At 41.2% G+C, this 273,428-nt stretch overlaps 23 protein-coding genes and 1 long non-coding RNA gene across 31 annotated transcripts; 9 read left to right on the top strand and 15 right to left on the bottom strand.

The window, feature by feature from the left end:
- Positions 1-2,137: 2,137 nt before the first annotated feature.
- LOC306695281 (barttin-like) lies at positions 2,138-8,313 on the bottom strand. 3 transcript variants are annotated; one of them, XM_079158490.1, is made up of 5 exons: positions 7,981-8,313; positions 7,393-7,741; positions 3,178-5,226; positions 2,972-3,033; positions 2,138-2,323 (listed from the first exon to the last, which is right to left on the bottom strand). In XM_079158490.1, exons 3-5 carry the CDS (start codon positions 3,352-3,354, stop codon positions 2,218-2,220), a joined length of 345 nt encoding a protein of 114 aa, XP_079014616.1. In that variant the 5' UTR covers positions 3,355-5,226; positions 7,393-7,741; positions 7,981-8,313; the 3' UTR covers positions 2,138-2,217. The 3 variants fall into 3 exon arrangements, with proteins under 3 accessions (XP_079014616.1, XP_079014617.1, XP_079014615.1); XM_079158491.1 differs by lacking the exons at positions 7,393-7,741; positions 7,981-8,313 and adding an exon at positions 6,950-7,022; XM_079158489.1 differs by lacking the exons at positions 2,138-2,323; positions 2,972-3,033 and having other exon boundaries at positions 3,355-5,226.
- A 6,345-nt stretch (positions 8,314-14,658) lies between these two features.
- LOC306694808 (uncharacterized protein) lies at positions 14,659-16,819 on the bottom strand (the record flags this gene model as incomplete). The annotated part of the gene is made up of 2 exons (XM_079157836.1): positions 14,659-14,896; positions 16,506-16,819. The coding sequence occupies 2 exons, from the start codon at positions 16,817-16,819 to the stop codon at positions 14,659-14,661; spliced, it is 552 nt and encodes a 183-aa protein (XP_079013962.1).
- A 2,543-nt stretch (positions 16,820-19,362) lies between these two features.
- On the top strand, positions 19,363-28,385 carry dhcr24 (24-dehydrocholesterol reductase). Its single transcript, XM_079158641.1, has 9 exons — positions 19,363-19,722; positions 21,107-21,262; positions 22,478-22,583; positions 23,084-23,202; positions 24,466-24,729; positions 25,115-25,258; positions 26,977-27,174; positions 27,270-27,448; positions 27,536-28,385. Exons 1-9 carry the CDS (start codon positions 19,492-19,494, stop codon positions 27,687-27,689), a joined length of 1,551 nt encoding a protein of 516 aa, XP_079014767.1. The 5' UTR covers positions 19,363-19,491; the 3' UTR covers positions 27,690-28,385.
- A 12,751-nt stretch (positions 28,386-41,136) lies between these two features.
- LOC306695115 (transmembrane protein 205) lies at positions 41,137-44,494 on the top strand. Its single transcript, XM_079158260.1, has 4 exons — positions 41,137-41,223; positions 41,958-42,246; positions 42,402-42,565; positions 42,651-44,494. The coding sequence occupies exons 2-4, from the start codon at positions 42,147-42,149 to the stop codon at positions 42,951-42,953; spliced, it is 567 nt and encodes a 188-aa protein (XP_079014386.1). The 5' UTR covers positions 41,137-41,223; positions 41,958-42,146; the 3' UTR covers positions 42,954-44,494.
- An 810-nt stretch (positions 44,495-45,304) lies between these two features.
- Positions 45,305-54,406, bottom strand: LOC306695143 (nucleotide sugar transporter SLC35D2-like). The gene is made up of 12 exons (XM_079158297.1): positions 54,257-54,406; positions 54,084-54,117; positions 53,645-53,731; positions 53,487-53,554; positions 52,162-52,233; positions 51,933-52,001; positions 51,580-51,682; positions 50,880-50,972; positions 50,296-50,363; positions 49,974-50,052; positions 49,802-49,884; positions 45,305-46,980 (listed from the first exon to the last, which is right to left on the bottom strand). Exons 1-12 carry the CDS (start codon positions 54,358-54,360, stop codon positions 46,875-46,877), a joined length of 966 nt encoding a protein of 321 aa, XP_079014423.1. The 5' UTR covers positions 54,361-54,406; the 3' UTR covers positions 45,305-46,874.
- A 2,375-nt stretch (positions 54,407-56,781) lies between these two features.
- Positions 56,782-58,620, top strand: aqp12 (aquaporin 12). Its single transcript, XM_079157250.1, has 3 exons — positions 56,782-57,517; positions 58,148-58,264; positions 58,352-58,620. Exons 1-3 carry the CDS (start codon positions 56,923-56,925, stop codon positions 58,477-58,479), a joined length of 840 nt encoding a protein of 279 aa, XP_079013376.1. The 5' UTR covers positions 56,782-56,922; the 3' UTR covers positions 58,480-58,620.
- Positions 58,621-58,768: 148 nt separating this feature from the next.
- Positions 58,769-61,859, bottom strand: rpp21 (ribonuclease P subunit p21). Its single transcript, XM_079157251.1, has 5 exons — positions 61,727-61,859; positions 61,536-61,636; positions 60,789-60,871; positions 60,189-60,314; positions 58,769-59,469 (listed from the first exon to the last, which is right to left on the bottom strand). Exons 1-5 carry the CDS (start codon positions 61,781-61,783, stop codon positions 59,375-59,377), a joined length of 462 nt encoding a protein of 153 aa, XP_079013377.1. The 5' UTR covers positions 61,784-61,859; the 3' UTR covers positions 58,769-59,374.
- A 376-nt stretch (positions 61,860-62,235) lies between these two features.
- pak2b (p21 protein (Cdc42/Rac)-activated kinase 2b) lies at positions 62,236-70,003 on the bottom strand. Of its 2 annotated transcripts, XR_013767053.1 has the most exons (16): positions 69,796-70,003; positions 68,334-68,638; positions 68,148-68,254; positions 67,900-68,050; positions 66,654-66,685; positions 66,451-66,564; positions 66,230-66,362; positions 66,045-66,108; positions 65,282-65,330; positions 64,694-64,806; positions 64,475-64,592; positions 64,074-64,173; positions 63,794-63,990; positions 63,470-63,607; positions 63,210-63,347; positions 62,236-63,167 (listed from the first exon to the last, which is right to left on the bottom strand). XR_013767053.1 is itself a non-coding variant. In XM_079157660.1 (15 exons), exons 2-15 carry the CDS (start codon positions 68,521-68,523, stop codon positions 63,261-63,263), a joined length of 1,593 nt encoding a protein of 530 aa, XP_079013786.1. In that variant the 5' UTR covers positions 68,524-68,638; positions 69,796-70,003; the 3' UTR covers positions 62,236-63,260. The 2 variants fall into 2 exon arrangements, 1 of the variants encoding a protein (XP_079013786.1); XM_079157660.1 differs by having other exon boundaries at positions 62,236-63,347.
- Positions 70,004-71,027: 1,024 nt separating this feature from the next.
- On the bottom strand, positions 71,028-73,921 carry pigx (phosphatidylinositol glycan anchor biosynthesis, class X). Its single transcript, XM_079157363.1, has 6 exons — positions 73,795-73,921; positions 73,186-73,279; positions 72,972-73,107; positions 72,675-72,885; positions 72,020-72,117; positions 71,028-71,910 (listed from the first exon to the last, which is right to left on the bottom strand). Exons 1-6 carry the CDS (start codon positions 73,856-73,858, stop codon positions 71,773-71,775), a joined length of 741 nt encoding a protein of 246 aa, XP_079013489.1. The 5' UTR covers positions 73,859-73,921; the 3' UTR covers positions 71,028-71,772.
- Positions 73,922-74,198: 277 nt separating this feature from the next.
- On the top strand, positions 74,199-75,908 carry cep19 (centrosomal protein 19). Its single transcript, XM_079157519.1, has 2 exons — positions 74,199-74,452; positions 74,970-75,908. The coding sequence occupies exons 1-2, from the start codon at positions 74,323-74,325 to the stop codon at positions 75,314-75,316; spliced, it is 477 nt and encodes a 158-aa protein (XP_079013645.1). The 5' UTR covers positions 74,199-74,322; the 3' UTR covers positions 75,317-75,908.
- Positions 75,909-76,012: 104 nt separating this feature from the next.
- ing5a (inhibitor of growth family, member 5a) lies at positions 76,013-80,557 on the bottom strand. Its single transcript, XM_079157518.1, has 8 exons — positions 80,309-80,557; positions 79,376-79,447; positions 78,666-78,832; positions 78,336-78,447; positions 78,153-78,252; positions 77,891-78,026; positions 77,739-77,800; positions 76,013-77,639 (listed from the first exon to the last, which is right to left on the bottom strand). Exons 1-8 carry the CDS (start codon positions 80,343-80,345, stop codon positions 77,600-77,602), a joined length of 726 nt encoding a protein of 241 aa, XP_079013644.1. The 5' UTR covers positions 80,346-80,557; the 3' UTR covers positions 76,013-77,599.
- A 1,067-nt stretch (positions 80,558-81,624) lies between these two features.
- On the top strand, positions 81,625-86,430 carry plekhb2 (pleckstrin homology domain containing, family B (evectins) member 2). Of its 2 annotated transcripts, none has more exons than XM_079158323.1 (8): positions 81,625-81,774; positions 82,506-82,556; positions 82,692-82,835; positions 82,921-83,023; positions 83,241-83,280; positions 83,605-83,691; positions 83,958-84,072; positions 84,168-86,430. In XM_079158323.1, exons 2-8 carry the CDS (start codon positions 82,520-82,522, stop codon positions 84,305-84,307), a joined length of 666 nt encoding a protein of 221 aa, XP_079014449.1. In that variant the 5' UTR covers positions 81,625-81,774; positions 82,506-82,519; the 3' UTR covers positions 84,308-86,430. The 2 variants fall into 2 exon arrangements, with proteins under 2 accessions (XP_079014449.1, XP_079014448.1); XM_079158322.1 differs by having other exon boundaries at positions 81,628-81,774; positions 83,955-84,072.
- Positions 86,054-92,005, bottom strand: LOC306695160 (vacuolar protein sorting-associated protein 4B-like). Its single transcript, XM_079158321.1, has 8 exons — positions 91,787-92,005; positions 91,148-91,267; positions 90,916-91,072; positions 90,638-90,780; positions 90,469-90,550; positions 89,635-89,854; positions 88,730-88,870; positions 86,054-88,640 (listed from the first exon to the last, which is right to left on the bottom strand). The coding sequence occupies exons 1-8, from the start codon at positions 91,821-91,823 to the stop codon at positions 88,539-88,541; spliced, it is 1,002 nt and encodes a 333-aa protein (XP_079014447.1). The 5' UTR covers positions 91,824-92,005; the 3' UTR covers positions 86,054-88,538.
- Positions 92,006-93,441: 1,436 nt separating this feature from the next.
- LOC306695424 (vacuolar protein sorting-associated protein 4B-like) lies at positions 93,442-101,988 on the bottom strand. Its single transcript, XM_079158662.1, has 11 exons — positions 101,817-101,988; positions 100,796-100,907; positions 100,539-100,683; positions 99,339-99,397; positions 98,541-98,660; positions 98,309-98,465; positions 98,039-98,187; positions 97,870-97,951; positions 97,020-97,239; positions 96,118-96,258; positions 93,442-96,028 (listed from the first exon to the last, which is right to left on the bottom strand). Exons 1-11 carry the CDS (start codon positions 101,835-101,837, stop codon positions 95,927-95,929), a joined length of 1,308 nt encoding a protein of 435 aa, XP_079014788.1. The 5' UTR covers positions 101,838-101,988; the 3' UTR covers positions 93,442-95,926.
- A 718-nt stretch (positions 101,989-102,706) lies between these two features.
- On the bottom strand, positions 102,707-108,098 carry ankrd29 (ankyrin repeat domain 29). Its single transcript, XM_079157801.1, has 10 exons — positions 108,039-108,098; positions 107,467-107,577; positions 105,912-106,010; positions 105,530-105,628; positions 104,951-105,049; positions 104,540-104,638; positions 104,310-104,408; positions 104,013-104,108; positions 103,202-103,300; positions 102,707-103,119 (listed from the first exon to the last, which is right to left on the bottom strand). The coding sequence occupies exons 1-10, from the start codon at positions 108,048-108,050 to the stop codon at positions 103,036-103,038; spliced, it is 897 nt and encodes a 298-aa protein (XP_079013927.1). The 5' UTR covers positions 108,051-108,098; the 3' UTR covers positions 102,707-103,035.
- Positions 108,099-110,743: 2,645 nt separating this feature from the next.
- Positions 110,744-162,492, bottom strand: osbpl1a (oxysterol binding protein-like 1A). 2 transcript variants are annotated; one of them, XM_079158011.1, is made up of 31 exons: positions 162,208-162,492; positions 158,821-158,951; positions 158,564-158,649; positions 158,408-158,482; positions 158,160-158,271; positions 157,912-157,997; positions 156,844-156,988; positions 155,899-155,966; positions 155,745-155,789; positions 155,550-155,623; positions 155,243-155,306; positions 155,049-155,150; positions 153,955-154,083; positions 153,726-153,807; positions 153,118-153,224; positions 148,838-149,000; positions 147,270-147,453; positions 145,463-145,538; positions 143,498-143,632; positions 143,307-143,404; positions 143,031-143,213; positions 141,479-141,586; positions 141,145-141,234; positions 140,091-140,217; positions 139,715-139,828; positions 139,308-139,431; positions 139,104-139,200; positions 138,206-138,226; positions 134,629-136,871; positions 134,302-134,360; positions 110,744-110,878 (listed from the first exon to the last, which is right to left on the bottom strand). In XM_079158011.1, exons 2-29 carry the CDS (start codon positions 158,942-158,944, stop codon positions 136,769-136,771), a joined length of 2,922 nt encoding a protein of 973 aa, XP_079014137.1. In that variant the 5' UTR covers positions 158,945-158,951; positions 162,208-162,492; the 3' UTR covers positions 110,744-110,878; positions 134,302-134,360; positions 134,629-136,768. The 2 variants fall into 2 exon arrangements, with proteins under 2 accessions (XP_079014137.1, XP_079014138.1); XM_079158012.1 differs by lacking the exons at positions 110,744-110,878; positions 138,206-138,226 and having other exon boundaries at positions 134,349-136,871.
- On the top strand, positions 111,071-113,326 carry cts12 (cathepsin 12; the record flags this gene model as incomplete). Its single annotated transcript, XM_079158013.1, has 6 exons — positions 111,071-111,097; positions 111,857-112,021; positions 112,111-112,332; positions 112,439-112,607; positions 113,031-113,136; positions 113,227-113,326. The coding sequence occupies 6 exons, from the start codon at positions 111,071-111,073 to the stop codon at positions 113,324-113,326; spliced, it is 789 nt and encodes a 262-aa protein (XP_079014139.1).
- Positions 130,125-130,652, top strand: LOC306694492. The gene is made up of 3 exons (XR_013767046.1): positions 130,125-130,248; positions 130,344-130,482; positions 130,589-130,652. It is a non-coding gene; the product is annotated as an uncharacterized lncRNA (long non-coding RNA).
- A 320-nt stretch (positions 162,493-162,812) lies between the features above and the next one.
- impact (impact RWD domain protein) lies at positions 162,813-181,431 on the top strand. The gene is made up of 11 exons (XM_079157432.1): positions 162,813-162,953; positions 164,327-164,455; positions 164,551-164,603; positions 164,727-164,789; positions 164,941-165,026; positions 168,407-168,538; positions 168,640-168,734; positions 170,242-170,315; positions 170,729-170,819; positions 176,531-176,665; positions 180,031-181,431. Exons 1-11 carry the CDS (start codon positions 162,906-162,908, stop codon positions 180,088-180,090), a joined length of 966 nt encoding a protein of 321 aa, XP_079013558.1. The 5' UTR covers positions 162,813-162,905; the 3' UTR covers positions 180,091-181,431.
- Positions 181,432-184,699: 3,268 nt separating this feature from the next.
- LOC306695314 (histamine H3 receptor) lies at positions 184,700-190,058 on the top strand (the record flags this gene model as incomplete). The annotated part of the gene is made up of 3 exons (XM_079158537.1): positions 184,700-185,025; positions 185,467-185,633; positions 189,204-190,058. Exons 1-3 carry the CDS (start codon positions 184,788-184,790, stop codon positions 190,056-190,058), a joined length of 1,260 nt encoding a protein of 419 aa, XP_079014663.1. The 5' UTR covers positions 184,700-184,787.
- Positions 190,059-212,698: 22,640 nt separating this feature from the next.
- Positions 212,699-228,722, bottom strand: LOC306695151 (protein-glutamine gamma-glutamyltransferase K-like). The gene is made up of 14 exons (XM_079158312.1): positions 228,627-228,722; positions 224,642-224,940; positions 224,336-224,527; positions 218,976-219,227; positions 217,549-217,667; positions 217,359-217,466; positions 216,368-216,545; positions 216,004-216,142; positions 215,717-215,909; positions 215,345-215,498; positions 214,973-215,257; positions 214,064-214,224; positions 213,829-213,965; positions 212,699-213,732 (listed from the first exon to the last, which is right to left on the bottom strand). Exons 2-14 carry the CDS (start codon positions 224,937-224,939, stop codon positions 213,591-213,593), a joined length of 2,358 nt encoding a protein of 785 aa, XP_079014438.1. The 5' UTR covers position 224,940; positions 228,627-228,722; the 3' UTR covers positions 212,699-213,590.
- A 6,339-nt stretch (positions 228,723-235,061) lies between these two features.
- LOC306695153 (protein-glutamine gamma-glutamyltransferase K-like) lies at positions 235,062-253,240 on the bottom strand. Its single transcript, XM_079158314.1, has 14 exons — positions 253,178-253,240; positions 246,547-246,836; positions 246,248-246,439; positions 244,244-244,495; positions 242,227-242,345; positions 242,037-242,144; positions 241,403-241,580; positions 240,304-240,442; positions 240,017-240,209; positions 239,289-239,442; positions 238,917-239,201; positions 237,255-237,415; positions 237,020-237,156; positions 235,062-236,923 (listed from the first exon to the last, which is right to left on the bottom strand). Exons 2-14 carry the CDS (start codon positions 246,833-246,835, stop codon positions 236,782-236,784), a joined length of 2,349 nt encoding a protein of 782 aa, XP_079014440.1. The 5' UTR covers position 246,836; positions 253,178-253,240; the 3' UTR covers positions 235,062-236,781.
- Positions 253,241-255,652: 2,412 nt separating this feature from the next.
- Positions 255,653-262,918, bottom strand: rabggta (Rab geranylgeranyltransferase subunit alpha). Of its 2 annotated transcripts, XM_079158240.1 has the most exons (18): positions 262,825-262,918; positions 262,512-262,549; positions 262,263-262,373; positions 261,236-261,360; positions 260,949-261,136; positions 260,599-260,844; positions 260,081-260,164; positions 259,906-259,988; positions 259,720-259,815; positions 258,938-259,043; positions 258,804-258,855; positions 258,592-258,680; positions 258,403-258,491; positions 258,208-258,324; positions 258,004-258,117; positions 257,798-257,885; positions 256,105-256,302; positions 255,653-255,905 (listed from the first exon to the last, which is right to left on the bottom strand). In XM_079158240.1, the coding sequence occupies exons 2-17, from the start codon at positions 262,512-262,514 to the stop codon at positions 256,154-256,156; spliced, it is 1,740 nt and encodes a 579-aa protein (XP_079014366.1). In that variant the 5' UTR covers positions 262,515-262,549; positions 262,825-262,918; the 3' UTR covers positions 255,653-255,905; positions 256,105-256,153. The 2 variants fall into 2 exon arrangements, with proteins under 2 accessions (XP_079014366.1, XP_079014365.1); XM_079158239.1 differs by having other exon boundaries at positions 255,653-256,302.
- A 2,086-nt stretch (positions 262,919-265,004) lies between these two features.
- LOC306695323 (GTPase IMAP family member 8-like) lies at positions 265,005-272,954 on the bottom strand. 2 transcript variants are annotated; one of them, XM_079158546.1, is made up of 7 exons: positions 272,818-272,954; positions 270,596-271,091; positions 269,744-269,958; positions 268,498-269,196; positions 267,201-267,983; positions 266,939-267,115; positions 265,005-266,450 (listed from the first exon to the last, which is right to left on the bottom strand). In XM_079158546.1, exons 1-7 carry the CDS (start codon positions 272,828-272,830, stop codon positions 266,233-266,235), a joined length of 2,601 nt encoding a protein of 866 aa, XP_079014672.1. In that variant the 5' UTR covers positions 272,831-272,954; the 3' UTR covers positions 265,005-266,232. The 2 variants fall into 2 exon arrangements, with proteins under 2 accessions (XP_079014672.1, XP_079014673.1); XM_079158547.1 differs by having other exon boundaries at positions 268,498-269,193.
- Positions 272,955-273,428: the final 474 nt, after the last annotated feature.

Below are 273,428 nucleotides of genomic sequence, written 5' to 3'. Positions count from 1 at the left end.
TTGTATTTTACTTTAGTCACTTCTGTTTTTAACTGTTTGTGCTGAGATGCCAAAACTCCTAAATCTCAAAGCTTCTCTTTGTTTCTGTTTTCAGTTCAACTCACTTCAGACCATCACATGTATGTGTATTACTTAATACTTCTGTGAAATCAGTTACACAATGTGTTCTTTATGGCTCTTTGTCAAGTCTGAGAAAATAACCCTGATGATGTCATGTGAACATGTGACACCGTGCAGAGAAAGAACATTATTTCCGATGGAGAGTTTCTTTTATTTTTTACTTTTAGTACTTTCTGCAGCTGCCCTCACAAAGTACGTACTGCAGTATGCAAACGTACTATGTGTCATAGTCAGTCTTGACCCTTTTGCTCATGTATCTGATACATACATGTATGATACATACATGTATGTATCATACATGTATGTATCATACATGTATGATACATACATGTCTGTTCTCTGATGGATTGTGGGTAAAGATAGCCAGAAAAGTATGCTGGTTTGCGTACTGAAAATAAGACCGAATGCAGAAGAGCGTCCTGGTATTTTTTGGCAAACTGCATTTTAAAAGCTGTGTATTTGGATATTCTCACCCTAACCTGGCTTACTCAATAGGAGTCTGGGTATTTGAACGCATGGTTTTCTGCAGCTAAATCAACTAAATTGAACTTTGACCGTAAATATGAGACCACTGCGGTGCACATCTGGCGTTCCAGCATTGAGGAGGCAGAAGTTATGACTGTGACAGTTCGCTGTGGAGAAGAATGAAGTTCATTTATGTAACGGACACATTATCACGTTTTTATGATAAATGTGTTTGCAAATAGTTGCTTATTTACACATCCAGCAGTTATGAAGCAGCATTGTTGTTCATTAGGAGTTTTGTTTCTGTTCATCTGATGCATAATAATAATATAAAAGGGGGGGGACATGTGCTTCATAATAGAGATTAAAGGTGAGGATATGTGTTGCACTGATTTTGACCATTGTCTCTTGCAAGACCCCAAACCTTAAAGCTACTAGAGGAACTTACATTTAGTGTTGATTGTGTTGGTCCCTGTGGACAGAAGTGGAAGTGTCTCTGAGCACCAGAGTCCCTTTAGAAAACCTCTCATTTTACTACAGCAGGGTCTGACAGTCTGCCCCTCTCAGTTCTGGTTCTCCCGTGCCTCCCTTCCCTCCAGCGGGTCCAGCAATACGTCCTGGGTCTCCAGCAGCGTGGTGTCAGTGTTGGCTCCCAGAGAGGAGAAGCTCTGCTCCTGGAGGAGGAGGAGGAGGAGGAGGAGGAGACGCTGCTGCTGCCGGGAGCTGAGCTCTCCTCCTCCCTCCGGAGCTCCGACTTTAGGTCCAAGGCTGCCGTGAAGCCGGATCTGGGTCCGTCCACGGTGGACCGGTCTCTGCTGGAGGATCTGGGTCTGTCCGCTAAATCACAATAAATATGTCTGAGAATTTTACAAAAGTCCTTAAAAATCTACGATTGAATAAAAACGTTGCTTGTTTACAGGATATTGAACCTTTGTTTCTTAATAAAGCATTTACTACTTGACCTCTTTCTGTACAGGTCTTGTATAAAGTCCGTGAATATGAGCTATGACTTCACAGTTATCACTATTCCTCCTCTGCGTTGTGGAGTTTGGTTTTGCCGTTAACGGTCGCTCTCTTGTTGCTTCTCAGCCGTTCATTCTCTCTGTGCCCCTCTGGTGTTTAGGAGAATAGTGCTCTGAGCAGAAGAGCCTGTGTGTGTGTGTGTGTGTGTGTGTGTTTGCTCGTAGCTCGCTCGTCATCGGTGGAGTCTCACGCCACGGTGCCAAACACAAGTATAAATAAAGTTTGGTTCCCCAGAGGACCCCTATAATCTCATGATGGGGCCAAAAATGTGCCTTAATGGAATTAATGTGGGTCACTGCAGTGTCACTTACTGTCCCCAGGAGCCCTACACACACACACACACACACACACACACACACACACACACACACACACACACACACACAGTCTCTATATTTCATTCAGTAAATAGTGCCATCCTCTGGAATATAAATGCAATACACATTCAACTTTATTAACAAATACAAAGTGATACAAAATGCACTTTTATTCGCTATAAAAAAACAAACTTTAAAAAAATGCAGCAGAGGATCTGTTCTCTGTCCTGAGTGTGGTGGAGTGTTTGGATTTGGACCAATGAGGACTCTGATGCTGGACCCTGTCCCTCCTTCAGACCAGGTGTATCGTAGGACAGCTGTGGCTCATCGGGGCTTCGGGAGGAAGTCTGCTGTTACCCGACTTTTGGCCGCAGAGCCTCGGCAGAGCCTCAGCACTCCTAAAATTAAATCATAAGAGGGGGAGGAGGGGGAGGAGGGGGAGAGACAGAAATAGAAGGTTGGTTCTCACGATTTGTCCTCATTTTCTTACTTTTTTTAATCCGAGGGAAGGTTTTGCTGAGCATGCATGTCGGTTATCACAAACACTCACATGGAGGAGCCGAGCGGTTCAAACCTACTTTTCCCACCCGCTGGCCACGATACTAACCGAGACTCGAGCGGCTTAATCACGGCAGCGTCACTCTGGTCCTCCTGTGTCCAACAAAGCTTCTCCTTTTCAGTCACAAACCTTCAGGCCTCCATCTCTCCTTTCTCCTCTTCTATTCCACATTTACTCTCCTGTTCCTCCCTCCGCTCCTCTGCTGCCAGAGCTACTCTATTACATCCCCATTAATTTAAGATAATAAAATCAGCATCTACAGTGTATTAGTGCAGATCTCTGGTCCCTGCAGACACATTGCACAGCTGCTGTCGCCATGTTCGCCCACTAGATGATAGCTGTTAGCATCCTGAGATCTACAGAACCGCAGGGAATCATTAAGGCCTGAACGAACACCCACTTGTCTGTGGGGCCATTAGGAGGTTGTGTGTGTGTGTGTGTGTGTGTGTGTGTGTGTGTGTGTGTGTGTGTGTGAGTGAGGCAGTACCTTGCTGCAGTAAACACCACATCCTCTTGACTTTTCTCCTGAATCTCAGGAGCCAAAATGACCTGACAAACACACACTTTCCATTACCAAATCAATTTCGGTTGGGCAGCAAATCACAGGTTATTTCACTGTGTCTTTCTCCCCAACACACACACACACACACACACACACACACACACACGCACACACACAGAGTCTGTGTCTACCTTGGGATAGCATTGGCAGAGGCTCCACACAGTCCCGATACACACCATGGTGACGCCCAGAGCGCACATTGCGGCATAGACGTGCGGTCGCTCCTGAGTCATGATGAAGAGGCCGACTGCCGCCACACACATCCCCGCCGCTATCAGCCCGTATCGATACGGTTTCCCCTCGACCATCGGTGCCACCGCCGCCGACTAACGAAGCTCTTATTTGTGTAAACTTTTAAGAAAAGAATCAAGCGCCTGTCGCAAAGCGAACGGAAGGTTTGGTGGTGTTCTTGTGTGGGAAGCTTGAAGGTGAGGGTGGAGAAAGCACAGTGAGGGTTCCACTCTGCTGGTTATTACAGCCTGCAGACAGCCTGGTCAGGTGTAAGATTGCAGGTGTGTGTGTGTGTGTGTGTGTGTGTGTGTGTGTGTGTGTACCCGATAGGTCACCTTGCCTCAAGCTGCTGGCACAAAAAGGAGACTCGCAACTGAGCTTTTTGAGCCGAGTGAGTCTTTATGTTTGCTTTTGGTTTGAACGCGATTTTAAATAAGTCTGCGTTCCTCTTCTCCGCGTTCTAAATATTTAAAAAGCCATCGATTCTCAGTGCACCACCGACCACAAGCTGTTCATCAACAAGTTTATAGTGACATCACAACAACAGAACAGTGGACATGGATACAAAGCCGTGGTGTTAACATTCTGCCGTCACTGGTTTAAGGCACTTTGCATTGCAGCAAGCTGTCGATGAGCAAAGCTATGACAGAAAAGAGTGCAGACCATAGACCGTGTATAAAGACGGACGACATGACTGTGGATGTATAAAGACATGAACGGAAGAAGGAAAGTAACATTAGTGCATTTTACAACTTTTAGGACTTCATTATTTAAATAAGTTCTATTTACGGGTTTTTGAAAGTGCACGGGGAAAACTATTTTTGGGCATCATGTGACTGGACCCTAAAATGTAATTCCATAAATTAGCTTCAAAGCCCGGCGCTCTTCCTGGGGGCTTGGACAGCTCCCTAGAAGTGAAGCCAAAACCATCTTGATCGCCCCCTGGTGGCTGGCTGCAGTTTAAGTCATAACCCCCCCCCCCCTCCATGTTAGCGGATGGTGCACGTCACAAAATGTTTTCCCCCCCAAGATGTTTTTTTTATCATTTACGGTAGTTCTCATCACGCTGATTTATGCCCACGTGTGCATTTTTTCTGATAAAGTTTGGTTTTAATTAGTTATTTGATGCAATACAAAAAAGGGGGCGTGACATCGTGATTGACAGCCGTGATTCTCCGATCGCTAACAAGCTGCCCGGCTCGCGATTGGTTCAGACGGGACATTGATACCGCGGCTCCACCGCCTACAGCGCCACTACTGCACAGACTCAAAATCGCCAAGATGGCCGCTCCTTCATGGGAATATTATGGAGACGTGTCGTCCATCTGGTCTATGTTGCAGATACAAAGAGCAGCTGTGAAGCTGTGAGGAAAGATCTTATCACTGTTTGATGAAGAGTGCTCTGCAGCCACAGTAGTAGGTCACATAAATCCAAGCAGGCCAATAAAATATCCACATTTGCAGCCAAAAACCGTTGACACGAATCCATTAACGTGATTGTAAAAGTTACATAATGCTGGTTCTCAAGAAAAGGCCCTTAGAGTAGAGGGCGGAGCGGTTGTCGTGATAATTTAAATTCCCCTCTCAATCAATCACAACACACACTGTACAGCCTGTACAAATACCAAGTCTTTAACCAGCTGCAGTGTCTCGGTGCTTCTTGGCTTGTGGTGGAGTTCGGGGCAGCTTGTCTTTAAGGCACAGAGGAGCACCGACTGCTCGATCGAAGGTTCCCGCTGAGAGAAAAAACAAAAAAAGGCACTAACACAAAGTCCGCCAGAGCGAGAGGTTAAAGCTGCTCGCTGTGCTCCTGGCTCTTCATCACGGTGTCGTAGGACGGAGGCGGCTCCATGGTCCAGGGCGGGGGGGTGGATGGGAGCGAGGGTTCAGGCTCCGGCGCTCTGGTGACGGAGTCCTCCGACATCTCTCGACGAATTCGGTCCAACCTCCTGAAGAGAGAGAGAGAGAGAGAGAGAAAGAGAGAGAGAGAGAGAGAGGATGACAAGTGTACTAAACCCGCTTTTCAGTGCTTTACACTTCAACTCCTTTCAGTGTTTTCATTGACACCATAACTTCTATTACTGCTTACACTCCAACTGGCTTCACACTTCTTTAAGTGTGTCTTATATTTCACTTCAGATCATTTCAGCATTTGCACTTCAGCTGAAAGTCAACTTCAATAATTTCTTTCCTTTTTCTACCACTTCAACGTATCCTCATAAAATGGTTCGTATGATATTTTTACAGAAAGTTATTTTATTTTTCATGTGTTTTCCTACGAATGTCCATTAACATGAGCGGTTTTCTTTACCTGCACAAGTGTAGCGTTAAGGTAAAATAACTACTTGGTTCGGTTTAGGAAAACACCGCGGTGCAATAATATTACATTGGTGGTCGATACTGTTGAGGTGCGTGTGTCCATATCGCGTTTTTCTCCATCAGGAAAAAGCGCTTCATCCCAACTTCCTTTCAGTGATCTCACTTAAACGTACACTTCAAGTATTTTCAGCAGAAACACTTCAACTTCTTTCAACCACGCTTCATCTTAAACCTCAACTCCTTTCAGGGCTTTCACGTGAACAGATTATATTTCATCATCAACTTCTTTCAGCTTTCAGCACTTAAGACTGTAATTTAAAATTCAAGTGCTCTCGGTTCTTACATTTCCGGTAATTTCTTTTATCCTTCCTCTATGTAAGAACACCCTCTTCGTACTCCTTCAGCTATATGCTAAACACATGTATCCCGGCATTCACGCCAAATACATTCTGCTGTTTGCATATTATTCCCCTGTGATGATTTTATTTCATCATCCTCTAATGAGAAACATTTGTCAGATAGAAATACGGATCAGTCTGCGTTTTGTTTTCCGTGTCTGCCGGTAGAGAAACTCCTCGTGATGGATGCTGCTCCTGGCGTCTCTGTTTCTCGGTGCTGGACAAAGAGCAGACCCGTCTTGTTTAATCCTGCAGCCGATCGTAGATCAGACACACACGCATGAGTGCTGTTTTCTCCATGAACTACTTCTCCAATCAATCCGTAGTAATCCATGCTTTCCAATTCTTGGTTTCACAAGTCCAGTGTTTTTAAGATCCTAATTCAGGTTCCTGCTCTTTTCCAAACTGTGCACCGTAACCGAGGTGTTGAGATCTGTTCAACAACAACAACCCGACCCGTTTGCCAGCTCGGCGCCCTGGACGCTGTGCTCTGGTATTTGTCTTTATGGTCGTTTATTTATCTTGAACAACACATGGGAAGGCTGGAACGTTCTTTGCTTCCAATGTTTAGGACAGCAGGGTTTGTTTATCGCTAGAAAAAGGTTATTACGAGGATGAAATGTGAGAGGCCTATCTTTGCTTCCCTTAATCCTTCATCAGGTCAAAACTCGGTCCAGCATTTTGGTTTCTGACAAAATACCTGCAAGACTAATATGATGAAAAATAATGAACAACTAGTAAGGTGCACTCAGTAGTACAGATCTCCAATAGGTGTGTCTGCAACGACCACTGCTGTAATGTGGGGTTTAATGAATACAACCAGTGCTGCAAAGCGTCATCAACCAGACTTCATTCAGACTCAGAAACAAGTGGTGGTGTAACGTTATTTAAGCAATCGGCTTGAAGTCGTCGTATAATACAATCATAATCATGCCAAAACACAAAGTGAACTCACCAAGCTGTCTGCCCGCTAAGCAGCGGCTGAGTGGTGGCGAAGTACAGCAGTGTGTGTGTATAGTGTGTTCAGCTATTAGCCAAACACACCAAACAATAAAAGCCAGTTGCAGAGCAGCAGCCAAAGAGGTACCCAGCAGCATGTGTACTGGTCCAGTCCTGTTGGCTGCTCTGGTAGCGGCAGCGTGTAGCCCCGCCCTGAAGCATTCCCTGCTTTATGGTCTATTTGATAACCCTGTATTGAAGACTTCATTTTCTCATAGACTTCTATACAACCAGAGGAGTCGCCCCCTGATGGACATTAGAGAGAATGCAAGTTTCAAGACACTTCCACATTATCTTCACTTCACTTGGCAAACCCGGAGGCTGTCACCTGGTCCAAACATTGTGGGACGGTCTACCCTTCCCCCCCCGTCTTCTGTCACACTTTTATGACTTGCCTACCTTTGTATAGCCAGGGCCTGCTGCGGGCTGAAGCGGGTGCCCGTGCGGGGGTGCAGGAGGGAGTGTCCGGGCACTGCCACCTGGAGGTTCTTCATCGCCATGCAGATCCCACTGACCAGCAGGGCCACGCCCCCCATGCCCAGGAACATCCCGAGTGCAAACAGCGGGGCCGACTGTTGGGCCAGCCCCACGCTCAGGGCCACGACCCCCCCAGCGGTCATCAGCACGATGCCCAGGCACAGCAGCATGCCCCGGGGGAACGGCATCTCCGGAGAGCACCCCTGCTGCCTTCTATGAATGAATTCACGCCTCTTGCAGCTACAGCTGCGCCTCAGCAACAGCGGCCAGTCTGCAGGAGAGAGGAGAGGGATCAGATACACTGTGTGTGTGTGTGTGTGTGTGTGTGTGTGTGTGTGTGTGTGTGTGTGTGTGTGTGTGTGTGTGTGTGTGTGTGTGTGTGTGTGTGTGCGTGTGTGATATGATCAGAAGCAAAAGGAAGCTGACACCAGAGGGAATAACACGGATATGCAACACGTTAATCATCCCAGTGCGCCTGTGCCAATAAACATCGATCCTCTCTCTCTGTACCTGATAGGAAGTCGCGGTTTGGAGCTCAACTCAGCCGCTGCGTGGGCTGAAAGCTTCACCATCTCTTTTCTCCTCTTCATCAACTTTCCCTCCGCTCATGTTGCCCCGTGTGGCCTCTCCCATGAAGAGGAAACTCAGAAAGCAGCTCCGGTGCTGCGCCCTCCCCGCCGCCGCCGCCGCGCCTCTCTCTCTCTCTCTCTCTCTCTCTCTCTCTCTCTGCTGCTCTGCCGCGTCTTTGCGTTTTTCTCCCCGCAGCAGAAGAACCATATCCGGCTTTGGAGTGATTACGACACCGAAAATCTGTAGTGGAGGAGTCGGTCTCGCATGCGGGCCGGGCACTGTTTGGTTTTCATCTAGCAGCAGCAGCAGCAGCAGCGGTGTGAGGAAGTGTTTTTATTTTTTTGTTATAAGAGGAAGGCTTTCCAGTGACGAGGAATGGAGGGCAGGGCGGGCTGAACACTGTCACAGTGCTTCTGTTTGGGCCAAGCTGTTCGCACAAGGGGAGAATATAATGGTCCCCTCAGTTTGTTGTTTTAAGACGAGGTGGTGCTCTGCTGGGGGGGGGGGGGGGGGGGGGGGGTCTTCACTGGCCTACATTTAGAGTGTTGTTGATTAATGAATGAGCTGGAGGGGTCACATATCATGAGCCTTCATCTGGGCAGCTGATCTCTTTGTTTTTCACAGTAGATGTTCCAAATATTGGAAATATGGATTTAATTATCCTTTTTATTTTATTTTATGGTTGGGCATATTATATCAAAATCATGAAACGGGACTAGATGTCTTTGGATTTTTGATGTAAAGTAAAGTGATCTTTGAACTGACTGTTATTTGCCTTTATCTACTTAGTCATTATATCACATTACTGATGATTATCTATCCCAAACAATCTCTTAAATCTGTAAATTTACCCTTAAATGTCCCTTTAACAATTCTATTCCTACTATCTTATGATAATTAAAGGAATGAAATAAAAATAAATAAAGCTCTCCCACTTTTGCATTAAAAACACCAGAAAAAAATAACATTTTGGTAAAAACAAAAACAAACGGTACAACAATGGTGCTTGTTTCTTTATTTAATAACTCTTTAATAATACCTGGTATTCTCTCCTGCTCCTTCATATTCCAACCTGACATTTTGCTAAATGTTTTCTAGCAAATATGGATCATTCTTGGTTTATGAAGTATAATTACACAGCAGGGATGTGTGTGGTTTCTGCCTTTCAAACCTGATTGTTGGATTCTTTCTCGCTGTCCTCAATATCAGAATAAAAAGACCTGAACCACTTGATCAGGTTCCTTTAGACCACAAAATATACTTACTGTTGTCAAACAAAAGCCCAGGGTTATTTACCACGACAATGGTCCATGAGTCTGATATTGTGTCTTTAATCACTGATTTATTAAATAAAGTTGAATAAACACACATTAAAAAAACATGGTGCAGGATTTTCCAAGAGTAAAGCCCATCAGTCATGGAAGCATGCATATTCAAACAGTTCCCAACAACATCCTGTGATTCATATCAGCTTTCCTGTTGCAGCAGAATGTGTGTGTGTGTGTGCGCGCGTGCGTGTGTGAGCGCGCAGCTGAAGCCATTCGTCCTTGTGCTGTCAAAGATAACAATATTTGTGGTCGTCCGTTCAGTCTAGCGTCTTATTTCAGAGGTGGTGAAGGCTGCTGGACTCGTTCTTCACACAAATAATTCAGTATAACCGTCGTGTGAAGGCTGACATGTTACACTTAAACTAATGCAGGGCAGTTTGTAAAGACCGGTATTTAAAAATACAATAATTAAAGGAACATTCTTATGCTTTTGCATATTTTACATCATTAAACAATGATAGTGCATACTTTGATTTTTGTACATTTTTATTAATAACTATTAACTATCATTAAGGTATGAAAATCAGCTTGCAGATACTGCATGCTTGCAGGTAAACCATCGCAGTGATCATCACATCACCGTTATTCCTTTAATTATTTGTGATTAACAAAGATTTTTCCTACTTTGCACTCATTTGATGCATGTTTTTGTTTTTGTGAGTCTGGTCCAATCCTGTCCTCGTGGGAATTCTCTAATTCAACATTTGAGAGGTGGCTGCCAAACAGCATATTTTTCCCTCACAGCTTCCATGGTTGACTCTTCATATTTGAGATTCCCACCAGCACTCGAATGTCTCATACTGAAGGAGTTTTACATAAATGAATGATTTTACTCTGACGAATTAACTTCCCCAAACCAGTTCAACGTCTCTGCGAGTAGATTTGCACTTTCAATTGAAATGTGTGGATATCAACGGAAGTCTGGAAAGTAAATTATATTAATATGTATGAAAATAATGTGCTGAAAGTATGCAAGAATAAAGTATGCAAAACCACTGATATGATCCTTTAAAATGGCCGTGTTGCCAGTGAGCTGCTGTGGAACAACTCACATGGTCAGATGAGTCATCGTTCCCCTGACGACTATGTGTGTCACGCAAACTAAAATAAAAACGTCTACGGATCTGAGCGCTGGTATCCCAAAGTGAATTAACATCGTATCCATCCTGCAATGAAGCATGTTAATCCTGATGGGAAAAAAACATTTGTTCAGGAGGACGCTTTTCCGACATTCCTGCAGAACAAAGGATCACTGCATTGTTTCTTAGACGAGGAAACAAAAAAGTAAGTTGTCCTCTGCAGTCACCAGGAGGAATCCCACAAAAGAGGATTTTCCAGATTTGTTGATCTGAAACTAAAGCCTGGATTCGTGCTTCTGTTACCAAAGCAGCTGATACCTTAAAACGGATCGTTCAGATTTTTTTGAAGTACTTATCCGTGTGTTACCTACAGTAGATGGAGTTTGGGGGAACAGACTGGAGTACCAGTGACTTTAGTGTTTTAAGGGGTTAGTTCAGATTCACCAAAGTCATTTTAACACAAACAAACCGGACTATCAAGGCAGCGGTAGACCAGCAGCTTCTGTGTTCTGCGTGTTCAGATTTTGTGAATGGAATCTGGTGGCTTTGAAGAGAGCATAGATAACGGCTTCACTTCCCATCATATAGGGCTGTCTGATGGCCATAGACTGTTTATAAGAAGTGGACGTAGTCACCGTGATGTCACCCATTGGTTTGTGGACTGCCGTTCTGAAGTCTTGACTTTGCAATTTTGTCCGTCGCCATCTTGGATTTAGCCAACGCCATGTTTGTGTTGTTGCAACCAGTTAGCAAAAGTGACCATATTTGGACTGCAGAGGAGATATGTAGAGACCCAGTTTATGGCTCTGGTAGCAACAGAGACCTGTCAATCACAAGGTAGCCCCGCCCTAAAGCATATAAAGCTTTATGGTCTATTTGACTGTAAATGGGCCATAATTTACTAAATGAACATCATGCTGTATTGAAGAAGACTTGAAACTAGAGATTGAGACCATAAACTCATGTTTACAATGTTTACTGATGTAATAAATCAAGAGAGAAGTAGAGTCATTTTCTCATAGACTTCTATACAACCAGAGGAGTCGCCCCCTGATGGACAGTAGAGAGAATGCAAGGTTGAGGCACTTCAGCATCGGCCTCACTTTTCCGTTGAAAATATTCTGAATATAACGTACACGTAGATTGATAATGATTTTTTTAATTGTCCAAAATACATCCACAGCAGTACACTGCTTTTCTCTTGTGCTTGTACTCGTCTGTTTCTCCAAACTCCATCTACTGTAGGTAATACACCGACTATGAAGAAGTACCACAAAACCTTCCCTTTAAACTAACCTGTTCCAGGTGAAAGTCTGCAGTTACCAAGGTTAGGATCACCAACTTAATATATTATATTATATATATATATATATTATATATATTATTATTGCATCAGTATCCTTTGCAAAGCACTTCTTTGACTGCACCAGAAAAATAACCAAGACGGTCCGGTGCAGCACCTGCTTTACTGCTGCAGCCGCACCGATCCGCCTGTCGATCTCCCGCTCCATCTTACCCTCACTCGTGAACAAGACCCCGAGATACTTGAACTCCTTCGCTTGCGGTAGGACACTTCGTCCCCACCTAGAGGGAGCAATCCATCGGTTTCCGGCAGAACACCATGGCCTCAGATTTGGTGGTGCTAACTCTCATACCCGCCACTTTACACTCGGCTGCAAACCACCCCAGTGAATGCTGGAGGTCACGATCCGAGGAGGCCAACAGGACCACATCATCTGCAAACAGCAGAGAGGCGATCCCGAGACCCCCAAACCTGACGTTCTCCACCCCCCGGCTGCGTCTAGAAATCCTGTCCATGAAAGTCACGAACAGGACCGGTGACAAAGGGCAGCCCTGGCAGAGGCCAACACCCACCGGGAACGTGCCTGATTTATTGCCGAGAATGCGGACACAGCTCCTACTGCGGTCGTACAGAGACCGGGTGGCCCGTTGTAACGGGTCCGGCACCCCGTACTCCCGCAGCACCAACCACAAGAACCCCCGAGGGACCCGGCCGAAAGCCTTCTCCAAGTCCACAAAGCACATATAGACTGGTTGGGCAAACTCCCAGAACCCCTCCAGTAGTCTTGCGAGGGTAAAGAGCTGGTCCACTGTTCCACGGCCGGGACGGAATCCGCACTGCTCCTCTTGAATCTGAGGTTCGACAAACGGTCGGAGCCTCCTTTCCAGCACCCTGGCACAAGCCTTCCCCGGGAGGCTGAGTAGTGTGATACCCTGGTAATTCGAGCACACTCTCTGGTCCCCCTTTTGGAAGATGGGAACCACCACCCCGGTCTGCCAGTCCATGTGCACTGATCTCGACCCCCATGCGACATTGAGGAGGCGTGTCATCCAAGACAGCCCAACAGTGTCCAGCACCTTCAGCATCTCAGGGCGGATCTCATCCATCCCCGGCGCCTTGCCACCAAGGCGCTTTTTCACTACCTTAGCGGCCTCCGCCAGGGATATGGGTGCGCCCCCCCCCCCCCCCAAGTCTTCAGGTGCTGCCTCCTCTCCAGAGGCCAGAACCTCCTTGAGACCAACCGAAAGTCCTTCTCCATGGCATCCGGGAACTCCTCCCATGCCCAAGTTTTAGCATCCGCGACCACCGCAGTTGCAGCCCTTCTGGGCTGCCGGTACCTCCCTAAAGGCCTGGTTGGTTCACCCTCACTACACGTTTGGGCTTGCCGGGTCTTTCCAGTCGGTTCCCCCGCTATCTAATCCAACTCATCACCAGGTGGTGATCAGTTGACAGCTCTGCTCCTCTCTTCACCCGAGTGTCCAAGACATATGGTCGCAGATCAGGTGATACGATTACAAAGTCGATCATAGATCTCCGGCCCAAGGTGTTCTGGTACCAGGTACACTTATGAGCCACCTTATATTTGAACATGATGTTCGTTAAGTCCAATAACGAGACACCACTCGGGTTCAGATCGGGTAGGCCGTTCCTCCCAATCACCCCCCGTCAGGTTTCTCCGTCGTTGCCCACGTGAGCGTTGAAGTCCCCCAGGAGAACTATGGAGTCGGCAGGCGGCGCCCTTTCCAGGACCCCTCCCACCGACTCCAAGAAGGCCGGATACTCCGTATCCCCTCTCCCGCCCAGCGCCTCTCACCTTGGGCAACTCCAGAAAAGGACAAAGTCCAACCCCTCTCCTGGAGCTATCCAACTATATCTAGCTGATATCGCTCCACCTCCTGCACCAGCTCTGGCTCTTTCCCCGCTAGCGAGGTGATGTTCCACGTCCCTAGAGCTAGTCTATGCTGCCGGCGATCGGCTCGCCCAGGCCTCCGGCCTGGGCCGCCGCCTGGTCTGCATTGCACCCGACCCCGATGCTTGTCCCTGTGGGTGGTGGGTCCACAGGGTGATTTTAATTCCAATTAAATACAATTAATAAAGACAATTTGGGACCAGGGTTCCACCATACATACATACCGTACATACCGTTTTGTCAGCTACCAAGTAGCAAAAGCTAATGGACCATCTGCCTGTAAAGAGATATATTAAACTTTTTAGAAAAAGCACTGTCTTGCCAAGCAAATAAGATACTTCAAAGATGTCTAGGGTAATTCACTCTAATAAGTGATTAAAAGTTAAGGGTTAACCACTGGTAAGATTATAAAAGAAGGACACCAAAATAGGCTTTGTCCCTTGTTTGTTTTTTTATGTACTCATTGTTTTTTATGTACTCATTGTTTTTATTCTTTTGTGGAAAACATCTGCTGCTCTAAGTCGGTGAACATCACAACTGTTTGTTTAAATTAATCTTCTTTAAATGGATGTGTGCTCGATGTGTTTGATCTGTGTTAGCTTAGCATAAAGGCTGGAAGTCACTGTGACTTGCAAAGGAAAAAAAATTGTCCAGTCCATAAACTCTCACTAAAACCACGACTTATCATTTTTTTTACACTTTCATTTTGGGTGCTTTATTTTGTTCTGCTATGGCTGAATTCGGTGTGTTGTACCTTTTCATTTTCACCATACATTTAGATATGCGTTTACACCTGCATTGTGATTACAGGAAACTTGGGGAAAGCATGCTAGGACCCACTGGTCACCATCAGAAAGAAGCATGCTTCAAGTGTTTGATAGAGTTTGTTGCTGTCAGAGGACAGCTATTGCAGAGTCTTAGTAAAAGCCTCCCGTCTAATGAGTATTTATCTTCCGGTCTGATGCACAGAGAGCTTGGGGGCGTCCGTATCTACCAGCGTCACACCTCAAAGCTGATCTCTCTTGACCGTCCAAACAGGGGCTCCGTCGCCAGGTGTGTGTCCGAGTATGCGCGCCGCAGGTGTGTCGAGCTGCACGTGGTCTTGATGGCGACCTCGTAGGGAGGCGGGGGTTCCTGCCATGGAGGAGGGTGAGGTGACGGACTGAAACCACCAGGGTCCATGGGAGGGTAGTCGAATTCCTCACCGCGAGCACCGTGCCTGTGGCGCTCCATCGTCCTGCACTCGAGAACACAGCGGCAGAGAAAAAAAATGATGTGAAAACAATCTCGTGGAAACACAAGTACGGTATAGTTGTAGAGATCGGATGATAGCAGATGGAGTCGAGTTCTGTCTGTAGTTGTGTTTCCTGACAAATTCAGGATGAGTAGTGTTGGGTTTCACAGAGGTATAATGGACCTATTGGCTGTGCCGTAAGATAAAAAGCTTTTGAATTACAATCTTTGGATTACAACAGCACTAGCTCCTGAATCCTACTTAGTTAGAGGATAAGTTTGACATCTGGGAAATACATGCATTCATTTTCTTGCTGAGAGTTAGACGAAAAGATCGATACCACTCTTGTTTACGCATTGGGCGGATTACGAGACTACGGGCCTCTGAGCACAGAAACGCAAAGGGAGCAAAACAAACGTTGTTATCGTTGTTTAGCCTGTTCTTGTTGTTGTTTTGTGTCTCGTTGTAGTTATTTTGAGTCTCTTTGTAGTTGTTGTGTGTCTCTTTGTGGTAGTTTTGTATCTCGTCGTATTAATTTTGAACCTCTTTGTAGTTGCTTTGTGTCTCTTTCAGGTAATTTAGAGTCTCTTTGTGGTTGTTTTGCCCCTTTTCATAGTCATTGTAAGACTCTTTGGTCTCTTTGTGTCTTTTTGCAGCTGTTTTACATCTCTTTGGAGTTGTTTTGGTCTGTTTTGTCTCTTTGCGGTATTTTTATATTCCTTTGAGTTTATTTTGAGACTCCTTCTAGTTGGTGTGTGTCTCTTTGAGTGATATTTTGTAGGGGAAGACTAGGGAGGCCTCTGACTTTTTGGGCCCCTTGGCGAGCTCAATACTCCTGCCATGATTTCGTGGAACAGTATAAAGCTACCTACTGCAGCCTCTTAGCTTGGCATAAAGACTGGAACTTGGGTGAATCAGCTAGCCTTGCTCTACTGTTACTGGTCCCGGACAAGAAATCGACTCTTTTGGTAATAGCATACTAACATACCTTTCATATTAGGTCAAATTAAGTATGTAGTGCGTTCCGACTGCATAATATATGGATTTTGTGTAAGTGAAACGTAAACTATAAATAAATGAATATTGTCTTATTGTCTTTGGTATTTCTTTGGTAAGCAAATAAATGTATTTCCTAAAATGTCAATTAATTTCTTTAACTTTCTTTTTTGTCGTGATTTTATTTAGATACTGTATCTCGCCTGTTGTGGGCGCTGTTGAATTCGATACTACCAAGAAAGGGCTGTGTCATCAAGGGCTGAACACGTCCATAATTGACCAGAATTAATAAGAAATAAAATGAAAGTAGACTTTTCTCTTGAAACGGTGCAGTTGTTGGCGTCTGTGTGCAAACCTCTTATGAACAGGTGTATCTCTAAATCTCTCTGAATAATAATAATAATGTAGTGGACAGTAACGGTGTTTAGGGCCTTTATAAAAACTGTTCTTTGGGTTAAATAAACTGGTTTTCTGTACAAATACAGGGTAGAAAAATCCATGTAATACACTTTATTAAATAGTCTTATTTTCTGGCTTCAAGATAAAATTGTCCATACTTACTTACATACTTAATTGAACTGTGCAAAACAGTAATACATTTTATTTTTCAACCCACCTCGGCAGAAACACCGACTGGGATTCTGGGAAGCGGCTCCCCGGGGGTGTGAAGAGGGCATGGCCGCCGAAGTTGGGGTAGTCGTACGGATAATGTGGACACTCTGGGTCGAACTCCTGGTGGTTGTAGTTGGCGGCACTTTTGCTGTTCATTGCCCAGAACAGCCCCAGGATGAGCATGACCACCCCGAGCACCACGCAGCAGAGGGAGAACGCCTGAATGCGGCTCTGGGACGAGGCCAGGAAGGCTGTGGAGCCCCCGGTCACGATGAGGAAGGCTCCGATGAAGATTGTTCCGTGGTGCAGGGAAGGCATCCTCCTGCAGGACCTCGACTGTTTTCCTGAGGTTAACTTTCAAGGCTGTGACCGGCTGGATGGTGATGCTGACACTGACCAGACATCAACAACAATATTTACTCCACAGTTACAGAAGTCCTGAGGCAAAAAGAAATAAAAAAAACTCCTTAAATCTTACTTATTTGTTCCCATAATTTCCATCTCCCAGACAACTGCTGATCATAAAGTGTTAGTCCTCACGCTGTAGATCTCCAGCTCGTGGGTAAAAGTGTTAAAATTAGTATTTTTGTCGGTGAAAAAAAGAAAAAAGAAACCGGTGAAGGCTTTGATGCGCATCAGGACTGGCTGTGTTTATCATCAGAGCAGATGGACAAGAGGACGGCAGAGACCATTAAGAAATCTTTACTGGCGCCCCACCCTCCCTCTGTCTAATGTGTCTGAGGGGGGGGGGGGGGGGGTTGTGGGGTTTGTGTGTGTGTGTGTGTGTGTGAGAGAGAGAGAGAGAGAGAGACAACAATTCTCTAAACATAAATGGACATATTGGACAACAGAGAGAGAGGAGAATTTCGGCCTACACTCTTGCTTTTGTCGCCTCGTTGTGTCAGGTTACAACATTCAAATAGAAAAAGAGTTGAACGTTTGGCAGTTGAGTTTATTTGCAAGCGAATGACAGAAAATCTGCTTTGATATGACTGATTGGGACGTTCAAAGTTTTAACCAACAGCAGTGTATCTAATTTTGCAATTAATTTGACACGGTAGACTAAACTAAATAAATAAATCACAGCAAATATTTCGACAGAGTAGTGCTGTTTGAGTTCCAGAGGAGGAATCAGTAAGTGTGCAATTATATGTTACGGCTACACGGAGACAGTTGAGAGAAACCTGAGTCTAAAGGTTAATTCTTGTGTTTTCCAGTATCTTTGATTAATAACTGAATCCGGGATTTTACATCCATCTGCAAAGCGGATCAATATGTGAAGAGGCTCAGTTGTCACAAGCTATTACAGTTGAATATAATTCATATAACCTATTTAACAGCAGACAGGCTCCACAGTGTGGTGTTGGATGGGTGTAAAACAGAGACAACAACCGTCATTTATATTCTTTTGGATTTGTGTGAGACTCAACCACTGCTGGAGATTCATTAGAGACACAAACGAGAAGATAAAAAGGGTCGGCATCGGGACAGGAGATCAGTGTTTTCTGCTGGACACAAGCCACAAAGTTTGATTTATTAAAATGGTCACAAGAGCTGGAATTCAATGTAGTACTGTGATGATAAGCCATCTTCATCTTCCATGTATAGCTCAAGGAAATAGACACGTATACCCTTTTTGAGGAACACTGACTTTACGTAATATTTGGCAAATACTGCAAATTCTTCAGCATTATATCACCACTGGTGCAACAGCTGAGATTGAGTATATTTGTGTGGCGAGGGAGATATTAGACTTTATGGATGAGCCCATGAGCTGTATTCAAACGGTTTCACAAATAGCCTTTTTGGTCATAAAACAATAATTTAGATCTGATGATTGTGCTGAACGAACATTCAGAGGATCAACAAAATGATTCACCCAGAGGGAAACATTCACGGCAAATCCATCCGATAGATTTTGGTATATTTCAGTGATGGTCAACAGTGACGGACAGACATATTGCCATCGATAGAGCCACACTGCTGGTATAACGGCTACAATTAATACAGATAAAGTCACTTTATTTTAGTTTTACTGACTGACTATTTCTTTGCACGATTTTTATTTTTATACTTTACAACTAGAACACTTGTCGTTTTATTCAAATTGTATTTTTTATTGTTGGTCATTGGTGTTTTTTAAATATATATTTGTATGCCTATAATGTTTATATATAGGGTAGACATCTACACCTATTATTCTCATACTTTTTATATATTTTATACAATACTTATATACAGTATACACCTATTTTGTCACATACTTGTGCCTACATAACAGTCCCGTCTATTCTTTACCGTTATCTGTCCAGCTTTGTTGTCCTTGCTCTTTGCTGTTATGTCTATTTATGTGTAAGTACATTGGGAACAATACAAAAAAATACAAAAATAAAGTGGCAAATAAAGTTGGTTGTGATTCTGAACTCATGACCTCAGCACAGTATTTCTAAAACGTTGGCCCTACTACACTTTTATATTGACAGTATTAACACAAATTAGAGCTGATATAATGTATTAAATGTATATGAATGATCCTAATAATATTTATATTTGTAGGGAATAATGATGATGTTCAATCGGGTGAATATCTGTCTGTATTCACACACTGAGTAGAGTGAACTCAGGTTGGCTGATATGGTCATAGTGTTGTAACAGAGCCATGAGGGACAGCGTGCATGGCGTGACAGCCTCTCTGCCTCCTGATTGGTTAAACTTCAGAGGGGCTACCACTCTACAATTCCCAACAGTCACCTGTTTGACCAATCAGCGTGAAGCGTGTGAGGCTCGGTCCCGCCTTGTTAACAGCTTTAACCAATCAGCGTGGAGCAGAGGAGAAAGGCCAACCGGCCACCGATAAAACATTCACCTATTGCGGTGAAGAGGTGATCAGGAGTCTTCAGATTGTTTTGGTGGGGGGGGTTGAGATAATCGATATCCCGGAAGTTTCACTTAAAACAGTCAGTTTGGAGACCGAACACCGTGCACAAACCATGGAGCCGCTGTTGTATTTAGCCGGCGTGGTCGTGGCGTTCCTGCTGTGGATCAAAGTCAAAGGTGTAGATTACGTGATCGTGCACCAGAGGTGGATATTCGTGTGTCTGTTCCTGCTGCCGCTCTCCGTGGTGTTCGATGTGTATTACTATGTGCGCGCGTGGCTCATTTTCAAGATGTGCAGTGCGCCCAAGCTGCACGACCAGCGCGTGCGAGACATCCAGCGACAGGTGAGCCTCAACCACCATCGTCATCTGTGTGATAGTGACTCTCACAGGTGTGTGTGAGTGAGACTGTGACTCTTACAGGTGTGTGTGTGTGTGTGTGCGTGCGTGCGTGCGCGTGCGTGCGTGTGTGTGTGTGTGTGTGTGTGTGTGGGGCCTATATGATACCTACACGATGAATAGAATGAGGACTTAGCTGTTTTTGCAAGGAATCCTGGATAGTAAAAAACTCACAGTGACCACCTATGTTTCCAATGGGACCATAGTGATGTTTGTGTGGAATACATGGGGTCAAAGCAACTTTATTGGCAGTGCATTGTGATGTAAGAGTGTGCTGCTTTATCTATATGTTATAAATTAATTATGTTTCATATCTACTCGCTTATTAACCAGATTTTTATGCAACTGGAGGACGTTTCACTTTGCCTGCACACAGTATATAACGTTTTGAACCGGCTTGTGATTGATTATCAACACCTACATCTTTAAATTAACCACCAATAAAGAGCCCCAAAGTTGTGACAATAAAGAGTTAGAGCCATGGCTGTCATAGCATTATTACATTGTACGTGGTAATTAAAATACATGCTTGATGTGTAACTTTGGTTGTTTATTCTGTGTTTAAAAGCACATCCATTTCTTTTGGATTTGGATTAGTTGGGCCTGCAAGTTCATGACCATTGTTCTTTCACCTACCGCGGTGAAGCAACTACTTACCTAATCAGTTTGAGTGTTCAACCATAAAGTTACAAAATAACAAAGTGTCCACATACTCTGTGAATCAAGTCTGACACAGGTGTTATTTAGCGATAATCCTCAGATAATAAGAGGCAGACATGGTCATATTTAATTGTTTAAAAGGGGCAATAAAAGTGATCGATGAACTGAATTGGTTCAGAAACGGGGCAAATATGATGAGCTTATATAGCACTTTAAAGTACTAGAGCGTTAACAACTTTGTCTGTCTCTGTGCTGTCGTACAGTTAAGGTCTATGCGAAGTTGTGTGAATGTAGGCAATCTGTTCACAGTCTGACAGAATGCTGACTATGTAAAGAGGGAGAGAGCCCTGGGAGCAGACGAGACAGACACCTAATACCTTGATTCCTAGAAGGATTTGGTCAGGAGAGAATAATCTGATGTGAAGTAGAGGTAAATCAAACTGATCCACAGGCCCAAGAGAGCGTTAGTCAATCATGTGTACAGGAATAATGACAGAAAGACTGATATGGGCTCTCCACAGTGGGGTGAAGGATTTGTGAAGATCAGCGTTCACAAAATACACTTTGAGGAGTTTAAATGAGCTGCCAAGGCCTTCGAAGAAGGTCCTCAGTCACTTTATAGGTCACTTAAGAGACGATAATGTGTTCTTGTCTTTATCCCACATTTCAGGTGAGCGAATGGAGGAAGGACGGCAGTAAGACCCACATGTGTACGGGTCGACCCGGCTGGCTCACGGTGTCTCTCAGAGTGGGGAAGTACAAGAAAACCCACAAGAACATCATGATCAACATGATGGACATTCTGGAGGTGGACACAAAGAGGCAGGTAGGAGGAGTCAGTCAATCCCGTCAGCCTCAGCTCTAGTGCTAAGTAGCTTACTTTAGCATGCTAGCACACAAAACTAAGATGGCGAACATAGTAAAGATTACACCCTCAAAACATCTGCATGTTAGCAGTTATCGTGAGTGTGATAGCATGCTAACACACTAAACTAAGATGGTGAACTAAGTAAACATTACACCCTCTAAGCAGCTGCATGTTAGCATTGTCATTGTGAACGTGTTAGCATGCTAGCACACAAAACTAAGCTGGTGAACAAAGTAAACATTACACCCTCTAAACATCTGCATGTTAGCATTGTCATTGTAAGCATGTTAGCATGCTAACACACTAAACTAAGATGGTGAACAAAGTAAACATTACACCCATCTAAACATCTGCATGTTAGCATTGTCATTGTGATCGTATTAGCATGCTAGCACACTACAGTAAGATGGTAAACATTACATCCTCTAAACATCTGCATGTTAGCATGGTCATTTTGAGCATGTTAGCATGCTAACACACTAAACTAAGATGGTGAACAAAGTAAACATTACACCCTCTAAACATCTGCATGTTAGCATTGTCATTTTGAGCGAGTTAGCGTACAACCTGGTACGAAAAACACAGGCATCGTAGCTTTAGTGGGAGACGTCACTTGAGCGACTTTCGGGTGCGTCGTCTTTCTATTAACGTAATTTTTCACAGGGGCGGAACTTCACCTCTCAATTGACTCCAATGGGAAGTTAAACAGATTATGACCGATACATTCGCTCCATAGTTGCCAAAGTAAATATCGGATCCATTTTTCAGAAGCCACATATCTTCAGAGCATTCTCACACTGAAATGATGTTTTTCAAACACACAAATCAGGTCTTGTAATGCTAAAAATGGCTGACAAGCCAACAGCCAGACTTTTAGAACCCCTTCATTTGAAGGACACTGCTTAAATACTTTTACCGTTTCACTAGTCTTTTCTACTAAATGTATTTGGCTAACCTACGGGGTTTGTTTAAACCTGTGTGCTCATCCGGCTACCTCTGTTTCTAGCCACCTTGAACTTCTGTTAATCAGCGGGGACGTCGTGTTCCCACATGACATAATCTGCTGTTATTATTGACCAATAATGGTGCTATGACAGAAATCAGTAATGTTAAAATGTATCTGTCTGGATTTTGTATCGTCAGCCTGATTGCAAATCCTTGTTTTTTTTTTAGGTGGTGAGAGTGGAGCCGCTGGCCAACATGGGTCAGGTGACCGCTCTCCTCACCTCTATTGGCTGGACGCTGCCGGTGCTGCCCGAGCTGGATGACCTCACTGTGGGTAAGTCGCCCTGCAAATCGTGCATTATTCCCTGTGTGACCATCACAGAGTGGCATCATCTGTGGCTCTCTGGCTTCTAGAAATAGAGACGTGTTGATGATCTCCACGGCTCATTGTTCTGTGAGGCCGATCCTGCGTCTCTTCCATCAATCCCTGCATCCTGTTTAGAGCACCAGCGACTTCTCTAATTGAGTTAGAGGATTGATGTTGTAGCTCAGGAGATGAAATCGGGAGGAAATGGCTGCAGCGGTGGAAGCACCCCTGGATCGGGTTTCATAATGGATTCCCTGATGCCATAAACTGCGCATCAGCAATCCTAATGTTTTCCCATCAGGCAGCGGTGCATTCATTTATCCTGATGTCCAAGTAGGCACACACACATACTCAGCAAACAGCAGGCAAACGCTGCTTGTGCTCGTGTGTGTGTGTGTGTGTGTGTGTGTTTGCCCACCTGGAAAGATATTGAATTTAAAAATCTTTAATTATCTCTCCTCTCTCAGGTGGTTTGGTGATGGGCACAGGCATTGAGTCATCCTCTCACATTTACGGGCTGTTTCAGCACATCTGCGTCGCATTTGAACTGGTTCTAGCTGACGGCAGCTTGGTGCGCTGCACTGAGGTGAGTATTGAGTGTGTGACGCGTGTGTGTGTGTGTGTGTGTGTGTGTGTTCAGGAGCCCTGTGGCATGAAGTAGTGGGTGACTGAGCACGCCATCTTTGGAAAGACTTCTGTTATTACAAAGTTCAGTGGCCCTCCTCCCTACTTTCACAACTCAACCCTGATTTCAAGCTCAAAATGTTGATGAGGCAATATTTTTTACAAAGCTCAAATCACAATTAAATTAGTAAAATCAATGAAAAATAAACATAACAAATGGTGCTTCCTGTTTACGGAACCATTCCAGCTGTTTTCTATTTTTGAACCAAGAGCTACTAAATGTCATTACCGCTGTCACTGAATGAGTGAGCAGGCTTTCCGCTCTGTTAGATTTTATCTTCGCCTGTAAGAAGCAAAGTCTGGGTCGCTCTAAACACGTGTTAACTTACATCTATATGACACATTAAGTTATGTTGTAACGCGTAATAAAGTAAAGCGGGTGAAGGTTCTGGAGAGAGATAATGATAGATAGATAGATACTTTATTCATCCCAAGGGAAAATTAGTTTGTTAGACCCTTAATAAGGAAAAGAATCCACATCTACTGTTCCTCAAAGCTGACATATTGGTTCTAATCACAGACTGAGACCCATTGGTTTGTGGTCTGCTGTTTTGGCCTGATACCCTGCTTTATGGTCTGTTTGACTCTAAATGGACCATCATTTACTAAATGAAGAAGACTTGAAACTAGAGATTGAGACCATAAACTCATGTTTACAATGTTTACTGAGGTAATAAATCAAGAGAGAAGTAGAGTCATTTTCTCATAGACTTCTATACAACCAGAGGTGGACATTAGAGAGAATGCAGCTTTAAGACATGAAGCTTTGACTTTCCTTTTCTGACCTGGAGTTTGCCGCTTTACTAGCAACTACAAAATAGAATCTTGTTACAGAAACATGATCCCCAAAAAAACACCTCTCCTATCTTTTTCTTTTCTGATTAATCATTTTCAAACGGCCCCGAATGTAAAAGTTAGCCAGACTTGGTTTAACTTGTGATAGAGGTCCCACGGTTGCAGTAAAATGTTGTGTAATTGTCTCATCAAGTAAGCAAAAACAGTGGTCTCCTTGTGGAGAAGATGAAATGTGAGGTTTGCTAATGGGTTAGCCAACACGGTGCCGAACGTTAGAAACCCAGAAGGCCGAGACCACGTTCATTATGTTTCATAGACGAGTGTACAGTCTTGTTCAAATACACAATATACGTGTTTTTCTGTCTCTTAGGAGGAGAACTCGGACCTGTTCCACGCCGTCCCGTGGTCCTGTGGAACCCTGGGGTTCCTGGTTGCAGCTGAGATTAAAATAGTCCCCACTAAAGCCTGGGTGAAGCTGCGCTACGAGCCGGTCAGAGGGCTGGAGAACATCTGCAAGCGCTTCACCGAAGCGTCGGAGAACAAGCAGAACACGTTCGTAGAGGGACTCCAGTACTCACGGGACGCCGCCGTCATCATGACGGGAACGATGACGGACCACGCCGAGCCGGATAAGGTGAGGTTTGACTTGTTTTATCACATTTAAAGGGATATTTCAACCTGGACCCTTTTTGTGTCTATGTGACTAATATGGACTGCAAGGTTATCTCTTACATTGCAGCAACTCGTCACCGTCACTGTAGGTCAACTAAATGTGCTTGTTATTGCCACTGAAAGGCTCAGATTAAGTGTCTGACAACATTATGAAGAGAACCCTCCAGAGAAAGAAAAAAGTTCTTCTTTACCTTTTAACAGTAAAATACAATACAATAAATCTGTATTGTCCACTAGGCTGTAAATGTGTCTTCGACTCACCAAACACAAGACAGAAAAACATGGGAAATAGGCTGAAAAATGACCGACGTTGCGCTTTGACCTCCCCTCGTCCTCTCTGACGACAGATCAATAGAATCGGCCTTCACTTCAAGCCCTGGTTCTTCAAACACGTGGAGGGATACCTGAAAGACGACCAGGCTGCAGTGGAATACATCCCTCTGAGACATTACTATCACAGACACACACGCAGCATCTTCTGGGAGATTCAGGTACTCACAACTACACACACACACACACACACACACACACACAGAGGCTGTTTCCACAAGCTTTATTCCTACATTAAGTTACTGCACATTTCTGCCAGATATTACCTCGTCATCATCCCATCAACTTCTTGCTCACTTCTCTTTATTACACTCTAATGCTCTTTCTCTGTCACACATTTCGTGTACACACTCACACACACACACACACCATTAGCCATTAGTGAGAAGGGCTTGGCATCCATTGTTTTCTGTAACAGTAAGTGGTGTGCTGAATTATGCATAGTATTGGTTTGGCAGATGCCTACAGGAGCCCTCTCTGGATCTTTGGGTGCTCTCTGATTCTTGTTCTGGAGACAGTGCAGAGATAAAAGGCAGACCGACCGGTGCTTTGGTTACATCCACACTTTGTGATTATTGTGGTGTTGGCCATGGAGACGTGCGGGTGTTTGACACTGTTTGGTAGGTTGTGGCTGCCCCCTGCTGGAGAGGAGTGCAACTGGATCGTGTCAGTGTCTCATCTACATGACAAATTCTGTCCTCAGAGAAATACAACATTCTATATTGACGGTTTGAGGTTTAATATTGAGTCACGTCCTACAAATATCTAATTCTAATGAAATGCATTAACGTGCATATTGATGATCTGTTGAATGCTTCCATTTTAGGCCAGAAAATAAAATGATTCAATCTCATTTGTGTCTGTGTTAGACGACCGTGATGTGATTTACAGACGCACAGCTTCATCCTTATTTAAAACAACTAGATTCTTCTCGTCACACTGCAGGTTTTGTAACAAATGCGTCCTCACACGCTCACTAACGCTTCATATGAATCTTTATGACGGTCCGCTCTGTATCAGAGGAGTGAAATGCACATGTTGGGTAAGCTGCCTACTTACAGCACCAGCCTGTTATCGTTTCATAGCAGCAGCTTAGCGTTAGATGTACAAATAGTGTTCTTTTAAATGTCCTCGGGGCACGCTCACAGCTTTGGTTATAGAATGACCTGTGAAATGTGACACGATCCTCAACATGTTTAAACTTGTGGATGATCAATCGAGTTGAACTCTTTGTCTTATCAGTTTATATTCTGTCATTTGATCCAAAATCACGGTAACCACACTTTACGTTTTCTGTTTTATTTAGATTTTTATTGACATTATTGACTTTTCTTATGACATTGCACTGCTTGAAACTGTCTCTTGGAAATGTTAAAGACCACATACATTCACATGTTAGACGTTTTTCAAAGTAAAAATATTTTCATTATATTTAATATAGTTTTATGTAAATATATATATATATATGTGTGTGTGTGTGTGTGTATATATATCTATATATATGTATATATATATATATATATATATATAATATAATATAATATAATTTCAGGTATTTAAATGTTAACATTAACGAATTCATATTCATAGTTTGTTATTCAATTGCTTGCACACACATTTAACTCTGTCTGAGTTAACAGATCTACAGATGAAGATAATCGTCGACATCATTTAAACTTAAAACATGAGGAGTAAAAAACTTGACTCAAAACCCAACAATATTCCATTTTCAGTTGTAAGCAAATGTTTGGCTTTGTTGTTTTAAAAACAACAAACAATGATTTATTACAATTGTTTCTGCTACTAGATTGGTTGTTACAGCACAATGCGTTTATCCCCGTTTGTGAACATCTGTGTGTGTTTGTGTCCTTTTCTCCAGGATATTATTCCCTTCGGCAACAACCCGATATTTCGCTGGGTTTTTGGTTGGATGGTTCCTCCTAAGATCTCCCTGTTGAAGCTCACGCAGGGAGAGACCATCAGACGGCTGTATGAGGAGCACCACGTGGTCCAGGACATGCTGGTTCCCATGAAGAATCTGCAGGCTGCCATCACGCGCTTCCACCAGGACATCGACGTGAGACTCGGACCTGAATGAAGCTGGTTTAATGTAAGCCGTTACCCGCTGTCTGCGGTCCCGTCTGAACCCCTGTGCGTCTTGTGTGGTTCCAGGTCTACCCTCTGTGGCTGTGTCCCTTCCTGTTGCCCCCCGGCAGAGGGATGGTCCACCCCAAAGGTCCGGAGGAGGAGCTGTACGTGGACATTGGAGCTTATGGAGAGCCCAAAGTCAAACACTTTGAAGCTAAAGCATCAACGCGTCAGCTGGAGAAGTTTGTGAGAGACGTGCACGGGTAAGTCTCAAATAATCCGTGAATACTAAACATAATGACATCAACGCTGTTGTATTTATATGCGCATGTGCCGTCTTCCTCCCGCAGCTTCCAGATGCTGTATGCAGATGTGTACATGGACCGAGAGGAGTTCTGGGAGATGTTTGACGGACAGCTGTATCACAGGCTGAGAGAGGAACTCGGCTGTAAGGACGCCTTCCCGGAGGTTTACGACAAAATCTGTAAAGCCGCCCGACACTGACCCCGATCGCTGGTACCCCGACCTCGGCCCTGTGTCACCGAGGGAATGTTGTCGGCAGCGTGGGATGTTTCAACTAAGACAAACTGTTTTACATCTCAGAAATAAGCTCTGCGCACACTACTGCACACTACTACACACGACTACACACTAAAGGCTTGTCTTCAGAGGCCCTTCTATCAACGTGAAGCAGGAGCACAAGTATTGTACGTCATGAATGTATTTTGTCTTCTCTTTCTCCAGAGCTTATTTCAACATCCACGTTCTGATTTCATGTGCTGCTGTTATGAGCATATTGGACCGAATGTTTTATCCTTTTGTATGTTCGGCCGTGTTTAACGACCTAATAATGACCTACAAGTGCCATACACTTTATAAACACGACTTCCTCATTACAGTCACGCACATATTTTTAAATACACTTTTGTAATAAATATTTGATAAAGAGAAACCAACCAAATTCTATTGTAACTCATACAATAACTAACAAAAAGCGCTTTTATTGTGATGTTTTATTAAATACAGATTCTGAAGTTGAACTGTAATAATTGTTCACAGACATCACGACTCATGGATTTGCTTTGAGCACATTTGTTTTGACTATTTGAAGAACAGCCCAGTGCGATGCTGATCCTTTGTCCTTCTGTATCTTTAACTTCTCTACACACGTGTTGGCGTTTAGTCTAATAAACTGATGTGTCATCAATGCTCATGTCACCTCGTTTGAATATCTGGACAATTTCACTTTTTGAGGGTTTGTTTGTTGTCCGTGTGTGATCTGAAAGACGTCGTAGCAAACCAGTGACTAATGAGTCTCTACTTGTTCTTAATTGGACGATTTCTAAATATACCGGTATGATGGCGAGCCCGTTTAACATGCAGCGGTAATAACAATCAACAACACTCAGTGTTTGATTATATCTCCCAGCGGCCAGCAAAATACAGACATTCAACTTTGTATAACGAGTCATAAAAAGTCACAATTCAATCCAGCATGAAAAAGCAACAGTAATTAAAGCTGCAAGCAGCATTGACCGGGCCCTCGCACATTCACGCACGTCGAGGGTACTGGCAGGACTCTGGAGGACGCTGCCGTGCGTTTCTTTGACCATCAAACACTGCGTGCATGAGTTAGATGATATTTCCTGCATCGACCAGCAGCGTAACAAGATCGCGTTGACAGGTCTTACTTTTTTAGTTACTTTACTTTTAAAGTTACTTTTTTAGTTACTTTACTTTTAAAGTTACTTTTTTAGTTACTTTACTTTTTTAGTTACTTTTTTAGTTACTTTACTTTTAAAGTTACTTTACTTTTAAAGTTACTTTTTTAGTTACTTTACTTTTAAAGTTACTTTACTTTTAAAGTTACTTTTTTAGTTACTTTACTTTTAAAGTTACTTTACTTTTAAAGTTACTTTTTTAGTTACTTTATTTTAAAAGTAACTAAAAAAGTAAAGTAACTAAAAAAGTAACTTTAAAAGTAAAGTAACTAAAAAAGTAACTTTAAAAGTAAAGTGACTAAAAAAGTAACTTTAAAAGTAAAGTAACTAAAAAAGTAACTTTAAAAGTAAAGTAACTAAAAAAGTAACTTTAAAAGTAAAGTAACTTTAAAAGTAACTAAAAAAGTAAAGTAACTTTAAAAGTACTAAAAAAGTAACTTTAAAAGTAAAGTAACTAAAAAAGTAACTTTAAAAGTAAAGTAACTAAAAAAGTAACTTTAAAAGTAAAGTAACTAAAAAAGTAACTTTAAAAGTAAAGTAACTAAAAAAGTAACTTTAAAAGTAAAGTAACTAAAAAAGTAACTTTAAAAGTAAAGTAACTAAAAAAGTAACTTTAAAAGTAAAGTAACTAAAAAAGTAACTTTAAAAGTAAAGTAACTTTAAAAGTAACTTTAAAAGTAAAGTAACTTTAAAAGTAACTTTAAAAGTAAAGTAACTTTAAAAGTAACTTTAAAAGTAAAGTAACTTTAAAAGTAACTTTAAAAGTAAAGTAACTTTAAAAGTAACTAAAAAAGTAAAGTAACTTTAAAAGTAACTAAAAAAGTAAAGTAACTTTAAAAGTAACTAAAAAAGTAAAGTAACTTAAAAAGTAACTTTAAAAGTAAAGTAACTAAAAAAGTAACTTTAAAAGTAAAGTAACTTTAAAAGTAACTAAAAAAGTAAAGTAACTTTAAAAGTACTAAAAAAGTAACTTTAAAAGTAAAGTAACTAAAAAAGTAACTTTAAAAGTAAAGTAACTAAAAAAGTAACTTTAAAAGTAAAGTAACTAAAAAAGTATTTTTAAAAGTAAAGTAACTAAAAAAGTAACTTTAAAAGTAAAGTAACTTTAAAAGTAACTAAAAAAGTAAAGTAACTTTAAAAGTAACTAAAAAAGTAAAGTAACTTTAAAAGTAACTAAAAAAGTAAAGTAACTTTAAAAGTAACTAAAAAAGTAAAGTAACTAAAAAAGTAACTTTAAAAGTAAAGTAACTTTAAAAGTAACTAAAAAAGTAAAGTAACTAAAAAAGTAACTTTAAAAGTAAAGTAACTTTAAAAGTAACTAAAAAAGTAAAGTAACTAAAAAAGTAACTTTAAAAGTAAAGTAACTAAAAAAGCAACTTTAAAAATAAAGTAACTTAAGTAAAGTTATGACTTTTCGACATGGTACACTGACTTTTTCCAATCGCCAAAGACGTTGCACTATTCACATTTGTACAATGTGTAATAAATTATTGTGAAATTCTAATGAAGTCTCTCCTGATTGAATGACTTTTTTGACTGTTTTTCGACTTTAACCCTAGTAGAACAAACTGAAAAAACACAATTGGGTTTCATCATTAAATTCTTTTCTTTACTGCATTTGCACATAATTCACTGAACACACGGAAGTCCAGAAGCATCCAATACATAAACTGACCGATGAAAACAAGGTAAAAACAATACGTCTGTAATAAAATACACTTTCATGTTCTTCTATGCATAATATAAAAACAATAAAGGAAAATATTTAAATTGCAGTAATTACTATTTACAAAAGGCATTTTCTTTTAAAAGGAACTTTTACAACTTCAGTACCTAAAATAAATCAAACTATATGCAGGTCAGGTGCAGTAGTACAAAAAGGCTTTGATATCAGGAGAGTAAGGTGACAGTTTTACAGCAGGACAGAAAGGCGGGATAAGGCCTGATGAACATTAGGTAGCCTGGAGGAGTTCACCAATGAGGAGCGAGTGCTTTTCCTCCGTTTCGTCTCTGGCCGGTCCAGGTTGCTTTCCAACTCAGCTGATATCACGCAGAAGTTCCAAATCATCAAGGTTGATAGGGTGAGGTCATCGCTAACGGAAAAAACGAGCCTGTTGACGAGGGCAAACATATCAATAGTACAAACTACTAAACTTTTTGCCCCTATCATGTCCTACAGCCCGTCAACGGCCTCCCTACTGCACAGACCTGCTTCTTCCTGTTTCGCCTGCCCCCTTACACGAGCCAGGCCATCCTCGCTGAGCGTCTGCGTTACTCCATCCACAACTGCCCCTCCATCGACAACTACATGCTGACCCACAACACCGACGCAGCAGACAGCTCCGACACAGAGGAGTGAAGCGGCCAGCTGTGGTCAACCTGGTGATGAATGTATCTTCTCCCATGCCATGCACATTATGCACTGAACACAGACTTCTATTCGCCAAACCTGTAAGGTAGTGTACTGTACTGTTTATATGTTGGTTGAAATTAAAGATATGTGTAGTTTTGGTTTTCCAAATGTGCAAGGTGTTGTAATTAATGCAGTGCTTACTCTGAATCAACACTACAGGGATACGGAATAAGAGTTTTTCAAATAAAAATAAAGTAACTAAAAAAGTAACTTTAAAAGTAAAGTAACTTTAAAAGTAAAGTAACTAAAAAAGTAACTTTAAAAGTAAAGTAACTTTAAAAGTAAAGTAACTAAAAAGTAACTTTAAAAGTAAAGTAACTTTAAAAGTAAAGTAACTAAAAAAGTAACTTTAAAAATAAAGTAACTTTAAAAGTAACTAAAAAAGTAAAGTAACTAAAAAAGTAACTTTAAAAGTAAAGTAACTAAAAAAGTAACTTTAAAAGTAAAGTAACTTTAAAAGTAACTAAAAAGTAAAGTAACTAAAAAAGTAACTTTAAAAGTAAAGTAACTAAAAAAGTAACTTTAAAAGTAAAGTAACTTTAAAAGTAACTAAAAAAGTAAAGTAACTAAAAAAGTAACTTTAAAAGTAAAGTAACTAAAAAAGTAACTTTAAAAGTAAAGTAACTTTAAAAGTAACTAAAAGATTAAAGTAACTAAAAAAGTAACTTTAAAAGTAAAGTAACTAAAAAAGCAACTTTAAAAATAAAGTAACTTAAGTAAAGTTATGACTTTTCGCCATGGTACACTGACTTTTTCATGACTTTTTTCGACATCCTATACTATGCTGTTTATAACTCCGCAGCAACTCCCTTCATCAACATCGATTGTCTTCCTTCAGGATGGAGTCCAATCGCCAAAGACGTTGCACTATTCACATTTGTACAATGTGTAATAAATTATTGTGAAATTCTAATGAAGTCTCTCCTGATTGAATGACTTTTTTGACTGTTTTTCGACTTTAACCCCAGTAGAACAAAGTGAAAAAACACAATTGGGTTTCATCATTAAATTCTTTTCTTTACTGCATTTGCACATAATTCACTGAACACACGGAAGTCCAGAAGCATCCAATACATAAACTGACCGATGAAAACAAGGTAAAAACAATACGTCTGTAATAAAATACACTTTCATGTTCTTCTATGCATAATATAAAAACAATAAAGGAAAATATTTAAATTGCAGTAATTACTATTTACAAAAGGCATTTTCTTTTAAAAGGAACTTTTACAACTTCAGTACCTAAAATAAATCAAACTATATGCAGGTCAGGTGCAGTAGTACAAAAAGGCTTTGATATCAGGAGAGTAAGGTGACAGTTTTACAGCAGGACAGATAGGCGGGATAAGGCCTGATGAACATTAGGTAGCCTGGAGGAGTTCACCAATGAGGAGCGAGTGCTTTTCCTCCGTTTCGTCTCTGGCCGGTCCAGGTTGCTTTCCAACCCAGCTGATATCACGCAGAAGTTCCAAATCATCAAGGTTGATAGGGTGAGGTCATCGCTAACGGAAATAACGAGCCTGTTGACGAGGGCAAACACATCAATAGTACAAACTACTAAACTTTTTCCCCCTATCATGTCCTACAGCCCATCAACGGCCTCCCTACTGCACAGACCTGCTTCTTCCTGTTTCGCCTGCCCCCTTACACGAGCCAGGCCATCCTCGCTGAGCGTCTGCGTTACTCCATCCACAACTGCCCCTCCATCGACAACTACATGCTGACCCACAACACCGACGCAGCAGACAGCTCCGACACAGAGGAGTGAAGCGGCCAGCTGTGGTCAACCTGGTGATGAATGTATCTTCTCCCATGCCATGCACATTATGCACTGAACACAGACTTCTATTCGCCAAACCTGTAAGGTAGTGTACTGTACTGTTTATATGTTGGTTGAAATTAAAGATATGTGTAGTTTTGGTTTTCCAAATGTGCAAGGTGTTGTAATTAATGCAGTGCTTACTCTGAATCAACACTATAGAGATACGGAATAAGAGTTTTTCAAATAAAAATAAAGTAACTAAAAAAGTAACTTTAAAAGTAAAGTAACTTTAAAAGTAAAGTAACTAAAAAAGTAACTTTAAAAGTAAAGTAACTTTAAAAGTAACTTTAAAAGTAAAGTAACTAAAAAAGTAACTTTAAAAGTAAAGTAACTTTAAAAGTAACTAAAAAAGTAAAGTAACTAAAAAAGTAACTTTAAAAGTAAAGTAACTAAAAAAGTAACTTTAAAAGTAAAGTAACTAAAAAAGTAACTTTAAAAGTAAAGTAACTTTAAAAGTAACTAAAAAGTAAAGTAACTAAAAAAGTAACTTTAAAAGTAAAGTAACTTTAAAAGTAACTAAAAAAGTAAAGTAACTAAAAAAGTAACTTTAAAAGTAAAGTAACTAAAAAAGCAACTTTAAAAATAAAGTAACTTAAGTAAAGTTATGACTTTTCGACATGGTACACTGACTTTTTCATGACTTTTTTCGACATCCTATACTATGCTGTTTATAACTCCGCAGCAACTCCCTTCATCAACATCGATTGTCTTCCTTCAGGATGGAGTCCAATCGCCAAAGACGTTGCACTATTCACATTTGTACAATGTGTAATAAATTATTGTGAAATTCTAATGAAGTCTCTCCTGATTGAATGACTTTTTTGACTGTTTTTCGACTTTAACCCCAGTAGAACAAAGTGAAAAAACACAATTGGGTTTCATCATTAAATTCTTTTCTTTACTGCATTTGCACATAATTCACTGAACACACGGAAGTCCAGAAGCATCCAATACATAAACTGACCGATGAAAACAAGGTAAAAACAATACGTCTGTAATAAAATACACTTTCATGTTCTTCTATGCATAATATAAAAACAATAAAGGAAAATATTTAAATTGCAGTAATTACTATTTACAAAAGGCATTTTCTTTTAAAAGGAACTTTTACAACTTCAGTACCTAAAATAAATCAAACTATATGCAGGTCAGGTGCAGTAGTACAAAAAGGCTTTGATATCAGGAGAGTAAGGTGACAGTTTTACAGCAGGACAGAAAGGCGGGATAAGGCCTGATGAACATTAGGTAGCCTGGAGGAGTTCACCAATGAGGAGCGAGTGCTTTTCCTCCGTTTCATCTCTGGCCGGTCCAGGTTGCTTTCCAACCCAGCTGATATCACGCAGAAGTTCCAAATCATCAAGGTTGATAGGGTGAGGTCATCGCTAACGGAAATAACGAGCCTGTTGACGAGGGCAAACATATCAATAGTACAAACTACTAAACTTTTTCCCCCTATCATGTCCTACAGCCCGTCAACGGCCTCCCTACTGCACAGACCTGCTTCTTCGTGTTTCGCCTGCCCCCTTACACGAGCCAGGCCATCCTCGCTGAGCGTCTGCGTTACTCCATCCACAACTGCCCCTCCATCGACAACTACATGCTGACCCACAACACCGACGCAGCAGACAGCTCCGACACAGAGGAGTGAAGCGGCCAGCTGTGGTCAACCTGGTGATGAATGTATCTTCTCCCATGCCATGCACATTATGCACTGAACACAGACTTCTATTTGCCAAACCTGTAAGGTAGTGTACTGTACTGTTTATATGTTGGTTGAAATTAAAGATATGTGTAGTTTTGGTTTTCCAAATGTGCAAGGTGTTGTAATTAATGCAGTGCTTACTCTGAATCAACACTATAGAGATACGGAATAAGAGTTTTTCAAATAAAAATAAAGTAACTAAAAAAGTAACTTTAAAAGTAAAATAACTAAAAAAGTAACTAAAAAAGTAAAGTAACTAAAAAAGTAACTTTAAAAGTAAAGTAACTAAAAAAGTAACTTTAAAAGTAAAGTAACTAAAAAAGTAACTAAAAAAATAAAGTAACTAAAAAAGTAACTTTAAAAGTAAAGTAACTAAAAAAGTAACTTTAAAAGTAAAGTAACTTTAAAAGTAACTAAAAAAGTAAAGTAACTAAAAAGTAACTTTAAAAGTAAAGTAACTAAAAAAGTAACTTTAAAAGTAAAGTAACTTTAAAAGTAACTAAAAAAGTAAAGTAACTAAAAAGTAACTTAAAAAGTAAAGTAACTAAAAAAGTAACTTTAAAAGTAAAGTAACTTTAAAAGTAACTAAAAAAGTAAAGTAACTAAAAAAGTAACTTTAAAAGTAAAGTAACTAAAAAAGCAACTTTAAAAATAAAGTAACTTAAGTAAAGTTATGACTTTTCGACATGGTACACTGACTTTTTCATGACTTTTTTCGACATCCTATACTATGCTGTTTATAACTCCGCAGCAACTCCCTTCATCAACATCGATTGTCTTCCTTCAGGATGGAGTCCAATCGCCAAAGACGTTGCACTATTCACATTTGTACAATGTGTAATAAATTATTGTGAAATTCTAATGAAGTCTCTCCTGATTGAATGACTTTTTTGACTGTTTTTCGACTTTAACCCCAGTAGAACAAAGTGAAAAAACACAATTGGGTTTCATCATTAAATTCTTTTCTTTACTGCATTTGCACATAATTCACTGAACACACGGAAGTCCAGAAGCATCCAATACATAAACTGACCGATGAAAACAAGGTAAAAACAATACGTCTGTAATAAAATACACTTTCATGTTCTTCTATGCATAATATAAAAACAATAAAGGAAAATATTTAAATTGCAGTAATTACTATTTACAAAAGGCATTTTCTTTTAAAAGGAACTTTTACAACTTCAGTACCTAAAATAAATCAAACTATATGCAGGTCAGGTGCAGTAGTACAAAAAGGCTTTGATATCAGGAGAGTAAGGTGACAGTTTTACAGCAGGACAGAAAGGCGGGATAAGGCCTGATGAACATTAGGTAGCCTGGAGGAGTTCACCAATGAGGAGCGAGTGCTTTTCCTCCGTTTCATCTCTGGCCGGTCCAGGTTGCTTTCCAACCCAGCTGATATCACGCAGAAGTTCCAAATCATCAAGGTTGATAGGGTGAGGTCATCGCTAACGGAAATAACGAGCCTGTTGACGAGGGCAAACATATCAATAGTACAAACTACTAAACTTTTTCCCCCTATCATGTCCTACAGCCCGTCAACGGCCTCCCTACTGCACAGACCTGCTTCTTCGTGTTTCGCCTGCCCCCTTACACGAGCCAGGCCATCCTCGCTGAGCGTCTGCGTTACTCCATCCACAACTGCCCCTCCATCGACAACTACATGCTGACCCACAACACCGACGCAGCAGACAGCTCCGACACAGAGGAGTGAAGCGGCCAGCTGTGGTCAACCTGGTGATGAATGTATCTTCTCCCATGCCATGCACATTATGCACTGAACACAGACTTCTATTTGCCAAACCTGTAAGGTAGTGTACTGTACTGTTTATATGTTGGTTGAAATTAAAGATATGTGTAGTTTTGGTTTTCCAAATGTGCAAGGTGTTGTAATTAATGCAGTGCTTACTCTGAATCAACACTATAGAGATACGGAATAAGAGTTTTTCAAATAAAAATAAAGTAACTAAAAAAGTAACTTTAAAAGTAAAATAACTAAAAAAGTAACTAAAAAAGTAAAGTAACTAAAAAAGTAACTTTAAAAGTAAAGTAACTAAAAAAGTAACTTTAAAAGTAAAGTAACTAAAAAAGTAACTAAAAAAATAAAGTAACTAAAAAAGTAACTTTAAAAGTAAAGTAACTAAAAAAGTAACTTTAAAAGTAAAGTAACTTTAAAAGTAACTAAAAAAGTAAAGTAACTAAAAAGTAACTTTAAAAGTAAAGTAACTAAAAAAGTAACTTTAAAAGTAAAGTAACTTTAAAAGTAACTAAAAAAGTAAAGTAACTAAAAAGTAACTTTAAAAGTAAAGTAACTAAAAAAGTAACTTTAAAAGTAAAGTAACTTTAAAAGTAACTAAAAAAGTAAAGTAACTAAAAAAGTAACTTTAAAAGTAAAGTAACTAAAAAAGCAACTTTAAAAATAAAGTAACTTAAGTAAAGTTATGACTTTTCGACATGGTACACTGACTTTTTCATGACTTTTTTCGACATCCTATACTATGCTGTTTATAACTCCGCAGCAACTCCCTTCATCAACATCGATTGTCTTCCTTCAGGATGGAGTCCAATCGCCAAAGACGTTGCACTATTCACATTTGTACAATGTGTAATAAATTATTGTGAAATTCTAATGAAGTCTCTCCTGATTGAATGACTTTTTTGACTGTTTTTCGACTTTAACCCCAGTAGAACAAAGTGAAAAAACACAATTGGGTTTCATCATTAAATTCTTTTCTTTACTGCATTTGCACATAATTCACTGAACACACGGAAGTCCAGAAGCATCCAATACATAAACTGACCGATGAAAACAAGGTAAAAACAATACGTCTGTAATAAAATACACTTTCATGTTCTTCTATGCATAATATAAAAACAATAAAGGAAAATATTTAAATTGCAGTAATTACTATTTACAAAAGGCATTTTCTTTTAAAAGGAACTTTTACAACTTCAGTACCTAAAATAAATCAAACTATATGCAGGTCAGGTGCAGTAGTACAAAAAGGCTTTGATATCAGGAGAGTATGGTGACAGTTTTACAGCAGGACAGAAAGGCGGGATAAGGCCTGATGAACATTAGGTAGCCTGGAGGAGTTCACCAATGAGGAGCGAGTGCTTTTCCTCCGTTTCGTCTCTGGCCGGTCCAGGTTGCTTTCCAACTCAGCTGATATCACGCAGAAGTTCCAAATCATCAAGGTTGATAGGGTGAGGTCATCGCTAACGGAAATAACGAGCCTGTTGACGAGGGCAAACATATCAATAGTACAAACTACTAAACTTTTTGCCCCTATCATGTCCTACAGCCCGTCAACGGCCTCCCTACTGCACAGACCTGCTTCTTCCTGTTTCGCCTGCCCCCTTACACGAGCCAGGCCATCCTCGCTGAGCGTCTGCGTTACTCCATCCACAACTGCCCCTCCATCGACAACTACATGCTGACCCACAACACCGACGCAGCAGACAGCTCCGACACAGAGGAGTGAAGCGGCCAGCTGTGGTCAACCTGGTGATGAATGTATCTTCTCCCATGCCATGCACATTATGCACTGAACACAGACTTCTATTCGCCAAACCTGTAAGGTAGTGTACTGTACTGTTTATATGTTGGTTGAAATTAAAGATATGTGTAGTTTTGGTTTTCCAAATGTGCAAGGTGTTGTAATTAATGCAGTGCTTACTCTGAATCAACACTATAGAGATACGGAATAAGAGTTTTTCAAATAAAAATAAAGTAACTAAAAAAGTAACTTTAAAAGTAAAATAACTAAAAAAGTAACTAAAAAAGTAAAGTAACTAAAAAAGTAACTTTAAAAGTAAAGTAACTAAAAAAGTAACTAAAAAAGTAAAGTAACTAAAAAAGTAACTTTAAAAGTAAAGTAACTAAAAAAGTAACTTTAAAAGTAAAGTAACTTTAAAAGTAACTAAAAAAGTAAAGTAACTAAAAAGTAACTTTAAAAGTAAAGTAACTAAAAAAGTAACTTTAAAAGTAAAGTAACTAAAAAAGTAACTTTAAAAGTAAAGTAACTAAAAAAGTAACTTTAAAAGTAAAGTAACTAAAAAAGTAACTAAAAAAGTAAAGTAACTAAAAAAGTAACTTTAAAAGTAAAGTAACTAAAAAAGTAACTAAAAAAGTAAAGTAACTTTAAAAGTAACTAAAAAAGTAAAGTAACTTTAGAAGTAAAGTAACTAAAAAAGTAAAGTAACTAAAAAAGTAACTTTAAAAGTAAAGTAACTAAAAAAGTAACTTTAAAAGTAAAGTAACTAAAAAAGTAACTAAGTAACTTTAAAAGTAAAGTAACTAAAAAAGTAACTTTAAAAGTAAAGTAACTTTAAAAGTAACTAAAAAAGTAAAGTAACTAAAAAAGTAACTTTAAAAGTAAAGTAACTAAAAAAGCAACTTTAAAAATAAAGTAACTTAAGTAAAGTTATGACTTTTCGATATGGTACACTGACTTTTTCATGACTTTTTTCGTCATCCTATACTATGCTGTTTATAACTCTGCAGCAACTCCCTTCATCAACATCGATTGTCTTCCTTCAGGATGGAGTCCAATCGCCAAAGACGTTGCACTATTCACATTTGTACAATGTGTAATAAATTATTGTGAAATTCTAATGAAGTCTCTCCTGATTGAATGACTTTTTTGACTGTTTTTCGACTTTAACCCCGGTAGAACAAACTGAAAAAACACAATTGGGTTTCATCATTAAATTCTTTTCTTTACTGCATTTGCACATAATTCACTGAACAGTTTGTTTGAAAGGGTCCAGCCAAAAAGCATATGAAATATTTATTTCCATCACCTATGACACCTTCCTTGTGCCAGTAGGTGGCGCTATGACTTTGTGAAAATGTTGGCATGGAGATGTGTTCAGGCCTGGACCAGCATCATGCAAAACAAGTTTGGGGCAGATTGAATAAAGTACCTTGTAGTTACAACAACTTCCTCTTTCATGGCGAACGGCACGAAATGTGCCTGACATGGGCGCCACATAAAACGAAGGTCGTTCAATGTCAGTACACCATTTCAGTAACTTTTCATCATTAATGTCTTTAGATCATCTTGACCAAATTTGAAGTTGATTGTATAAATTCTGTGGGAGGAGTTCGTTAAAGTACAATGCCTGAAAACTATGAAAAATGCCTCAAAATGCAAAGAAATGGGAGTATTACTGCATCGGCCCCTAGTGGTTGTATGGAATAAAAATTTGAGGGTATGTTACAGGACACAATGTGAACATATGCTACAGATTTCGTGATGATAAGCCACATGGTTTTGAAGTTATATATATTGCTGTAGAAGGCCAACTCCTCATGAAATTCATTGGTCCATATATTCTTAATGCAATAAGATATCAAGAAACTTTTCATAACTTTTGATGATATATATCCAATAATGATTCACAGCAAATTTGGTACCAATCAGACCCAGGGTCTACGAGAAGTGATTTTCTTTTTTTTTTTACAAAATTCAAAATGGTGGAAAATGTTGGTAGGCGGAGCTTAGGGTCCCAAGAGGATTTTTTGTAGAGCTCATTCAGTTGCTCATGTCTGTAAAATCTTAAGTAATTTGGACTTACGGGCTGTCGGGGCTTGCCTTTCCATTATCTAGGTGGCGCTAGCGAGTAATTTTGTATGCTCGAGCATTGGACCCATAAAATATAAAAATTTCCCGCAGTCCTGATATGCTCGCCAAATATGGGGAGGTTGGGGACATGTCAGATACCCTTAAACGGTTTTTCATCATAGGGTATAATAATAATTCCTACAGATACAATAGGGACCTCGCGGACCCGACGTTGTCGGTGCTCGGGCCCTAATAATAATAAACATTAGAAAAACAATAGGTCCTCCGCTCCGACTACGTCGGTGCTCGGGCCCTAAAAAGTCCAGGTGTGGTAAGTCATTGGTATTAGTCTGTTAAGTGAACATTAGCTCCTCCTCCTCACATTGAACGTCTTCCTCTGCTTCTCTCTGACTTCCGAATAGTGACGAGTGAACCGGTTATTTTTGTTCACGGCTCAGTGCTAGCGCTGAACCAGAGTTCTGGGTTAGCGGCTCTCGGTTCTTTATCGCACAGCTGAGTGCAATGTGAGATTTTTATCTTTTTATTCACTCCCGCTTTTGTCTGTCTGTCTTTCTCTGTGTCTGTCTTTCTCTGTCTCTCTCTCTGTCTGTCTGTGTCTCTCTCTCTCTGTCTGTCTGTCTCTCTCTCGCTGTCTCTCTCAGAGTCGTTCAAAAAGAACGACTCGTCCGCGACTCAACACTCACTACTCGCAAAGTGAGTTAGCAGAGCAGCTAACTTACTATCAAGCAGGTGAGCTTATACTGTCAGAAGACATCTGCAGCGAGCTGTCCGGAGTTATTAACGCAGGTAAACTCTGAACTATTAAAGTTATTGTGTTTAAAAAAATATACATTTTAACGGTTGTTGACTTTAAGGACCGTGACCTGAAACTACAGTAACAGTTCTGTAAGTGAAGCCAACTGACGCTAAGTTAACTTTAGCTACCGCTAGCAGCTAGCCGGTGTAGTTTTATAGCTTCTGCTAACTAACGTTAACGGGTATCAACAGCTGGCGTTAGCTTAGGAAACACTTCGCGAAGGTGACTTTGAAGACTCCTCGTCAGTCATTAGCTGCTCTCAGTTTGTCAAGGTGTTTAATAATTCAGCACTGTTTGTTTATCTTATTTTAAACCTGCAAACTTTGAGATTTAAATACTTTTAATTAGCCGTGTTACTAGTGAGTATTAAATGGATGAGATGCGCACGTCTGCGCAAGTTCGTGCAGGGTACACTGTGTCCTACACTGTACTGATTTTACCTGTGCATTGTACTGCTTTTACCTGTGCATTGTACTGATTTTACCTGTGCATTGTACTGATCTTACCTGTGCATTGTACTTATTTGGGGAAGTTAGATAACACAAGGTGTTCCTGTAGTTCTTATCTAAAGGTGTGGATGAGTACACTCCGTTTCAGTCTGCATACCAGCATGCGACTGGGGTTAAAACACTCTTAGCAGTCACATTTATACCCAGTTTGTTTACTTTAAAGTTTCATGTTGTCACTTTCTGTACTTTACCATATTGATTTATGTTTTGCACAGAGCTTCTGGAGAGGAGCATCAGGTGTCCTCCATCACTGGTCCAGGACGGTGCTGTTTTTTGGAGACTCCAGTGGAGTCCAGGCTGGAGGAGAGAGAGAGAGAGAGAGAGAGAGAGAGAGAGAGAGAGAGAGAGAGAGAGAGAGAGAGAGAGAGAGAGAGAGAGAGAGAGAGAGAGGCTGAGGAGACAACATGCCCACTGACGGGGAGCCCACGGTCACAGTGAAGCTGCTGCAGCTGCTGCTGCTCTCCACCTACTGGGGCATGCAGATTTGGGTCACCTTCATTTCAAGTGGGTACACACACACAAAGTTAGAAACACAAGGTAGACGTTCTGTATAAAGCATTTGGGTTTTGGATCAGAAGATTTCAGGCCATGTAATAGTAGCCCAGCCCCCCCCCCGTTTGTTCGTTAGCACCAATGAGTTGTTGTGTTTTTCTGCTCAGGCTTCGTGATGGACAACCACCTGAACAGACACACCTTTGGGTTCATCCAGAGTCGCCTTGTCCCGTTTTACCTCCACCTGGGTTCAGCCTGTGCCTTCTTCAACCTCACCATCTACGCTGTGTATCACCCCAGCGACACGCTGGATGACAGAGAAGCCTTTCAGGTGAGTCCTTCTGTCCCTTATTTGTGTTAAAAAAAAACATCTATTATTCCTGTTAATCTCACGACTCTCCTTTCTCCTCCTCCAGATCTTCATCTTCTTCGTGTCGGTGACGGTCGCGGCTGTCAACGCCCAGTGGTTCGGCCAGATGACGTCGGAGATCATGGCGGACATGCACCTCATCGAGCAGGCGTGCGGTCTGGGTCAGGACATCGGGCTGTCGTCGAACCGCGAGGCGTACGCCAAGCTGTGCGAGACGGACGTCAAATACCGACACCTGAGCAGCCGCCTGTGGCTGTACAGGCTGCTGTCCTCCCTCTGCAACCTCTGCTGCATAGGCTGCAACTTCTACAGCCTCTGCTACATGGCGGAGAACCTCGGCACGCTTTAAACAGACACATAGCGGCTGCACTCCTTTTTTTTTTAAACCAAAGCAGTAATTTATATATTGAATACTTTCTCACTCTTTCTTAGTTATAAGATTAAAAAGTCATGTAAGCCTTGTTGGGGGTTAATGAAAGGATTCAGCCGCCGTGCTTTAGTTGGCGGTTTTGAGACAATCGGGGTCATTAAAGCTGCATTTCTCTTAAAGGTTGTCGGGAGGCAAATCCGAACACGCAATGAGTAACGCCTCACCTTTCACCTAGTGTGGCTGAGGCGGCGGTTTGATATTTCACCCACTGCCTGTACGACAGGGTGCCTTTCAGGAACCTAAACATGAGGGCTGTTTAATCAAAATAAATAGAAACTGTACATGCAGTACGGGAGTCACCACAGCAATAAGTAGCAGGAATGTGCTTCATATTTTTTTTTAAATGTCCGCTCAAAAGGAATGCATGTTTCATTGAGGGAGCCGCTCAGTCCGGCTCTTCCTGTTTGGGTGCAGTTTCAATACTTTGTTCAGTCACAGGTTGGTCACCTGAGGAGCAGGAACGCTTGTTCATTATCATGTCTTTAGTTCTGCTGGCTGCTGGTGTGAAACTGAACGGTTCAAACACTTTCAACTGAACAACAAAGAAAGAATTGTGAAGACTCGCTGAGATGATGTGGGTCCGTTTCGACTAAACGTCTGTAATGAGGAGGATAGGAGTACGGAGTCATCTTTACGCTTCAGAACTTTAGCGTTAGTTTGCAGCTGTAGGTCTGAGAGGAACCCTTCCGGGGCTCCGTGTCTATTTGAAGACCTGAATGAAATCTCTGCAATCGACCCTTTCGCTGATCGTCCCAGTATGACTTCCGTTACACGTCACGTCTTTAAATATTCACACAGCTGTCTGGTCTGTAGCTTGAATTCCCCAAGTATGTGTTTGCTTAGTTCTCAAAATACGCAGCCATGACTGGAATAGAAGCCAAATACTTTCTAGAGTTCTTTAGCTGGAGCTTTGTTCTGTTCTCAGGTTGTTGTTTGAATATCTGTTCGTTTGTTTTGTGTGCAGAGACGATCGGGTTTAGACTGTTGAACCTCTCTGTGCTCTCAGCTCTTCTACTTTGTGTTGGCTGTATTATATTTGTCCATAAACCAAAGTTAAACGAGTACATTAACAGCACTTATGAGAGCAGAGCAGAGGCAGCTGAGTATTTATTCAGAAACTTTTTCTTTTGTTCAGGCTGGAGTGATGAAGGCATTTATGTGCCAAAAACAATGATGCAATATTACCTGTTTTTAAACTGTGCACGTCCTTTTTATTGTGTTGGCTCGGCCAGTCAAATGAATAATGAAATGTAATGCAAATCATGACAGTTTTCTGCTTGAACACAAAAGCATTGCTGTGTAATTGTACATGGATTTTAGGGTATTTATGCTTGTGTATTAATGGGTTATAATCATGTAATACTGAATGCCAGTTGTCTGAAGTGAGGTCAGGGGTTGGTTGTGGGTTTGTGTCAATGTTTTAACATGCTGGTTTTTGTTTTTTGTATTAAAACTTGTTCTAAGTATTGTGCTTCAGCTTCTCATTTGTAATATTTGCTCAGGCAAAACCAAATTAACTCTGATTGTATCTGCAGCAGAGCTGCTGATTGGTGGGGCAGCGACACATTTAGATTTAATATCTTTAAAAGGTTGAATTTATGACTTAGCTTCAAGTCTTACATATTTTGGGAGACAGACAGTATAGAATTTGAAGCCCTTTATAGCATACTCAATGTGTGTACGTGGAGGTTTAATAACACTTTTAGAAATGTACAATTTTAGAATGTTTGAATTTTATGAAATGTCAAATATGCTGTTTTATGAACGAGTCTTGCACCTTTAAATGAATATATTATTACACAGAGGGCTGACAGTGACACCCGGCCGCCACTAGAGGGCGCCGTGAGCTTCCACACAACACATTTAGACAAACTGCTGTCAGTAAACATTGGAATGTTCCACCACGTGCAATAAGGGGGTGCCCTATATATTCCACTTTGACTGAACAGAACGGATCACTTTTAGATTGATGTGTTGCACAATGTTTAGTCTTCTTCGTCTGTTATTTTTATACCAATCTATCAAATAAACAAATGGATGTGGATGGTCAGGGTCACACTGCCCTGAACTCACATATGGAAATAAGAAGAATGACGACGTCTTCAGCTCAATATGGTGTCATTTTCAGATAAAATCGTCGTGAAACAAAATAATTATAAATACTCTTAAAGACGGTCTAAAAATAAATAAAGAGTTGGATATTACAGGAGATTGAATAAAACAGTATTTTAAAATGAAAACCTGAACAAAACCAAAATGAATGCATCATGTAAATAGAAGTTTTTTTTTAATGTAAAAATACATCATTGTGTTTCAGCTACAAATCCATGTTTACTGTGTTCACAAACCACTCCACCTACAACATGAATATTAGTCTACAATAAATATAAAATGATGTCGATAAAAATGTAAAAAAAAAAAAAAAGATCTCTCTCGTACCCGACTATTAAAAGTTTTAGAAAAACACGTGTCTCTTGTAATACTTAAAAAAAAAAAAACTGAAACGTACAATAATCTCAACAATGAGGTGAGTATTCAGTTCCACCCTTCTGAGGAGCACCTCAGTTAAAAGTGCGATAACATTGTATCAAGAAAATAAAATAAAAAAAGGACAAATGGATCTCCTTTTACGAATAACAAACCAGAACTGTTCGTTAATTATGCACACAGAGAACCAGCTACAGCCCAACAAACATTCTGTAATACTGAGGGAGCAAAATGTAAACTGTAATCTTGAAATGATCTCCCGAAAAAAAAAAGGAGGCGGCGACATTTATTTAAAGCCACAATCCTCGATGGGAACCGACAGCCATCCTCTTTGGTTGTTTTTTAGGGTGAGGATAGATCACCGATCGTCTGTAACAAGCTTATTACAGTGTACGCGCAAAAAAAAGAAAGAAAATGTATTAAAAGACTGAAACAACGGACAACGACAGTGTCAGTGCAACTCACTGCGCTTAGAAGGCATCTAACGTTACATTCCTTGTAAACAGCAAAACGGAAAAGGCAATACAAATAAAATAAGGGTTGTGCCTTTAAAATAACCAATATTTAATAGTCCCATGATTCGTGGGTACACGTTGATTCTTAAAGGGATAGTTCAGATGTTTAGAAGTGTGTGTGTGTGTGAGGTTCTCCTCCACAGTCAGGGTTCTACTGCAGTAGATGAGTTTATAGAACCAGAGTAATGTTCTGCTGTGGACGTATGTTAGACTCCTAACAGAATGTCTATCAGTGGAAGTGAACGCTGTATTTAGAATGTGTTCACCTCTTCACCGTGCTGTCAGACAGACCTTTCTGAGGGAACTGAAGCTGTTCTCTATGATCTCTACAAAGACACCAGACTCATTCACTGAGACACTGATTCTACCTCACAACACAGGAGCTGCTGCTCTGCTGCTGCCTCCATCTGTGACTGTGTTTGTGTTGTTGTCTGACTTTGATGAATCCAAACTAAAACACCAAAATCACTTCCAACAGTCCGAACTATCCCTTTAAATAACCGATATTTCCAGCCGTTTACTCCTGTCTGCAGGAAACATGACATCATCCCAACGTTTAACTGTAAACGTTCAGCGACGTCAGTAACTCTTGTGATATAAATACTATTGGTTCCATGTTTCCCTTCTTCTCGATGCTCACACGTACAGTATCAAAATACAAATATATATTTTATAGAGAAAACAATCTAAAAACCTACCCACAATCCCTCTGGAGGAGAGTGATGGTGATGCCCCCCCATCACACGCCTTTTGATGCTAAAATACTGCATAAATACAAGTCGTACTAAAAATAGAGTTTTGTCGTTCAACAGCGTAAAAACAGAATCCAGTGTGTCTCTCATACGACCACCTTGCCCTTGATGTCCAGCTTGGTGTTCTCACTGGCTTTGATGGACTGCTCCTCTGTGAGGGTGATGTAGGAGTAAACCAGGCTGCCGGCAATGCTGCAACAACACAGACAGAAACCATGAGGGAGGAGACAAAACACGCTGGAGGACAAACTATCAAGAAATATAAGATGTTTGTCCTGTTTTGAATAAAAAGAAGACCCTGTAAATCATAATGACATAACTTTCTCCAAATAATGAAAATATTGGTATCTGAAAATAATGACTAAGTATCTCAAAATAACTAGAAACGGTAAAAATAATAACTCTCTGTACCTCAAAATGACTTAGTATCTCAATATAATAAGAACCTTTTTAAAAATAGGACTTAAAGTCTAGAAACAATGACTTAAGGTCTAGAAACAATGACTTAAAGTCTAGAAACAATGACCTACGGTCTAGAAACAATGACTTAAAGTCTAGAAACAATGACCTACGGTCTAGAAACAATGACTTAAGGTCTAGATACATGACTTAAAGTATAGAAACAATGACTTACAGTCTAGAAACAATGACTTAAGGTCTAGATACATGACTTAAGGTCTAGAAACAATGACTTAAAGTATAGAAACAATGACTTAAAGTCTAGAAACAATGACTTAAGGTCTAGATACATGACTTAAAGTATAGAAACAATGACTTAAAGTCTAGAAACAATGACTTAAGGTCTAGATACATGACTTAAAGTCTAGAAACAATGACCTACGGTCTAGAAACAATGACTTAAAGTCTAGAAACAATGACTTAAGGTCTAGATACATGACTTAAAGTCTAGAAACAATGACCTACGGTCTAGAAACAATGACTTAAGGTCTAGATACATGACTTAAGGTCTAGAAACAATGACTTAAAGTATAGAAACAATGACTTAAAGTCTAGAAACAATGACTTAAGGTCTAGATACATGACTTAAAGTATAGAAACAATGACTTACAGTCTAGAAACAATGACTTAAGGTCTAGATACATGACTTAAGGTCTAGAAACAATGACTTAAAGTATAGAAACAATGACTTAAAGTCTAGAAACAATGACTTAAGGTCTAGATACATGACTTAAAGTATAGAAACAATGACTTAAAGTCTAGAAACAATGACTTAAGGTCTAGATACATGACTTAAAGTCTAGAAACAATGACCTACGGTCTAGAAACAATGACTTAAAGTCTAGAAACAATGACTTAAGGTCTAGATACATGACTTAAAGTCTAGAAACAATGACCTACGGTCTAGAAACAATGACTTAAGGTCTAGATACATGACTTAAGGTCTAGAAACAATGACTTAAAGTATAGAAACAATGACTTAAAGTCTAGAAACAATGACTTAAGGTCTAGATACATGACTTAAAGTATAGAAACAATGACTTAAAGTCTAGAAACAATGACTTAAGGTCTAGATACATGACTTAAAGTCTAGAAACAATGACTTAAAGTCTAGAAACAATGACTTAAGGTCTAGAAACAATGACTTAAAGTCTAGAAACAATGACTTAAGGTCTAGAAACAATGACTTAAGGTCTAGAAACAATGACTTAAGGTCTAGATACATGACTTAAAGTCTAGAAACAATGACTTAAAGTCTAGAAACAATGACTTAAGGTCTAGAAACAATGACTTAAGGTCTAGAAACAATGACTTAAAGTCTAGAAACAATGACTTAAGGTCTAGATACATGACTTAAAGTCTAGAAACAATGACTTAAGGTCTAGAAACATGACTTAAGGTCTAGATACATGACTTAAAGTCTAGAAACAATGACTTAAGGTCTAGAAACATGACTTAAGGTCTAGATACATGACTTAAAGTCTAGAAACAATGACTTAAGGTCTAGAAACATGACTTAAAGTCTAGAAACAATGACTTAAAGTCTAGAAACAATGACTTAAGGTCTAGAAACAATGACTTAAGGTCTAGAAACATGACTTAAGGTCTAGATACATGACTTAAAGTCTAGAAACAATGACTTAAGGTCTAAAAACATGACTTAAAGTCTAGAAACAATGACTTAAAGTCTAGAAACAATGACTTAAGGTCTAGAAACATGACTTAAGGTCTAGATACATGACTTACGGTCTAGAAACAATAAGAAACTTTCTCAAAATATCGGGTTAGTATCTCAAAATAACAGGAAACTTTTACATGATAATGGTTTTTGAAATTTGAGAAATCTTCTCATGATTTTCAGACACCAAGTCATTATTTCTCACTAAGTAGTTTCTCACTTTGATGACTTACAGTCTTCTCTTTCCTCACACTAACAGAAAAGGTCTTTAACAGAAAAATAAGTCGTCATGGGTTCTTTCAGAGTGAAGTTGAACATGTTGCAGCACATCATCAGTCATCACATTTCTAAACAAGATCCATCATGCACATATGAACTCCTGGAGCTGATTGAATTAGAATCTGTGATATCCGTGTCAGCGTTTCTCTTTGATCAAAGGAGACCTTTAGGAGTCCACAGCTCAGAGAGAATCGGTCTGACGCACCACGAGCTGTGTGACAAAACCAACCAATCACTGTGGAGATATTTGAGCAGAGCTTTCCACAAGGATATGGAGTATCCTCCCAGCCAGGGAGGAGAGAGAGAAAGTAGCCATCCAGCCAGAGGGGGAGAGAGAGAAAGTAGCCAGCCAGAGAGGGAGAGAGAGAAAGTAGCCAGCCAGAGAGGGAGAGAGAGAAAGTAGCCAGCCAGAGAGGGAGAGAGAGAAAGTAGCCAGCCAGAGAGGGAGAGAGAGAAAGTAGCCAGCCAGGGGAGACATTCTGCATCGACAACTGTGAAAAACTACTTGGGCCGTCCTTGGGTGTATCGGACAAAATGTATTTATCTATAAAGACAAGTAAACATTTCAGCATGAATGAGAAAATAAACATTGTATACCTGATATTCAAACCGATGAAGTTAGTCCAAGAGAAGATGTAGTCTCCACTGAACACCATCCCAATGTACGTCACCAGAACATTCTGCAAATAAACAAAGTATGAATTAAACTAAGTTCTTTCTTCTTCTTTTAGTGCATTCAGTTATTACTTCACACAAATCCACAGCGTACCTTGATGCAGCCCACGATCGTAGTGGTTAATGCAGAGTTGTATTGTGTACAGAGCACGGTGGAATACATCAGAACAAACCTGCAAAACAACCACGTCATCATATTAATAAGCACGACTCATGTTCCAGCACCAAGTCAAGGTTTCACAATGTTAACGCAACGCGGTAGACAAAGGCTCATTGTGAGCCAAGGCCCAGAATCTAGACTTCTCAGGTAGAATAATGACAAATATCTGTTACTATCCGGATGTTCAACGCTGGCACAAAACACAATCCTTGTGCATGCATGCACGTCACAAATAAGCGTCGGCTCGTATTCTTACCCCATGATGCAAGAGAGGATGAACAGGGTGAGGAAAAACATATCTGACCAACCGTCATATTCCACCGCCTGAGAAGAGAAGCGCAGCATTAGCAACAGAATGCTACGAGTAGAAAACACACAAGGCATATAATAATAATTATGCATTTACAATCATTTCAGTTCAAAATATTCAGTTTGTTTAGTAAAAAATTGAAGTAATTCCTTGTGGAACTAACATTAGCATACTTACAAATTCTACACAGAGTGTCTAAAAGCTTTAAAAAGGTAGCAGTGTGAGGTTGTGGGGCTGTGGGTGCTGCTGTAATAACTCCACCAGGAGCATAATAGCAGCTTTGTGCCTCTCTGGCTGCTGGGCCCCAGCTGGGCAAACCAGAAGGTCTCTGCCAACAATGACCAACTAACAGACCGCCCATGTTTACGGCCATGCGGACACACATGTGCACTCACTTCAACTAGTAAATAACTGATCAGCACAAAGACAGTTTATGGTTTTAACCCAAATCTTCCATGAATTTAGGATGTTTGGAGGTTTCATGGAATTAAATGAGAAATTAGTGCTTAAAGAGAAGTCAAACTACTCACCTTCTGCATATCTCCAGTCACGTGAGCCAACAGCACAGTGGGAACGATCATAAATAATGCATTATAATACAGCAATCCATATTTCCCCAACTCCTGTAGGAGAGAGCGCATAGAAACAGATGGGCAGGGACGTTAAAATAATAAACGGAGCCAGAACAGAACAGAGAGGGTTATTCACAAATCCTCCAGTGCATTCCTCACTAACTAGCATGCCGATGTCATGCAGCATGGTCGGCCCGCTGCACCGCCTAGAACCGACCGATTCTCTGCTGCACGTGGCTCCGTCTTTCACTGCCTCACAATAATATCTCTCTCTTACACACACACACACACACACACACACGGTGCTCTGCAGACATCACAGACTAAAATTGGATCCAGTTCAGCGTCTGCTGTAATGTGAGAGCAGAGCCGCTCATGTGACGTAGAAAACGAGTAAAACGAGCTACACGACGTTTCAGATTCAACGGGCAGACTGCCATTAACCTTGCAGTTAAACCAAAAACAAGATTTAAAACAGTGGTAATCAAATCAACTTAGTGGGGAATGAGAAGAAGCGGCTCGTGGGTGTTTGAGAACACAGAGTACCTTTAAGCCAGACATTTAAGGACAGTTGAGGTTCTCTACATTCAGCTCAATGCCAAAAACAGCACCGGGCCCCGACAATGGTCACCATTCATCAGACGGCGCTGCCACATACCTTGGCGTCTAATTTTTGTTTCACGTAGGCTCCGTTGGCTGCAGTCAGCACGTCGTTCAGGAGGATGAACACGTAGCCCTGCAGGTCGAACGACAAGTCGGCACTACGGACAAGAGATGAGAGGATTAGAAAGTGTAGGGGAAGTAAATAAGAGTTCTGTCACCAACGACTCGGCCTGTGGCATGTTTAGTGTCAGCGGGGCTCCTTCAACTACAGATATACAACATGTGTGTAATGACCCTTAAGTCAACATCACTTAGGTGAGTACATAAATCAGGGCAGGTAAACCCTTTGTAGTGAAGGGAAGTCTGGTGTGGTTAACAGCAGAGACACCTGGATGCAGCAGGACTCACCTTGCGGCTATGAACGCCCCGAGGATCATTGTAAATACCGTCAGCTGGACGGGCCTGGAGAATTTCTTCCTGCCAAAAGGTCAAAGACAGCAGAGCAATGAAATTCTATCCGGCTGCCAATAAAAAGCCTCCTGTACAGTGCAAAGGCGAGGAGCTCGGGGTCCCGCTGAGTAAGAAAAGGAACCAGTGAACGACTGAGAAAATGGGTCATCAGTGTTTGCCATCTTACTTGAGCAGAATTCCCTCAGCCAGCATCGTGAACAAGATGGAGAACCTCCGGAGGACGGTAAACATCGGCAGGCTGGTGGAAGAGGACACAAACTGCTTTAACTCGGCCAAACATCAACAGCAGCGCCCAGTGATCTCTCATTGAGTCAGTTTTAACCCTTTAACTTGGATCCTCAATGTCCAACACAAGAAAAAGATTGGGTGACATTGTTTAGGAAGACAGGATCGACTTTAGGAAGCCCAGATTATCCTCCGCTTGAGGCATTAGATCTTCTCCTTTCAGACAGGAAGTACAGGTTTCACAGAGTAAAACGCAATAGATTTAAATTCTCCTTCGTCCCCAGTGCAATAAACATGCTTTATTTGCACAAACGGTAATTGTTACCTTGCACTTTTTGCTCACACTTAGCACTTTATCTTATCCAATAGTATCTTTTAGCATTCACAATGTTTTACATCCTTTTCTAGACTTTATTGTTGTACAGCAGGGATCGACAGTAAGGGTTTCCAGGTTGCCATTGACAAACATTTTGAGAAATTGGTAACCAACTCTTGGTTCAACATAAAGAAAATAGGGACAGCAAACAGCGCAACCCAAAATACATTTCTAATAAAACAAATGCTGTTAACAGTAATGATCAGTTGGTGCGTTTACTCATGGCGAAACAAACTAAGTTGTTTGACTGTGAAGAAGTTCGACTAACCCCTCAACTTCACGATCAAATGGATTTAACAAACAAAGAACCAGGAGGAAAAACTAAAAGGAAATGTATGAAGTATCCATCCCGGCATCTTTGAGCCGGACAGAAACATGATACCGCAGAGCACGACACCTCAAAACGTGACACATCCAAGTCACTAGTTCAACGTAGCAGAACCTACAGAACCACGAGGATAGAGGAGCTCTGGAGCTCAAGGACATAGCACAGTGAAGGCTGCAGGAGCCGGCACACCCACTGACACCAGTTTTCCATTATCAAGCTGACGCATAACTGCAAAGTATCTTAAACACTCAAAATATAAGTCGACTATAAATGCCATGTTGCCAGCCTGGCAAACCATTTTTAAAAGTTAGTGTTGAGCCTTGTACGGTTGTGCAGTCGGTGAGTGTGTTTACGTGGACATGAATAACCCTTTTATGTAGCCTTATGTTCTGATCATAGACGGGTTATTCATGTCCATTTAAAAAGCACTCTGTGTTTATCTGCGCTCTGCTGCAAGCCGAGATTCCACCGGGACGGAAAATAAAGAACCCAACGAGCTCATAACGACATTTAAATAACTTCCCTTTAACCGTCATAAAGAGGTTTAGAGATGAGGACTCACTTCAGCCTTTTGGTTCCAAACAGACCCGTGATTTGATTTCCCACATAGAGGAGAGGCAGAGGGAACGTCTGTACGAACAAAGGAAACATACATGAGTAAACGGTGAAGGGGAAGTCATTTCTTCATTGATCGATGGACCAATAGGTGGACTCGCTCACCTTGCGAGGTATGGTCTCATCGCAGTCTGGGAAGGTGATCACCCTCGATGCCTTGCCCACCCACAGCACGACCACTGTGGCCAACATCTGCACACACATTCAAAAAGGAAAAGACTTAAGCTAAGATAAGATCAAATAAGATTATCCTTTACTAGGGACATTTACATAGTAAAAAAAACAAGATCAAAACAAGTATTATAAATAAGTAATAAGACAGTAAAGAATATTAAATAAGTAATAAAGTACAAAATCCACAACGCTATATACAGACAGAATACATGTAGTATACTTCATCTTTGCCTGCTTTCAGGTAGTGATGTTTGTTTGTAATAAAGAATTTTAAAAAACTGTGCAGGAAAAGCATTTTATATATATCTATAACTATATAATTAAACATATACATATACATATGTATACATATAAGTTGCATTTGTCTTACTTGTCCAATTCCGACGCATATTGAAGAAGGGAACCTGTAAAAGAGTTGGGACTGTTAGTTCACGTTAACATAGCACCCTGTAGCTAACAGTGTAGCTAACACACACACACAACACTGGTTTAAAATACAGCTCGCTAACCGTTAGAACCGTTAGGAGTTAGCCATAACGTCACCTGTAGTTGGTGAGGACGCTCTTGTTCACCACGACGATGAAGAACGAGCTCACACCATAGAATCCAGCGGCGACCAGCTTCACAAACAGAGGTTTGTCCGCCATCCCCGACGAGTGCTCATTCCTCTGTGAGCGTCGACTCTTCTTCCTCTGCCATCATCACTCCACTGGCTACACATACATACACAAGGCGCATGCGCACAGCAACAGACACCGCGCATGCGCACGCGGTGGGGGCCTCAAATCTGATTATCACAGAGCTTTAAAATAATTGAACCTTCTTTCATGCTAAATAAAATAAAATGTATATATTGTATTAAATAAATAAATAAATAAATAAATAAATAAATAAATAAATAATATAAAAAAAGGTTCTGGATTGCTCTGTCCCCTCAAACGCATGATACATCCTGATCAATATTCAGGGGTTCTTATCTTGTCTTATCGTTGACATGTAAACATTGTCCATTTCTCCCACGTCTCACGACATCGCTCCTCTTGAGCTCTGATTCTGTGAGGTAACAGTTCCATATCATACATTTCATTCACAATGTTCAGCTCTTGTGATGGAGCTTCTGCCTTGTGCCATCTCTTCGTAATAGCCTTCTTACAAGCTGCTAGCAACATTTTCAGCAGATACCCGTCTTCTCTTAACCCGATATCTGCTGTCATTACCAAAGTAGAGAAACATACATGACTTAGGTATATCATAGCCCGGAATTTTTACGATAACCATATGGACATTTCCCCAAAACTGTACAATTTCCAGACATACCCAAACTACATGGGAGTGGTCTACATTTACTGCCCACATTTCCTCCAACATGGTTGGACAATAGACAAGACATTTGTTTGTAATTTGGGGAGTATTAAAGAATCTGATTACATTCTTCCAACAATGTTCTCTCCAAGTACGCAAGGATGTTGAAGACTGTTATGAGTTCCAAATATTCAACCGTTCATCCTCCTCTGTAGTATTCACACCAAGCGCTTGTTCCCATTTCAGTTTTACAGAAAATGTTGTATTTCCTAATTTTAAACAAGTGAAAAATGATTCCAGTAACTTTTCAGTATGTTATTTTGAAGGAGAGACAGTTTGGACACCATGCATCAATGTCATGAGAAACCGATTTAATTGAACTCAACATAGGTCTGAAAAAAGCATGTTTTAAAACATTTACTGACACCAAATGGTATGAATTCCCACGTGTTTGAGTATCTGCCGAATCATTTCATAAAGCAGTTTACCGGGTCACATAGCGGGTCACCCTGAACTGGGTTGCATTCACAATGTCAACAAAACTCTGAAGAAAACGATTTCATGAGAGTTTTGAAATCAAATAATTTTTTTGTAACGTTTTATTTTGAGGTGATTTTTCTCATAGTTGTAGTCAGAGAATATCTGAAGAGGACTTGAAAATCTAGGCAAACCTATTCATGTTTTTTATATGAAATATGAGGAAACTATTAATGTGATCAAGTAGTTTGGTCTAGTTTCCCTTTAAATTTCCCCAAAAACTGTACGGTTAACAATCTTTATTAAACTTGCAGGGTCATATGAACATGACTCCACTGAACATTTCAGCAAACCTCTGAATAAAATGTATTTGTCTAATTTATGAGAGTTTAGAAACGAGGACAAAGTGAGGACGCTCAGCTTTGAGTTATAACAAAGCCAAACGTGATCGTAAAGATTCTGTATTTCTGACGACAAATAAGATGGAGGAGCAGGAACACACAGTGGTGGAAGAAGTACTCAGATCCTTTTCTGAAGTAAGTAAAAATACTCTTAATACTCTAAAGAATACTCTATTACAAGTTAAAGTTCTGGATTCAAAATGTTATTTTAAGTACAGAAGTATTTTCAGCTAAAAGTATCAAAAGTAAAATAACTAATCATGCAGAATGGCTCCTTTAACATATTATAATATATATAATATTATATTCATCTGTTTTTATCACCAATGAAAACATGTCAGAGCAGTTTAATGTTCCTCAATGTGGAGTCAATTATAGATACCTTGTATACTACTGGGTGTGTTAGTAGTACTGCATCAGATCATGCGATTTTTTTATGCAGAAAGTAACTAAAAGCTAAAAGAAAAACCTGAGCCTGGTTTGGTTCAAGCTACAAAGACTCACGAACGACCTGAACACGGACTTCCATGGCTGCATTTCCACACATTCACCCATACCGACGTCACTGATTAGTGACGTTCCACGGTTGATATCTTTAGTTAATAATATCCGTTAAATAAATGTGGTTATTTATTAATCTGACACTCGTCTGGTCTCCCATGTACGTAGCAGCCTTTGAGCCGGGTTGTAACATATCCAAGCAACATTCCCCAAACGTATGAACCCAGTGGGTGATATGTTCTCATTTGTGTTTTATAACCTAATAGGAAAAGTATCCTTTCGAAGTAAGTGCCATCCTGTAGAGAGAGAGAGAGATCTAATTATACATGAACGCCACCGACTGAAGGCCAACTTCTTGACCTGACCTTGTGTCGCGGCCCATGTGTATTTTGGCAGGTGGCTGTGGGATAAAAAAACCTGACGTGTCTCTGATAAGAAATGTGTCTGTGCATGTGCCACGTTGCCAAACAGACAGCGGAGTTGTTGGGTCAAACCCTCATTCATTTCTTTTGGGGGTAAAAAAGAGCCATGTCTGGGCTCAACGCGTCTCTGGGATACTTCCTGGCTGTTGTCATTTTTGCGGCCCTGATCCAAACGCTCTTCAGAAAATGGCCTCGGTTCGGCTTCGTTTTGGAGTTTGCGTCCTCTTTCATGCTGGTGGCGTGTCGGCTGGAGGTGCAGACCATCGTGGAGGTGGGCGAGTGGGCCGGGGGCCTGGGTCCTGACGTGACTCTGACCGTGCTGTTCCTGGTGCTGCTGACACACGGCGTGATCTGCGGCGACGCGTCGGGGAATCCCACCCTGGTCGTGCTGAAGTTCCTGCAGCTGGAGGCCACCGCCTTGGCCACTCTCCTGGCCGTCGCGGCCCAGTTTCTCGGGGCCCACCTGGCCCTCCTCGTGGCCGCATACTACTGGAGTCTGGAGCTGACGGACATGCACATGATCAAAAACCTGATGGCGAGCGAGTGCAGCACGTCTCTGGTTGTCTCTCTGCTTCAGGGTTTTTTCACCGAGTGCGTTTGCACGCTCGTCTTACATCTGGTCCTTCTGAACCTGAGACGCAGGTCTGCTCTGATCCGCGTGCCCCTGATCGCGGTCTTCCTCACCTTCCTGGCCCATATAGGTAAGACTCAGGGGAACCTGGTCCCTGCTTTGTAAAAAAATCCTCTCCTACAAAGAAACGTGCTTGTTATGAGAAAATGAGTGAAGGAAAATAACTGGAACAAAAAGAATATCATCAACATACGGTAAATTAGTGCAGAACAGACACGTTGGTATTTCTGCTATGGCTCAGTACATGTGCAGTCTCATCCGAGGTCAAAGTTTACGTGCATTCACATAATGATACTCTTTATAAACGGCAGCGTAAATCACCTGCAACCCTTTTCCATCTCTAGTTACTTCAATTACTACATCACCAGTCATGCGTCCCGTTTATGAATTTGGCCAAATAAGCTACAAGAATACTTTAAAAGAGAAGAAAATATAGTATTAATTTAGCCTTTTCTATTAATCTCCTTCACTGGACATTTCATTGATAGTTTTTTGATGTTCACGATCAGGTTTGTGCTTCAGTTTAAGCTTTTACAAAACACCAAAGTCCCTTTGAACGTCACCAGTCATGCATGTGATCCTCTGCTTCAAGTGTGAATTGATAGACTTGTTTCAGCCTCTTTCTCTAAAAGCATCTTTAATCTGTATAATAAACAGTGGCTAACATTAACTGTATTTGTCAATTCTTTTCTTTTTGCAGCCAAAGGCTACACCTCAGCTTACATGAGTCCCTCCTTATCTTACGGCCTCACCTTCCAGTGTCCTGGATTCACCTTCTCACAGTACGCGGTGGTCTACTGGCTGGGCTCTCTCACAGGTGAATTACATTAAAGTGAAATATATATATACTCGTCGGCTCTTTAACAAGCGAACGCACCGTTTACAGTGAACGTCTGTTTTCTAGGCATGATTCTGGCTCTTCTCGTGTACATGGGCCACATCCCGAGGATCTTTGCCAAGAACCTTCTGTACTCTCAGAAGACACGTTTCCGAGTGAAGAAGGGCGACAACGCAGAGAAGAAGAAACTGTGAAAGAAACGGCAACTTTTTTTAAATTTCTTTTCAAATCAACCTTTAAGGAAAAAGTAGCTGACAATGAATCAAGAGTTTTTTACTGTACAGAAAATGTTAAATATTCTTGTCAACAATTTTCAATAAATCCTTTCATTTCCATCGATGGAGTTCTACTTTTAGGAATAAAACAAACACTTTAAATGTGCAGAACACCACATGGTGCCATCTGCTGGTAGCATCAGGAACCACACTGTGACCAACAGAGAGGCTCTGAAACTATTTGATCAGTCTCCATTCCTTTACCTGAACTAGTTGTTCAGTGTTAAAAACGAATTAAAAATAAATAAATAAATGTAATTCACGTTTCACGCCAAAAACGTAATTTTACATTTGAAAACCTCTTGATAACGTTAAAACCTACCATCAACCTAACGTTTAGCAGAGGAGGACTGTGCTAACCGCTAACGTTAACTAGCTCTCCTGCTGATTTCAACAGATTTGTTGTTCAAAGTGAAACAGGGAGCAAGTCAGGCGCACGAGTGTTCAATCACAGGTGTGTGTTACTAGTTTGTACATGAGCAGTAGTGATCAGGCAGGATGTTTGGATCAGGTAGCGAGTGACGCGTGTTTTTGTTGTTCCCGTGTAGCGTGAAGGAGCTTATAAACTATATAATAACATGATATCACATCGGTGCATAGACTCGATAACAGATTCAGCATTCTAGGCGTTGTTAGAGTTATAACTGATACTGAACAACTCGAGCACACGCTGCAGAAAGATACTGAAGATGATCTCACAGAGGCCAAACATGATTAGAGATTGTGGATAACGGAACAAAGTTACACATTTCCTAACAAAAAGAAAAGTAATCCCAGTTCTTCATATTTCCCGGTCGGAGGAGGAGAACTGCTGCTACGTGCTGCCGCTGCTCTGAGCAGCTCTGGGTTTAGAAGACGCTGACTCAGCAGGTTTTTTGTCTTTTGGTTGTTGTTTTTTAGCAGAAGGGCCTGAAAGAAAGAATACATGATGGTCAGAGCCAAGACGTGATTAATGGTATGCATTTCTTCAACTAATGCAAGTTTACAAAAGTTCCTTCTTTCTCAGAAACAAGTAGATGCTGCTTTATGATACAGTTTCTTTTTCATTCATTTATTTTTTAAACAAAGTTTAGTGTTTTGATCACCTGTAGACATTTATTTAGCCGATATATTTTTGTGTTTAAAATAAATGCACTGCAGATCTACTTAAAAGGTGCAGTCTGTAGGATTTGGCGCCATTCTAGAGCCAGTTGTAAGAAAGAAAAAAGAGAGACAGAGTCAGAGAGAGAGACAAAGAGAGAGAGAGAGAGAGAGAGAGAGAGAGAGAAAGAGTCAGAGAGAGAGACAAAGTCAGAGAGAGAGTCAGAGAGAGAGAGACAAAGAGAGAGAAAGAGAGAGAAAGAGAGAGAGACAGAGCGAGTCAGAGAGAGAGTTGCAGTTTGTGCAGAAATAAATGCTGCAGCGCCTAAAGACCAACAGGTTTCCCGTGTTTTGTTTTTCCTGGAGACCAAAATAACGGAAGCGCTAAAAGCATCCCCAAGTGTTTCCCCTCTTTAACTCATTGTTGCCTCACTGGGAGTTGAAACGATGCTTCAGAGCAGACTGCTGTTTAGATAAGTACAGTGTGTGTCCACAGAGACATTCCTCTGTGAGGCCGGCGCAGAGTGCCGAGTCGGGGTTTTTGTCACCTGGCTGCTTCTGCTGAGCCTCCGGACGGTCGACCCACAAACAATGATCCGGATCATTCAGCAGCGTCTTGCTCTGCTCACAGCTGAGGCACCTCACCACAGTGAAGCGGGTCTTCCTGTTTTTTCCTAAAAAACACAAAGTCGACACAAAGAAGGTCAGTGTGTCTGAACACGCGTCTTTAAATCTACCCGACAAATAGAGATTAAACCCATAAATTAACTGTTTATGGCGTTTATTTGTGCCGGAGCAAGAGATTATATTTTGAGGAGAAATTATACGCAAGGAAAACATTCTATTACTATAATCTGTGCTCAGTAAATTAATTTGCATGTTTGCTTTTATCCAATATGAGTTATTATGGCACGTTAATATGGACATTAGCAAACATGCAAATTCATTTATTGAGCACAAAATACATCTTTGTTTGCTCAAATGAAATAATTGTTGCTTGTGTATAACTTATTTTCAAAATGTAATTGCTGTGCTTGCAAAATATAGATTTATAAATATTGTTCTGTACTCTAAATCTCCCACAGGAATGGTGCACAGATATAAAGCCATAGATCTGGACCCTCAGTATAAATGGTGAACCGACTCACTTTGTTGTCTTGTTGAAGCAGTGACACCCGGGACGAGCAACGAGCAGCACTTCTTGCATAACGTTCTCTTTACCGACGGGTCTCTGCAATAAAATCCACAATTAACAGATGTTAAAAAAAAAAAATCTATTTATGGACAAGTAAGACTTCTTAGACTCTTGATGGCTGAAAGTTACTGAGAGGAGCTTTTAAACTGGTCCTGAACCAGTCTCAGTTTAGTCCTGATCCTCTATGACCTCCATCACTAAAGAGACCATCAGAGAGAAGATGGTCTGTTTCTAGAGTTATTCTTAATGCTCGTCATCGGTGTCAATGTACATATTGCTGGCTTTAATCTGGAATAATGCATTATAAATGATTAGTTGATTTATATTATATATTAATAAACAGAATCTGCAAAGTAACTAAAGTTATCAGATAAATAAAAAGAAGTAAAATATTTTCCCCTGAGATGTGTTGGAGTATGTAAGTAGTAAGTAGCATACAAATGGAAATACTCAAGTTAAGTACCTTTAAAAGTACAGTACTTGAGTAAATACTGCGTTTTAGTTGAATTATTCTTTTTTTTATGGGCTTTGTTGATGTAAACAAACAGGCACATCTGTTTAATGATGAAGCCTAAAGATGTAATAATTATTAATGTATGTGTATGTACATTTGATCCCTGTGCAAAAAAATAAATAAGAAAATAAAACATGAAATCTGCCTTCAAAATAAACACTAGTGGACATTAAAAGATAAACTCACTGTCTGAGGACTAAACGCCTCGCGATGGTCTTCTGTGTGAAGCAGTAGAAACGAGCCAGCTCCACATTTTCCGGGTTTTGTGATAAAACACAGTGTGCAGCCTGGAAAGAGAGGTTAGCATGTTAGCATCGTGACAGCTACCGTTAGCATCGTGACAGCGATAATGTTTCCCCTCTTTGGTTGTTTCCTACCTGGTAAAGATAGTTCATTCTTTGGTACGCGTCTTTGTCTTTCATCTGGGCTGCCATTTCGACACAAAAGTCTGGAAAAACAAAATTCAGTAGAAGTTTCCAGTTTCCGTTCAGCCGCTTCACGTTACAGCAGCCGGACCTCAAACACGGCTACACTTCCGGGCGATACCTCCAAAATAAAAGCACCAAATAACCTCAAACCAACAAAAAAAATAAACTTGCTTTCAAAAATGGTTGTGAACGTCCTACTTCAAAATAAAGACAGCTCGCGCTCTGTCACTTACATCCTAAACTTATATCTGCGCTTCCTGTAGAGAATAAAGTTAAAGGCATAAAGCTATCACTATAAATTAATTAAAGTCTTCATTGGTTCCACTTCATTCAGTACAGATATAAATGGTTATAAATGGTTATCGATGCTGTATTGCAACATTTACATTGCTATAGTCTCATATTTGTTTTATACAATAAGGTGATATTACTGCACAACAATTACACAAACAGTTTATTTGAGTGTGCAGACAAGTTTGTTAGTCGTCCAGAAGAAAAAAATAAACAAATTGTCTTCATCAGCCTTCGACAGCTCTATGATATGGCCACTTTAAAAGAAAATCAAACTAAACATTAAGTACACAATATACACATAAAACACATTTGATTAGTCTAGAAGAACACAAAAGGACAGAGTTCAACGTACAATACTCATATAACAACACTAGAGAAGAAAGTATAAACCCTGTCAATCTAACATTTTAAAAGTTTGCCTGTAAGGTGCAGCTCAGGTATCAGGAGACTAATGGGGGGGGGGGTCTGTCAGGTGTGTTCATGATGACAAATGTACAGAAATGTTTCCTATAAAAACAAAAACGGAGAAAATGTCCATAAAACACGATGTGGAAATAGCAAAGAGTGTTTGTTGAGTGAGACCAACTACATCACAAGAAAAGGGACAAATATGAAATTCAAGTATCAAAATAAACTAAGACGCTGAGAAGCTGAGAAGGTAAATTACAAAGGTAGTAAAAATCACAGGAAGAGAAACTTCGACACAATCAACAATACATTAGGCAACGTTTTGCATTTGTTTAAGGCCGTTGATTAAAAAACAAACAAACTAAAAGTAGAACTAGGCATCTTCTTCAGTCCAAGTTAAACACGAGCTCTAACTTGTCACCACATCTGTTGTACAAAATAACTACGCCCGACTCGGAAACTAAGCACTTCAGTTTGACCTCTGACATCTGAGTGAGGACAGAGTTCATATGGACAGCGGTGGAGTTGTGCTCTTCTTCTTTTTGGTCTTCTTCACAGTGAGGTTTGTCAGGGCTTCTTAAGGCTGGTGCTTCAAGAGTGGAGAGTCACTCTCAGCCTATTGTCTGGCACAACAAAACAAATATTCTAAAACGGTTGGCACGTATCTGTGCACAGCAATGGGGTTAGCCTTCATGAGCCAACGGTTAGCCTTCATGGGCTAACGGTTAGCCTTCATGAGCTAACGGTTAGCCTTCATGGGCTAACGGTTAGCCTTCACGAGCTAACGGTTAGCCTTCATGGCCTCCTTGGCTGCCAAGATGAGAGGCGTGAGGCTGGAGAGCGGCTTCGCCAACTTCAGGAACGGATGCTGCACATTGAGGAAGAGGAGGAGGAAGGGGAAGAGGAGAAAAACATTTTAATGAAGTGCACTTTTAAAAAAAAAATCAAAACAAGAAAAGTTTACAGAAAGAAGAGTTATGTGTGTTTTACCTGCAGCAGCTCTTTGCCTCCTCCTCTTTTCTCCACGTCCATTTCCAAACAACGGTTGAGGAAGTCTCTGAAGACCGGAGACAGCTTCTCCGGGTTCTGGAGCTCAGGTGTGCCGTTTGTGGCAATCAGGTACAAAGCCTGTCAGAGGAGGAGACCAGAGGAGGAAAAAACAACAAGAACAACGGTGAAATCTAGTTTCAGGAAATAACAAGAAACAGCAAATTAATGAAGTCAAACGGGGCAAAACGAGGACATTTAAAGAGTCTGATCTGTTTTGAATTCATGTTTTGAAATAACTAAAGGATAGAACATGCTTTCACTCACTCGTAGTGGGTTCTCGTTCAGGTAGGGAGGCTCTCCTTCAACCATCTCAATGGCCATGATACCCAGTGACCAGATGTCCACTTTGGGCCCATAAGCCTTTCTGGTAACCACCTCCGGAGCCATCCAGTAAGGCGTTCCCACCATGGTGCTGCGCTTGCTCTGCTCCGGAGTGATCTGGGCGCAGAAGCCAAAGTCGGCTGTCGAGGACATGAAGAAGAAGAAGAAAAGTAATAAATACGAAGTTACGGAGAACGAGTTCAACGTCAGTGCAGCGACTTACTCAGCTTGACGGAGCCGTCCATCCCGAGTAACACGTTGTCACTTTTGATGTCTCTGTGAATGACCTGGTTCGCATGCAGGAACTCCAACGCTTGTAAACACTGCAGGTATGGAGACAAAGAGGAGAGAGAGTGTGAGACGCTGTTGAGAGTTAAAGGGACAGTAGTGATGTTCTGTAGTGTGTGTGTGTGAGGTTCTACTACAGTAGATGAGTTCATAGAAACAGACAGGAGAACCAGCACGGGAGCAAAGTAATGCTCTGCTGTGGACGTATTTTAGACTCCTAAAAGAATGTCTATCAGTTGAAGTGAACGCTATATTTAGAATAATATTATTAAAATATTCTAAAGTGTGACTTTGACCTCTTTTCATACAGTCCTGGTAGTAACGAGAGCAGCGTACCTCTCTGCAGACAGCGGCTATCTGGGCCTCGTCCATACAGGTCTCTGTGACCACGTCTGTCAGCGAGCCTCCAGCCAGATACTCCATCACCACAAACAGCTCCTCCGCCATCAGGAAACTGACACACACACACACACACACACACAACACACAATGTCACACACTGGGGTCCAGCCATGTTATTGTGATGGATGTCTTTAGGTTTACTTTCAGTCCTACCTGTCTAAGAAGTTGACGATGTTTGGGTTCTTCAACTCCTTCATCACCAGAATCTCGTTGATGATCAGCTCCTTCTTCGGCTGCTTCTGCAGGTTGATCTGTTTAATGGCGACCTGTAACAAGAACGCGTCAGAGAGCAGATATTTAGAATAAACAAAATGTGATTCGTAAGTTAGAACATCCAACATTTCAAATCTTCCCTCGGTCCTTATTATGAACGCATAAGTATATGATCTATACTCGTTTAACTGATTTCTCTGATTCTCTTTTCTCTCTTAAACTAAAGTATTTCTTTTGAAAGAAGAAAACAGGTTCTTCGTCTGACAAATGAAAAGATGAATTCATGAAAACATGAAACACACTCTTGCTCAATTCAAGGTACTTTGTCGATACAGCATGCTGACCAATGCTATCTAACTTTAAATAGATATTGCTGTTTTAACTACAGGGTCAGTTTAACATCATCTCATAATTATCACTCGCTGCCACCGTGGCAGCTCTGACTATTATCTTCCATGAGTCATTTATTCCACTACTTAATGTTGTGTCCCTGGTTAGTCTCTCCTCATCCATTAGGTCACTCTTTACCTCTTGTCCCGTGGCCACATCGATGGCTGTGAACACCGTTCCTGAAGCCCTGAGAGACAAATGAGACGAGCGATTCACTTCAGTCCACATTTTAACCAACGGTCCACTCAAACTAGTCTGTAAACGTTTTGTTCACGGACGTATTTAGAATGATAACACTTCTACAATCTGTATCATTGGATAGTTCTGATCTCGTTGGAGGTATCTGGCTTCATAAACACTGATTACATTTACATGCACACTATTATTACACTGATACTAATAAACAGCGTATTCTGTATTCTAGCCTGGATATTCAGAATTAGGCCTTTTTCTGAATGCAGCATCTTCTGATTAAGACATGCGGGACATGTGACACGGTTAGCGGCTGTAGTTCGGTTGACAGAAAGTAGTTCCTCCATGGAACTGCTCACAACAAAGTCTATGGACTATCTTGAGTAACCGGCTCTGGAGTTTTTTTAAATGTAGAATGCCATCGAGTCGCACTAATTTAGAGAGAAGGCAGAAATCTCTAGAGGCAACATCTCCAACACTCGGCAACTCTCACCAAAACAATCTATAAATAAAATAAATAACACTGCAAGTAAGAGGAAGAGTATGTGTTTGTGTTTAAGAAATGTAATGTTTCTTAACAAAACAAAAAGAACAGATTTTATTATTATTATTATCCTAAAAGTATTATTCATGATAGTAGTTCACATTAAAACTCAAATCCTATTAAAGGTTCTAAAGGTTCTAAAGGTTCTGTTGGATCTGTACTCACCCCTGACCGATTTTCTCATATCTGGTGTATTTCTTCTTGGGATCCCCGATGCTGACGATCGTTCCTGTGAGAAATATAACGTTCACACATGTTAAGGAAACAATACTGCAACAAAGATACATTTTTAAACTGCTGTATTATTGAACCGACAGATTTGTAGGATTAGTAATGAATTCGTCATTTACTCAGTCTGTCCATGATCTCCTCGTCCGTCATCTTGCCCCTCTTCTTCTGTCTGTCCGCAGCCTTCGAGGCAGCGTCTCCGTCCGGACACGAGCTCGGAGCGGGGATGGGTTCGATGACGGAGCGAGTGTACATCTGAACAGCAAAACAATAAACAGAAGACAAACAAATAAATACATTTCCAGTTTGAGAAGAGGCCCTTGATGCTGTCGAGGGGACTCACACTCTTCGTGTGCTCCGGTCTCGGGGCCACAATCGGAGGAGGAGTTTCATCGTCGTCGTCGTCGTCGATGTCTTTGATGTTCGGAGAAGACGGCTCGCTGCCTTTTTTCACCGGCTGATTGAGAGTGAAAGAAACGGTTTTTAGTCTCTATGAGACAAAACATAGTCAAAATACAACAGAATCTGTGTTTTAACAATACTTACAGACTGAGGCCCTGGAGTGAATGCGTCTTTTTCTGTCAATAAACAAAAACAAAAAAAGATGTTTTATAAGTTCTCAGATTAGTCACAGATTAACATACGCTGCCGTTTAAAGGTTTGGCATCACGGCTTATTAAGGATGTTAACGATTAACCACTAAGGACATTTTTCATACATATCGGTCTGTATGTTAATTCAAAGTGCGCCAATAAACTTCAGCAAAGCCAGCAGGAAATAAAGAGAAAGACATTTACAACGTGGGTATAGAGCTCCTGTTATATTGATATTTTCCTTATTTCCTTCAATAATAACTACTTTAACACGGATTAAACTGTATAATTCACCAAATATATTATTTGCATTTGAAATAGTTTTGGCCCCAAAAGAAGAAGAAATAAATGATTGAAATGTCAGTTTAGTCGACGTCCACCAACAGTGCTGCCTGATAAATACAGTTGGAAGTATTTTGATTTGAATTAGTTTTCCAGCGTCAGTGACCCTCAATCATTACTGGACCACAGCGGTGCAACTGGGCTCTAAATATTCAGTTGGACCGTCTGCGGTCTGCTCAGAGGTTAGACTGAACAACTTTAAACTGTGATTTGTTCAGCTGGTATTCCAATAGTGCGAAACCGAAACTAGCCCTCTGTTTCTATTGATCAAGAGCTTTGCTGAAGCAACAGGTTGCCTGTTAATTACATCTTTTTACAGCCATTTTTATGTGCACTTGACACTGAAACAGGAAGCGGTTACGATCTAAATCTGCACACGGTTTGATGCTCAGCTTCCAGTTTCTTTCACCAATGACTGCTGACAGTCTAACTCAACTGTTTGTCTCTTTCTATTGTCAGTGTGGTTGAACTGCATCGCCCTGTGTTTTGTTCTTTGTAAAGAGGACTTTTTACAACCTAAGAGCACATGACTCAAGCTTTGGTGGCTGGAGATTACAAACTGTTCAGTGTCGGTGTTCTCAAAGGGTTTTATTTCGAGGCTAACACGCTGTACTGTTTAACTGGTCACTCATTGTTTTACATGAAGATAATATTGATCAAATTCCTCTTTATGAGGAAAGAAAATAATGTTATCTACTTGAAGACAAAGGGGTAAAGTATAATTTTAGGCGATAATTAACTTGCACCTACAAACGATTCTGTTATTCAACTTGAATATAACAACTTGCTATAAGTGCATATTTCCCTGCAGGTGACTAAATATAAACTTAATGTCTGACTTTGACCTGGAGACTCACCAGAAGACGAGAAGCTGAGGTACTTCTGACGGCCGTTGCCGGTGGAGTCGTAGAACTTGAGGACGTCGAGCACGGCCTGTGGGTTCTTCTTCTGCTCCGACTTGGTGATGTTTGAGGTCTGGAGTAGTCGAGCCCACTGCTCTGGCATGCCCTGTGTTTGACAACGACGACGTGCTGTCAGAACAACATGTGACGTGTGTAAAAGACTAAAGCATGTGTATATGTGTGAGAACAACCCAAAAACTCACAGTGAACTCCCCCGTGACAGCGTCAAACCCAACATGTATGGTGTGTTCAAAATCTGAAGGTGGTGAGATCTCTGGTCGCTCTTTGTCTCGATCTTTCTTTCTACCACCTGGAAGTAACCAAAAATTACTCAATTTGGCCAAACACAATAACACACTTAAAGTTAAATACCTTTCTACCAATCTCACCTTTTTCCGCCCCGGAGAAGATTGAGATGATCTTGTTGCGAGGTTTCCTCTCCTCGGGCACCGAGGGCAGCGGCTTGGAGCTGTGGTTGGCCGAGAGGGAGTCTTTGCCGGAGCCGGTGCTGAAGATGGTGCTGCTCATCCTGACCGGAGGGGCGGGGGGTTTGTCCTCGGGGTCGCCGTTATCACACATCGCTATAGGTTCGTTGCGGCGCTCACATCAGCAGGAGGCCCGGCCGTGCTCATGCGCTCACGGGAGGATGAGCCGAGGACGACGGCAGAATACAGAAGGAAGCACAGAGTGGTACCTGGAAGAAAGCCAGACATTCATTGGACCATAAACATACAATAAAAACTTTACAAAACACAGCAGAATGTGAGGAAGCAATCTCTCCTATAAAACAAGACGGTGACGTGTTTTATTGAAGCCGTAGAGTTTACAGGAGTACTGGAACACCACCGTCATCTTGGGCTACAATAGTGAGTACAGTTACTCAATTGCCGTAGTACACATTTTAAAGTACTTGTACTGTACTTGAGTACTTCCATCTTATGCTATTTCATACTTCTATTCCACAACATTTCAGAGAACAATATTGTGCTTTTTACTTCACTACATATGTTTGACAATATTAGTTACTTGGCAGATTTGAGATTATTAACAAAATATAACTCAACTAATAAAATAAGATGTTTTATTGTGAATTTAAGCTACAATGCAATATATAAAGTAGTTACAATTAACGCCACCTTAACCAGCAGCAACATTTATTATGATATTATATTATTATACATTGATATATCAGTAATTATAATCCAGGGACATTGTATGTTCTGACACGTTATTCTGAAATATTCTGCATAATAAGTACTTTTACTGTTCGGTACTTAAAAGTATATTTTGATGCTAATATTTATGTTTTCAATTCAACTTTATTCCAGACACTTAAAAAAACTAAATGATAAATACAATAGTAGGACATTAACACAGATATATAATAATTGCATTTCACAAGTGTTAACAACAGGGGCGACTAGCTGGAAGCTAACGTTAGCATTAACTACTTGGCCAACAAGTGTACTAGCTGGAAGCTAACGTTAGCATTAACTACTTGGCTAACAAGTGTGCTAGCTAGAAGCTAACGTAAGCATTAACTACTTGGCTGACAATTGTGCTAGCTAGAAGCTAACGTTAGCATGAACTAATTGGCCAACAGTTGTGCTAGCTAGCTGGAAGCTAACGTTAGCATGACAAGCTATACCACTGCTGCTCGCTATCCTACGAGAACAGCGCTTAGCTTTAAAGCTAATGCTAACTAGCCTGATAACCAAAGTTTTGGGTTTTCCCCACGACAACTTAATATTGCCAATATTTAGTTTTGTCAAAATCACACATATGCTTCCACACTATCCAGAACAAATGTGCTTTATTTGCTTTATTTTGCTAACGAGGAGCAGAGCTCACCGGAGAGTCCACACCAGTTAAAGTTTGGTAGAACTTGACTCAACGAAACGATCCTCGACGGTTTGGAAAACGTTTGTAAATCCGTTAAAAAAGTAGTTCCTCTGTGTCACGTGGGGCCTTTGCGGTACAACTATAAAGTGAGTAAAAACGATGTGGCTACAACTATTTACAATGCAACTTTTCTTCTATCTGTTTCGGCCCTTGGATAATTCCGTTATGAGGAGAAGGGAAACGGAACTACGACCCAGCCCTGAGCCAAACAATGAATGTTTCAAAATAACGGTCGAGTGAGAAGTTTACCTGGTTTCTGTTACTCCTAATACTCCTAATACTCCTAATACTCTGAGATAATAGTCTTTAAACCATTTAGAAAGATACACTTTATAGTTTCTTCTATCATAATTCAGATATATCGTACATTTTTTTATAGCATTAAAAAATATATATTTTCATTGTAATTTCCTTCTATCCAGTTTTCTTATTAATTCAGATATATTGTAGATATGTTAATAGGATTTTCTTTGTTTTTATTATTTTTTTCTTCTAAATTCAGATATAATGTACAATTTCATAGCATTTATTAGCATCGACTAAATATCTTGTAAACGGCCTCAGTAATAGTGTTTGATTTTAATGTATACCTGCTTTCCTTTTAGTAGTTCGTTTCCTTTAGTTTATGAACTACATTTTATTTTATATCTATTGTTATTATCTACCGAAGCTCTTCCTCCTTGAAGAGTAGATTGATCCAAAATCAAAACAATACGATGACACATTTATCACAGTATGATCTCTGAAAAAGAATGGCGACTGACATCAACTACACACTTTAACATGTGATTTGCCAAATATGTAAATGTAAACATCAGCTTGTTGATGTCCTTCATTGAAGCTAAAAGACGTTTATACTGACTGTAATATTCAAACCCTCTGTGTTTTCATGGCCATCAAATGTAAATATTCAAGATGTCTTGCACCTCATTTTATATATATTTCCAACAGCCGGACACATTTCGTGTCTGTGGGAAGGAGAAGTAAAGTTGATTGTGTTGGAACAATGTGTGGTTGCACAACATGTGTTTTTAGTTAGTTAAAAGGTTCAAGAAGGAAATTAACGTGATTTATCTTCCACATCATTTATGACCTCTGACCTTCTTCTTGATTTGAGTGAACCTGAAAAAGAAAACATCCACAAAGATAGAAATAAAGAGACAGAAAGCTTGTTTCTTGTACACATTCTTTTATACCAATTATCTACATCAATATACATATTGTGCTCAATCTACACACAAGTGGAGAGAGCTGATCTCTGCTTTTTATTAGTCAGTTTAAAATATTGTTTGGAGTTTGGGTAAAAGATGTCAAAAGAACATGAATTGTGGCTCTAGAAGTGCTTCAAATTGAGGAAATAAAGAAGTTGAAATACACAAAGAAGAACGTCTTGCCACTAAACGTCTGTGTAGCAACATTAAAAAGTCTAATTCTATTGCTGTAATCTTATTTTGTATCATCTACATTAAGGATCCAGCACCAAGTCTTCAAGGTCTGATTGCGAGTTGAGCTCTTTGTGCCTTAATTAAAATAAATAAGTGTGACGCTTCTACTTCTCAACCAAGATTATAAAATCTTATAGGAAATCTTTCACAGCAAGCTGGATTCATCAAAACACAGCCTATCCAAAGAAGCTGTTTATTGACTGGATTACTTCTTACTACTTAGAAAACAGGAACTGCTTTAATCTAGAAACCTGGACTGATGTAAAATAGATTCTCTATTTGTGTCCCTCCTTATGATAAGTTGTTCTATGTATTTCTCATTTTAAAGGATTCATATACACTTGAACTTTTCTATCTGTGGTGTTTTTGTTTTATGTAGAAAACGTGGATCATAGTGATGTCAGGATGATCCTGGCATCAGACAGAACTGTATAAGTACAGCATCATGAGCTGTTTGATAAGAGATATGTTGTTTTGTAGTTTAAATGATGCGATGTTTCCACATGTGTTTGGAGAGAGCCACACAGCAGAGCATTGTGACCAGAAGAGTTCCAGCGCACACGGGCGTCACCAAAGACCCGTCACCCACTGGAAACTGAACACCCACGAGGCCTCGCTCCTACAGGACACAAGAGGACTTTAGAGTGATAGAAGAAAAGCAACAATAGACATTTGGTTTCATCAAAAAGTTGGACCTTTTTTCCACTTAAGAGAAGATGTATATAGACCTGATGCTGGAGTTTAACCCACGAACATGTGCTTGAGTTGTTGTGAGTACAGGGAGCGTCCACGACAGCATGAGGCTCTACGTTGTGGAGCTGCGTACCTAGAAAGAAGTTTAGAGGACAAACATTTAGAGCCGCAACGAATGAGTCGAAAAATGTCCGCCAGCTATTTTGATAATCGATTAATTGTTACAGTAATTTTATATGTAAAAATGGCAGAAAATGCAGTCATTTCCTGCTTTCCTCTGTTTTGTATCATATTCAACTGAATATCTTTGGATTCTGGACAAAGCAAGACATTTAAAGACATTCCCCCGTGGACTTTGAGGAACTGTGATGGACATTTTTCACTATTTTAAGACATTTTCTGAACCAAACAATTAATAGATTCATCAATAAAATAATCAGCAGATTAATCGATAAAGAAGATAATCGTTAGTTGCAGTCCTTCAAACAATCACTTCATTTTCTGTCTCCCTCAGCTAAAGTTTCTGACAAAGAACCTTTAATAGTCAAGTTATTGTTTTAACCAGATAAGATATTGGACTATTCTCAACTAAAAATAACATATATATATTAAAAACTATTAAAACATATATTTATATAGCTTGTGAGAAGAGAGACATTCATGACTACAGAATCAAAATGAACTGCTTACATTTTTCAGTCCGCAGCAGCAGCTCTGGATGTTCTATGTCGACAGATGTAAACGTTCCTCCATCATACGAAGGCTCGTGGTAGCGACCGTGAATGGGAATTGTTACTTTTAATGTGGGAGTTGGTCCATCGAGGGAGGGGTACACATACGTGACGAATCCCGCAGTCTGGTGAGCAGGCACCTCCAGGTCGATGGCTGAATCTAGTAATATCTTACAGAGGGGAACACATAGTTTAATACAAAATCGTGAACATGAATGTGGTGTGTAGTATACGCGCTTTGTTTTGTCAATCTTACCTGCCAATCGCTTTGTTCACTCAAGGATGCAAGTTGGTACGGATCAACAAAGACACCTCTGGGCCATCGATGAACCAGCACAACTCTGACCCCACTGAGCACATCTGGGCTGAGCTCAACCGTGGTCACCACCTCCCTGAAACACATCAGGAATCACTCACGAGGAGCCTTGAAGATGGTTATGGCTCCATGTTTGAACATACACCGTACGTACCTGTGAAAACCTTTCTTGGTGATCTCAACTGAAACTAGCGAGGAGTCAAGCCACCGCGTTAGAAGACCACAGTGGCTCTCGTTCTTCTTCACATCTGCAAACATATTTAGGTTTTATTGGTCAAGACTTGACAGAGCAGACTGTTTAATATTACAACTTCAGTAATATATCTATGGCTGACATTCTTTGTTGGTTCTGATAAAAAAAAAGAGATGAGGATCACAGAAAAGGTTAATTAAAAATCAAATAGAAATGTTTTTGTTGTACTTTATTTTAGACCCAAGAGACTGATGACACTTAATTGAAAACGTAATCCTTCATTACACTTTTTAAAACGTATTTCTTTATGAGAGAAGAGGCTACTATTTACACTAATATTATATTTATTTTATAATAAAATAAAAAATAATTAACTAATAAATTAAATAATTCAATAATTTAAAAAAATAATACAATTTCAAAAATGTTTAATGTATCATTTTACTCATAAAAACTACTACTTTCTGTCCTCAGCCTGTAGGAATTAGATTGAAGGTTTTGGTGACACACAACTAATGAGTGTTTAGCCGTTTAATTCAAGAGGTCTAACAATATAAAATGTGATATTACCTTTCTCGATAAAACAATGACATGTCGATAAACAAGCCAACAAAGAAACAAGTACAAAATACATCAAAATAATGATGGTGAACGACAACAAGCGTCTGACTGCCTGTTTATTAAGCTTCTCAATGCTCTGTTTCAAACTGTTTACGGAAATGAACATTGAAGGACCCCGTTGTACTTCTGGGTAAGCTGCGATAGTGCCTGACTAGAAAGAAAAAATAGACCGTAATTTATTGTGGGTTAACTCTGATGCTATAATTACGTATACAATGGTGTTGGTTAGGCAAACAGATATCCATAATTTTAATGGTGAGTAAAACAATATTACTTTAAAATATTAACTAAATGTACACAGGCTTCGGCCAAGACAGAAAAGTTCGGGACCGACTCGTCGACGGACTCCCAGGCAACGCATCATCCCTGAAGCTCGCTTGTGAAGTGCTTTTATGAAATGTAGTAATTATTATGGTTAAACTGTTTTACCGATGAACTTCCGGTTAAAAGTAGAAGCGCTGCGGACGTAAACAGAAGATGAGGTTCGAGGCAAAGCGGTGTGGAGTGCATTTTAGTCCTCCCTCCATAGTTGTAGTCTATGAAGACACGGAAACTAAACGTGTGCGAAAGAGAGTTATACCTGTGCGAAACTTCTCGAAATATTCCGGTAAGGCAAGACAATAATAGAATACTCGTAGCAGCAAGTACTCTATGAATTATATAATCTATTATATATTAAAATATTACCATTGGAATCCCAGCAGGCCCTCTTCAGATGCTACAATTGTGTTTGTTTGTTTACAGTTATTGCTCATTATCTCGCTATCTCAGCATAATATTGGGTTCAGACCCTCAGGGGCCCTCAAGGCTCCAGATGTGCAACTTGGCAATAAGCTTGTGACAACTTTATTGCACATTAACTGAATTTAAATGGGAATAATATGCACAACTATAACGGAGGGTCCTTCATTTGTATCAAAACCATCACATTATACATAGTCCCTAATATGTTTAATCAAATTTCCTCAAACTGGACAGGAAGACATAAGGTTCTGGGGCCCTGGGGATACTGAAATGAACACTTGCTGGATACTTTAAGCCACCAGGAACAGGGGGGTAAATAGGGGCCCCTAACTGGCTAATCTGACCCTGTTGAATCCTCGATCTCTCTCCTTTACCTCTAGACTACAACATGGCAGCAGAAAGGCTGAAGAACCACCCTCGGCACAGGGACTACCTGGAGAATGTGCCCCAGAGCCAGCTGGAGAAGCTTCACATCATCCTGCGAGATCACATGGAAGGCCTCAGCTTGGAGCACAGCCTGGCCTCGTTCCGCCTGGACCCCGACGAAGACCTCAACAAACTGGACGACGACGGGCTGGCTCGCAAGAAGGGCCAGATGGACGAACTGTTCGAGAAGAACCGGCGGCACAAAGACGATCCCGACTTTGTCTACGACGTGGAAATGGATTTTGGAAAGACCACCCAAGAAAAGTGCAGCTGGGACGAAGAGTCTGATGATGGATTTTAAAACTCCTCTGTTCTCCGGTCTCTGACCCAGCAGACGGTACAGATGTTCTGAGATAACAGGAACATCTGACACAGCTCAAGTTTACTACACCGTCCATCTAAAGTCACACAGCATCTGATGCTGGGCAGCTCTTCTTGCACACAGTAAAGTACACAATAAGCTGCCAGTTTATTAGGTACAGGTATCTATAACTGATGCAGTCTAATGCAACAACCGTGCGATAGATTAAACCTCCGTGTTCTGTTAAAGCGGTTTGAGAGCTGTGTTGACTCAATGTTGTGAACATTTAGCTAGTTATAGCAACAACATTCTGCTCATTTACAAGCAATAAGGGTAGATTAGATATTAGAAACACAATTCAACAAATCTGCAGACTGAAGCACCCAAAATGTCCATAAAGTTGAACTAAAACAGTTTCAACAAACAGCGAACATTAAAACCTCCATGAATGTTACATTTAAGTTAATTAAAACTAATAAAGTGGCAAGTTAGAGTTTTGGATATGAGTAGAAGTGGATCGTTGTAAAGAGTTCCTAAATAACAGCAGCAATAAAAGACATCAGGTACTTTTAAGGCTGAAAGGACATTTTAAACACACAAAGCGTTTCACTTCAAACTGCAATGAATGAAATATATGAACGCATGAATAATAGTGAATATTTATTTGTTATAAAATACTGAATTTTACAAAATACAAAGACTTTGGCTCGTTTATTTTGTGGCTTTACACCGAACATGTTATTCACAGTTGAATATGAAGAAGATAGTAAAATCCTATTAAATACAATTTGAGTGAACACCAATAAGTAAGCAATACAACATATATATATATATATTTATATCTTTGGAGAAAAAAACAGTGTCCACAAAATATTGTTCCATATCATACAAAACATATATCTATGTATAGATGTGTGTGTTATATATACTGCATTTCCATCTGGTTCTAAAGTTTCAAAGGAGATAAACTATCATAAAACCTGCGGCATCAGACCTCTTCAGGGGGAATTCATTCAAAGTGCTTCAATCCCTCCTTCAGCCGACACGGGACACCGACCGACCATTAGTACCAAAATACATTCAACGATGTCAGCTTCTTCGAAAATTGATAAAGAATAAACGTACATTGCTTCGCTTGTTTGGTTTAAAGATAATCTACAGTGGTTTCACTTGCAGTCATGAATGCAGCGCTGATGTATCCCCCTAGAGGTAGGTGACTGAACATCTGACACATAATCCCGTCTACCACCAAAATTCAGTTTAAAAAAAAAATCGTAAAATTCTCAGCAGGCTGTTGATTCTTTTAGAAAATAGTTCTTTATAAAATTTCAAGTATGCTAGAGCCACAATCCAAAGATAATATTTACACTGCACGATTCGAGAGGAAGGACGTTCTGATTGGTCGGAGAGATAATGATGTGTGAGAGTGTAGCTGTACTCCCAATCCGGATCAGGCCTTTAAAAGCAAGCTGTATGACCCACCAGGGCTATGGACAGTTATAGGATCTGAATATATATATATACACATTACACTATTAAGTACACCAGCAATACATACACTATTAGTTAACGGGTAACTTCAGTATTTTTCAACTTAGACCTTTCTCCTCCATGTTTTTGTCTCCGACTAAAGAAAAGATATTTTGAAATGGTTCAGCATCGATGAGACGACGGCTGCAAAAACGATGTGTAATGAAATCGCTCGAGGCAACTCCTCACCGCCGCTGTACGTCCACTAATAGAGGCAACGTGTCTTTACCACTGACGGGGCTCAGAGTGTTATTAAAAGTGTCTGTTTGTTATTGTGCATAACTAAGGCAAAGTCCTTAAATATTGAGCCATGGAATTGCAAATATTTTAGAAAACAAAGCTACACCGGCTCTCCAACTCCAACGTTTCCATCGCTGTCTTCGGGCGACACGTTTCAGAGCGAGACTTCTACTCCAGCGAGGCTTCGTCAGACACAACAACAAACAGACCGGATCACGAGAAAGGTAAAGAAAAAGGTTCCGTCCATAATGTCCTCAAACACATATAACAACAATCTGAGCCTGTCGACAACAACAACAACAGACACTTTTAGTGGACGTACACTGATGGTGAGGAGTTGCCCCGATTGATTATATTGCTGCATGTTTAGCGGCGGCTGTCTGCAGCGTTACCTGATGAAGGTCTACGTACCGAAAAGATGTCACTCAATATCTGAATGCAAGTGAAGAAGACAGTTTCCAAGTTGAAAATAACCCAAAGTTACCCGTTAGGTATTTGTGCAAGCAAGAGATCTCATTTCTTCTTCTTGTCTTGGGTGCACCTCGGACAAAACCTGAGAGATTAGAGAGAGGAGGGGAATATATGTTACAGCACGGAGGATAAACGTGAGGTATCTGCATTAATAATCAGAATAAGAGAATAAAGTTCTCACCATTTTCCTTTGGGTTTTGAGGCGAGATCCACACAAGCAAAGTGAAACCACTCAATCGGACACTGAGGGACGACAAACAACGTCAATATTGAGAATCTCTTGCAGAAACAGGCAGTGGAACGGGTTCTGACAGCGAGAAGAGGAACACTTACGTCTGGGTTATCGCATCCGATCATCTCTCCATACGACACCTGATGACACAGGCAGTACGTCGGCTCGTTGGGATCAACCGGCATGTCCAAAACATCCGACGGCTGCATCGGCAGGAGAGCGTCACTCAAGTCTGGGCTGGAAGTCCAACGTAAAACATGATTAGAATTGAATAAATGAACGAGTCATTGGTGATCTGACTCAACACTGGTATGAATAATAATGGTTCTCAGGTGCCTGGAGGACCCGCCAGCCCAAACATACCTGTTCTTTATCTTTTTCTTTTTGGGAGAATCTTCATCAGAGCCTTTCCTTGCTCTTCCTCTGGATGCACGCTTCTCTCTCAGCCCCCGGGTTTCAGCCTCTGTGAGAAATATTCACATTTATAAAATGTGCATCAACTCTTTTTGTCGTTTGACGAAAGCCTCTCAGTCTCACCCAACTTACTTTTCACGGCTCTTCCTTCTGTACTTTCGTAGCCGCTCATTTCCAGTTTCTCCTTCAGCTCGTTCTCAAACCGAGCCAGATCTGCATCCAGCCTGCGGATGTGTTTGTCCACCTGCAGGAAAAAGGATTTCACGTAGAAGCTGACCATGTGTGTGGCTTCATTTGCAAATCCGGAATATACTTTATGAAAACCATTAAGTACAATAAAGTGCGCCTTAAAGGGATAGTTTGGAGTGTAGATGGTGGTCGGCACGCCCAAAGTTTTGAGAAACAGATAGAAAACATATTAGGATATTTTAGACATCTATATAACAGCGGCAGGAAACTGACCATTTCGTACGTCTGCATTGCGAGCTGAACTTTGTCGTCGCTGAACTCTTTGCACTTGCTGTAGGCGTGTTGGATCTTCTGCAGGTGTTCCACTCTCTGCTCTGAGGCCAGGTTCTTCACCTTCACAACGTACTCCTCAGCCAGTTTGTCGATCTCTCCTTTCTTCTCTGCACAACAACACGATTATTACAGGGATGGCTGACCACAATTGATCGGCACAATACTTGTAAGCTTAGTTATCAACATCTAAAACTTTAACTGTTGGTTTTAAATGGTGCAACACAAACATGCTACGATCAGAGACCCCCCCACTCCTACTGAGATGTTTTCAGTTATCGTAGCTGATCAATGTTCTTCCACAGCAGACTTTATGACAAAGCAGGAAATGCACAAGTGTAATTAATTGTTAGCCACTTCCAGGACTCCCCTACATTTGCCTGGTTTATTGGGAGAGTTAAAGGAGCTGAGCCATTGTTAATGCTATTAGTTACACCTCTGCTGTATCACTACAAATGGACAAAATAATGTAAAAATCATAAAGGTGTAAGTCAAGATGATGCCATTCAAGCTCAGTCTGTGCACACTGACCTGAGAAGAGGTCTAATCAGGCAAAATACATTCTAAAACCTGGGTAGACTATTTGTGTGTAAAGAGGGTTTAAGTCAATAAAACATATTGATGATAATATCTTTATGAGGTTAAATGATCACCTTCAGTCCTGTTGTCCAGGTCCCGCATCAAAGTAAAGTTTCTCTGCAGCTCACATGGAAGGTTTTCAATACCTAGAGAAGAAATCGACATCAGGGTGAGAGAGACATTCCATCTCTAACGCTGCACTTATTCATCCACTTATCAATGTAGTAAGAAAAATCAACTATTGTCCATGATTGTCATCAATATAGCCCAATTATAGTTGATAGAAATTTACTTTAAATTGCAAACAGAGTAAACCAGTGTGTTGTGTTTATAATTTTGCACAATAAAAAAAAAAAAAAAAAAAAAAAGAGTGTCAAATTGTGTAAAGTTTGTAAATGCATTAGTGTTAATGGTTTCAGAGAGAGCGCTATAGTGTTAAAGCATCCACGGTATTGTTACAGGAAGTGAAAACACTTCTGAAGCCCCGCCCCCAGCACGTCACTGCTAACGGGAAACGCGGTAATCAACAGGTTGCAAATGCATGGTACCTGCCACCCAAACACACATTTTGACCCCAAAAAAACTGAATTTAAAAGTTGTATAATGTTACGAAGAGATCATTTTTTAACAACCTTATAAAACCGTTGCTAGTTTCTAGGTCACCTAGTTAGCTGCTGTGACAGATCCCTAAAATGCACAACAACCGCTAACTACAAACGGTTAACCCTGTTATTAAATATTAATACATTTATTACAGATACTAGTTACATTCACGTTACCCGCTGAGTGACTTTTAACACCGTACGCCCAACTTTACCACCACCAACGGCGATGCTAACCAGTTAGCATATCGAGCTAGTGACATAACAGCTAACAGCTAGCTGTTAACGCGCGGTGCCGCCATCCTCAAAGCAAATAAAGTACTCGTTACAGTAAAACTAAACCTCAAACACACGTAAGATGTTCACAATATTAATATGAATACAGTGTATATTCCGGATACTCACTGTCAAGGTAATGCTCCAAGTATATAGCCGTCGCCATTTCAGGTTAGCTGTTTAGCTTCTGCGTTATTCTCGTAAAAACAACCGTTGGCCGGAGAGGTGACGGGCTTGTTTTGTAACCCTGGGTCGCCCGTCGGTCAGTGGCTTAGAGGTACTTGATGGTGGTCTGAACCAGGCGATCGTGAAACGACGCTCGCTCGCTGCTGCTTTGCGGTCACGCAGAATGAGTTCCCTCCCTCCACCACACATGCACCGTGGGGCTGTTCAGGATACAACTTTGTTCTGTGAGTTTGTGACTCGCATGCGCAAGCGGACATCTCCAACGGTTGTGTGCGGAGTCTCCTGCTGCGTCTGTCAAGTAGAACTTTTCCTCAGACGAATCATTTACAGTGTTGCTATCGATGTATAGTTATGTACTTTGCTTTATATAGTGAATGCACCTTGTCCACTTAATTAAATATATTAATTACATATATAAAACCACCAGACACAGGAACAGCTTCTTTCCACTGGCCGTCACTCTCACGAACAATTAATCAGACATACTGCACCTCCATTCTGCACTAATATCCCAAATCCATTGTCCACTGTTCTTTGTGTTCATATATATTCTTCGATATCTATTTATATTTATATTGTACATGGTAGTTACATGTTTATGCTTAGTTTCTCTGTTCTACTTTGTTGTCTTAGTGTCCTTGTTTTTATATTTTTCTTGTTTATTTGTTATATTCCATGTATGTACGTTGAGAGCAATGTGTAAACCGGAGTCAAATGCCATGTATGTGTACAAACGTTTATATGATCCTTCGTACAGCAGGATGTCGCTTTTATGGTTCTGAACTTTCTGTGTTTTACTGATATATTTTTATCCTTCAGGCCAATAAAGCATGGCCAATAACAGGTTAGCGTTATGTCATTCAAAACAAACGCCTCCCTCTCCCTAAGAGACTGATGCTGTGATGTACCGCGGGCGGGGCTAAAGGGGCAACTATCGAAGAGCAAATATTTTATGTTTTATGTTTTATGTTTTCTATTTTCTATTTTCTATTTTATGTTTTATATTTTATATTTCATATTTTGTATTTTATATTTTATATTTTATATTTTATATTTTATATTTTATATTTTATATTTTATATTTTATATTCATTTCATTTTATTTTATTTTTTAGTACTGATCCACACTCCATACCAGTTGATGGCGGTAATGCACCAATTAATTGTTTACCAACCGCCAATAAACATAAAAAAAGAAGCAGAAGAAGGAGAAGATCAAAATAACGTCTGTGTACGGGCTGCGTGTGCAATCGGTTTATTGGTCAAGCTTTTTTTTTTGACTCCAAGGAGGAGGGCATCGTCTTTTTTTATTATTTAATTAGTTTAATACATCTCACTTCCGTGTTTTGCTGCCTCCTCACGAAAGCCTTCATCTTTTTTTCTTCTTCATAAAACATACAAATAATCAAGTAAGTATCTAAATGACACTCTGCCTTTACAAATGAATTGTTATCCTCGGTTATTAACGACCAGTGTTGGTGTTTGAAGCTATAAGTTAGCTGTTAGCATTGTGAACTCGTTTAGCTTAGTACGACATATCACCACTCACGTGCGACGTTAACGTCGCATACAAACGTCAGTTAAGCTAAGCTAACTTTGACTGGTATCAGAGAAGAAACGTGCTAAAATAAACTTTTCAGCTGGTTTAAAATGGATTTCTGGATCAACTGCTTTAATCTCGTCAGTCTGACTTGTATTATTAAGAAATGACGATGATTCACTGATTCAACTGGCCTGTTGCTCGTTACCAACTGTTACCGTTAGGCTAGCTAGCTAAGTGCATATGATGAAGTAATGTACATAATAAACAACATAATAAAGTTATGATACAGCATGGGATAAGAGACATAGTATAAGGGGTATTATTAGTGTAGTAATATAGTAGTATAGTGTAAGATATAACATATATATAGTATAGTGCAGCAATGGGCTATAATTGAATAGAATATCACAGACAAGTGTTATAAAATACTGTTCACTGTGTACATAGTCACATGATGCAGGATGGTATTTACAGAACAGTTGCTGTTTGAATTAGCTCATGATTATACTATAATAACTAGTCTCATTACTGACAGATGCTGACTGACATGTGTATATATATATATATATATATATATATATATTATTATTGTTTTAGGTGTCTCCTCTAAGATGGCTATGGTAAAGAGTGGTTGGCTCCATCGACAAAGTGAGTAGCCTGACACAGTTCACTAGTTTATGAATATTAAAGTTATTATAATACAGTTTAAAGATGCTGTGACATTTGGTGTGATGTGCTTTATGAATAATAATTGAGTGTATATTATTCTATTTACATTTAAAGGCACCATACTGCGCCGGTGGAAGAAGAACTGGTTTGACTTGTGGGCCGACGGACGCCTCGTGTTCTACAACGATCACGACATAGAGGACGACATCCACATGAGGGTCGACTGCATCAACATACGCAACGCTGCTGCGTGTCAAGGTGACGTCATCGGATACCTGATGATGTCATTAGCACAACTTTTAGTTCATATTTAATATTTAAATGTCTCTCTGTGTGTTCTCAGACCTGAACCCAGCGGAGGGGAAGATGCGTGAGGCTTTGTTCCAGATCGTGTGCAGAGACGGACGAGTCATCAGTCTGTGTGCAGAGAGTGCAGATGACACTCTGTAAGACATTTATCACTTTGATGGGTTATTATGGCCACTTTGGTGAATTTGATTATTTTAAGTTAAAACAAGAGGTTACTTTACATTTGTGTACACATGACATCTATTGCACTTCTGTCTATTTTTGGGGGAGTTCTTCCTGTTCCGATGTGAGGGTGCCGGGACAGAGGATGTTTGAAATTTGAGTTGAATTGAATCCTTAGTTTCTATGTTGCAGGGCGTGGACCATGGCGCTTCAGGATGCCAGAATTAATGCGGTGAGTTTCTTCTACATAAGTTTGATTTGTTACCAAAATATGAACAGGAAGTTCTTGTAAAAACCAACCGGTCTATCTTTATCTGTCTTATTAATGAACAAGCTGCGACTAAAAATGATTTTTATGATCTAAACAGGCTTAGAACATGAAGCTGGCAACAACTGTGAAACAACTCTCATATTGTCTGTCATATAAACATCTATGTTGATAAACATACGGCCTTTATGGGGGTTTCTCAGAATTCCCTACTGCTTCTAAATGTCAAAAAGCTCAGTTTTGTTGGTGTTCATTGTTCGTGTTTCTTTTTGTTTGTTGTTGTTTTAGGTGGTTGTTACACCTCAGATCGGCTTTGCACAGGAAGTGAGGCCGTCTGCTCCTACCCCCTACTCAGATTATGCTCCCCCACCTCAGGTAAAAGGCATAAACAGCATGAATACGGAACGTATCCTCATACAGATATAGCTACGAACGCTGTAGGAGAAAGGCCTGGTTTAGTTTAGCACAAAAACGGCAACGTGCCCGTGCTTTTCAGGCCTAATCGGACTCAGCTCTAAAAATCTGTGAAATGAGTTGTTACCAAAGAACAGCAGACAGGCATATAAAAGTACAATATGATTACACTGTATTCACAATTTGACACAAGTTGAGGATCAACAGTCTCTGTCCTTCTTCAGCAGGTCTATGCTCCGGGTCCGTATGGAGAGTACGTCGTACCTCCACCGCACGCCACACAGATCGTGTACTCTCCTGACGGGCAGCCCTACGCTGTGGCGTACCCTTATCAGTACCAAGGTAAAGTAACTCTCAGCGTACGTGCAGAAGTAAACCTAGCTTCAATTCCCCCAAACAATTGCAAAGTGAAATGAGACGTGGTGTCTCCGCTCTAGGTGGCTACGCCGCTCCCGGAGTGAACCACGCCGTTATCCGGGAACGTCGCCAGTGGGACGACGGAGGAGATGTGGCGTTGGGCATGCTGGCCGGAGCGGCAACCGGCCTGGCGATCGGCTCCCTCTTCGCCGTCTTCTAGTGTCTGGATTAATGTATTAATCTAGTAAGCACACTGCCCCCCCCCCCCCCCCCCCTTTGTTTGCAGCATTCGGCTTCTTCTCTGTGCCATCACATGAGTCGGAGTAAAATGCGTCTTATGGGCTACTTCCATCTATGAAGGATGATTGTGATGGGCAGTGATCTGCTCCATGTGTTCTATAAACACACATACAGTACATACTGTTAGCACTTTCTCTAATGTTTCCTACGCTTTGCGATGTCTAAATATGAATGTTATTTAACCAAAAAAATACAACAATTACTCCATTTTTTAAAAGGTACAGTGTGAAGCATCTCGAGTGATCTATTGGCAGAAATGGAATATGATGAAGTATGTTTTTGTTACTGTACAAGCACCTTAAAGTAAGAACCGCTGTGTTTTCGTGAGCTTAGAATTAGTTTATATTTGCACAAGGAGCCGGCACGCCGTATTTTCGACGGTAGCCCAAGAGGGCCAAACCAAACACTGGCTCTAGACGACATTCACCGACTCACGCTTGTAAACGTCACCGCTAGATGCCGGTAAATACCTCCACACTAGATCTTTAAGAGCGAGGCACCGACTGAAAAGTCTGACCTGCTCATTCTGATCCTCTTTCTTTCTTATTCACGGTAAAAAAGCCAGATATATATATATCTATCTATCTATCTATCTATCTATCTATCTATCTATCTATCTATCTATCTATCTATCTATCTATCTATCTATCTATCTATCTATCTATCTATATATATATATATATATATATATATATATCTATCTATCTATCTATCTGGCTTTTATATATATATTGATCGGCCGGTCTCGGGTCGTGGCCGATCGCTCGGTGCGTCTCTACTTTTTAAAGAGTTATTTAAATAACAGGAAAGACACTTCTCCATTCATGTACTGTACATTTCAGGTCATCACTGTTTTTTTTCTTTGTTTGCAAAATTACTGTAATAGTCATCAATTTGTGTATTTATTTGTATTTATTTTTGTGTTCACCTCTGTGTTCCTTTACTTTGTTTTACTCGTCTGTTTTGGGTGTGAATACATGAAGTGGTTCTTTGGCTCCTCGGGTTGTTTGTGGTGGAGGTGGGCTCACACACACACACACACACAGTAATAACTTAATTTTGAGGTGGGACCTGGTTGTGACGGATGTCTGATGATGTCACCACCACCCATAAGTCTGCATAAGAGGAAACGCTGGATGAAAGCGATAAGGGACGTCTCTCATAACTCATGTTGTTCAAACATGCTCTATTTATGGCCATGTTTTCATTGGCAGCTGTTGAACCACCATACCTTACTTTTCTTTGTCATTTGAAATGTGTTTGATTTGTTACTTTGGTTTTATTTTGGTAGGTTCGGTGCATTCTGCACAAACACCAATCAGGTCAATCCGTCTGTCGTTTAGTTACAGTTCAGTTTTCACTCCAAATGACTTGAATATCGTCAGATGTGTTTCCATCATTCATGTGAAGTGGGACCATTTATTCACTTTGAAAAAGCAACTTCTGCTCAGTAGAAAACAGATCTATGTTAATGACGCTACGAGATGTTGAAGATTTCATTTAACTGAAGCAAACTATCAGCTTGTGCAAGCGGCGTAACGATGTAATCTTTTATATATTTCTCCTATTAAATGATGATCTAACCTGCGATTTAGAATATATATGATAGTTAACTAACAGATGTATTTTCAACAATTAAATATATGTTCACAAAGTAACTAAAGAGTCCTGTTGTTTCTGTGTTGTTTATTTAACCCTGAGACGGTGCTTCACACAACATGTGGTGTAGGATACAGCAATAGTGCAAATCTCCATCTTAACAAATTTTATTTATGTAACCAGTAATTGAAGGGACAGGTTGGATGTTTTGAAGATGGGTTGTATGAGGAAGGATCCACAGTCAGTGTGTTACCAAAACAGACAAGAGTATCAGCGAAGCAAAGCAATGTACTGCTGTGGAGGTATTTTACACTCCTAAAAGAACCAAAATCAGTTTAAATATACGCTACATTTAGAATGTCTTCACCGCTTTACCGTGATGTCAAACAGCTCTTTCTGACGGGAACATAAGCCGTTATCGCTGCTCTCTACAAAGACACCAGACTCCACTCACTGAAAACACTGATTCTACCTCACAACACAGGAGCTGCTGCTCTACCGCTGCCTCCATCTGTTAGTGTGTTGTTGTGGGACTTTGGTGTTTTTAAAAAGTTCTGATTCACCAAAGTCACACAACAACAAACAAACTAACCGTCGGAGGCAGCGGTGGACCAGAAGCTCCTGTTCTCTGTGAGGTCAAAGTCATTGTTTTTGTCAACGGAGTCTGGCGTCTTTAAAGAGAGCAAAGACAACAGCTTTACTTCTCCGCCAGAAAGGTCTGTCTGACAGCACGGTAAAGAGGTGAACACATAATATAGCATACAGTTAAACTGATTTAGATTATTTGAGGAGTCGAAAATACGTCCACAGCAGGACATTAGTTTGCTCCGGTGCTGGTTCTCCTGTCTGTTTCTATAAACTCATCTACTGCAGTAGAACGCCTCAAACAGACACACTTCTAAACATCATGACGTGTAGGATGCAGCAATAGTGCAAATCTCCACCTTAACAAGATTTATTTATGTAACCAGTAATTGACCTCAAACCCCAAAAATAAACCCACCGAGCATTCACACTTCTGTCTGATATCAGGCAACATACTGACAGTATATATAAGAAGTTCACATCACAGGAACCGACTACGACGGTCTGAAAGTTGAAACTAGAAACGCAGATGATTTACGCATTTACAAATGCTTCAAAAAGGCATTGTTGTACAATATGTTATATAATTTAGTAACTCAATAGAAACCCAGAAGGCCCATTTGAAGCTGGTGATGATAACTTTGTGTATAGAGAAACAAGAATAACCAGTAAAAGGTCATTTACATGTTTAAAAGGAGCCAGGTTTCATACATTAGACAGTAATAAATTCCCATTTATAAAAACCAAACCTGAAACTGATTCTGTTCAGTGCAAAACAAAGACTATATTAAGAGGCATGTAGTGTTGAAAATAAGAGTATTACTTTGGTTTGAGACATGCCACATAAAACCAATACGCAAAAGAATAAACCGTACAAACGTGAAGATGTAAACACGAGCAACAGCGGATCAATTCATGAGTGATAAATAGTGCTGATGGTGCAGTTGATTAACTGATTAGTTGAAGAAAAAGTCATCAATTAAGATTTTCGATCATCAATTAGTCATTTTGGTCAATTCTCCTTCATAGAAACAGGTCTTTATGTTGAACTAGAACCGTGAAGGGAGAGGTTGGATGTTTGGAAGATGGGTTGTATGAGGAAGGATCCACAGTCAGTGTGTTACCAAAACAGACAAGAGTATCAGCGAAGCAAAGCAATGTACTGCTGTGGAGGTATTTTACACTCCTAAAAGAACCAAAATCAGTTTAAATATACGCTACATTTAGAATGTCTTCACCGCTTTACCGTGATGTCAAACAGCTCTTTCTGACGGGAACATAAGCCGTTATCGCTGCTCTCTACAGACACCAGACTCCACTCACTGAAAACACAGATTCTACCTCACAACACAGGAGCTGCTGCTCTACTGCTGCCTCCATCTGTTAGTGTGTTGTTGTGTGACTTTGGTGTTTTTAAAAAGTTCTGATTCACCAAAGTCACACAACAACAAACAAACTAACCGTCGGAGGCGGCGGTGGACAAGAAGCTCCTGTTCTCTGTGAGGTCAAAGTCATTGTTTTTGTCAACAGAGTCTGGTGGCTTTGAAGAGAGAAAAGACAACAGCTTTACTTCTCCACCAGGAAGGTCTGTCTGACAGCACGGTAAAGAGGTGAACACATAATATAGCATACAGTTAAACTGATTTAGATTATTGTAGGAGTCGAAAATACGTCCACAGCAGGACATTAGTTTGCTCCGGTGCTGGTTCTCCTGTCTGTTTCTATAAACTCATCTACTGCAGTAGAACTCCTCAAACAGACACACTTCCAAACATCCAAACTCTCCCTTTGATGTTGTTTCTATTGCTTTGAGCGCTGATCGGCTTCAGAAACTAAAGAACTTTGGGCTCCAGTAACTTGTGATGGATGTTTTTCACCATTTTTGACTCAAGATGATTAATCGAATGATCGCAAACGTAACCGACAGTGAAAATAGTTGTTGGCTGCAGTCTTATGAAAAAGTATTATTAGCCTTCTTGACCAAAGTCCTCTGTAAACTTCCTCAGCTTGTCCAGGTCCTGCTCGTTCACCGTCGGCTTGGTGCTTGAGAGTGACTTCAGCATGTCGGGCTGCGGGTGAAAAACATCCCAGTGAATGACGACGGTATAAATAAACATACTTTCCTCTCCTGGCCTGAACACTGAGAGTCTTTTCTTACCATGGCCACGACCGGCTCCAGAAGCTTCTCCCCAGGAACGTCCATCCACGTCATCTCGATGGCGTTGGGATCACCCGGCGAACACGGAGTCAGGAGGTCGTCCACCACGACGTCGGGGTTCTTCCACGATGACCCGCGGACCTTAAACCAGTGTGTGTGTGTGTGTGTGTGTGTGTGTGGACGGACGGAAGCAAGGACAAAAAGAAACATGAGACGCTGAGGTTCATACAGGTTCATTTTAGTGGCAAAGTTTAGGATGAGAACGAGGAACTATTTCACTACTTCTTCAATGAATAATGTCGATTTAGTGAACTCTCTCGAAAGTTATTTTATTATTCACATTCACAGGTTCAACTATTTGTTCATTGAAATAAATGTTGCTGAAGGAGGGAACACAAAAGTAAAGGCTACCCGTACTACCGTTCTATTTAGTGTGCTAGAAAAATATTAAGTGTGTCACAATACATAGAATGTCAAATGCAGTATGCCAAAAAATACCAGGATGTTCTCATTGGTTTGTGGACGGCGGTTTTAAAGCATTGAGCATTTTGTCCGTCGCCATCTTGGGTTTTCTTTCAACCAGTGAACAGGAAGTGACCATACCATATCTGGACTGAGGAGGAGTGTCAATCACAGTAAGCCCCGCCCCTAAAGCATCCCCTGCTTTATGGTCTGTCTGACTCTAAATGGACCATCAGTTACTAAATGAACATCATGCTGTATTGAAGAAGACTTGAAACTAGAGATTGAGACCATAAACTCATGTTCACAATGTTTACTGAGGTAATAAATCAAGAGAGAAGTAGAGTCATTTTCTCATAGACTTCTATACAACCAGAGGAGTCGTATTCCAAAAAGTGATTTTAGGATGACGAGCATCGTTGATCTGTTTTGAGTGTTTTTACCTTCTTGAAGTGAGTGGAGGACTGAACCAGCCTGACCGGCTGCATGAGGGCGTCTCTAACGATGACACTGACGTCCGCCCCGGAGTAGCCCTCCGTCTTTTGGCCCAGGGTGACGAAGTCCGCCTCCGTCAGGCTGTTGGGGGTGGAGCCCAGATGCAGTTTGAACATGAAGGAGCGGGCGTGCGCCTCGGGCAGCGGGATGTAGATTCGCTTTTCAAACCTGAGAGAAACAAAAAGATTCAATCAGCCGCCACGAAGCCTTCAACCTCTTCTGTCCCGATTGTTTTTAATCTCTTAATTTTTCCCTTGAGATCATCTTTTCCAGCGGAAAGAGACAAGTGACCTGATGTTTAAACTTCAGAACAGATGGTAGAGCTGTTGTGTGAGACGTTGTGGTGCCTCGTCGTGCTTTAGCTGCAATGTTCATTATGTCTAATAAAACATTTGCTGCTCTTTTTCCCCTCATCAATAAGAAGGTTGAGATAAACACCTTTTAGAACAAACATAGAAGTTTCCCAGTTTTACCAGAATACTTTGAGTATTATGCAGCGGACAGAAACACCAAAACTGCCCCAGAGAGGAAAGCTGAGATGGATGCTAAGCTAACCCAGCTCGGACCTCAGGCTACTCCACTACACAGCATGCTCCTTGTTGTTGTTGAGGTATTTCAGGCCTGATCAAGCGAAGGACATTCCTTGCATAACAAAAGGAGGTAAATCACTTTTAGATGCAGGTCTGGATTGTTTATGATTAAGAACAATAATCAAGAATTGTGATTATATGTAAAAAGTATTCTCGTGCGTACGGCAGTATTTCTACACAAGTGAAACTAACCTCCTCCTGATCGCAGAGTCCAGCGTCCACGGAATGTTTGTGGCTCCGAGGACGAGGATTCCCTCGTTGTCATTTCCAACGCCTGAGAGGAGAAGGACATTTTCTTACACTTGGTAAACAAAGAACTTGCCATTCAGATTATTTTGAGCTTCGTCTCTCCTCGGCTCACCTTGCATCTGGACGAGGAACTCCGTCTTGATTCTGCGCGCCGCTTCGCTCTCGTTCCTGGAGCCGCAGAGGCAGTCGATCTCGTCGATGAAAATGATCGACGGCTTGTGCTCTCGGGCTAAAGTGAACAGGCTCTTCACCGTCCTGGAGAGAGGGAGAGAGAGGGAGAGAGAGAGAGAGAGAGAGAGAGCGAGAGAGAGAGGGGAACAGCCAGATGTTTATTCTCTGTTTATCTCATGCAAAAGATGTATGGTCATGTAAAGAACCCCGGGGCCTCACTTCTCACTCTCGCCCAGCCACTTGGACATGAGGTCGGAGGAGGAGATGGAGAAGAAGGTGGAGTTGTTGGCCTCCGTGCCCACCGCCTTGGCCAGGTAGGTTTTCCCTGTTCCCGGAGGGCCAAACAGCAGGATCCCCCGCCAAGGCGTCCGTTTTTCTGCACAAGTGGACGTATCATTAAACACTACTCGTTTTGCAGGAGGTGTTAGAGCTGGCTTGTTGTTTTCAGTACCTTTGAACTGATGAGGAAATTTGATGGGCAGGATCACAGCTTCTTTCAATGCTTCTTTGGCGCCCTCTAGTCCGGCTACATCGTCCCACTTAATGTTGGGCTTTTCCATGACAATAGCACCTGTGAGAGGGACGGGTTTGATGAAGCACATCTCTTTCTGCAATGTCAGGCAATGATGCCTATCTGCATTCTCACAGGATACAAAACACGCCCATAACTTCCGGGATCAACAGTGTTGGTATCGACTACTATCTGCGTCTGCCTCTGTGTTCATTTAAAGCAGTTTCTAGGTCACCTAGTTAGCTGCTGTGACAGATCCCTAAAATGCACAACAACCGCTAACTACAAACGGTTAACCCTGTTATTAAATATTAATACATTTATTACTGATACTAGTTACATTCACGTTACCCGCTGAGTGACTTTTAACACTGTACGCCCAACTTTACCACCACCAACGGCGATGCTAACCAGTTAGCATATCGAGCTAGTGACATAACAGCTAACAGCTAGCTGTTAACGCGCGGTGCCGCCATCCTCAAAGCAAATAAAGTACTCGTTACAGTAAAACTAAACCTCAAACACACGTAAGATGTTCACAATATTAATATGAATACAGTGTAGATTCCGGATACTCACTGTCAAGGTAATGCTCCAAGTATATATCCGTCGCCATTTCAGGTTAGCTGTTTAGCTTCTGCATTATTCTCGTAAAAACAACCGTTGGCCGGAGAGGTGACGGGCTTGTTTTGTAACCCTGGGTCGCCCGTCGGTCAGTGGCTTAGAGGTACTTGATGGTGGTCTGAACCAGGCGATCGTGAAACGACGCTCGCTCGCTGCTGCTTTGCGGTCACGCAGAATGAGTTCCCTCCCGCTTGTTCAAAGTGAAATGAGACGTGGTGTCTCCGCTCTAGGTGGCTACGCCGCTCCCGGAGTGAACCACGCCGTTATCCGGGAACGCCAGTGGGACGACGGAGGAGATGTGGCGTTGGGCATGCTGGCCGGAGCGGCAACCGGCCTGGCGATCGGCTCCCTCTTCGCCGTCTTCTAGTGTCTGGATTAATGTATTAATCTAGTAAGCACACGGTAGCCACGTAGGTTTTCTACGGTAGCCCAAGAGGGCCAAACCAAACACTGGCTCTAGACGACATTCACCGACTCACGCTTGTAAACGTCACCGCTAGATGCCGGTAAATACCTCCACACTAGATCTTTAAGAGCGAGGCACCGACTGAAAAGTCTGACCTGCTCATTCTGATCCTCTTTCTTTCTTATTCACGGTAAAAATCCGGATATATATATATATATATATATATATATATATATATATATATATATATATTGATCGGCCGGTCTCGGGTCGTGGCCGATCGCTCGGTGCGTCTCTACTTTTTAAAGAGTTATTTAAATAACAGGAAAGACACTTCTCCATTCATGTACTGTACATTTCAGGTCATCACTGTTTTTTTTCTTTTTTTGCAAAATTACTGTAATAGTCATCAATTTGTGTATTTATTTGTATTTATTTTTGTGTTCACCTCTGTGTTCCTTTACTTTGTTTTACTCGTCTGTTTTGGGTGTGAATACATGAAGTGGTTCTTTGGCTCCTCGGGTTGTTTGTGGTGGAGGTGGGCTCACACACATACTCACACACATACACACACACACACACAGTAATAACTTAATTTTGAGGTGGGACCTGGTTGTGACGGATGTCTGATGATGTCACCACCACCCATAAGTCTGCATAAGAGGAAACGCTGGATGAAAGCGATAAGGGACGTCTCTCATAACTCATGTTGTTCAAACATGCTCTATTTATGGCCATGTTTTCATTGGCAGCTGTTGAACCACCATACCTTACTTTTCTTTGTCATTTGAAATGTGTTTGATTTGTTACTTTGGTTTTATTTTGGTAGGTTCGGTGCATTCTGCACAAACACCAATCAGGTCAATCCGTCTGTCGTTTAGTTACAGTTCAGTTTTCACTCCAAATGACTTGAATATCGTCAGATGTGTTTCCATCATTCATGTGAAGTGGGACCATTTATTCACTTTGAAAAAGCAACTTCTGCTCAGTAGAAAACAGATCTATGTTAATGACGCTACGAGATGTTGAAGATTTCATTTAACTGAAGCAAACTATCAGCTTGTGCAAGCGGCGTAACGATGTAATCTTTTATATATTTCTCCTATTAAATGATGATCTAACCTGCGATTTAGAATATATATGATAGTTAACTAACAGATGTATTTTCAACAATTAAATATATGTTCACAAAGTAACTAAAGAGTCCTGTTGTTTCTGTGTTGTTTATTTAACCCTGAGACGGTGCTTCACACAACATGTGGTGTAGGATACAGCAATAGTGCAAATCTCCATCTTAACAAATTTTATTTATGTAACCAGTAATTGAAGGGACAGGTTGGATGTTTTGAAGATGGGTTGTATGAGGAAGGATCCACAGTCAGTGTGTTACCAAAACAGACAAGAGTATCAGCGAAGCAAAGCAATGTACTGCTGTGGAGGTATTTTACACTCCTAAAAGAACCAAAATCAGTTTAAATATACGCTACATTTAGAATGTCTTCACCGCTTTACCGTGATGTCAAACAGCTCTTTCTGACGGGAACATAAGCCGTTATCGCTGCTCTCTACAAAGACACCAGACTCCACTCACTGAAAACACTGATTCTACCTCACAACACAGGAGCTGCTGCTCTACTGCTGCCTCCATCTAGTAGTGTGTTGTTGTGTGACTTTGGTGTTTTTAAAATGTTCTGATTCACCAAAGTCACACAACAACAAACAAACTAACCGTCGGAGGCAGCGGTGGACCAGAAGCTCCTGTTCTCTGTGAGGTCAAAGTCATTGCTTTTGTCAACGGAGTCTGGTGGCTTTGAAGAGAGAAAAGACAACAGCTTTACTTCTCCGCCAGAAAGGTCCGTCTGACAGCACGGTAAAGAGGTGAACACACAATATAGCATACAGTTAAACTGATTTAGATTATTTTAGGAGTCGAAAATACGTCCACAGCAGGACATTAGTTTGCTCCGGTGCTGGTTCTCCTGTCTGTTTCTATAAACTCATCTACTGCAGTAGAACTCCTCATACAGACACACTTCCAAACATCATGACGTGTAGGATGCAGCAATAGTGCAAATCTCCACCTTAACAAGATTTATTTATGTAACCAGTAATTGACCTCAAACCCCAAAAATAAACCCACCGAGCATTCACACTTCTGTCTGATATCAGGCAACATACTGACAGGATATATAAGAAGTTCACATCACAGGAACCGACTACGACGGTCTGAAAGTTGAAACTAGAAACGCAGATGATTTACGCATTTACAAATGCTTCAAAAAGGCATTGTTGTACAATATGTTATATAATTTAGTAACTCAATAGAAACCCAGAAGGCCCATTTGAAGCTGGTGATGATAACTTTGTGTATAGAGAAACAAGAATAACCAGTAAAAGCTCATTTACATGTTTAAAAGGAGCCAGGTTTCATACATTAGACAGTAATAAATTCCCATTTATAAAAACCAAACCTGAAACTGATTCTGTTCAGTGCAAAACAAAGACTATATTAAGAGGCATGTAGTGTTGAAAATAAGAGTATTACTTTGGTTTGAGACATGCCACATAAAACCAATACGCAAAAGAATAAACCGTACAAACGTGAAGATGTAAACACGAGCAACAGCGGATCAATTCATGAGTGATAAATAGTGCTGATGGTGCAGTTGATTAACTGATTAGTTGAAGAAAAAGTCATCAATTAAGATTTTCGATCATCAATTAGTCATTTTGGTCAATTCTCCTTCATAGAAACAGGTCTTTATGTTGAACTAGAACCGTGAAGGGAGAGGTTGGATGTTTGGAAGATGGGTTGTATGAGGAAGGATCCACAGTCAGTGTGTTACCAAAACAGACAAGAGTATCAGCGAAGCAAAGCAATGTACTGCTGTGGAGGTATTTTACACTCCTAAAAGAACCAAAATCAGTTTAAATATACGCTACATTTAGAATGTCTTCACCGCTTTACCGTGATGTCAAACAGCTCTTTCTGACGGGAACATAAGCCGTTATCGCCGCTCTCTACAGACACCAGACTCCACTCACTGAAAACACAGATTCTACCTCACAACACAGGAGCTGCTGCTCTACTGCTGCCTCCATCTGTTAGTGTGTTGTTGTGTGACTTTGGTGTTTTTAAAATGTTCTGATTCACCAAAGTCACACAACAACAAACAAACTAACCGTCGGAGGCAGCGGTGGACCAGAAGCTCCTGTTCTCTGTGAGGTCAAAGTCATTGTTTTTGTCAACGGAGTCTGGTGGCTTTGAAGAGAGAAAAGACAACAGCTTTACTTCTCCGCCAGAAAGGTCTGTCTGACAGCACGGTAAAGAGGTGAACACATAATATAGCATACAGTTAAACTGATTTAGATTATTTGAGGAGTCGAAAATACGTCCACAGCAGGACATTAGTTTGCTCCGGTGCTGGTTCTCCTGTCTGTTTCTATAAACTCATCTACTGCAGTAGAACTCCTCAAACAGACACACTTCCAAACATCCAAACTCTCCCTTTGATGTTGTTTCTATTGCTTTGAGCGCTGATCGGCTTCAGAAACTAAAGAACTTTGGGCTCCAGTAACTTGTGATGGATGTTTTTCACCATTTTTGACTCAAGATGATTAATCGAATGATCGCAAACGTAACCGACAGTGAAAATAGTTGTTGGCTGCAGTCTTATGAAAAAGTATTATTAGCCTTCTTGACCAAAGTCCTCTGTAAACTTCCTCAGCTTGTCCAGGTCCTGCTCGTTCACCGTCGGCTTGGTGCTTGAGAGTGACTTCAGCATGTCGGGCTGCGGGTGAAAAACATCCCAGTGAATGACGACGGTATAAATAAACATACTTTCCTCTCCTGGCCTGAACACTGAGAGTCTTTTCTTACCATGGCCACGACCGGCTCCAGAAGCTTCTCCCCAGGAACGTCCATCCACGTCATCTCGATGGCGTTGGGATCACCCGGCGAACACGGAGTCAGGAGGTCGTCCACCACGACGTCGGGGTTCTTCCACGATGACCCGCGGACCTTAAACCAGTGTGTGTGTGTGTGTGTGTGGACGGAAGTAAGGACAAAAAGAAACATGAGACGCTGAGGTTCACACAGTTTTAGTGGCAAAGTTTAGGATGAGAACGAGGAACTATTTCACTACTTCTTCAATGAATAATGTCGATTTAGTGTCTCGCCATTAGTGAACTCTCTTGTTAAGAAAGTTATTTTATTATTCACATTCACAGGTTCAACTATTTGTTCATTGAAATAAATGTTGCTGAAGGAGGGAACACAAAAGTAAAGGCTACCCGTACTACCGTTCTATTTAGTGTGCTAGAAAAATATTAAGTGTGTCACAATACATAGAATGTCAAATGCAGTATGCCAAAAAATACCAGGATGTTCTCATTGGTTTGTGGACGGCGGTTTTAAAGCATTGAGCATTTTGTCCGTCGCCATCTTGGGTTTTCTTTCAACCAGTGAACAGGAAGTGACCATATCTGGACTGAGGAGGAGTGTCAATCACAGTAAGCCCCGCCCCTAAAGCATCCCCTGCTTTATGGTCTGTCTGACTCTAAATGGACCATCAGTTACTAAATGAACATCATGCTGTATTGAAGAAGACTTGAAACTAGAGATTGAGACCATAAACTCATGTTTACAATGTTTACTGAGGTAATAAATCAAGAGAGAAGTAGAGTCATTTTCTCATAGACTTCTATACAACCAGCGGAGTCGTATTCCAAAAAGTGATTTTAGGATGACGAGCATCGTTGATCTGTTTTGAGTGTTTTTACCTTCTTGAAGTGAGTGGAGGACTGAACCAGCCTGACCGGCTGCATGAGGGCGTCTCTAACGATGACACTGACGTCCGCCCCGGAGTAGCCCTCCGTCTTTTGGCCCAGGGTGACGAAGTCCGCCTCCGTCAGGCTGTTGGGGGTGGAGCCCAGATGCAGTTTGAACATGAAGGAGCGGGCGTGCGCCTCGGGCAGCGGGATGTAGATTCGCTTTTCAAACCTGAGAGAAACAAAAACAAAAAATCAGCCGCCACGAAGCCTTCAACCTCTTCTGTCCCGATTGTTTTTAATCTCTTAATTTTTCCCTTGAGATCATCTTTTCCAGCGGAAAGAGACAAGTGACCTGATGTTTAAACTTCAGAACAGATGGTAGAGCTGTTGTGTGAGACGTTGTGGTGCCTCGTCGTGCTTTAGCTGCAATGTTCATTATGTCTAATAAAACATTTGCTGCTCTTTTTCCCCTCATCAATAAGAAGGTTGAGATAAACACCTTTTAGTACAAACATAGAAGTTTCACAGTTTTACCAGAATACTTTGAGTATTATGCAGCGGACAGAAACATGACTAGAACTTCGCCAACAAACTGCCCCAGAGAGGAGAGCTGAGATGGATGCTAAGCTAACCCAGCTAGGACCTCAGGCTACTCCACTACCCAGCATGCTCCTTGTTGTTGTTGAGGTATTTCAGGCCTGATCAAGCGAAGGACATTCCTTGCATAACAAAAGGAGGTAAATCACTTTTAGATGCAGGTCAGGATTGTTTATGATTAAGAACAATAATCAAGAATTGTGATTATATGTAAAAAGTATTCTCGTGCGTACGGCAGTATTTCTACACAAGTGAAACTAACCTCCTCCTGATCGCAGAGTCCAGCGTCCACGGAATGTTTGTGGCTCCGAGGACCAGGATCCCCTCGTTGTCATTTCCAACGCCTGAGAGGAGAAGGACATTTTCTTACACTTGGTAAACAAAGAACTTGCCATTCAGATTATTTTGAGCTTCGTCTCTCCTCGGCTCACCTTGCATCTGGACGAGGAACTCCGTCTTGATTCTGCGCGCCGCTTCGCTCTCGTTCTCGCTCCTGGAGCCGCAGAGGGAGTCGATCTCGTCGATGAAGATGATCGACGGCTTGTGCTCTCGGGCTAAAGTGAACAGGCTCTTCACCAACCTGGAGAGAGAGAGAGAGAGAGAGAGAGAGAGAGAGCGAGAGAGAGGAGAGGCCAGACGTTTATTCTCTGTTTATCTCATGCAAAAGATGTATGGTCATGTAAAGAACCCCGGGGCCTCACTTCTCACTCTCGCCCAGCCACTTGGACACGAGGTCGGAGGAGGAGATGGAGAAGAAGGTGGAGTTGTTGGCCTCCGTGGCCACCGCCTTGGCCAGGTAGGATTTCCCTGTTCCCGGAGGGCCAAACAGCAGGATCCCCCGCCAAGGCGTCCGCTTTCCTGCACAAGTGGACGTATCATTAAACACTACTCGTTTTGCAGGAGGTGTTAGAGCTGGCTTGTTGTTTTCAGTACCTTTGAACAGATGAGGGAATTTGATGGGCAGGATCACAGCTTCTTTCAATGCTTCTTTGGCGCCCTCTAGTCCGGCTACATCGTCCCACTTAATGTTGGGCTTTTCCATGACAATAGCACCTGTGAGAGGGACGGGTTTGATGAAGCACATCTCTTTCTGCAATGTCAGGCAATGATGCCTATCTGCATTCTCACAGGATACAAAACACGCCCATAACTTCCGGGATCAACGTACTTATTTTAACCCCAAACCACAACTTATTCTGGAACCTAACCAAGTGGTTTTTGGCGCCTAAAATGGTAAACGGACTCGGGCACCTTTCTAGTCTTCCGACCACTCAAAGCGCTGAACACTACATGTCAACATTCACACACACACATTCGTAAACATACAACTTGGGGTTCAGTATGTTTCCAAAAGGACACTTCTACATGCGGACTGTAGGAGTCTGGGATTTAACCGCCGCTCTTCCAATTGGAGGACGACTCACAGCCTTCTCTTAAGGTTTTGGTGCCTAAACCGCCGCAGGGCAGCACAGACCTGCTCGGCTAAATAACGGAGCTAACAGCTACTGTTAAGGTTGGCTGCATTGAGTTACGCTATGATGCGTTCAAGCTCTGTTCAGTAAAAATGACTGTTGGACGAAGGTAAATTATGACTATATTATGATGTGTTTAAATATAATCCTGTAAAACTGAGACCTGAGGCGCATCATCAAGTAATTTCACCAGTGTTGGTATCGACTACTATCTGCGTCTGCCTCTGTGTTCATTTAAAGCAGCGACGCCGTCGTTCACCTGAGAGTTGATTTTCAAACTTCTTCTTCTCCACGTCGTCCCCATCACCACTTTCATCCCTGAAATCACACGAGAACAGCAAACATCGGGATTTAACACTTATTGAAGCAATGATTTATATATATTTTAAGGGTTGTCCAGCAACACTTGATTTTACAGACCCTGTAGTTACTTTCGTAAAAAAAAACTGATATGAAACTGAGAATTCTTCGGAAGGCCCCTGAACAATACTAGTAATTAAGTTTTATTTATAGATGTTCATTTGGTGCACTTTAATTAAACAATTCCCAATAACCGGCCATCCACAGGGAGGAAAACATTTTAAGAATGGATCTCTAAGATCACTTATTCCACTAAGAGTTCAGCAGTTCTTTCAAAGGGAGTCTTTTGGAATTAAACACATTCTTTAAAACGTAACCCTGTGGAGTTTAGTAGCGCTGAGGAGCTGCTTCTTTATGAGTGGGTTCACGTTTAGTGTGTCTCGTGCATCACTCAATACACATTTCTGCCAATGGCTTCACATTACTCCACTGAACTACTACAGTTGGGAGCAACGTGTCGAGAAGTGCAGCAATGTGCCAACAAAGACTGAAGAAAATAAGACTGCTGGGACGTAAACATGGATGTAAACAATGCTGGTTTGAAAATGTTCAGAAAATTGGTTTTGCAAATGTTTTATAAGGAAGGAAATGCACTCAACATGTTTTTGTTCAACCTGAAAGACACACAAACAATGTGTTTTGGTGAATAAAGGTCTCTGCACACCAAGTCCTTAAATAAAATACGACCTCACGTTGTGTTAATTCTGTTTACAGGCCGACTCAGAAACCTTCGTACGGCGTTTAAAGTTTTCGGAACACGTTTGATTTTCCGTGTTTTTCAGCATCAGAGTCGTTTGACCACTCAGAGCCACCGTCATCATACAAAATGTCGTCTGACAAGCTGATTCACTACATTCATTACATTCATTCGTCTCCCAGCCCAAAGCGGTTTACGATAATCAAAGTAAAGAATACGAAGGTGCAGAATTTAAAAAGATTAGAGAGCAGAGATTGTGTTCTTGGCAGCTAAACAATCTATTTTGCCTGTAATTCTATAGTTATGTTGTAAAAAAACATCCCCCACATGAGCCTGAATTTAAACAAGAACTGAAGAAAGTCACCACAACAACACACACACACCGGGAGAATGCTGACTCACCCTTTGTCATCAGACTCTTTGACGGGTTTGGCCGGAGGAGCATTCTCCTTCTTCTTCAGATATGCCTTCAGCTGCTCGGCTCGGTCCAGGTAGTCCACACACTTGGCTCTGATGCTCTGCATCGCCCGCTCACCCTGGGCCTCGTCTGCAAACACAGGAAGGCAACTAAGATCGCGGTGTCGAGTAGACGACGGCGGCGGACAACATAGAAATCACACAGATATTGTAATAAATCAAACGCTGATGCGGCTCCTCACACTTGACAACATGAAGGAAGTATTGAACTGCGTTCTGGTAACATCGGAGTGCCTCTTCGTAGTTTTTGGCTTTGTCCTCTGTTGCAGCTTTGCTGGCGAGATCGATAGCTTTCTGAGAACAGACAATGTGTTTGTTAATGGATGATAATTACTCAACACATGCTTTTAATTTAGAGCTAATAATAGAAACTTTGTGAGGTTGCGAGAAATCCTTTTGGCAGTTTCTTTGCTTTATATTTGGTAATAATGCTGTTATAAATGTAGTTAATACATTATTTATTAACTATTAATAAAGCCATTAGTTGTAACTTATAAAGTTTTAATATGGGTAAGTAGTGAAAGTTCAGTGTCTAATAATTAATTAAAATAAAATGACCACTACAACATAAGAATATTACATATTACAGTACATATTATTAATTTACTTAAAATCCTACTTAAGGAAAGGTACAGAAGTATTCATGTATTTAAAGTATAAAAAGTGAAAGAATGACATAATATAGAATAATAAATAGTCAATGCTGAAGCATTAAAGTAGCATTTTACTGGTTTTAAGTAACTTTATAAACAGTTAGGAAGTTTAGTCCAGTGAGTTTGATTAATGAGAGATTGTTTTTCGTAAAGTATTGTTTGATTTGAGCTCTTTGGGCCTCAAACTTTCTTTAAAATAAACCACGTTTTAGGTTTAAAGATGTTAAGACATCTGTAACAATGGACATAAACTTAATGTTTACCACCTGTGAAGGGATGGAAAGGGATGTTTTTCCCAACCTGGCAACCCAACTGTTATCGTTCACTTGTAGCTGATCCATAACGCATTAAATGATTAATGAAATAACTAATCATTATTAATTACTTCTAAACTCTGGAACCGAGTTAGTTCAAATACACGTATTTTAACACACTGAATTAACCGTTTAAGATGATGAAAAAGTTTCACTTTAAAGAGTTTAACGTCTCTTTAAGTCAGTCTTACGTAACCAGGTAACTTAGCTTAGCTTAACAAAAGTTTGTGACTCACCTGTAAGTTACCTCCGGCCATTTAGCTTCAGATACGTCGGGTCAAACTTTAGCCTCTCGCCTCAGATTAATCTAAAGCCGTCTGTTGTTGTTGTTTTTACCTGCTACTTATGTTACATTATAAAAACAAATTTCAAACGCGACACAAACTAAAGGCTCGTCTCTCCTCTTCCGCATCAACAAAAAAAAAATGTCGACTGTCACTTCCGCGTTGGTCATGTGACAATGTTTTTGTCGTCTTTCACGGCTGCTGTGAGCTCAGAGAAGTCTGCAAACAAATATAATCATTAAAGTTTACTACGTGGACGTGAATATTTAGAGTTGAGTATTAAAACATTATAAAATTCAAGCACAATAAAAGTGATTTACAGGAGTGGGACAAGTGTACATCTGAAAATACTGACCTCTAGTGAATATAAGTCATAACTAAATCATGTTTTAGCCAAAATATTTCTATTTTATTATTAAAATACTGATCTCTAGTGAATATAAGTCATAACTATATCAAGTTTTAGCCAAAATATATCTATGTTATTATTAAAATACTGACTTCTAGTGAATATAAGTCATAACTATATCAAGTTTTAGCCAAAATATATCTATTTTATTATTAAAATACTGATCCCTAGTGAATATAAGTCATAACTAAATCATGTTTTAGCCAAAATATATCTATTTTATTATTAAAATACTGATCTCTAGTGAATATAAGTCATAACTATATCGCGTTTTAGTCAAAATATATCTATTTTATTATTAAAATACTGATCAGGACGTCTATGACCTCTCAAAATAAAATCCCTAACCCTCACACATTAAATAAAAATGCACACTGCCACTAATGGATTGAATAACAAATGTACACTTTATTACATCTATTAAACAGGGCAAAATAAAAGGTGTGTAAAATATATCTAGAAATCTTACAACACCTGGGGTAAAAGAAAGATAAATGCATTTATACTGTAGAACAACAGAGTAAAGGAGATGACGCACATGGCAGACAAATGCATTGTGGTTGCACATTGTGTTGCTCCAGATTTAGTCCAGGTTTATTCAACATATGACGGCTTCATTTCAACCGCAATCAAAAGCAAGCACCGTATATAGTACATGTAGATTTGACACTGTATTGTTGTTATATTTAGCCCGCCCCCCCCCTTCATCATCATCAGTCAGTGAGGAAGAGGCAGGCATGAAGGACGGACTCTGGTTGGTCATCAACTGTCTCCATTTAACATCTTTGGATGCAACACCTTTAGGATGCGATCGCTCTTCGTCAGATCTGCAGGGAGTTCATTATTCTGCGGAAAAAAAAAACACACCCGAGAAATATTTTTACAAGATTGAAGTTATCTGCTCATCTTTCTAATCTCAGTGCCTCACCTTGTTGGGTATTGTCGGGTCTGCGTTGGCCCTAAGCAGCAGCAGGACAGTTTGAAGATTTCCACCCATAACGGCAGCATGAAGGGCAGTAGAGCCGTTCTGTAGACAACAAATAAAGATGAGTCTATTGCTAATGGAGAGGTGTTGTGTTCTCCACTTATTAAGAAATATAAACCTGCTATTTATCCAGAGTTGCAGGGTCAGTATTAAAGGAACAGTTTGACATTTTGGGAAATATAGTAGGATCAGGGGCGGATTATGACACAAGAGGCCCCGCTAAGTCTCCTGCAAAGGAGCAACACACACAGACTTTACAGATGTTCAGCCTCTTTTTGTGTCTGATTTTTAGTCGTTACGCAGTTCTCTGTTGTTTTGTGTCTCTTTGTGGTGTTTTTGTGTCTCTTTGTAGTGGTTTTATGTTTCTTTGTGGTCGTGTTGAGTCTCTTCCTGGTTGGTATTTGTCTCTTTGAGGGACATTTTGTAGGTGAAGGCCAGGGGCCCCAAAAACACAGCAGCACCTCACTAATCCACATGGTATATCTCATGTCTTTTAATCTGCACAAAAGAAAAACAAACATAAGTGTAAAAACGATAAGTTGAGAGCCATCCAGACAGAGCCAGGCTAGCTGTTTCCCCCTGTTTCCAGTCTCTATGCTAAGCTAAGCTAACTGGCTGCCGGCTGGAACTTCATTTGATTTAACTATGAACAACCAAACCGAAGTGTAAAAGCGACACATTGAGGTTTTACCTTACAGACATGAGAGTAGTATCGAGTACGTCTCTTTATCTAAACGTCAGCAGCATCATCTACCTTGAGAATTCCAACTGAAGGGGAAAACTTGAGAAGCTCCTCAATGACGCTGTTGTGTCCCTTATAAGCAGCTTTGAATAACGCTGTTGATCCATCCTTGATAGACAACAGAGAAAGCCTAGAATTATCAAACAAAACAAGCTCCACTCAAGGTCCTCTTACTCACTTCCTCTGAGGCTTTCAACTATATAACATGGTCCTCATCAGCAGATAAAATGGTAGAAGAGGACGAAACAACACCAATCATCAATCCCTACACTTTTATGTGCTTTTGTTGATTCTAAAAGAACGACATACTTGTCTGTCAGCATCCCGATCTGCACCACGTAAGAGTAGCACCCTCACCACCTCATTGTGACCCATCTGAGCTGCCATCCACAGGGCGGCGGTGCCGTCCTGGAGAACACATGGATGCAGAGACAAAAGAGGAATATTAAGAGTGGATGCAGGCATGAGAGGGGCTGAGAAAGAGGAGCTGTGAGCCCTTTAAATCTCTAAAAAAAATGCTGAAGAGGCGAGGGCATTACCTCCCTCGATTGGTTAACCTTTGCACCAGATGACAACAGCTGACGAATCACAGTCACGTGACCCTCCTGAGCGGAGAGAAACAGAGGCGTGGCACCGTCCTGTAACACAAAAGACTCATCTGACACACTTATATTGCTAAAAACAGTCAGAAAGGTTTCCAACTATTTAAAACGTGTATTCATAACATATTACTACTATTTCATGAATATATGTATGTGAAGTCAGGTTGTTTTCACCTGCCTAAGGACAGACACTAATCCTGCCAAATGTCAGTCGTGTCTGACTCAGCAGTCTGCAAAAAAACCTGAGTGGCTGGATTCCAGCTGCTGGGGACATTGTGTTGCAACTAACCATCATGTTCCTGACAGACGGAGGTACTGACAGGTCTAAAGGCTGAAGATGTGGCTCACATTCAGCTGGTCGTGAACATTGGCTCCATTCTTCAACAGGGTCTCCACCACCTTCAAGTGTCCGTACTGAGAGGCGACGGTGAGCGCTGTGCCACCGTCCTGGCACAAAAACCACAAGAAAAAAACAACAAGCTAGCAGTGAGAATAACAGTTAAAGGTCACCACTGTGTGTTGCATGCTGCAGAGAGAACATGTCTAAAGCAGCCCGAGGTGTAAAAAAGCGTTGTGACAACTACAAAGAGACACAAAACAACTACAAAGAGACTCAATATGAGCAAAAAAAAAACTACAAAGATGTGCCAAACTGCTACAAAAGGGCTACAACAACCACACACAAAAAAAGAATAGCCTACAAAGAAACACAAAATGACCACAAAGAGACCAACACAACAACAAAAACAGGCTAAACAACTATGAAATCTTAGAGTCTTGTTCATAAGAGGTGCTGGGGCCTTATTGTCTCATAATCCGCCCCTGCTTATCTTGACACGAGAGCAGCATGAATGACGTCTGAGCTGACAGCATCGCTGCAGTCTCCATCACACCCAGTATTATAAAGACTGTGTCGCTGCTGCATACCTTTGTCTGGAATTCAGTGGAGGCACCGAATTCAAAGAGGAGCTTCACTACGTCATTGTGTCCCTGCTGGGAGGCGAAGAACAGGGCGGTGGAACCCGTCTGAAAAGATTGAAGGAGATACGGCTGTTTTCATTTTACTTTAACGTTGTTTGTAATGGAAACATATTTCTGTATGCTGAAATATGTTGCTATACGGTTAGCTTAGCATAGCACAAAGACAGGAAACTTGTATAATCCTTGAAAAACAGTGTTAGGTATAAACTTCCTGGAGTCTCTGCTGATTACCTTGTGACGTCTCTACAGATTCAAGACTTCCCGTTGGTAATCCAGAAACGTCTTATACTGTTTAAATGGGCTATAGCCAGTTATTTTGCGATCATACCTCTCTTTGGTAGTTGATGTCGGCTCCCTGCATGATTAGTTCTTTGACACACTCATAATAGCCGCTGTAGGACGCCACCATCAGCGCCGTCGTTCCATACTGGAAAGAAACATGCAGCAATAAATGAGCAGAAGAACAAGAGACAGGTGATTAGAAGAGAGACGATGTAGATTAAATCGTTGCAAACTCTCTAATTTGCAGAAATACATTTATTTTTGACGTTTCCGTACATCAGGCACCGAAACATTCCAACGCCGTATTCTTTTTTTTGCAAGTTAGACAAAGTCAGGAGTTTGTTTTCCACTATAACAACCTTTTATGTGTTTTATTGCAGAACATATGACAGAATAGTACTTTAAATGAGACATATCGTTGTCATTTTCAGGTTCATACTTTTATTTGGGGTTTCTACATCTACTTAAATATGTCTCTCTGAAACCTCCATTTCGGAAAAGTGAAGCCAATGCTGAAGTGTCTTTAACCTGCATTCTCTCTAATGACCATCAGGGGGCGACTCCTCTGGTTGTATAGAAGTCTATGTGAAAATGACTCTACTTCTCTCTTGATTTATTACCTCAGTAAACATTGTAAACATGAGTTTATGGTCTCAATCTCTAGTTTCAAGTCTTCTTCAATGCAGCATGATGTTCATTTAGTAAATGATGGTCCATTTAGAGTCAAACAGACCATAAAGCAGGGGATGCTTTAGGGCGAGGCTACATGGTGATTGTCATTTTGGTTGCCTAAAAATGACTTATTAGTTATTTTTATATCTAAATGTGCTCAAGAATTCACATAAAAAATGTAGTAATTCAAACAAAGCACGACTTCAATGACCAGTGAAGTTTGGTATCACTGCATCAATCATGACTCATCAGAGTCGTGATTTGCCACCGTCAGACACAAAATGGATTTTTGGAACGAAAAAGTGATGTGGGAGACAACCCTGCAGCAGTTAAATCTCCAAAGCGTGGGGTGAGAAAATATGAGCCTGAATACATTACATTTGGATTCATAATGGCAGTGATGTGTGAGGGTCAGCAGAATATTTATTTAGGTTAGCAGCTGACAGAGGCATCACACAGCTTTACAGATCTTTTTCTGCCATATCATGTTTTTTTGTTTATTGTTATTTGGGAATTTAGTCCTGTGATATTTATACTGTTTTTACAGAAGTGGGACTTAAGTTACAAATGGTAGAACCCCTGTTCTAATGAGCCTCCATGAGACAAATCTGATCCCCAAAAACTGCCTGGGTTGTCATATTCCACAGTTTGTTGGTAGATAATGCATGTGCACATGCAGTGAGACATTTAGTTTTGTACTTTGTGTCTCCTGGTGACTAAACCGCCACAATTCTGCAAATCTTATTCCAATTAAACACATTAAAACCCCTCCCTATTTATTATGATGAATATAAAACAAACAAAACATGAAATGAGTGGTTACACACATGCGACCACAGAGCTGAGGCTTGAAGCCCTCTGTCTCCCTACCACAGGCGGGTTATGGTTAAAGCGTGCAGCGGAGCAGCCGGGACATGCAGCGTCCGTACACTGTCTCTGCAGTCCGCGTCCACGCGGCCGCTGTTGAGCAGCAGCTGAAGAAGAGCCAAGTTCCCCTTCCTCGCGGCCCAAAACACCGCGTTAGCCAGGGGCGTTTCCTTCTGGAGGGTAAATACACACAACAAGCACTGACCTTAAACCACCATTATGGTATTATAGGATTCAGACCGGCAGTATAGACAGTGTCCGCTGCAGGTTTAAAGTGTCAAACACATATTTCCATCTCTCTTTTTAGAATAATTAAAGGAGATTTGAATGAATTAACCATGCAAACTATACAAGTTTATGTGTGCAATTTAAGTCGGAGCACACAAGGCCATATGATGCCCTATTTATACCCACACGCGCATGCACACACAGACGCGCGCGCAGCCAGACTGAATGTAAACAGCGTATTTAATTGCAGCTCTCACATGCTCCCTACAGGTAAATAAACCCACATCGTTCATGAACCCTGAACGCGTTAAGAGGACGCAGGTGTGATTCCCCACGAGGGCCCTCTGGCACGCGCGCTGCAGAGGATGATGGAGGAGGAGGAGGAAAAAGAAAAGAGCTGGTTTACCTTGAAAGACATCCTGCAGACCTCATTCGTGACTCATGTTTCTTCCTGCGCACTCATTCATTGGAGACGACGCGGAGGCTGCTGAGCGCCGCTCGCCGGTTTTTGCCGCACTGTGTTTGGGTGTTGGAGGCGCGGCCGCTCGCGGACATCACAGGCAGACAGTCAGCTGAGCATCTGCACGCGGTGCTGCGCGCAGCAGGCCGCTGGGTGGCGCTATAGTCACCAGGAGGGCAGTTAATAAACAAGCATTCATAATATGTATCTGATTATATTAATAAACGTTAAAAGCCCTGTGACTCATCTTGCTTTGAAATTCTATATATTTAAATTAAATACATTTTTAAGTGGAGTGCAGTTGAAAAGGGGTAAAGATTTAAGAAATTGTATGTTTAACTATGCAAATGAGGCATTATCTTATTAAATATGTGCTAATTTGCATACATTTCCAGAACATAAATATAAATTCATGTTTCATTTTTTCGACATATTAGAGTCAAAGGATTTTTAAGAGGGAGTTTTAAATATCTTTGTATCAGAAATTACAACAGCCATTTAAAAAAATCTATTTTCACCCAGTTTTTAGTACTAAAATGTAATATAAATGAGGCCTTATATGCTGTGTGAACAAACCCCTCTGTGTGAACCTTCAGCACATAGAGAGGAATGAACGTGTAGAGTTTGGTGTGTGTAAGAGCTGCTGAAGTGGAGATTTATCATCAGAGTCTGAGAACAAACTCATTCAGAGAAAACGTCCTTTAAAGAGACGTTTAGTTCATTACAGACATTTAGAGACTCTACAGGTGAAGAGGGTCAAACATGAACTCATAGAGATCACCATGAACCTTCACCACTTCATCACTCACATGAAGAGGATTATTTTTTATATTTAAATCTACAGACCCAAACAGACAAAGTAGTGAAATAAACACATGTATTTTAGATGTTTTCTTTCCTCTGACGTGTTATGGTAGAAAAATAGATCAAAATCTCACAATTGACCAGTGCAAAAAACAAATAGTGTCAAACTTAATTTACTTGGCACAACTTGACACTTTCGGCCAATATGACAAATCAGATATATTACTGCAATCAACAGCTACATTTGCATGTAATGCTTTGGTTACATTTGAAAGAGTTTATACTTGATATTAAACATTAAACATAGAATCTCTTTCAACATTCAATCACTCAAATGAACACATTCTTGAAGTGTGGTTTATGCTGTTAGTATTTTATAGACTTCTTAGTATCTATATCTGTAACATAATAATATAACAATCACGTCTGTACCAGGTAGTACTTTTACCTTTAAAGTACTTTTATCTGATTATCCTTCTTTTTACTCAAGTACGGTTTTGACTGAACATTTATTGAAGTATTTTTACATTACTGGTATGTTTACTGAAGTGAAGGATCTGTGTACTTCCTCCACAGCTTGTTTTTTGGAAAGTTTGATGTCAGGTGTTTATAACCCGGTGATTGAAGGATTTACATTATTGCAGCTTTAGCTCTCTCTAAACAATAATAGAGGAATTACGGCGGAGGTGCAGCGAAAGCATCTTATTTTTGTTGACTAATGTCCTCCTCAGGTGCTGGCATAAGTGTTGATTAAGGGATCCATGAAAGTATAGTGGAAGCATGTACTTATTGCAAAGCTATAAAAGGAAGGTTGACGGTGAGTGTGTTGCTGTGTCGCTGCCCAGAGTCCCTCTCAGACCATGGGAACAAAACACATCCATGAAGGTAAGCAGGGCTGTTTATTTCATATAGTTAGAAAGAAACACCTGAACGTCACGAGTCATGACTACGGATGCTGATGTTTCTGAGGATGTATATTGACTTTTATTGTTGCGGGGAGAATAACATCTGCTAGATTAAACTAATTGAAGTATTTGAGTTTACAGGCTGTTTTGCAGCAACATGTAGAGTTTGTGTCCTCATTTATGATTATTTATTAGACATATTGTATCTTTTTGAGAGTTCAGTCATAAGAAGAACGTGAAGGGTCATGTTTAAAATGTAGCCTTTTCAATAGAGGTTTTCTTTCCCCAGAGTTCCGCGACAGAGCGAGTATCAACCCCACTAGAAACTAATATTATGTTTTTCACTTTAAGGAAAACACCCTGTGTTTTACAGCAGGCAGTTACTGTCTTACGTCTTTACTTTGATAAGTACAGAGCACATTTTATTATAGAGGTGCTGAAAAGGGTCGTGTTAGTACAACAACTGGCATCCCTCCGATGTTTTCACTTGTAGGGAAGTATGGTCGGAATGAATAACAAAGATCTCATTCTGCAACAACCCAAAGATATAACGACCAGCAGAGGTATGCACTCGAGTCACTTGGCTTTAACTCAACAAGTCTAGAGTCACAGATTTGATGACTCTACAACTTTACTTTAACACCAATGACATTTTTTAAAAATAATTCATGACTTGTTGACTCAAAACACAAAAGTTAAGGAATTGGGACTAGAATACAAAGACTTCAAACTTACTTGTGACGTGCAAAACAATACTTAGTCTCACCTCTGATGACCAAAAATTACAATTTCAGTGTTCAACAAAAACAACAATTCTGCATCAGTGTCCCAATGCTTATGCTGTTGATTTTTGCTGTAAATGACAAAATTATTTAGTGATTATTACAATTTGTTGAGGTCCAACCAAAACCTGTGACTCCACTGTGATGCTCTTGTCCTTCTAGTCCAGCAGGCCAGCTTGCTGCTGCGAGCCGCCCTGCTCTCCATCCTGCTGTTCGGCCCGCAGCATGTGTCCTCGGAGTCAGACGAGGTGGCCCCGACCGAGTGGGAGATCTGGAAGAGCAGCCATGGCATAACCTACGAAGAAGACATGGTGAGACTGACTCCACGTCTGAAGTACAAGCACCAACTGTTAGTGCTCTGATTCACTCTGAGTCTTTCTGTGATTTCATGCAGGACGACATGCAAAGGATGGCCATCTGGGAGGAGAACAAACAGATGATTGAAGACAATAATCAAGGTTTTTTCATGGGGAGGATGCCGTTCACGATGGCCATGAATAAATACGGAGATCTGGTAAGGAGTAGTGTTTTCCTCTCTATGCTAAAAGCTCCACTGCCTAAAACCTCAAATCAAAGTATTTAAAGGTTATTGTGAAGAGCTTGGAACTAAAACCCAGTTTAGTCCTGATCCTCTATCAGACCTCCATCAGTAAACGAGACCATCAGAGAGAAGATGGTCTGTTTCTCTAGAGTTATTCTTAATGCTCGTCATCGGTGCCACCTGGTTGGATTCTGGTGAAACCAGATGAAATCATGCAGGTTCACCAGAAACTCCTTCAGCTCAGACTCCAGCAGAGACCGGTCCACCGTGGACAGACCCAGATCCTCCAGCAGAGACCGGTCCACCGTGGACAGACCCAGATCCGTAGCTCCGGAGGGAGGAGGAGAGCTCAGCTCTCGGCAGCAGCAGCATCTCCTCCTCCTCCTCCTCCTCCTCCTCCTCCTCCAGGAGCAGAGCTTCTCCTCTCTGGGAGCCAACACCGACACCACGCTGCTGGAGACCCAGGACGTATTGCTGGACCCGCTGGAGGGAAGGGAGGCACGGGAGAACCAGAACCAGGACTGAGAGGGGCAGACGGTCAGACCCTGCTGTAGTAAAATGAGAGGGACCCTGATGCTCGGAAACACTACGGCTTTTGCTCACAGGGACCAACAAAATCAACATGAAATGAAATGATTTAAAGTGCATTACTTGTTATAGGCTTAGCTACAAACAGTCAGGCCAACTCAATAACATGAATTGTTGTGAAACAATCTTCTTCATGCTCTCTAGACGAGACAAGAGTACCAGGTTTTGCAAGGCGCCATGATAGACTCCCAATTCGTAAAGAGAGGGAAGACCGTCTCGGGCCGAAGGCTGCGTAACAACGCTAAGAAGTTGGATGCTTATGTCGTTGACTACAGGAACATGGGTTATGTCACTGAGGTGAAAGACCAGGTAAGACATTTCTAAATTCATTTTCAGGTTTTTTTATACAGAATTATGAACACCTTCAAATCTACTGTTCGTTTAAACAAACTTCTCAGGGATTCTGTGGCTCGTGCTGGGCCTTCAGCACTACGGGAGCCATCGAGGGACAAATTTACAAGAAGACGGGTCAACTCGTGTCCTTGAGTGAACAAAACCTGGTGGACTGTTCCAGATCTTATGGTACCTACGGCTGCAACGGCGCCTGGATGGCCAACGCCTACGACTACGTGGTCAACAACGGGCTGCAGGCCACGAACGCCTACCCATACACCTCGGTGGTGAGCCTCAACCTGCAGGCTCCGCCTCCAAACGAGCGCTTAAAAACAGTTATGTATTCCGTGTCCAGCCTGTCGGTAACGTTCAGCTCTATTTGCCCCTCAACAGGACACCCAGCCCTGTTTCTACGACAGCAGGCTTGCAGTGGCCCACATCAAAGACTACAGGTTCATACCCAAAGGAGACGAGCAGGCCCTGGCTGACGCCGTGGCAACCATCGGTCCAATCACAGTAGCCATTGATGCGGATCAATCAAGCTTCCTGTTCTACAGCTCAGGTTGATTGTAAAATACTCCCTCTATACTAGGGCTGGGAAAAAACATAGATATTATATCAACATTGTGATGTGAGATCTATGATTTTTTGGAAAGTGATGTCTTTTCTTTGTTTAAAAGGCTGCATCGCAGTAAAGTGATGTCGTTTTCTGAACTTACCAGAATGTTCTAGTTGTTCTATAAGTTGCCTTTACCCACTTAGTCATTATATCCAGATTACTGATGATGTAATAGTGGATGTTAAAATACTTTATGTCTCTTATTTGCTTCCTCACCAGCACTAAACAGCAGGCAGACAGTCAGCAACTAGCTGGTGAACATAATGGAGCATTTAGAAGCTCAGATAATTAGGAGTTGGTGGAGACCAAAACAGAGATAAAAAGTTTTATTATATAAATTAAAGCAGGTTGAAATTTCCTTCGCAGGAATTTACAATGAGCCAAACTGTAACCCGAACAATCTGAGTCACGCGGTGCTGCTGGTTGGCTACGGCTCTGAAGGAGGCCAAGACTACTGGATCATCAAAAACAGGTCAGAAAAAAAAAACACTCCATATAAAACAACAAAGGTGGATTTTGTCCAACACTAAATCTTCTATTACTCTTTGTTTTTTCGTCTTAGTTGGGGAAGCAGTTGGGGCGAAGGCGGCTTCATGCGAATGGTCCGAGACGGCACAAACACTTGTGGCATCGCGAGCTACGCTTTGTACCCTGTTCTCTGATTCCGATGAGGCGCTTCAGTCGTGTGTTCATTTCTGAGAAAACCACGTCAGTCATTGTTATCTGCTGAACCTTTCTGTAGATGTTTGGTTCTCTTATGGACCTTTTACAGTGAACACATTGCTTCTCTCAGGGACGTAGTACGAGAACCAGATACTATTAACCTTCCTAAAATGTTATAGGGCAATTTAAATAATTGCAAGACTTTTCATGAACTGTTCCATTTTAAAATGTTGGTCTAGTTTTCTTCCATAACATGTGTTCTTTCAGACTTGTGGAAAGAAAACATAAAATACACATTTAGGTGTTTATTTTGTCTGTTTGTGTCTGTTGATTTCTCCTAAATTCACCAACACAAAAAATAATCGTCTTAATGTTAATAATCAACTGAAGACGTTTCATGGTGATAAATATTAGTTAAATGTTTTATCTGTTGTGTCTCTCTTTAAGTGAGACTAAAACTGAACAGAATTATAAACATTATTTTACTACTACAACATTTAACCTAATTTAAGCAACTGTTGGCAAACTTTGAATATAAAACACATTCAGCACATTTTAGCTAATGCCCAAAAGAACTTAGCATGCTAGCTAAAATGCTAAGCTACTGTCCCACAACTTACACTCGTTGTCACGTGTTTTTGATAAATTAGTAGTAAACTATTTTTTTATTACTGTATCATTGTGCAACCTGTGGATTCTGCCTACTTTTAGAAAATAAAGTACATTTTGTGAATTTTAAACAAATTAAAAAGTTTAATTTATTTCCTATTATAATCAATATTTTATCAGTTACTTACTGGTTCAACTGTATAATAAAGTGACTGATAATAAAGTAATTGTTCTTCTAAGTGTATATTTGTCACTAGTTTAACCAAACACAGTTCACATACAAGTCCAACCACACCTCGCTGAACCTTGACCCTAACTGAGCTACACTCATCCACGCTCACCGTTGTCCAGCTTTTATTCCTGCGTCCCACATAAAACGCTCCAAGGTTCACCTGCTGCAGGTGTTTATCTGAGGGGGGAGGAGCTTTTCACTGCTCGACTCACATGGCTCACTGAACGGCTCACAATGCAGTGGAATATATCGTTGCTTTGCAGCGCGGTGTGGTTGTTTTCGCTTTGCTTTGCTCCGGTTTGTAGCTCGACTGAGAAACGCTCAAAGTGTAAACATGATGGACAAAGTCAGATCCATCAGAAGACGCACAGCACGAAAAGGTCCTGTGATCCTTCCTTCAGCAACCAGACAGCCGGCGCCATCACTCAGGTAATGCAGCGCTTCGTTGGGTTTTTATCAAGTTTCCCGCTTTTTTTGTCAGTAACAAGGAACCATTTAATGCTCCACATGAAATCGTTCTTTCAAAAGGGAATTATGTGAGTGTATAAAGCTACTAACACTATTAGACATTTATTTCATTATATCTCAGCAATAAAAGTTATTTTTATGGCATCCTAAACTTAACACTAGATAACTAAAACCATCACGAGGGTAATTCACGTCCTTATTTAGAACACACACTCAGTCATTGGTGGAAAATAATCAAGGACATTTTCTACATTTTTGTACTTTCCTTGCGTATTTCCATTTTATGCTACTTTCTACATCTCAGAGGTAGATATTGTACATTTTACTACATTTGTCTGCTTTAGTTACTTTTCAGATGACAGTTTTTCATCCCCTTCCTGTCCAGGTAAAACCTCGTATCTCCAGATGTGTTGATGTTGAATGTTTGTGATGAACTGAAGGATGAAGTGTTTCCAGTATGTGTTGATAAAATCCTCCTACTTCTTCAGCTGAATAAACTCTTTAAAAAGTATCTTGGATCAGCTGGAAAATGCTTCGTCACAAAGCTGAAATCAGGCTGTTTGTTCTTTTAGAGATACGAGGTTCTCACAGGACAGAGATGCTACAAACATACGATGATCTTATAGAATATGATGCTTTAATGTAGATTAAATTATACATAAAGGAGTTAAAAACATGAAACATACACATTAATATTAATCCAGAAACATTAGTAAAACACTGACAGGAAACATTTTACTGCACTATCAATACTTTTATTATCATACTCACATATTTTCACTAAAGTATGTTATTGATTGCAGGACTATAGTACAATAAGGATCTAAATACTTTTTTCACTACTGTATATCTCCACGTGTGTTCATGTATGGATTACTGAACGGGCCTACCGGGCAACGGCCCAGGGGCCCAAAGTGTCAGGGGGCCACTGCCCTATACCTACAAAATGTCACTCAAAGAGACACAAAACAACCACAAAGAGACACAAAATGACATTAAACAAACACAAAGAGACCTGAAACAACTACAAAATGACCACAAAGAGACACAAAACGACAACAATAAGAAGCTCGACAGCTTTAAAGTTTGTGTGTCTTCTCCTATGTAGGAGAGGTCGTTGGGCCTTCTGCATGTCTTTCTCCGGGGGCTCTTTGTTTCATAATCCGCGCATGTGTGTGTTTCTATATGTTACATCCTGATTTATAACTCATACCAGATAATGTATTTTCTCAGTGCCAAATGCGTCTGATACCGAATGTAATTAGTATAATTAAATTCACATGTTCTTGCAGTTAATCACTTCGCAGCGTGAGTGCGTAGTGATAATAGGTTTCTCCCGAGCAGGTCAGTGGGGTCGGAGTGTTCGCTCGTGTTAATTGTCTCACAGTTGACTGTTCAGCTCTCTGTGTGTCGAGACAGAAGTGCAGCTCTGGCTCCTTCAGAGAGTGGGCCGGACCGAACAGGGGTCAGTGTTTGCCATGCAGCTGTAATGGACTCTCCAATGAGTGTGATGAGCTAACAGGGAACTGTGAGGTTAGTGCTCTCTCTCACACACACTCTCACACACACACACACACACACACACACACACACACACACACACACACACACACACACACACACACACACACACACACACACACACAATTAAAAATAATAATAATTTACAGCACACTTAAAAGGTTTGTGGCATTTGTGGGCAAAAAAAACCCCCATGCTGTTCATATTGTGTTTGCCGACCAGAACTGTCAGTCTGACACCACCGGGGATCGCTGTGAGCGGTGTAAAGAGGGTTACTATGGAAACGCAGCCAACAGGAGCTGCCGTGTCTGTCCATGCCCCTTAACACTGAACAAGTCAGTGTCTTCTTATTATCTTTAGCTCAACCAAGCTCAACTGCTCTGCATCGGTATGAATTTCTCATTATGTCTCTCTGCAGCTTTGCCCTGGCCTGTCTGGACGTGGGCTCAGGAGTGGCTGACTGCTTGTGTAAACGTGGTTACAGTGGAGCCAGATGTCAGAGGTGTGTCTGCCACTCAAGAAGTGCAACCCAGTTGACAGATAAAATGTTAGCGTTGTACGTTTGCCAACGGGATACGTGGAATGTCGACATTTCTGAAGAACACATTTCAGGAATACGTTTCATATCAGCCTTGTATCGTGCAGAAACACACAATGCCACTTGGTTAGGTTGAGGCAACAAAATGACTTGTTTGAGGTTAGAAAAAGATTGTGATTTGTGTAACAAACAACAAGGTAACGCAACAACGTAACGCAACAACTTAACGCAACAACGTAACGCAACAACGTAACGCAACAACGTAACGCAACAACGTAACGCAACAATGTAACAACGTAACGCAACAACGTAATGCAACAACCGTAAATAAATAACAGCCCGTAACAGTCCGTAGCGGACTTTGTTATATAACATTACACAAGGTAACAATCATAAAGTCAACAGTTACTTTTTGTTTTACACAGGTCACAAACAATGGCCTCCTGGGTGAAAGTTGTTTGTTATAGTCGTTATTATACCACGTAACTTTCCCACCACATGACTTTCAATAACAACTTCGTCGCTCGCTGTAACTGAATGCAAAAACGACCACATTCAACGTTTGCGTGGTTTGCAGAAATGTACAATGCAAACATTTTTCCACAAGACTGGAATGAGAAGTGACAATTTCCTAACACACTACAACACAAACATCATTTACATCAGAAGATTGTCTTCAGTGCAGTGAAATGTTGCATCCTTATTGTCCACAGCTGAATGCAAGCCACATGAATTATAGTAGCATGTAGGACTGACAATAAAATGATGAAAGCTCAAAAGCAGCTTCCCCTCTTGTTTTCTTTCTCTTTAAGATGTTCATTCGGTTACTATGGCAATCCAATGGTGCATGGAGGCAGCTGCAAGCCCTGCAAATGCAAGGAGGGCTTGAACATTTGTGATTCTCTGACTGGAGGTAATTATACATTTTCGTGTGGGTGCTTGCGTATGCGTGAGGGCTACAAACCCAACGGCCAAAGGTTGAAGGTTGAAGGTTATTACAAAATAAGAAGGCGGTTGTGTGCCTCCATCAACCAGTGAAATTGCAGATTGCATCCATGTCTGTCCAAAATATCATCACTTCATCATTTTATTCAAATAGACATTTGAGTGAAATAATTAGCATATCAATTCTACAGTTATAGCCAAAACGTGTTTTGTGAGGTCACAGCGACCCGAGACCTTTGATCACCAAATTCTAATCAGTTTATCCTTGAGTCCAATTTGACATTTGAAGAAATTCTCTCAAGGCATTCCAGATAGTTTGCGCTCACGAGAATGGACCGGACGGATGGAAGAACATAAATTAGGAAAATCCAGGCAGAGGTCTTTGCAGATACAGACACTGCCACACACTGCTAGTGGGTCACAGGTGATGAATGAGATGGTTAACTTTCGTAATATAGTCTATACATTGTTTCTAAGATAAATCCTGCATAGTATACTCTAACGTTGGACTGATAGAAAAAAAGATCAAATTCAAAGATATCGCAACCTTTGGTCCCCAGCATGGGTTGACCTCCAAACACACGTGAGACTTTATTTCCCACAATGCAACCAATCTTTTTGGTTGCATCTTTTTTTTGTCCGACGCCCTCTGCCTGACAAATGCTCATGTTAACTTCACGCTGCAGTTTGTAACGCAGGTCTTCTGGAATACATTAGTAATCTCAAAGCCGAAGCTGAGGAGCTATTTCCTCAGACGACATAATTCTGTTGTATATCTACTGTTGTATATCTGTTGTTGTATATCTGTTGTTGTATATCTGTTGTTGTATATCTGTTGTTGTATATCTGTTATATATCTGTTGTTGTATATCTGTTGTTGTATATCTGTCGTTGTATATCTACTGTTGTATATCTACTGTTGTATATCTGTTGTTGTATATCTGTTGTTATATATCTGTTGTTGTATATCTGTTGTTATATATCTGTCGTTGTATATCTACTGTTGTATATCTGTTGTTGTATATCTGTTGTTGTATATCTGTCGTTGTATATCTACTGTTGTATATCTGTCGTTGTATATCTGTCATTGTATATCTGTTGTTGTATATCTGTCATTGTATATCTGTTGTTGTATATCTGTCATTGTATATCTGTTGTTGTATATCTGTCGTTGTATATCTGTCGTTGTATATCTGTTGTTGTATATCTGTTGTTGTGTTTAACTAATCTCCCCCTGGGGATGAGTACAGTTTATATCTATCTATCTATCTATCTATCTATCTATCTATCTATCTATCTATCTATCTATCTATCTATCTATCTATCTATATCTGTTGTCACAGGCTGAGTAGAGCGGCTCATAACTAATACACTGGCCTTCATGTGATTAGATCCACTTTAATAACCTTTTCCTTCAAATAGAGTGCAGCACATCTGGTGACAGCAGTGTTCACTGCCGTGGTGAGTCTGTGTTGAAGATTCGTCCTCCAAACATCTTTTGACACGAATGAACATAAATTGTGATACAATGAGTTTTAAGGTTTCATCCTCTGCTTGTATCTACTGACAGAATGTGACAGCTGTCCTGTCGCCTTACTGGTCGCCTTGGAGAAGATGGACGATGTCCTGGCTCGGCTGAAACAGCAGCTGGAGAATGTCACTATTGGTTCTGTTTCACTCTCCAGACTGAACAACCTGGAGGCTAACGTCTCCGACACCAAGGTGCAGTTGATGCAGGTTTTAGGTATCTCTGCGTGTAGTTAGGCACTTAAAGGGACAGTGCGTAGGATTTGGTGTCATCTTGTGATGTGGTTACAGATCGCAACCAACTGAATACATCGCTGCGGTTTTGAAACCCTAGTTTGAAACCCTGGGCTACCGTAGAAACATGGCGGTGCAACATGGTGGACTCTGTGAAGAGGACCCGTTCCCTATGTTGACAGTTATGCATATTACACTCCATTTCTAGTGACAGATCCCCGAAACGCTCAGGCCTTTCTCATACAGCGTTTGTAGCGATACCTACAAAAAATGAATGCAATTCGTAGATATCCCACGACAGCGTTTGTGCCGCGTGAAAAACGAGAAGTCAACGTTGATTTATTCGTAACTTCCGTACTTAAGTAACGCCACTTCTGTAGTTATTTTAAGATGGAAGTTAATTTTGGAAAGACTGTGTGCATGTTACGAACGGGAATTGACATCCGTCGATGGACTTCTCGCACGAAAAATGAGGAATACGTTTTCGTGAGAAATCACACTAACTAATGGTACATTGAAATGCTACACACTGGCCCTTTAAAACATTTCCAATAAAGAGCTTGCAGAAAGAAAATTATTCCAAATTCTGCTGCATTCTCATCACACAATAATGTTTCTCCATATTCACACTTCAGAGTTCTCCTCACCTCCTCTGTTTTTCAGATTCTGGTTGGGAGGTTCAACACCGCTGTGAGACACCTGGAGCCAGAGGTTGAACAGCTGGAAGGAGATGTGGATGTTGTCCGAGATGACTTTAGTCAACTGACTGAAAAGGTACCTGGAGTGAATTATTGTTTACATACTGCGGGAGGTTGTTTTATGAAGCGATAACATCACATACGTCAGAGAGCAATGAACCATAAAACATCTCAACCTTGCTGAGATTTGTGAACACATGAGTGCAGAGTGTAAACACGTAGTGTACATTATCTGATCTGAAAACACATTTTTTTAACATTATTATCAACTTTCCAGACACTTAAAACTGAATCCGATCTGGAGAAGTTCTTGCAGAATGTGAATGGAACAACGTTAAAGGCAGAGGATCTTCTCTCTGAAGCTGAAGCTCTCCTCACACCAATACAAGGTACATCAGTTCATATTTATATAATATTCGTGTTCAAATTGTCGAGAGATTACATCACCGTTTGGCCGAGACCGAGACTTTGCAAAAGGAAACTGAATAATTAGTCAAAGTGAGCCACAGGCGCATCGTCGACAGCAGTGTTTCTGTAATTGTGGCCTGTCAGATTCGATAAAGCAGCAAACTGAGGTGAAACCTGGAGAGTCGGTCGCTCCCTCTGAAAACGACAAAGCCGGGATGATGGAAGAGGCTCGGCGCGTCGTGCAGGAAATGAGAGAGAGAGGCTGCATCGCTCAGAGACACGGAGCTGGCAGAGAGCAGGACGACGCACGCAAATGTGAGATTTGAAAAGAAAATGTTTTTTGTTCATTTCTTGCTTTCTGGCATCGAGTTTATGTTCCGTCTTTGAATAAAACGGTGCACCTGGTGTTCGGCTCACTTCACAGTGACGTGAAGTAGTTCACAACATTTAAAGCTGCAGCATAACAAAAGCTTCTCTTGATTCAAAGAACAACACAATATGTGAACCTTCTAATCAGCGCTTCAATGTCCTGGATTTAAAACGAGAATCATTTAAAAAGAAAAAACGTTGATTTTTAACTTTCAGGTGATTAAACACTCATGAAAACATAGTTATGAATACTACACTCCCTTTCGGCGAATAGATCCCCCCAAAATGCGACGCACTGGCGTTTAAAAAATAAATTCTAGATTTCTATATTTGGATGAACAAAAGGCATGACTGAAAAAATGAAACGGCAACGAAGATAAAATGTAATTGCAGGTCAAATATTTGTAATATTTCAATGCAGCTCTGGTAGTTTACCGATATCCAACAATTACGAAACAACCCTATAAAAATGAACATTAATGCAACAGTCTAGGTGTCTTCAACAATGTGAAATCCAAAGTCTGTGTGTTCTCCTCAGTGTTGGACATAATCAGGAACAACACAGCAGATCCTGTGGAAACCAACCGGTCTGTGTTCAATCAGACGGCAGACTCTCTGATGGCCTCGGCCTCTTCTCTGATGGAGGCGGCTGAGCTGCTGTCAGACGCAGAGGACAGAGTCGACAGGACGCAGGGCCTGAACCTGAAGGGTCAGACTGCTCTACAACACCTGGAGGTGAAGTGAAACACAGCTGGAGTCCTACCACACACACACACACACACACACACACTTCTCACTCTGATGTTTTCACCGCTCTTTCTTTATCGTTTGCCAGCATCTTCAAACTCAGCTGGAGAGAGAACAAAGTGCGCTCCTCCCACTGACGGAAATGACTGAAGATCTGCTGAAAAATATCACGGACGTCTTTTTAAGGCTTGAGGAAATTAAAAAGGTAAGCAGGCATCTATGACGTCATGATTACAGGAGACACGTTTTGGATTGTGCAAACTCAGGATGGGCGGGCCGATACAAGCTCTTTGATGGATAATACGATTATAAATACAAACGTAGGTGGCTAAATCACGTCCAAACCATCATACACAACTTTTTGTATTTTTCTTTTGCCAAAACAGCCCTGACATATTTAGCTGGCCCGAGTCACATTACTGTGGAAACCAATCAGACATCAGAACCAGTCGCACACCAAACATAGCGGTTTGGTGTGGTGCTATTTTTCACCTCTAGGTATAACACAAGAGTAAGATATTTTGTTGAGTTGAAGGTTCTGAGTTACTTTAAGTTTCCTCTAGGAAGGAGTGTGTATGTCCGGGGCTTTTATTGAAAAAGGGAAATGCACTTCTGTTGAGAAATAAAGTTGTCGCCATCTTGGTGCAGACTACGAAGCCCCTGTTATTATTTTATTACCATTATAAAGTACCGGTGCAGAATAAGTCTCTGCCATAGTAACCTCTTAAACAAAGCAACACACCCTGAAACTTTCTGTAAAAATTATTAGTTAAGTAATGCATTTGTTATTAATGGCTGGTATATGTCATTAGGGATTTTTCCATTCAAGAAATGGTCTGTATCGTTAAAATTGTGAGAAAATGTAATCGGTATCGTATGAAATTTGAAACGCTTGGTATCACTCACTCTCTAGTATAAACTGAATTTACTGTGTACATTTCAGGGATCTGAGAGTCATGCGGCTCAGCTGGACGGCGCCAAGATGGAACTCTTTAAGAAGTTAAACAACATTTTCCAAATGACGGCAAAGCTGGAAATCGTAATCAAAGCTGAGGAGCAGAAAGAGGAGCTCGACAGAGCGGCGGCAGAATTTCAACAGTGAGTGTGAAGCAGAGGGTCATTTAGATCAAGGGCAACATTTTTAATATGAAGTGGCTTTAAAAAAAAAAAAAAAATCCTGTTTAATCACTTTGCCAAATCAACACTACGGTTAGCATTACGTTTAATTATGACACCACGTCAAAATGTTTTTCTTTTTGTATTTTAAGAAACATTTTTCCTTGTGCCATGATGTTTGTACATTTAAAAGTCACAGTTTTGCGTGAAATCGTTCAGTGAACTTCATCTCTCGTCTCGCACGACGTACGTCACCAACACGGCCGTTAGCTTTGCTTGCTAGCTAGCTAGCTAACTTAGCTCTGTTCCAAATATGATGTTATCTTATACCTGATGTGTTTTATTATCCAGCGACAAAAAAAGAAGGAAAACGACCCAAACCCTGTTGTTTTATGTGAGAACCATCCTGGTACGAAACACATACAGAGAGAAGCGTCATTTATGACACTTTTGGGTGCTTCGTCTTTATAATTACGTATTTCAACTTCTACTCTTATCGTCTTATACTTCAACAGTTTTACGACAAAACGCGACTTTCTTGACGTGCGAAATTATCATCATCATATTTGTAATTCATGGCACAATTCCAAAGGAATCCCCAAAAAATCCTGGTCCCCTGAAAAGGGGAGGGACTTTGCCTCTCATGCAGATGAACTTCAACATTTCCAAAGAACTCTATGCAAACTTAATGCTAGCGTGCCATTGGTTACGCTACTGCATGCCACCATTGGCACACAGGTTGCCTACCCCGGATTTAGATGAACACTGATGAAGACGACATTTTACGTGTGTTGACATTAATACTTCTTGCTTTATGTTATTGCAGAATGCTTCGCAATGCTACCGGCAGTACTGACCTGCTCAGCGTGCCGGGTAAAGGAGCTTATGACAGAATCTTAAACGCCGTAGAAAAGGCGGCGATGTCAGCAAATCAGTCCAGAGAGGCTGCTGATGAAGCCTTAAAAGTAACTCAGGTGATATTAGTAACGCAACCCTGATGTGAAATAATAAAAACATCTATCAAATTAATATATTATATATATAATATGATTCTTATTCTACTAGGATGTGAAGGAGGGAGGTCTGGTCAACAGGGCCGAAGGATTCAAAGATAATTCAACTCATTTACGCACAGAAGCCAACGAGACTCAGAGCGACCTTAAAGGTGCGTGAAACAGCAGCATTTCTATCATGTCAGATAGTTTATATTAATTCAGAACGCACAAAGGTGAAATCTTTTGTATTTCTTTCATAAACAGTTCTGTCACATGCGGCGAACGCCTTCAAAGATCGTGTGAAAAGGCAGAGGGGGAAAGGAGAAACTCTGAGAACGGACATCTCAGCCGTCAGAGACAACCTCAAAAAGATCAGAGGAGGTCGGTGGATCACTCGACAGGGAAAGATTACACTCTGCACTGTTCCGAGTCACGGTCGATCACAGTCGATCACCTTCTGATTTCAGACGACACGGATGTCCTGATGGAGTCTGCGAAGACGGCTGCCTCGGCCTCCGACTCCTCGGTCGGTAATATAACAGAGCGGCTGAGGAATATCAGCCGGCACGTGGAGAGAATAACTGTGACCAACGTCAGTGGGAACACAGACGACGTGTTGGTCGATGCAGAGCAGGCATGTGAGTATTTAACGACAGCAAATCAGCCAAGTTTTTAAGACTTTTAAAATCCAATAAATGTCATCTTGCAACTGGAATATAAATAACTTTGTTCCGTTTGTTTTCTGTGTCTGTTCAGTGAAGAACTTGAGCACAGCTCTCACTGCATTGAGAGACAAAATGACACAAGTTGAGGCTCTGAGCCGGAAGGCGCCTCCGAGTGGCAACATGACAGAAAGCATCAGGAGAATCAAGGACTTGATAGAGGAGACAAGAAGCTTAGTTAACAGGGTGAGGTATTCTTTTAACTTGTTGTTTATCGCCTGCCAGCTTTGATTTGAAGCTGGCGTAATCAATATTTTTAAGCAAGGTCTGGGGTTAAAGGTCGGGGTCCCTGCTGCTCTGCCTGTTACAATACTGTCTAAATTTAATCTAATTTTACTGCATTGTATGACAACATTTCATTTGAAATTAATGTTAAGACTGTTCTGGACAAAATGGACATCTGAAGGGCAGCTGTAAATTCTCAAACCGAAGGCACCAGCGTTTATTTCCCGCTTTACTGTTTTATTCACCTGCTGTAATGTTATTTATTATTATCATTATTTTCAATATTACTGTACAACGCATGTGTTTGGGGCAGAAATCTAAAGAGTACAATCACCGCAGAACACTTTATTTGAGAGGAAGTGGAGGAAGTACCAGACTCCCTTAAAAAACTGCAGAGTTTTGTGAGTTGTTGAGTTAGGACATCATTTGTTACCTCAATTTAATTAAAATGTTTCAATGTTTTGATTAATTTGTGCGCACAAGATACTAATTCGTGGCCTCAATTCAATTAAATTGTCGTTTGGGCACCCAATCATTCATTCCAGACACCACCTGCTTGAGGCTCTTGTCCTTTGTTTCAGATAGTTCTGGATATAGACTCTTTAATTAAGCTTTACTTAAGCTCGGGGATGAGTTAAAGACATGTTGACAACACTTGCTTTGAGAGGGAATATTGATAGTAAAAGGCAGTTAAAGACATTCTTTAAAGTTTGGGGATTTAACGTCGGCATTACGCTGACTTAAAGGATGCTATCAGTTTTTTAGTTGGTCAATCGGAAGGTCCTGGAAAACGTCATGGTCACTGGTGGATGAAAGTACTTGAGGCCGGTGAACTGTACTTCATGCTTTGGGAGAGAGGCTGGTCTGTTGTGCTGGCTCTCTTTATGTAAACACTTGTCTTGTGTGCTCAAATTAACCAAAACGTTGGAACAAATTCATTAAATTGGGGCCATGAATTACATCACGTGGGCACAAATTCTTAAACTGTGACCTCGGCTACTGTAGTGGGGCATCTAGCTGCGAATGAGCTAGACTTTTCCACAGTAGTTGGTAGCAACCAAAAACAAGCCAGAGAGAGAGAATATTGGACTTGCATCAGATGGACAGAAACAAAAAGCAGCTGTTTGCCAACAGTTAAACTTAAAAAGTGTTGATATGTCAGGGTTGGGTTTAAAGCTTGTTTACACTGCCCCCAAGTGGCCAAAAAATTCATCATTCATAAATAATTTCGACCTCGGCTGATTTTCTCACAGATCTCAGTTGCCACCACCTTTGATGGAAAAGGGCACGTTGAGCTTCGACCTCCGAGAAACCTCGAAGACGTAAAAGCGTTTACGGCCGTCGATCTGCTTCTCAATCGCCATCCGAACGATCCCTCCGGGGCCGACTTTAGATGGAGGAGACGCCAGAACAAACAAAGAGACGCCAGCTTCTTTGTTTTCTACCTGGGCAACAAGGATGTGAGTGTGCCTCCCTCCTAAAATACAGAAAGATGAGTCTTCCAAGTAGAGCAATATAGATAACGTTTACCGTCAAGTCATTTTTAAAACATCTTTAGTTGTCACGCTCTTTCATTTTTAGGCTTCGGGAGACTTCATTGGGATGGCTATCAGAAGCAATGTGTTGATTTGTGTCTACAAGTTGGGCGGAGTTGTCCATGAAGTGAAAACCAGCCACATAAAAACAACCACCAACGTGAACTCCTCAGACTTTGACAGGGTTATCTTCCAAAGGTACTTCATCTTCAATGGAAAAGTATCGCGCTTAATGTTCCCTCCTCCACCACGTTGCAATGAACAGATTATGTTTGTGTGTGTGTCAACATTTCCTGCAGAGTTTACCAAGATGCTGAAGTTAACATCACACAGAACTTCACCTCACAGGCGCCGGTCAGCCTCTCTCCTAAACGTAACCTTCCGGACACGACGACCGGCACCCTCGCACTGGATCCAGACAGTGTCGTCTTCTACGTGGGCGGCTATCCGGAGGACTTTACGGTAACGAGTCACTTTGATTTTCACACTGGTAGAATTGGCACCCAGTGGGAATTGCAAAGTGTCAGATACAAAGTCATAATTTTGACTTAATTAATATCTCTTGAAACTAGAGATTGAGACCATAAACTCATGTTTACAATGTTTACTGAGGTAATAAATCAAGAGAGGAGTAGAGTCATTTTATCATAGACTTCTATACAACCAGAGGAGTCGCCCCCTGGTGGACATTAGAGAGAATGCAGCTTTAAGACACTTCAGCATTGGCTTCACTTTTCAGAAACAGAGGTTGCCGCCTGTTAGCATGTCATCATTTTGACTCACTACCTCATACGGTTGAGTAAGTAAGCCAATGCTGAGTTTTGGACTATGGCAATAATGGTAATTGTTAGTAAATGTTACCATTATTGTGTTTTCTTGTTTTTTTTTCTTGCCCAAAATAGCCTTCCATATACAAGTAATAAAAGCTATAAAGTCACAAGATCCAAATCAAAGATCTAATAGATAATTATTAAAGCAACTGAAATGTCCAGAACACAGTGAAGACGTTCTCCACCATTCTTTTGTGAGAAAACTTTAAGAAAGAGGATGATGGGAGTGAGCTGAAATACCACGGAGCATTGAGCTTCTGTTAGAGGATTTGGGCCATAAATGATTATGGACCATCACAAATAAACCAGAATGATTGTGTGTAAAATATAGTTCATATTCTTCAATGAGATAATCCCTTTTACATTTGAATGCCTCTTCTTTTGATTCTTGTAGCCTCCAGTGCAGCTGCATTATCCAAAGTACAGAGGAGCAATGAAACTCTCCTCCATCAACGACAATCCTGTTTGCCTGTTCAACTACAAGCGAGCAGTCAATATGGATGCAAAGCAGCCGACTGTGAAGTAAGCGTGAAGAAAGTTAAAACGTTTGCAGAGGTTTGTTGACTAAAAATGGTAAAAAAAAATAAAAAATCTTTCTTTATTTGTTCAGGATTCCCCAGTCAGAGGTGTCTGGGTATTACGAGGGAACGGGTTACCGCATGGCGTTCATAAAGGAGCCGCACAAGAAGAAGAAAAGACTGTTCAGATTTCACACAAACAGCCGAGAGACAAACGCTTTGCTGTTCTACATCGGAAATGAAGTACGATGTTTGTTGAGTTGAACAGATTTGTATCAGTCAAACACTTACTGATAACAGCTTTGTGGTGCTAAACGTAAGACACGATCTTGTGTTTTTATCTGCTACAGGAGTCGTTTTTCTGCGTCTCGGTGGAGAGGGGCTTCCTGGTGCTTCAAGGACAGCAAGCAGGTCGAGAGTTCAGAGTGCAGAGCGATGAAAGAGTGTCTCTATTTGTAAGATGATCTAAAAATACTTTACAGAACTAGAAGAGGGCGGATGATTTGTGTCATGGCCGAAATAGCCACTATTGCTGCTTTGTACATTTTGTGGAGGTCTCAGATACGTTGAAAAACTAAATGCGATGTGATTTAATTGCAACAAATGGGTAAAGAGGATGCCGAAATAACTACACAATGATGCAGATTTGTAAAAAGTCTGAATTCGTACTTAGTTAGTTCTCTCCGCAAGACGACACGTAAACAACTTTTAAAATGCTTGTTTTCTGAATAGAGTTTGGATCAATCAGTGCTAGTCAATGCTAACATTGTAGCTGCTCAATCAAGACCCAACATTATATCATCGAGACATAAATACGGCAGCGATGTTATTGTTTATACCATAGACAGTCTATGGTCTACACACATGCATCTGTATACATCATTTCGTCCAGTCTCTCTAAGTACTATCGTACAGCTCTCGGTGACCACAGACTTCACACAGAATCACAGAATCACCACAACCGCGAGAGGTCGTTGAGCATACGGTCATAAATGAGCACAATGAATACCGGCCTGATGGGTCCAGTTGTATGAGAGATTAGCCCTGGACACAGACAGACAGAAACACACACTCACGCACACACAACTGAACACCCACAGTTTATACTTGGCGGAGATAATGAGCATCAAGCAGTGCAATCTTTCTGAATTCATGTTCTTCTTCCATTTTTAAACTAAATTGACGTGTTCTGTCTCAGGACCAACAATTTGCGATCGTTATTGCAAACCGGTTTAGTTTGCACTACGGACCCGAGCAGATCTCCACGGATCACAACCCAACACACTACACCAGTTACTACATCGGGGGTCTCCCAGCACAGCTCAGACAGAGGTAACGAAACAGACACGTGCAGCGGTCACAGCTTTAGCTCGTCAGATTAGCCCTTTTGTTACAGTTTTCTATATATATATATATATATATATATATTTTTGAATCTCAGGCACCACATCACAGCTCCGCCGCTGAGAGGATGTGTGGGTCGACTGACAGCAGACGCTGAGGTCGTGGAGTACAACAGGACGATCGGTGTCGGCGACGGATGTCCAGTCTCACTACTGGTAAAGTAGCCAAAAAGAGATGGATTCATGCGTCATGCATAGGACTGAACATTGAGAACATAATGTAATGCTGGTGTGTTTCTGGCTCGTGCAGGGTGTTCGCTCAGCGACGCTGTATTCAGCTCTGTCTGTTGATTCCTGGAGTGAGCAGCCAATCAGAGTCTCTCTGGGCTTCAGGAGCACAGACCGACATGGCGCTCTGCTCAGGAGCAGCTCTCGGGTAAACCCTGCACAATCCTGCTTTAAAGGAAACAGCGTGTAACATTTTAGGGGGATTAATTGGCAGAAATGATTTAATTACTGTACAATCATCTGAAACTAAGATTTGTTTTGTTTTTGTTAGCTTAGAAAAAGTCATTTAGGTCCACATAGGGAGCGGGAGGCGGAGTCTTCCACGTTGCACCCATGGACAGCATATAAGAAGTGGACGTAGTCATCGTGCTGTTGTTGCAGCACACGAAACAATATTTAGTTATATTTAAAATATAAACACATTTGAATATATAAATGTTTCTAAAAAGCAATAATTTCGTCATGAAAACGAACAGAGTATTGATCAGAGTAGCTCCTCGTAGTGATACAATCCTAAAGATACCTATTGGTACCTGCAGGCCACCGTAGTTCTCCAACACGCTTGGAAAGGGAGGGGTGAGCTGAGAGGAGTTTAGATGGTTGCATTCTGCAACTCACCACTAGGTGCCACTAAATCTTACACACTGTTCCTTTAAATAGAGAATCAAAAGCCAAATATCACGATGACGCCATTAGTATTCTCTGATCGTCTGCAGGGCTCCACATCTGTCCAGCTGTCCCTGGTTGATGGTTATGTAGTATTTAATGGTGATAATTATACCTTGAGGTCGGATGAAAGGTACAGTGATGGACGCTGGCACTACTTGTCTGCAGTAGAGAGGCCAACAGGGTAAGATCCGTCCTATCTTTGTACCTTTATCTCAATCAAAAAAAAGCTTTACTGAACCCGTCTGGATTTTTTCTTTTCAGGTTGGAGCTCAGCATCGATAATGTAAAAGTGATTCAGGGACAAACGCCTCATATCAGGCCAGTGGATCAAAATGTGCAAGGAGGGAAATTCAAAGGCTGCATCGCGAACCTTTACATGAGGAGGTTTGGAAAAAACACTTGTTTGAAGCCACAACTGTTCTAAAACAGATCATTTGTGTCTCTTTCTCCTATAATAACATGACTTTGTGTGTCTTTAGGCCTGAGCAGAGCTTCATACCTGCTGATCTAAGCTCATTTTCGGGAGACGTTGTCCTCGGACGATGCATTCTCCATCCGCCACCTGACACTGAGCTTCTACCAGCACCCGTGTTGAAAAGGACCCACAGACACAAACCTGTGAGTTCAAACAAGCCATTATTTCTACAGCACCATAGTAATTCACCACCTGCTTTTATAATTAGCAGGGGATGAAGGTCATTTCTCTGCTCTGTGGTCGATTCAGGCTCCGGCAGGAAGCCGTTGTAAACACTGGCGAGCCCGGCGTGATGAACACCAGCTCTCTGAGGACAACAGCTGGCTCAGCTACACCCTGCCACAGCAGGACCTCAACTACAGGTGATTCCATATAAACATTGAAAAAAACGCGTTTATTCCTGAAGATGTGGAAATGATGACGGTGTTGTTCAGAAACCAGTCAAGTACCAGCCTTGGGTTTAAGAGGTATTCATTGTTGTATTGAATTCTTGTGTCTCAGGCCTCACTTCTCTCTTGACGTCAAGACCAAGTCGTCCAAAGGGCTGATCCTCCACGTGGCAGGGAGGGGAGTCCTCCCCCTGCTGGCCCTCTACGTGGCCAACGGCAAGATCAAGATGTCCCTCGGGCAAAACAGAATCATCCAGCACAAGCAGAAGAGCAACGACGGGAACTGGCACAGAGTAATTGACCGTTCGCTAAGCCCCGCCCTCCTAGTTACTGTCTTAAGTCTCTGTTCTCACACATACAGCTTACAGCGATGATGGGGGCAAATATACCACTTTTTACAGCAGCCATTATGACATGTACTGCAGGGTAAACAAAGGTATAGCTGATAATATTTATTAGGTGCTAAATCTAGCAAGAAAGTCGGGAAGTCAGTAACGCTGACAGCCCGTCAGGCCTCCCTCAGAAGACACTGAATGATAAAAAAGAAGGTAAACAATGAACATGGCTGTTGTTAGGACTCTGAGTGAAATGATTGGTAGGGCTTATTACAGTCCTGCGACAACCACAGATAACTTTATTTCATTCGTATTTTGTCAGAGCATTTGATTTATTGATTGCTGTCAGGATGTAATAAGATGATTTTGAAGATTACCAACCCCACCTTTAATGTTGTAAACTTAAACAAAACAACACCGTGACAAAACACCTGGTTTGGTTTATGAAAAAACATCATGGTTTTGCATAAAATCAGTACGTTTGAAACATTAATTTAAATAAATCATCACTGACTTCTGGTTTCTCATGGGAGGCGGTCTGCGGTCTTCCAGGAGAAAGTCCTGTTGTTGTTTGTGCCACACATCTTCCACAGACTATAATTAGAAACGTTCTTGTGATGCGTCATAAACAAACGTTATCCGGGAGGAAATATATTTCCCTTGGAACATAATTGACAAGTGCTGTTCTGTTGTATTGGAAGTATAATTGTTCGGACCCCAGGCTGCAGAGTGATAGTAGGCAAACATAAATAAATTTGTCTGAGGTCTTTACTTTCCCTCTGTCACAGGTTGAGGTCAGTGTGGAGAAGAGCACTTTTCATATGCTGGTTGATGGGATCCGTGTGACCGATGGACATCTGCCCAACAATGAGGGATCATCTTTAGACCTGCACAACCCTGTTTATCTGGGCGCTGATCCAAAAAGCAAAACCATAAAGGTCTCTCTCACACCTCACTCAAGACTGTTTCTTTATCGGCCATATTTTCCCTCACTTCTTCACATATTGACCTTCTTTTCTTCCCGTCTTCCCTCAGGGACACAACATCCCCATGAACAGTGTCACTGGTTGCATACGGAGTTTCAAAATGAACGAGGAAGCTCTCGGGGGACCTGAGGCGAGCTACAAAACGTTACCGTGCTTCGACGGGCTCACAGAGATGGGGACATACTTTGGCGGCGGTCACATCGTATTAGGTTTGAACAGCGCCATAGATACTGATTCGGCTAGTTACCGAGCTAGCGAGCTACAACAAACACCTAAAAGTCTAAACACTGAATATTTCTGCTCCAGAGAACTACTTCACCTTCGGCTCCCAGTTTGTGTTGGCCTTCGAGCTGCGTCCTCAACACCTGACGGGACTTCTCTTCCACGTCCGAGGTCACAAAGCCGGCCTTAATGTGTTCTTAATGGAAACAGAGGTGAGCCCTTCTTAGAGTGAACTATGGCAGCCAGTTTCAAAAGAAGAAACTGCATTATAAATGATCAGAACATTTTGTTTAGAGACTGTAATCTTTCACCAGGTGGGCGTCGATGTGGAAGACGGTAGCGTTACCGTCAGTGTGTCGGTGACGCCTCCCAAAAGCCTCTGTGATGGAAAGTTTCACCTGGTTACAGGTACGACTTCTTGTGCCGATAACTTCACACAAACTTTGATTCTTGAGTGAGTAAATATGAATTTTTACACTCTCTTGTCCTCCAGTGTCCAAACAACGAGACGTTATCAAACTAGCAGTGGACTCTGTGTCTGAGCAGAAAGCCGTCACCATCACCTCCACAACACTGGACACACTTTACATCGGAGGTACGTCCATCGAACGTTTCACAGAATCACTGCTGTCGGATTTATTCTGTTTGGAATCTATGTGTCAAACACACAAAACATGATGAACTGGAAAGAAACAATAAAATAGTCGTGAATGTATACCAGAGGTGGGACCAAGTCATTGTTTTGCAAGTGAAAAGGAAACGCCCACACACAGGGGCGTGGCCAGTAAACAAGATAAACAACACAAAAATGCAAAATACTTGCATCAAATCGAGGTGTGGGGAAAACTCCCAGGATCCTACTGACCCCGAGCAGTCTGTCTGAGGTAAACGGTTTACAGCCTAAACTACTGAGAGATATTTTGTTGAGTTTCCTCTCAGTGAAAAGCTCTGAGTGGATTGAAGTTCCCTCTGGTAAACAGTTACGCAGGGTAAATGTCCAGGTCTTTTATTCTGAAAGGTAATAAAAGTGGATCTGCTCTTTTTCTGCCTTTGTCAAGGTTGAAAGGAGTAATAAAGTTTCAAAGTCAAAGGCAACAGAATATACTTAACAGACAAATACTTAAACAAATACACAAAGTAAAGATAAGAAACTGATGGTGTAGAATTTGTACACCGCCGTCATATTTCTGCTTTTCCTTTTTGTTCAGGAACAACAAAACAGAGCCGAGTCCCCGCGCCCTCCTCACCGTTTGTGGGCTGCTTACGAAATGTGAGGCTTAATGGAAGACCTGTTGCTTTTGAGACGGCATCCAGGGTGGTCGACCCCGTCAGCATCAACAGGTGCCCTGCAGAGTGATGCACGGGTGACCCGCTGACGTCTTTAACCCCACAGACCATTTGGCATCATTACAAAGTCAATCTTGTAAAGACGGTTTAGGGTCAGACGTCCACGTTTCTATTTGATGCAACGGTGCAGCCGTAACATGTTGTATGTACTTTGAAACTAAAGGGGGAGAATACAGGAAATACTGGAAACATTAGGATTCAAACTGTACCGGACCCTTCTGAAGAGCTTTGAGTAAAAAAGCCTTTTTGATTGACCTTATATATATATATATATATATATAATATATCCATATGACACAATGATAGAATGGGAACATATATTTCACCGGGTTGTACGGAACGTAGATTTGAAATTTAAAAAAAACATCATGAAGGTATTTCAACTAGCTCAAACATTAAGTGACCTTTGACCCGTAAGTACTTTGTTTTCTAAGCACCATATTAGAGAGACAGCTGTGGATCCGCTTCAGCGCTCACACACACTCACACTGGTGTCTATGCAGCGTTACAACACGACGAACTCAAAGCTCTGCTAACTGGCACACGATTCAAACTGCTGTTCTTCCTTTGATCAAGAGATGGAGTGCTTATCCTAATGTAGCTACCAGGCCTAAATGAAACACATGGGTGACCTCTATTAACTTCCCAAAAAGCAACTTAAAATAAATCAGATTTACACTCACCAAACGTGTGAAGAAGAACAGTCTGAAGGTCTGAAGGTTCACTCACATTAGTCTCAGCCCTGAAAAAACAGATTATTATTATTATTATTTCACCTCCTTATTTCACTTTTTACATCAGCCTTTCTTCTCTCTTTTTCCTCTAATCCTCGAATCACACCTCAAATTCACACCGACACTCTGCTTCTCTGTTCCAATGACAACATTCTCGCGGTCCCGTTCACCCAAACAGGAACACAATAAAACAAATTCCTCAAATAGAAACATTACATTAACACACTTTTTGTGGATTTTGTTTCCATCAATATGTTAGCGATGACAAGTTCTGACCTCATGATGAAAACTAGCTGAAGCGTTTGTCACTTTCCTCACCTCATGCGTTGCAGGGTTCACTTCCTGTTTGATGCTTGCCCCGCCCACCTGCGTGACGTCACAACAATGAGGGAGTGGCTCTACAGCTAGGCCTCAACAAAAAGACAATGAACCCTTTAAAGTTACACTGTCCAGTTAGACCTCATGACCTCATGACATCATGACCCAACCGCCCTGAACTGAGCCTGCAGGACATTTTTAAAAACATCTTCAGCTCTCAGGATCCGTAAACAAACTTTATGTCTGATTACAAAGTATTTTAACAATAAAGTCGTACAAATACAACCTTAATAAAAATAAGCGCTAGTTGTGTCATATTCTTATCCGTCTATGATAACATGTTTGGTGTAAAAACTAGAAATTCTGAGCTTTTCTAAAGCACCTTAATGCACCTCGACTCAAAACACATTTTAACTCGTCGATCATATATTAATATTTATCAATATTCATTGTGTTTATTGCTATCTCAATGTTTATGTTATTTGTAATGTGCTAATGGAAATAAATAGTGTTTAGAAGTAAAACTCTCAGAAAAAAGTCAACATGTAAACAGTAAACATGGCGAAAACATGAGTATATCTTTACAAATCGTATCATAAATGTTGTATTTTCGTGTATTTTTTGCAATCAAATTACAGTCACAGCTGCGAAGAGTCGGAGAAAACATTCAGGAGATCTTGGATATAATCAACATTGCCTTTGAAAACAAGGATACAAATCTATTTCTCTTTATTGCATCTCCATTTGCTCTAGAATGGTAATAGACATATAGGTTAACTTATAATGGATTCATCTTCCTTTGCTTCTTAGCTTACAAAGGAGACCAGAAATATGCACATAAGCCTCAGTGTTGAGCAGCTGTTCCTGTTTCATGTTGGGTATGTCGCTTTAAGTGATCGTCCCTAGATCTATGGCTTCTGATGTAAATAAACTAATTACATCTATCCAGCAGAATCCTTCATAGGCCGCCTCCTTTACCAGCTCTGATCTCAACGACTGGCTTCAACAGATCAGACATCGAGTCTGTTAACCGTGAATCATAAAGCCGGTAAAAACAAACAGCAAGGATCAGACGGCACAGGCGCCTTCGTGTTGCTTACGTGCTAGATTTTGAGAACATTTTTTTAATGCAGATTCCCTATGTTGCATCCTTTTTATACATAGTTTATGGAAGCTGTGCTAACTAAACTGCCAAGACCATTATCTTCTCAGAGAAGGGGTCCGTTGGATCATCCTGGTCCATCCAGATTACACATTATTCTCTGACTCCTCTGTACTTTGTCTTGCATCTCAAGCATACTTCACATAAATGATAAAAAGATACATGAATACATTGAAGTGTTTTATTTCAGTTTCCAATAAAATACTTTCAATGCTCTGTTTGGAGGCAAAAACACCATCAAATCCAATAGTTTCTACATCATGTGACCTTCTGACCCCCCAATCAACGACACACACACATAATAAACCTCTTCACATAACTAAATGTGTGTTTTATGAAATCACACAATCCTGGGATGACAAACAATGAACACCAGTCAAGTTTAATATTGATGTAGAAAATAAACGGATTTTTGTACGTATTTTTTTTTAATGAGGCGAACTACATCCGGAGAAACGACACCCACACATCAACCTCGTGTTTACCGACTGCTCGTGATTCTGTGAGTTTTAGAGTCCGGAGGGAATGTGAACGGCGTGATGAGGTCACTGGTTGAATCTGTGTAAAGTTTATATACAGGAATACATTTAGAGTAATTATTAACATTTAAAAGAAGACAGACGGAAACTAAAAGCATGAACCCCTGTGCATCAGCACCTCAGCTCCCTTATGAACAGAAACAAACTGCTCTCAATGGAAATACAAATGCTACACGTCAAAGAACTTCACATTTCATAACTTTTAAATATTGATTCTTTTTTATGCACAATTTTACAATCATAAAGGAGATTAAGGCCACGCAGTTATATATATATATATATAGTATTATTGCTTGTAGTTACTGTTGCTATTCCATTAAAAAAAAAAAAAACAGTTAATGCTGCTCCGTACAAAGGACACTGAATGGTGCTAATTTCTGTCTGCAGAAAATGTCCATTAGTAAATGTCTGGCAGCTGGCTGTAGTTCCTGTCCCAGTATCCACTAGAAAAGAGCCAGTCCTGGGAGCTGGTGTGGGGGTTTTGACCCGGCTGAAACCACCTGGAAACACAGCGGAGACACATCAGCATTCAGTTAAAACCAACACGACACCGGACAGAAAATCACAACTCAGATTGGGGGGAAGCGGGGAAGGAAGGTCAGACATGCTTCATCACAAGGTTATGGGTAATGTGCATTGAATTAGCCGTTAGGGTTCTGTGCTTTGGACTAAAATGAAAGGAATACTTTGCACAAAAAATGACCATTTTTACATCAATGCCTCAACCCCGTGTTACCTTGAATTCTGAAAGAAAACTTTGTTTTTCTCTCGCATGCGTCTACGGCTAACAAAGAATCTTGAAGAAGAGAAGAGTCTTGATGAATTGGTGTAAATGGGGGCCGCCTTTAAAAACAGCATCATCATTTTAGAACATCTGGTTACAAACTCTTACGCAACTCGTGCAGTATAATCCAAGTCTCATTTATAATCCAAGTCTCATTTATAATCCAAGTCTCATTTATCCAGCCGTTAATCTCAGAACCCCTCAGCTATTGGTCAGACGATGACGGGCCTCTGGGGGAAAGCTACAAAGAGACACAATACAGCTACAAAGAGACACAAAACAGCTACAAAGAGACACAAAAAGACTACGAAGAGACACAAAACGACTACAAAGAGACACAAAACAACTACAAAGAGACACAAAACAACTACAAAGAGACACAAAACGACTACAAAGAGACACAAAACGACTACAAAGAGGAACAAAACAACAAAAATAGGCTGAACAACTCTAAAGTCTGTGTCTTGCTCTTAAATAGGAGAGGTGGGTTCTTTTGCAGGTCTTTGTCCAGCGGCCCATTGTCTTATAATCCACCCATGAGGTCGAGTTGTGTGAGATGATTTGATATAGTTTAGCTGTTGTTAAACGCCCTTATTTACTTCAATTCATCAAGATCTTTCTCCGTTTTTTGATGTTTTTGTTCGCTCTGGAGGCCATCGAGGAAAACGTTTTCTTCAAGAATTGAAGGTGAGTGATCGGTATACAAATGGTCAATGTGAGGGAGAAGTATTCCTTAAACATGTGTTGTTGTTTTTTTAGCTTTGCTGCATGAAAGCAAGTGGAGAAAAGGATTGGGGTTAGAGGACTCCTGTAGTGTTCAGGAAGCTGCCATGCCGGTGGAAGGGAGAGCAGATTAACGACATCGTCTCCAAACTGTGATTCAATCATCGCTGATTCTCTATCATATGTTAACAGACAGCAGGCCGCGGGGATGGAGATAAGATTTCAATTTAGAGAATACAAAGTGATTGGAAACACTGTGAGACTGCGAGGTCACATGATCACATCACACACTTCAGGCACATCAATCAAACAGCGAGCAGCTCTGACCTTGGGCCCAGGGCAGGACTCCTAAACATCAAAGCCAGGATGCAACAGAAAAACAAGTCAGATGAAGAGAACATGGGAGATTTAGCTTCAGCATTTCAAAGACACACAGTATGAAAGAGACAATAAAACCGCTGCATTAAAGACAGAAACTGTATGTTCGGCCACAATGAAAACCGCATCGGAAGTAAATGTACATTTAAAATGCTTAAATTTAGCAAAATACACAGAGAATTTATTAAAAAATACAGTTTGCCATTTTGGAAAAGAAAACATATGAAGGCCACTTCATGGAACAGGGAGTAATCTGAGTTGATAATGTTCACACTTTATTCATATCAAATATCAACGATTGTCATTTAATGCACACAAAGAAAGGCCGTTGTCTTAATGTGGCCTTGAACTGGTCGGTCCTTTGAAAACTTACTGCACACATTAACTGATTATATCAAAGCCTTTGGAGCTAAAGCGAAAGTTCAGATGTTCTGTGGTGTGTGTGTGTGTGTGTGAGGTTCTCCTCCACAGTCAGGGTTCTACTGCAGGAGATGAGTTCATAGAACCAGAGTAATGTTCTGCTGTGGACGTATTTTAGACTCCTAACAGAATGTCTATCAGTGGAAGTGAACGCTGTATTTAGAATGTGTTCACCTCTTCACCTTGCTGTCAGGCAGACCTTTCTGAGGGAACTGAAGCTGTTCTCTATGATCTCTACAAAGACACCAGACTCCACTTACAGTCATTTTATCTCTCAGAACACAGGAGTTGTTGGTCTACTGCTGCCTCGATCGGTTCATTTGTTTCTGTCACTGTGTGCCTTTGGTGTTTTAAAGTCAGGTTGTATCTGGACTAACCCTTTGAAAACACCAAACTATCCCTTTAAGAGAGGAGAACACTTCCTCACCTGGTCTTCCAGTCTTCAGTGGAATCAGATTTGGAGCGGTTTTTGCGAGCCGCTCTCTGTTTCTCCTCGAGCCTTTTCTTCTCCTCACTGGCGAGGTCTATTGGAACAAAAACATTGTCGAGTTTTAGATCGCAACGATAGGATTCTTTATTTTTTTGTTTGTTTTAACAGTTCAGTTCAAAGTGTGTTGCCACATAATATTACCGATGTCCCCGTTCTCCATGGCCCGTATGTCTGGCCTCAGCCTGCAGTCCGTCTGAGGGATGGCTCCCTCCATCTCTTTACGCAGCTCGTTTAGTTGCATTGCAAAGGACGTGAAGCTGTACATCTGCAAGTACACAACAAAAACAATAGGAAAGGTACAAAAATGTTTCCTGTACATGCAAAGTACAGAACACAAGAATACACAACACAACCATCTCTAAAATGGTGCAAATGAAGACGATAACGCACAGAACGAAGACGTTTTTACTCCTCATGCTCTTGAACACGAGTGCTCTGAATTGTCTGTCTGAAAGTTTCAAACTCGTTTCAAACAAAGTGGAGTGGCTGGTTTGCTCGGTGTAATATATGCTAATGAAAGCTCATCGTGTCCTGTTAATCAGTCAGACCTCGGTGGAGTTGGCCGGTCTGGGTGCGATTCTCCACAGCAGCTGGCTGCCAGGAATCATCTCCACGGTGTCTGCAGCTGGAGAGGGAACCTCCTCGTGATCCTCGCTGCAGCCCTGAACAAAGTGTCACACAGACGTACAGTAGTGCTGCACATATTAATCATGCTCTCTGAGAGATGCATCATTATGGTGTTTATCAGGAGAATAAAGATAATTATGGGTGTCAGCAAAGATCTCAAGATATCATATTACGCGACTTGAAAAACACTCGATATTTTCCATCTAATCCGTCATCAAACTCCATTATTCACACGATGAATCACAATAACAAACTGATTTTGTGATTCCCTTCTGTTCAGTGGGAAGCAGCTCGTACCGCTTTGCTGCTTTTTCTCTCCGCGGCTCCTTTCTTGTCGCTCTTCTTGTGCGCCTCGAAGGCGGCCGGGTCAACGACATACAGGCACTCCGTCCACTTCCCGTAGAGAGCGCACAGCTTCTTCTTGCTGTTGGAAAAACACCCGTAAATATCCTCAGGCACAAACACACGAGTTCAGCCGGTCTGCACGTCTCTCCGTGTGCGTCTCAGTATCTCACGGCTGCATATTTAGTGTCGTTGTCGTAGTCAAACACATGTCGTTGTGTCCAGTCATTCATGCTGAGTCATTGTCTCCTCCTCCTCCTTTAATTGAACCTTCTCATCATGTAACGTTACACGCGTAGCCATGATGCGTTTTCTAACTCTAACTTCATGCAAACCTTCTACCTCAGGGTACTACGCAAAGGGGAACATTTTCTCAGCTTGTCTCTCTGATAACTTGAGATCCGTTCAGGAGGTTTATACCAAGAACCAAATGATCCCAGCGGTATATCTCTGCAGAACAACCGGACTATAAAACACTGAATGAAGCAGTTTCAGGTTGAAACATGTGCGTTTCTTTCAGGCTGTTTGGTGGACAAAAGGGAGCTCTGATAACTTAAGACGTCTGATGACTAAAAACCTTCACCATTTTAAGATATATTTAGATTTAAACCTGGGAAAAAAAGTAAATTCATGACAGCTTCAATGCTGATGCTGCACAAAGAGGGTAATTAGTACACAACTCAACAAAACATATAGAAGTCTGGTCGTTTAGACATTTTAATGTGGAATATGATTCCTTTAAAGTTAGAAATGAGCTCAAGGGAGTGACCTCAGCTAACCTACTCAACTTTGCGGGTCCTGAATTACAAATAAAGTTAATTAATTACTTAATTAACAGCTTATTGAGTTATACTATCAGCACGATAAACTGCGTACTGATACCGTACATGCACAGAGATAAATAATTCAGTCATCACTATTTCCCTCAGCGTTCTAGACAAGAAGAAGACGACGACTCCTTATTTAAATGACTTCATGTCTGAACTCCATGCGTCAGTGTGGGCCGTACCTTTTATCCAGAATATACCCTTCAACCTTGTGCAGCTCTTTGCCAAACAGACCACATGGTTTGAAGTTCAGGCAGCACCTTTCACCAGTTCTAGGTTAAAAAAAAGAAAAGAGGAGAAACCTTCACATCATGCTCTCGCTCTCTGCTGGCTGAGTCACACAACACTTCCACATCTGCTCCGTTTCCTCTTTGTGAGTCAAACTTCCTCAACATGTTTGTCTCAACTGTATCAGATTACTCTACTGCATTGCTCTATAATCTTTAACAAAGCATAGTGGGCCAATACATATAAGCAAACATTTGTATTGACTTCATGTTGTTTTTGTCCACTCACCTGTGGTTGACCAACTCCACGTTTCCGTACTGCTCGATCCACAGCTGGCCCACGATGATGTTGTGAACACAACATGTAGGATTTGTCCAAGTGTAGGCTTCGTTGTACCTGGAGATAAAGAAAGACTTACAGGGGAGCCAATTGTACACATTAAAGTCGGTTTTTACAGGTGTTGGGAAGTACTGCTCCATATGGGGACTTCTTGCATATTCTTGCCCTGCTGTTAGTGAGTAATTGGCTTCTTTTTGCAGAACTGATGATTGTGAATTTAGATTGTTTGGGCACAGCAGTAGAGGTGAAATGTTGCTCTCTATTTGTTTGGTTATTTGTGGCCAAATCTTACTCATTGCAGCTTTAAAGCTTTTCGTGTCTCCAGATGAAGCTGTATGGAGTCTGATAAATGTCTTCAGGTGATGTCACTTCAGTCAGCGATGATTCAGGACTACAAGTTTGGAAAATAAAAGAAATCTGGAGGTGCAGAGTTAGAAATGAGAGAGCGTACCAGCCCTCTGTAGCTCCTCATTTCTGCTTGAGTCACGAGGCTACATTACCCTCCGTTAGCGTTACGCAACCACATCTAAAACCAAACCGCCCGCGGTCGAGCTGCATTGTAGGTGATGCAGGTGCAAGATCGTCACAAGAAAGAAGAAGAATGTGTGGAATAAAAAGAAATCTGGTTGAGCCGCTGTGGAGAACTGTAAGGAGAATGTAAATGTTCTACCCACTCAGGAAAAGTGCTTCCAGTCAGTCGGCATTATCTGTCAAAGCTGCACTAGAATGGAACTCCATCCCAGCGACCATTAAAAGAACTAAACACATGTAGTTCATTTAAAGTTCATTTAAAGAAATGGTTAGTTAGCACCCAGCTCTGTCAGCACGAGAACCTAACTTCCTGTCCTCAAACTGTCTGCTGTCACCTCGACCCTCGTCTACCGGCACGTCTTTCATTGTTGTTCTGCTGCGTCAGACTGACTCATATATATATTTTACATATTCTGCATGCTTTTATGTTTTGTGCTTCTGACATGTATGTTTTTAGTGTCTAACAATGAACATAATCTTGTCTCTAGTCCATGTTTGTACTTGACATAGTTAACTGGCTTCCTCTGTGTTGCACGTCTTCATAGTACTTGACAATGTAGTACAAGAGTGTACTGAATGATGTTTAAACCTACATTAATACTGTCTCTTCTTTTATCGTTTCAGCAGGCTTTGTAAAGGGTAAATAATGCATAACTTCTTATATTCTGTCTTTAGGTTGACTTTGTAACATCTGTCCCGAGACGACAGATGAAAAGTAGCGTCTTGGCTAACTGTGGCGCATTTACAGGAAACGTATTGATGAGCACTGTCCCTATCAAATAAACCAATAAATAAATAAATAGAGGAGAACATTGAAAGAGTTACAAACTATCTTTGTGTAAATAGTGTAACAGCTCTTATCGATATTTTATTTTAGTCTTTTTAAGAATAGGAAGAGTTGATATATACTTTTTAAGAAGATATGATGAAAATCATGCCGTCTTTTTATGACTCAACTGGAGCCTCTTACTTGGGCAGCTCCAGCGTGATGATGCCTTTCGGCTCCGCTTCCACACTCTTGCCCCAGAACTTGAGTTTGGGGTAGATGGATCCATGAAACACGAAGTCCTGCTTCAGGCCCTCGGCGTGGAAGGCGCTGACCGGAGGATGGTGGCTCACCTGCTCCGACAGCAGCCTGAAGCCCAGATCCTCTCTGGGAACGGCAGCACGTTGGAAACGTTATTAAGAGGACGGACAAGTTGCGTATCACCAGTGTTGAACATGTGCTGTATTAATCCACACTTACCGGACCAGCTCATAGGTTTCTCCCAGCAGCGGGTTGAACGGTTTACCAGTCCGCTCCCACTGCGAGGCCACAGCGGACACCGCGAACGCAGCCACACACTGCCAACAACATGACCAACACTCCGCGTCACACACTCTAAACTTTGAGAGAACTTTAGTGGTTTGCACGTCTCGTGTAAAGGACGTCGCTACCTTCATCCTCTCGGTAGAGTCTGAGCAGCCGTTGGCCTGGTGGATGAGGTACGTGTGCTCCATGTACTCCGTCAGACGCTGCAAGAAGCTCAGCGGCTCGTTGAAAATCACCGGCATCGTAATCTTGGAGAGTTCCTAAGACAGACATGAAGAGGAATTATAATACTAATAATGAATGAGTGATTATTGTATTTTGGTGTCGGGTCATTTATTTGACCCCTCAGTCGTGGGATCATTCAGACACAAGAACAAATAACAAACCGAGCGCTTCGGCACGTTAACCTGCCGTCACCCAACGGTACAATACACCGATAATTACCAAATATAAATGACGGGCGCTAGTGCACGCTGATTACCACCTTTGTATGGTCTCGTCATACGATCTAATAGAGACATGACATTAGACATGAACATACATTTTACCCACAATCATCAGCGTATCTGTATATAACAAAAAACACCAAAGATCATAAGAATCTATTCGTTTAATTTAAAAAATGTTTTAAAGTTTGTTCATAGTATATGTAGAATAAGCATATCATTTAGTTATTATAAACCAAAATAATATAACACCATGGTGCAGAGGGGTTCGCCTTTTTGAGGGAATATAATGCAAAAAGGAAGATGTTTGTTTAAAAGTGAGTTCTTCTTAGTTCTGGATTAGAACAGATTCTGCAGTAAGCGTATACGCCTCTCACACACGATTCTCCAGGATGAAGAGAAATCCAAAGACGACGTGTTGCATCCGTTCATGCTCAACGCCGTATATTTACACCAGATCATGAACCAATCCGTGCTAACGGGGTCTGAGAGACGTCTGCTCTCTTCCTCCCATCCCACGATTAGAAACATTCTAATCATTCTTAATACCAAATCTAAATCAAGAACATGAAGAACATTCCTTTAAAATGTAAAGGACAATATGAAAGCAACTCATTTCCTTCTCCACTTCATTTGTCATTATATTCACAGATTCTTTTATCTTCAATCACAGCTCTGCATCTTCTATTTTCCATATGTATCTTCTCTTAACGGTGCACAGAATGATCTCTGACATTTAGGCAAATTGTACTTTGTATATATATATGTAATTCTCTTTCTTCTATTTTGTCTTTTGCCATATCTCTGCTGCCCATGATTGTGTACATTTAGACCAGCCTTGGTATTACATTGAATGCTCCTCTTGGTTATGAATAAAAGCAACAACAGGTTTCTCAGTGAAATGCAATTGAAGGACCAGTTTTCATTACAGAGAGTAAATAAAGCGCCTTCACACAGCACTGCTTTGAAAGAGGAATATCAAAGCAGACTATTGAAAAGGCCAAAAGGTGATAACGGTCTTCAAACAGGCGGTAAAAACTTCCAAACGTCATACGTCCCTTTGGACAAAAGTGTCAAATTCATTAATGTAAATGTCGTGTCTACTCGATCCTTCTCCAGCGCAAAAAGAAATGACGATTTAGAAATGTAACGTTCAAAAGTAAGATAAGAGTTTTTGATATGAAGGATGATGGTGCCGGGACTCTTTCATGGTCTAATCTAGAAGTACAGAAACGTCGAGAGTAATAAATGAATAATCACACGATGTTGTTGAACGAGAGTCCGCCGTGCTACGACTGTGAACACAACGATGACACATCATCACTTTGATGTTGATATTTGACAGTTGCTTCTTCTAACATCCAGCAGATACGGAGGAACATTATTATCGATTTGGAGTCGTGTTTCTGTCTACATGATGATCTTAACGGCAAAATTCACTCTCCTTTTAGCTCCGCTTTTGGTCTCCACCAACGCCTGAGGGAAGTCTCTGTCTCTTTAGCCGCTAAATGCTCCACTAAGTTCAACAGCGAGTCTCTGACTGCGTCTGTCTGCAGTTTGGCGTTGAGCCGGTTAGTGTGCAGAGAGTTCATCCGGAAAAGAAACGGCACATCGAGCATTACGAATAAAAACAATCATTCTCACCATTCCAATGCAGTTCCTCAGGATACTCCAGATACTGAAGTCATTTCTTGAAAACATTGGTGCAGGTAAGCTGGTCCTAGAACACACACACACACACACACACACACACACACACACACACACACACACACACACACACACACACACACACACACACACACACACACACACACACACACACACACACACACACACACACACACACACACGCATTAACACTGACATTGTCCTTGTGCTCTAAAAGTTGACACTTTTTGTTCGAGGAAATGCACCAACAGACACATAATGGCTGCAGGCGTCATATCTTATTCAAGTGAATATGGAAACAAAAGCCTTCAGCGTATTGTGTGACACACTGGAGCAAAGCCCAGAGAGACGATCATACAACGGACCAACCAAGTCAAACTATCTCAGAGCTTTTAGAGGTTGAAGTTTGGATAATAAACTTAATGCTTAAGCGTCACTAGGGACATTTTGGATTTTAAATATTTTGATCATTTTGGCTGTTTTAATGACATACATTTTAGTTTTTATTTGGAAAGTTGAACCTCAGCTCCTATAATGAGTCTATAATAAACTGTGTAACCAAAATACAGACACTCAGACCCTTAAGGACAAAAGAAACATTAATAACATTGTTGTCAAGGCCATTGTAGCATAACATCATAAAAACAGTGTCTGGGTCGTTTATCCATCATAGTTACGTTTCCTCTCCTACATGCTTCAGATATATTCATTAAACACAAAAACACCATCAACGAGGTATTCAATCAAAGCTCCAATATTTGTAAAATGTATCATAAACATGAATGTTTTAAAACAGTATTTGTCATAAATTATGATGTAAAAGACAATATATATAAAAAAACAGCAGCATTATGTAAACAAACTGGCATTTAAAGTGTTAATCGTTTGAATATGAATATTTGGGAGATATGATCCGAACTGAAGTTGGTTAAAAGGTTCAACTCAGTGAAAGTGGAAAACAATATTTACATATAGTAAATATTTTCATAGCAGTTTTAGGAGAGCAGCATCTTTGTCCTCTCAGGTAACAAGAAGGAGTTCTTAGAAAAAAAAACAACCAAAGAAATGCATCAATATCAATGTTAATAATCATCGACATATTAGTATCTCACAGACTTAAAACTAAATAAACATATTTTAAACAATAACATTTTGGTGTAATGTAAACACACATAGTTAATAATATAATAATAGATATGATCAGGACTGAAGTTGGTTGAAAGATTAAGTAAAAGTGGAAAATAATATAAATATATAATTCTAGGGCAGTCCCTCTAAGGACGTCAGAGCAACTTTTTAAAGGGATGCACAATCATTAAAACCACAAGAATGTAGCACACAAGCCACGATAAGAGGAAGGGTTAATATAATAATGGAATTTGAAATCCATCCAACTCGTCTGAACTGCACTCCAAAGCTGCCTGGAGAGATTAGCCGCCGTGGGACTGCCGACTGATTATTGCGTTACACTGTGACCTTATCAATATTTAACAGCTCCAACACAGAGCTCACTTCTTTCAATAACACTCGTTCTCTTTTTCCTTCACCGGGCCGACTCTAAATTATTCACACCGCGTAGTGGAAAGAGACCCGAGGGGACGACTCGAGGAAACAGATCGCTCGCAGCGGGTTTTTGGGGGAAAATGCGACATCCCGACACTGCTGACACAGCAATAATAGTCTGCTTTGAGGAGACGGGGCCCTTTGTTGAGTTTGTTGTTTTTGATGAGAGGTGGATAAAAGCTCGGGGGGGGTCGGGGGTCCATTTAGCACCGCTGACCTATGCTTTGTGATCCCGTTGGGTTGAGTCTCGTCCTTGTCTCCATGGTGATCCTCCCGCAGCATGCCGGTGGGGCTGCTCATCAACATGACCGAGCCTTCGTCCTCCTCCTCCTCCTCGTCCTCCTCGTAGGAATGGCTGGCCACCGTCTCAAAGCCGCTCAGGGAGATCTCCGAGTCTGATTCTGTGAGGGGGGAGAATGTATTTATTGTTGAGACGGGACAGTGTCGAGGGTGAAACGGACCGTTAGAGCAGCAGTGTGAAGGATTTAGTCGTTATTAATCCTAAATTTATGTATTCAGGGTTATATTTCTTCACCATATCACTTAACTACCATCTAAAAAAAGCCTCCGTGGGAGCGTTGGCCAGCCAACAGTGTTGGACGAGGTGTAAACTTGTTGTATGTGTGTTTTAATAAAGCCGTGTTATAAAAACACAACGATTCTTGGTCTCCGGTGATTAAACACCTAAAAACTAAGTTCTGAATATATTCCACTTCTTCCTAAATCCTACACCTTTAAAAAGGGACATGCAATCAAACTGTGCTTATTAAAAGAAGGAGATAGTAAAATGAGTCATCCAGTACCTGTGGAAATAGTGCATAGTCTGTTAATAAAGCCGACGTCCACACGTGCATGATAGCAAATAACAAATCAACCGTTACAGTTAGAAAATGCCTAATAACCGTCTGAGATAATAAAACAGTGACATTACACGGTTTGTCCACCGTTGAGCAGTGACGAACCGTCAACAACAAACAAATCCATGAGAGACAAATCAAGATTTCTCACGTTAAAAAACAAAGTCACTACCGGACGATATATTCTAATTTGTGTGTGTGATGTATCATCACTTTATTTCTTTGAACCTCCAAATCAAGTCATATTGTGCTATATATATATCAATAAAATAAGTTACTTAATTAAACTCCCAAATATCTATATTGATATCGGCCTTAAAAATCCAGCATCTCCAAGAAGAAAAATAAAACATAAAAAGTGTAATTTTTCTCATTTCTACTTTAATACAATGACTCATATTTATTTATTGAAGTATAGATGTTTGTTCTAGATTTTAGTTATTTTATGGTTAGAATATAAGTCCTTGTGGACTTCCATGAAAATAAATAAGCAAACACATCTGTAACATGTTATTCACAATGACTGCACAGCTCCACGTGAAGCTGCTCTCATAGAACTGGTTCAATAAAAGTGTCAACGCGACAGCATCACATCAGATAAAAGGTTGTTACAGATGAACTTTAAACACAAAAGAAATAAAAACAAGAACAAACACCTGTTTAGTAGCCATTCTTGACACAAGCATCAGTCAGTTTTAAATTCTCACTACACCTCATTCGTGTTAAATCAGGCTTCAAGTTATTTCAGCACAACCAGGCAACACTTTGCTCTCTTACGTCACTCTTCAGGAGCGGCAAAAAACCCCAAAAAAACCAAAGGGTAAGTATTCCAGCGTCCTACAGGGGGAATGACAGAGCAGGGCGAGTGTGAGAATCTCCCGCATCTCCTGACCCCGGAGCAGCGGTTTTGATAAACTCGTCAACTCACCAGACACGGCGTCGTGGAACTCATCCTCGCTCAGGGCGCTCCGCGGGGACGAGCCCTCGACGACGGATTGCTCAAGTTCGTGGTGCTCTGTGGCGAGAGTCTGCAGCGCCTCGGAGAGGATCTTGTTCTTCTCCACCTCCTGCTCCAATTTCAGACTGCGCACCTGAGCTCGCCCCCCCCACACACACACACACACACAAACACACACACACACACACACACACACACACACACACACACACACACACACACAACACACACACACACAGAGACTAATCAGTCATAGAAACCTTCCATCTTCTACATTTGATAACTAAGGATGTGGCCAACATTATATTCTGACTCTCATTACAGAGGACACGTGTGTGTGTCTGTGTGTGAGTGTCAGCTGTGATGCACATAAACAGCATGTTGGTCGACCGACCCTCCCCTCTGCACCGTCCTATCATTATCAGACCCACGGAGAGTGGCAGAGACCGAGCCGAGAGGCACGAGGCCGTGGTTTCTCTGTAATGGGAGGACGGCTGCCTTGACGCGCCGCTCGTCTCAAATGGCCGGCTCGAGAGAACATGATTCCCGCCGGAGGAGAGGGGCTCAGATGGCGGGTAATGGACTCAGATATAATCCATTAGCCTGAAACCCTGGCTTTTATACAAGACGCTATAGTGCTTCTTTTGTAAACACAATGTGTAAATATTAAGTGCAGAGAACGACAAAAGAGGCGCTTTCAAAGAAACAAAAGAGGGAACATCTGGGCCTCGTGCAACATGCTCTTAATTTTCTGTTCGGAGAAAAAAAATAAGAATAAAAAGAGAAAAAAATAATAAGTCAGATGCAACCAAACGTTCTTAGCAAGCCCACAGTGGGGCTTTAAAACACTATATATGGGCAGGTGTTGTGCCGTGTGCAAAAACTCTGCCACATGCCAACAATATGTAAGAGATGCAAAAAAACAAACTAAAAGCCTGCAAGACAAAAAAAAAAAAACAGAAGAAGAACCTCAGCAGCAGTGACGCTGAGGGTGCTGTTAAATCATTTACATCTTTTTGTCACTACTGGTGTTACAGGAACATCAAAAAGCATCAAAGACTAGTATGTAAATGACTACCATAGAGGGTCAGCATCAGTCCGCTCCGCTCCAGCTGTTTAAAGCGCCGCAACGCTGTTCGCCAGGAGTTTGCCAGTAACCGCTCTTCAAAAGAAGCGTCCACTTTACGATCTTCTCAAGGGGATTGAGTTTGTCAATCTTTGTCAGTGAAGACGGTTGAATATGGCGTCTGTGTTGAAAACAGGAACTCAAGACTTTCTCAATATTGTGTTGCTCCTGCGGAAGTTGTTTTCTTGAGACTAAACCCAGTTTGAATCATTGGGAAGAAAGAGTTCAAACGCTTTAGTAAGTCACTGAAACGTATTACAGACAAGAACGCTCTCAAGCTGGTTGCTTTACTTTACAGCTTGACGTTATTTTGAGCCCAGCTGCGTATGGTTTATCTGTGTATTTTAATTTCATTTATTGTATGTTTGTCATTTGTGCTTGCTTTGTTTATGATCTTGCTCAACTCGAGGCAGGAGTACTTTTGTTGATTGTATTTGCTATATCCTCCAAAACACAACAACCCTGTTATCTTCTTCTTCTTCATCTTCTTTGCAAACCATGAGTGGGTGAAGACATTTACGTTACGCCGACACACAAAGTATGAATTGACTTTTAGCCATTCAGAAGCTGAACGAACCCGAGATAATTCAAGTGGTTTTATAGTCTGAACTGGGATCAATGGAACAATAGTAGTCCACAAATGTAATAATCCAATCATTATAATCTAAAACATAGAATTATCTAAATTGGATTATTTATTATTCATGCATTGTTGTGGACTGTGAAAATGATGTATTTTGTATTTTGTATCTGGTAAAATAAGGTAACATTGGTAAATCCCCAAAATCAATGGTTTATAACGAAATAAACAACAAATCGTAGTTGCAAACACAAACTAGAGGCCTTTCGTTAGTATTTGGCCTCCTGCGGGAGGTCGTCTGATCGTAAACCATCGACCACATGATGGTGACCAGGAGGAGCGCAGGCGAGGTTAAGTGGGGAGAAAGTGCTGCATCACGGCAGACTGCAGATCACTCGCCAACATTACAATACACTGAACTTTAAAGAGGAGATTCCTGCTGCTTGACAACTACACAGGTGGTGTTAAGTGCAAAACCCAGCGCTGCTGGAGCTGGAAGTGATTCGGTATCCTGTCCCCCCGCAGACCCCGCAGACCCCGCCAGCTTCATCCACGCTGCAATACCATCGCGTGAGATATGCAGTCTGCGTGTCGGGAGCTCTTCCTATAGAGCCCGAGGTCTATTCATGGTGAGAGCTCTGAGACCCCCGTGAGCCTTTTATCGGGAGCTCTGCCTCTGCAGATTGCAGTTCAAAAGGCTGCGCAACTGAGGGCTCGATGGCCCGGCACAGGTGTAGACCCTGAAAGCTCCGGACTGGGCTGTCAAAACCGGAACATTCAAATGGGGGCAGCAGCGCCGTCCCGTCTAAAGACCCTCAGGGGAAATATTCAAATATCTTGTTTGGAGTGAGATGAAGCTGCGTAGGTGTACTAATAATTCAAGTATTTAACATTTTTGTCCGCGTCTTTGTTTTTTCTATGACTAAAAAAAAGGCAGAGTCGTGTTTAAGAGGACTGAATCCGTGCATTATCACGTGGAGGTGAACACCCCTCGATTTACATATTCAACAACTCAAGTGTGCGCTGCGTTCAAACACCGCAGCGCTTCATAAGCAGCAGCGCTGTAGTTCGTATCGCGGGTGAACAATCAGCAGACAGCAGACAGCGACTAATGTGATGTTCAGAGAGAAATCTGGTTCAGAGAGTGACGCACATGAACCAAAAGAATGAACACTCTCAGCCAACTAAGTTTTGTGTTACAGCCCACAGAATTGAGATGGAAGATTATGAATGTAATAAAAAGATCAGACATGCTTTCTTTGATATTCCCCTTAACAAACGTCTTTATATATAGCTTCAGCACACAGACTTCTGAGAGAATCAGCCCGTCAAACAAACATCATTTCCCCCCTCCTCCGTTTACAACAGCAGGGCAACAGCAAGAGCTCAATATCGGCATTGAATCAAGTTTCTTTCCTCCGTTCTTTACGTTTGATCGCCTGGTTTCACCCACGCACCCCCGCTCACTTTGCAAAGGGGCGTCTTTGACGGGGCCGATCACACCGAGACGCGTCGCAACAGTCTCGTGATTACTTTTTCACCCATTTGATGAAATAGCTTCATTTCTTAGATATATTTTTGCATAACGCCCTCCGCTGTAGAGCACTGTTTGTGTGCTGCTGTTAATTGCAGCTGAGCCAGAATGCGACTGGGCATTCGGCCAGTGTTGTAAAAAATCCTGCTGGCTCATCGCTGTTTGCCTTTTTGTGTTTACATATCTAGTAGTCGCACTAATGAAATTTCACGACGTAATGCCTGAAATAATTCCAAGTTCAAGTATCCGACAGATTTACAATGAGCTGTTGGTTTACACACAGGAACCTCAGAAGGGCAGAGCCTCCTGCACCAGAAGCCAGAAAAGGGATCTCATTATGTGAATCACCATGTAAACACTGTGTTTAGAGAAGTGATGTATAAATACAAACGTTACATCATTACAGAGCTGATGTACAGGGCTGGTGCTTGTTGTGAGCTATAAGCGGTGCCATCTATTTGTCCTTCCTGGAGGGATGTAATCCATCCTCTAAATCCTGCCATTATAATCAAATCCATTGAATCACGCACAAAGAAGAAACCCCATCAGACAGCTTATAATCACAGCACTCCACTGAGCTGCCTTCATAAAGAGGTGTGAACAGTGCCGCCGCTTTCTTATTCCTTCACTGTACATCGGAGGCTCACGGCCTGGAAGGATCCTCTTGATTACAGTGTTTATAGTCAGCATCTTTTAAAAGGTCAGGTCACTCAAATCACAAAGAATATATGATATATAAATATGTTTTCTTACTCAGCCCTCATTTACACTTGAACAATGTAACACTTATGTTTCTTTACATCTGTTTTATTGAGGCGAGTTTCAGAGCTGAATAATTCCAAATATCCACATTGAAATGTTCTCTTATAATTTGATCGAGCTCCTATAACAACCTGTGTTCTGCTATTATGGGTTGTGAAGAATTAAATCCTGATAATCGACGGTACAGTTGACTTCTGAGAGGAATTCAAACAAAGACACAGATGTGTGGAGGGGAAGCCGGCACTCACCCCTTCCTGTCTGGAGAGGAGGCCGAGACAGACTCCGAGACCGGAACTGGTCTCGCTGGACAACTCGCTGATTTCTTGTAATTTCTGGGTCACGGCGGACGGAAACTCTGAGGGGACAAACGCACCAATGAGGGACCACAAAGTAATGAGTGTCAAAAACAAACAAAAGCCCTCCTGGCAGGAGGCTGCGGTCCATCAGGACCGAGACCTCACTGCTGTAGTGAGGTCCCCCAGGACAACTTCCTGTTACACACCCTTGCACATCCTTTCTATGTTTCTATATTTAAATATACTTGCCACTTTTATAACATACAGTACTTGTTTTAAAGTACCGTTATCTGTTTGCTTGTTACCAAATATTATTGTAAATGTTTCTATTTTTAAATGATGTCTTGATTATTGTTCATTGTTCATTGTTACGCACCAGTCACCAAGAAACAGACTCTTAATTATAAGGACTTCAGAAGTTATTCTATCAAAACTGTGCATTTGAATCTGCTCAATGAGTGGACATTTTAATTTCCACTCTTCAATCGTTTCTCCTCTGTTGCGTCTATTATAACATAAATATTAAAGAATGTAATTGACAACGAAGCAGCAGGTTTTACTTTCCGCCAGCCCGTCGTCTCTCAGCATGGACAGGAAAGCTTCCACCTCCTTCTCCAGTTTCTTCTGGTTGGCGTCCGCCGCCTGGTTTCAGAGAGATGAGAGGAAACTGCAGATAAACAAAAGCAGCGCAGGGTGGGAGGACTGGGGGGGGGCTTTCTAGTTCTGCCAGAACCCTGTGGATCACTATTCTGACATGCTCATTATGGATGTTCTTTGGTTTACAGCCACCTGTAGTGAGTCCGTTAGCTCCCCGAGTGACTTCGCTTCGTCCTCGTCCTCGTCTTCCTCGCTGCCTTGCTCCTGGGAGCAGTAGTGTGTGCTGTAGGCGGAGTGCTCCTCCAGCGCGTCCAGCCAGCCCTGGAAGACAACAACACATTCAAGCTTCTGTCTGTGACTCGAGAGGTTTTGAGATATTGATGCTCAACGTTCTTAAATCCTACACAGCAAATCTTACAGAAGTCCTCTTTTATTGGTCAAAATGACGAAAGTATTCAAAATATAGAATATCAAAAATCATACCACATTTTTAAACGGGAGTTTCTAGATCAGGTGTTTGCGAATCAAATGTATTATTGAGAACTCGTCTTCTGTTTGGAATCTTAAGGCTGCAGAAATGTTTTTAAGTTCTTTGGACCAAACCCAAGTCGAACCGCTAGTCTTTTAGAAAATAACACAAGCCTCTAACTTTGGTCATTTGTTATTAACATTACAAAGATTAGTTTAGATGGACGGGCACACAGGCTTGTGGCATGCTGGGAAAAAAAAAATCCAAAGCTCTGAAAGGCAAATTGGGCGGAAAGTAGGCGATGTGCTGGAGATGAAGAGGGGACAGAGAATAGATTCATTCAGTTTATACTGAAAGGCTATTTTCCCTCATCTGAATTTAGAGATCTTTACATTTTATTCTGGAGCCAGCAGCTGCAACTGAAAGTGTGAATTAGTTTATACAGCACACATCCTAGTTATATTATTAATTATTCATGACAGTTTGGCAGCTTCATAAGGCAAATATACAGTAAATATCCCAAAAGTATCAGAAATATTTGTAAAAGTTGTGAAAAGAAAAATGTGTTAACCAGGAGTTAAAAAATGTTCGTAAAAGATCTGAACATTTTCAAATATTATTAGTAAAAGATATGAAAAGAAACAATGAAAGATGTGTGAACAAAAGTTGAAGAAATATCTGAAAAATATACCAAAGATTGGTGCTTTATATGTGAAACCTTCTAGAACCAAGTTAGAGAACGACTTAGGAGCCTTTTACAGTAATGTAAGACAGAGACAAAATGTTAATTAACAGCCTGAGGAGAAATTAAACATACTTTTGCCGTTGCCTCCGGGTCGTTTTTAGGTGATACTTTGAAGTGATGCATGCTGTCATCGAAGCACTTGAGGGTAAAAAAGCAGCTGTCTTTGGCTCGGAGCTGCAAAACGAGAACATCGAAAAACATCCCCGTGTGCAAAAGTTGCGCTTACACAAATGAAACACAGCAATGTACCGTAGTGCAACTCTTACCAAACACTGAGCATGTGTCAGCGACTTGCAGCCTTGCCTTCTCACATTGGCTGCTGCATCCGACCTTCACATATATATATATACGTATATATGAGAGAGATGGAGAGAGAGAGGAGAGAGAGAGGTGAGGTCCTGACACATTTCTAATGGTGGTACAGAAGACAGATAGACCCGTTAAAAAAATAGAAGGATTCTGTCACTTCCAGCGTCTCTCTAATCAATAGTGTTCAGTGCTTCCATTTATCTGTTGCTGACATCTTTTCATGTGATTCAAGGAGCACAGGGCAAGGTGAGAGCTGCCACCTACTGCTTTGAGTACCAGGATAAAACCCCGTCTTGGAGGACGACCCAGTAGGAGCGCCAGCCAAAAAATCTGGAGCTCTGCGGGACGCACAAGAGAAGAATCAGCAGTCTGAATATCTGTGATTTTCTATTATTGTTCAGTTCTTTTCTGATTTCTATGGCGGCTGAGAGAGAGAGAGAGCACAGCAGCATGTCGCACCTTCCAGAGGAGTCCCTCGCACTTCTTGACATGGCGGGTCATACCCTGCAAGGAGCGCAGATGAGAAACACGAAGGATGCACAACAAAACAAATCAAGACAACAAAATCAAAGCAACTTTAGAAAGCCCGACCGTCGACTGAGCGAGCACTCACCCGATGAGCGTTGCCTTCAAGGACCAGCTTCATTGCTGAATCACTAGCGAGGTCGAACGCTGTCTGGCCTGTGAGTTGTGGACAAACAAGACGAGTGGGGCTTTAGTACAAAAGAACACACAAATACAGAAGGAAAGAAATACTGATTTCATGATATTTAAAACTATTGCTATGAGTCAGAGTTGAATCACAAACCTTAAACCTTTGCGGTCAAAACAAGCTGGCAACTTAACCAAACATGCTAACCAAATGTAACATTCAATGGTTTAAAACAAGTTGGGAAGAAAGCAACGTGATGTAAAGTCTTACAACCTTCCATGTGCTATATGTGACGTGACTCTTGAGTGTGTTTACAAATACTTTATAAACACGTTCATAAATAACGTTAAAACGGTAAAACTACCACTTTGAATATTAATATGACCTTGAACATAACCTAGCCCTTTCAGAGGCAATATACGAAATCCTCTTAATGTGAGTGATGAAGTGGTGAAGTTTCATGGTGATATCTATGAGTTCATGTTTTGACCCTATTCACATTTTGGAAATGTAAGAAAATCAGCACATATTTAATAAGACAATGCTAAATTTGCATATTTTAACATAACATTTCAAAAAACAAACAATTGTCTCAATGTAAGCCATCACATCTATTTGCACATTTCTTTTAAATATATTTTTCTTACAATTTACAATGTTCTTATTGCCAAAAACCCATTAAAATCAACAATGTGCATCCTGTTGCTCTGACCCTCCAGCACATTGCAGCCAACAGTGAGGTTAATTGATGTGTTTGTGGCACAGAGGAATAAACTACACGGGGAATTATTATTAGCAGGATAAATCCATTGTTGATTTTGGTCTTTTCGTGGGCAGAATAAAGACAGCGTTTCCTTTAAACACAGGAGCGATTCATGATAGCCATCTCGAGCCAATGACTCGTACCTTTCTTGTTCTCGACGTTGGGGCTGGCTCCACTTTTGAGCAGCTTCAGGGCGCTCTGCTTCTGGCCTCGATAGGCTGCAGAGTGAAGCGGAGTGTTTCCCAGCAGATCTGTGCAGTTGATATCTGGGGTCTTCTTCCTGCTGAGCTGCAGCAAACACACAGGACAAAAAAAACAGATGGATTGTCTGACGCCAAATGTCCCGCAGGTCGTTATTGTTCTGCTCAGAACTGAACTGACTGTGATTTCTTACTCCGTCTCCAAGAGCTGGAAAAAGTTAAGGCTGCTCAAAACCCTTCTGCCAGTATCCATTTTTGTGTGTTTCTTTTGGCAAATATTGTAAAAACATATATTACATTTTTCCTTAGAGCAGGTTTTAATGGACAATGTGCTGCAGTCACTGAGATTTAAAGGGCGTAGTCGACTGTATACTAGTCTTTATACTAGACTGTGAGCATGCTAACATGCTTAAAGTAATAATAATAATAATAATAATAATAAAAAACGGTATATAGACAGTATATAAGAAGGGTTAAGGTTAGAGTTTGTCATTTTGGCTGTAACCATCTTGGTTTTTGGTCGTCGCCATATTGTTTTTTGCAACCAGAAGTGACACAAGTGGGTGGAGCTAAGTACAACCCACCGCTGAATGAGACATTATTATGCAACCAAAATGTTACAATTAACTTCCATGAAGTGAAAACCCACCATGAAAGGGTTAAAATTCTAGGATGAAAACATGGACAACGCCATGGTATGGTAGACCTGTCAATCCCCATGTAGCCCCGCCCCTAAAGCATCCCCTGCTTTATGGTCTGTTTGACTCTAAATGGACCATCATTTACTAAATGAACATCATGCTGTATTGAAGAAGACTTGAAACTAGAGATTGAGACCATAAACTCATGTTTACAATGTTTACTGAGGTAATAAATCAAGAGAGAAGTAGAGTCATTTTCTCATAGACTTCTATACAACCAGAGGAGTCGCCCCCTGGTGGACACTAGAGAGACTGCAGCTTTAACACATGAAGCATCGGCTTCTCTTTTCAGAACCCGAGTTGCACTAACCAGCTGAGTTAAAGTCGAAAGGTTTCCTTCTCGTGCAGCTTCCAGGAGTTCCTCCTCCAGTTTCCTCTCCTCCGTTCTCTCGGCCGCTTGTGTCAGTAAAATGATGGGATGTGCAAGAGAACAAGTGGGACGATTTTAGAATCCATACATCATACAAACAACTTGTATGGCTGAATATTAAAACATCGAACGTGAAGATCGATACATTTGTTTCCATGAAATTAGAGGACGGCGTGTGTCTCTCTCACCTTCCAACATGCCTCTGATCTCTGCATTTTGAGTGACATCTTTGGGAATCTGAGCTGTCCCATTGATGACAGTAGCACATGCATCATAGTGCAGCAGCAGCATGACAACCTCCTGATCAATACGTGATTGATTGTTTCATTGATTGATTGATTGACTGGATGAATAAATGCATGCACACAACCATACTATCAACAAAGAGACAAGAAAGAGTAGAAAGAGACTTAGAATCGGAGTGGCGTTGAGGTACCTTTCTTCCTGTGAAGGCAGCTTTGTGCAGCGGTGAATCGCCGACATTATTGGGCAGGTTAACGTCTGCACCTGCCTGTATGTGGGGTTACAACGCACACGTTAGCCTTTTAGCTAAAAATAACTTAGTTTTTTAGTGTGTGTAAAGAAACTCTACCTTCAGTAATTCCTCCACCACATCTTTGTGTCCAAAGTAACAGGCCAAGTGAAGAGGCGCCCATCCAAGATTAGACTTCCTCTTACCTTAGACAACAGTACACACTGTGTTACACACACACACACACACACACACACACACACACACACACACACACACACACACACACACACACACACACACACACACACACACACACACACACACACACACACACACACACACACACAGTTTCCTGAAAAGTGTTGCTCGTGTACCTCTGCAGTTTATGTTGATGTGCGTTTCCTCTCTTATCGTGGACATGAGGAGCCTCTGAATTCCCGGCAGATCTCCGTTCCGGGCGAATTGCAGGAACCGCTCCTCCGGCTCCAGCTCCTCCATGGATCCCCTGCAGAGGAAACGCAGAGAAAAGATGCTTTTCATTTCTGTGACTCGACCGTAATCAAAAAGAGGCTTTCAGAAGGACACGTGCACAGAAAGTCCCTGAAAAGAAAAACCTAGAAGCTATAGGAAGTTCATGCTTATTACGAATCACTTAGAGCTAAATGGCAAGAAAACGGATGATGAGCCTGAAGGTTTTTCTCTGGAAGCAACATTTGAGTACTTGGTAAGAAAACGTTGAATCCTAGTTCAAGTGTTTTAATGTGCCACTTTCAAAAAGTTAAGGAACTCACAAGAGATAGATTAAAACTAGAATAACCGCCTCGCTTTTCTTTACCTCCGCCAACCAGTCAAGTTGCAGTTTACATGCAGGTCTGTTCCAAACGTCATCATTTTAATATCATCATCTAAATATACATTTGTGTGAAATTGTCATAATTATCCCATGAATTCTTGAGTTATGGCCAAAAGATGTTTTTTTGTGAGGTCACATTGACCTTTGACCCCCAAATTCTTATCACTTCATCTTCGAGTCCAAGTGGATGTTCGTGCCAAATTTGAAGAAGATTGAAGAAATAAAGAAGAGACTGATTGCAGCGGTGACAAGCGCTGGCAAACGCCCGCTGCTCTGATTGGCTCGTGGGACACAAGCCCAATTTTTCTTCTTCTCTACTTTCTCAGTGCACAGCGGGTTCTGGCTGTTGGTTATTTTCCCGTCCGTTATTTGTCTCCAGAATCCAAAAGGCAGCTCCGTCCTTTAAAATCCTGCTACGCAGCTAAACTAAATAAATAAATAAATCATTTGACACAGTTCAAAGCTCCACAAAACGATTCGCTACCAGCTTCGTTACATTTTTAGCATCAATGGATGTTGAATTACTTGCTTTGTTTAGGTCAATGTGGGACAAATTACAACACTAAGCAATTATTAAGCTTCGTTGGCCCCACTTGTTTAATTCCATAGACTGAGAGTAAATCGAGAGATTAGATTAAAAATCATAATAAATGAGTGAAAATACAAATTAAAATCAGGATTTTGAATATTTAAGAATGAAAATGCTAAAGAAAGCTCTAAATGTATCCTGATCATAATGTAGTGTAATCACAGTCCACAGGTGTTTTTCCATTGATCGTAGAGTTAAGCAGACAGACAGGCTGAGTAACAGTTAGTCACATGCTTTTCAATCCCAGGTAAACCTGTTTGAGTGCCAGACGGGGCTTTCTTCGTTTGCAGATGTCTGATTTTGTCACCTGTTGTTGACGTGGTTCATTAATTCTTCGCCATGGCCATGTGACATTCCATAACATTCCATAAAGCAAACGTTCTCTTTCTTCCCTCCTCTCTGCATACCAGCGTTTTACCGCAAATATAGAACGTCATGTGGACTTGGACTGTATAAAGGGGAAAGGAATGACTTGTTTCCTTCCTGTAAAGCTGGTCCGGTGACTGCCACCTTTTGTAATCATGACAGTTGCTTTTCCCCCCCAACAGTCTGACAAAACACACTCTTGTGACTTTTCTTCCTCACGTGTCCTAATGACGGATGATGACTTATTAAGAAATACAACCCGAGACGACTCCTCCAGGCCGAGATTTGAAGAGTCACTTTAAAAAAGGAGCTTTCCGTGGTTTTACACATCAAGGGAGTTCAACACTAGAGTGGAGAAGGTGTGGCTGACAATCCCAACTGCCTAGGGTCTAATAACCAGGTGCAGAGTAAAGTACTTAGTTCCCCGATCAGCAACAACTGTTAGCTTCTACTAATGGACTATTTTGACATTTACATAATCTTTAAACTTTTACATTTGCTTCTCCAGATCCAACAGAGTGAGCATGAGAATACATGTACTGGGAACAAAGAAAAAGACTCTTCTCGAACTCAAATCCAACCACTTGTGGGCTAAATTTGTGATGTAAATGATTCTGAAGTGATGCCAGCTGTGACATGAAACGAGCTGATGTGTCATTAGAATAACACACGGGAGAAGGAAATGTACTGGAGGAGACGAGGACACATGGGAGGACATTTGGAGTGATGCCAAAAGAAAAGTATCCATCTGTACTCGAACAAAAGCCATCCAATTCTGAATTTACACATACACATACATTATCCCCTAATAACAGGCATTATCTTAACCCCTCACTTTCTCCTCTGCGTCTCTGGAACAGGTATGCCTCCGGTCATGTGCTAAATTACAGAAGTATTGGTCTGTAACACCATACGAAATGGAAAACAAAACTAAAATCTGACGAAGAATTAGATCCAATGTCTTTGGTTTTTGGGCCTCCCAAACAGGAATGTGTCTACTGTTGCCAGCAGAAGATTATTTGACATTGTTACTTGTGATAAGGGCCTTTCTTCTGTGTAAAGTTAAAGTTGCACTGGTTCCTTTGGAATGTTGGACCTGATTCTTCTTCTCTTATTTTACAACATGAACTCATGTAACCTGTGATTGAACTCATGCAACACGGACTGTTTCCTGTGATCTCCGAGTGGTGGAAGAAGTGCTCAGATCTTTAACTTAAGTAAATGTAGCCAAACCACAGTGTAGATATACTCCGTTAGATCCTGCGTTCAAAACGTCACTAAAGTTTAAGCACAAAAGTATTAGCACCAAAATAAACTTAAAGTTGAAAAAGAGAAAGTTATCACTTTGCAGAATGCCCCGTTTCAGACAAATGCACGTCACATAACAATGCATCATAATGTACAGTAGTCGGTTTGGTGAATATATTTAGAATTATTACTCTGAATCTACGATGTAACCAGTAATTAAAAAGTATCACATAAACTGAGATTTAGTGGAGTAGAAGCATAAAGCAGCAGAAGATGGGAATACTCAAGTGAAGTACAAGTACCTCACAATCGTACCAAAGTACTTGACAGGGCTGGGTGATATGGATTTGGTTTGAGGGCCTCTGTGACAATGTAGTACAAGAGTCTCCTGAATGATGATACAACTTATATTAATATTCTCACTTCTTTCATTGTTTCTGCACATATTGTAAAGGGTCAATATTGCATAACTTTGTAAATATAATCTTATATTCTGCTTTACGGTTTCCTTTGTAACATCTGCCTCTTTGGGACTGCAGATGAAAAACAACCTCTTGGCTAATAACTTCTGGCGCATTTACAGCAATTTTGTATTAATGTGCACTGTCCCTTATCAAATAAACCAATCAAATAAATAAATATATTGTTTAAAAAAAAAAAAAAAATCTAACACATCAGCAGCTTATCAGCAAACATGACACTTACTGCTTCCACTGCTCCAGTCCTGAGAAGTAACAATCCAGAGCAGTTCACGCGCACACACAGGCCCCTCTGTGGAGCTGCATGTGATGTTTTAAGCCCCTCTTGAGCCGCTTCCTGCTGCCCTACTGCAGCACGAGCCGCAGACACATCACGCTGTCACGTTCCGCATCACGCTGTCACGTCAAACATCACGCTGTCACTCAATCATCCCCCGATTGTCGTCTTTGAGGTGACCGATGGCGAAATACAGCTGCCTGTCTCTGACACACACACACACACACACGCGCGCGCGTCTGTTTCTCTGTTTACACGGACATCAGCTGATCTGCGCAAAGCGGAACTGACCTGGAAAGTAGTTCGCGCCTTTCAAAATAAAAGCTCTGCCCGCTATTTCAAACGCAGAACAAAACTTCCAGCGACGTACCAGTCGCGCGTTCTTTTACACATTATGAATAATTAACAGTTATGAATGTATACACCAAATGCATTGTTAGAAACGCTTTGTCCTTTGCTTTGTCTTTGTTGTAATGCTGTATTACTTTGTTGAGAGGGAACCTTCGCCCTGGAAGCTCTTTAGCCTTCCACACATCATGCATGCAGGCTGGGTGTCAACATGTACTTCATGTGCCTTAGATTTAAAGTAAACTGTTTATTGACTGACTAAGTTTAATATTTCTAATAGCTGACATTTAGCTGAACTAATGGCCGACTTCCTAAATGCGGAGAATGAAGGAGATCTTCAGGATCAAGTAAGATGGGTTTGCTTTTACAACCTCAATGTTGGAGTTAGGACAACTTGGCAAGTTGCGTTCAAAGTCTTGTGTGTAGTATTTTAAAGTGGCCTGTAGAGAGCGCATGCGCCAAACAGTACCTGTGGGGCAGGTGAACCAGAGGTCCAGCAGCAGGCGGTTTTAAATTAGATACAATAGCACTGAGAATAAATCCAGTCACGCTTACACAGGCTCTCTCTCACACACACACACACACACACACACACACACACACACACACACACACACACTCTCTGCAGGTTGGCCCCAAGGTGTCTGCCTTCATTAACACAATATACAGGTGATGTGTGAAGCCCAGCAGGTGCTACACGGTTCACACAGAGGCCACACATCAGCACAGTGCAGCCAGAACAGCATGAAGAAAAAAGACAAAAGATGGACACAAATTAACACCATCACATGCGTACATAATTAAATGTGTAGTGTGTGTGTGTGTGTGTGTGTGTGTGTGCGCTATGTAGCTATTGGTGATATTTAAAAAAACAGTGATACTTGGGGAAATGGCGGTAAAAATATATATTTCTTTAATGCATTATACACATACTTACAATGTGTTATAATCTGCTTATATAACTGTTTAATTATAGTAACGAACATTCATAATGCTTTATAACAATAACCATAACACATTATAAAGCATTTTATTGCGACTTATGAGGTCAAGTATCATAAGTGCTAAGGATCATTGTATAGTTCCCATAGTTGTAATACATTAGACTTTTTACAATGCATTATAGTCACTGTTATAATGCATTTGAATGTGACGTAAGTTACTCTAAGTGGTCATTGTTTGCTTTAAGTATAGTAAAAGTGATTTTTTTTTTACTTAACTTAAACAAATATACTTACTTAAAGCAATGCTCCAACTACATATGTACTGTACAGACATGAGAGCAAAATAGCAGATAGCGTCTCAGCAGATTTTCCAAAAATGTTGAAATATTGCTTTAAATGACCGGATATTTATTCTTTCCGCAAAGTCAAATGTTTCTGTCTGTGATCAAACTGAGGTTAGTTCTAGTTTAAAGCTACGAGAGGAACTTTAATTTCGTGTTGATTCTGGCGGCCCCTGTGGATGGAAGCGGTAGTGTTTCTCGTGTTACTGCAGCAGGGTCTGACAGTCTGTCCCCTCTCAGTCCTGGTTCCGGTTCTCCCGTGCCTCCCTTCCCTCCAGCGGACAATTATGGGCTTTTGATGTGTCAGGTTGCAGTTGGACTTAAATGATACATTTTCAGAGTTTGAAGCCTTCCGCACATCACCGGTCAAAAAGTCTTCACGGATCACTTCATATGATCGATCTTTTCGCTTTGTTACTGCTTCCTCTGGTTTAGATCGAAGAGGTCGAGGCTCTGTCTTCCATCTATGGAGACGAGTGGTGCGTCATAGATGAAGCATCCAGAATATTTTGCATCAAAATATCCGATGACTTGGAGGAGCCGAAACTGACAGCATGTTTGCAGGTAAAGAGAAATATAATTATATATATTTATTAATCAAACGTTTCTGGCATTGGAGTTTCTTTGAAATCCAGTTCATGTTCCTTATTATTGATCAGATAATTCTCCCGCCTGATTATCCGAGCGCCGCTCCGCCCATCTACCAGATGAAGTGAGTCTATTTGCCTTTCAAATGTAATCTCCGCACAGATCTGCTGAATTGATAGAACATCCCACTCAAAAACCCACTTGTCCTCCTACTTGATAACCCTCTGTTTGCTCTCGTCTTTTGTAGTGCAGCGTGGTTGCGAGGCCCTGAGAGGGCCAAATTGGCCAGCAGCCTTGAAGACCTCTACGTGTGAGTGCTTTCTGACTTAACCACCAGGAACCGCAGGGGTGACAACAAAAAGCTTCACATGATTGTTTCTATGGTACAATTCTTTTCTCTGGTCTGTGTCTCTCGGAAATAAATCGGCCCTCATATGTTTTCATTTAAATGTTTTCGACAGGGAGCATGTGGGGGAGAGCATCCTGTACCTGTGGGTGGAAACAATTCGAGAGTTCCTCGTGGAGAAATCCCGGAGCTCAGAAACAGGTGAGGTGTGACAAATGAAATGAATCGCTCAAGGGACACGCTTACTCAGGCAGTTTGTGATGACTTGAAATCACACTCGGCCGACAGTCATCAGTCCGGTAGAGCTCACGTCTTAACACAGAAAGAGCAAGAATCTTTACTGCACTAATTTGTTCTCTAAGCCCCGCCCACTTTAGGTACTGTTGCTGTGACCCTAAAAAAATGATGACAGAGGCAAATTTTACAGCTCATATTTAACAGTATTTTTTTTTCAACAATAAGAATATGAATTTTACACGATGTGAACATAACCATGCCTCTCATTGTGCTGTAGAGATGACTTATTTTTGTAGGTCAAACAGGAAGTTAGCATCGCCCCGGTTCCCTCAACAAAGGCTTTTGGATAAATGCAAAAAAAAAAAAAATGTTTATAATACTTAATACACGTTTTGTTCTGCAAGATTATTTTCACAAATTAACTCAAATTAACGAATTCAATCAGTAGAAGTAAAAAGCGAACGCTAATAGACAATCTGTAAAGTTTGAGTGAGAATAATTTGCAAGAGCACGAGTATAAACACAACGAGACAGTAGAGGCGGACTAGTCGGCCCCTGACCCGATTTGGCATCATTTTCTGGTGTTTTGTTTTGTTAATTAACTGCTGAAAAAATAGTCCACCCTCCACATTCTGTATATGCAAAGTATTGCTCTTAATACAGCTGCATGCACATCGCTTTACATGAGACGGAGTCTAAAGCTTGGCAGACCTGCCGTGCCGAGTTACGGTTGCTTCACTCTGACTGGACAATATCTTTTGGAGGGCGGGGCTCAGCTTTCCAAAAAGCTGGAGTACCAACCATAGACTGTATTTAAGAAGTGGATGTAGTCATCGTGACGTCACCCATTGGTTTGTGGACTGATGTTATGAAGCCTTGAGTTTGGCGATTTTGCCGTCGCCATCTTGGATTACGGCCGTCGCCATGTTGTTGTTTTTTCGCAACCATTGAACGGAGTGACGTAAAAGCTGTTTACGGCTCTGGTTGCAGCAGTAACCTTTTAATCACAGTAAGCCCCGCCCCTAAAGCATCCCCTGCTTTATGGTCTGTTTGACTCTAAATGGACCATCATTTACTAAATGAACATCATGCTGTATTGAAGAAGACTTGAAACTAGAGATTGAGACCATAAACTCATGTTTACAATGTTTACTGAGGTAATAAATCAAGAGAGAAGTAGAGTCATTTTCTCATAGACTTCTATGCAACCAGAGGAGTCGCCCCCTGGTGGTCATTAGAGAGAATGCAAGTTTTAAAACGCTTCCGCATCGGCTTTACTCAGCAGAATCGGAGGTTGCCACCTGGTATCAACCCGTTCTCAGTCCTGCAGGACACACAGCACCCTTTGTGTTGAGTTATTTTAAAGTCCTGTGTTTGTATGACCCATCCACCCAATTTCACCCGCCTTATGTGTTTTCTTTTCGGTCATTATACTACGTCATCACACTCCAGGAGCATTTTCTCTGAGCGTCTACTAAAGACGTGGAATGGGTTTACATTGTAGTTACTTGGAAGCCCATCGCGTGTCTCTCAGGCACTAAAGGGGCGTGACAAAGCGTCTGTATTTGACGCCGTGGGATTGAGACCCGAGTGGAAGCAAATGATAACATCCACACATGTTAACAGCTTGGCTCTGACAAAGCCCACTGTTTATCAGCAGCTAAATTATTAGATAATTTGTTGTAAAAGAAATAGTCGTATCAGCAATAATCTACTTCCCTTCCTGTGTCTCTAAATGTGCTGAGATGTTCCTCCATTAGTACAACCGCTATCTGATGTGGTCTAAAGATGTGATAAGATGAGCACAAAGGCCCGTCGGGTGCATTAAAGAAAAAAACAACCTGCTGGGTCTGACTTTGAGTGACTGCATTGAATCACGATCGATATCTATGTAATGGCTTCTGTTACCTTCGCAGACTCCTTTTGAAGTGTAAAAAGAGTAAAAGATACCCAAATTAGATTTTTCTACAAGTGTCACCGTGCATCAGTGTTTTTCTCGGGGAGTCTGATCCGTCTCGGTTATCTACGGCCGAGTCCCGGCGGCGGTATCCATTATCGAGGCCGACGCCGCTCTCTTTTGAGCAACAAGCCTGTAAAGTAATAACTGTCCTCGCTGTTATTGGGTGGTTTGAATTGTCCTCTCTCTGCGATTCATGTGGTAATAAGTATAACCGGTCACAGCACTCAGAGGAGCCAGATTGACACCTTATTGCCATTCAGATGAGACGGACGTGGCTGTGAGCTAAAAATGCACATTTTATAGAAAAGGAAATGAAAAGGGAGCAAACATAACAGAGGACATATAACGATGATGATAATGAAGTTCGGTTGAAGGAAACCAGAAAGCGAAGCAAAGGATGAAAAACATCAGAGAGATATGAAGTCACGCCTTAGTTTTCATAGATTATTATGTGTAGATAGATGATTATGATAGTTTCTGTGTGTGTATATGCACGCGTAGAATAAACACTACAGGTTTTGTAAGCGAACCTACTTCTCATGTAGAACATTAAGGAATTAGTCTGGTGATATTCTATATTTTATTATCAAATCCATGTAAAAAGCCATCAAAGGACTTACAATTAAAGCAATTTAAGACAACAAAGGTGATTGTATCAACATTTTATCAACTCAGATCTTCTCTCATCTGGACTATTGTGGCTAGAAAGTAACATTCAGAGTTAGATGTTAGTGAGAAAATAAAACAATGAAAGTGACTCTACTTCAGAGCACCAAATGTAAAACAATCCACAGCTGAAAATGATCCCAAACTAATTCAGGAAATTCAATGAAAGTATATATTTTTAAAGACTTAACATCTTCAGTAGGAACCATTGGGTTTGGGGTGAAAGGCGGTGGAAGTTGGAAGGTATTGAAGGACGGACCAACACATTGTTGGTTTGGGGATTTTCATGAGATTTTGGACTCGGAGCGCAGAGTTCAAACTTGCGTAATCCTTGCTCAGGCTCTAATCCTTTCTTCTGCTTCTAGTAATTGGTGTCATCCATTATGAATTGTTTGTCGCGGTTTCATAGGTCACGAAGCCATTTTGGTGTCAATGTTAAGGTCACGTAATGGTAATTTAACAAGGTAATAAGTTGCTCAGCAGGTCTCATTTTAATGACAAGCGTCCTTGTTTGTAGACAACTCAGTGAAGACCTTTCACAGGCCTGAGGTTTAGGATTAAGAAAACAAACAGGCCTTAAAGGAGACACGCTGCAGGTGAAGAAATGTTCGTTTAAATATGCAAACAGGGTTAATTGTTAATTAATCTGAAAGAAGACGAGCAAAGTAAAGTGTCTCACCTTAACAAGAGTTCCTGTTTCTTCCATGACCGGCTGCAGTGGATCCTTCAGAGAAGGTGAACATGACGGCTGAAGAGGAAGTGGATGATGAAGATGATGAAGACGTACCAGACTTCAGGACTCTCAAGCTCAACACAGAAAATGTACATCTTTTCATGGATCATGCAAACGGTATACCGTCCATTACAGATTGACACACTTGGTTGCGTTGAACATGAAACGCAGCGTATTGTAAAATGCGTCGCTCTGGTTTGTAACGTTTTGTCCCGTAGATGAAGAGGCTCCTCCTATAAAACATGGAAACACCATCACAGACCGACGCAGCACCTTCCAGCCTCACGTAGCAGCTGTGGTGACTCCCAGACAGGTGAAAAATACATAAATGACATGTTATTGATGTTAATATCTTTGTTAAACCATGAAGACAAATGGCTAACGGCAGCTCGTATGAGTTTCAGTAATTACTTCATGAAGTTCTTTGAGATAAATGTGCTTATTGACGCAGCGATTTCACAAAGTGAAACATCATCTGGCTCGTTGCCGGCTCGTCCTAAAAGCTTCCACCTGCTCTGAAGTGCTATTCAGACACAAATATTTACTGACGCAGCCGTCCTCCAGAGAACAGATGCACAGAATAGACTGAATATGTAAATGCTGTGCAGGTAACAAAGTCTTCTGTTCAACCAAAGATATAACTGAGAGAAAGGAGAGAAAAGTGGAGACTTACTCAGCTTTATTTATTTGTATGGAGGCCCAGAGAGTTCAATATTAAATAATTAAATCAGACATTGTAAAATAAATAAACACATGAATAAATTGTGTAAAATAGATATACCAAAACATTTAAATGATTCAAAGAATGTATTCTTTTTTTTTACCTTTGTGCATACACAAGTAAAACAAAAAGATTGACATTGAAACTCACAACTGCAGCGATGAGTTAACTAGTTATGCAGTTTACAGTAACTTTTGCAACAATTGACATTATTGTTAATAAAATAATACAGTCGCGCTGTCTTCATTTTTGCATAAACCGAATCAATGACACCTATTTTTATGTTACACTTGATTGTGTAATGTCATGTTGATGCTGACTTTAATTTAATTGGGTTACTCTGGTTTTGTTGTTGCTCTAAAGCTACAGAGGATCTCATCTCACTGTGTTAAGAAAGGCAAGGGGCCCTGTGATTGGCTGAAAGGTGAGGGGGGCGGTGTCTAGGAAACAGACCTTGTGTGGCCGCTAATTTCTTCTTTTTTAAATTTCCAGTGTTGTCTCCTACTTTTCTGTAGCTATTGCGAGCTAAAGTAAACACAAGTCAAAAGTCTCGGCCCAGAGCGGTTCACAAGGCCCGGTGTACTTTTCTTGAAGTTGGAAACAAACATTCTTTGGAATAGATAAATAGAATAGAAAGGCTTTGTTTTTATCGTACAGAATACGACAAAATCCGTAGCGCTGCTTCTGATCGGTGCAATTAAAAAAGACGCTACTATAACAAAATAACTTCAGCAAACAAACATCCACAGCCGACAACACATGTTCGGAAATAATAAGTAAAGGAAACGAAAACAATGTATTTTGCACTAGATTAAATGCAATTATTGCACAAGATCCAGGAGGTTTGCTCTCAAAAAGTCATCACGTTGCACCAGAGTGGTCGTCCAACACGGTTTAGTTCACTAGTCAGCAGCGTCAGACGGCATGTTGACGTCACAAGTCGTCATCTGCATCACTTTTCAAACCGACTTGGTTTCTAAATTGACTCCTTGCTCACACCATGCATCCACTCAGGTTCAGCATGAACGCAGTTTATATTTAACACTGTGTTGAGGTAGAGATAATGACGTCACGGTGTTCCACCCGTCGTGTGTTGCAGGTTAAACTGGTCCTGGGGAAGCTGTATGAGAACAAGAAGATTGCCAGTGCCACTCATAATATTTATGCATACAGGTCAGTAATGTCACGTATACTGTATGCGACCCGACGTCTGTCATTATCTCACTAAGCAAATCGGGCGAACACTCTCAGGTCACTGCCACAGTGTGTCAGTGTGCAGATGAACACGTAAAGAGTGGAGGCCTGTACGTCTTCTCTAAAGGGCACATCGCTGCTCAAAGTTCAAGAAAAGAGAAGGCTGATGGCATAGTGGGTTATATGAATAGACATGTGTGTGTGTGTGTATGTGTCCCGTGTGTCTGCCTGTATTTTTTCGTCAGTCTGATCTAATGAGGACGATGTGGAGCCGCTCGTGCACCGGCTGCTCTGTCATGACCGCTGACATTTAAAGTTGCTGCCGGTGTGTCACGGCAGCAACTCTCTCTTACCGAAACGTCTCAAGCTGTTACGATTCTGTCTGTTCGTAGGATTCACTGCGAGGACAAGAACAGCTTCCTGCAGGACTGCGAGGACGACGGAGAGACGGCCGCGGGGGGGAGGCTGCTCCACCTACTGCAGGTTTTCATTTCATTAACTAAATGTTGACGCCACGCAACAGATCATTCTTTTCAGCGTCCCTGTGGAGAAAAAAATAAATAAATAATATAATAATAATATCTTTGTTTATACAACACCTTTCAAAAAACAGATATAGTGCTTCACATAAAAAAAAATACAAAAGAAACAGCAATACCAAAATAAAAGTAATAAAAGAGCAACATACATAATGAAATAGTAAAACCTGTGAAACTGAATAAAAACTAAAATCATTTGAAATCAGGGAAGGCAGCGATTAAAGTACGTTCTTAGCTTAGAAACAGACCATCTTCTCTCTGGTGGTCTCTTTACTGATGGAGGTCTGATAGAGGATCAGGACTACACTGAGACTGGTTCAGGACCAGTTAAAAGCTCCTCACAGTAACTTTCAATGCATGTTGCATCTGTCTGAAAGGAAAAAAAGACACCAAAAGATCTGATGAATGAGTCAGCGCAGCACACAAAGCTTTTGCCCAAAATTAATCTTCCAAACACATTGTTAAATTTGCCAGATTCATCCAACTCTCTTTTGCCTTCTGCCGGCTTAATTGGCGTCTGTTCTGAGGCGCCTTGTTCATTTTCACCGGCAGCACTATTTGCTTCTAAATTGTTGTCAGCTTTTGAGTCAGCTTTTTAAATAATGGACCTCATTAAAACCAACAGTATGTGATATTAAACTATATATTGTGGGAAATAGATACAAATTATAAGAGTCATGTACGGAAAACACAGACGGTATACTAAGCTCATGCTAATTGTACATTTTACACCATAAAAGTGATATTTTTACAGATATTTTTACAGATATTTACTGTTACTCATTTCAGGTGATGTGAAAAAATGGCAGCTTACTTCTTCATCAATTCTGATGATTATTATTCCTCCACCTGTGTGGCTGAGAGGCCTCTGTGTCAGTTCACAGGGGAACAGTTTGTGCTAGTGTGGCCTAAATATAAGCGGTGAGGGGAGACGTGGTCCAGGAAACATGTTGGGTAAAAAAACTAAATGGATAAAACAACACATGTTGGCTGCAGGGCTGCAATGAGTATCGATTTTTAAATTAATGTTCAATTTGCTTTATCTGTAAGATGACGGCAAATGTCAGAGAACGGTGACAGTCGGGCGACAATGTTCATTAAAAAAGCTTCACCGCAGCAGCGTGAGTACAAATGACTTCCTGAATCTCTCTGAAGAGCACCTGCGCTTGACAAGCCTATCGCTACAAACACTGAACAATTAGCATATTACTCTTGAGCTTCCCTCCCTTATCTGTGCTCTATTATCATTTATAACGAGTCAGGGGCCAAGCCAGTAATGGATTCTGCCTTCTTTATCATTTTAATATAAAATAGAAATCAACAAAGTGGGACGCTTGCTAACAACGCTTTGATAGAACAACGTGCCCGGAGTGACCTGCCATAACATCAAACGCTTCCTGAGCAAAAAAACAGCCGGGGCCGAGCTCTTTTTATTAAAGATGGCGCCGTGTCCCAGTTCATTTCCTGTTGCAGGTGATGGTTGCATCCGACGCTAATGTGCTATTTAGTATGCGAAAACAGTCTGAAACATGAAACAAATAGTCTTCAGCGTACTCTTTCTGCTGAAGTATTACAGTATGCAACGTTTATAACAGACTTGGTGTTTACAGCTAGGTGCGTCCTCATTTTATTTATTCACACCAGTGTATGCTGAACGATGCACATGTTGAGTTTGTCGTGCAGTTTTACGTTTTGGACGCAGCATCTGTGAATGACATCAGCTGACAGTGTGTTGAAAACAGCTGCAGCGGCACAGGTACACAAAAGAGAAGAAGTCTACTCTATTAGAAGTCACATCACTTCCTGTTAGTAAACAATGGATTAGTTTATTGATTTCTTGTAAACGAACAGCTCAACCTCAGGAAGCCCTGAGGTACAAGTGAGAAAAAAAGTTTTTTTTGTAATTATGATCTTTTCAAGTATGACTTAAGAACACGTGATAGAATAATCTATCTCAGTTACTTAAAACGTAAACCATGTGTTTTACATCTTCTCCGTGTTCTCTAAACACGAGGTGCATATATTGTGTGTAAGCAAGTTATGCAAATTAAATCTCTTCTGGAAGAAAACAGGAATGCTTTTAGAAAAATGAGAAAAGCAGCAAATTTGACACATTTGAGAATTGTATTCAGCAAATGTCTTTGAAAAATGACAAAGGAATCAATGAATCTTCTGCTTGACTGAGTCGTTACCTGACTCATTGATCGCAACCAGAAGTCAGGAGTTTGTAACATTTAATGTTAACTAATTATCGATTACATCATCATTTTTAGGTTATTTCTTCAATTGCTCTTAGCTTGTTAGGGTTGATTTCATTGTCGTACATCGCCTTCATGATCTCCCAACGAAGTTAAAACCATGATGTGAAAATTGCAGAGCCAAACAATAACTTATCTTCTTGAGGAAGAAAATGTCTCCACATCAGTTCTTGGCTCTCGTATGACACCACTCGTATTTACATAATGTGTAAATGTTCCCCTCTGTGTCTCTCCAGAGAAGTAGTCCACGATAGCAATTTCACTAAATCTTTTCATTCCACATCTCAAAGAGGCACTTGTGCTGTCAGATGGTGCGATGATTCACACACACGCACACACATGCACACGCACACACACACACACATCACACTGAAACGTGCAATTGTCCACACACTTTTTGTCTCGCTGTAATATTGAATGAAGGCCAGTGAAAGGTTTGAGACGTAACAAAACAAAAAAAAAACGGTTCCTGTAATCAGAGCCCGGCGTTGACTTGAAGTAGTTCTGTCATTCTCATTACCAGAAGGTGCTGAGTCGCATCACAGCGTCTCCAGATGAGATCCATGACTCATGTCAGAGTTCATACTCATTTGTGAGATGACGGCAGCCGTCCGTGCCAGTGTGACCCTGTCGGAGGGATAAATTATTGGGAATTAGAGCTTTGGAATCTCGGTGAATGTGTGATCCGCTGCACAGAATTCAGATGAATCAAGCTGTCTTTGACTAATTCAGTGTTTCCTTCCAAAACAGCGCTTAAAAAAAACGCATCACTCGGCATTCTTTGGCCCGAATTTGCCTTAATTACTTAGAAGGACGTACTCTCTATTAAATATCTGGATGCTTGTCAAACAGTGAACATCTTTTTTAAAGATGTTTTTCATGCTTCCAGGTGAGACCTCAGCCCCAACAGCTTTGGCACGTCTTCACACCGTCGTCTAAATGGACCATCATTCACTAAATGAACATCATGCTGTATTGTAGAAGACTTGAAACTAGAGATTGAGACCATAAACTCATGTTTACAATGTTTACTGAGGTAATAAATCAAGAGAGAAGTAGAGTCATTTTCTCATAGACTTCTATACAACCAGAGGAGTCGCCCCCTGGTGGACAAAGGCACTTCAGCATTAGCTTCTTTCCCATAATTACTCCCCCCCTGCAGGAGGTTGTATCTTGCAGGGGGGGAGTAATTATGGGAGAAACCATAGCAACGAACCAGAGGCACCAGAGTGATCAAGTCACCAAAAACACCTCGTTTGTGATGAAAAATACTCTTTTTTTTCGCTTTGGAACATTCATAACTGAGTGAAATGACGTGACAGCCACGGTAGGAGCTGGTCGAATTCTCCAAAAATGCTAAGGGAAGGTGCTTAAATACTTCCTATCTTTGTCTCCTTTAGCAAAGGTCACTGGGCCATTCTTTACCAAAGGAAAGGAGATAATGCCGTCACACAATTCCTTTCCCACGTCAATAACAGCCGCCGTCGCGTAATTAAGAAGCGTAAATGCAGTCGGATTCTCTCAGCACAGCCATTGTCTTTTCCTTAACAAACCTCCTTCACATATTTCCTTGAGGTCATGCTGTTTTCAATCAAGGTCAAGGAAAAGTGGTTTGGAAAAGACTCTTTGACTGCAGCACATATCTGCTCCTCTTAACCTAATGTGGACGTACAGTAGATTGGAGCAGATGAAAAGACTTCCTGCAGCTGACTGACCTACTGTAACTGGAGTGACGGCGTCAGGTCGGCCGTCTTCCTGTCTCCATCCTTCAGAGCAACACGCTGATTAATCTTCTACTTGTCACACTCTCAGCGTACTGAGCAATTTACATGAAGAGCTTTCTCCTTCATCTATTCTTCTCTAATCTCATTCCTCTCCACAAGCCTTTCTTCCCGTTTCCTCATTTAGATTTGTGCTTTGTGCCTCTGAATGTGGAAGTGTGTCGTAATGAATAAAAAAAAAGGATCTGATTAATAGTGTCAGCAGCCAGATGTGGTCTCCTCCAATGACATTGCACTATTTGTGTGGGTGTTGCTGTGCCGAGTCAAATTGTCCTCTATATATATATGACAATTTGGGGGGTAACTTTGCTTATTTGCTATTTATTAGGAGAATATTAATGTCAATTTATCCTCTGCGTGTTCAGTAGAGGGAGGCAGGCCATGTTATAAGCTTAGCTCAAGGAAGGTAGTTAAAGGTTAAAGGTTAAAGGTTAAGTGTACGGTATATTTAGAATGTTTTCACAGCTGCACCTTGCCCTCAGACAGCCCCTTCGGACGGGCAACTGAAGCCGTTGTAGTCATCTGTGCTTCCTTCGAAGCCAATGACAATCCATTGCCAAAAACATTTTACCTCGCCGAACATGTGAGTTGCTGGTCCACCGCTGGCTCCGTCGGTTAAGCTCAGTTAATACTCGCCTCAGTGGAGCCGGCGTGAGCACCAGAAAATGAGGTGATCACGCAAAAAAGGACGCAAGAGCGCTTGTTTGTGCACCTCTGAATTGTTGTAACTTGGGGGACGCAATCACGTGACAAATAGTCAATTTCTTAAGGTCTTAAAAATCTTCCATCTGAGCAAATATTTTGCTGCCAAATCAAGTTGTTTACAGGATATTCAACCTTTGTTTCTTTATAATGCATTTAACACTTGACTTGTTTCTTGACAGTGTTTGTACGACGGCAATAAAGCAGTCCATGAATACGAGATATGAGTTTAATTACGATCCCTCCTCGTCATTGTGGAGTTTGGTTTATAGCTTTTTGGCGGTTACACCTTCAGTCTATGAGCATATCTATGAGTTACACTCACTGTCTTTTTGATTCTTCACACTTCATTTAGTTTACTTTAATTAGAATCAGAGTTTTTTTTCACTATTATTTTCATGGTCTTTGTATGACTGCCCCTTTAACCGGTCTTTTTTTGCTTAGAGGATTCTAGTTTGATGTTGTTTTAGTTGACATTTATGGTTATTTTGTGGGTATTTATATCTTTCATAAACATGGTTGATTACGATGGGAGTGGTGTAATCTCCATGATTTCATGGATGATAAATCAAACCTTGAACCCTTCCCGTCTTTGTGCCGCTAACCTCAGCTAAACATTTCCTGGCGCTAGACACTGACACTCAAAGATGAAAGGGAAATTACATTTTCTCGTCTTACTCTGTGGAGGATTGCCAAATAGAGAAATACCCTCGCACATTCAGCTTTAGAGTGACAGCTGATGGCCTGAGTCAGATACACTTAACGAAGATTTATCAACCACTGGATCAAATCTAGTGTGAAATATCTGGCCTCTTGAAAATGGTTGTCAGTGAAGGGTGTTGTATCACATATTTATTGTATTTGTCACTCACCGGCTTTCTCAAATTCACACTCATTTTGTGTCTCACCAACAGATTCTGGACGTGCGTAATGTCGCGGTGGTCGTGTCTCGATGGTACGGAGGTATCCTTTTGGGTCCGGACCGCTTCAAACACATCAACAACTGTGCTAGAAACATCCTGGTCGAGGAGGGATACACCGCCTCCACGGTGAGACGCTCTCCGGGCCTCTCGAACATCGCTCTGTCATCTTACGCTGACACATCATCGGTCAAATTGGACGTCGCTGTCACTTTTCTGATGTTGGGATTCGTCTATCTCGTAGTTTTTGTAGCATTTTATACCTTTTATTTGATAGTGGTAATGGAGTGAGACAGGATAAATGTGTTAAAAAGAGTCGGGGAATGACGTGCAGCAGGGAATCAAAACCTCATACAATGGTTCGTATGATATTGTAATGTTCCACTTACGAGTCGGAGACAGAGTGAAGTCCTTGCAAGAGTTTTATTAACACAAACCGTAACAATAGTTCCGAGCAGCTCCAGCCAACATTATCCGTCTTTTCAGTCTAACAACACACTCTTCTTCGTTGGTTCCGGTCTAACGAACTTGCTAGCTCCCGACACAGAACAGGTAACAACAGCAACAGGTTACTAACTGTAACAGGGTCGCTACACTAACTTAAGAAAAAGTTCTCCACATTTTTCATTGTGTTTGCTTACAGTCCAGCAACACATTCAAATTTCCGCTCGTTACATGTATACAGTCTTTTCAAAATAAACTTCAGATTTCGCAGGAAGCAACTTAAGTTAGGTTTAGGTTTGCAAGTGCCTTAGCTAACGACAGTAGCTTGCTAACATAGCTAACATTAGCTCGCTGACAGCTAACTTGTACCATTGTTAGTTACAAACTGCACCCCTGTTAGATATAGGTTGCTAAAATAAGACTTTGATAAGCTGACATCTGATGTTTTTAGCTAGCTACAGGCGTTTTGTTCGCGTTTCAGCGCTTTGGTTGCATATCGTGGCCCCCATTGTTTTCCTCTCCAGTGGGCGTGTTTTTCACAGTTTTGACACGTCGCGTTCTGTGCAGGCGGCAACTTCCGGTTCTGCCGAGTGAAGCCGATGCGGAAGTGTCTTAAAACTTGCATCATCTCTACTAACCAGCAGGGGGCGACTCCTCCAGTTGCAAAAACAAGTCTATGAGAAAATGACTCTACTTCTCTCTTGATTTATTACCTCAGTAAACATTGTAAACATGAGTTTATGGTCTCAATCTCTAGTTTCAAGTCTTCTTCAATACAGCATGATGTTCATTTAGTAAATGATGGTCCATTTAGACGCCCCGGTATCTTGAAGTTTATTCGGCCTTTACCCTAGTGTACCTTAGAGATTTTCATTTTTCCCTTTTTGAGAACCAATCCATAGTCTGAAGGTCAGAAGAGAAAACACACTCAGACAGTATGTAGCTACAGGTTATAGTGGCACATAGATGCATTATTAACACATAGAGGGTCTGTTTCCACAGTAACTCTTCAGCAGCTGTCACATTAGGGATACGGCTTCATTTGAAGTGTCTGGTGGCCACATGTTATGGAGATCAAACACTCTCTCCTCGCTTTCACCAGCCTGAAGTTAGGTCCATTCCGCTTTGAAGTCGTCTTTGTGTTTTTTAGAAGTTATTCCATTGGTAACGTAATTGACCTTTGAGGTGCTGCCTCGGATAGATTAAAGAAAACCCACTCTTAAAAAATATCCAACTTCAAAACCCCATCGACTCCAGAACATGATTTTATTCCCATCCTGACAGCAGAGGCTCGGTTCCCCCCGTGGACAGCTAATTACAGGCTTCTGCCTGTGAACGGACGGACTTCTCTGCAGAATAGCCTGATTGTAGTTCATTGAGTGGTTTTAAAAAACAACCAATAACAGTTTAGAATTGATTCTAAAACAAACTGCTTGGTTTTTGTTGCCTGAAGCTTGTCTCAAGCTCTTTGACAGGTCAAAAAATCAAAGCAATCATTGAGTCCTGATAAAAATCTCCAGGAGATGGGATTTTAAACGCCCTGAAAATTGCTCCACGATGCTCCTAAGATGTTTAAAAAGTCAATAAACAACATAGTGACATGATGTTTAAAAGGTTAAGCTGGGGTCACGTGTTATACTGGGATTTTTCTGATAATTGTGGAATAAAGCTCAGTCTGGGCAGCTTCGTTATGTACAGAGAGCGCGGTTTCAATGGAAGAAATGCCGACGTCAATAAAATCTACTGCGACCCACCGGTGGGTCCCGACCCGGCCTCTGGGAAACACTGCTTTAAACGACCAGAGTGTAGAATTAAGAGGGATCTGTCTCCAGAAATGTAATATAATATTGTAAAATATAATATAACGATTGTTTTGCCTTCGTTAGCTTAAAATAAGCCGTTCATGTCTACAGAGGGAGCTTAATGAACTTAATGAATAAATAGCTTAATGAACTAAAAGTAAAAAAAAAGGCAAATCTCGCTGCCTAAACATTCACACACTCACAAATACTATATGTATACAATGTATACATATCAATGTTAATGTTGTGTTAATGCTCATATTACTCTTATCTTGTACTGTCCAAATATTTGGACGAATTGTATTTTGCTGCTTTGGCAACATTGTTCCTGATACTTTTATGGCAATAATGCCTCTTTGATCTTGAATAAAGTCGCCGAGACTCTTGGGAAGAAGAAGCGTAAACTGGAAAACAAAATGGGACCCAGAATTTGATCCTTTAGGTACACCAATTAAATCTGTAAGATATGTTGTTGATGGAAATCAGAAACGTCCTATTTGTCTGAGAAAGAAGCAAAACAATCTGAGTCAGTTCCTGAAGTTCTGCCCCGCTGCCTCATTCTGTCATTTGTATTTTTGAGGTAAAGTGTAAATTGGAAACGGGACAATTACTCCTGGGAGGAGAGAGTGAGAACTATTTTTGGTTGAATGCAAAATGAGATAACATCTCTGAATACTTTGATTGGATTTAGGAGGAAAATAGAGAGCTGAACCAGTTTTACACCTTCACAAAGGTTTCTGCCAGTTATTTTTGTAGCATGTGAGTCACTTAATAAAAACAGTAACAATGGTACTTCCTGTTAGCTGGTAATTAGAAGGACAAGTGCTGGAGAATGACTGGTTTACCACCATATGAGATATGAAGGAGCAGCGAGCATATTAGAATGTTCCACTCTGCTGTATGGAACAGAATTATCATTTAGACTTGCTTTTTAAAATGTGGGGAGGTCTACAAGTCAGCAGCCTGGATTGTCAGAGCGATAATTAGTGGAGGATGTTTTATAAGAGTACTTGAGAATGCAATGTTTGGATAGATGCAATTATTTGAATACATTGGGGGAATGCCAATCAGTACATTGTAATTTGCACATTGCGGTAAACCAGGGAAACACAGCAGGAGCATCGAGCAATGAGCTTTAAAACAGCTCTTAAATATTAAACATGTAAAAAGCTTTGGCACCAATAAGTGGAGTGCTAATGTAAGATAATTATGAGTCTGTTCATTCTTTAACCCTTTTGCTCTTCACAGGATGAAGCCACCAAATCTGGAGCGAAGACCAAAAGGCCAAAAAGCAAGAAGACAAAGTGAATTTCAGAAGAGGAAAAAAAAAGACTTTTGGCTCAAACTGATTTTCACATTTTTGTGAAGAGGTTGTTTTTAGTCGATTCTGATGTGTCTTAATAGAGACAAACGGGGATTTCTTGCAATTGCAAATCATTTATTCGAGACTACGACAGTATTCAGCACTGCAGGAATGAGTCCTAAAACCCCGGCATTGCATTTATGCAGTTCTGGTTCCCTCGTCTCAAGTCATGTGGTTTTATGAATGTGGTTTTGGTTACATGCCTGAAATAAGGTCTGTGGTTAACACATGCTTAAGAGATTTTAACTACGACATGAAATGAGTCAGTAAATACCCCTCTAGTGAATCTTTAAGCTTTTACGTGTCTTAAAAAAAGCGGTTACAAGTAGTTAAATGAGACGACTAAGCGATATCACGGCAAACAATAGTCCAACTTTAGCTTAGTGGTGGTGACGTGAAGTCATGTGACCGTGGTGAATTATTAGACAATAGGCCCCTTGGCACAGATCCAAGTCCAAAAGGTCCCACCACCTCTACATAATCAAGACACACAGACTTTATAGTTGTTTTGAGTCTCTTTGTGGTTGTTTTGAGTCTTTGTAGTTGTTTTGAGTCTCTTTGTGATTGATTTGAGTCTCTTTGTAGTTGTTTTGAGTCTCTTTGTGGTTGATTTGAGTCTTTGTAGTTATTTTGAGTCTCTTTGTGGTTGTTTTGAGTCTTTGTAGTTGTTTTGAGTCTCTTTGTGGTTGATTTGAGTCTCTTTGTAGTTGATTTGCCCCTTTTTCAGTCGTTGGGAATCTCTTTCTAGTTTGTTGTGTCTTTTTGTCGTCATTTTATGATAATCTTTGGTTATTTTGAGTTTCTTCTCGGTTGGTACAGGTCCATTTGAGGGACATTTTGTATAGCTGAAGGCCAGGGGGGGCCCTGTCACTTTGGGCCCCTGGTTCTGTGTCTCGTAGGCCTGTTCAATCCATCCATGACTGTAAACCGCGATGTAGTTAATTTATTGCTTAACGTTAGCTTGTTACTTCTGCTGATTATATTCACGTTTCAAAAATCATAAAAGCAGTGTTCATTTGCGAACATGATCCTGCTAAACTAAACTTGTACGTTTCATAAATGTTTGTTTGCCACAGAGCTTATTTTCTGGAAGAATCCAAATGGCTTTTTATCGAGGGAACCAGTGAGATGCTAACTGCATCCCTGCAGGACTCTATTAGAATGTGAACAATTGTTATTTCAGCTGATCGCTTTATTCAGACTTTATATGAAACCATCTTGACTGAGAAGCCTTGAAATGAGATGTTGAGAGTACAACATGTTTTCATTAAACCATGAAATTTGTTCCAAAAAGATGACATCTTTATATTCATCAGTCCCACACAAGGATTTTGTAACCACTTCATTAGAAAACCACATAATCATTTTGCTTAAATGAAGGATTTTGTTCAGGAGAAGGCAGCTTTTGTCAGCCTTTAATTTGAAATGTTAATGCTCCGTTCTGTCTCAATGTCAACGTGTGAATACTCGTCCTTGTAAGTGTCGATTCAGCCGAACCCGAATGCGATTTATTCAATTTATTCACCGTTTTTCCTGGAAAATATGATCAGACATCACTGCTCAACGAAATGAATTTCACTGGATTTCGTGGTCACAAACTCTCTCAAACCCACTGACTGATTTCATATTTTCTCCAATGCATTTGACAAGCGCTTGAAGCCCTCCTAAATATTCAACTTCTCACAAGTTGCAAGCTTTTACCTCCCGTTGGCTCCAGTGGGATTGTGCCTCACCTCTCCGTTCTGCTGTCACTTTATGCACAGAGAGAGAGAGAGACGCGGTCTGCATGTGAACCACTCCAGGGCTGCACGGTGAAGGCAGCAGAGGAGAGGGCTGCTTTCTAAAAAAACATCCAGGGCATCACTCAGTAGTCGGGTTGTCATCAGCACAACTCCGCAAATGTGACGTAAAAAAATACACTTATCTAGTTCTCTCAAGGGAGTGAAAACTGAAACCTTTATCCAAAGAGGACATTACATTTGAATGAGAATACTAAACAGCAGGCTGAGAATACGTCCTGCTCATTCAACCACTGAGAGAATAATTACAGCTCATTCGCTTAACAGAGCTGCGTCTCTCCTGACAAACTGTCATCACACTGAACCCATAATCTCAGCCCGTAATTATTATTACTTGTGAAGAGCTCATTCTTCTGAAAATGCATCTTCGAGCATGAGGAGAATAATTAACCTTTCTTCAATTTAAAATTGAATCCATAACAGGAGATCCTGGGAGCGCGTTGGTGTGAGACGTCCATTGTTCACAGCGAACATGCAAGAACGTCAATATTCTGTCAAAGCATGCAAGTGAAACCACACTTTCTTGGTTGGCTAGCGTTCCCACGGTTTCTCTTGTGGTTTGATAATCTTGTTTAATCAACATCGATATGGCACAAGACAGTCAGTGTACATCCAACTTCACTCTCTCTGGGTTCTCTGTTACACTCACAGCTGTCCACTGCAGAACAACGCCAAGTGTTGGAACTACATTTACTGGACAGGCTGCTGTCCGAGTTACGCGTCGTCTTGGACAACGTCTCCCACTCCGTGACCTGCCGGTCAAAAACAAGAAGCACATTCAGTGCAAGACTCGTTTCCACCGAGATGCGCCACAGCAGCACTTGTTTAACTCCTCACTCTGAGTCAATAGACTGACTGGCCCTTGGAGTTATTTCACCCCTGTCAGCAGCTAGAACATCATTTATGTATTTATATCTAAGCCAATATTCCCCTCGAGGATCAATACACTATTTCTGCCTCTGCTTCTGAACTTAAATGTTACACATGTAAATACAGTTATATCATTATAGTTAAAGTGCAGATGATAATAATGGCTATTACAAGTTACAAGGTTTGTTTTTGTCATACGACAGGGTTGCACAACGGAATTTAGATTGTAGTCGTGTGTTTACAGATTGTAAAGCCCTCTGAGGCTAATTTGTAATTTGTGATTTTGGGCTGAACAAAAATAAATTGAATTGAATTTGCTACATAGGAAAGAAAACAAACACAGTATATTATAGTGAACAGGTTGTGGCTGTGGTGGGTTGAGCTCTTCACTGGCTGCTCTCAACAATATCACTGATGCTCAGTATAGATTTAAGTATTATTTATTTTAAAATGTATATGTGTAAATATCAAATCATATATAAATATAACAATGAAAAAAATATAACAATTTAATAGATTAATAATAATAATACATTACATTAAACGTTTATTCTGTTTTCATGAATAATAAGGTTATTTTCACAGCGATGGTGTCAACGTGCCTCTCACCTGTCAGCCAGTCTGGAATGACTTCTTTACTGTATTTCTTTATTTTATAAACATTGAACACGTTGGGGCTCCATAAAGCCCTCTTGATGTTAGTTCTTAATTAAAACATTAAGGACACTGAATTTGAAGGATCGGACTAAACTCTGATTATTAGAGTATAGCTTCTTTTTCTAAAATGAAACTGAATGTGTGAACATTGTGAAAATACAACAGCTGTAAAAGTTCCAGGCAGAAGCGGTGGTGTTCGGATTTGTATGTGTTGATGAGCAGTGATGTAAAACCTTGGAGGAGACAACAAAGGAAGAAGAGGGTGATTCTTTGCCAAATGGACATTGACTCCCGAGTCCCTGAACTTGATGGTCTGGTGTAAATATCAGTCAGCTGATGAGGAGTGGCTCCTTGCAGACCTCCAGCAGGCCGCAGCTCGCATCGGTTCTCCTCAGTCCGCTTCGGGCGTCTGGACCACTTCAGCTACTGATTGCAGACTTCTTCAGCCTTTGATCAGCTGCTGCGCGGACAAAGAAGCGCAACGTCAAGTGCGCAGAAATCACCCAGAGCCAAAACAGGATGTGGTCTTGCCTACAAAATAAAAGCGTGCGCATTTCACACCTCTTTGTCTTTACTGACAACACCCATATGCAGGGATTTTGAAATGATCCTACATTTTTTGGGGTGTTTTTCTTATCTGGTGGACAACTGACACATTATTGTGATTTAAGGTGGATTTGCAAGGACTTGTGGTCATTACAATTGTCTTTTCTTTATTTAGGCTACATGTTGAATTTCCATATTATTTTCTTTTAAGTAATGTTTAGAGAAAACATTAATACAACACATTCAAATTTCTTCCAAATGCATTTCTTAAAAAGTTAGAAAGCCTTCCCTCTTCAAATAAAACAAGGTCACTGTGAGACCTTTATTTTGTAAATATGAGCGGATATAGTAGTTATTTTCTAGTCTGACAGTCTTGACATTGGTGACAAAAGCAACTGTGCGCTCCGCTGTGCCCGCACATCCAGCAGCCAACCAGCACTGTTAATGGAGTAATAAACCGGCTGACCAGAGAGAAGAGAGAGCGCACCCAGAGGACCTACAATATCTATATTTATATAAATATATATTTTAAAAAAAGCTTTAATTTCAACTTGTGTCTCTTCAAATGACAGAAGATTTCTGAGGAGGGGGGGGGGGGGGGGGGGAATGGAAGATTTGGGGAAAGTATTTCCATTTAACCTCAGGTCTCCTGTCATGTTTGACTCCAGGGTAGAGTGGAGCGGAACGTTTTTGCGCGTAATCGGACTTGTTCGTCGTCTCCGTGCGTGAAATGAAAAAAGGTCTGCAATGGTTTTGGCTCTCTGGTAACTATGGGCGCGCACATCCTGGAGTCCAACTCCAGCGGCAACTTGACTCCCGCTGTATCCGAGGCTGGGACCGTCCTCCCGGGCTACCTGGCGGTGATCTCATCGGTCCTCATGGTCACTCTGGTTGTCGTTGTGGTGGCCGGAAACGCACTGGTCATCATGGCTTTTATTGTGGATAAAACCCTGAGGAATCAAAGCAACTACTTCTTTCTGAACCTTGCCATATCTGATTTCCTCGTGGGTGAGTTTGGTGCCTCCTCTTCTTCTTCTTCTTCTTTGTGTCTCCTCCAATTTACACGTCCCTGAATGAACAAGCACATTGTAATTTCCCCACAGTGTTACTACAGTGAGTCACTATTCATTGGTGACCTTGCCATCCTTTTTTGTGCGTCATTCATGTGTTACATTATCATTTGAATATTGCTTATTTGCAGCATCCTTCTATTTTATTCTACATTCACACCCCTCTTTTTTGTGCTGCTCTTATCTGCAGCCGAAGATAAATGATGCCTTTTGTTTCTAAAATTTCTCTGCAGGGGTTTTGCCATGGTAACATGCATGCAGCCAGTCAATTTCTAGTCACATTCGAGGTCTGGAGAGGTGTAAATGTTAATATAGTATTGACTGGGAGAGGGTGGTTGACTCATCATGCAGTGTGTGTGTGTGTGTGTGGTTGTTCCAGGTGCCTTCTGCATCCCGGTGTACATCCCCTACAACCTGACAGGCCGCTGGATGCTGGGTAAAGGGCTCTGCAAGGTGTGGCTGATTATGGACTACCTGCTCTGCACCGCCTCAGTCTTCAACATCGTCCTCATTAGTTATGACCGCTTCCTGTCAGTCACAAGAGCAGTAAGTACAGGCGTCAGAGGTGCTCATTAACACACACACACACACACACACACACACACACACACACACACACACACACACTCACGTAGACATACCACGACAGTCAATTGTAAAAAATGTGTCACCTTCCAGTGCAGTTTGCTCTGCGGTGAGAAGTCATTGACATTCACAGTTTTATTTCTTCCAAACGATTTGAACACAGGGCCGGAGCCGTCTGGTTAAATGGGAGTGTTTTGGATGCACACATCAGGAGTCCACTCAGTCGTCCTTAAGGCCCAATTTAATGCCGTTTTAAAAAAAGGGCACTCGATTTTACAAGCGCCACGGGAAGCACTGCCCAAGTCAGTGAAAATGCTTTTAGAATGTTAATCTGAAGGAAGTTTTCAACGGTTGAACAAATAATGACATAGTGTCATCATCAGGGTTATCTCAGGCTGGGGTTTGAGACTTTTTTATAAAAAGAAGCAGCAGTGAGGGTCGAATGAAAAATGCTAATGAGTCGCATTGTGGAAACAGTAGGAGCCAATGTTTTTGGAGTTTGACTCGTACTTGAGACTAAAGGCCTTACACACACACACACCAGGGTGCACGATGAATAAACAGCACGGAAATGCGATTAATACTCGCCTGATGCATTTTTATTGTGAAAGGCAATAATGGAAGGCGTGGATCAGTTCTGGCTGCAAAAAGTAATAAAGCCTTCGTATCGTTTCATAAATATCGGTGCAACTCAACTCGTTCCGCACAACGTGATTGGTTGATGCCTTTATTTGTGAAAGCTCGCTTTTTTGCCGCGCTGTTTGAAAGTACTCATGAAAAAAACAACACCTGGAAAAAAGAAATGTATTTACGTGCAAATGAATTGCACAAAGAAAAAGAAAAACGCCCCTGGTGTGTAAAAGTCCTCAAGACCTTGAGCATTGGGCGGTCGGATTACAAGTGGACGGCCCTAAACGACCACCACGTTGTGATCACTCAAACCACTTATCGAGGCGGAATGGGACGAACTGGACCAGATATCTTTCGTATTGTAAACGCTAATGCTAATAAATCCCCTTTTGATCCTCCTTTTCCTCCAGTTGGTTCTCAAATATGCGTAAGCTGGCTTTGTCCACGACGGCTGAACATTTTGAAAAGCCAATAAAAAGATATCCTGAACGCGCCAAACATGTTGGGCGATTCGGTTTGCCTGGAACACGCCAAGGAATCGAAGGAAATCATCTCTTTTAAATTTCTGGCGGACGAGGTTCGGGAAGCTCATCGCTGCCTCACGCAAGTTAAAAACAAAAACGCATTTTGTCTCAAATGATGCACGTGTTTATTTGCATATCGAGCCAGGAAATGAAACCTGATCACAAATGGTCACTTGAGGCGCATTCTCATTAGAACTCAAATTACACTGCTTCAATTTTGTTTTTGTTTTTTTAATGCGACCAGCAGCTTTATAGCTCATTTCGGTCGGTTGTCCGGTCCATAACAAATGTCCCCACCTTTTTCCGCCATAGGAGACTGAAACCTGGCATGGAGGTCAAGTGTTGAGCGAGGTTGTGTGTGTATGGATGCGTGTGCGTAAAGCGGTCGCAGCTATTGCGATTTCCCGCTTGTCACAATCGGTCTCAACTACACCTGAGAAATATCTGGAGTGCACCTTTAAAGGGAGTTTTAACCGGAAGAAACACTGACATATATTTGTTGCTCCTGTTGACTTTATCTGCGTAAATACCTGATAAAATCTTCAGTTAGTTGATTGGTTTATTTTTTTACACAGTGCCCAAAATACGGCCAGTATTGTTCATCAATTATAAAACTTCTTCCCAAGAATGAATCTCTTTGTGCCTTATTGGCATGAAGCTGTAGTAATTCCATGCGGATCATTTTTTATCTCGCTGCCTGTTTTATTTTTGATTGACGAAATTTGTCAGACACCACGTTTACAGTGAAATAAATGTATTTATCTGCTCACTGATAGCGTCTCTTTGCTTGTGGCTGCTTTTAGAGACTTTTGATCTCAGCAGCTTAGTAGAAAATATGATTTATTCATCTATTAAGCAGGATTTATGTCTTGTGCTTTTATAATGAGCATTCAATACCGACATGATGTCATGAAGTTGCTTTATTTCATTATTCATTGACTCAGAGAAGTGGATTTAAAAAAAAAATAAGACTTGTCGGTGACATACACAGCTGGTGCAGAGAGATACTGATGGTTCAAGGCAAAGACAAGATTAAAAACAACAACACCATAAAGAAAAGAAGAGTGAGAACGGTTAATGGAGGAGCCCCGCTTAATGATAGAGTTTAGACTGAGAGGTGAAGTGAAAATGAGGCGATTGTGAAGAGAATGAGCGATGGGCGAGGGAGGAGCGGAGCGAGAGAAACCAGATGTCTCTTTCACACTCTTGTGTCGCATCCGTGAATGTGGCTCACAGCCCCCCCCCCCCCCCCCCCCCTCTTCTCTGTTTGGCTTCAGTGACACACCGCAGAATAAGAGCCTCACAAGTGGGTTTAATTGACAGCATCTCGTTATACAAACTGGGCTCCATTTGCAAGTGTGTTTGTTAAGGCCGTAATAAAAAAGCTAAATGTGTCTGTGAATATTTTGCATCAAAACTATGCTCAGTTGCAGCAATTTTTTTTTCAATAAAAGGTTTGAGGTACACTGTTGTATTCAAGCTACTGTGAGATTTAGTTTTTGTTCGTTTTACTTTTAGCAAAATGCTCCAAGTGAATTTGAATTCCCTTTGGTAAACAATGACAGTGTATATATCAAGGGCTTTTATTGTGAAAGGTAAGAACAGAAGGAGTGGATCTGGTCTAATAAAGTATGTGAAGTCAATGCTGAAGTGTCTTGAACCTGCATTCTCTCTAATGTCCACCAGGGGGGCGACTCCTCTGGTTGTATAGAAGTCTATGAGAAAATGACTCTACTTCTCTCTTGATTTATTACCTCAGTAAACATTGTAAACATGAGTTTATGGTCTCAATCTCTAGTTTCAAGTCTTCTTCAATACAGCATGATGTTCATTTAGTAAATGATGGTCCATTTAGAGTCACACAGACCATAAAGCAGGGGATGCTTTAGGCTTACTGTGATCGACAGGTCTCTACCAGAGACGTATACGGCGTCTCTACAGCACTCCTCCTCAGTCCAAATATCGTGACTTTCGCTTACTGGTTGCAAAAATGGTTGCAAATCCAAGATGGCGACGGCCAAAATGCCGAACTCAAGGCTTCAAAACCGCAGTCGACAAACCAATGGGCGACATCAACACGACTACGTCCACTTCTTATATTCAGTCTTTCTGGTCTGTGGTGTTGTACAATGTAATGTACATTATTGGTTAATGGCTTATTTGTGTTATGAAGAAGAAGGGAAAAAAAAGACTGTGTAAAAGTATTCATGACAAAAGTAACAATTAAAAAAAGAAATTTTAGGTAGAATTTAATCGCAAGAATAGAAATGCCCCATGTGTGCAAAGGTCTTTAATACAACAGCTGAAATGTAACAAAAAGTGTTGTGCAGCAGAGGTTATGGCTGTGAGTCACACGTGTGCCTCTCTTTCCACGCAGGTTAAATACAGAGCACAACGAAACATGACCCGACAGGCTGTGTTCAAGATGGTGGCGGTGTGGGCGCTGGCCTTCCTCCTCTACGGCCCCGCCATCATCTTCTGGGAGTCGATAGTCGGCGAGAGCGTCGTCCCCGCTCACGAGTGCTACGCCGAGTTCTACTTCACCTGGTACTTCCTGCTCAGCGCGTCCACCTTTGAGTTCTTCACCCCGTTTGTGTCCGTGGCGTTCTTCAACCTCAGCATCTACCTGAACATCCACTGCAGGACCAAGAACATGGGCGCAGAGGACGACGTCAAGACGCAGCGGGTCCGCAAGAAGCTCAGAGACGGAGCGGCCTGGTCCGTGTTTTTCGTGAAGACTCGTAAGGTGTCGTCCAGCGAGCCCACCGCTATCTGCGCGGTTATCGAGGACATCGACGACGTCCTGTCCCCGTCCTCCTGCATTGACGCCAACAACAGTCAGATATTCATTCAGAGGGAGAGGTTCTCTCCAAACAGGGAAAACCCCAGCCTCTGTCAGCACACGGCCTCCTGCATGGCGCCTGGCCGAAGGACACAGGCGTCTCGACTCTCTCGAGACAAAAAGATCGCCAAGTCTTTGGCCATTATTGTTTGCATCTTTGGGATTTGCTGGGCTCCTTATACCCTTCTGATGATCATTCGCGCCGCCTGTAGCGGCGAATGCGTGGCGAACTACTGGTACGAGATCACATTCTGGCTCCTGTGGCTGAACTCCGCCATCAACCCATTCCTTTACCCGCTGTGCCACAGCAGCTTTCGAAGGGCTTTCTCAAAAATACTGTGTCCGAAAAGACAATCAGTCCAGCCTCAGATCGAGGCTCAGTCCTGTTAGACGAACTCGATTGCACTTCCATGCTTTATGAATGCAGTAACTGTCGTCGGTCAAACACTGTTAAAAAAAGAAAATCCATATATTCTGTTCTTCCATCGAAAAATCCGGTTTTCAAAAATAAGAGAGACGTTTTGCGTTGAGGTGAGGATGTTCACGGCATATCTGACAGCAATACCTTTTAATATAAGCCCCATTCACACAGGACCTCATGTGATATTTAGAAACAACATGTTAGAATCGCACGAGGTTAAGATCACAGGCGACCTCCGCAATTATTTCAATTACTAGAGGTCATCGGGTTGTAGTAGTACCGTGTGAATGGGGCTTTAGTCATGAAACTTATGGGGAAAAAGAACTGCAATTTCACTGATAATCTCTGTAAGTAGGATGAAGCTTCTTTGAGTTGTCAATGCTGCACAATGATAACTTATGCAGTCAGATAGAAGGTGACGATTATCATTAAGTCTAAGATATTATACGAGTAATAACTACGGCACCACTAAGTTGTTAAATTATGATCTGTCTTCTTGAAAGCACAGCTTTCTTGAGAACCTTTCAACTCCGATTCAGATCAAACTAAGGATTTTATGCTCTTTTCATGGTTTTTTATACGGTTTCAAAATCTCTCCGCACATGAAACCTTTTCACTATCAAATGTGTCTCTGTTGATGTAAAACAGAGAGCAGTTTTTCGCAAGTTCAATCTTTTCATCATGCAGCAATAGGATGACAAATGGTGAATCCACAGAGTTCAAAGCACCTAAAGAGAAGAGAATAACCTGTATTTGTTTACTGTGTGAACTTTTTATTTTATCACAGTGATGTTCATTTTATCTGAAAAGTGGGCTATAAAGGCAGCAGGGGGAATCAGCTGTTACCTGCCAACAGTGAATCTGCACTTAATTTAAAAAGAGGTGTTCTTGTTGATGTTTAAAATGTACAGCACTAGCAGCATTGAACCTTTTTGTACATTAATATCTATGCCAAGCTAGATGGTTGTGGTCTTTAAGTGCAGTATTTATTTAAAGACTTGACTGGTTTTTACCACCCAAACTACTTGACTACTTTGTATCTTGGCTATGAATGTGTTGGTGTAAGTAGCCAAAGAAAGAATAAAACGAAGACTGCCTCTAGGCTTTCTAACTGTACGTGTTCTTGGTCAAATCTTGTAGTGCAGAAGGAAATCGTTTGACATTTTGGGGCAATACGCTTTTACGCTTTGTTGCCGCGAGTTAGACGAGAAGATTGATACCACATTCAATGTCTGTACTTTAAATATGTAGTCACTACCAGCAGCTGGTTAGCTTAGCTTAGCATAAACGCTGAAACGCTTATAAAGATGCTTGGCTCCGTTCAGCGTGCTCTCACTCCCAAATTCTCTAATACGGCAGCTTCAAACTATGACGCTCTACTGTGCGGTTAAAAAAAAGAAAACAGGACTTTCACCCAGGAGACCGCTGTTCGTGTCCCATGTGTAGACGAAAGTCAACGATCTCATTATCTACAACTTTTAAAAGGTGCTCTAAAGTTGTGTTCAATCAGGTGAGGTGAGGAAAATTAATGCAAAGAGGAGATTAAATGCAAATTATCCCGGTGTGGCGCAGACGGCATAACCCACAGGAAGAGCGCTGAGATTGAAAGAAAATTTGACGTCGTCCCACAAGGTGAAATTACAATTTCCAGCTCTGTCACATGATGCCGTTGGCCCTCACAATGCTTTTTCTCTTAGACCTACATTTGTAAAGAGATGTCTGTAACTCAGCGGATCACTTTGTTTGAGGCACGTTAACTTCCCTTATTTAAATCATTAGTTCCTAAAAGTTGTAAAATGCACTAATAGCCGAGTTATTTTATGTGAATGAGGACAAGGCTGGACCGAGGGCTGGGAGGCGGGACTAAAGGAAACGCCAGAGCCCTTGCTTTATGGACCCCGTAATCCATGGCGGACGGACACGAAGATGCTAAAGTGCGAGATAAACTTGCTCATCATGAGTTTTTAAACATATGGACATGAAGAAAAGGCAGCGAGAGTGGAGGGAAATAACAGGAGGAACTAGAGTTTTTTACTGAGTTCAGTCAGAGGTCGAGCTGAACATAAACACATAGTTGTGTCCGCTTCTAGCTATTAAGTAAGCTAACGTCAACAGTCGGTATAATAACGAACAAAATGTGGAATGCATGAACAGCCCGGCAGTCAGATTTGTAAGGCTGGGAACCTGCATTTGATCCTTTTTGTACCCAGATCTAGAATAAATGACTATTTCATTGGGTTTTTCCTCGCTGCCAGTCACTGTGTGGGGAAGTCAAGCGTATTGGATGGAGTTGGCAGTTCAGTGTGGTGTCTGATTAAATACAATAAATACGGTGGTGGTGGCATTTTACCAAACTTGAATGCTTCCATTCACACGATGAGAATCAAATAAATGAGAAGAAAAGGTGGAAATATTCCATTCCAGTATTGATATCACTGTAAGCGTACTGGTGTTGGTGCTGCTTTCGTAATTTTCTAAACGACACTCAACCCTACAGATTAGCTTATTTCCCCAAAATGTAGAACTGCTGTCTTGACGTGTTTTGTGAGAGGTGAAAGGTTTGTAATTCTTTTCAATGTTCCTGTGATAAGACGAGATAACACCGAGATGGGCTGGTTCAGGCATGAGTCATTGGACAGGAATCTTCTTGTGCTGTGTGCAAAATGATAGCTGTTGTTTGTGTGTGATGCACAACCTGTTAAATTACTGCTGAACACAGAAAAAGAAAAGAAATACTGCTGCTTGGAAAAATCAAATAAAGTTCCCCAGTAAGGCTCTTGACACTGCAGCGAAAATGAGAAGCTGTTGTTGTGAAGAAGGCTGTCGAGCTTTTATGATCTGATAACAAGCACAAGATAGGTCAAAGTCAAAGTCAAAGTCAGCTTTATTGTCAATTTCTCAGTACTTTACATACAGAGGAGTTGAAAAATGTAGTCCAACATATAAGTGAATACAGATAATAAAGTGCAAACAGATAGAAAAAAAACATTTGAGACAACATATATATTAAGAATTTAGTAGCAGTCAGACATAGGGAGTCTTAAAAGAGGAGGGAGAGAGTTCAGCTTCCTAACAGCCTGGTGGACGAAGCTGTTTGAAAGTCTGGTGGTGCGAGTACGGAAGCTCCGGTATCTTCTCCCAGAGGGCAGGAGGCTGAAGAGACTGTGCGAGGGGTGGCTGGAGTCACGCACAATCATGGTCGCTTAGCGGGTGAGGCGGGTGTCATATATGTCCTCCTGCAGGGAGGGGAGTGAGAGGAGTGAGGCACCAAATGATCCTTCATTGACAGAAGTGTGACAGAAGTGACAGGGCTTTGACCTTTGTTACACATTTCCTGCACAAGAGGAAGAGAAACAAAATATGTCCAAAAAGCACCCGTAGGTATTTAAGACTGTCGGGGAAACAACAGTATTGCTCTGCCCTTTGGGAATTATGTGTTTTACTTGAGAGAGAAGACACAGAACCCTGGAGATAGTTGAACCATGAGAGACACAGTCACAGTGTTGAGAGAAAAGTTATACCGACTGGATGATGGCGGCTGTTATTTTACATTCTTCCTGTCAACAAACTTTAAAAAAGGATGATTCAGATTTTTTACAGTTGTATGAGACTTATCCATAGCAATGGTATGCTCTCTTCAAAGTCTCAAGACTCCATTGACAAAAACAGAAATTCTACATCTAAGAACATGGGAGTTGCTGGTCTACCGCTGCCTGGATTGGTTAGTTTGTTTGTGTTATTGTGTGACTTTGGTGAATCTGAATCAAGCAAATCAGGCAATCTTTCTGAAGAGGGAAGGCAGTGCTTCAACCTGCATTCTCTCTAATGTCCACCAGGGGGCGACTCCTCTGGTTGTATAGAAGTCTATGAGAAAATGACTCTACTTCTCTCTTGATTTATTACCTCAGTAAACATTGTAAACATGAGTTTATGGTCTCAATCTCTAGTTTCAAGTCTTCTTCAATACAGCATGATGTTCATTTAGTAAATGATGGTCCATTTAGAGTCAAACAGACCATAAAGCAGGGGATGCTTTAGGGCGGGGCTACACAGTGATTGACAGGTCTCTACTACGGCGTTGTCCGGTCTGGGAGTTGTCTGCTTTTTTTATCCTACAACTCAAACCCTTTCAAATTATGTTTTCAGTTCATGAAAGTTATTTGTAACCTTTTAGTCGTCTGATAATGTCTTATTCATCGTTCGGTTGTACTTAGCTCCACTCTCTAGTGTCTCTTCTGGTTCCAGAAAAACAAGATGGCGACGGCCAAAATGTTGAACTCGAGGCTTCAAAACTGAAGTCCACAAACCAATGGGTGACGTCACAATGACTAGCCTGTACTTCTATTATCCAAAATAAAGTCACACAATATAACAAACAGTTATCTGTCTGACAGCGAGGTAAAGAGGTGAAAACATCCTAAATATAGCGTTCACTTCAACTGATATCCATTTTTCTAGGTGTGTTAAATACGTCCACAGCAGAACATTACTTTGCTCCCGTGTTGGTTCTCCTGTCTGTTTCTATAAACTCATCTACTGTAGCAGAACACTGACTGTGGAGGAGAACCTCACACAAACAGAACTTCTGAATTATCATGTCTTGAAAGTATAAAGACAATACTCCTCCAGAAACTGCAATGTGAAGCATTCAGTTTGTGTAAATTGTTTACAATGCGAGTTCATAGGTTCAGAAGTTTGCCATTTTTAACAGGAACAGATGCAGACGAGCTTTCAAAACACTACTTTCATGTTTGTTAGCAACATGTCAGTTAAATCAGATTTTCCATCTCGACATCAGACTGTTAATAAAACACACCACATTGAGTGGCTTTTGTTTGAAGAAACTCCTTCCTCTTGAAACACCATCCAGAAAAAAAATGTCTTTATCCCCAACGGGCTCTTGTAAAGATTTTCATGTCTTAAATGGCAGCGTTGTTCTCCCACTGACCCCATTTAATAATAGTGGTTAGAATGCAGCGGCTGCCGTGGGCTTGCATAGACATTTTGTGCCTGTGGAAACGCTTTGATGCACATTAGACACGACTGTCATACTCGCTTCTCAAAATCCGTTAGAATGTAAATAGACTTCTGAGTCAAGGAGTACAAGTAGCTCCCCGACACACTCCCCCCTCAAAACGGGTGACAAAGTCAATTTAGAGGCATTTCTTAAAAGGTCAGCAAAGGATGAGATGAATAGACTGTGGTTAAGGTGACCCGCGAAGAGACGCAGGTGGACTTGCAAATAGAAAACAAATTGCTCGGTATTGACATTGTTTCTGTGCGCAGTGGGAGACCCGAAAACCAATATTCACAGCCTTTCAGAGAGAAAATTGGAAGCGGTTCACATCCTCCTGGTTCATGTTTGAATTGCTGTGGGATACAAATATGGTGACAGTAATATAATTGTTATTGAGGCACTAAACACAGATGAGTTCCTCGAGGATTGGAGAGTGAATACACAGACCTCTAGCTTTTATTCTTTATTTAAAAAGGTAGCTGCTGCTCGCCGGACTAGACAGCATGTGTTTCACAGATGATAAGCATACATGCACACACAAGTCATTCAGAGAAAACAAAAGAAACAAAACCCTTGTGTATAATTCAAAGGGAAATACTTTTGAAAGCAGCACGTCCCACACTCTTAGAAATAAAAGGTGCTAACTAGAACCATCTAGGGTTCTTTGGCTTGTCTCATAGGCCTTTCAAAGCGTTCTACCCAGAGCCTTACATCAAGGGTTACACCTAGAACCATCTATCAAAGGTTCCACCCAGAACCTCCTATGAGAAGTTCTACAGAGAACCCTTCTATGGTCTAATGGTTCAATCCTGAACCCTCTCTAGAGGATCTATCCAGAACATTTTAACCTTCGAAGGGTGCTAACAAGAACCCTTACAATGCCAACGGTTTCATCTAAACCCCAGCCAGGGGGTTCTACCAAGAACTTTTTCAAATTCCAAGGGTTTCATCGAGAACCCACCCAGGGTGTTCTACCAAGAGCTTTTTCATATTCTAAGGATGTCATCTAGAACCCAACCAGGGGTTTTCACAGAGAACTCTTGCATTTTCCAAGGGTTTCATCTAGAACACATTCGGGGGTTCTACCGACAACCCTTTCAATTCCAAGGGTTTTATGTAGAAGCCACTCAGGGAGGTTCTACCGAGAACCCTTTCATATTCCAGAGGAACTCAGAGGGTTCTTAATGAAACCTTTAGTCTTACAAAGAACTCCTGCAAATTATTTTCTTCAAAAAAGGGTTTTTCGGAAGCCAATGGTTCTGGGTAGAACCTCAGCCCTTCAGGGAGAACTCTTTTGCAACACTTATTTACAAAACCTGATGGTACAATATATTCACAGTCAGAGTCAATCAGAAAAAAAAAAGTGTATTACAGCTTAGAGCAAGATTAATGCTGAGCCTGTAAAAGGTTTGTCCAAAAAAAAATAAAAAATAATAATTTCAGTCATATTATGACCAATGCAAGGAGTTGATTGTCCACTTCTTTTCGTATTGTACACTCTACCACACCAGAGCCTGCGGGAGTTATGAACAAAGACAAAGACAGTTGCTGAAGATGCTGTTATCAACTCTTTATTCACACAGTGTGGAATAGCACTTCATCCTCAAAAATAAAACAGTGAATGTAGGCAGCTCACCCTCATTAAAAAAAGAAATCAGACTTCTCTGCTCGAGTTCTAAATCAACCCTAGTGACCGAAACATGCTAATCACCGGCAGCAACACACCACAGAATACTCCACCATAAGAGGTCAATCAACCACGACTTTCTCCGTCATTAATTTCAGCGTTTATTTGTTAATTGCTGCCGACCACTTTTCTGATTTGAGCCAAGAACTCCTTGAACTTGAAGTTCCTTGTGACTTGGGGAAAATGTGGAACGGTGTATCTCAAACTCAACGTTACAGCTAAATGTTTATGACTTTGGGTAAACTTGCAGATTCTGTTCACCAGCCGCTGGCTTTCTGCTGTTAGCTGTGAAGTGGTGTTAGGCGGAGTGACTGACAGCCAGTGAAAGCACACAGACAGGAAACGGCTCCCTTGTCTTTCCCATGACACTGGAGGGCAGTTTCTTAAAAACATTTGTCACAGGTCATGAAGCTCAGTTGTCCTCTTATGACTGCTGACAAGTTCATGCAGCCTGTTCATGTTGTCATTTGTTACTATATATGAAGACTTGAGGACTTTGCACACCAAGTAATACTTTCCGGATGCCTTTTTAAAAAATCTGTTATTCAATTAAAATGATTGCGTACAGAAACCTTTCACACAAAGCATTTTATAATAATTCATTGCAAAAATGTGCAATACACGACAAAACTAAATGAATAACAATGGGTGCAATGGACAGTGCCATAAACAGGGCTAATGTATGAATGATATGAGCAGGAAGCTATTATTTAGCAGCCTTGACCACAATCACTACTCTCCAATCCTTCGTACATTGTTTGTTTTGCGATCGGTAAACATTACCCATAATTCCAAGCTGTTCTGCGATCACCTGCAGCAATCTATCTTTGTGTTCCACGTCTCTCCTCTGTATTCTTATATTTTTGTTTTGTCGTAAAGTGCTTTGTGCCGGGAGACAAAGTGAATCAGTTTATCAGATGACATTTTTGGCAAATGACAAAAATACAGACTTGGTGTTCATAGCCTTTTAGAGTCTGCACCCGGGCCAGCAGGTCTTTGAGACACTACTTCAGGCCTCCAGCAAGGCCTAACGTCGGTACGCTAACGTGCCATTATAATGTTACAATGTGAAAGAGGTGCTTGCAGAATAGAAAAATGTCAGCCAGAGTTTCTGGCTGAATCTGCTAAAATGATGTCTGCATTACGTCGAGGAAGGATCAGATTTCCCCGAGTGCTCAATTATCCGCCTCTCTTAAGCCCTAAAGAAAGGGCAGCGTCACACCTTGATTAGCCGAGAGGGGGAACGCACCAAGCTGATCTCAATTCTTAATTAGGGAGCCGGTCCAAAGATCCTGCACAACAGGTGATCAGAATAACCCTCCAATCAACTCAGGGGAATTAAAATCAAAAGGAATTGGGTAAAGGGAAATGACAGCAAGTACCAAAGATGAGGGACAGTTACAGGGTGGTTCAAGAGAAAAAGTCAGAGGATCACCAATGTTGGTATGATTCATCCTCTGGGCACCATGAATGTCCAAATACCTAATTCTACAGCACTTTGCTGTGATGTTTCATTCTTATATTGGCATCCCTAAAAGAATAAAAACATAAAAAACATATCTGTGAGCCAGAACATTTTCTGACCTTCAGTCATGACAGTTGATGCCGATTGATTGTTGCCCCTTAAGATATTATTAAGATGTAACTTCAGTTAGATGACCTTTCCTGTTGATCGAATACATTTTGTTGCACTGGAAAAATGCTGCTTATGGTGGAGTAAAAAAAAGCTTTCTATCCAACTAGAAAAGTCAGATTTACAGTTCAGCACACAACCTTTTCACACAATAGAGTAGGACTGGATGTTCCTGGCACAAAATCTCTCTAATGAGTGTTATTTGTTGTTGTTTGTGTGCCAGCTACTGTTCAAAATAAAAGGAAAACGAACAGCGAAATAACTATTGCTCTTTTTGATTCGCAGAAATGTCATGTTCCCTTTCAGCAGCATCTTCCCACCTGTAGAAGTTTGGTGGCTGAAACACAACAGAGCGTCAAGCGATTCAAACCACTACCAAATAGGGTATCTTTGGAGGGCAATGAAACTAAATTTCACATTATTAGGCTGTACCTCAATTCCCCAAGACAATAGCATCCCCAGCCTAGTGGGTAGAAGATGAGTTCTTCCAGCCCTTTTATCTTCTCCATCAGTTTGGAACTGGAGGACACGGTTCAATGGATAATTTTGATTTGAGAGCTCAAGCAAGCCGATCCTCGAATGTACCGCTCCTAATTCCTATCTGTTCTCTGTCTCCGAGAGATCCCGTTCCCACATTTAGACTGAACTGTCCACGGCCACCGACACATGAATAATAAAATAATGAGGATGATCAGGTTGCCAGGCAGTGGATTTGACAAACTAACCCTGACACTCAATATCGCTGCAGATGTCGTCTGCATTTTCTGCCAGTTTACCCGTTCAAGACTAAACACGACGAGGTGTAGAGAGAGTACAAACTAGTGATGCACCGAACTGACTCTTTCAGGCCCATTAATGATACCTGGGCTCTGGGTATCGATCATAGACTGTGCGGAATATGGACGTGTGAAGCTCAAAGTGGCTCCGGCCGTGGCCTCATTGGCGGTGACGAAGGCGGCCCGTGTGACACACCCGTCACTCAACGCGGCCACGCGCTTAATTATGCCTTCAAGACTAAATATATAGTTAAAAAGGGGTTAAGAGTTACCTAAAAAAATGTATCCCCTGTACAGTTGTGATGAACGAAGACATAAGCTGTAGAGATAAGTGTATTTTTACACCAGTCTCCAATTTATGATGGCTAATAATCTACTGTACACGTCCCTTCAGCCTCTCAAACCCAGAGGAAAAGTAAGTTATTCCAAGTCCAAGTCAAGCCTCAAGTCACTGTGTGTGCGACTGAAGTGCGACTTGAGTCCCAAGTCCGAGTCCCCTACTCTGCAACAACGCAGTCCTGACACCAAAGGTCGGGGGACGGCGTTTTCTGTGGTAACCGTTGTACGAGCGCTTTGTAGTGTGGTGGCGATTAGCTAGCCAGTGGGACACGCACGCACGCACAGACACACACAGACACACACACACACACACAGCGCTAGCTGTTAGCTCCCTCAGCTACCCTCCAGGTCTGCTGGTGCGATGCTCCATTGTCACGATACCCGATCCAGCTATTTCAGTCAGTATCTGCCCAATATCAGTATCTGATCGGTGCATCTCTAGAACAAACGATGCTTTTCTGTGCTATTGATTTGCTGTATGTGGGTTTTTTGATTGAACCAAAAAAACATAGATTTGACATCTTGATTTGACAACCTGTTATTTTTGTAATGGTGGCGATCTAGTGTTTTATCGACCGGCCTTTTGTTCCACTTGATTACTGTCTGAGCCATATGTCAGCTGCACTGCTTATTCACAAGCAATAATGGTTTTCTTATTTATCCATTTTGAGGTTATTCTGTGAGACAGATGATCTGTAGGCAGGTTCAGAGTGACGAGCAGGGACATGTGCAAAGTCAGTGATTATAAAATGCCAGGCACAAAAACGATTTCTGCTATCTCATATTGCTGTTTATCATTTTTACTTCTGTAATTATTTGGTGTGCTCACCGTCCACCGGCTAACCTTTGTCCTCCATTTGAGTCACTCTGTGATGCAATTTCACTGTAAATGTTTTGCAAAGTGCTTTTTAAATGATTATGATTATATTAAAGTCAAAGGCCACCAGAAAAGGCAAGAGTTATAGTCACATGATTTAACACAGGCAGTGTTTTGATGCATCTGTGAGCTGTGTGTTGTGAAACCCTCGTGCATAATCTTTCCATGGTTCCAGCCGTAGCTTATAAAACTGATGCCTGTTATACATTTCAGTCAGTTGATCAAAAAGTAGTGATGATAGGAGGGTCAGACAGGGCTTTAAATGATCAATCAAAAACTTAAAATGTATTTATGAGCCGGGGACTGGATCTACATAAAAAAGCCCTTTTTTTTCCTGCACAGAAAAGAGGAATTCAGGATTCAGGGCACTTTACACCCACCCTGATGTTTTCATGCCCTACATTAACGTGTCACTTGTGTCACTCACCCGTCACTTGTCAGTCAGTGACGCCGTCATGAGACTATGTTCCGTTCGTTGACTGATTACTTTTGACCTCATTTTGCATATTAATTCAGCACACAGAGAATTGAGCAGTGAGAGAAGAAAAAAAACAAACAAACAAGCAGCTCATCCAGATGAGTGTACAGAAAAGTAATTTGCCCGGCATGAATACACAGATGCAATTTAGGGTGATGACCCCCCCCCCCCTATCCCCACCACCACCATCACCATCACCACCATTTGGCATCTGTCCTGAGACGTCAAACAACGAGGTGGAGGACGAGATCATACTCATCAGGACCACTGCGGTCTTCTGATTGTCAGGTTTCACACTCATCTGAACACTCGTTGTGATTTAAACTGAACGGTGTATTTTTATTTTAATAACTTTAAATTTATTATGAGCAGGTAGTTGACAGTGTGTTCAGTTGAAAAAACGACCCTATCGCTGTTTTCCCACTAAACAGCAAACCTGCTAACATCTGGCTTTTGTCTTCAAAGGGAAAGGTTATAATCAGTATTCACTCCCAAGACAAATGACTCAGTATTAGCTCTCCAGCCAAAGATCGGCAGCGGTGGAGACATGACACCCAGGTGGACGCGCTGATTTTCACCTCTTTTCTGGCACGATGCTGTGTGACACACGTTGAAGTGAATATATATAAATAAAATCAACATGGATTTTGATAATTATGATAATTAAAACGCACAAAACATACAATTAATATGCTCTCCTCAAAGCCGCCAGACTCCAGTCAGACAACATAGTCATTTCACCTCGCTGATCATCGAAACACACAAAATAAAACTCAAGAAAACCGCCATGGTTAGTTTTTTCACTGTGCCAACAATCACCAACTCTGGTTTGGTTGAAATTAACCTTTTATTCACAGAGTTAGACGTGAAAAGAAACCGACTCCACTGACAGAAACAGTCATTTTACGTCGCTGATCACTGTAGAAAAGACAAGTTAAATCTCAGAAAGTCTTTCCACTGTTCCAACAATCACCAACTGTGGTTTGAGAGTTTGAATAAGTAACAGATAAAAGAAGATATATAACCACCGTAACATTTTCATTGCTTCCAGTGCCGTCGAAGGTGACACATACCAGAAGAAAACAGAAAAGCCTTCTTGTCTGCTAGCGATGGGAGACGAGTCGATCATCTATTGTCAACATTTTTTGCCATGCATGTTTGAAAAACGTGCAAATGAGCTCTACTTTTGGTGTAAAAAGGGTTATATGAGAGCGGTGATAGCAAACCAAAACAGTAAAGTTGCAGCCCGACGGCTTGACGCGGAGCTGAAACTCTCTGTAAAGCTCCATAGAGCCTGAGTGGAGCTGCAGATTCATGTGATAATTTCTGGCTTCAAGCTACAAAAATGTTGATGAGGCTAAAGCCACTTTATGTAATTATTTTGTAAATTAAGTAATTAGGGGTATGGTTAACTTTTCCTTCCACAGGGCCTTTAAGCAACAAAAGCACCCTTCATGTTTGTTGTCCTTCAGTCGGCTGAGAGGCTCTCAGCCTGAGGTGAAGCTCTGCAGCTCGTTCAGAATCATTACAAACTGAGGACCGGGCTCAGACCTTATTGACTGCCGTGCGAGTCCTCTGCCACTAACAAACAAAAACCCTTTCAGGGACACTGCTTCAGGCACCACGAGGCTCTTTTCATTACTGTACATCAGACCAGAGGAACACTTTGCACATCTGATCTCTGATCATGCACTCGGTGCAGCCACACACGACATGGACACGTGCACACATATAGAAGAACAGACACACATGGATAAACATGCATACGGGAAGATTTCTGGTGTGCATGCACATAGACAACAATAAAGTTATGCACATACACGTATTGCCATGAAGTAGGGAACAAACTCATATGTAAAATTATTGTATGTGATTTAAATATCGTCATTTTAAATTATTATGACACATGAGAATGTCATTGTGCTTAATTTAACTAATGTACTCTAAATGATGATATGTTTTAAAAAGCCTAACCAGGGACAGGGGTCGTGAATTAGCCTCGGCTAGAGATCCTAAACCAAAGACTTGGTCACGACCAACAGGTGGGTCGACAAATACACCTGCAGGATCTCGGCCAGCTCTGACGGGGTCCGACAACTACCCGTCTCTGCTCCATAAACTCTCATCGATCGATCACATTTTCCTCATTTTCAGGCTGGTTTTAGTGGATTTGGAGATAGTCATGGTTAAACCTGTGGAGCTAACATTAGCAGACTATGTTAGCACATCAATAACTAGCGTGAGCGCCTCTATGCTACGCTAGCTAGCTGAAGGGATACTGAATGTATTCACACACGTTGGTTTTGCTTTTTAATGAATGACAGTGAATAAAGAATATCCCGGCTTTACAGGAACAGTGTTTCTTAATCTTATTGTCTGGATCTCCAGGTGATGTGGTTCATTTTAACGCTGTGATCTGTAGCTTCAGCTTCTATCTTTATCTTTTTAACCTGTTTTCTCTGCTGTCAGTTTGACATCCTGGATATATCCTTCCAACACATATTGCTTTCTGTCTGCTTCTCTCTGAAATAGCTTTTCCCAACAATTAGATAATATCAATACAGTTAGTGACAGTGTGGGCTCCATGGTAACGTCTCTCTGACAGATTGACGTAGTCGCAGCGGGGGGGGGGGGGGGGGGGGGGGGGGGGGGGGGGGCGGGGCTTAACCAAGGGTCAGTTGTAGCCAACTTGTAACATTGAATCCAATATGACAGGATAGCATCTGACGAGAGGAAACGAAAAGAAGGAGATAGCCTCCGCCTAAATGCATTTATTTGGTTCCATTTATAAAGTGTTTGAAATGTCGATATGTTTTCAATAACAAGCGTAAAACAAAGTTGTGATTCATCTTTTCTAAATGGCTTGTTCACCGATTTAAGATAATATAAGGAAATGGCAGTAAATGGTGAGGAATGTTCAGTTGCGCATAAATTAGCTCCAGTCATGATTTATAGATAAGACCTGTTGTGAATTGGTTTGCAATGGTTTGTCATTTTTTTAAATCTCCAGAAAGAAATATGCAATACATGTGTATCATGTTTTTTTCTATTGTTCCTGTCAAATGAACTAATAAATAAATAAAATAAAATCCTTCATGAGACAGTTGAGTAGGAGAGGGACGAGTAAATCAAAGGTTGCAAAGAGGTCGAGCACCGAAACGTCAGCCAGGAATTGTCAATAATTGGACTTTCTCACATGAACTGAGCTGAGCGTCTATGGTACAGTGATTTAGAACGATTTTTTTTTCAACAGGTAAACCTGACAGACATATGGATTCAACTCTTCTTCCGTGCTCGGTGAAATACTGACAGGCCTACACGGGCAGATGGTTCATACGCAACATTGCAGCAGACTTTACGTCAGCCCACAGAGAGCACATCTTCCACGCTACTTGTACTTTCACACATGTTTTTGGCTGAATCCAGACATTTCCCATTTCATCTCTTGGGAGTTCAGATCAGATAGAATTTAATGATGCATCACATGGGACTGCACTGACAGCCCCCCCCCCACCCCCCTGCCCCCATATGAAAACACTCTGTGCTTCCTCACAGCCTGAGAGAGTGAAACACAAAACATCTTAAACAAACACACCTCCAGTCTTGGTTTCCCTGCTCTTCCTCGCACACTGTGACCGTCTTTAGCGCGTGTTGTAATTGAAATGAAGATTGCCAGCTGAGCGAGCGGATGCTGCTCAGCTGATATATAACATCTGCCACAAGCTGGAATGTGGGAGTCCCAACGCAGGTAGTCCTCAAAGCAGTGTTTAAAAAAAATCAACAGCAGCCGTTTAGAATAGCGTGAAGAAGAGAAGCAGAATCCCTCAAGGGGCTGTATTGATTCCAGAGCCAGTCAGCCGTGGCTCGATAACAAATGTTTCACGCATAAACAGCAACGTTATCAGTCAAAAGCATATTGCAATATCGATAGCTGTTGATCCTCCCACATTGTGGCACAAACACCAGGCCAAGGATTTGAAACAACTTGTTGGCTGGGATGTGCATCAAAGCTCACAGAGGAGCCAGTTTTTTCAGTCTGATTTCAAAGGTCTGTATCTCAGTCCTCCATCCCTGGGTCCTAGCCTGGAGCGTCCATAATATTATATGATAAGCACTGTATCACTGGGGATATCTATCTCTGGGAGCTGTAAAACATATAGCTCGAGAAACAAATGACAGGCCAGGGGAAATATAATGAAATGGTTAAGTGAGCTTCCAGAGGTAAATCCTTCTATAATAAGCTTTCACCCACCGTAAAATAAAGAAATATCTACGTTTTTATTTTTTATTTGACCCACCTTAAAATAATTTAAAATAAAACATTGTCTTAAAAGTCTAAGCAGGAATCTGAGGTTCAGCACAACTCTGACATTGCAGCTTCTTTAGCCGACAGAAAGGAAGTGTGATACCTGCAGACGAGTTGTATAAAAATGAGATGTGTTCAAATACTACATTTTACCATCTGATAGCAGATCATTACAAAGGGGAAGAAAAAAAACATAAAAACAGAATTAAAATGATTAGGAAATACATGATTGTATTTTTATTCAAACAATTACTTTGATGTAAAAATAATTCATGTCACTGGTAGTTTAAGTGATGCATTAAAAGCTAATTGGAGCTAGTGTTAGGAAGTTAAACAGGTCATAATTCTCTCTCTGATATTTATTTAATATTACTGTGAAAAAATCTCCTTCAAACGACTGGATTTACTCAAGTTTCTCACCACAAACTGTGTTTTACATGATTACATTTGAACGCGTTATGATAATGTTATAATTCACTAATCTTTACCGACTAGAGCTTGAACGCATCAAAATCTAACTCATTGTAACCTCCGTCAACGTTAGCCGCTACTTAGCCAAACAGGACTTTGCTGCTCACCGGCTGCTAAAAGCTAACGTTAACTAGCTCTTCTCTCGCCGATTTCAACACTGACTTGCGTGGAACCGTAGACTGTATATACGAAGTGCACGTAGTCGTCGTGACGTCACTCATTGGTTTTGTGGTCTGTTGTTATGAAGCACCGAGTTCGCCTTTTTGGTCGTCACCATTTTGGATTACGGCCGTCGCCATGTTGTTGTTTTTTGCAACCAGTGAACGGAAGTGACTATATTTGAATTGTGGAGTGACGTAGAGACGCCGTGTATGGCTCTGGTAGCGACAGCAACCTGTCAATCACAAGGTAGCCCCGCCCCTAAAGCATACTCTGCTTTATAGTCTATTTGACTCTAAATGGACCTTAATTGACCTAAATTATAGTCCATTTACAGTCAAATAGACCATAAAGCAGGTTATGCATTACCGTCCATGTGTGCACCCCAAGATATAGAGGTTTAAGTGAATTTTCTGAACAGAGTGCTACTGTTACACACAGAACAAATAACCATGTCATGAATAAATGGGTTTCTTCCTCAGGAGAAACATCAGACATAACGATTACCTCGCTGGTTATGATATAAATCAAATCTGATCAAAGTGCTGGTATGAAATCTGCCTTTTCATATCCTGCTGCAGTCTGTGTCGTCCTGTCACAGAAGACCCATGAACACACTAGACAAAAAAAAGATGAATACAACAAATGACTTCTGTGGGAATTACCAAAGATACAAAGCAGAGAAATACCTTCCTGTAGGAGCGCGCTGATCTTTGGATTAAATAAGGGGAACAATTATGAAGCAGACCTTACACAAATGCCTTTAAAGTATTTACCACAACATAAGGCTCGCTTGTTTTGCCCTCATGAGTTCAAATTTACTGACAAAGCCACGTGAGGTCACTGACGATTTCCAAGGCTGTCTACACACATACTCCTAATAAAGTGAAACTTCGAAATGCTGCCTTTAGGTCTCAACAGATTAAGTATCAAGTGTTATATTACAGTTCTAGTTTAAGAAATATAGAAATCATATAATGATGTTTTTCTTAGGCAAGAACATTATAGGTGAAGTTATAAAAGTATTAGTTTTATTATTGTTGTCATTATTATTATTATAACTTTCGTTTTCATTATTTGATTCAAAATTACAATTATTATTGTTTGAATTCAATATGTTTATTTGTTAGTGTAGTGTAGAAAGTAAATTAATGGATAAGCTGATGGACAGAACCTTAATATTCAATTCATTATTTCAGTAATTCATTATTATGAATCATTTATTAATTATCTTTGTAAAAACATTTTTAATTTAAAGCCTATCAAAAGTTAGGATTTACTGTAACCGTTTCCTAAAGATTCAGTATCTCTGGGTTTTAGACTAATAGTTAATCAAAACACTTCATACAAAATGATTAATCAAAATATAATTCACAGAATAACTGCTAAATAAATATATTAAAAATATATATAAGATAAAAACATAATTAGTTGTAACTGCAGATATGTGTTTGATATAGATTAAATGGTTTGAGTTCACTTTTACCTATAAAACGGATCTGTAGCGAGTCAAACAGGCCAGCAGACTCTTCACCACCACGTCATCACTGCTTCACTCTAATAGAAAACACTGGGTCGGGACCCACCGGTGGGTCGCTGGAGATTTAATTGGGTCGCCAAATAAATTCGCTGAATTTCTTCAATGTTACATTTTGTATTTAACATTTGTATGTGCAGTACACCTTTGAGCCACATGAGGGAACCTAAACGTCCGTATTGTTTGTGATCATTAAACGTTCATCTCTTCTAAATGACGGCGATGTGGAAACAACAGTAAAGATGGTCGGGAACGTTCATTGACGCACTAATTCACACTTGTCATAATTTATAAATAAGGCCTGTTGGGAAATGGGTCACAGTGGTTTTGTCATTTTTAAAAAGTGGGTCCCCAGATAAAAAGTTTTAGGAGACACGGACGTAACAAAATGGAAAACTAGGCTGCTTTAAGTTTCAGAAATCCATTATGTAAAACACCAAACTCAAACCAGGGGAAGCCACTCACATTAATCAGCACTACTATGCGTGTCAGACATGAGAGCTTAATTACCTCTGTTCAGGAGAAGTGTCTGCCTCGAAAGCTACTCAACAGATTTTAATGACATTTCCTGGGAGATCAGGAGGCTATGAGCAAAAATAGATCTTAATGGTTCATGGTGTGGATAGCGCCACCATGTGGTAGTTTTAAAGCAATTTACATTTTTGATTCTAACCTGTTGAACTGCAAGGCATGGAAACTAAAAACCTTTCTTCCTTGGTCTAAAACCACCTCTTTTAAATATACTCATTACACATTTATCCAAACTTCCTCAAATTTAGAACATAATATATTAGATTTTTCTGTGACTGCCAAATTCATGTGGGCTTGGTCTGTTTGGCATATAATGCCATTAGTCCTTATTCCTTAATGCAACTACATCTAGTTCAGTGTACAAAGAAACAATAATGGATGATGTCCAAGGCGGATTATGAGACAATGGGCCCCTGGGCACAGGCATGCAAAAGGCCCCTCCACCTCTTCTTTGTAGGAGCAGGACACACAGACTATATAGTAGTTTAGCCTCCAGTTGTCCACTTTATTTGTTTTGGTGTTTTTGTTTTTTCTGTTTCGTTACATCGTGTCATAGTGCATTTGCTCCTCTAATACCTATATGTACACGATGTGACTCATTTTAATATAGTGCAGTCACTACAAAGTGCAACCTCAAAATATACCATTGATAACAAACCAAAGGCAGCGTCAACAAAAACACAACATTTAATGTGAAGTAGTATTTGCCGAAGTGCTAGTTTGCAGAATTGAGTTACATTGTGCAGGTCTTTCTGTCCTGCATTCCTATTATCCCAAGGGCCTGTGTTACAAAGAACCTGTGTTCCTAAAGTGCTATGTTCCGGGTCCGATGTTCCCAAGGTTCTATGTTCCGAGGATCCTATGTTCCCAGGGTCCTTTGTTCCCAAGGTTCTATATTCCCAGGTTCTATATCCCCAAGTTTCTATGTTCCCAGCGTCCTATGTTCCCAGGGTCCTTTGTTCCCAGGGTTCTATATTCCCAGAGGTCTATATTCCCGAGGTTCTATGTTCTCAGGGTTCTATATTTCCATGGTCCTATGTTCCCAGAGACCTATATTCCCACAGCCCTATGTTCCAAAGGTCCTATGTTTCAAGGGTCCTATGTTCCCAGGGTTCTATGTTCCCAAGGTCCTGTGTTTCCAGGGTTCCATGTTCCCAAGATCCTATGTTTTTAAGGTTCTATATTCCCAGGGTTCTGTTTTCACAGGGTCCTATATTACTGGGGTCCTATGTTTCCATTGTTCTATGATCCAATGGTTCTATGATCCCAAAGTCCTGGGACAAACAACATCACCAACAAAACTTGGTGAGGTTTAGTAAAAGATTGCGGTTTGGGTTAAAATTAGTATGTTTTTGACAAACAGGGAATGAGAACATGTTGGTTCCCCTGCTCTATATGACAGATAATGGGAACCTGAAAAAGATGTTCCACAGTTCTATTTGCTTAAAATTACACAAGCTATTGTGGGAACTCGTCAAAGGGACGATAGCATGGAGTTGAACAGAGGATCCTGTGAAAACGAATCCCGAACAACATAAACCTTCTAAAAAGTGTATTTAATTTGTGTTAACAGAACACTGAACTGGGACCATAGGACCCTGGGAACATAGATACACTCCCGTTTTATGCACGCTGGCTAACAGAGAGGGTTTACTGGGGCACCTAAATGCAACTGTCATCATTAATGATATTGATTACACCTTCGGTCTTCCAGCAGGTGAATTTCCACACCGAGCGTCGTCTCTTTATCAACACAGATGTGCTGTCAAAAGTCTTGTAGACGCTCATCTATCTTAGCACAGCAGACGATCGAGAAAGAAGGATGAAAGAAACCTTTTATGTACAAATATTTTCTGGAATGGAGGAAAACACTGCAAGCTCCTTTATTATATTTGACATCTTTTCCTTTTCAGATGCGAGGGTCCAAGGTCAGAGGATGATGTGGATGTTGTACAGATTGAAAAGCCCACTGAGGCGAAATTGTGATGTTAGGCTGTACAAATGAAATTGAGTTGGACATTTTAGTTTTGGAATTCTTCTGTATTTCATTGTAAACAATAAACACACCAGCATAGAAACACAACTGTTGACATTATAATGTGGTTGTGGAAAGACGGAACAGGATGCAGAGTAGAGTAGAAAAGAATCGTACTGTATTTGTAAGGAAAGTGGAAGATACAATTTAAAAAAGCTTGATGCTTCATGGAGATATGTTGACCTTTCAGTAGCACCAATTTGCGTCTTGAGTATTTTGTCTCCTTGTTAGTGAGGAATTGTATAACATGGCACTGTGTGCACCTGTGTGATGAAACCCGCTGCCACTATCAGGTAATCACCAAAAGCGGCAAAACAAATGCAATCATTTTCGGGCGCTTACTTCGTTCCCATCTGCACTTTTGAGGTTGGAGGCAGAATATGAATCTGAGATGAGCTCTCCTCAGATTCCACTTCATGAATGCAGCATGACTTTTTGTGGAATCTGTTTACGGCCTGCAATGTATTTTCATTTGTAAAAGTCATCTCATCTAAAATGACATTAGCATTAACTTTACAGCTTTTTCACTCATCTTTCTGACAAGACCATACAAAGGGAGCAAAGAGCCAAAATGAAACCGGTCAATTTGACAGAAAATACAGCAACTGTGACTGTTAAAGGGGACACATCATGCTCATTTTCAGGTTCATACTTGTATGTTGGTTTGTTTACGTGCTTTACAGCTAAAAAAAACACTTTATTTCTCTAATGCCATCTGTGTTCACCCTCTGGCTGAAACGCTTCGTTTTAGCGCCTGCCTCTTTAAGACCATCTCCCCAAAAAAAGCCAAGTCTGCTCTGATTGGCTTGCTTGGAAAATATGGTGCAAAAGTAGTTCTCAAGCTGTTAAGAGTCTGTATATTCTAATTAGTCTGCATGTGGCACAACTATTAAAGAAGGCTGGGACACGGTTTTGAGCTGGAGCTGCGATGTTTGAGGGTTACAGCAGGTGGCGCTAGAAATAAAGGGATGGTGACCGCTCTACTAAAGATCTTCTCATCAATTACAGAATTGTAATTCTCACCCATAAAGTAGACGCCTCAGTGAAACTAATCAATCATCCCCCGTGTTCTATGATCATGCGCCAGCAAGTGAGCCTTTGGGCAAGTGCAGACCCGATTTTTACATTTGTGTTGTACACCGATGACGTGACGCTATATGACGCCGTGGGATCTCTTTTCAAGCCTTGTTGAATCACGTTTTCTGATCAAGGCAGCTCACAAGAACACTGACAGGGTTGACCTTGTTTACATTGTGTTTGGTAGACACTCCAGACACCCAAATGCAGTGGCGGCTGGTGGAAATTTTTTTAGGTGGAAAGTTTTCTAGGTAGGGCCATCCAATCAATTTCAGCAAACATCCCAGTATGATGTAATGCAAGAAAATGAAGGTATCAAACACGCATCACTACTTTGCAGTTAAATATTTAACATTTATTCCAACACAAAGAAAAGCAGTAAATAACACTTTGATAAACACGTCAGGACGTAATGTCACCCTCACAGGGAATTCAGTATAATATATATATATATATATATATATATATATATATATATATATATATATATATACAGTATAATATCATAATAATATTCAGTATAATATAAAACACACGCATACGTAGAGATATAAGCTATGATGAGTTTTCACTGTTAAGTTACCATCTCAATTAAATGTTGATGCCTCCATGACCAAGTTGTCATGAAACTAGAAGAAAAGATGTTCACTTTGCCTAATATGTAACTTGACAGAGTTCTCATGTGTGCCCTGGTGTTCTCATGTTTCCTTACCTCCTCATCCCTCACTCCCTAAATGCTGGATCTGTCCCCGTTGTTTTAAAAAGCTAAATAAGTTATGAGCATGACTGCATCTAGCCAAACCTGACTGGTGTACAGCTAGTAGAGAAACTTCATGTACTGCTTCCTTTTCCCGCTAGTCTGCTGTCTGATTGTGAGGTCAGGCTGATCTGGGATCAGCTCTTTAACTGCAGAATCTCCGCCAAACTTCTCCTCTCAAACGGGTCTTGGAGGAGTAGTGCTCGCTTTGCATCCATTGGAGAGATATAAAATAGTGACGCCTGTAGAGACTTCTCCTGAAGAGAACACGCAGCTTGGGGCCAAATCGTTTTGGCCCCAAGCTGCGGCTAAATTGTATGTCACTCATTTCTATCTTTAATCAGCAATTGGCTAAACTGCTTCATAGACCCGCCTCGGTGGGGCCAAAGACGTGCACACAAGCAGAGATGATGAGCAGACAGGCTGCATACAAAATCCCCTTCAAAATAAAAGCTCAGGATTTTTTTTTGGTCTTCTTTTTTTTGGGGGGGGGGGTCTCAAGGTGACCAACCGCCACTGCCCACATGTATGAGCACAAACTCGGAGAAAGTACGTTTTTTATAACGTGTCCCCTTTAAATGGCCGTCACGTAATCAAATTGTAATGTAGATGTGCTGATACTAGCTACTTAGCACAGCTACGTGTAAAGCCTCGGTTATGATTCCCACATTAACATCACACAGACATGAGCTTAGACAGAATTGAGGAGGAAACATGCCAAACCCTAACTACAGAGGTACACCAAACACACTGGCCTTCCTCCAATACAAAACATAGACCAACCAGAATGACGTCTTCCATGACTTTTTATTACCATCTCACCTGCTGCCTGCAGCCAATCAGACGATCTCTATAATTAGTGCCACTTTAACCCAGGTGGCATCAATCTCTCCTCATTTGGAGCCAATTAGTAGTCAAGTTTACTTTGCCAAAATACTTTAATCAAATGTACCCTCAAGAGGCATAATCAAAACATACATATTGTTGATAAACAAGAAAACAGTCCCTTCTTTGGAAGTGACAAACATTACAGCAGGAACAATTACCCAAAAAGAGATTACATTACATTACAGTCATTTAGCAGACGCTAAAAGATTACAATAAGTGCAACGAACTAATACGATTACAATAAGTGCAACGAACTAATACGATTACAATAAGTGCAATAAGCTAATACAAATAAAATAAGTGCTAAGTGGAAGGCTCAGGGTAGTACTTCTTGATTAAACAGAAGACTGAACACAAGTAAACAAGCATTTCTCAAATAAGTTTCCATATCTCATATAATATATATATATATATATTAAATAGTGGAGCTTCCTCTCAGTAAACATACAAACATTGACTCAAGGAAATCATATATTGGGAGTGGAAGTGACAAACTCCGTAACAAGTATGCATTCAATTCAGTGTGTGGAACAGAGTGCTTGGACACTCTTGAACTATGTACTCTCTCACGATTCTACATTGATAACTTTGTCAGAGATTAATGTTACGGTTTGATTGCAGTTGTATGTCTATTATTTTTTAAGGTTAAGTCTACCTTCCATCCCACAACCGTCCCAAAAGGCCCAATAATACAAGAGCATTTTCAGCAGTATTTTGATATTGAAATAAACGGACCTAAAAAACCCGATCTCAATGTATAATTTACAAAAGTACATTAAATGTGATGAGTTGGAGCCAATACTGGTTTTCATAACATATTTAAAGTTTCTGTTCAACTTTTCTCTTAGTGTTTAAATGACCACAGAGAGAGACAGCTAATCAATAAAACGTCTAACTTTCTATATGAATGAATCGCTGAAGAGCGCCGTTGCTCTATTCCTCCACCGTGATGTCGGCCATACCGTGAACCTGTGTGAGCTGCATGCAGTCCAATGAGGCCAGTAACTTCCTCGGTCCGGGCAGGGAGGGGACGAGGTGCTCAGTCAGAGACACGGATGCATGACTGCCAATATCTCTGAGGACAGGACAGGAAATGACAGTGTGAATCACAGAAGAGACAGAGTTAAAAAAGAGATATAAAAAAACGTATATATTTCCTCCCGCCCCTCACCCATAATCAATCTTTTTAGCTGATAGGAGGCCCAGTCCTTCCACGTAGAATATCACCGCTTTCAGCACCTGTGGTAGTGGGTTAGTAAAAGAAATCTCGACCGCCATTTTTTCTCCTACCACTGCTTTCCCGATTGGCTGTGAAGAAGAAGAAGAAAAATAACCCAAATCAGATCAGAATTTATATCTTAATCTTCATTACCAGCAATATTTTTGTGAGGATTTGTTTGGCCCACCTTTAGGATGAGGTCTGGGGTCCTGAGGCGGAAACTGAACTGAGTGGCGAGGACCTGCTTTGTTTCTTTCACCCGGCCTGACAGCGTCAGCATCAGGGCCGCTTGGTCTATCAGCTGGTCCTTGTAGTCTTTGTACTCCAGGCCCCATTTCAAAAAATTTACTGTAAACCGAAGATAGTATTTCCATCTTTACGACATTGCATGTTTTTTGTTTTTAGCTTTATAGTATTGTATAGAGTAAAATTATTTAATTATATATTTGTCTTTCTTGCTCAGAGGTAGATGAGAATCCTGCTCTCATTTTTGTCTTTTAAATGTAAAGCTATACAAGCAGCCAGTTAGCCTAGCTTAGCCAAAAGACTGCAAATACTTTACTGTGTAGACCGAAGATGTTAGAAGTGTATTCACATCTTAACCTCATTGCTTTTTCTAATACAACTTAAGAGTATTGTAATGATTATTTTTGCTTTCTTGCCGAGAGTTACATGAGAATAACAATACCCCTCTCATTTCTGCCTGGTAAATGTATAGCTATAGCTACGTAGTTAGCTTAGCATAAACACTGCAAAACAGCTAGCCTGGTTCTGTCCAAATCAGCCAACCTGCACGTCTAATGCTCACTAATTGAAATTTTCTTGTTTGTTTTATCCATTCCAAAGAAAATGTATCTGCCACACCATTTCTTGTGTAAATTAGTTAACTTTAGAGGTGTGGTACTGTAAGGGCTGTTTCCAGTCTTTGTGCTAAGCTAAGCTAACATACAATCATATTAAATGCAAAATGTGTAATTTTCTGCTGCTCTAAATCAAAACAATAACAGAAGACTAAGAGTTTGATGACATCGTGAAGCATGGGAGTTGTCTTCATTGCAGTCAGCTTCTCCCGTTATTTTTACCATTTTCCACTCACCTTCGTTGGGCTGCAGCTCCAGTTCCATCTTGTCCTTCCTGACGGTGGCCTTGTGGACGCCGGTGTAGTATACGACGTCCACCTGGCCGTGGAGGATGAGCATACGTTGCTCCGAGCTGTCGTTGCACAACGTGATGGTCAGCTCTGCGTCTCTCCCCATTTCCGGCCCTTCGCCGTCCACGGTCACTTTCACGGAGACGTCCTTCGCCGTGGGACAGGAGTAGGCCTCTGCTTTGGAGCCATAGCTACACGCCGTCTCCACGGCGATGCGTTCCTGCACAGACGCTGAGAAGGACCAGAACTGTTGAGTTAATTCAAAAAAGTACGAACACCATTTCTGAGTGCATGTGATCTTCATTGGCGTGACGATACCTTCAGTGTGTTTGTAAAGGTCTGTGATATCAAGGCGTTCATCGCTGCCAACGGCCTTCGTGCTGATGAAGTGGCCCACCAATTTGTTCTCACTGTAGATCTGACTGAAGGTCCCATCTAGGTTCCTCTGCCAGTAGATTTTATCGCTGTTCACCTGAGAGCAAAAGAGAGAGAGAGGGGGAGTTAGAAAACAAAGCCCTGAACAGATGGGAAACGCCATGCATCGTGTGATCTCTATAAAATGGAAAGTCCTTGAAGTACGTCTTCCCTCATCTTTCATTAGACAATAATAGCAAACAATGGTGCTCCCATTGTTAAAAATGAACAAATCACAGACCGCTGCTTTCAAGTTAAACTTAATATTCCACAAACCTCGGCGAACACAAACGGACAGTCGTGTTTGAGGAAGACCTGGCCGTTGCGGACGGCGGCGAGAGAAGCAGGGCCGCAGCAGTAGGTTCCCTGGCTGGTCTCCTGAGGAGTGGCGTCGACAGCTTGCCAGCCTCCGTTGCCTGGAGGCAAGTCTGGACGAGCCATCCAGCAGTCGTTCCACACGTGGAAGTTCCTTTGGGGGGGGAGAGACTGCAAGGTCAGGCTTAATGAACCAGAGAGCGAAAAAAACAAAAGGTCGGCATCACAATGATGGCGTCAGGACGAACCAGATGGAGTCGGCGTTGAGGTGGTCTATAGGGTCCAGGTTCTCGTCCAGGTATACGTCCGTCGTCAAGGAGACGTCTGTGTCGTGAGCTGAGCTGAAGTTGGTCACAGTTCGACTGGGAACTCCCAAACACCGTAAAACTGGAGAGAAAACAGAGCGATGAGGCGTCAGAGGTCAGTGTCTGTGAGACGTTTAATGGTCAAAGAAAGAAAAACTGTAACACTTTATTATAACCCTATTGTTAAATGGTATATTGACTGTTAATCCAACTATATTCATTATATCACTGTTAATAATTAAAATGTACTTATTAAGTAGTAAAGCTATATTTCATGTTATTTTAGTTAATACATCAATCAGCTGACCTGTCGTGACTACACCACCAAAGACCCAGCACTGGCCGTACTTCACGGGGTTGCCGCTGTTTTTAAAGTATTCTCTCAGGATTTCCACACTTCCACTCCAGACGGTTGGGCTGGTTCCATCTGAATATTCTCCTGACCAGTTTCCCACCAGGACTCCACTGTCACCAGGGGAGTTGATCTAGATAAATCAAGAATGTGGATTATTATACTTCAAAATTTTAAGTTATGAACTCGCTCCCCAAAAAGGTATAGAAACCCGGCCCCTGCTGCACAGCTTTAATAACATCTACCTTTAGTTAATAACGTACATATTTCACTCTCAATTACATTCAATAAAGCCTATTAAACAATTGATGATGTGTATTTCTATGACACGTGGGTGCTTTGAGCTAAATGCTTACAACCGTCTAACATCAGAGTCAGAAATACTCAATTGTGACAACGCTAAAATGCTAACATTTGCTAATTAGCTCTAAACACAATTTCGAAAAAAGTATTGGACAAATTAAAACACGTTGATGTGATGATAGCGGATTATTAAAATTTCCAAGAACTTTTTGTCTAAATGTACCAGTTTGCAATAGTGCTCGAAAAAAAGAAGAAAAATCCATCAGCTTAGCGTTCGTGTTAGCATGCTAACATTCGCTAATTACCGCTAAACACAGAGTACAGTTTTGACCTGATGAGGGCGCTAGATGAAAGGGAGGGGAATGTTTGGACAAAATTCATGGTACAATTCATGGCAGTCAAGTTGTTAAGAAAAATCACCAAGATCAATAGGATTCCTCCTCTGGGGACAATGAATGTTTGTACAAAATGTCATGGCGATCCAGCCAGTCGTTGACAATTAGTGTTGACATTATGGCAGTAGCTCATATTTAAGCATTCCCAAGACCTTTCCGTCTAAATGTACTAGTTTGCGGCTCAAAAGGGAGAAAAATATATCATCATTATGAGGGAGAAATACGAAGGTGTGGAACAATAGTCTCACCATGGCTGAGATGACTCGCACCACATTAATGGGGTCTCCCCACCCAGACCGAGGAGTTCCACTCTTCTCCAGGACAAAGACACAGGCAGCAAGAATCCCGTCATCAAACTGAAACCAGAACGGAGGAAACGGTCAGTTTCTGCTGCTCCGTCTGTCCACCAAACCCTGAGCGATCAAACGGCCCGCTCACCTGTCCGTAGTTCCACGTACGCACGCCGATTTGATTCGACGTGCCGTAGTAGATCCGTCCGATGTCATTCAGGACGTATTCCTGCCTCTCCTCTTCAGAATCCAGGAACACTGTGTCATCTGATGGAGAACAAGTGAGAACATTTTCTCCCATCTGACACAGCAAACCTGCATACATTTGTACTATTGTGGTGTTTGCATGCTTTTATTGAGAACCTCAGTACTGTGTTTGAGACGCTTTAAATGTCTACTCTTGTGTGTATTGGAGGTGGAAAGGTTGAATTTTGTACTATTCTAATATCAGATTTTCTTGTAATGTCTATTTTTTCTCACAATGTTTTACCGACCTGCCCATGACTACGGGTGTAACATATTCATTTGCTAAAAACTGGGTACATTACATCTCTCTTTTTTTCATATAAAGAAGATGATTTTGAACGCTGTTTGAGATGAAATACTCGTAAGATTAACGAGGGAATCTTTTAGGTATTTCAGAGGCAATGGCATAACATGTTTTGTTCTTTTTGTGGGATTTTTCTTAAAGGGCCAGTGTGTAGCATCTCAGGGGATCTATTTGCAGAAAAGGAATATAATATTCATAACTTACATTGCAGTCATTTAGCAGACGTTTTCATCCAAAGCAACTGACATTTCAGATTCTATCACACCGTAGGCACAGCTACGGGAGCAATTTATTTTTTCGGGGGTTAAGTGTCTCGTCAAGGACACATCGCCATGTGACTAGCTGAACCAGAGCTGGGGATCGAACCGCCGATCCTCCGATTGAAGGACCCTGCTCTCCACTTAGCCACGTTCGCCCCATAACAATGTTATCATTAGCGTATAATCAGCCCTTGACCCAGGCCTTTACCGACACAATGTCACTTATAGAGACACGAACCAACCAGAAACAGACTCAAAACAACCACAAAGAGACACAAAAAGACTACAAATAATCTAAAAAAAAAGGATTTCTAAAAGGGGCGAAAAATTGAATAGCTACAAAAGCTAGTTCTGCAAAAATAGCTTCAAAAAGACAAAAATAATTATTTGGAGACACAAATCAACCACAAAGAGACACAAAAAGACTACAAATAGTCACAAATCACCCACAAAAAGACAATCCGCCCATGCTACAAAGGAATAGTTGGTAATTTATACTTTCTCATGGAGAGTGAGATGAGAAGATGAATGTCTCGTGTCTGTCTGTTAAATATCAGGCTACCACCAGCAGCCGGTTAGCTTAGCTTAGCATAAAGACTGGAAACAGGAGTAAACAGCTAGCCTGGATCAGCACCTCTAAAGCTTACAAATTACTGTTTTATATCGTTACTGTTTGGTTAAATGACTGTATCGTCTGGTGAGTCTTATTTTGACCCCCCCCATCATCAACCTTATGTGTCCTATTTTTGTAAATCCAGTGTTTACCTTCACACCAGGGGTTGAACAACATGTAGATGTCATTAGCCGGGTCATGTTTGGAGACAGCCTGGCCGTTTGCACAAGTCGTTTCCACGGCGAGTTTATATCGGCCGATGACGGCTGTCGGGGGAGAATTCACCGACAGCATTATCTTGTTGCCATCCTGTCTCACAACGGCAGCCACCCAACGATTGGCCTTCAACTCCTCCACCAGAGGGATGATCACATGGGTTCTTTTTGACACTGTAGGCAGCGGCCCTGCGGAGGTGAGAGGAGACACATGTGAAGGAATATAGCACTTGGAAGCTGTTTTTCATTCCCAAACAGGAGAAGAAGCATCACACAGTTCATGAATTCAATCGCCTGGTTTCTTTTTTCACCCTCCCTTAATATGAGCCACATTTGCGTTCCCATCTTGTTGGGATATGTTTGAAAAAATAGATAACATATCCAGAATGTAATGTCCTGACAAGGTACACACACTTACAGCATGTCATGACATGATTCATCTCAGAGTGGTTTTGGCAGCAGTTTGCTGTTTGAACAATGAACGATGCTGATCTAGTGCCACATTTTCACTTCTTGGAGTGGCACACCGCTACTCGACTCAACTTGCTTTGTTTTGTTTTCTCCATTTGCTAAAGTTTTTTTTTAGTACCACCTCGGTTAAGGTCTGTAGGATTTAAAACACTTGATTGGTCAAACCCCGCGGACACAATTTGTTTTATTCACTCTGTTACAACCCGGCTCAAAGGCTGCAACATAAGGGCGACAAGACGAGTAGTAAAAGTAATACATATACAGTACATGTATTCAAAGAACACAAACTCAACTAAACTAAACAACCAAACAAAACAAAGCAGCAGCTGTGTCAGCCAAGGAGAGGAGCAGCCAAAGCAGAGGGGTCGGCCTTTTTAGCTGGGACCAAACCAGGCTTAGGTGGGGCTCGCTGCCGATCAACACCCTGAAAGACACAATCGACAGCAAACCCCTAGTGGAAGGGTGGGGGTCTGTGTTTAACACGAGCTGAAGAGATGTTAATGTTTTATTCTAAGATATGAAATATGTCAGTTAACACCCCTCTGGTGGATTTAGAAGTTTTTTACACGTCTTAAAAAGAGTGTAAATGAGACGACTAAACGTCCTCCTTCAGCTTAGTGGAGTTCCTTTACAGCCTTCTGCAGATTGTTTTCATGGTTCAAAAATCATAAAAGTGGAGTTTATTTTTGGAGATTATCTCAATGAACAAAACGTGTAAGTATCATAATGTTTATGACACTTACACATATCGCTTTTTCTCTGAAATAATCCAAAATCCAGTGTAAGAATCCCATTGGATGTTTGTGGAGCGAACAAGAATAACTTCTGGGGATCCGCCATCAAAAGTACGTCATCTCTGCAGCGCTCTATGAAGGCGTTTGGTATCGCTCGTGGACTTCTCGCTTCTAAACTGAATATTTTGGAGAATATTGCAACGAACAATGCGCCTTTGAGCGTATAGCTCGCGCTCCATCTATAGCGGCCCACCCGAGTGTAAACAAAGCTTCTACCAGCGTTGCTATGGCGATCAGCTGAGACCCCCGGGCAACATTGACTTGGTGCCAAAAAGCGTGTCGAGTCGAGCGGAGCCGTGCCGTGCAATGGAAACTGTAGGGCTTCTGCAAAGATAAAAGATAAAAACCAACATCTTTAATGTGCGTAATGTGTTCTATGATAAAGAAACTCATAGTTTCCAACGTTGCATAATGTAGCCGCTGATTGGTGGCCACAGATTCCACCTAAAGTGAGTGTGGAAATGTCTTAACAGAACTGACTCACTATATGCTGCAATTTCACCGTGAGATGTTTATTTGGATAGAGTGACTAATGGCTGCGTGTGACGACAGAATCCTCAAGCTGCCTCCGAAGAAATGAATGAAACGACCGCTGAGAAACCGACAAGTCATGCACTGCATCACCTACCGACAAGCTGAAGCCTGCTTTGGTTTGTGACTTCCTTTTACTTTCCTGTTGCGTGATAATCAAACATAATGTATCAAAACACTGGCTTTAATAGTACATTCACAGTCCCCAGAGGATGAACCCTCAGGCTGCGTTTAGACTTGGAATATTTTATAATTACTGTACATTATAGTCAGTTAGCAGACACTTTTATCCAAAGCGACTTACAATGCAGTATCTATCTATACACCGGCACAGCGACTTGCTCGAGGACACATTGACATGCAACTAGTGGAGCCGGAGCCGGGGATCGAACCGCCGATCCTTTTGATTACAGAACAGCCCTGCTCTCCACTTAGCCACGGTCACCCGTGTTGATGTAATGTTGATTTAAAGCAGTGGGCTGTTTCTCAGTATGAACCGCTGCTCACAGCAACAGTTCAATATTATGGGAAAGCTTCTTTCTGCTTTTAGATGACAAGTTCGATGCCACTGTCACATCCTGGCCATTAAATATACGGCTACAGCCAGGCAGTTACTGCCGCCGGCCATGAAATAGTTAGGCACATAAACCCCACCTTTTGCACACACACCATATCTCATGATCTAAGAGGCAATACATCCATGCTCCCAGGAGAGAAAATCCATTTTCTTCTACCTTTAACTCCTCAGGAGCACATTTACATTTTCCGCCCTGCAACAGGAAAGACTCTAAGATTAGGAATCTTCCCCACATTTTCATTGTATCTGAGCCATTTGGGGGGGGGGGGGGGGGGGGAAATCCCCATTGACTCTCACTTAAATTAAAAAAAACACCACATCATCGTTTTAGATTGTGCTGTGTTGCGTCTCAGAATACAATTTTTGAACTGAGGGTTCTTTAAGCACGTTGAAAGCAGTTTGAACCAAAAAAAGGCTCTTTCCTGTTAAACTGTTTTGAAATGAAATATCCACAATTTGGAGAGTGGTGGCATGATTTTAGAAGACTAAAGAACTGGGCAAAAACAAACAAACAAGAAGTTACCATCACACTGGTCAGGCTGTTCTCATACAGCGTTTGATAAATACCGTGCTGTAATGAATACATATATCCCACAAAATCATGTTGCTTCACTGCTGCGAGTACAAAATAAGCTTCTGCCGTCTCTTTAAGACACTTGTAAGCAACCGCCTTTTTTTTTAAGACAGGAAAAAGCTTCTTAATTCACCAGAGGGGTATTTAGTGATGCATTTTATATCGTAGAACAAAACGTTAAAATCTCTTCAGCTTGTGTTAAACACATTATTTCAGACATCTAACCAGAAACACATTGAAAAAAAACTCATTGACTTCAAGACGAGGGAACAAGAAGAGCAAGAAAGCTGACGGAGTTCCTGGTTTCAGGACTCTTTCCTGCAGCGCTCTATATTGCTGGTATGGATTCTTAAAGGATTTTTAATGATCTCTTTTGCTTTTTGTTATCACACCACATTGTGGACAATATACTTTTTTCTCCCAGGGAAACACAGAAGATATATTTATTGATTTATACATTATTTTGGCTGCTCTTTGCAAAGCAGCCGTTCATTAAACCGTCGCACGTTTCCTCCGCGTTAAGCAACGAACATAAGGTCACATTTTAATGTCTTTCTGTAAAAGACACGTCGTAATTATTATCCTCAAGCTTCACTTGTTATCACACACGCAGCTATAATTGCAGGATCTATATTGGTCTGTGTTCTTCGATGGCCAATTGTCAGCAGACTGGATTTTTAGTTAGAGCAGGACTGAGGACTCGGCATCCGCAAAAACTCTCTCCCTGGAGCATAGCAACCAGAACTGTTACCATAGCAATAGTAACCACAAATCCCCCCCCCCCTCTCTCTCTCTATCTGTAAATCTATGTATCTGTAATCTCACACACATATGCAACAAAGTCTAGATACTACGCACACACACGAGCATACAAAGGCAAAACTTCTTCCCGGTGAATTTGTTTCCTCCCACAGCCGTCAACCCGTCACCTCTCTGTTCCCCCCGACTGCCTGGTAAAGAGAGAAGTCTTATTATGTGCAGCTCTGCACAGGGTTTCACGGAGGGTCGAGCTGGATGTCGTCCATCCAGTTTCACACTTGGCCTCTTGAGATCAGAGGTCGGTCATATGGGAAATTCCTATCAATTGAATTAGCATTCGTGAACATGGCTCTTGTCTATTTGTGAAAGTCTTTATTTATTCTGACGTCTATTCGCAACCATTAAACATGATAACATTGTATGGGAAGCAGAGGTCAGGCTGTTCTCATTTACTGTGTCAATCCTTCACATTTAATTCCTGGTTGATTTAGAATTGTGTGCATAGTTCTATTATTTGTGTGTATACAATGGAGGAAAACTCAAATACGGCATCTTTTTTTCTGGGAAGGTCGTCAGTTCATAATTCTGCAAATATATAAATATTGCAACGCTTTCATCAGCATTGACTCATCACCCTTGTGTTGCCTCAGCGATAGAAAAGTGACTTAACGGAGATTTATTTAGAGGAAAATCTTCGAGAATGTCACTTTAAGGCCGTGACGAAGAAATGATAAAAAACAAAATACTCTCATGCGAATATTTCACATCAAAACTATTCATACCATTCATATAGTTGCAGCACTTTTTTCAATAAAAGTTTGAATACATTTTTATCTCACTTTTGTCACCTTGTCTGAGGTAAACTGCTGTAGAGCCTAAACTACTGTAAAATATTTATTGAGTTTCCTTTTAAAAAAAATGCTCTGAGTGAATTTGACAGCAGTAAAGCGGGCGCCCACTTTGTGCTTTTCAGACATGACTGTCACAAATAGTTTACTGATAAAACCCCGATTAACATGTGTGGGGATTTCACACATATTTTGCCAGCCAAATCACATTGTTTACCGGATGTTCAACCTTCGTTAATACTTGCATATTGTAGACAGACAAAATGAACCTCTCTCCCATGCCTTCGGTTGCATTTCTATCAGTAAACAGATGAATTTCCTTGGGTGAACGCTAGGGGGCGTACTCCGTATAATATACGGAATTACTGAGACAAAACCAAAGTGCGTGGAAACAAGGCTTAACACCCAGGCGGAAACCTCCGGTTCTGCAGAGTGAAGCTGATGCGGAAGTGTCTTAAACCTGCATTCTCTCTAATGTCCACCAGGGGGCGACTCCTCTGGTTGTATAGAAGTCTATGAGAAAATGACTCTACTTCTCTCTTGATTTATTTCACTTTCTTCACTGCAGGGGCTTTTCTCAGGCGCACAGATCGCTCATGTTGCTGGACGTTCGTAGGAGAGTGCACCAAAAATCAAAAAATGTTTAAGATATCTTATCGAGTATGAGGACGCCCTGTAGAGGTGAACTTCATTGTTCAAATTCCCAATCAACAAGCACCATGCTGTTTCCGTGGAGGACTAACCTGTTTTAAGCTCAAGGTGAAGTTTGTCCGTGTCGGGGCTGAAGGGTCGAGACAAGGTAATCCACATCAGGAAAGTCTGTCCTCTGCGGATAATGAAGTAATCACTTTGGTAGAGGTTTGTGTGGTGCTCTGTGCGATTCTCCCCAGATTTGCTCTTCATCAGGTCTATAGATTGGACTTTCAGGAGAAGTTCTGAGAAAAAAAAACAACCACAAAACCAAATACATACGAGGGTGAAGCCAATCTCATTGCTGGCATTTACTTTGTTTGATAAAATAATCGTGAGCTCTCCGAGATGTCAGTTACCATCGAGCTCGCTGCCGCCCGTCACCGGCTTCTCGTCATTTATCCAGTCCTCTTTTCCCGGCACGTTGTTCTTTTTGACCAAATTGTCGGTTTCGTCGTCGTTAGGTTTGAGACAGCAGCACGGGCAGACCTTACGAAACCACCGCCGACACGCATTTTCTTCCTCAGCATCGTCTTCCTCAGCATCGTCTTCCTCAGGCTCTTTCTTTTCTTCCACCTCATATTCCCAAGAATCGTGAGTGCATGGAAACCGACCCACTGCAGATCTGTCTCTGATTGATCGCGTGACTACAGGCATCCTGAGAGAAAAAGGTGAAAATCAAATGCTTCGTCATTGATTGTGTATTGATTTTCCGGAAGGACACCATTTTTAAAACAGCTCAAAAGGTCGTCTTCTTGAATAGGATTTAACACCCAAGTCTTCACTCTTTAAGACTGTGATTAAAACTACATCAGTGAGCTAATCTTGAAGTTCATTTGTTGCTTTTCGTACGTGGTACAGCTGAGCTGAATCAAGAAGACATGTTTTGATTTGAGTCCTTCATCTTTTCAGAATTAATATCACAAAACAAGCACATCATGTTAAAGTGAAAGTCCACCCTATAAGATTCATAAAAGAAATGATTAACTTGTGAATGCTCCAAATTAAAAGTTATTGATTTATTAAAGTGGTTCCCAGCCATCATATTCCAATGTGTCCATTTGAAGTGATTCCACACCGGGTGATATTTAACACTATTTATTATGTAAAAGTGATATTGTCATTGTTTAAATACAATGGGACCATGAGTGTTTTTGTCGGTTTGGTTAACATGTTGTACTACCCCGAGGAGAGAAGCTTGACATTGGAACAATGTATCCATTTCTTTTAGTCATTATTTGTAGCTTTATTGCAACTATTGATAACTTTCAGCTGTTTTGTCTTCTACCTTTAATGATCTATTTCAACCATTTATCTTTGCGTAATCTAGGCTGACTATAATTAATAGTTTTTTTAAACATGATCACATAATCCCCTTTACATGTAATGCTTCACTCACACAACAAACATCGGATAAGGACGTGTTAAACATGTAGCAACAAACGTCATCCTGCATAACGGGAAGAAGCTCGGCTAACCGCTCATGATAAACATTCTTCCCAAATTAAACACAACTCCAACATCAAGAAAATAAATAAGCACACTGATGCCAACAGTCTTAAAACTCTAAGACCAAAACTCACTGCACCAGTATCCAAAGGACAGAATAAATAGATCATTTTTCAGTACATTTTTGAGTTCAAGCCGTCTGTATGCGTTAGCATGGCTTAGAAGAGCAGTTTGCGCACGGCTTTCCTCCAGCAGCAAACAACCTTCCACGTGAAAACACTGTCTGTGTCTCCATCTTGTGGATGAAACTTGGTATTGCGCTCATCATAAAGGCACTGGCCCTCAATACAGGCACGAGATGGTCAAATAGTGGTGTAAATTAAAAAGTCAGACAGTCTGACGATATCAATGGATCAAAACAGATTACTGATATTTTCTCTGCATACCTTTTCTGTTCTTTGCTATCTGAGAAATAAATGACATTGGTGATGAAGAGCGTTAGTATTACGTGTGTAATTTTGTAGTTAACATTGCGGTGGAAACAGATAATCGTCAGAAGTCACAAGGCATCTTTAGTGTCACATTAATAACCCTCCTCTCCACAAATCCAACTCTTCGGTGCAGATATTTTGACGATGTAACCTATTACAAAGAGGAACTGAATAATCAATATTAGCTCATAAATATTTATTTCATCCACTAATATTGCTGCTAAACTGAGAATGAGTCACATAAACTATCTTGAATGGTTCATCTTCTCTACGTTCAGAGAATCATCCCTCATGGCATCAAGCTCTCACTCTGCAAAGCCATCGGGACTCATCTGGAACAGGAGCACTGATGCTGAATTACAATCTGATTTATTAAATCAGTGAAAAGCATCCAGCAGGTTTTCTGGGGAGGTGAGCACGGGCTCTGATTCACTAACTGTGCCGGGAAACACATTTTGTGTAAAGATCAAAAAGCCGTGCTTTGTCAACCAAAGATTAGACTCCCATTTCTCAGAGCATTGAAGAATCTGAGCAGAAAATGCACATGTATTCTGCAAAACCTAAGCTGGGTGGATGCTACAAATCCATCCTATTTCTCCCCCACATTTCATTTGGCCTCTCCTTTGCTCACCTCACTCTGATTGGATTCTTTCTGGCAGCGATTTATTAGGAGATCAGCTCCTCTCACAGTAAAAAAAAAAACAGGGCTACGGTATATTCAGTTAATGAAATACATCAGATTTACTCCTAGTTGCATTCAATAAAGCAGTTGAAATAATGACCTTGTCATTAATGCATTTTCATCTGCAAGTCCCCACAATGATTACAAGTGGGAAACCTCAGTAGGTTGTGAAAGTTTGCGGCAGGATGGGCCCTCACAAAAATGTTTATGAGCGAAAATGAAATCCACCACAGCACCTGCCTCAGTGCCAAAAATATTAGGGAAGCAGAAGCGGAATTGTGTTCCGTATGTTTGAGATTACAGGATATCTCAGACCTCTAAAAAAAAGATACACACCCACACAGATAAATCACTGCATAATACAGAGATTATAAGACGTTTGCACTGCCGTGTAAACTAACGCAGTGAGATGAGGAGGTGCGACCCTCACCGAGCCAAGAGCGACAAGTTGTGGATGAGAAGACGCCTGACAGCTGATCCTGCTGTGATATGAGATCTCCATGTGACATCCTCACTACTCAGCGCAGACTTTTCTCTGGCTCCCTCGGGGCCGTGGTGGCACATGTCTGCATGTTTTCATGCCAGGATTATCCCATGTTTGTGCAACTGATTACATGTACAGACCAGGTGTCAACCTCCAGTTCTGAAGAGTGAAGTCAAGGCTGAAGTGTCTTAAAGCTGTATTCTCTCTAATGTCCACCAGGGGGCGACTCCTCTGGTTGTATAGAAGTCTATGAGAAAATGACTCTACTTCTCTCTTGATTTATTACCTCAGTAAACATTGTAAACATGAGTTTATGGTCTCAATCTCTAGTTTCAAGTCTTCTTCAATACAGCATGATGTTCATTTAGTAAATGATGGTCCATTTAGAGTCAAACAGACCATAAAGCAGGGTATGCTCTAGGGCGGGGCTACACAGTGATTGACAGGTCACTAGCGTTACAAAAGCCGCCATGGTCACTGCCGTTCTTTGGTTGCAAAAAGTCAAGATGGCGACGGCCAAATCGCCGAACTCTAGGCTTCAAAACAGCGGTCCACAAACCAATGGGTGACGAAACGACCACTTCTTATATCTAATCTCTGGTACAGATCTAGAAAATCCTTTCAAATGTCAAATGAAGTGGGTCTAAGTTCATTTCCATGACAACAGATGTAAAAAAACATTCCCATGTGATACTGATCCAAGTTTGGATACGTTCCTCGAGGAGGGTGGTGATCCAGTGAGTATCCCTCGGCTACACTCATGAGCTGTCGCCTCGAGACCACGGGGGCCTCTCATTTTGAAAACACAACGGGGGGGAAACAAAGGGCGCTTCACCGGTGGTGAAGCGCACACTTAACACACAAACGCTGACCTTTTTAATTTGACCCTGAGCCAAGTACAAATATCACCTTATCATACTGGTTCGCTACAGATGCTGCTGGGGGTCACAAGTGATAATATTTGTCATGACATGCAGTTGTGAGAGTAAGAATGTAAATCCATTCAGGGAACAGATCAGAACAGTCTTGTTCATGCATGAAACTATTATTTGCATAATCCTGACATGACAAGCACACAGACTCTCTCCTTCTCCTATAAATCAACTATTTGGTCATGAAATCTGAGAGTTCTCTGCTCAGGATGTAAGTTTAACAACGTAAATTCTCAAACCAAAGAGCCGAGCTATCGGGCTGCAGACAGACACAGACACATGTGAAAACAGCTGGTTCAAACTCACGCAGTTCCAACGGCAGAAGAAGTGAGTCCGTGCAGACTGGAGGAAGAACTCTTCTGTGGAGCTTCGTCTTTGTGTTTCACGTGTTACGAGCTCAGACCTCCTTCAATAAATACTTGTGAGGTGAGGTGAGGACACGCCCTCCCGCTGCACTGACAGCAGTCAGGTCACTTATTTTGCCAAACAGCTGAACTCATTTAGGCCGGCAGCCAAGCACTGCAGGTTACATTTAGCCCTTAATATGAAGCAACAGAGGTGTGGTATTTCTCTCTAATTATATTAATGATATATATCTTTATCATTATATAATTCACATCCACCTTCATTAGTACAGTAAGGACAATGTAACAATATACAATAATATATAATCTAAATGAGTCTGTGAACGCTGTGTGAACAAACCCCTCTGTGTGAACCTTCAGCACATAGAGAGGAATGAACGTGTAGAGTTTGGTGTGTGTAAGAGCTGCTGAAGTGGAGATTTATCATCAGAGTCTCAGAACAAACTCATTTAGAGAAAACGTCCTTTAAAGAGACGTTTAGTTTGCAAATTATTTGGAAGAAACTGAAGATGGATTCATTTTCTTGTTGTTTTTGAGTTATGAGCCCTAAAGGTGAGGTATTTTCTCAAATGAAATTCCAGGAAACTTGTAATTGGTCAGACACTCCCACAAGGTCGGTCTTGCCTAAAGGGTTTCCTGAGAAAAATGCTTTGACACAAGAGTAATAAACAACAAGTCTAATATATTGCATAAAAAACTCAAACAAATGAACAAAGACAGTAACTGAAGGCAGTGACACAATGTGTGCAGTTTTATTACTGGATCTGTGACTTACTGTGCAACAGTAGAGTGTCATATATTAAATGCTTTACACAACATTTGGAAAAAAAACGTGCATGTGAACTATGCGATGCTCTGGACGTCAGTCAGAAGCTTCATTTTGTCAAATCCAACCGTTTTAAAGCTCATGGAAGCAATAAGCCAGCATTGCTGCACGGCAAGTTATCAGGGTTTTACGCATGCATGTTGTATTGAGGACATCTGTAGAACGAAATGCAACATTGAGAATCAAGCGCTCACTCACTCACATACATTTAGACATTTTGTTGAAGGAGTCAGAGAGGTTTTTCTGACAGGTGCCCCCGAAGGCGTCAGGCCTTCAGGCCTTCACACCCTCTGGGGGGATCGGAGTGATTGACAGTCTCCCCAAACAAGTGGAACGAACTGAAAAAACACTCACTTGCTTCTTTCGCAAACAAAATTCGAGCGACGAACCGACGGCGGCGGCGATCAGAGCAGGCGGTCTGACACCGAGGGCAGCAGCTCCGCCAGCTCCGACTCCACGTTGGCCAGCTGAGTGACGGGGTTGCCGCGAAGATCGAGACGCTTCAGCTTGAGGCAGGAGGCCAGCGGCTGAAGGTCTGCCAACGTTGAGATTTCTGTGCATTTTTGGAATCTAACCTGTCTAATCAAAGGGAGACAAAAAAAACAAAGGAGCCGGTAGTGTGTGCTGTGGTGTGCGTTCCATTCAGAAGGAGAGAGGGGGCACCGGAGGAAACGTGACATCCTCATGTCAAATATGACACTGAGATGTGAATTAATTATTGTAAATATAAAAACCCCGAGGACTTGATCTGCATGAGAAGGTATGCGCTGAAATTATAAAAAAACAAAACCTTTTCTAAACAACGTCCTTGTGCGTCTTTTATGTCGCCTGCCGTCAGCTGCTCTCGCTCTTTAGCGGGGCTGGTTCTTTGTTTTGGGTTGATTAGATTAGATTAGATTAGAAAACTTTATTAATCCCCAGTTGGTGAAACTCATTTGCCACCCAAAAACTCATACAGATGACACAGTCCACAGTACACAACAGACAAAGACACATTACAAAGAATAAATAACAATGCCATATAAAACATGATTGACATCAGAAAGATAAAAACCTCTAAAAGGTGTTCATTAAAAAAATCAGACAGCTGCTGGAACGAAAGACCTTCTGAGTCGTTCAGTAGAACACTGAGGCATCCCGAGTCTCTCATTAATGAGCTTCGGAGTCCATTGAAGACACTGTGTGGTGGATGGCCTTCAAACACGACAATTGTCTTTAACTTGGCCCTTGTTTGCTTTTCAACATTGATTTCTAATGAGTCTTGGGTAAGGCCAATCACTGAGCCAGCCTTTCTGATCATCTTATTCATGACCGCCCCCGATAGAAAACATGAAGAAGCTTCCTGCCGATGTCAAATGATCTGAGCTTCCTGAGGAAGAAGAGTCTTGACTGAGCCTTTTTAAAAACAGCATCAGTATTCTTTTTCCAGTTTAATTTGCTGTCCAGATAGACCCCGAGATATTTATACGACTGGACAATTTCTATCTGCTGACCTGAAATTGTCACTGGGGAGTCCTCCTCCTTCTTCCTTCTAAGATCAATAACCAACTCTTTGGTCTTTCCAACATTTAGTTTTAAAAAAATGTTCATCACACCAGCTGACAAAAGATTCAACCTCCCATTTGTAGGCCAGGTCATTGGCTCGGGTAAGTAGACCAACCAGGGCAGTGTCATCTGAGAACTTCTGGATGTTACAGGACACGTTGCTCTGCCTGTAGTCAGCTGTATAAAGTGAGAATAAAAAGGGGGATAAAAGTGTTCCCTGTGGTGCTTCAGTTTTAGTTAAGATAGTGTCAGACAGTTTTTTATCAAGCCTGACAAACTGTGGTCGAGACAGAAGGTAATCCAAAACCCAAGCAACAGTTGTATTGTGCAGTTTAAAGGTCATACGTTTTTTTAGCTAAAAAGGTGCGGTTGGATTGTATTAAAAGCACTGGAAAAGTCAAAGAACATGATCCTAACAGAGCTGGCAGTCGTTGCAAGATGACTATAAATACTGTGGAGCATAAAAAGTAATGCATCATCTACCCCGACACCCGTCCTGTATGCAAACTGCAAAGGATCTTGATAGGCTGAGACCTGTCTACTCAGGTGAGCCAGGACAACCCTTTCAAAACATTTCATTATGTGTGACGTCGGGGCTACAGGTCTGAGGTTAGTAAGAACTATGACTCCTCACACTGTTTTTCTTTGGGATTGGGACTACGCAAGATGTCTTGAGTCACTTCTTTGTAAACGAGTGCACGGTTATCATATGAATTGATCTCTATGACAGCGATGTTTCAGGATCATTAACACAGATACAGAATGGGACGTTCTCCAGCAAACGAAGAGACGAGTGAGTCATCTCTCTTTTATGAAATTGTGTGTGTGTGTGTGAGTGGCCTTGTCTCACATCTATTCAGTCAAATGATGACACAACATTCAGCCCACAGATTTGTGATAATCTGCCATTAGAACGGATTTTAAAGATTCCAAAACTAAGGTGACCAGACGATGGCTTAAACCAGTGGTTCCCAGTTGTGATGTTTAGAAGTGTTTGTATGAGGTTCTCCTCCACAGTCAGGGTTCTACTACAGTAGATGAGTTTATAGAAACAGACAGGAGAACCAGCACGGGAGCAAAGTAATGTTCTGCTGTGGACGTATTTTAGACTCCTAAAAGAATCTCTATCAGTGAACACTATATTTAGAATATTTTCACCGTTTTTCGCCCTCATCAGGAGGATGATGGTCAGCGAGCACCCTGCTGAAGGAAAGCAGACGTCAAGCAAAAGTATGCGTGGTTGTGTTTAATTTAAGAACGAGGAAGCTGAAGGATGCGACGCCTTCAAATGCACGTACACTTATTGAGCATCTCCAGTTCCTGCAGCTGGTTGCACGACTGCAGCTCTGACTGTAACACCGAGGTCTTCTCTACGGAGAGTTCGCTCCTACAGAGAAAGAAAACACACTTCTTACTCTTTAAAAACGACTAAACAAATGTGCTGCCATTGGAAACAGATCTGCACACCAGGTAGCTATCGTTAGACGGATTTTAACAAACACGTGACTACAAACTATTTTAGTTAAAAAATCTCTGAACTTCTCAGAGGCGCTGGTATCGTCGCTGTGGATGAAGCGTCAGAACCCTGACGCCGCTTTTCTGCCAGAAGAAAAACACTATAATACCCATAATGCATCACAAGCACATGTGACATACTACACCAGTTGCTACTAATCTATGGAATACAGCAGAAGTAAAAAAAAAGAATACAATTTACACCACGGCTACAGAAGATAATGGTATACGAAGGGAAATACCAGTCAATATATATATATATATACACAAAACATGCTTGTACCATCGCTTTTTCAAAGTATCAGTCAAACACAGTAGTAGTGCGGAAGTAGATTATACGCTAACAAAATATCACAGATTTATATACTTTTACAAATTTGTACTTTGAGAACATTATGGTATATAGTACAAAGGACCTTCTTGGTCTTAGTGAGGACTCGAGCTGCAGCGTTCTGACTGACTTTTTACAGAGACCTGTAAACACACCGTTACAGTCGTCCAGTCCACTGAAGATAAATGCGTGGACAAGTTTTTCCAAATCCTGTTGAGACATAAGTCCTCTAATCCTTGATATGTTCTTCAGGTGATAGTAGGCTGATTGTGTAATTGTCTTGATATGGCTGCTCAGGTTGAGGTCTGAATCCAGAACTTGCAGATAGCTGTGAGGTTCTTGACAATTAGAGTCGCATCTTCTTTAGAAGGCAAACTGTTCAAAAGATCATCCACAGAAAGACTTCTTGTGACCGTGTCAATTACTTCTGCTGGAAATCTGTTTTGATTGTCATCAGCAATTTATCTTAGAGCATAACATGCACAACTCTGAGTAGAGTTTTCTTTCTTTTTGCAAGTTGACAATTTGTGCTTTTTCTGTCAATTTAACAGTCTACTTTCTTACAGAGTAGTCAATATCACCAGAAATAACCCGAGGCCCTGTCTCGGTTAAGAGTTCAGAATCCGCAGTGTGATCTTCTTCCATTGTCAATTATGCAAATTTAGTTTTGTGAATACGCACTCAGTTCGTTTATACAGACACCACCAATGCATTGGATTTAATGCGCAAAGTCATGTGTGCACACAATTACAACAATGGCCATTCTTTTGTTGGACGTAGCGCTACACATACCTTGGCGTTACAGTCACCACGGTTGCTTATTGTTTGTTTAGACGCGTGCCATAAATAACAAACTCCAGTTTCCAATATTGGCTTTTTATTTCTCACATAAACAGAGGACAACCACTTTCTCTGTCATAACCATTTCCACTACAAAGACAAAAGAAATCATAACATTTATATTCATTAAATGTTGGTCCTGTCTCATTAGCAACACCTGCATCAAGTGACCCTCCTGATTATATTCACCTGTTGCTTAATTGACAGCGTCACTACGCCCTCAAGTGGTGGGAGGTTGTACGGAACAAAACAATAGCAAAATGGCTCTTACAATAGTATTAACCTGGGATTATGAATGGATGAAATCACAATTGCTATATTTGGCTCGTATGACAGCAGATCCGTTTCCAAGACAGCTGAGCAAACTGTTGGCCTTGACTTAAGGACTGACGTAATAAATCCCTTTATTATTACGTCGTTTTTTTGTTATATATATATATAATAATTACACATCAGAGAGCTACTATCAACAGCCAGGCTGTTACCGAAGGCCTTCAACCCTGAACCCTCAGGGACTCAGCTGGTAAACGGTAGGAATACAAGTAACGTAGCTGCAAACAACTGCACATTACCGTGACAACGTCATATCATGTTGTGAACAATTGTGGGTTATTATATTTTCATATATTTTTGACTCCTTCACTTGAACGTCTTCCAGGATTTCGCCTCACGAGATGAGGGGCGTTTCCCAAATTATGTATTTACTCGTTTTTGTCAAAACAGCTTCTAGAACAAAATGAAAATAAAAGTTGAATGAATAAATCTGTCTGACATAATCTCTGCTTGCATTCCTCTGATTTTGTTTCATCTTTACACCTTAATGTTTGTGTAAATGTATTATTCCAGGCTGAACACACGTGTGCCGTCCTTTGTTTACACTTTGCCGCACTGCCCCCTGTCTGTCGTTCTCAGGTATTGCTAACCACACAACCTTTGCCATTCATCTGCTGAATCCTTATCACAATGTTGAACTTTAAGATGGTGGGTAGTGCGAGTGGGAAGCATGGACCAACATGCAGGCATTGATTTCCTACAAGAATATACATATTCAGACACAGAAAGCAGAAACAAACCATACAGGTTCATCACTTTGGGTCCTCTGCAGACTATTAATGAGAGAAAACCCTCCGGTAAACAAAACACACTGGCCTTCCTCCAACACAAAACATAGACCAATCAGATTGCTGTCTTCCATGACCTTTTATAACCATCTCACCTGCTGCCTGCAGCCAATCACAGACAATCTCTATAATTAGTTCCACTTTAATTAACCCAGGTGGCATCAATCTCTCCTCATTTGGAGCCAATTAGTAGTCAAGTTTACTTTGCCAAAATACTTTAATCAAATGTACCCTCAAGAGGCATAATCAAAACATACATATTGTTGATAAACAAGTAAACATTCCCTTCTTTGGAAGTGACAAACATTACAGTGGGAACAATTACCCAAAGAGAGATTAAACAGAAGACTGAACACAAGTAAACAAGCATTTCTCAAACAAGTTTCCATATCTCATATTAAAAAAAATATATATATATATTAAATAGTGGAGCTTCCTCTCAGTAAACAAACATTGACTCAAGGAAATTATATATTGGGAGTGGAAGTGACAAACTTCTGAACAAGCATGCATTCAATTCATGTTTTGATCTTTTTTCCTTCCCGTCCCGGAGATATCAGAAGGTCTTTCTGATCAAGTTAGGGGCGTTGGACTGGACGGTATCAACGATATAAAAAAAGGAAATATTTACATCATGTTATTAATACACGTGATATTATGTAAAAACTCGGGCACTTCTTAAATCACACTGTACAGTTATGGTTGCACAATCTGTGTCCACTTCCCTACACCCATATTTTGGGTGTATTATGTCTAGCAAAAAAGTGAGGCCAATGAAGATATAAACCTGCATAAACCTGCATTCTCGCTAATGTCCATCAGGGGGCGACTGTCCGTGTTTTTGTCTTAGAACTTTAACTCTTTCCCAGTCTGTTTTCACTTCATGAAAGGTCATTGTAACATTTTTGGTCGCCTGAAAAATGTTCTTTTAATTCAAATTGTGTGTATATATATATATATATATATATATATATATATATATATATATATATATATATATATAGCGATGTTATCCATTTTTGTTATTATGTTATTATAACAACAGATGTTATTATTCATACATGTCAGGATAACATGTATGAAGCTAGCTAGCTAAACCAGAGGAAATGTTTAGTTTATAAAAGGTCATTTCAGGTTGGACGTAGCTGAAATATTAACGCTAGCTCTGTTGGTATCCTAACATTCATTTAAGGCCAGTCAGGTCAGTTAACTCTCGGTCAGTGGTTAAACAAGCTGAATAAAAGCATTACCAGTCAGGAGGCCTAATGCCAGCTATGCGCTTGAGTTCACCAACTAGCTTTGATATTTAACACTTACTCAGCTTCGGTGAAATGGTCGGAGCACATACGATCATTTTTGTATTTCAACTTCAAGTTCTTCCAGCAAAGCAGACGCGTCTTAACATTTTGGTGGCTCACCATTTGCTCTGTATCATGACTTCTGGTATCTCTGGAGAATCTTCTTTTTGTTTTCCTCCAACACGGCGGCGCGACATCGTAACTTACCCCCCGTGAATCTACGGCAACCAAACATTCATGACACCAGAAACACACTGCTTTCTAATGTCACAATCTACATTTTAAAATCTTTGTTTAAATAATACAAGAGCATTTGCAGCAGTATTTTGATATTTAAATAACAATTATTATGGTCAACACATAGCAAAGTAAGCAAAATAAATATTCTACATAAATAGGCCTAAAAAATCCTGATCTTCATGTAGAGCCTGTTTTTACAAAAGTACACCTCTGGATGGACATTGTGATGAGTTGAAGCTAATACTGGTTTTCATTGCATATAAAAGCTTCTGTCCAACTTTTCTCTTCGATGCTTCATGATTACCCGTCTCTCTCTCTGTGGTCATTTTTTTAAACACTAACTTAACATATGAATGAATCGCTGAAGAGACGCCGTTGCTTTATTCCTCCACCGTGATGTCGGTCACCCCGTGAACCTGTGTGAGCTGCTTGCAGTCCAATGAGGCCATTAACTTCCTCGGTCCAGGCAGGGAGGGGACGAGGTGCTCAGTCAGAGACACGGATGCATGACTGCCAATATCTCTGAGGACAGGACAGGAAATGACAGTGTGAATCACAGAAGAGACAGAGATAAAAAAGAAAGTTAAAAGAAAAGTATATTTCCCCTCGCCCCCTCACCCATAATGAATCTTTTTAGCTGATAGGAGGCCCAGTCCTTCCACGTGGAATATCACCGCTTTCAGCACCTGTGGTAGTGGGTTAGTAAAAGAAATCTCCACCGCCATTCGTTCTCCGACCACTGCCTTCCCGATTGGCTGTAAAAAAAATACAAAGGCAGAAGAAAGCAAAATCAGATCGGAATTTATATCTTAATCTTCATTACCAGTAATATATGAGGATTTGTTTGGCCCACCTTTAGGATGAGGTCTGGGGTCCTGAGGCGGAAAATGAACTGAGTGGCGACGACCTGCTGCGTTTCTTTGACCCGGCCTGACAGCGTCAGCATCAGGGCCGCTTGGTCTATCAGCTGGTCCTTGTAGTCTTTGTACTCCAGGCTCCACTCCAAAGAATTTACTGTAGACCGAAGATAGTGAAAGTGTATTTCCATCATTATGACATTGCAGGTTTTTTGTTTTTAGCTTTATAGTATTGTATAGAGTAAAAGTGAAATAGTTTTTTCGTTCTTGCTGAGAGAGAATACCGCTCTCATTTTTGTCTTTTAAATGTAAAGCTATACCAGCAGCCAGTTAGCCTAGCTTAGCCAAAAGACTGCAAATACTTCACTGTAGACCAAAGATGATAGAAGTGTAATCCCATCTTAACCTCATTGCTTTTTTTATATAAATTAAGAGTAGTATATTGAGTATTTTTCCTTTCTTGCCGACAGTTAGATGAGAATATCGATACCACTCTCATTTCTGCCTGGTAAATGTATAGCTATAGCTAGTTAGCTTAGCACTGCAAAACAGGGGGAAACAGCTAGCCTGGCTCTGTCCAAATGTAACATCAGCCAACCTGCACCTCTAACGCTCACTTATTGTAATTTTCTTGTTTATTTATCCATATTTAAAAAAGTGTTCCAAAGAAAATGTATCTGCCACACCATGTAAATGACTTAGCTTTAGAGGTCTGGTACTGTAAGGGCTGTTTCCAGTCATTGTGCCAAGCTAAGCTAACATATAATCATATATCATATTAAATGCAAAATATGTAATTTTCTGCTGCTCTCAATCAAAACAATAACAGAAGACTAAGTTTGGTGACGTAGTGAAACAGCGTGGGATCATGGGAGTTGTTGTCCTCATTGCAGTCAGCTTCTCCCGTTAGGATTTCTTCAGTGTTCATAAATATTTTTACCATAGAGGTCCCCTCCTCTCCAAAACAGACAGACCCAGCAATTAACCAGTAAAAACACTGAATAAAGCAGTTTTATCTTAAAAAGCGGTGCATCTCCAGCGCTGTTCAGCGGACAAAGGTCGTCCCGGCTGATAACTTAAGATCACGATGTCTGATGGCTAAAAATCCTTCAGTTAAAATTTAAAGACGACCAAGAACTAAAAAGTGTATCGTAAAATAAAGGGTTTAAAAATGGATACAACGTAAAAGTAAAAACAGCTTGTGGTAGACAACCACAAAGCTGAACAAAGAGGACAAGACGCCGTTGACAGGCGGCCGAATGAAAAGCACCGTCAGCTTGATTCAATTTACAGATTTCTCAGGTCTGGAAGTTGTTGGAAACATTAGGGATAATGTAAGTACAAAACTCAACCAACTTAGACATTTTAATGCGGAAAAGTTACAAGTTCTACCTTTAAACAGGCAGAAATGAGAGTGAACTCAATCTTCTCATCTTGGCAACAAAGCAAAGTCGTATTTTTCCGAATTCTTCCTTTAAGCATGAGTAAAACGCATTGTTCCTTGTCACTATTTTTTTGCAGTTTGCTGAAGTGTCCACAAAGGAAATAGAATCACAAATGCACTTCTTTTTTTTTCAATCATTTGTGATTGTGAAAAAACCCTGTTGATGCCTGCGTAACATTTTCTTCCTGCACCCTGACGAAGACGCTCCACTCACCTTCGTTGGGCTGCAGGTCCAGTTCCATCTTGTCCTTCCTGACGGTGGCCTTGTGGACGCCGGTGTAGTATATGACATCCACCTGGCTGTGCAGCATGAGCTTGCGTTGCTCTGAGCTGTCGTTACTCAACGTGATGGTCAGCTCTGCGTCACTCCCCATTTTCGGCCCTTCGCCGTCAATGCTCACTTCCACGGAGACGTCCTCCGCCGTGGGAGAGGAGTAGGCCTCTGCTTTGGAGCCATAGCTACACGCCCTCTCCACTGCGATGCGTTCCTGCTCAGACCCTGAGAAGGACCAGAACTGTTGAGTTAATTCAATAAAGTACAAACAACATTTTTGAGTGCATGTGATCTCCATTGGCGTGACGATACCTTCAGGGTGTTTGTAAAGGTCTGTGATATCAAGGCGTTCATCGCTGCCAACGGCCTTCGTGCTGATGAAGTGGCCCATCAATTTTTTCTCACTGTAGATCTGACTGAAGGTCCCATCTAGGTTCCTCTGCCAGTAGATTTTATCGCTGTTCACCTGAGAGCGAGAGAGAGGGAGAGAGAGAGAGAGAGAGGGAGTTAGAAAACAAAGCCCTGAACAGATGGGAAACGCCATGCATCGTTAAATGTAGGCCATACATGCTTAGCACACAGCGCACGCCGGATCTGTCAACAAAAAAAACACCAACAGATCTGTTCACTCCCGTAGGTCAAAGTATGTGAGGAAAAAACCTTTTTCTCCTGTTGGGACTCTTTTTTGCAAGTCTTGCAACTTTTATTGGGGACGGTGGGGGGAGGTTTGAGGAAAGTTTGACAGCTTTCCGTTTACATATCCGAGATTACTGGGACTCAACGGGATCCTTGTTCTTTACTCCGACACAACAGATGTATATCTGACTGATCTGTTTCTCTTACTGACTGACAGAGTGAGTGAAAGGTGAGCGACGACTGTCGCTGGCAAAGAGAAGGAGGTCGTCTCCCTATCTGCATGTCTGTTGGGAGGTGTACAAGTGTGTGTGTGTGTGTGTGTGTGTGTGTGTTGGTGCTCCCATTGTTAAAAATGAACAAATCACAGACCGCTGCTTTCAAGTTAAACTCAATATTCCACAAACCTCGGCGAACACAAACGGACAGTCGTGTTTGAGGAAGACCTGGCCGTAGCGGACGGCGGCGAGAGAAGCAGGGCCGCAGCAGTAGGTTCCCTGGCTGGTCTCCTGAGGAGTGGCGTCGACAGCTTGCCAGCCTCCGTTGCCTGGAGGCAAGTCTGGACGAGCCATCCAGCAGTCGTTCCACACGTGGAAGTTCCTTTGGGGGGGGAGAGACTGCAAGGTCAGGCTTAATGAACCAGAGAGCGAAAAAAACAAAAGGTCGGCATCACAATGACGGCGTCAGGACGAACCAGATGGAGTCGGCGTTGAGGTGGTCTATAGGGTCCAGGTTCTCGTCCAGGTATACGTCCGTCGTCAAGGAGACGTCTGTGTCGTGAGCTGAGCTGAAGTTGGTCACAGTTCGACTGGGAACTCCCAAACACCGTAAAACTGGAGAGAAAACAGAGCGATGAGGCGTCAGAGGTCAGTGTCTGTGAGACGTTTAATGGTCAAAGAAAGAAAAACTGGAATACTTTATTATAACCCGCTTTGTTAAATGGCATATTGACTGTTAATCCAAATTTAGTTTATACATATCATTATATCACTGTTAATTATTAAATTAATATTAACATTTGGAACATAAGGCTATATATTGTATGTTATTTTAGTCAATACAGGTTGTTATTTTACTGTTAACAAACAATGAAAGGATATTAAATAATGTTTTTAATTATTAAAACCTAATTATTAGTTATGCTATATTTTATCATTAGTTTGTGTGATATGAAATAATAATATTATAAATTAAGTATCATAGCAGATTAAAGGCAATAACATTAGTACACTATTTATTATTAATATTTCTAGAATTCATGTTATTTTAACAGTTTATTGCTGCACACATTACAACATTATACATGCTATATTAAATATGTTGTTAATGATTACCAAATGATTTTCAAACCTTCAAGAAACTGTTTGTTGAACATCTATAAACATTACATAGATGGACCAGTTATTAACCATTGACAAAGTAATACATTTATACATGCTGTTGTATTTATGAACCGTCGAACAAACTGTAATAATCAGTTGGAACTTCATAATAGCATCCAAATCCTGTTTATAGATGCTTTACAAAGTATTTATTAACCTTTTAACAAAGTCTGACAAATATCTGGTCCATAATGTTTTCAAATCATTTGGTAATTATTAACAAATACTTAATATTTTATATACAATGTTAAAAGAACATAAATTATAGCCTTACTAACAAATAATAAAAGGATAATTCAGGTGTAATAACAGTAAAGTAACTATAAACGTAGGTTAAATTATCTATCATTTGACCTTTTAATCGATTGTGGTTAATATATAGTGTTACAAAACTCCAGACAATCAGCTGACCTGTCGTGACTACACCACCAAAGACCCAGCACTGGCCGTACTTCACGGGGTTGCCGCTGTTTTTAATGTATTCTTTCAGGATTTCCACACTTCCACTCCAGACGGTCGGGCTGGTTCCAGCCGAGTAGTCTCCTGACCAGTTTCCCTCCACTACTCCACTGTCACCAGGGGAGTTGATCTAGATCAATCAAGAATGTGGATTATTATACTTCTAAATGTTCCCAAAAAAAGAGAAACACGGACCCTGCATTTGCTAATTAGCACTAAACACAATTTTGTTAGTTACACCGGTATTTGGTCCCAAATCAAAGTATTGGAAAAATTAGAAAATGTTGATGTGATGATGGTGGATTACTACAATTCATCATGAGGGGAATGTTTGTACAAAATTCATGGTACAATTCATGGCAGTCAAATTGTTGAGAAAAATCACCAAAAAACAGAAATGTCAAAGAGTCAGGGGATCACCAAGATCAATAGGATTCCTCCTCTGGGGACAATGAATGTTTGTACAAAATGTCATGGCGATCCAGCCAGTAGCTGCCAATAGGTGTTGACATTATGGCAGTAGCTCATATTTACTGCGTACCACATTATGAGGGAGAAATACGAAGGTGTGGAACAATAGTCTCACCATGGCTGAGATGACTCGCACCACATTAATGGGGTCTCCCCACCCAGACGGAGGAGTTCCACTCTTCTCCAGGACAAAGACACAGGCAGCAAGAATCCCGTCATCAAACTGAAACCAGAACAGAGGAAACGGTCAGTTTCTGCTGCTCCGTCTGTCCACCAAACCCTGAGCGATCAAACAGCCCGCTCACCTGTCCGTAGCTCCACGTACGCACTCCAATTTGATTCGACGTGCCGTAGTAGATCCGTCCGATGTCATTCAGGACGTATTCCTGCCTCTCCTCTTCAGAATCCAGGAACACTGTGTCATCTGGTGGAGAACAAGTGAGAACATTTTCTCCCATCTGACACAACAAACCTGCATACATTTGTACTATTGTGGTGGGGTGGGTGTTTGCATGCTTTTATTGAGAACCTCAGTACTGTGTTTGAGACGCTTTAAATGTCTAATCTTGTGTGTATTGGAGGTGGGAAGGTTGAATTTTGTACTATTCTAATATCAGATTTTCTTGTCTATTTTTATCACTATTTTACCGACCTGCCCATGACTACGGGTGGAAAATACATTTGCTAAAAACTTTTTTTCATATATAAGGTTAATTGTGCATTGTCACCGTTTTTTTATTTTATTTGTGTCAATTGCAGATTTTATATGTCGGCACTTCAAAATACAAAATTCCTGCATTGAGTGTCCATTTGTTAAAATTTTATTTTGTTTCTCAGTTTTTCCTGAGAAGATTTTGTTAGAATATTTGTTTAAGCATAAGTAAAGAAAAAAGTCTTGTTGAAGCACGCCTCTGCCTCCTTCACATTTTCTCTGAAATGATGGTGAACACTGTTGTGGCCATTTCGAGATGAAACACTCGTAAGATTATCAAGGGACCTAAAAGTGATGCTTTAAGGTTTTTCAGAGGGAATGGCAAAACATTTATTGTTCTTTTTGTGGGATTTTTCTTAAAGGATGTCTGTAAGTAGCATTTCGGGGGATCTATTTGCTGAAAAGGAATACAATATTCATAACTATGTTTTCATTAGTGTATAATCACCTGAAACTAAGAATTGTTGCTTTTCATTCGAATGAGACCTTCACATCTAAATAGGGAGCGGGTCTTCACAGAGTCCGCCTTGTTGCACCGTCATGTTTCTGTAGTAACCAGAGCAGCAGAATGCAAAACTGTGGTACCACCAGCCACTATCTGACTTCCGCTGCTCCTAGAGTAGTGTTATTATGATCGGGATGGCCTTCTCATAAAAGCACTATCAGGAGTAAAATGGCGTTACCACGGTTTTGCACCTGTCGGCTCACGTTCCCGCAGTCTTGGAAAGGGGAGGATTGAGCGGAGGGGTATCGGTTGCAATCTGCAGGAACACTGCTAGATGGCACTAAATCCTTCACACTGTCCCTTTAAAGCATGGATGGATTACTGAACAGGCCTACAGGGCACAGGCTCAGGGGCCAAAAGTGGGAGGGGCCCCCAGGCCTTTACCTACAAAAATGTCACTAAAAGAGACACAAACCAGCCAGGAAGAAACTCAAAATGACTACAAAGAAAACCCCAAAAGAAGACAAAGAAACCAATGACTATGAAAAGGGGCTCAACAACCACAAAGAGAAACAAAAAGAGATAAAACAACCGGAATAAGACACAAAGCAACCACAAAGAATTGCAAAAAAAGGATTTCTAAAAGGGGCAGAACACTCAGACAATAATTGCTAGAAAAAGAATTATATGGAGGCAAAAAACAACTATAAAGAGACACAAAACGACTATTACCAAACGAGGCAAATCCAACACAAAACAACAACAAAAAGGAAGACTAAACAACAATAAAGTCTGTTTGTCTTGCTCCTATGGAGGAGAGGTACAATCCGCCCATGCTTCAAAGGAATAATTGGTCATTTTTGCTTTCTCACGGAGAGTGAGATGAGAAGATTAATGTCTCGTGTCTGTCTGTTAAATATAAATATAACAAATAACAGGCTACCACCAGCAGGTTAGCTTAGCTTAGCATAAAGACTGGAAACAGGAGTAAACAGCTAGCCTGGATCAGGACCTCTAAAGCTTACAAATTACTGTTTTATATCGTTACTGTTTGGTTAAATGACTGTATCGTCTGGTGAGTCTTTTATTTTGACCACCCCCTGAATATGAACCAGATATATCAACCTTATGCTGTATGTGTCCTATTTTTAAATCCAGTGTTTACCTTCACACCAGGGGTTGAACAACATGTAGATGTCATTAGCCGGGTCATGTTTGGAGACAGCCTGGCCGTTTGCACAAGTCGTTTCCACGGTGAGTTTATATCGGCCGATGACGGCTGTCGGGGGAGAATTCACCGACAGCATTATCTTGTTGTCATCCTGTCTCACAACGGCAGCCTCCCAACGATTGGTCTTCAACTCCTCCACCAGAGGGATGATCACATGGGTTCCCTTTGACACCGTTGGCAGCAGCCCTGCGGAGGTGAGAGGACACACACGTGAAGGAATATCGCACTTGGAAGCTGTTCTTCATTCCCAAACAGGAGAAGAAGCATCACACAGTTCATGAATTCAATTGCTGGGTTTCTTTTGTCACCCTCCCTTAATATGAGCCACACCAGCATTCCTATCTTGATGGGATATGTTTGAAAAAATAGAAAACAAATGGAAGGAATCCAGAATGTAATGTCCTGACAAGGTACATATGCACACACACACACACACACACACACACACACACACACAGCATGTCATGACAGTACTTCATCTCAGTGAAGCTGTATTATAAAAATAATCTGTTGCATCTTAGCAGTGGCGGGCCGTGCATTTTATACCTGGGCCTTCAGTGCTGTCCTGCAGCTGAAACACCACCTAATAACCTCATGATGGTGCCACATTTGTGGGAAATATAATGTTTTCGGTGGACTGCACTCATGTAGGAGAATGTGACCTCTCAACCAGGAACTAAAAAAAAACAAAACAAAAGACAGCTGAGGCCCCGCACTTCTAGGAGGCTAAACTAGCTTAACAAACAATAACGCCGCTCATGATGGTATGCTTCGTAATTAACGGAAAATGCATATAGTCCAAATCTATATAATTAACACAATGACAACAACAAACTCACAAGAACCAGTCACATATATTCATATGACAAGAGAGCAACAAATCAATCCAGTAACACTGCAGCGGAACACCTACACACTCCAGGGCCATTCAGATATTAGATGTAAAAGAACAAACGCAGTTGACCTACCAAATGCTGTTCACTTAAAGACAAACTCCATCCTCCTTTCTTTGTTGACAAAGATTTTAATTCCACGGTTAAATCCTAACTCACAAATCCGTTTCTCCTCCTTCAGCCATTGAGTGTTAAAAAAACAAAGCGAGGTAAAAAAAGAAAAAAGAATCTACACCAAGCTAAATGCAAAACATTTCATAATTTCTTCCATATCTTTCAATTTGAACTCTTACTACTCTGACTAAGCCTCTGATGGCTATTTTGAGTTTCATTTTCCAATAGTCACGTGCTCGACCACTGACCAATCACAGCACACGCTGCACCTCACTGCAGAGCTGCTGCACCTGGAAACTGAGCTGCACGTAATGCTGACGTACTTATAGGCCAGCTAGAAGGCTCTGGCACATCAAAGAATACACCCAACATGTCAAACTAAAGATCTGATTGGTTGAAGACTATGACAATCGACAATATCGTACCCATTCACTTAAACTGTACATGGATTCAAGCTGCACTGGAAGCAGAGCAACTGAGGAAGACAGTAGCTGTGCAATGAGAAAATAATATTTTTATAAATTATAATGCATATAGTGTATTTGAGAAAAATTATAAAATTATAAAATAGCTATAACTTTGTGATTCTGTTTAGGCCAGCAGAGAAGGCCTTGCTGGCCCTGACGGCTCACCACTGCCTCTTAGAATACAGTTCTTTGGTCCATAAACCAATGTGTGACGTTACAATGACTACATCTACTTCTTAAATACAGTCTATGTGCGTAACACAACCTGCGAAAGTAACCTAACAAACTTATTTATTTAATGTAACAAACAAACTTATTAAAACCAAATGCGTAGGAGAGTGCACCAAAAATCTAAAATGTTTTCTTAAGATATCTTATCAAGTATGAGGACGCCCTGTAGAAGTGAACTTCACTGTTCAAATTCCCAATCAACAAGCACCATGCTGTTTCCGTGGAGGACTAACCTGTTTTAAGCTCAAGGTGAAGTTTGTCCGTGTCGGGGCTGAAGGGTCGAGACAAGGTAATCCACATCAGGAAAGTCTGTCCTCTGCGGATAATGAAGTAATCACTTTGGTAGAGGTTTGTGTGGTGCTCTGTGCGATTCTCCCCCGATTTGCTCTTCATCAGGTCTATAGATTGGACTTTCAGGAGAAGTCCTGAGAAAAAACACAGAACCAAATACATACGAGGGTGAAGCCAATCTCATTGCTGGCATTTACTTTGTTTGATAACACAATCGTGAGCTCTCCGAGATGTCAGTTACCATCAAGTTCGCTGCCGCCCGTCACCGGCTTCTCGTCATCTATCTCCTCCTCTTCATCCAGCTCGTCGATCCCTGTGACCACAGTGTCGGTGATGTCGTCGTCGTTAGGTTTGGGACGGCAGCACGGGCAGACCTTACGAAACCACCGCCGACACGCATTTTCTTCCCCAGCATCGTCTTCCTCAGGCTCTTCATTTTCTTCCTCCTCGTCTTCCCCTAATCCGAGAGTGACAGATGGAAACCGACCCACTGCAGATCTGTCTCTGATTGATCGCGTGACTACAGGCATCCTGAGAGGAAAAGGTGAAAATGAAATGCTTCGTCACTGATTATGTATTGATTTTCCGGAAGGACATCATTTTTAAAACAGCTCAAAAGGTCAACTTCTTAAATATGAGTTTACACCCAAGTCTTCATGCTTTAAGACTGTGATTAAAACTACATCAGTGAGCTAATCTTCAAGTTAATTTGTTGCTTTTCGTACGTGGTACAGCTGAGCTGAATCAAGACGACATTTTTTGATTTGAGTCCTTCATCTTTTCAGAATTAATATCACAAAACAAGCACATCATGTTAAAGTGAAAGTCCACCCTATAAGATTCATAAAATAAATTATTAACTTGTGAATGCTCCAAATTAAAAGTTATTGATTTATTAAAGTGGTTCCCAGCCTTGTATGATGAGCCTTCATTGACACCAGCCATCATGTTCCAATGTGTCCATTTGAAGAGATTCCACACCGGGTGATATTTAACACTATTATGTAAAAGTGATATTGTTATGTTATAAAACTGTCAGTGTTTTTTTTGGTTTGGTCAAGTTAACATGGATAGAACCATTAGGATAGAAGCTTGACATTTGAACAATTTATCCATTTCTTTTAGATTTGGTGATTATTTGCAGCTTTATTGCAGCTAATAATAACTTTTAGCCGTTCATCTTTTATCTATCTCTGACCTTTTCAAGAATTTTTCTTTACGTTTAGCCATTTCAAATTCATAACTTTCAGCTAAATCTATTTAAACTGTTTAATCATTACTTTTATACAACTATTTTAACAATTTATCCTTAAGCTTTAGCTTACCATTCAACCATTACTTTTAGATAACTAGACAACGAAACTACTAAACATTAGTTCAGCTAACTATTTAACCGGTTTCTAACTATTTCATTGCTTTTAGCTAACTTCAAGTGTATAATCATTACTGTACTATTAAACTGTTTACCGATTTTAACATTCTTAATACTTTTAGATTATTAAAAAATTAAACAAATGAAAATAGTTCTTATAGTAAAAAAAAAAAGGTTGCAGTTCCACAAATATTCTTTTATGTCTTAAAACATTTTCAATGTCAATTAAATTTGCATATTCTGTTAGTTGGTCAAATGACCCGGAAAAAAAGACTCACTACAGGTCTACTGTGTGTATTCTACAACATGTGAGTCCACATGTAGGACTTTGATCTTTAACGCTTTAACGTAAGAGGAGCACTTACTCTAAATGTTCATCTTTCATTTTCAATGTAAATAAAAACTCAATCATGCATAAATATAAATCACCATTAACAAAACTGGCAACTTGAGAGGAGTAACTTACTTTGATAAACAGGAGAACAAATTTACAATTGGTCAAATCAAATACCTTACATTAAACATGCTGGCATAAACGTATATTATAATTATAGTAAGTATGACAAATGTAAGTAATCCTTGACAAGGTAACTATAATCTGATTGCACATTTTTATTTATGTAATCTAGGCGGATTATAGTTAATTGTTGTTTGAAACATGATCACATAATCCCCTTTACATGTAATGCTTCACTCACACAACAAACATCGGATAAGGACGTGTTAAACATGTAGCAACAAACATCATCCTGCATAACGGGAAGAAGCTCGGCTAACCGCTCATGATAAACATTCTTCCCAAATTAAACACAACTCCAACATCAAGCAAATAAATAAGCACACTGATGCCAACAGTCTTAGTATTTGCACACGGCTTTCCTCCAGCAGCAAACAGCCTTCCATGTGAAAACACTGTCTGTGTCTCCATCTTGTGGATGAAACTTGGTATTGCGCTCATCATAAAGGCACTGGCCCTCAATACAGGCACGAGATGGTCAAATAGTGGTGTACATTAAATGTCATAAAATTAAAAGTCAGACAGTCTGACGATATCGATGGATCAGAACCAAAACTGATATTTTCTCTGCATACCTTTTCTGTTCTTTGATATCTGAGAAATAAATGACATTGGTGATGAAGAGTGTTAGTATTACTTGTGTAATTTTGTAGTTAACATTGCGGTGGAAACAACAGATAATCGTCAGAAGTCACAAGGCATCTTTAGTGTCACATTAATAACCCTCTCCACAAATCCAACTCTACAGTGCAGATATTTTGACGATGTAACCTATTACAAAGAGGAACTGAATCATGAATATTAGCTCATAAATATTTATTTCATCCACTAATATTGCTGCTAAACTGAGAATGAGTCACATAAACTATCTTGAATGGTTCATCTTCTCTACATTCAGACAATCATCCCTCATGGCATCAAGCTCTCACTCTGCAAAACCATCGGGACTCATCTGGAGCAGGAGCACTGATGCTGAATTACAATCTGATTTATTAAATCAGTGAAAAGCATCCAGCAGGTTTTCTGGGGAGGTGAGCACGGGCTCTGATTCACTAACTGTGCCGGGAAACACATTTTGTGTAAAGATCAAAATGCCGTGCTTTGGTACCAAAGATTAGACTCCCATTTCTCAGAGCATTGAAGAATCTGAGCAGAAAATGCACATGTATTCTGCAAAACCTAAGCTGGGTGGATGCTACAAATCCATCCTATTTCTCCCCACATTTCATTTGGCCTCTCCTTTGCTCACCTCACTCTGATTGGATTCTTTCTGGCAGCGATTTTCAGCTGTCAAGAAATGCTACAAACCCACTGAAAACCCTTTCCCACATGCACTTTAAATTCCTTGGCAGTGACTTTGTATGCTATGTGATCCGATGAAGCAACAGCAGGACTGACAATGAGTTCGCTCCACATTCATATTGCAAATGGAGTTAGAGACAGCGAGTACAATAAACAGACAATAGTAGGCTACGTGAGAGAATGCCTCATGCAGCTCAGGATTGTGAGTCATATTTATTGTTGACAGAGGAGGCTAAATAACAGCCAAACCAAAACTATGAGCATAAAATAAATCCACTACAACCGATAAACATGCTGACTTCTACTGTCTGCGCATTACGAGATAGCATCAGCTCGTCTCACAGTAAAAGTAACAGCAGCTAAAACAGGGCTACGGTATATCAGTTAATGAAATACATCAGATTTACTCCTAGTTGCATTCAATAAAGCAGGTGAAACAATGACCTTGTCATTAATGCATTTTCATCTGCAAGTCCCCACAATGATTACATGTGGGAAACCTCAGTAGGTTGTGAAAGTTTGCAGCAGGGTGGGCCCTCACAAAAATGTTTATGAGCGAAAATAAAATCCACCACAGCACCTGCCTCAGTGCCAAAAATATTAGGGCAGCAGAAGAGGAATTGTGCTCCGTATGTTTGAGATTACAGTCTGTTTACAGGATATCTCAGACCCCTCCCCCCCAAAAAGAGATACACACAGATCAACAAAATCACTGCACAATACAGAGATTATAAGACGTTTCCACTGCCCTGTAAACTAACGCAGTGAGATGAGGAAGTGCGACCCTCACCGAGCCAAGAGCGACAAGTTGTTGATGAGAAGACGCCTGACCGCTGATCCTGCTGTGATATGAGATCGCCATGTGACATCCTCACTACTCAGCGCAGACTTTTCTCTGGCTCCCTCGGGGCCGTGGTGGCACATGTCTGCATGTTTACATGCCAGGATTATCCCATGTTTGTGCAACTGATTACATGTACAGACCAGGTGTCTGAAGAGTGAAGTCAAGGCTGAAGCGTGTTAAACCTGCATTCCAGTGGCGGGCCGTGCATTTTATACCTGGGCCGTCACTGCTGTCCTGCAGCTGAGCCACTCCCTAATAAGCTCATTATGACGACACAGCTACGGTTATTTGTTTCTAGGGGTGTAACAATACACGTATTCGTATTAAACTCTTCGGTACGAGGCATACGAACCGAACAATAGTTTGATTAATACTACTGCATTTGGAAAATGCAGAAGCTTAAATTGTAGGAAATATGTTTTCTGCACTCACGTAGGAGACAACAGGCTGTGTGACCTCTGAACCTGGAACAAAAAAATCAAAAACAAAAAACAGCTGAGTTACCTCATGTGTGTTCTGGGAGGCTACGCTAACTAGCTCAATGGGAAAAGTTTAGCTAGTTAGTTCTGCTACACACTCGAGGGCCATTAAGATGTAAAAAAAAAACGCAGTTGACCTACCAAATGCTGTTCACTTAACGACAAACTCCATCCTCCTTTCTTTGTTGACAAAGAGAAACACCACCTAATAACCTCATGATGGTGCCACATTTGTGGGAAATATAATGTTTTCGGTGGACTGCACTCATGTAGGAGACTGTGACCTCTCAACCAGGAACTAAAAAAAAACAAAACAAAAGACAGCTGAGGCCCCGCACTTCTAGGAGGCTAGACTAAACTAGCTTAACAAACAATAACGCCGCTCATGATGGTATGCTTCGTAATTAACGGAAAATGCATATAGTCCAAATCTATATAGTTAACACAATGACAACAACAAACTCACAAGAACCAGTCACATATATTCATATGACAAGAGAGCAACAAATCAATCCAGTAACACTGCAGCGGAACACCTACACACTCCAGGGCCATTCAGATATTAGATGTAAAAGAACAAACGCAGTTGACCTACCAAATGCTGTTCACTTAAAGACAAACTCCATCCTCCTTTGTTGACAAAGATTTTAATCCCACGGTTAAATCCCAACTCACAAATCCGTTTCTCCTCCTTCAGCCATTGAGTGTTAAAAAAACAAAGCTAGGTAAAAAAATGAATAATCCACACTAAGCTAAATGGAAAAAACTTAACATAATTTCTTCCATATCTTTCAATTTGAACTCTTACTACTCCGACTAAGCTCTGATGGCTACCTTAAGTTTCGTTTTCCAATAGTCACGTGCTCGCCCACTGACCAATCACAGCAAACGCTGCACCTCACTGCAGAGCTGCACCTGGAAACTGAGCTGCACGTAATGCTGACGTACTTGTAGGCCAGCTAGAAGGCTCTGGCACGTCAAAGAATATGCCCAACACGTCAAACTAAAGATCTGATTGGTTGAAGACTATGACAATCAACAATATCGTCCTCATTCACTTAAACTGCAAAGGGATTCACTTGTGAGTCTGCAGGCCTTGGGCCTCTCTTCTTACCTAGAGACACAGGGGTGAAATCTGATTGGATATAAGTTCTACTTAAAACAAGCTGCACTGGAAGCAGAGCCACTGAGGAACACAGTAGCTGTGCAATGAGAAAATAAGATAATGGGAAAAATATTTGAATAAATTATAAAACATGCATTTAAGAACAAATATTAAATTATAAAATAGTTATAACTTTGTGATTCTGTTTAGGCCAGCAGAGAAGGCCTTGCTGGCCCTGACGGCCTGCCACTGCTGCATTCTCTCTAGTGTCCATCAGGGGGCGACTCCTCTGGTTGTATAGAAGTCTATGAGAAAATGACTCTACTTCTCTCTTGATTTATTACCTCAGTAAACATTGTAAACATGAGTTTATGGTCTCAATCTCTAGTTTCAAGTCGTATTCAATACAGCATGATGTTCATTTAGTAAATGATGGTCCATTTAGAGTCAAACAGACCATAAAGCAGGGTATGCTCTAGGGCGGGGCTACTGTGATTGACAGCTCTCTCCCGCTATGAAAGCTGTCGTGGTCACTTCCGTTCTTTGGTTGCAAAAAGTCAAGATGGCGACATCCAAATGGCCAAACTCTAGGCTCCAAAATGTCAGTCCACAAACCAATGGGTGACGTAACGTATCTAGTCTATGGTACAGAAAATCTGGTCAAATTGACCTTAAATTCACTCCCATGACGTCAGCAGCAGATGTAATAAAAAAACATTCCCATGTGATACTGATCCAAGTTTGGATATGTTCCTCGAGGAGGGTGATGATCCAGTGAGTATCCCTCGGCTACACTCATGACCTGTCGCCTCCAGACCACGGGGGCCTCTCATTTTGAAAACACAACGGGGGGGAAACAAAGGGCGCTTCACCGGTGGCGTCAGAATCAAAGCTTTACCAGGAAACTTAACACACAAACGCTGACCTTTTTAATTTGACCCTGAGCCAAGTACAAATATCACCTTATCATACTGGTTCGCTACAGATGCTGCTGAGAGTAAGAATGTAAATCCATTCAGGGAACAGATCAGATCAGTCTTGGTAATCATGCATGAAACTATTATTTGTATAATCCTGACATGACAAGCACACAGACTCTCTCCTTCTCCTATAAATCAACTATTTGGTCATGGAATCTGAGAGTTCTCTGCTCAGGATGTAAGTTTAACAACGTAAATTCTCAAACCAAAGAGCCGAGCTATCGGGCTGCAGACAGACACAGACACATGTGAAAACAGCTGGTTCAAACTCACGCAGTTCCAACGGCAGAAGAAGTGAGTCCGTGCAGACTGGAGGAAGAACTCTTCTGTGGAGCTTCGTCTTTGTGTTTCACGTGCTACGAGCTCAGACCTCCTTTAAATACTGGTGAGATGAGGTGAGGACACGCCCTCCCGCTGCACTGACAGCAGTCAGGTCACTTATTTTGCCAAAAAGCAACAGTTGAACTCATTTAGGCTGGCAGCCAAGCACTGCAGGTTACATTTAGCCCTTAATATGAAGCAACAGAGGTGTGATATTTCTCCCTAATTATAATAACTATCTATTATTATTATCTCTTTATCATTATATAATTCACATCCACCCTCATTAGTACAGTAAGGGTGTGATAGAAGAGTAATGAGGGCCTGTAAACAGTGAAGGTGAGACTCTACAGGTGAAAATGTAACAAACAGACATCAACATGAAACTCCCCCAGTTGGTCACTGATATTGAGACACGTTTTTTGGATTACAAGTTTTCTGAAATGTTAAGTTTCAATATGCAAAGGAAGCATTTTATTTAATGTGTAATTATGAAGACATTTCCAGATAATAAATATGAACATTGTATAAATCCAAGTTCCAAATTCTTGTTTCATGTTGTTGACATATTAGAGTCAAAGGTTTTTACAAAGAGAGTTTATGATTTCTCTTTGTGTCACTCCATGAATCAGAAAATACTGTCAACAGACATAAAATAATCCATTTTCTCCATGTTTCTATTAATAAATGTCGTATAAATGAGTGTGTGAGTGTGTGTGAACCTTCAGCACATAGAGAGGAATGAACGTGTAACGTTTGGTGTGTGTAAGAGCTGCTGAAGTGGAGATTTATCATCAGAGTCTGAGAACAAACTCATTTAGAGAAAACGTCCTTTAAAGACACGTTTAGTTCATTACAGACATTTAGAGACTCTACAGGTGAAGAGTTAACACATGAACTCATAGATATCACCATGAAGCTTCACCACTTCATCACTCACACTAAGAGGAGGATTTACTGTGTTACAAGTTTTCTGAAATGTGATGTTTAAATATGCAAATGAGGCATTATGTCATGGTAACTTTTGGTGAATTTAGTAGAAATCTACAGACGTAAACAGACAAAGTATAAAATAAATGTTTTATTTCCTCTAGTCTGAAAGAAGACGTGTTGTGGAAGATAAATAGACCAAAATCTCTAAATTGACAAGTGCATGAAAACAGTTTATGGCTGTAGTGTCTTGCCTAAATTATTTTTACTATTTTGAGCAGTTTTAATATTAGTCTCATTCACTCGTGTATTAAACTTTATGTTTTATCAGACCCCAGATAGAAAGAACAGCTCTGAACTATCTCTAAAGATGAAATAAATCCACCAGCACACACTTTGACACAGTAAGAGAAGCACAGGTGTAACATGAACAAAAAGCATGACTCCTGTCTTTATTCAAATATCTCAGTGAGTCACGACAGTGCAGCAACATTCACAATACCAGGACACTGAAGCATGAATGGAATTCAGCCATGACTGATTTCATCGCTGACTGTGTGGGCGGGTCCACTCCTTGTTCACAGAAAGATCTTTCTACTTTAGTGTAAAGTCTCTTAGATAGGACGTGAATTATCCACACCGACAGGTTGAGTCGGTTTTCACTGCGATGGCACAACTCTGAACAAAAGCATCCATTGCATCATTTAGAGAAACACTGAACAAGTGTCAAGTACGACACACATATTTCTGTGAAGCCGTTGGAAACAAAAGGAAGGAGCGGCACAACATCGGCTTCACAGCTCGCTGTACACGCCTATAAAGATATTAGTTTAGAGAGATTATTGGACTGGAAAAGAATGCGTTTCAGACGAGCAGAGTTGACTCGAGTGACTCATCTTTCTGTCGGTTGGTTCATGGTGCCCAGAGGATGAACCCTCTGACTTTTCCTCCAGCACCAACATGAGAACATTTGCGGTTTTAAGTGAAATCTTTCAACAACTACTGGCTGTTCTTCCCCGGCGTTTGTAGCTAGTTTTAGTGTTTTTCTTTTCTTTTCTCCAATACTTTGGTTTGTGATTTAAACATCTTTGAAAACGAATGACATTCACCGTCAACCTCAGCTGTAGTTTGTGTTTGGTGCTAATAAAGCGCCGCAGGAATGAGTCCTAAAGCCTGGAAATGAGTTTTGCACTTCCTGTTCACTCGTCTCAAGGTGTTGTTCGAATGTGTTTTTGGATCGATACCCGAAAATTTCTTTTTTTAAATTTGTATTGGTTAGACACTCCCACAAGGTCGGTTTCGCCTAAAAGGTTGCATAAGAAATGCTTTGACACAAGAATAATAAACAAGTCAACAAACGAACAACGACAGTAACTGAAGGCTGATTCAGCCGACTGACACACCTTTTAAAACACCTGATGAACGGGTGAGGAGTTAAGGTGCATTCAGTAAAAACTTGAACATCAGATGATCACAAAAAACAAGAGGCTGTTTTGGAAGGCAGTGACACAATGTGTGCAGTTTTATTACTGGATCTGTGACTTACTGTGCAACAGTAGAGTGTCATATATAAATGCTTTACACAACATAAAAAAAAAAAACGTGCATGTGAACTATGCGATGCTCTGGACGTCAGTCAGAAGCTTCATTTCTCAAATCCAACTGTTTTAAAGCTCATGGAAGCAATAAGCCAGCATTGCTGCACGGCAAGTTATCAGGGTTTTACGCATGCATGTTGTATTGAGGACATCTGTAGAACGAAATGCAACATTGAGAATCAAGCGCTCACTCACTCACATACATTTAGACATTTTGTTGAAGGAGTCAAAGAGGTTTTTCTGACAGGTGCCCCCGAAGGCGTCAGGCCTTCAGGCCTTCACACCCTCTGGGGGGATCGGAGTGATTGACAGTCTCCCCAAACAAGTGGAACGAACTGAAAAAACACCCACTTGCTTCTTTCGCAAACAAATTCGAGCGACGAACCGACGGCGGCGGCGATCAGAGCAGGAGGTCTGACACCGAGGGCAGCAGCTCCGCCAGCTCCGACTCCACGTTGGCCAGCTGAGTGACGGGGTTGCCGCGAAGATCGAGACGCTTCAGCTTGAGGCAGGAGGCCAGCGGCTGAAGGTCTGCCAACGTTGAGATTTCTGTGCATTTTTGGGTTAAGGGAGACAAAAAAACCCCGAAGGAGCCGGTAGTGTGTGCTGTGGTGTGCGTTCCATTCAGAAGGAGAGGAGGAGGCGCCGGGGCAAACGTGACATCCTCATGTCAAATATGACACCGAGATGTGAATTAATTATTCTAAATATAAAAACCCCGAGGACTTGATCTGCATGAGAAGGTATGCGCTGAAATGATAAATTAAAAAAAACTTGAACATAGCCTCGGTGTCATAACCTGTGAAGCACATTAATTCCTCTCGAGTGTATCGGGGGAAGCGAAGCGTGAAGGAGAAGAGAAGCAGTGAAGTGTCTCTTCTTCTTCTTCTGTTTAAGAACGCTGTTTGCTTTGTGAAATCTCAGCGCTGATTGTATTCAATCCGTCGCTAAACAAAAGTTCTCAGATGAGAACAAAGAACCACGAAGCTGAAGAGTCTGCTAACGTTCTGATCTCTGGAAACAACTTCCTTGTGCGTCTTTTCCGTCGCCTGCGTCAGCTGCTCGCGCTCTTCAGCGGGGATGGTTCTTTGTTTTGGGCTGATTCACAAACCTTGAGTCACTTCTTTGGGGAACGAGTGTACGGTTATAATATGAATTGACCTCGATGACAGCGATGCACGAGAGTTGCTGGTCCACCGCTCCCTCGATCGGTTAGTTTCTTTGTGTTGTTGTGTGACTTTGGTGAATCAGAACTAACCCTTTGAAACACCGAAGTCACACAATGACACAAAGAAACTAACCGATCGAGGGATCGGTGGACCGACAACTCCTGTGTTCTTGTGGTGAAATCTGTCACTGAAGTCTTGTGGCTTTTGAAAAGAACATAGAAAGATAGAACAGCTTCAGCTTCCTCAGAAAGGTCTGACAGCGAGGTGAAGAGCTGAACACATTCTAACTATAGCGTTCACTTCCACTGATAGACATTCTTTTAGGAGTCTAAAATACGTCCACAGCAAAACATTACTCTGTTTCTATGAACTCATCTCCTGCAGTAGAACCCTGACTGTGGAGGAGAACCTCACACACACACTACAGAACATCACTACCGTCCCTTTGGTTGTTTGAACTGTCTTCTGTCTTATTTTCCAATGTGTGGATAGAACTTGTGTTCAGGTCATCGCTGTGCCCCTTAAATAATAAACCAACAATTTCATTTAGTTTGAAATGGATGAAATTCTGAGGCAGGCCGGCAGAGCAAATCAAAGATACGTGTGTTTATAGAATACACAGACTTTCATTTCCTTGTTTTGTTTTAAATCATTTCCATCATTGTGCCTAATTGTTATTTAAATTCCTGTCTGAAGTGGCTATTTTTCTATTTAATTACGAGTTTCTCTGCCTGTATCAGACCGTATTGTGTTTGTATTTGTTAGAGACGAGGTCTGTAGATGAGCTCCGGCTATAAACGTCCTTTATAAACACACACACTGCATCGGTTGCACCGGAATTCAAATCAATGAATCAAATAAAAATGTAAGGATACTGTTATTCTTCAAGAGGACTTCCTCCAGTTTGGGAAGGTGATAAACTCCTTCCAGGTTTTCTATAGAGTTGTTATCAGCCTCCAAGACCTGCAAGAAAAAAAGGTTTAATCAAACAGAAACATAAGAAATCTTTCCTCCGATCATCTACCAGCTGTGGGACAGGAACAGAAACAGCGTGTCGGACATTTAACGGGATCTTCATCACCTCCAGGCACTGCAGCATGGCGAACTGAGGAGGCAGTCGATGCAGCTGATTGGACGACAGGTTGATGTGGGTGACCAGTAACAGCTGGTCCAGGTGGCACAAAGTGGTCAGCTTCTGTTAGAAGTAACAAAAAAAAGACTTTTCAGAACTTGTAAAAAATCCTAATAAGCTCATCAAATATAATTTGTATAATTCTGAACCGACCTTGTCAGAAATGCTGAAGACGCGCACTTCAGCGTACTCCATCTTCAGGATGGTGTTTTCAATCATGAACTTGCTGCACAGGTCGCTGTAATAAGCAGAGCGCGTGGAATCCACTTCCTGAGGGAGAGAAGTGAGTCAGCGATCTTATTTCCTGCTCGGTGTCACAGACCCCGTGTGCGGGTTTTCGGGACTCACTTTCAGCGTTTGGAAGTGAGCGAGCGTCTCCTTCTCGTACCCCAGAGGGTCCAGCGCCCTCATCAGGAGGATGATGGTCAGCAAGCACCCTGCCGAAGGAAAGCAAAGACGTCAGCAAACGTATGCGTGGTTGTGTTTTCATTTAAGAACGAGGAAGCTGAAGGATGCGACGCCTTCAAATGCACGTACACTTATTGAGCGGCTCCAGTTCCTGCAGCTGGTTGCACGACTGCAGCTCTGACTGTAACACCGAGGTCTTCTCTACGGAGAGTTCGCTCCTACAGGGAAAGAAAACACACTTCTTACTCTTTAAATGCTACCACACAAATAATAGTACAATAATGTGTAAAAGGGGGAAAAGTAACACTGAGTAATAAAAGCATAAACATCATCAGACAAACCTGAACAGTTCCTGATCCGTAGCAGAGTCCCGACACCAACTCTCGGTCCGACCTGTAGAGGTTAGAGGTTAGAGGTTAAAGATGTTGACGCTTCAACATGAAGACGGCGTGTAAAGATGGCCGACATGCATCACCTGAGTACAGAGCACAGTCTCTGTGCGTGTGTTTGTCCATCCAATGAACAGTCAGGTTGTGTTCGTTGGTGATGTCGCTTATCGTTCCAGGAGGGAGGTCACAGATCTGAGCCGGTGTTAAGGTTTGTTCAGTACACATGCAGGTGAAAAAGGAAACGTTTGAATTGATTCATGTTTTAACCAAATGCTGTGTACTGACTTCAAGTATCTTTTTGGTATAAAACTCTGTTTATTATAGGGATGGATGCACCGGTTCGATACTGACTCGTTCATCGATGTTGAAGTGCTGTTCAAACACTCGTTGATGTACTTATGACGTCAAATAGCAGAGAATTGGCTAACAGCATTTTTTGAGATATACATAAATATTTATATGATTAGGTGACACGGAGCTGAGCTCAGCTACATGAAGTGTAGAGTTCTACAGCTTCATGTCACCGGCTTCCTTTTAAAAATGTAGTGCGAGCGCAGCTTCACACATAAAAAGACTTGATCCCGCTCACATCGCAGCACTGCTGGAGCCACATCAGCTGTGACCTGATAAGACAGAAAAGCTCTTTAAAAGAAAAAAAATAAGCCATGACAGGAAGTGCTACGTCTGAGGTGAAGGGGACGTTCCTCTCCAGCACACCGATCAGAGATTTGTGAAGAAACTGTCTTCTCGTCCTCATTCCACAGCGTCTTATCAACAAGAACAGAATGTTAAACCGGCATCCTGACAGTGAATAATAACAATAATAAGAATAAAGTCTGAGGCGTAACCAGCTGATGGAGAAGGATACACAGACAGGGCTGTGTTTGAAGCGCGGGTGGACGCTCCTCCACTCCACCCTCTGAGGCTTCCCGTCGAGGAGCAGCAGCAGGCCGACGGACTGCGCCTTCATAAAAGCAACGGAGTAATAAAACAAAGTAAGAACGAGGAACATTTTACGTCACGAAAAAAAAGGAGCGCGCGTGACGACGCTCACATTAACGGGTCTGGAGAAGGCGACGGACACTCGCTCCTCCTCCCGGCTGACGAACACACAGCTGATCATCTCCTCGCGCTCCGCTGGTAAGAAGACAGAAGACTGTTGAACACGAGCCGCACAAAAACAAACTCTCTCGTACTTATTTACACAGACAGGTGTGAGATGGACTCACCTCTGCCTAGCAGCCAGCGATAGTAGAACCAAGCGCTCTGGTCGTTTGGGTCGGTGAAGAAAGCATTCTGTACAAGCTCATATTCTGAAAAAAATAAATAAAAAGGTGTAATTATTCATGATGATTGTGTTGAATTACACAGCAGAGAGCTGCTGTAACCTGAACCCTCAGGGACTCGGCTGACGTCAGCTGGTAAACGGTAGAAATAAAATACAAATCACGTAGCTGCAAACAGCTGCGACGTCTCAGACTTCCCCTGGAAACCCTGTGTCACATTGCTATGAATTGTGGGTAATTCCCTTGATGCAAAGTAAATGCAGACTAACAGAAAGTGTTCATAAAAGGCTCAAAATGTCCGATAGGGAACCCTTGAACACTGGGACAGAACTAAACCCTGAGGGACTCGTCTGTGAGTGTGGAGATAGAGCTTGTGAAGCGTCACACTGCCCCCTGTCTGTCGTTGTCGGGTATCGCTGCCCACACAACCGTTGCCATTCATCTGCTCAGTCGGCGTTCACCTTTGAGGAGCTGCTCCTCACAGACGCGGTGGGAGTGGGTCTGCGGGGAAGGCGGGAGCTCGGGCCGGGGAGGCGACGGGAGCTCGGGAGACTCCGGGTGGAGCAGCGGCAGCAGGGTGCTGCGGTAGTGCCAGCTGGAGTAGTTGGAGAAGTTGGAGCCGATGAGACGATCGGTGAACGCCAGCTCCTGATCCACGGGCACGCCGGACATCTTCACAACCATCCGGCGATAATCCCAGCAATGGACTGGAGGAGGCGGGACAACCGGGAGAGAGATGGATGGAAAGAGAGAACAGATATCAGGTCTAGATAAACTGCTAACGCCTTGTTTCTTCTACTCCATTACTCACAGTTGCGGTCGTCCAGGCTCAAGCAGCGATCGCACAAGCTCAGCTCTCTGGCCCAGTCCGGTCGAGGCAGACGGGTTGAGACCCAATCTCGGTGGTGCCAGCTGCCGTACGACTTTGGGTTCACTTTCAGGCAAGACTCCAGAAAGGACAGCTCGGCCTCGTAAATCTTCTGCACTTCATCCTCGTCCCTAGAGCGGGGGGGAAAAAACATAAATCTCCTGCGCTGTCTCTGATGATTTACAATCGATATTGTCTACAGGTGATGAGATAACTGGTAGTGCTCTAACTTCACAGTCTCCAGGTGCAGGAGGATCTCTCGTCTGTAGTTCCACAGCGTTCCAAAGTCAGGATTGGACGATAGCAGCTGCTGGGTAATCTGGAGAGCCCCCTCGTCCCAGATGCCCTCTTTTCTCTGTCATACAGGATCGAGGGAGGAAGGCGACCAGACAGACAGACAGACAGACAGACAGACAGACAGACAGACAGGGAGACAGAGAGACAGACAGACAGACAGAATGACAGAGAGACAGAGAGACAGAGAGACAGACAGACAGATGCAGGGAAAGGATATATGAGAAATGAGCACAAGAACAAAACAAACCTGAAACTGCTAAATAAGCACCACTTAGTCAATGAAACTATTCAATAAGCACTGAGCATGACATTTGGTTTAAATACTGAACTTTAACTGACGCTGCTGCTGTTATTCTTTATTCTCTAAATACTTTCTGACTTCCTGTCCTGTCTGTGGCCTCCAGCCCTGAGCCCATCGGTCCCGACTGAAGACACAAACCTTTGAAAACAGGTCAGATGTTTATAGTTTACATTTATTTGTTAAAGGCTCAGTGATTTCCTGAAACAGCAGGGCGCTGTAGTGTTCATCAGAAGTTAAATCAGCAGGAGAATTAGTGCATTTGTTGGACTGTTATTAGCTGTGGATGTGATGCATCTTTGGTGCTCTATGAGGTATTCACAGGAAGCAGGATGTCGTGTGTAGATTTGACTCAAATAAACTACAATGTGTGTCCATGGTAATGAAACGTGGGGACAGCTACAGCAGACCTTTGTTCACGTTTTTAACAAAGCCGATTAGACCGTCGCTGCTTTTCAATGCAGCTTTGCACACCTGCTCATCTGTATTTATGGCATTGTTTGTATTTTAATGTCCTACTGTTTATTTCATGAGTATACGCAGAGACAATATTCTACTATCATGTGATGGATAAAACCGTTTACCTTGTTTTTGAAAAAGATAGCATGAATATCGAGCCTCGTCATGTAAACATATGGCATGTGTGTTATAAGTGTAACAACCTTAGAGAAGCAGGCGTCTCGTGCAGCCACGTATATCTTCAGCTTCTTCTCTCTCTCCTTCCTCTTCTCCTCCTCCTGCTGGGCTGTAGATTTCACCTTCACTCGGCCGTGCTGTCGAAAGCAACCACAAAGACAAAGCATGTACTATAATATCATAATAATCACTCCATGTATGAACACCGTACCAAAGCAGTGAATATATATATATATTACATCAACATGTCATTTAGCAGATGATACATTTCTTACCATCCTGTCTGTTTGTTCAGGAGACTTCTTCAAAGGATCTGTTAAAGATGGAAAAAGAGCAGTTATATTCAGGGTCAGGTTAATAATAACGTAACATTAAAAGCTCAGCCGCTAGCTGGTCATCGGTGTTTAAATATTTAGCTTTCGGTAATGTTAAAACACTGCAGACAAACAGGTCTGAGTCTGCAGTTAGCATGCTAATTAGCCCCGTTCCCAGTAAACAACACTGGGCTGAATAACAATAACAACAGTCGCGCGCGACCGGAAGTATATTTTTATAACAGACGAGCAGTTTATATTATTAAACACGAACCTGGTTGGCTTTTTACTTGGCTTGTTGTATGTTTTTCAGAGTGTAGTTTGAATTGTCATGTCACTATCAGGGTTCCTAATGACTACAATTATTCACTTCCGGCTCGTGAATTCTACGTCACGGAGAGAGAGAGTCATTTCCTGACGGGGGTGCTTTGTCGCATTCTAGTGGACAAAATAGCGAACAGCAGTAAAACACATAAACAGTATAATCAGTGGTGGAAGAAGTATTCAGTTCTTTTAGTAGTAAAGTTAGCAATACTACAACGTAGTGGTGAAATGTATCTAAGTATATATTTACTCAATTACTGTACTTAAGTAACGTGGTATCTCCATGTTATGCTTCTTTTCACTTCTTCTCCATTTGGATGGTTGTTACTTTTCAGATTAATGATAAAAAATATATAAATCAAGTAATAAATTATGATTATTCATTTTATTTTATTTATTTAAAATTAGTATTATTATATATTAAGCCACTGAGCAGTATATTAAGTATATACAATTAGCTCCATCTGTACCAGCGGCAACATTAAAATCATTAGAACACATACAAATAATGCATAATGCAATAATACAGTACAAACAGTCTTCACATCTTGAAGGTTCCGTGGGCCTCTACTATGAACTCTGATCTTTAGTTCTTTCATAGATTTTCTAATGGATTCAAGTCAGCTGATTGGCTGGGCCATTCTAGCAGCTTTATTTTATTTCTCTGAAACCAGTTGAGAGTTTCCTTGGCTGTGTGTTTGGGATCAATGTCGTGCTGAAATGTCCACCCTCGTTTCATCTTCATCATCTTGTTAGTTAGGTGTTTGTGGGGTGACGTGCAGTGCCATTTGACCTCCAAACATGCTGTGTATTATGGCATCCAAAGAGTTCAATGTTGCTCTCATCTGACCAAACTCTATTCTCCCAGTATTTCACAGGCTTGTCTAAATGTTGTGCAGCAAACTTTAAACAAGCTTCAACATGCTTTTCCTTCAGCAGTGGAGTCTTGCGTGGTGAGCGTGCATACAGGGCACGGCGGTCGAGTGCATTACTTGTTGTTTTCTTTGAAACTATCTCCACAGGTGGTCCTTGGCTCTTGCACAACTCTTCTGATAATTCTTTTCACTCCTCTGTCAGAAATCATGCGAGGAGCACCTGGTGGCCGGTTTATGGTGAAATGATGTTCTCTCCACTTCCAGATTATGGCCCCAACACTGCTCAACTGGTTTCAGAGAAAGAAAATAAAGCTGCTAGAATGGCCCAGCCAATCAGCTGACTTGAATCCAATAGAAAATCTATGGAAAGAATTAAAGATCAGAGTTCATAGAAGAGGCCCACGAAACCTTCAAGATTTGAAGAATGTTTGTGTGGAAGAATGGGCCGAAACCCCACCTGAGCAAAGCATGAGACTAGTTCCTCCAGACAGGAGGCGTCATGAAGTCGTGAGTACCAACAAAGGCTTTTGCACGAAGTATCAAATATATTTCAGTGAGTGTGTTCAATACTGTTTCCCTGTGTCATTCCATTTTATTACACATAACTTAATTTCTGAACTTATTTGTTTGATTTTCTTTGTATGTGTGGATTTTTTGGGTTGTTACCGACATCTGGTGAAAATGTCAACAGCACCTTTAGAAATATATTTACGTGTTCAATACTTATTTTATCGGCTGTATACGTCAGATTCAGAGGTTGTTCTACATCACGCTCATCAGTCGCATCAAATAACAAGTTTGATGCATTATAAAGACATTAAATATTGTGTAATTATTGTTTATTTAAATCTCCAAAGAAAGAACAGGAGGTCTGGAACAGTTTAATGATCAGAATGTTTTATTAGAAGATGTACCTGAGATATTGTCACTTATAACAGTTTTATCATTATGATGTCACATGATACGACATCATTTAACAGTTACATTAATATCAACATATATTTGAGATTTATTTGAAAACATCTGAAGTTGTTTAGATTTATTTCCGTGCTCTGATTTTCTCCTATAATGAATCAGCACCAGGTTGTTACAGCAGAAACGATATTAAAGCAGAAGAATCTGTTTGTTAATAAGCTCTCAAGGTCCACAGATCACTTTATATTAAACTTAAATATATATATCTATATATATATATGGTCTCCTTCCTTCTTTCCTTCCTTACTGTCTTTCCCTCTTCTTTCCTTTTTTCCCTTCCTTTCTCTTTCTTTCCCTCTTCCTTCCTTTCTTTCTTTCCTTCTTTCTGTCCTTGCTTTTTTTCTCCTTTCTGTCTTCCTTCCTTCCTTCCTTCCTTCTTCCCTTCCTTCCTTCGTCTGTCTAGAATCAGAATCCGGTTTATTGCCAAGAAGGTTTCCCGTATAAAAAAGTAGCTTTGCTGCATAACATAAACATAGTAAGAGAAAATATGATACAAAAATAAAAGTATGAACTAAAACCAAGACACAAATATAAAGTAGAAGGAAAATACAGTAAAAATATAAAATATAAATCGTCTTGGCTCATTTTTTAAAGACAGTCGACTCTATTTCATGTCAACAAATGGTAGAAACTCACCCTAAACTCACCGTGCTTATGAATCTGGTTATTATGACAGTAAACTGGAAAAAGGCACCAAAGTATAAAGTTGTTTTGTCATCATGAGTCATGCGGGTTGAAATATTTACATGTTTCCTGGCCGTGAACCCTGGAAAGGATTCTTATCTCTGTTTGGTTCTCTGACTGCCTTTTGTACTAAACAAGAATGTCCTGTTGTCCATCAAAGCGTTCGTGCATCACACGGATCTTTTTAGATTCCGGTTTCAGTGGCAGGTAAAGGTTTACTGGGAAAAGTCAATACTGTACAATACAAGGGGAATTAATGCACATTTGTGTAGCAATGTGCTAAATGTACTGTGAAACCAAAAATCAACGCCAAGATAAAACCTGATGAATGAAAAAAGCTGAAAATAGTTCAGTAAAAAACATCACATTCTACCTCCTTACATCTCATAACAACTTGCCATAGATATCTATGGAATATACGTAACACATAATAATGCATGTCTGACAGATTTTGATAATTGAATAGATCATTTTGCATGCGATGGCTCAAACGATGAAAGAAAGTTTAGAAGTTAAGTGAAGACCGTGACAGAAACGGAGGATAAATTCATTGGTTTTCACAAGTCGTGGAAGTCGTTGTTGTACTAACTCGTTTGCACACACGGCCAAGACACGAGCAACTCGCTTGAATTCACGACAAATATTAGATACGTTGTGAGCAACAAACAATTCCCGTTCAAGAATTGAGCCAAAGCGAATAAGAGCAACTGTAAAAATGATGATGATGATTTTTAACGAAGGCCTTCCTTTGTCTTAGACCAACGAACGTTCCCTCAAAGTAAATTCTGCAATGCTAAAATGCATTTTGGTCCTCATGAACTCATTCATTCATTGTCTTCTTCGTCAAAGTCCAGGTGGTCGTGTGGCAGCACGGATCTGTACCCAGACGTCGCCTGAGAGAAGTTCAGGGACATCTGATTATCGTAGTTTCTGCTGATCTCAAGCGTGGACAGCCAGCCGAGAACTTTATCATAGTGGCGGGTTGGATTTTCCATTTGAGCCAAAGACCCAGAGGTAGATGGAGCTGGTCCCTCTCCTTTAACTGTGGATGAAACAAACAAACAATTCACTGTGACGTCAACCTGCTGATAATAGAGAGAAGTCCCGCCCGTTCAAGTGAAGCATCATGGGAAATTATTCCAGAATAAATATGAAGATAGTCAACGCCGAGAGCAACAAATTCACCCACGCTCTTTGAACTTCCATCACACGGTAAAACACGTAGTTCAACGTATCCTCTTACCGACGGTTTATATATCTAACGAAGAGTTACTCGTCATTTTACGTGCGTATTTCATCAAAATTCCAGCAACATGTGACAATTTCCGCTTATTGCATGAACACGATATTTTCTAAATAAACATCAGTTTTCACAGGAAAAGATTGTGAAAGACTTTGTTAGGTTTACGCAACAAAGCTACTTAGTTAGGTTTAGGAAAAGATCGTGAAATACTCTGAAACAAGGTCTCATGAGGGACACCGGAAGTCACACGACACTGTGCTAGAAATTCGGATCCTATTTTCACTTACAAGTTGGGAGAAAGAAGTCCATGCTGCCTTGCTGAAGCTCCAAGGATTTAGTTTCTATGTTTTTCCCCAGCTTTTCAATTTCTTGGCTGATTTTTGAGTTTATATTTTCCTCCTTCTCCTTTCCATCTTTCTTCCTCTGGACAATACCCTTGGCTTTGATTTTGGTCACATCACCAACTAAAAAAACAAAAGATCAGAACAACAGAACATCGATGGGAGAACACGAATCAATCATAAAACCCCATCGCGGCACGATACTCACTCAGGAACTTGGACTTAGTGCTCGTCACACTTTGACCCTTGACCTCTGCCTGCAGGTGGAGAAGCGTCTCCTTGAAGCCCTTCATCATCTCCAGCTCTCTCTTCTTGTACTCCTCCTCCAGACGGTGCTTCAGCACATGCTTCAGCTGCCTCCTCGCGAACTTCTCGTCAATCCTCAGGTGGATGTCGTTCATCTCGGGGCAGAAGAGCCGGCCGCCGTTCCCCGCCACCATTTCCTCGATCTTCTTGAACAGCTCGTTGACCTGACCCGTGTCCGTCTTCTTCATATTGTTCATGATGTGGTATTTGTTCTCACACTTGTCTATCAGCCAGCGTAGAGCGCTGTGCTCGCTCTCGATGTGCTCCTCCACGGATTTGTCCGCCAGATTGTCTCCATACGTGAACAGGACCACGGCGTGTTTCCAGATGTCGGCGCCGAAGAGGTTCACGTGTTCCTCCAGGGCGGCCTGCTGAGCTTCTCTGAACTTCAGGTCCAAGGGGACGACCAGCAGAATGGCGTGAACCCCCGAAGGGCTCAGCGACAGGCCTCGGATTATTTCTTTGTCCTTCTCTTCAGTGCAGCAGGAGGGATCTCTCCGCCACCCCGGGGTGTCGATCACTGTGACCAACTTGCCGGCAACTTTCCCTTCCTCCATCTGACAGGACGTATTCTCACAGGTGGCGAACACTTCTTTACGCAGGAGGTTGTTTCCTGTTGCGCTCTTCCCAAATGTCTTCTGGCCAAGCATCAAGATCTTGAGCTCCGATAGTTCTTTACTGTCATCTGAGAAGAAAAAACAACAACAACCGCAGGGTGAAAAACAAAATTACATCCAGTACATACAATACTATTAGAGTAAATAAGAATTTGGCACAGTTAAAGGGCCAGTACGTAGCATTTCGGGGGATTAATTAGCAGAAATGGAATATAATATTCATAACTAAGTTTTCATTTGTGTATAATCCCCTGAAACTGAGAATCGTGTTTTCATTAGCTGATAATGAGCTCTTCATATCAGACTATAGACTGTACAGAAGAAGTGGACGTGTGTCACTCATTGGTTTGTGGACGGCGGTTTTGAAGTCTCCCTAAAGCATACCCTGCTTTATGGTCTGTGTGACTCTAAATGGACCATCATTTACTAAATGAACATCATGCTGTATTGAAGAAGACTTGAAACTAGAGATTGAGACCATAAACTCATGTTTACAATGTTTACTGAGGTAATAAATCAAGAGAGAAGTAGAGTCATTTTCTCATAGACTTCTATGAGGCTAGATGACTGACCCATCCATACCTCTGAGGGCTTTTCTTTTGGCCACGACTTGACTTTGCCTCTGTTGCGCCGCTTCTTCCACTCTCACTCTTCTCTTTTCGATCGTCTCAAATGTCTCATGATCTGGGACAAAGTAGTCCTGACCATTTCCAGCCACTGTCTCAGTGATTTTCTCCAGCAGCTCTGTGATTTGAGCGCCATCATCTGCATTCTTGTTGTCAATGACGTGATATCTGTTTCCACATTTTTCAACAAGAGACTGCAGCGCCGTTCCCTCCCCTTCGATGTACTCCTCCACGGTGTGGGTCCCCAGCCAGTCTCCTCTGGTGAAAACCACAATCGTGTGTCGCCACACTTCTTCTCCGAGAAGCTCCACGTGTGACGTCACTGCTTCTAAGTGTTTGCCGTTGAACGACGCGTCTACGTCGATCACCAGCAGGAAGACGTGAGGCCCAGGGAGGCACAGAAACGGGCTGCGCATCACTTCCTCCCTCATTGCTTCAGTAGTGTCAACCACAGAGAAGCCTTTCCACCAACCCGGCGTGTCAACAATAGTTATTTCAGTTTCACCCACAAAACCCCGCCGGGCCACCGAGCGGGCCGTTCTTTGCCCATCTTCTTGCTCTTTGAATCCCAAGATGGAGTTCCCCACTGAGGTTTTCCCAACGCTTCGGCTTCCCAAGAGAACCACGCGGAGTTTTGGGATGGGCTTCATCTCTTCTGTGAGACAAAACAAAGCTTGAATAGTCATGGAGCTTACAGCCATTCACACCAGTTAACTCAACATACAACTTAAGAGTCAAACAAATGGTTATATTAATCACAATTTACTAAATGAACATCATGCTGTATTGAAGAAGACTTGAAACTAGAGATTGAGACCATAAACTCATGTTTACAATGTTTACTGAGGTAATAAATCAAGAGAGAAGTAGAGTCATTTTCTCATAGACTTCTATACAACCAGAGGAGTCGCCCCCTGGTGGACATTAGAGAGAATGCAGCTTTAAGACATGAAGCTTCGGCTTCACTCGGCATGAACCGGAGGTTGCCGCTTGGCAGTAACAGAAATTTGAGGATGCGATACATTGACGTGCATTCGAATCGTAATCGAATCGTGAGGCCAGTGAAGATTCACACCTTTAATATAAACGGCTCATCCTAACGTAAACGTGATTCTTATCCTCCGGTGATTATCTATTTCGGCTAATACTTAGTATGCTTTATGATACAGGACGTGTTTGTGTGAATCTATTGAGACATTCACCTGGATTCATTTGTCGTCTTTGCTCTTCGGACCCCCTCCTTCTCATCAACGCCCTTTCGGACACTTCTCGCTGCTTCTCGTTGATGGTGTTTAGCGTCTGCTCGTCTAACTGGTAGCAACTGCCTTTGTTGAGCCACACCATCTCGTCTATCTTCTGCAGCAGCTGCGTCACCTGATCTGAGTTTCTCATCTCCTTGTTATTGATTACGTGGTACCTGTATGAAGGCAAATCACTGTCAAAATCCGAGAGTGCAAATAAGATTGAAGCGGCGTGTGTGTAGAGGTGCTGCGCTTGCATATCAAACAGCTGTGCACGTATTTTACTTTGACGAGCACTTTCACATCACTCCGCCCAGAATATCTCAACTCGCGACAGCAAAGTTGCAGCCTGCGAGGAGAAAACCATATGAGCGAGGGGGCGAGTCCCCTAGCGCGCGACTACTATCACTGCTTTTCTGCTCCCGAGTAGATTTTCTTTTTGACACTAAGTGGGCGGACCCAATTGTATCCCTAGATTTAATTGGTTACAATCCTGGTCTTTAGATTGGCTGGACACAAACGCTAGGTGGCAGTGTAGAGGTGGTTTCCAATCCACTACTGAACACTAGAAGAAGTCGCGCGCTAGGGGATGCCCCTCACGCTCAAAGCATGGTGTTCACCTCGCAGGCTTCAACTTTGCTCGCGCGAGCAGAGATATTCTGGGCGGAGCGATGTGAAAGCGCTCGCAAAAGTAATTACGTGCGCGGCTGTTTGATTCGCACGTGCGGGACCTCTACACACGCGTGCGCGTGGATCTCATTTGCGCTCTCTGATTTTGACAGTGATTTGCCTTCATAATTTGCCTTCATATACCTGTTACTGCATCTCACTGTCAACCACTTGAGTGAGTCTCCCTCGCTCTCGATGTGCTGCTCTATAGTCTTCCCCCCGAGGAAGTCCCCGCAGGTGAAGAGCACCATGGTGTATCGCCAAACCCGCTCCCCGAGGAGCTTCATGTGCTCCTCCACGGTCCTCCTGTTGTCCACGGAGAAAGCAGAGTCTATGGGAACGACGAGGAGAAAGACGTGTGGGCCGGGCGAACACTTGGACGCGCTGAGTTTAAATCGTAGCTTGTCCCCTTCTGGGATCTCGGTGAGGGAGACGGAGCTGTTCCATCCCGGAATGTCGACCACGGTGAGCTGGCGGTCCTCCACCGCCCCGTGCCTCACCTCGATCTTAGTTGTTCTGGTTCGGCCACACTCGAACCTTTCCTCTCTCAGTATGGTGTTGCCGGAGAAGCTCTTGCCAGCCCATCTCCCACCAATCAGGATGAGCCTGACCTCCGACAAGGGGGTGCTCTCTCTCTCTCCTGGAAGACAAATGGTAAATTAACTGTACTTGTATAGTGCTTTTCTAGTCTTTCCGACCACTCAAAGCGCTTTCACACTGCATGTCATCATTCCTCCCTTCACCACCATTCATCAATGATGGCAAGAGCTACTATGGTGCCCATCAGGACTAACTAACATTCACACACATTCACACACAGCTACGGGAGTGGGTTTGGGCTTAAGTGTCTTACTCATGGACACATCGACATACGACTAGTGGAGCCGGGGATCGAACCGCTGATCCTCTGATTGAGCCACAGTCGCCCCCAAACAAGAGAAAAAATATTTTTGGGACCAGAAATAGGGAGCGACAGTTTTACCAAAATGTCATGTTTTTCTACAAACTTTGCGAAACAGCTTCCTTGGCTTGATGATAATGGATTTTGTTGTGATCAGTTGGCTTTTCATACAAGGACTAACAGCAGATCTCATACTGAGCAGGATAAGAAAAAACACCAAAACTAGGACGACGGCGTTATCACAGGTGCTGCATTAGCTGATGCCTCTGCTGCTTTCTCTGACTGACAGAAGAGGAACGCTCTGGTGAACTCGTGCTGGTTCCTCTGGGACTTTGTGTCATTTTTGACTCTATTAATCCTCCTTCATTTCTAGAGACGCAGTCTGAAGATTGTCAGTACGTTGAGACAAAAACACTTTTAGAATGACCCTGAACCAAAACAAACCATTTTGAGGCAAAATGAAAAAGAAGCAACAAGGGGATAATAAAGAATGACTCATCACCTCCCTTTGTCACAAAAAAATGTAAAATACAAGTGACAAGATAAAATCAAAAGACTTGTCAGACGCAATGCAACACAAATACTTGTTCATGTTCAGAGGCTGTTATCTGACCTACATTATAATCAAAGGAGTTTAACATATGTTGTCCACCTCATTTATGTAGATATATGTAAATACGAGAACTAATTCATCTACACCACAAAATACAGACTGGTAACTTATTATAGAGCTGAAACGCAGCATCATCAACAATTAAAAAAGGCTTAATTTTAATAAATAGCCTTTGTGCATTTGATTATACAACAACCTAGAGGTGTGTCTTTTGTCTCATGACTCAGTATTTACAATAAACTGTTGGGGTGGAGTTTCACATTTATAAGGAAGAGGATTGTTTCTATATCCTGATGGGAATCAAAAGAGTTGTCTGTCTTTACTGGAAATCAAGTCCGTCCAACTGGTTTTTGTTGGCACCAGTGTGCAGGTCGGTTTCTTTGACGCTGGTGTTAGTTCTGTAAAATGTACTCACAGTTCAAGGAGGGAATCACACAGAAGGCATTGATACAGTGTGGAAACCATAACCCTGTTTTGTTCTTCGTAAACAATTTATATAGTAGATGAATAAAAGGTTGTTGCCTTGGGACACCATGTGCTTTGAGAGCTGATCCGAGCTGTAAATAAAAGAAAAACCAGGCTCCCTGAACACATCCCTAAAGGAGCACAAACCCATGTCGTTATAAATGTTTTGATCTCAACTGATCGAGGTGAAGTAAGTATGTTTATGAACAAGCTGATTTGACCTCAAAACAGATCTGCACGTTGTACTGATGAAAACAATCAAAATAAAGAAGAAAAATCTATTTCTACAACATATCGATTCCTTGTTACTTGTAAAGTACGTAGATTATTGCATGTTCAAGCAGGTTAAACTATGCAACTACACATTTATCTTCAAAATGAACTCACCGAGATTCTCCATTTTTACCCGTCTTCTCTTTTCAAAGCCGAGTTAGAATCAACTGAAGAGGACCGAGTGTTTGTGCTCAGAATGAAATATTTGAAGGAAACAGGAGTTCAGGCATATTTTGCAGTCCGTCGCCACAGCCTCGACTAAAAGAGTGACACAACATGCAAAGAGTACAGAGACTCAAGTTACTGTCGAACCGGTTTCACTGGTTGCTTAGCATGTGAGAGCAAGTCAGAGCAAAGTCTGCAGACAAAAACATTCTTTCATAACCTTTGGATGTCTATTTTTGGACCAAGTATGAAAGGGAGTAAGAAAAGTTTCAAAGTTTCCTTTTTGTGTTTATTTGCAGCAGTCATGCAGAGTTGTACAGCTCATGTCAACAGCATTCTGTAAGCAAGTTTATTTTTTATAAGATTGAAGTAACTGAGTACTAAGTACTCAATACTTCACTACAAGTAAAAGTCCTGCATTCAAAACTTGACTTAAAGCCACTAAAAGGACCTTTCATTGTATTATTTTGGCGGCCCCTGTTGACGAAAATGGTAGTGTTTCCGATTACCGAGTCCCTTTAGAAAACCTCTCATGTTACTGCAGCAGGGTCTGACAGTCT

The sequence above is a fragment of the Pholis gunnellus genome (assembly GCF_910591455.1).
Source record: "Pholis gunnellus genome assembly, chromosome: 4".
Taxonomy (NCBI): Eukaryota; Metazoa; Chordata; class Actinopteri; order Perciformes; family Pholidae; genus Pholis; species Pholis gunnellus.
This window is presented reverse-complemented; position numbering and strand designations above follow the sequence as displayed.

What these genes read in the sequence shown, in the direction of transcription:
- LOC306695281 (XM_079158489.1), bottom strand. Translation starts at nt 7,658, where the DNA reads ATGCCGTTCCCCCGGGGCATGCTGCTGTGCCTGGGCATCGTGCTGATG. An exon ending in CAGGCCCTGGCTATACAAAG is followed by an intron (nt 5,227 to 7,392) that starts GTAGGCAAGTCA and finishes CTCTCTCTTCAG; the next exon opens with GAGGTTGGACCGAATTCGTC.
- dhcr24 (XM_079158641.1), top strand. Translation starts at nt 19,492, where the DNA reads ATGGAGCCGCTGTTGTATTTAGCCGGCGTGGTCGTGGCGTTCCTGCTG. An exon ending in ACCACGCCGAGCCGGATAAG is followed by an intron (nt 24,730 to 25,114) that starts GTGAGGTTTGAC and finishes CTCTGACGACAG; the next exon opens with ATCAATAGAATCGGCCTTCA. An exon ending in TTTGTGAGAGACGTGCACGG is followed by an intron (nt 27,449 to 27,535) that starts GTAAGTCTCAAA and finishes TTCCTCCCGCAG; the next exon opens with CTTCCAGATGCTGTATGCAG.
- LOC306695115 (XM_079158260.1), top strand. Translation starts at nt 42,147, where the DNA reads ATGCCCACTGACGGGGAGCCCACGGTCACAGTGAAGCTGCTGCAGCTG. An exon ending in TTGGGTCACCTTCATTTCAA is followed by an intron (nt 42,247 to 42,401) that starts GTGGGTACACAC and finishes TTTTCTGCTCAG; the next exon opens with GCTTCGTGATGGACAACCAC. An exon ending in ATGACAGAGAAGCCTTTCAG is followed by an intron (nt 42,566 to 42,650) that starts GTGAGTCCTTCT and finishes CTCCTCCTCCAG; the next exon opens with ATCTTCATCTTCTTCGTGTC.
- LOC306695143 (XM_079158297.1), bottom strand. Translation starts at nt 54,360, where the DNA reads ATGGCGGACAAACCTCTGTTTGTGAAGCTGGTCGCCGCTGGATTCTAT. An exon ending in AGCGTCCTCACCAACTACAG is followed by an intron (nt 54,118 to 54,256) that starts GTGACGTTATGG and finishes ACTCTTTTACAG; the next exon opens with GTTCCCTTCTTCAATATGCG. An exon ending in GCTGAGGGAATTCTGCTCAA is followed by an intron (nt 52,002 to 52,161) that starts GTAAGATGGCAA and finishes ACCTTTTGGCAG; the next exon opens with GAAGAAATTCTCCAGGCCCG.
- aqp12 (XM_079157250.1), top strand. Translation starts at nt 56,923, where the DNA reads ATGTCTGGGCTCAACGCGTCTCTGGGATACTTCCTGGCTGTTGTCATT. An exon ending in CACCTTCCTGGCCCATATAG is followed by an intron (nt 57,518 to 58,147) that starts GTAAGACTCAGG and finishes TTCTTTTTGCAG; the next exon opens with CCAAAGGCTACACCTCAGCT. An exon ending in CTGGCTGGGCTCTCTCACAG is followed by an intron (nt 58,265 to 58,351) that starts GTGAATTACATT and finishes TCTGTTTTCTAG; the next exon opens with GCATGATTCTGGCTCTTCTC.
- rpp21 (XM_079157251.1), bottom strand. Translation starts at nt 61,783, where the DNA reads ATGGCAGCCCAGATGAAAGACAAAGACGCGTACCAAAGAATGAACTAT. An exon ending in GAATGAACTATCTTTACCAG is followed by an intron (nt 61,637 to 61,726) that starts GTAGGAAACAAC and finishes CTCTCTTTCCAG; the next exon opens with GCTGCACACTGTGTTTTATC. An exon ending in TGCTTCAACAAGACAACAAA is followed by an intron (nt 60,315 to 60,788) that starts GTGAGTCGGTTC and finishes TGTGTTTTTTAG; the next exon opens with GAAAAAACAGGAAGACCCGC.
- pak2b (XM_079157660.1), bottom strand. Translation starts at nt 68,523, where the DNA reads ATGTGTGATAACGGCGACCCCGAGGACAAACCCCCCGCCCCTCCGGTC. An exon ending in GGAGATCATGGACAGACTGA is followed by an intron (nt 66,109 to 66,229) that starts GTAAATGACGAA and finishes TATTTCTCACAG; the next exon opens with GAACGATCGTCAGCATCGGG. An exon ending in GGACGGCTCCGTCAAGCTGA is followed by an intron (nt 63,991 to 64,073) that starts GTAAGTCGCTGC and finishes TGTCCTCGACAG; the next exon opens with CCGACTTTGGCTTCTGCGCC.
- pigx (XM_079157363.1), bottom strand. Translation starts at nt 73,858, where the DNA reads ATGTATTTTGTACTTGTTTCTTTGTTGGCTTGTTTATCGACATGTCAT. An exon ending in GTGAACAAAGCGATTGGCAG is followed by an intron (nt 72,886 to 72,971) that starts GTAAGATTGACA and finishes CCCCTCTGTAAG; the next exon opens with ATATTACTAGATTCAGCCAT. An exon ending in GCTGCTGCGGACTGAAAAAT is followed by an intron (nt 72,118 to 72,674) that starts GTAAGCAGTTCA and finishes ACTTCTTTCTAG; the next exon opens with GTACGCAGCTCCACAACGTA.
- cep19 (XM_079157519.1), top strand. Translation starts at nt 74,323, where the DNA reads ATGAGGTTCGAGGCAAAGCGGTGTGGAGTGCATTTTAGTCCTCCCTCC. An exon ending in AAACTTCTCGAAATATTCCG is followed by an intron (nt 74,453 to 74,969) that starts GTAAGGCAAGAC and finishes CTTTACCTCTAG; the next exon opens with ACTACAACATGGCAGCAGAA.
- ing5a (XM_079157518.1), bottom strand. Translation starts at nt 80,345, where the DNA reads ATGGCGACGGCTATATACTTGGAGCATTACCTTGACA. An exon ending in CCTGGACAACAGGACTGAAG is followed by an intron (nt 78,833 to 79,375) that starts GTGATCATTTAA and finishes GTTGTTGTGCAG; the next exon opens with AGAAGAAAGGAGAGATCGAC. An exon ending in AAGAAAAAGATAAAGAACAG is followed by an intron (nt 78,027 to 78,152) that starts GTATGTTTGGGC and finishes TTGGACTTCCAG; the next exon opens with CCCAGACTTGAGTGACGCTC.
- plekhb2 (XM_079158322.1), top strand. Translation starts at nt 82,520, where the DNA reads ATGGCTATGGTAAAGAGTGGTTGGCTCCATCGACAAA. An exon ending in TGGTTGGCTCCATCGACAAA is followed by an intron (nt 82,557 to 82,691) that starts GTGAGTAGCCTG and finishes TTACATTTAAAG; the next exon opens with GCACCATACTGCGCCGGTGG. An exon ending in GAGAGTGCAGATGACACTCT is followed by an intron (nt 83,024 to 83,240) that starts GTAAGACATTTA and finishes TCTATGTTGCAG; the next exon opens with GGCGTGGACCATGGCGCTTC.
- LOC306695160 (XM_079158321.1), bottom strand. Translation starts at nt 91,823, where the DNA reads ATGGCGACGGATATATACTTGGAGCATTACCTTGACA. An exon ending in TGGCTGGGCGAGAGTGAGAA is followed by an intron (nt 90,781 to 90,915) that starts GTGAGGCCCCGG and finishes CCCTCTCTCCAG; the next exon opens with GACGGTGAAGAGCCTGTTCA. An exon ending in GTTCCTCGTCCAGATGCAAG is followed by an intron (nt 90,551 to 90,637) that starts GTGAGCCGAGGA and finishes TTCTCCTCTCAG; the next exon opens with GCGTTGGAAATGACAACGAG.
- LOC306695424 (XM_079158662.1), bottom strand. Translation starts at nt 101,837, where the DNA reads ATGGCCGGAGGTAACTTACAG. An exon ending in GTTCCTCGTCCAGATGCAAG is followed by an intron (nt 97,952 to 98,038) that starts GTGAGCCGAGGA and finishes TTCTCCTCTCAG; the next exon opens with GCGTTGGAAATGACAACGAG. An exon ending in GACTCTGCGATCAGGAGGAG is followed by an intron (nt 97,240 to 97,869) that starts GTTAGTTTCACT and finishes TGTTTCTCTCAG; the next exon opens with GTTTGAAAAGCGAATCTACA.
- ankrd29 (XM_079157801.1), bottom strand. An exon ending in CTTCAGTTGGAATTCTCAAG is followed by an intron (nt 103,301 to 104,012) that starts GTAGATGATGCT and finishes TGTTGTCTACAG; the next exon opens with AACGGCTCTACTGCCCTTCA. An exon ending in ACCCGACAATACCCAACAAG is followed by an intron (nt 103,120 to 103,201) that starts GTGAGGCACTGA and finishes TTTTTTCCGCAG; the next exon opens with AATAATGAACTCCCTGCAGA.
- osbpl1a (XM_079158011.1), bottom strand. Translation starts at nt 158,944, where the DNA reads ATGGAGGAGCTGGAGCCGGAGGAGCGGTTCCTGCAATTCGCCCGGAAC. An exon ending in CTGCCTTCACAGGAAGAAAG is followed by an intron (nt 158,272 to 158,407) that starts GTACCTCAACGC and finishes CGTATTGATCAG; the next exon opens with GAGGTTGTCATGCTGCTGCT. An exon ending in GAAACCTATGAGCTGGTCCG is followed by an intron (nt 143,214 to 143,306) that starts GTAAGTGTGGAT and finishes TGCCGTTCCCAG; the next exon opens with AGAGGATCTGGGCTTCAGGC.
- impact (XM_079157432.1), top strand. Translation starts at nt 162,906, where the DNA reads ATGGCCGACTTCCTAAATGCGGAGAATGAAGGAGATCTTCAGGATCAA. An exon ending in CTGTGGTGACTCCCAGACAG is followed by an intron (nt 168,735 to 170,241) that starts GTGAAAAATACA and finishes CGTGTGTTGCAG; the next exon opens with GTTAAACTGGTCCTGGGGAA. An exon ending in CATAATATTTATGCATACAG is followed by an intron (nt 170,316 to 170,728) that starts GTCAGTAATGTC and finishes GTCTGTTCGTAG; the next exon opens with GATTCACTGCGAGGACAAGA.
- LOC306695151 (XM_079158312.1), bottom strand. Translation starts at nt 224,939, where the DNA reads ATGCCTGTAGTCACGCGATCAATCAGAGACAGATCTGCAGTGGGTCGG. An exon ending in GGGCGGCAGCGAGCTCGATG is followed by an intron (nt 224,528 to 224,641) that starts GTAACTGACATC and finishes TTTTTTTCTCAG; the next exon opens with AACTTCTCCTGAAAGTCCAA. An exon ending in GCTAAAAAGATTGATTATGG is followed by an intron (nt 213,733 to 213,828) that starts GTGAGGGGCGGG and finishes TCCTGTCCTCAG; the next exon opens with AGATATTGGCAGTCATGCAT.
- LOC306695153 (XM_079158314.1), bottom strand. Translation starts at nt 246,835, where the DNA reads ATGCCTGTAGTCACGCGATCAATCAGAGACAGATCTGCAGTGGGTCGG. An exon ending in GTACGTGGAGCTACGGACAG is followed by an intron (nt 242,145 to 242,226) that starts GTGAGCGGGCTG and finishes TTCTGGTTTCAG; the next exon opens with TTTGATGACGGGATTCTTGC. An exon ending in TGCGAGTCATCTCAGCCATG is followed by an intron (nt 241,581 to 242,036) that starts GTGAGACTATTG and finishes TGATTGATCTAG; the next exon opens with ATCAACTCCCCTGGTGACAG.
- rabggta (XM_079158239.1), bottom strand. An exon ending in AGACTGTGCTCTGTACTCAG is followed by an intron (nt 258,856 to 258,937) that starts GTGATGCATGTC and finishes TAACCTCTACAG; the next exon opens with GTCGGACCGAGAGTTGGTGT. An exon ending in CTCACTTCCAAACGCTGAAA is followed by an intron (nt 258,325 to 258,402) that starts GTGAGTCCCGAA and finishes TCTCTCCCTCAG; the next exon opens with GAAGTGGATTCCACGCGCTC.
- LOC306695323 (XM_079158546.1), bottom strand. An exon ending in ACAGTGAGATGCAGTAACAG is followed by an intron (nt 269,959 to 270,595) that starts GTATATGAAGGC and finishes GCCTTCATACAG; the next exon opens with GTACCACGTAATCAATAACA. An exon ending in GGACTTCTTTCTCCCAACTT is followed by an intron (nt 266,451 to 266,938) that starts GTAAGTGAAAAT and finishes TTTCATCCACAG; the next exon opens with TTAAAGGAGAGGGACCAGCT.